This window comes from Mixophyes fleayi, chromosome 3, assembly GCF_038048845.1.
Source record: "Mixophyes fleayi isolate aMixFle1 chromosome 3, aMixFle1.hap1, whole genome shotgun sequence".
Lineage (NCBI taxonomy): Eukaryota > Metazoa > Chordata > Amphibia > Anura > Limnodynastidae > Mixophyes > Mixophyes fleayi.
The window spans coordinates 163,871,162-164,128,527 of record NC_134404.1 but is presented as its reverse complement, the minus strand read 5'-3'; the positions used below and the strand labels follow the sequence as shown (position 1 = coordinate 164,128,527).

Here is a 257,366-nt window from a genome sequence, read left to right as displayed (position 1 = left end):
TCAACATAGCAGGAAAGGTTAGATGTAAGGGAACCTATTCCGGAAATGATCGGTCTTCCGGGGGGTTGGGTAAGAGACTTATGTATTTTTGGTAAATAATAAAAAGTGGGAATAACAGGATACTTATGAAACAAAAAATCAAATTCATCTCTTGAAATTATCTTATTAATCAGTGCATTGTCCAAAAGGGATCTTAGCTGTTCTTGATAAGAACCAGTGGGATCGCCCTTTAGTACACAATAGAACATAGAGTCCTTTAGTTGGCGCATGGCCTCCTTAATATAATCAGACTTATCCAGTATAACAACTCCACCCCCCTTATCAGCCTGTTTTATTATCAACGAAGCATCATTTTGTAAAGTTCTTAGGGCCTTTCTCTCTAATTTAGATAGAAACAAAGCTATAGGGAGGAAAAATCTATCTTGAGTACCATTATTACATAACATCTTTAAAACTTTTAAGGTATTTTGATAGAAAACCTGAATAGATAAACTTTTCTGATGGGTGGGGTAGAATTCTGATTTATTTCTAAATTTCTTTTTCTTGGATTGATCTAGCTGACTATTAATGTCAAACAGGGGTATATTGTCGGTTTCTTCTACATTGTTTTCTTCCCATAAATTTTCTAGAATGGTTAGACCTTCAGAATCCCCAGTATCCAATATAATTGGATGACCTTCTTTCCCATTTTGTATAATCTTTTTGGATGCAAAGAACCGTTGTCTACAAAGAGCCCTAGTGTATTTATTGAGCTATGTAAACAGGTCAAATAAGTTGGGGTCTGTACTAGGTGCAAACTTCAAACCCCTTGACAGAAGACTTATTTGACCTCTATCTAGGGGTTTACTAGAGAGGTTAAAGATTCCTTTTATGCTTGTTTGGCTGGTTGGTGTCTCTTGGGATCTCTTTCTTCCTCTGTTTCCTCTCGATCTCTTGACCTTTTTGGGGTTCTGTATGTCAGTGTTTCGGAACGATTTCGCTGTGCATAAGCCCCCCGTGGGTCCTCCCTCTCTAAAAAATGCCTGTTCGATGTGTTTTCTTGATATTTAGGTCTAGCTCCTAACTGTTGGTAGCTATCTTTTCTTCTTGGCCTCTGTTCATCTTTAGATGGAGAGGATTTCTCAAATCCTCTTGCAGATTCTGCCTTATTCTTATCTGGATAGAAGTTCCTCTTTCTATCTCTGCTCTCACCCCTAAAGTTAGATCTGGAGGGATTATACTGATTATTAGTCTCAAAGTGATTATTTTTATTTTTATTCCTGTCTCTTCTCCGATCTTTATAATTTGATCTGGAGTAATTATCGTGATTATCAGTTTCAAATGTCCTATTTCTATGGATCTCCATGGATCCTGGTTCTTTCTGGTAAGTTCTTGTTCTTTTATTATTATAGGTCTTAATCCTATCGTTTTTATAGTCTGCAAGATCTCTCGATAGCTTTTGCTTCTTATTTTCTACTATCTCTCTCTCATAGGTTTCTACCTGTTTATTGATTTTTCCATCTCTAACAGAGAAATCTGAGTTTCCTTTAAACTGAATCAAATTATCACGAGTTTCTTCTATTTCTTCTATTATTTTTTTTTACTTTGGTCTCTCTATATCTAATCAAGATACACATCAGATCTAGAGAACATCTATCTAGAGTCTCTTCCCATTCAGCTGTCAAGTCTGAATTATCATATAGAGAAGATTTCTTAATAATTCTAAGACCTCTTGGTATTGTTTTAAGGTCAATATATTTCTGAAGGAACACGGAATCCCACCAGTGTCGTATTTCACTTTTCAATAGAGTTTCTAATCTTAAAAATTCTTTATTCATATCTGTGTCTACCTTGTGATACACAGATTCTGACTCCATAAAATTAGTCAAGTCAAGCGTAGATAAAAATTGATCTCGTCTTACATGTCTTTCTTTACAGCATGTTAGATCTGCCATATTTGATCTTGGCAAAAACTTCCCAAAGCAGCCTGGTGTATGACACAAATATAAATAACAACCAGCAAAACAGTCACCTGGTGCTAAGAAAATTTCATTTAAAAATTGAAAAACACTCAATGGAATCAGATAACGCAGCTGTATAAGGATGGTGTCACATCCCAAAACAGAGGATATCAAATAAAAAAAAAATTATTAGACAGCGCTGAAAAATGATTCCAGAGTAGTGAATCTCCCTCTATAATATATCTGAGTGATAAGTTAAATAACTATCCAGGGCAATATGGAATACAGTACAGCATTTTAATACACGATAAAAAATCGCATTCTTCAATATCAAAAAGGTATATAAAACTTCAGAAATGAACAGTAGAGAGATGTATACATTAATTGGAAACCATTATTCGTTACACCAAGTGCAACGCCAATAGAACTAATATAGGTTGTAAGGACCATCAATCATATTAACAATTGACCACTAGTGAAAACCGTGATGGTCAGTAATAGATGTAAAATAAATCTCTTTGAATTTATAGGCATAGACAGATCTTAGCTAGTTCCCATTTCCAGAGAAAAGCGTTTAGAATATCATAATTCTACTGTAGACATTTGAGATTAGTATATTAACTCCTCCACAAGACATATAACGTTCCAGATAAAATACATTTGATAGCCGTAGATAAAGCAAATGTAATGAACGGAGCTTAGGGGATATTGCTAGAGGTTCAGTCAAGTGTGTAATGTAGCAGGAGAAACCCCCCGCAGTTACTCCGATATCTCTCCTCCAGATAACTGACACTTTGTGTCTAATGAGGTATACACGTAGCCATCCAAACAAATAAAACTACTGAAGCCACGGAGATTTGCCAGTAATTGAGATGGATCGGGAGAAATTAGCAAAATATGCACTCACAGTCTCTCTGATGTCGCTCCACACAGACCACAAACTCACGCTGGCTCTCCGATTCCATGAAAAAGAAACCAGAGGTTTGTGTCCTTCAGTCTCCTCCACCTCAGCTGTAAGTTCCAAATGGTGAAAATTTTTGTCAATTTTTTTTCTCTCCCTTACCATTGGAAAAATGTATTTGGGACAGTCTTTTCCCAGGGTCGATTTCTTGTTGTCTGTCTCTCTAGAACCATTTTGCACCCAGAGCGACGCTGCTCCCTGGGAGTGAAGTGAAATTTTTCCTTAAATTCACACGTTCAACCTGTTCAAATCTATGAACTAGGTATTCACTGCTCTTCAGGCTGGGCTGGCATAATGGCCTCCATTGTTCACAGGTTTGATCCTAGAGCTGAGTTTTCTGCCGTTTGACACTTTGAGAGGCTTACACTTAAGCTTCTTTGGCTGCTGCATCTGTTCCCTCAGGTTTTCTGCACTCCTTAAAATGGCCAATTGTTCCTTGGTGTTATGTCTTTGGGCAGCGGATGCAGGTTCTAAACCGGTTTTGCACTTTTTACTTCCGTCCCATAGGTCTTTGTCAGTCTTGTGAATGTCATAACAGGTCTCTTGCACTCTTAGGACATATGTGTATGTATATATATATGTTGTGCTGTTTGGGACGATTTAATGTTTAGCTGCAGTCGCCCTTTGCTTTTTGACAGTGATTCTGGGAAGATATGGTGGGATTCTTTGTCTTCCCCAGCCTACCTTGATCCCAGTGAAACAGCTGAGGTTACTCTGACTTTTGACACTGTGTCCTATGGGTGTTCCTCTTGAAGTACTCCATCCTTTTCTGTTTGAACAGTGCCAAGTCTGTGGTGGTCAGATGGAAAGTGTCTCTTCTCTGGTGCATAACGTTCACGGCCATGCAGGAGTTGCATATTTCAGGTCCTGGGTGGTACGCCAGGTTCAGGTGACATTGGCCACATTCTTCCCAGGGCTGAAGTTCTGAGAGATGCATGGGAAGCAGTTTTGCTACCCTTGGCTTTGTGTCTGCTCTTCTGGGTCCTCAATGCTGCTTATGGTCCATGGACTCCTGGACGGTGCATAAGGATTCTGTGGTGATCCTTTGGCTTTTTGCCTGAGTTCATGTTCCTGGTGATTGTCATACTTTTCGTGTTACCAGTGGTGCAGGCGGCAGGCTTCTGGCAGCTCTGTTTTGACCGCCCCGGCATGGTTCTCTAATATCTTGTAGTTAGCCATCAGTCCGCCTTGCGGTGACTTCCTTGTCTTTGGTACCGCTTGTTTGTCATCTGCTTTGTGGACTGGACTCCTGATACCGTGATCCTACAGGCCAGGGGTTTTCTTCATTTCAATTAAAGTCTAGCAAACTTGGTTGTCTTTGTCTGAAAAGATGCGTACGGTACGCATCGACGTACAAGGGCATGCTACGGCGTGAAATGGCGTACGCATCAACTACACGTGGCAGCAACAGTAATTGGTCTTTTACCATACATTCGCACAAACATGCATACTTATAAAATAGTACACATTAATGGTAGTTGCAACACATAGTCAGTTATGTCGAAATATAGTAGTATTTATATATTATATCATAGTTACATATATATTAGTGAAATACACAGAACGGGTTAAAGGAATAACATCATGAGTGGTATCATAATGAACCTTGTTACATATCCTACTGTTTGGTTCACTCTGCGAGGGAATCGCAGAGTGCATACACAAGTTATGAATGATAGGGAATTATGAACTACTTAAGACTAAGGAATCTTGGCGGGAAGAGCAGAGCATACCCCCTGCAGAGATGACCCCCTCCTTTGGAATCCTTAGGATGAACCAGCCAATGATTGACAACCCCTTGGACATTCCTGAGACCTGGACCAATAGATGCAAGCTATACCATCTTCATTGTATTACTGTATTTGATTGTGTATATAAGCAGCAGCTTGTGATCCAGCATGCAGACATCTTGTCCCCAGACTTCAGGATTGAATGACTGCACTGGATCCAGAGCGCCTGCGATAAGTAACGGCTGTATTTACTATTACTTCGCTTGAGCATATTTATTCTACTATTTGCGAATGAATCTTTGTGCTTTGGAAACACAACTCGAGGTTCGACAATCGTTATTGGTTAGCGACAATACGCACATAACACTTGGAGCTGTTTTTTTTTTTTTGTTCTACCCTTTTCTTTCGGTATAGTGTGCACAAGCATTGGTTGCCGGCACATGCACACTCTCTTTTGATTGGATACCTTCCTGGTTGTTTGGTTTCTCTTGTGTGGCTAGACTGGTGCCAGTTGGGATCTTTTTTTTCATTTACCTAGGGCAGTTGGCGCTTCCTAGGTAACGCATGTTGTTAATTCGGCCAACTCTCTTGTTCTGGGTTGTTGTGTGGTTGTCTTTCCACTCCTTTTCCATGGTTTCTGGCAGGTTGCCAGATTTTGTATCCCGGGGTGTAGGCTTTGGCTGTGTGATCTTATTCCCAGTGGTTTCGGAGAAATTCCACCCTTAGGGGCAGCTTTGGTATGTCCCTAACTTATCACAGTGTTCCCCAATGGCTCAGTCCATTGGGGGGACACTTCGCTCTCTTCCTTTGCTGTGACTTTAGGTTCTTTATGTTGTCGGTTTGTGTAAATGGATAAAGCTAGTGCTTTAAACATTTAAATACAATTACCCCTCAGTGGCCGCCGTTCCTCACGTTATGTTTATTTGATTTTAATTCATATATGAGAGATCAGGCTCCTTTTGTATTTCTTTCCGTGAAAAGCAGTCTTAATTGGTTTGTCTAATAAATCCAACTTTTTCCAAGCCTGATTTTTAATATATCTTCTTGTAGCACCTTTTGGACTGATATGGCTTATACAGTTTTAGAACATCTTTTGAATGACGTATGAATTTGCTCTTCATTTAAAGAGGAAACAACAGGAAAGACACAATCAACACGTTTGACATTAAAATATTAATATTCAAGATGTCTCCTCTATGTTTTATACTTTTATATCATGGGGAATGGGGGTGAGGGGAGGGGGAAGGAGGGATGGGAGATAGAAAGGCACAAGTACTGTTAACAATATTGTTGATAAGTAAATAAGCAAACTTGGAACATTGCTAGGAAAAGCTAAGCCACACGGCTACATTGGCTACCAAAAAGAAAACTAGCATACAAACATTACTCACCAGGCAGCGCGCCATATCCAGCCCGGGGGATCCGGAGGATGAATTTGCTTTTTGATGATTGATTCATACCCAGCTCTGCATCAACTAATTTTTCCTATTTGAACTGAACTATAATAACTGGATTAAGCATTATTGCTGATAGTTAATAATTTGTGGAGAATCGTGATTTTTTTGTTTTTCATTTATTTCTGTTAGTATGTATTTAATAAACCATTAATCTTAATGTGCCGGTTATTACCAGTACTTACTCTTGGTATCTCAGCTCTAACTTTTATTTTTATATCAGAATATCTTGGCCCTAAAGAGTTTGTTACTTATATGGTATATTTGAATAATACTCACATGAATAAATGCCAATATATTCGCTATAGAGCTTAACAACACCAATAAGATTTTCGGTTGTGTATTTGAATTCCTATGTGCTTATGACTGCAGTGTTTGATTGGCAGGTGATTCAAGCTTCCAATTGCCACTAATATAAAGCCAGACCCCTGCCATGCAAAAATGAAAATGTTCAGCATTTATATAGTGGGTACAGCGGTTTAAACATTCATTTATGAACATAAATTGACCTATATCCATGATCATAATAAAATATGATTGTAATCTCTACTTATGTATAAGGGTTAGGTGGGGAAGAACCATGTTACCTGACCATGATCATTCAAAAGCAGAATATATCCTAACACAAAAAGTGCTACTGTACAACTGTCATGTGTAGAAACTAAGAAAGTTATATATCGAATAAGATGCAAGCTTTAACAGTCCTCTATTTAAATGCATTACATAAGCAGTATTATTAATTTATGCAATGAAATGCATACCTAGCCTAGACCATGACTTGACCATGACCATGACTATGTGTATTATATTATGGAACATGTTCACAGTGAGTCACGTGACACAAGTGGGCGGAGTGAACACCTTCTTTCTCTATCCTCCTTTGCTGGATACCGGGGATATTTCGGTATAGAGCAGTAGGGACTCTAAGCACAAGCCCTAGCTCCCCTTTATACCCCACTTCCTGTTAGCCTCACTTTAAGGTTAGTGCCCATCGAATTGGTCTAGTTTTTATTACTTTGATTTACTTTGTTTAAAAAACTTTTGTAGTGACCTCCTGTTTTGACAGCCGCATTGGCGGTTCTTGCAATCACGTCCGTCACAGTATGCAGCATCCCTAATAGCGACTGCACAAGAGCAGCTGCTGCTTTCACTGTGCTACCGGAGGATGACAGAAGGTAAGTGAACACTCTCTTGGCACAGTGTCTTTTTCTAGAGGCAGCCATTAGTATGCTTAGGGGGTTGGGTCAGGCAGGGGTTGTCTACTAGAGTAAGCCCTTTCTAGGCACTGGAGGGGGGATTTCCTGACAATCCTGGGGGCAGGTGTTTCTTCCTTCTCTGCATTTCTTCCTCCCTGGTGGTCTCTCACTTCTGTGCAGATACCAGAATAGCCGGCCATTTTGGAGCCCCAGCTCGCCCCCTTCTCCTGTCAGGTACCGGGTTGTGGGTTTGTCTCTTTGGCTGTGACGTAGGCTCACTTTCTGTGCTTAATTGTGTGCTGCTTCTTTATTTTTTTTCACTGTGTTTTGTCACTTTTTTGATCCCATCTGTGTGTGACCTGGCAGATAGGGGGGGCACTGAGAGTTTAGGCTAGGGAATCTCTTAAGTTGCCGGCTGGATGGTCAGGCGCAGCATGAGTCTTGGGATCGCATGCCGTGTGCTCCAGGCGGTTTCGCTTCAGATCTAACGGAGCCCGCATAGGCTTGCTCACTGACCAGCACCGTGGCTAAGCTCTTGCCCAATTGGTGCAGTCTCGGTCTGTTGCCAGCCCTTCTCTTAATCCACATGCCTCTGTAGCGAGTGGGGTGGATTCTGTTCAGGGTCCAGCTGGACCTGTGGTGGAGGATTCTGTAGAACCAGCCTGGGTATCGGGTCATACGACCTCTATACAAGATTTGGTTTCTGTGTCTCTCTCCTTGGAGAGGATATTGCATTCTACCCCGCCATCCTCCTTGCGTAAACGTAGGCGGGTGGCAAATCTTACTGCTTTTCCCTTGAGGAGGGCGATTTGTGAAGTGGAGACTTCTGCTGTAGTGAAAGTAGTTCATTTGGACCTTCAAGGTGTGGAGGGGTTGATTTGAGCTGTGCCTCAGGTATTAGAAACTCCAAAGGCATTAGTCCCTCTCTTTGCAATGTGGACAAAGACTTCCTTGTCTTTTCACTCTTCTTCCCAAGTGGAAGATTTGTTGGGGGCGGAGACTTTGTGTTCACCAGATCGTAAGTTCCAGGTGTTCTGTCGGGTAGTCTTGCTATCCTTTTCCCCCGGAGGCTCTTGCAAAATGGGAGGCGTCTCCACGTGTGAATGCTCCAGGGGCGAGATTAGCCAAGGTTACTATCATCCGTCTCCCCAAAGCAGCCACTCTTAAGGACAGTGCAGACCGTAAGGTTGAGGGCACCCTTAAGTTTGTTGTTGTGGCCCACCTTGGCGTCTGTCAACAAAGCTGTTAAATCGCTGGTCAGAACAGCAGCTCTCTGAGGGTTTGTTGGATGTGAGACAGTCTTTTGAACTGCTTCATTTGGTGGAACAGAGAGATGGCCCTGGACGCGGGACACATTGAAGCGTGCATATCTGCCTCTGTGGTTTCGGCTCGTTGGACTCTCTGGCTTAAGTCCTGGGAGGCTGATTTTAGAGTCCATAAAGGCTCTTGAGAGACTTACCTTTCCTAGGGGTGTTTTGTTTGGCCCTCAGCTTGACACAATTCTCAGTCAGGCCACAGAAGAAAAAAACAAAACCCTTTTCTCACTATCAATGCTCCCAAACCTAAGATGTCCAGGTTCCGTTCCTTTTGATCTTTGGCCTAGTCTAGGGGTCAGTCCTCCTCTCCAAGGGATGGTCTGCAGTGTCCGACGGTCGGCTCAGCGTCCGACGGCTAAGTCGGCAGACAATCAGTCAGCCCGACTGGTATTCTGCCTCTGGGGTCGGCCGTGGTGGGAGCTCGTCTTCTCCTATTCAGGGATCAGTGGTTTCGGTTCACCACGGATGCCTAGGTATGGCGAGTTATGGACCGAGGGTAGGTGATCATTCACCTTGTTCCTCCTTTCAGGCGGTTCTTTTGCACAAGGCTTCCCGCATGACCAAAAAGGTGACGGGCTCTGTGAGAAGCTATCCACTCCCTGATTTCTTCTGGAGTATATGGGCAGCACAGTGGCCTAGTGGTTAGCACTTCTGCCTCACAGCGCTGGAGTCATGAGTTCAATTCCCAACCATGGCCTTATCTGTGTGGAGTTTGTATGTTCTCCCTGTGTTTGCGTGGGTTTCCTCCGGGTGCTCCGGTTTCCTCCCACACTCCAAAAACATACTGGTAGGTTATTTGGCTGCGATCAAAATTGACCCTAGTCTGTCTGTGTGCATGTGTGTATGTTGGGGAATTTAGACTGTAAGCTCTGGGGCAGGGACTGATTTGAATTAGTTCTCTGTACAGCGCTGCGGAAATAGTGGCGCTATATAAATAACATGATGTTGATGTAGCAGTTATTCCGGTTCAGCTATAACAAAGGGTATTATTCCATCCTTTCTTTTGATACAAAACCTGATGGCTCCTTCAAAGACTTGAGGTTCAGAACGGGTCTGAACACCCAAGTCCGGGTGCCCAGGTTCAAGACTGAGTTCTTATGGTTGATGATTCAGGTTTGCGGGTCCCTTCCACTTTCAGGCACTTTCTTTTGGTCTGGCTACGGCAACGCGAGTCTTCACCAAGATCATGACCGATGCCCTTGCTGTTGCCGGCCAAGGGCATTATGATTATCCCTTACCTGTACATTCCTATCTTGAAGGTGGAGTTCCCAGCGGTACTCTAGTCTCGTATCCGGGTGGTGACCCAGACTCTGGAGTCCCACAGTTGGATTCCCAACTTCAAGGAGTCCGAGTTAAGTTGATCCCAACCCAATAAATTATCTTTTTGGGCCTTTTAGTCAACACACGACAACAAGATTCTAGCTTTACAAAAGATGGTAAGATCTCTGTTGGCTGTCAAAAGGACCTCCTGTGAATTTGTGCATTAGGGTTCTGGGCAAAATTATATCAACTTTCGAGGCGGTACAGTTTAAGTTTCATGCATGGGAGTTCCAGTTCGAACTCCTGTCAAAATGGAACAAGTCCCATCTGAATCTGTTTGGCCAGTTACTCAGTCTGTCTACTTGTGTGCACTAGCCACTCTTGGGAGCTGCAAAAACAAAATCTCTGTAGAGGGTGTCTGTCCTTAATCTAGGATTGGACCCGTATTACAGCCTTTGGGGTTGGAAGCAATCTGTCTAAACGCTCTTTTAGGGTCTTTGAAATCTGATAGAATCCAAACTTCCAATCAATGTATTGGAACTGTGGGCAGTGTTCCGTGCTTTGATCAGAGCGCAACATTTGCTGCAGTGAAGATTCAGTTGGACAATGTGGTGGCATACCTCAATCACCAGGATGGCACAAAGAGTCCCTGGGCTATGCGAGAGACCCACAGAATCATTTTATGGGCCGAAGCACACGTGCAGATGGTCATGACCATCTTAATATCAGGGGTAGATATTTGGGAAGCAGATTTTCTCAGCAGGCAGACTCTGCATCCCAACGACTGGCCCCTCCATCTGCAGATGTTTCACCAGTTGATGGACAGGTGCGGTCAACTTGATGGTGTCTCCTTTGATCCACAAGATCCACCTCTTCTGTTCCCGGGGAAGAGATCTACTGGCTGTCACAGTAGATGCCAAGTCCGTCTCTTGGCGGTACCGCCTGGTTTATCCGTTTCCTCTGATAGTCATGCTTCTGAGGATGGTGAAGGTAAAGAGAGGGTGCTCCAGTCCTTCTGGTGGCGCTGGATTGGCCTCTGAGGGCCTGGTACACCAGCGTTCTCTCCATGGTGGGGGTCGGTCGAGGCATCTGCCACTATGCTCAGACTTGTTAACTAAAGGACATTTCTGTCATCTCTGGAAAAATCATGGCTTCAAACAGCCACACTGTTAAAGCCAGCTAAGGGGGGTTGTTGGCACACGTGGTGCAAAACCTTGCTTCGGACTTGAAACCAGGTTCAGCAAAAATATATCATACTGCCTGGTGTTTAAAATAAGAGATATCCTACCTCTTCTTCTTTTTACTTGTCTAGGTTGCTTATTTTGCTGCAGGAAGCCGGGTTGCGCCTTTTAGTTCTCTTAAGGATCAGGTGTCGGCGCTTTCTGTCTTCTTTCAAAGAAGGCTTGCTTTTTTACCTGATGTGCAAATCTTCATTCAGGTGGTGCTTCATGTACATCCTCCATATGTTTCTCTGGTAGCGTCTTGGTATTTAAATTGGGTGTTGAATGCTTTGCAGCAATAGCCTTTTGAATGGAAGATTGTCTTTCTTTTGTTAATCTCTATAGCAAGAAGTTTCAGAGCTTTCAATCTTGCAAGTCTCCTCTTCTTCTTGATTTTCATGAGGATAGGGCAGTTCTTTGGAGAAGTCTTCATTCCTCCCTAAAGTGGTGCTTAGATTTCACTTAAATCAGGACATCGTCCTCCCGAAGACCAACATTTGGTCAGGGTAGGGATGACAAAGTTTCTATTCTCTCGATGTAGTACATGCTTTGTATAACTGTCTGTAGAGCTCAAGATGTGCACAAGACAGAGGATCTTCTGGTCCTCTATGATGCACACAAGAGGCTAACCAGCCTCTAACAATACAGCCGTAATTCACTAAGCAAGTCATCAGTCAGATGTATGGTGAGGCTGGGCAGCCTGTTCCAGAAAATCTTCAGGCTCCTTCCACAAGATAAGTAAGTGCTTCCTGGGTGGTATAGGATAGTTACTTGACTGAGCAGCTGTGTCGGGCAGCCACATAGTCTTCAGTGCCCATGTTCACTCTGTTTTACAGGTTTAATGTGTGTGCATCTGGGGATGCAAGCTCTGGAGAAATGATGCTTATGCTGTTTCTTCTGAGCGTTCTTATCCGTGACTATGTCTTTGGGATGTCCCCATAATAGGATTTTTATACTTGTGTAAAATCTGTTTCTCTTATTCTAGTGGGGGACACTGGACGCCCACCCTTGATGGTTTGGTTTCTCCTGTTGTACGACATGCCTTTGTTGTGTAAGAGAATGTTGTTTTTTTTTCTTTCTTTCTAGTGTCTCCTCTTTCTGTGGGGCTTCGTTTAACATAAACTGAGGCTATGAAGAAGTGGGGTATAGGTAGGAAGGAGCTAGGGTTAGTGATTAAAGCTTTTTTTTTTTTTTTTGCCCATCGCCTAGTCTCCATAGCCCTATATCTCCTTCCCCAGTGCACATTCCTTGAACATATTCTTGGTGCCTATAGCTTACGAACATGGCATTCTGACACACTGCTCCTTTACTGAGGTCAGAACCATGCTGTAGTGAAACCCTTCGCTCACATCAATTCACCCCTTGTTACCTCCTTCCATGCTTGCCTCCAAGACTTCTGCCATGCTTCCCCAAAACTTTGGAACTCCCTACCCCCCCCTCCTCACTCGACTCTCCCCAACCTTCAGTCCTTCACATACTCACTCAAGACTCGCCTTTTCAAGCTTGTTTATCTTACCACCTCCTGGCCATCTCGTCAATCGCCTCCTTTTCCTTCACATGCAATCTCCATTTTCTCCCAGTTGGTCCTAATGTCTTACCATCCCACCCTCTAGAATGTAAACTCACTGGCTCTCTACTGATTGTCCTACATCTGTGTACTGTCAGAGTGCAGCAAATTACATGATATATGAGCAAGTCTGTGTCCCAATAGTATTACTCACACATCTGTGCTACTTATGTGTATTACCTCATCTGTCTGTTATACCAATTTCACATTGCTGCCCCTGCAATTTCTTTGGTTTTTCAAGCTGGGTTGTTGCTGTGTCAGAGCTTCCCAGCTCAGAGACCCCATTCACACTGCAGCTTAACCCCAGGAATTTCCCATGTAGATGGTGTTCACACTGAACATGGGTCTGCCTGACATCACAAGAGGAGCTCTGCTTGGCCCCTCTTGTGGTGATTTGAAAAGTTTTAAAAAAACAAAAACAATGGTGTGCGGTGAGACCTGGGTTGAAAAAGCCGGGTCGCACCCTTCACACTACAGGCGACCCATTCCTGCCACAAGCATAACTCTGCAAAAGTGCACTGACCCCTTTTCACACTGTGCCTCGACCCAGGTCATGGGAGCTTGCCCCTGCAAAATCCTGTTTTGTTTTTTTTTAGGCAGTGTGAATGGGGTATCACTTGCTTCTGTATCCGGCACTAAGAAATCTGTGGCACTTTTTCTAAATAATAACCTTGACCGGCTCTTGCTAAGTAACTGTTTCATAATGCATTGCTTGCGAGTCAGCTAAAATGTTTGTTTTTTTTTCCTTAAGTTGCAAATGTATGGATTCAGGCATAACCAATCCAGATCACAAAGGCAAAAGAAACACACAAATAATAGCCCTGTTGGAGAAATTGGCAGCTCTAGAATCTCCTTATTACAGTGCTGCTATGATCAGGTTTGCCATGCCCTATCTCTAGTAAGATCCTTTTAGATGCCAATTCTTCCCTAGGAGAGAGACCATTTATAACAGGTTATTAAATTAGGTTATAAAATACTATATATATATATAAATAAATATTGAAAAGTTTCACCACATTCCTACGACATACAAATTACCATATTATTTACTTTTCTTTCACAAGATATCTATGGTTAATGAAAACTAGTGACATTAACACCATAGTTGTAGAGAAAGTAATACAAAAAATAAGAGATGTAAGATTAAAAGAAAAAAATATCTGAACAGGCAAGAAAGTAATGCCAATCACAAGCTGGTGCTCTGAAGGGCCAAGGTGACACCATATATACTAGTCTTTCCCCAAATCACATTAAGTCGTCCCCCCCCCCTCCCTTTCGAAAGACTAGCAAATATTCACACCCTTCTCATACCCTATTCAAGTGGTCAGAGATTTTCCATCTATAACGATTTGTAAATACACACTTAATAAAGATGTGATGAAACAGGCATTCGTTATACAATTTTACATTAGTAAATTTTACATTGCACCAAGTTATAAAATATTCCTGTTAAAACAACACCTACAGTTCAAAAGTCCACTGTCAACCAAATGAAGAACTAAGGCACTACAACTGAATGTTTTTAGGGATATAGGTATCTAATAACTTACTAAATAACCTGGTAACCAAGTAATACAAAGTTTTGAGGTAGAATCCTTCTTTTGGAGACATCTGAAGAGATCTTTATGTGTATTTAATAAATCTCTAGGCATGCATAGCCTAGAGAGCACCTGCCTTCAGTTTTCACTGAATGTAGAAATTGACCACTCCATGATAAACAAGGACAGAACAGTAGTTCAATCCAACACGGACATGTCTACATCCAATAAGGACAGCCTACTTCAAAATGAAAAATTGTCACATCTGTATTTTTTTTTTTTTTGTTCTTCCATGTTTTGTTTTTGAGCAGATAACATAAGAAAATTTTTGCAGCATGATGGTGGGAGACAGTATATATTAACATGACTAGGTCACATCCATAATTCTCATTTATTTACAAATAAAAATATTTAAATTAAGTAGTCAAAACTTAAGCATATTTGTTACAATACATACAAAGTAAAAAAAAAAAAAAAAAAAAAAGACTGTATACAACAACATATGTCAGTTAAATCAGGAGTTATTGGTAGTGTGAAACAGATCAGCTCTTCAGTACCCCTTCTAAAAAATCTCTCTCCAGCATCTCTTCTATTTTCTGCCTTGCTTTGCTGGAGAACATTTTCTGGTTCTCCAACTTAATATCCTTGTTGGGAAAAGAGTTTTGGTAAAGGACTGGACTCCCTGAGTCTCCAACACATCTGCTCGTGACTTTACTATTGAAGACTTGACTGAGTACATTGAAAAAAGGTAGGAGCTGCTCCATGCTTCGTATGGTGGAAACTGTAAGCAGTAAATGTCCTGGGTCCCAGTCTAATGTTCTCCCTGAGCAGTCGTCTTCTGGGTTTTTCTGGTTTAATATAAAAAAAACAAAAAACAACCAACTATTAAAGTAGTGTTTCCCCTGAACGTTTTAACAAACAATGCCATTATGCATGCAAACAAATTGTCATTAGTTTCTGATAATAATTAACATTACTGAACAATTGTTTCATCTAACAGATATTGGGAGGCCTGGTAGCACTTAAACAAACAGAGAAGATTCGTTCATACTGTTAAGAACATTATATATTATGCAACTTTGGAGTTATTTAAACTATTAAATAGTATATAATATAATTTTAGAAGGCTTTATTTGTTTATAAAATGTAAGGGACTGTTATAAAGGCTGTGGATCACCTACAATTATGCTATTTGTAAATTTAACCTTACAGGAAACGCTCATCCAGGAATCCATAAAAATGATCATTCAATCACTAATCATCTCTCTCCAACCAATCCATAAACACTTCTGTAGGATTTAAAGAATCTCATACAACAATCCCCCTGAAGACAACTGAAAAATATGAAACCTATAAAGTTATATCTAGAACAACTCCACACTACAGGCCTGATTCATTAAGGAAAGCAAAGCAAAAGAAGGGGAGGAGGAGGTAAATTTAAAATGTGGGAACAGAGTTATAGTTGGGGGTAGGGAATTTCCTAGATCAACTTTAAATTTCAGTGTAAAATTAAAGCTACTAAGTGTGTGCTACATGAAACAGTTGTCAGTATTTACCTTATATGCAAATTAATAAACTAGTTTGCACCCCTTGCATTGTAACATGGTTTTGTCCATTTTCTTGCTTTAGATATCACGTGGAGTAAAGCTGTAGGGCCTGATTCATTACGGAGAGCAAAGTGTTCCCTCCGATTCTCAATGTATCTTTCTATTTTTTGTCATCTTGTAACCACTTCCAGCTCTCGCTTATAAGACTTCTGTGTTACACTCCTGCTATGAAACACTTTTACTGCACAAATTAAACTCAGTCTCCGAAAGATCTCTCAGAATGCACTTTTATACTAAAGCCTACAGGAATATCTGAGTTAACCATTTCTTTTGGACTTTGACACTTCTTTTTCCAGTTATTACCCTATGCCTCCCTCCTTGCAGAGTGACTAAATCTGGTTAAAGCCCCTACTTACCTTACCACTGCTCAGCTCCCAAGTCCATACTTTTAGGTTATACTTGAGGCATTTTACAAAATTCCCTGGTAGTAAGCACTAGTTCTAACTGATGATAAACATGTTACACAATTACAGCACATAATAATATGCTATGATAGTATAGCTGATAAGAGAGTACAGGGAAGCTGGAATTTCATGAAGTAAGTAAAACCCCTTACAGCCAGGAACTAGGAGTAGTAACCATAGATCAGTGATAGTGCTGAAATGTGGATATAAGTTAAGTATGGGCCAATATCATTTAGCTGCTGTGGGAGGAGGGGAGATCTAACGAAATGTAAAAAATAAAAAGGGTAGTGTTACTATAGTTGTCATGTACAACACAGCAGATTATGTTGGCACTATATAATTAATAAAACAAACATATACTGTGTATGTGAATCCATAACCCCATGTTTAAACTGGCCATTAATTGTACAGAGGATCCATTACTAAAATTTCACACTCATGATACAAACCAATTTCTGAATGAGATAATACATTACTTTCAGCAATATACAATAATTTTACAGATAGTATATTAATTTACACTGAGTGGACTTGGCTATTTTTGATGATGAGCACATCAATTAGGACAATGTATAAAAACAAAGCAAAATGGGAAGACAAAACAAAAGGTAATTTATTCTCCACTATTCAGTCCTTTGTACTGAATCAGAACTGTGCTAGGCTTTATACAATTTGCCTGATATTTCCTTTTGTCCAAAAATATCCAACATTTAATCTAAACAAAAATACCTTGGCTCTTTTTCTTAGGAGTTTTGCTAGTCGAACAATGTATGGTTTAAATTCCCTTTGATGGGTGCCTTGCCTTCGAACTTCTAACCCCGAATCATCTGATGCTTCTGGGATAAATGCCCAGCGATACCTAAAATCATAATATATATGTATTATAAATCAAGAAAATACAATGTAAAGGTCTAGAGAGAAAAGATGTTCCTACTAACAAAAATAAAAGACATTACTCCTGTAGTTTTTATACAATTTCTGAATGTTCTGGACAACAGTATGTACTTAAAATGACTAGAAGTAGAAACTGTAATACCAGCACACTATAACAATATAGCACATTATAAAAAGTTACAACTAGGCGGCAAACAGGTGAAAAGAGCCATCACTGCTGACAATGATAAGCAGGGAACCCTCGAGTTTGTATTACTATTGATAGCCAATCTCTCCCCCGGTATTATTTGTTGTGATATACTAAGGAAAGATGAGAGGATGTAGGTTTAAATGAAGAAAGGTATGCAAGAAGTTTTTGATGATGAATAAAGGTGCCGTATTTTCTATACATGTGAAAATCACCAAATTAAACAGAGTCTTCAAGTGCAATTATTAAAGTCATGTTTAGTTTCAAATCAGAATGTTTTTGTGTATAGCGACATAAATGCTACTAACATAACACATGTGCACCCTGGTGAATTTCCCACACGTTTCCTGATGTGCAAAGCTAGAGATTTGCCCAAATAGACTGACAGCTGTAATTAGAAGTAAAGGTTTTTCTACCACTTAGTAGAGCTGAACTCAGCCACATGCAGATCTTTGTTTATAATACTACTTCGGCCAGTCGTAGTGGATTAGTACATACCGGAGAGGGCGCCGGTATGTACTAATCCCATACGACTGGCCGAAGTAGTATAATTACCAACCTGCTCTAATCAGTCATGTTTCAGGGTGCCTGCTCACTCCCCTGTACTTGGAATACCTTACACCTAGGTTAGTAGGAGCTATGTTTGGTGTTTTTATAGGAGCTTTGACTGGTGTTTTTCCCAATATGGCCATAATTTCCTTTGGTAATGGGCCTGGAGGTGGTCACAGTTTCTGTCGTCTGTTTTTGGCACCTCTTCTTTCCTCCTGGCTGTTGTCAGTCATTTGCACAAGGGAAAGAATCACAAAGGAACCATTCGATTAACATCACCTCCCTACTTGGCAGTTAATCCTTTGATAAGTGTATCTTGTCCTACTTGGCAGTGGTGTTGGACTCCGTCTTTCCAGTTGCTGCACATTAACAGTTCTACCAACTGTTCCATCACTCCTACTCCCATCTTCTGAAGAGCATACTATCTGGATTTTTAATTCCTTCTCTCTCTCTCTGCATGTTGTGGTAATTTATCACAGTAAAGAATTCCTTAAACATTTCACTGCCTTCTCCCTTATTTTACATCCAAACCATTATCATGACTGATTTCAACCTCCCTATTAATTATCCTCATTCTCCTTTTGCCTCCAAACTTTCTCTCCTGGACACTCTCAGTAGACCAACTCTCTTCTACTCATTGTGATGCCCACTGCCTTGATCTTGTTTACTCAAGATTTTGTATTCGATTTCTTTTTCCCTTTCTCACACCATCACCTGCAAGCCATCAACCACCAGTTTAACTTCTTTTTCCCTATAACTCTACCAAGCCTCCTCAATTTTTTTAAAAACTTTCAACAACTTCCCAACAACTTCTCTCCACATTTCTACATTCTCATGACCTGATCTGGCTCTACCACATCTTAATGAAACCCTAGAAACAGCGCTTGATCAGGTGGATCCAGTTACTCTTTCCTGATGTTGTTGAGCACTATCTCAGCCATGGCACACTAAAGAATGTCTCATGTGGAGTAAAAAGTTACTGGAGAACATTGCATACTTTTCAAGGCTTCCTGAAATATACTGTTATCTACTACTCTTATTGAAAAGCTTTGGACACTGCTAAACAAACATATTTCTAATCTCTCATCATTGCTCTGGCTCCTAACCCAAACACCTTTCTAACACATTTGAATCTCTTCACAAACCTTTCACATCAAACCCTCTAATGACCATCACTGACCAAGATCTTTCTTACAACTTCAAGGACACAATCTGCCATGAGCTGGCACCCTCTTCCCCTAGCAACAATCTGCTCAATTCCTTTCCAGTACCTTCTCTTCTTTTGATCTCACAAATGAAGGAGACATATCTACTCTCTTCTTTTCCCATTCTACTGCCTGCCCACTTGACCTTATACTCTCACAAATCTGTCTATCATCCCAGCCTTAACTAACATCTTTACATTATTATTCAAACATACGGTGATTCTGAAAAAAATATTTGTGACCCAAACACAGATTACTGTCCTATCTCAACTCCCATGCCCCTCCAAGTATATAATGTATTGTGACTTTGCTATGTTCTTGGGTGCCTTATGCATTCGCTTTGGTCAGGAGTGTCAAACAAATGATACCATATATGAAACCATGTCATCATTTTCCTTAATGTGAGTCAGAGATGAGGGAAACAATGCTCCCTTATTTATGTCTACAATGTTCAAATTCTCTTGCAATGTTTTGATTTTCATTTTTCCGCTCTACTTCTGGTTAGATGATTGCGAGAGGAAGAGTCAATGCTTGACAGTCCCTGTGATTTAAATGGTACCCACTTCATCCCCACTTTTTTAATTGCCAAGGTGGCTTTATTTAGCTTGTAATTCTTGGGTAATTTTACCCCTTCTGCCTAGAGCATTTTACCCAGCTTGGTGATGTCTACCTTAGTGTGTGGTCTCTATAAAACACACGGTGTGAATTGGTAGTATTAGATGATCTTCGGGCTGGTGATTTTATTTTTCTGGTCACCCATCTGTGGTTAAGTCCATCTATGCCTTTCAACAGATCTCATTTTCTTATTTTTCCCTATTCTTTGAGTAACGGTTGACTTCCCCAGAGAAGCATTTTATTTCTACAGCTTGCAAATGCTTCTATTGGCAATGTCATTGCCCGTCAAGTCCATTAGACTGTTCAGTACCTTAGATTGTACGCTCCTTTGAACAGGGCCACCTCTTCTCCTGTTTCCACCACTTCTAACTCTGCTCTCAAGCTACTCAGCCCTCCTCCTCGAAGACCTTCTGCCCTTCGACCCCTCTCGCTTTTCTCTACACCCCTCAGTGGCTCTTACTTGTCATCCGCGCCCTCCCTCTTGGGCTCAGGCTGCCAGCGTATGCGGATTATCCCTCTCCCCCACCCTCCCTGCCTCTCTCTAGCTGTGCTTTGAGCTTCCTGAGTTACTGTGCTTCTTGTACCATTCTGTCTCACCTTGTACTGTGATATTGTTTGTCCCTGTACGGCGCTACAGACACCTTGTGGCGCCCTATAAATAAAAATTAATAATAATAATACTTTGTTCTCCTGGTATTTGTCGATAGTTCAATATGCAACAATGCTGATTTAGGCTGTCTGTCCACTTTTCATTCCCATCAATTTTGAGTAGCTGTAAGATGTATATTCTGATATAACTAGGACCGACTGTACCTTAGTGATTTTCATGTTTATCTAACCTTTTTGGTTTGGTCTATTTTTCCATTGCTTGCGCCAAGTCTTGTTTTTTTTGTTTTTTTTTAGTCAGGCTGCAGTTTCCTGAGGGCTTGCCGAGCCTTATCTTGGGTAATCATTGAACAAGTATCATACTTGATGAGGTTGAAGATGTGTAAACAATGAACATGTTAAATGCATTTTAAAGTGGATCTTTGTTTCACTGATTGATGCTTTGCACCTTTTTGGAAGGTTTCCCTGTTGAATAAGAAGGTGACTGTGTCCCTACCAGAATGGTTCTGCCCAGGGTGCCCAACTTGTTATGACTTTGGTAGATTGTCTGCGCAATCTATGCTATTAGGTTTTAAAATTCACTGCTTGTCTCTTCTTCATGGCTCTATTTAAGAGTGCTGTTGTTTCTTTTGCTGGGAGTTTCTCTGCAAAGGGAATGTCTCTTTCCTTGTACACATCTGCCTCCAGTAGTTAGAACTCTTAGCACTGTCCACACCTGGGCCTTGCAGCTTATTTCTCACTATCTGACTATCTGCTCTGCGCCACTATAAGAATTATAAACAAGAGAATCCCCTGCGCTGGGCCTGTACTCTCAAGAGGATATGCAAATCACAGCTGTTAGATATAATGGGGTGATTGCTATTCCCCACACAGACAATAAAATAATTTTAAACTATGGCAGGATACATAATTAATCAAACCAGGAGCAGTTAAAAAACAAATATAAAATATTTATTTAGCCAAGTCCTAAATCTTGTCAGGTGGTAAGAATACCCACTGTCTCTGGGTGGTGAATAGGAGGTCCAAAATGATCATCCGCTATGATGGAATCAATTTAGACTTGAAGTTCAGGATACAACTGTGGTGTGCCGTCACCTGTACATGGGACAGAAGCAAAAATGGCCAATTCGCGTTGATGAGAATATTGTCCAGAGAGGGAATGATCGCCAATCCCTTAGACTGCGAAGACCTGCCATGACCTTGGTGAAGACCCACTGACCTGTGGTGACCCCAAAAGGAAGAACCTAGAACTGCTAATGCTCTGTGTGAGCTAGGACTGATGTTCTTCCTAGATGGGAACATGTAAATATGCATCCTTGATGTCCTGAGCCACCAGGAACTCGTCCTGTTCCATGCTGTTTATTACCAACTTCAAGGACTCCATCTTGAATCTGGATATCCGAAGCTGGGTTTTTCAAAATTTGAGATTCAGAATCGGTATGAATGAATAGTCGGTTTTTGAAACAAAAACAGGTTGGAGTAAAATCCCAAACCTCTTTTAAGGCCCAGAACTGGTATATCCACCCCTGTAGAAATCAGGGAATGTATGGCCTCTCGTAGACCAAGACGTTTAGTCCCACTTGTGGGAAGTTCTGTTGTAAAGAACAGTCTGGGCAAAGATCTTAAAATATCTATCATGTATCCCCGATCCCGATTCTTCTCACCCTGGCATCCATGGTAGTCTTGAACCACCAATCTCAGAAGGAGAGTAGGCAGGCTCCCACCACAGTGGATCCTGGGTGAGCAGATTGATTGTCAGCAAACCTGGCCGCTGAAGTCTAGCAACCATTTTCATTGAAAAACACTTTGCAAATACTTATAAATATATTATGTATGAAGACATTACGGACCTATACATATTTCCAAACCAACGTAATATGCTAGACTCAGGTATGGAGTTATACCTTATAATAGAAAAAAAAATAAAGAAAACAAATGTTATTTCTACGGCATACAGAGTAATAAAAAAAAGATAAACACCCAACTTACATCTGAAACTGAGGAAGATTATCAGAGGGCAACGCCAGGGCCAAGTCTAGGAATTTACAAGCTGACAGGTAGAAATTTAGCCAGCGCTGGCTGTTATACGATGTGGAGAAACCATTTCCACCAGTATATGTAGTCTCCAGACCAGCAACAGAAGGTCCGGAAATCCTAAAGGTGTGTGGAATAAAGAATTACATAGGTACAAAGTTACTGTAGTACTCCTCAAGAATACACCATCATTTACAGCTCTTGTACACCTGCTCATGTATACAAAGCATAATAATTACCAACATGTTTGTCTGCTCCCATCAATGCCAATGGAAACATTAGGGTTGTACCCGTATCTACAACTATTACTTTGACACATAATAAAAATAAGAATATACCTGGTGATATCTTCATCCGCTGTAAGTTCCTGCTCCATTAACAAAAATACTTGTACCTGATAAGATAAAGCACATAGAATTACTATTATACTAATTGCGGCTTAAAAACAAGACTTTGAACATTGGGTTTCTCACTAAACTTAAACATATGCAGTCACATGACGTGATTAAAGTTTGAACGGATATTGCAAACAGGACAGAAAACCCCCCAAAAAGGCACTCACCAGTTCAGTGATCATTGTTGGCCATAAAGAGGTGAGGTGCTGAGGAGAAATTCGGAGGAGCAATACTCGAAAAAACAGGAACACCTGGGAATGTAGAGTGGGTACTTGTGGCAACCTCAAGCTCTCCACTAGCCTTTCTAAAACTCAGAGACAAAAGTATATTGTTCAAGCAAATAGTCCCAGTTGTTATTAGTTTTACGTGAAAAATTATTGACCCCCGATATTGTAAACACTTGGGGCTAGATTTACTAAGCTGCGGGTTTGAAAAAGTGGAGATGTTGCCTATAGCAACCAATCAGATTCTAGTTGTCATTTTGTAGAAAGTACTAAATAAATGAAAGCTAGAATCTGATTGGTTACTATAGGCAACATCCCCACTTTTTCAAACCCGCAGCTTAGTAAATCTAGCCCTTGGTATTTAATGTGCCGTTATAATGTATCTTACAGCTTGAAAACTAAGAAATTGGCTTGTAACAAAGACCGTCACTATAATACTCTACATTTAGTCAACATATGAAGCTGAAGTTGAGAACATGAAAATAAGCATCTATCCTGCTTTTCATAATGCACAGTATATTAGATTGTCCTCTCACCTTGTATGTCTGGTAGAAATTTCTGATATTGGTCAATTTCGCTGCTGAAGATAGCAAAAGCCAGTCTCTTTAGCAGCATTGCTCTCTGTTCCAGTTCAGCGTCCCGGTTAGTAAATAGACTGAGGGAACTGCTCTGAGCCACAGCTACACGGGCTGAAAAATAATGCTGGAGTTTAGGAACATACTGTATATCTTTATTTCTCTATATTCCTTTGCAACTTCACATTGTCAGGTCAGAGAACAAGCCTTGTGCTCAAATACAGAAACATTAATGCAATTTCAGATTCAGAAAGAACAGCTTGAAAATGAGAAGAGAAAACAACTTACTCATTAAGTCACGAAATGTGGTTTTGTCATGTGTCATCAGATGGTCCATGATTGCTCTCCAGCTACATGAAGAGATAAGTGAATTTACATTATCATCATCATCACCATTTACTTATATTGCGCCACTGATTCCGCAGCGCTGTACAGAGAACTCATTCACATCAGTCCCTGCCCCATTGGACCTTACAGTCTAAATTCCCTAACATACACACAGACAGACAGAGAGACCAGGGTTAGTTTTGATAGCAGCCAATTAACCTACTATTATGTTTTTGGAGTGTGGGGGGAAACCGGAGCACCCGGAGGAAACCCACGCAAACACGGGGAGAACATATAAACTCCACACAGATAAGGCCATGGTCGGAAATTGAACTCATGACCCCAGCGCTGTGAGGCAGAAGTGCTAACCACTTAGCCCCCGTGCTGCCATACACAGTAAATCGAGAAGAACTTGTGTGTTCTAGACGTGGGACACAATGGAACCTACTTAAAATAGTAGGTAAAATATATTAACTAAGTATCTTGTACATATATGAAGAAATCTAAGCTCAATGGTCTACATTTGTCCATATTCAATACTGAATTTAGTAAAACATAAAAACAGAGAGATCTCCTCACAAGAGTTTATATTTTACTAAATAATGTAAGCATTCTAGATATATCCATTCCCATTATGAAGGGTTTAATATAACAATACATGTATGTTATCAGAAGTATGGAGGGGGAGTCTTACTGACTAACACAGGAGCCATCCATCTGAAAGAAGTTGTGATCCATGAAGAGATCAAAGGCTTCCTTCTTCCACGTGCGCCTGGTGTACTGATAACCACTGAGACTGCTTAACAGCTGCACGCAAGCACGGTAACTGGAAGCATTATGAGCACTGCAGATAAAGCACAGAATGAGGACATAGCATAGGCCATTACAAGATGACAGTAACAAAACAATGACAGCACAACATCATTGTATTAGAAAGGGAGTTTTATGGGATGCATATATAAGGGCCATATGTCTGCTTTACCCAGTAATACACAACCATCAGGGAGAAGTGAAGCGATACAGTTTTGGGGTAAGCCATTGTCAACATCATCTTGGAAAGATTCAGGGAACACGTGACACCTCTTTTTATACAGCTTTTTAAAAGCAATGCAAAACTTCAAAGTATTCAACTAAAAGGCTTCATAAAGTTGGCCCAAGTTAGGTGTGTGACATTATTGTAGCTGATGTTGATTATTGATTAAAAATCATTAATGTTGATTATTGTCAATATTTCTCCCCAACACTTTGAGGAATTAAATTGACATTAAAATCAACAAATTATGAGGTTTATATTGTACATGTTACTGGTCTCAAGTCACTTTATGGGTTATTTTACCAGAAAGAAACAGTCAATACCAGAAATAATAATTTAACAGACCGTATGATATTACCTGTGGTTACGTAAATATGGTACTACATAATGCATTATATTGACAAGTAAAGGGATAACTTTCTCTTTTTCATCGCTGTAAAACACCATATCCAGCAAGTGAGCAAGAACCTGGCAAAACACAAAAATAAACTTGCTTAATCTAATACATGGGTAACACTGAGCAACATAATGTTCTCTCATTCTTACCTCAGCAAGTAACGTGAGAGCATGTACACTATATACTGATGGGGTGATATGTGATATTTCCATCGCTGGAGAAAGCATATCATCTGTGAGAAAGGCAAAAAACATATTAGACAGCTTGTCCAGTTAGATTGTCCCTCCTCTTCACCCTTCCATTGTAGTGCTATGGATGTTTGTGTAATGCACTTGTTTTTCCAACGTGGTCCAACAGTTAATGGGGGGGACCCCATATTTATTGTACAAAGAGAACAGGTTTCTTCGTGAAGGGATTGTCCAGTTGTTGAGAGACAAACTTGTGTACAGGATAATCAAGCTGACATCTATGAAGGGTGTAGAAAAACTATTCTGTTCTTATAAATCCATACAACAAAATGGGCGGACAGTCAGTCAGTAAGGCTCTGCAACCTATAATACTTTCTATAATTTATCACAATTCTTTTAAAAAAACAACCAGGCCATAGGCCACTTAAATGCTGGTAAAAATACATGTTAAACCTTTTTTAATAGAATTTAGGAGCTCACTGCAGGCTTTCCCAATGCATATAGTGTGTATGGTGACAATATAAACCATGGTTCCTAGTGTTATAAAAACACTAGTACAGTACATACAGGGGAGGGCTGGCAAATTTGGGCCAGGAGCAAGACTCAACCCAGCAGCCTATTTTAAAAGGAAAAAAATGCAGGTAGCCCAATGACCCAGCCCAAGGTAGCCCACTATGGGAACAGTCCGGGGGGCAGATCCCACCTGCCCCCCAGCCCAGCCAGCCCTGCAGTACATATAATAAACACTAGCAGTCATAAGCCCTTAGAGCTACACACATTTTGAGAATAATGGTTTTCTACAGTAAGCCTGCAGAACAATTAATAGCAATGATTTGCACATAATATTATTTTGGATGTTAGATATACATGGAAAATAATTATCGGAGTTCCCCTTTAAAACCTAATATTATAAATGGGTAAAAAAATATATGTATGGGTACTAAATTCCGCCTTCAGCTGTGCAAATATGAGAGCCACCACTGCTAATCATGTCAATAGCCTGCCCCTCTCCTAGTCTATAGACTGAGAAGGCTGACAACCAGAAATGGAACAGGCTGCTTGTGAAGAGCTGGGAGGGCAGAAGCACTAAGGGGTGATGGGTGGAAAAGATATTGCAAGTCTCACTCCCCATTTCTCACTTCCACAAAGATGTAGTGTATATAGCGTTTCAGAACCATAGCACAACATGTACCCCAATTATAATAGTTCTGTCACTGGTGATATGTTTCCACCTATTATTTGCAAGGATAACAATACCTTCCACAGCAGATTCTAGAGTGGACCCATCTACAGTTATCTTAGGGGAAGGTTTCACTTCCAGATTTCTTCTTAACCATGTAGTCTGCTCCAATGACGATCCAGCCACTGCACCAATGGCGTCTACGATTTTATAAGTGACATCCTGAAACCAAACATGTTTTAGATACCAAACCAGAATAATAGAGTTATCATTACTATTATCCATATTTGATTGTGATAACACATTTTGCAGCAAAGCACAATAATAGCATACAAATATAAGATAAAATGTAAACACACTGAAGAGAAGGCTTCCTATTCTTCTGGAACACAATAAAATGTGTAGCATGTCCTTGGATGTTAACGTGAAGACAAACAAAATAACACCATAAAACTGCACTGAAGTTAAACATATGATATTTTGCACTCAACTTTTCTATTAAAACTCATCACTAATTCTAATAAGGAGCTTAAATCTAGTTTTTAGTACCATATTGGAGTAGTGAACTGCGACACAATGTTTAACTTTTAATGGAAATAAATACTATTAATTACTGAAGTACCAGATTTCTTCAGTGACCGGTTCATATTGTGTGTCAACGCCTTCTGCTGATTCTCCTTGTTCCAAGTGTGCTACACCACCAGTAGCAGCAGAGAAATGCCAGCGGATAATGGATGTTTTATTATTAGCGACTGATAATGCTGCTGCCTTACAACAGCCACACGCACTTTCCACACCAGCAGCTACAATTGTTATTCCTCCACCTTATGTATCAATGTTCCCCACACCTCACTCAGGCCTTCTTGCATTCTGGAGGGCAAGTGGTGCAGCCACAAGTTCCTAATGCTCTTAAACAATGAATTTAAATAAAGATGAATAAATCATTCTCGCAGTCCTGTCCTATAGAGTGGTAGTTGAGGATCAGTTACAAACTGCAGCTGCAGACTGTTTTCTTACCTGGAGATCTCTCTGGTCCTTCTTGTTATCTAAAGTGGGGTTTTTCATGATGAACTCATTCAAAACCCTGAAATGTCAAAGTGAGCGGGAAAACATATGTTAATGACTAATGCTTAGGGGGGATAAAAGCAACTCATGGGAAACGCCAACATACATCAGGTTGATGATCTACTGGCAATACATTTAAAAAAATCTTTTAAGCTTTTAGGCATTGGTTGGTTTAATATAGAAAACAGCTGACTGCACATTTTTGTGTCTGCTATTACAGGGACACCATCAACAAACCATTACTGGTACTGCGGGATCTAGCTGAGTTTGAGGCCTGGCCCTAGAACAGGTCACATTTTACCACACTGTGTGACAATAGCTTTCCTCTCCCTTAGGCAAGGCTATAACTACATGGAGGAATGACATTCTCAAATTGGATAAAGAGATGAGGCTTTGAAATAAAATAGATTCAGAGTGTATTAAACATCGGTAAGATTGTAAAGTAGAAATATTTTGAGTGCAGACGTTGAGACTGGTTCTTTTATTTATGCAGCATGGGAATGTCATCATATTCAAGGGTACATTCAAGGAGTTTATAAAAAAAACAGCTGCCCAGGAATTATATTCCTGAGGTGTGCTTATTGGGGGTGTTCAAAGCCTTTTATATGTAGTGGGCATTGGCTACTAGAAATAAAGAAAGATTGCACTGCATTCAAGTTAACCCGACAAAAGGAACACATAGAACCTAACAAGAGACTACTCATAGAACAAGTTTTGGTTTAGACCAGTTACATGCTCCAAGTACTTGCTTATGATTTAGGAATAACAATATAACGTTCTGTGTGAGTGTAATATAATCGTAGCCCAAGCCTGGTGTTTGTATAAATCATTGTTGCTCCATCTGTGTGCACCCCTGTATTGCATTGAGCCAATCAGCCTAATTATCACTATAGACATTTCCATGTTTGTTTATTATATATACAAAAAGTAGAAAAGAGTTACCCCAGGATAAGGAATTGCCCCGGAGCTGGGAGATTAAGCTGGTTTGAATCTTTCAGGAGAACAAGAAAAGAACCCCAGCTATCCACAAGATTAGACACAGGAATCCTGTAAGAATAGCACAAAATAAATGGGAGGGGACGAATGAACACAGGCCATATGCAAAAAGAGAAAACTTAACTTGAAGTGACTTTGCAATAAACCATATACAAAAACTTGTAGACAAGAAAAGCAAAAAATAAAAATAAAACTATAAATAAGTTATTTTATTCCTCTGTTCAACTATTTGTTTCAAGACAAATTGTTAACAAAAAATATGTTTTTCCACAGTAAAGTGCAAAAATAAAAACATTATGCTATGTACACTAAGCAACTATAGATAGGTTTAAAATACAAATATTGGATGTAGACTGTAAAGTAAAAAAAATCCAAAAGGGAGCAAACATGCAAGTAATACTTAGTTAGTCTTACCTCTGAACATAGGCATAAAAGAACTGTAACATGCAGACCTCAAGTGAAAGGTGCTTCTAAAAGATTAAAAGCAGAGGAAACGGCTTAGTGGCAAAATAACAGCAAGTTATGCAGTCATTGTGAGCCCCCCTGCGGCAAAACTATTCAAGAGCACCTTCTGCAGTTCCACCATGCAGGAACAACAGCACAGATAGCAGCTGCATACAATCAAATGCAAACAAGAAAGTAAAGATGCATTGTGATCGCTTGCAGGTTATCTTCTTACTCATCAAGACAATCAAAACGGCTTCCATAGCAATGCTTTACTATGTCACTGTATACTGCAACATTTAGTGGTAGACTTTATATCACTGACTGTAAACAGGTCTTTTAGTACAGGGTGATTCAAAAGTCGCAGTATACCCTTTTATTTCAAAAACTCTACAGGAAATTGGGAAACCTGAATACTCCAGTAAGGTATGGGTGACGTGGTCTATCTTTTATGGTATGTACCAAACATGGGCGCCATCTTGAAATCTGCCCAATTCCTGTAGAGTTTTTGAAATAAAAGGGTGTACTGCGACTTTTGAATCACCCTGTAGAGAATTTTTGCACCTACTTTCGAATCCAGCAGGGGGACACTGTTACCTTTGAGTTGAAGTAAGGACACAAGAGCTGCGCACTAAATAGCGATCTTCTGAAGCTCCTCTCCGCACCACACTCATCCTCAGTTTACAACAACAAAGATAGGGCAACACGAGAACAGCAACGAAACACACAGTCCAAACAACACACAGAACTTAACATTCAGCATAATGGTTGGGAGCATTGTGTCCCACAGATGGATTTGGAGAAATGGATTTAACGGCAAGTAAAAAAAAAAATCCTATTTTCTCCTACATCTTATCTGGGAGACACTGCTACTTTGGGGATGTTCCAAAGCCACCCCCAGTGGAGGGTACGCTCAGACATAGCTGAACGCAAAAAAATTGTCTCCCAAAGCTAGCACCTCTGAATGGAAACACATGACAATTGTAAGTGCACATGTCTGAACCTCCAGGATCAGCGCCAAATTCTTCTGAAAATACACTGACAAAGCAGAGGCCAGAAAATGGAGGGAACTAAGCTTAAGCTTCCAGTCGAGGATGGAATATGGGTGTCCTTTGATCAACTTGTCTGATCTGATCCACCCCTTGAAAGACAGGCATGTCTCCTGGTACAGCGAGATTAGCAGAGAATACAAATTAAGCCTGGATCTCGACCACATCCTTAAGATATTCAGCTCAACCATTCAAGAGTGGAACCTGGTCTCCACCTGTCGAAGATGGAATCCAACTTCCTGACCAACTTCATGCATAGCAGCACAGACGTCTGCGGGCCAGAACTCTCCTCACCAACACCTGAAGATTCCGGATCTTGCTTTCCAGAAGGAAGACCCTCTGCTACCAGGTGTAGAAGTTTAGACCCCAAAATACCATCCTCTGACTTGGAACTAGGTTGATTTTTGATAACTAAAAATTCACTCATGTGATTCCAGTACCTGAGCCATTATATGCAGGAAACTGTGCAGCAAGAAGGCTTACTTAGCTTTGAGGACCTGATAATCCAGGCACGTTGGTGATTCAGAGATCTCAAGGGTGGGGTACAGGTTAACGGCTATGGGAAAGCCGACATACTTTTAAACTAAGGGACAATAACTATTGGTAGAAGGGCGATAATAATAAAAAGACTACTTACTATGTAACCGAAAAGGACTTTTTCCGCAAGTTTAAATGAGCGCCCAGTGTAATATCCGAATGGGCTAAAGAGCTTCAAGGACTTCAGGATTAAGATGGCCATAAATTATTTGTTTGGCTTTTGGACTAGGAAGAGGGTGTTGATCACTCAATAAGAAAGAAGAGAGCCTTCCTGAGAGCCAGCTGTTGTGTCTTTTCCTTAGGAATACTGATGGAATAAAAATCTCTATAGTGGAGACCTCTGAAGGTCTAGGATGTAACTCCTCTATATTATGACTGTTACCCATGGGTCTGAAGAGGAGATTTGCTGCACGTCCTGGAACAACAAAAGATGGGCTTCCACTACAGCCTTCGTTGTGTGAGGAGAAGCCCTTCATGCAGTCTGTTTTTCAGAGTGCTTAGCCCCTGAGCGTCTGGCTGTGCAAGACTGCTTTCCCCTCTGCTGTCCCCCACGTGCTGAAAAGGGCAGACCCTTAGAAGAAGAGGATTTTGGCTGAAAGGAGACATGACAAAAATGGAACCTGTCCCATAAACTTGGATGGATTGACCGGGAGAAAGAGCACTTTCCTCCAGCAACCTTTCAAATAATTTTGTCATACCAGTCCAAATAGAACTGAACTGTCGAACAGAAGGGCTTTCAGAGACTTGGACTAAATGTCTGCGTCCTAAGACCAGAGTCAAAGTGCTGTCCTGAAAACCACATCTGAGGCAGAGATCCAAGAGCTGGTTGAGACTGCTTCCAGAACCACATCAGCCAAGTATTCAGAAGTGTCTCCGAGATGTTCCACTAAAAGAATCAATTGGCCACTGCAATCTGTTGAACACACAATTTTTCAATGGCCCTGGAAACCCATGCCAATATTAGAGATGGCCTGTAGTCCCATAGATTGACTCTAAAATGTTTTCACATTCCATCCTTCCCATTCCTGCACCAGGAATGGGAAGAATGGTAGATAAGCCGCACAAGTATCCACCTCCAGCAGCTGGTCCACTTAGTCATATCCTCCGTGGGTAAGGCAAAAGATTCTTACACGGCATAGCCCAAGCTTCTCTGAGGAGCTCAGATGAAAGAGAAAGATGAAGGAAAGTAAAACAACCAACTTTTTTAGTCATTATTTTAAATAAACGAGTCTCAGCAGCCTGAGAATCATTCACCTTTAACATTTACAAAGCCTGATGGGACTGCCATACAAGTTCATCAATGCCCTATCCTCCAAAGGATTCATCCTGTAATCCCACTGGACCTTCAAGGGTCTGAGCTACTCAGAAGCTCTCCCTGTTCCTGCATAGACAATTCCAAGTCTGAATTTTCACTAAAAAAAACCTGAGAAAACAGCTGGATTTTTGTGGTCTCTGAACCTTAGGAGGCTCAAGCAGCTTCTCTAAAGAAGAAGACTAATTCCGAAACAGACATTTCCAGCGTCTTGGCCACACATTGGTTTGACCTGGGTCTTAACCATGGAACCTGCCCTCCAGAGGGAGAATGTTTGCTCCAGACGGGGCTGCAGAAAGAGGCAAAGGAGGAGTTAGACTCAACTCTCTAGAAAGCCAGTTTAGTTTATTCAGCAATTGACTGAGCCAGGGATCTTGGCCGAAGCAGGTCCCGCCATATCAAGTGCTTCCCCCGCCCGATGGGTGAGAGTCCTAGTCCTCCGCTTTGCAAGTTGCACCCTGAGAATCTGGATCCTGTCGTCCATTTGGTAATTTTATTTCGCACCTGGAAGAATTCCCTCATCCAGCTCAGTGTGATTAAACAAACTCTGACAAATCTGACCAAAAATATGTAAATTCCTGTGTATATGAATTTCTCAGAAATGGAATAAGGTCAATAGTGAATAGACAATAGTCTCTCACACACACAGCACAGGAATTTTACAGATACAAAAAAAATCCCATTATCTGAGGAACTTATCCCTCCAGACAACAACAGGATTCCTTGAGAAGAGAAGAGGAGCTTCAATCCAGCAGCAGGAGTCACTCTTTTATAATAAACAGCACCAGACACAGTACAATCATGTGGCACATAGCTGCACAGACCTAAATCTTCCATGGATTGAGCTTCTGGTGGGCTTCCTCCTAAAAGGTGGCCTGCCAAGGAGGAGAAACCAAATATGGTATCATGGTCCTCCCTTCAAGGCCTAGAGCAATGGGAACCATGCGTTCATAGAACGGGTCCCCAATGGCTCTCAAGCACGTAGTGGCGTCAGCCCATTTGAAGGGGTTCCACCTGGCTAAATTTGCCCGATATTATGATAGGGAAAGTTCTTCTCTGCAAGGAAAGATATGATCTGTCCCGCACTCCCTTTGCCTCTGGAGAGCAATTTTCGTGTTGGGGGGACCAAGGGGAGAGGCCAGTGGCCTATTGGCACTACCTCCACCTCAATGTGACGTTAGCTTCAACCTGAGAGAGAAAAGAATGAATGCTGTCAATCCTCATGAATGCTGTCAAAAACCTAAAAACCTAAGAAAAAAAAAAAAAAATGTTAACAGGGCTGCCATCAGCAGCCCTATTAAAAACTGCCCAAACTCCTCTTAGCACTAAAATACAATAAAACAGAGGATCAGTGGGGTTGGGTTGGAAAAGGGGAAGAGCATCAGTAGTTAATTATTCAGTGCCCACCTTCACCTCAACCCCAAATATAGCAGTGTCCCCCAGAAAGAATGCAGAATAAAAATATTTTTGTAATTTACAAGAGACAGATACATTAACTTTTGTTAAAACAGAGAGTAGACCTGTAAACTACAAATTTAATACATTATTATGCATAGAAGCCATCAGGATGTGCTGATCATATGATCATGCAAATGAATTTAGATGTGATCAGTAATAGTTATTTATAAAAAATTAAATAGACATTTCTTTTCTCTAGACCAGCGATGGGCAAGTGGATACCTTTCATAGACATGCAGCCCTCCAACCTTCACAAGCACTACACATTACACTTACTTTTAATAATGAAAAAATAAAAGCAAAATGACCTCAGCACCCCAACATCACGCATCACCCTACTCACAGGCTTATCTAGCAATCTTTAGTAAATATATTTTCGTTTAGTCCAGGGCACGCAGAGGAAAGAGGGAGACCACACGGTGCCGAATACACTGCACTCCCTCCTCCGATGTGCTGTGTGACCTTCCTGTGTTGTGTAGAGGACACATGATGCAGAAGCCAGCGGCTCCTGTTCAGTCTTATCCTCTGCTTTATGATATAAGTATAGAATAAGTCAGATTGGGGGACACAGAGCTGGGGCCGCAGGTGACGGCTCACTGGAGGCCTACGGGTTGCCTGTTGTTCATCACTGTGCAAACATTAACTATGCATATATTTAACTATGTACAACAATAATATGCAATACCAACAAAACAACAAATAAAAACTACAATATTACAAGGCAGATAAATGTAATAACGAATGTACCTTGTCCTTCGCTATGGCAGGTGGTTGTTTTAATACCTCCTTTACTGTCTGAATGACTGTTTCTGTCCTCATCACACTGATGGAGCGGACCAGCTCAACAAGCAGAAGTTGTTCTTCACTTGCTGATGGGATAACCTTAGTTTAATATAAAAATGTTTGAATGTAAACTGTAGATGTACATGTGCCATGGTATTATTTGCAGTATTTTTTTATTATATTACATTTAAAACAAACAGACCTAGAATAAGATTAATATTTTACTACAGAAGGGTGCCAAAAGTGCAACTGCACATCATGCAATCTCTAATCATTCTGTCAAGTTTCACTAGTACCCAGACAGGTCTTCATATTTGCTTGATACCCAGATATGTATATGAGGCAAAAACTTATGCCAGCTTCTGCACATGTGAGCATTCAACATTTGCCAATCCCTGCAGTACAATGAATATATTACCTTTGTGCGTGCAGAGTTTTTGTTCTGTCTTCTTTCATTCCACACAAATGCAATAGCTGCCATAAAATGCACTCCGTGATTCATGGATATGGGGCCCAGCAGCTCCAGAATCTGCTGCCTCAGGTTCTGGTAATCAAAAATAGCATTACATTATGAAATGTGACCCTACTTGCTTTCCTGTCCTGTTTTACATTACTTAATTTGTACCAGCAGTATTAACTATTGTGTGCAGGAATATTTAACAAATACATCTGAGCATTAATATCCAAAATAAAAGCAATGCAAAACTACTTACTGTAAATGTCAAGTAAACCTATTTAAACCCTTCACCTCAGGTTATGGCCTGAATGTAATGACCTCTGCTCTCATCTACAACATTCTCATGGTTTTTCTACACTCACAAAACATACTGGCACTGAATAAGCTATTAAAGCAATATTCTGACATGGTTTCATCTAATTATGCTCATAAAATCAACACACAGCACTCAAATTGGATGAGCTGTCAGTTTGCAAACATGGCAAACTTATTAGCCAATGAACTTGGAGAGCTCTTAAAACATTGTTGCCAGGGATGTATCCAACTTAAACAGTTGCTATTTAAAAACAAACTATAATGAGGTGACCACAACAATCATGGCAGTCTAGGAGAAGATAATGTTTTATGATAACTAGATTGATGACTTTGAAGAATCACACTACTGTAAAATAACACAGCAACTGACATGTAAATGGGAAGATATCCACAGATGGATAAAATTGGAGCACACACCATGAGAAGTGTAGAACGATTTGCTTTTATAAGACCGAAGCTTGAAAATACAACATGGGTAACAATATCATGCCATATAGTGTTGTGTAATAATAAGGAAAAGAGGATTTTTCTACTTACATTAAATCCATTCCATCTGGGGGACATTGCTACCACGGTGTAAAAGCTGGTTTCCGGGGCTGGGCACTTATGAGTTAATCTCAAGACTACAGGTCCTCCACTCTATATCCCCTGACCACCGAATCTCCCTCCAGTATTTAACTGTCAAAGCCTCAACAGATGGGAGGAAACAGGAATATCAGGAACATAACAATCCCCACTTCAATAAACATTCAGGAACTGAGCCAGTGAGCGTAAAGGGTTTTAAACACAGTGGCCCCAAGATGGAATAAGAAAAATGGATTAAATACAAATACAAAAATCCTCTTTTCTCCATCGTTCACTCTGGGGGACACTGTTAACATGAGAACTTTCTAAAGCTGTCCCTAGAGGCAGGTATGCTCAGACAAAGCTGTGCGCAATACTTTTCATATGCTTGCTGAGGCACTCTTCTGTGCCACCCACAGGAAGCATTCCTGGATCTGGTAGACATAGTGGATATATTTATGAAACCGGTGTCCAAGAAATAGTATAAACCTGTTGAAAAGAAACACTGATTCACCTGGCAAAAGTCCTAAGTCTACCGGGGACATCTAGCAATCTCCCACATACACACAATTCTTCACAAATAAAGACAGAGGAACAAACCCCAGAGCGAAGCCTTTTTGAAAGGAATTCTGGAGAGTAACCTTAGCAGTGCACCATCTATCGCGATCAGTTCCAAACGCGGGCATTGTTTTCCCCAGCTAGACAGAAAGGTCATGTGGGAGATTATTTTTGACAACCTGATAAGTTGTTCACAGTTTGACAGAAATGTGTGTCAGTGAGGAAGAATTCTGGTGGTCTTTGCCTTTCTGAGGTAGAGCCCACCAAGGAGGATGCAGTAAAAGCAGGGTTATTCTTCTTCTCCATGGGTCCAGTCCAGTGAGAGCCATCTGTCAATTGGACATATTTCCAGCTAGCTCTCCTTTTCCTAGCAGCGTCAGCCATTACAAGAAGGGAGGTAACCTGACCTAAACCACTCTCAGAGATGCTGCTAAATCTCCCTCCATAGCTCAAAGAGTGGGGGATTTAAAATATTTATCCTCTCGCAGCTCCAGAGCGAGGCCGCCATACCGACTCTTCTGCTCCGCCCTCACTCCATATGTCTGCCCGGAGTTTCCGAAGCATTGGTACTTAGTGTTTATTGTTCTGTGATGTTTTACCCTGTATGGTCTACTGTTCGTATTATGTAAGGCGCTGCGAAAACCCTGTGGCGCCCAACAAATAAATGATAATAATAATAATAATCAGTGCCTTTAATCGCTGGTACCAATGGGAACCCTCCTTCGCTGTTTTGCAATCAGTAAGGAGGGATCCATATTATTAGAGACTTCTCCTATCAGATTGAGGATCAGGAGAGAGGTGTGCAGCCTGATGCGGCTCAGCCTCCTCCCAATACACTGGCACTCCACAGTCTAAGCTGCAGTAGCAGCTGCAACCTAACAAATAAAGAAAAAATAGAAAAAAACACTCCAAACTAGAAAAAAATAAATAAATAAAGTCAATGCAGCTGTCGTAGCACTCAACTCCTTGGACACTTATCTAAAACTGGAGGGAGATAGGTGGTCAGGGGATATAGCGGGGAGGAGATTAAGTCTTTAGATTCTTAACTTCTAAGTGCCCAGCTCTTGGAACCAGCTTTATATTCCATGGTAGCAGTATCCTCTAGATTGGATGATAGAAAAACAACATTTCCAAAACTTACATCTTGAATGGAAACACTGTCAATTTTAAATAAGTAATCTCTAGGCATTTATTTAACTACCATTGTTTATTTCTATAGTGTAACCATTTTATGCAGAGTTTTACAGAGATGGTTTAATCATTCACATCAGTCCCTGCCCTACAGTCTAAATTATCTAAACCACAAACAAACTAGGGTTCATTTTGTCAGCAACTAATTAAATAAAACTCTATGTTTTTGGACTGTTGGACCTGCTCTGAGGACAGTGGCAGGTGGGGAGTTTGACTGGGTCGGTACACCTGTCAAACCGTAACGCAGGTGTCCTAAGGCAAGTACAAAGAGGACACAAACCTCCTGTGGAGCAGAAGTGCACCTGAAGAAAACCCATGCAAACATGGGGATAACAAACAACTCCACATAAGCAATGAACATAATATTGTTTTATTATTATAGTTTGTTTATGTAGCAGCACCAATTACTCAGCTCTGTCATTCACATTGATGACAGAGCAGAAATGGAGGATACATAGAAGCCTTATATACACTTGCACGAAATAAAAAAATGATTTTTTTTTTAAAGGTGCATTTGATTAAGGTCAGAATACCTCTTTGCTATCCTTCATCATATGCTTGCCCATGTATCCAAAGTTTTGAAATAGGTGGAAAAAAACAACCTGCAGCGAATCAGATAATCAGAATGCTCACAGCAGCACATAATACTTAAGGAAATGAGTTCGTTGATGATTTGGGAGGCCAAACTTATCTGCATATGTGACTATGTGAGAGTAGTAACATGATGTAAAGTGGAGAATAGAGGAAAGCAGGAAACCACAGATTAAGAGTTAGATAGTGGACAGAACAGGCCCACAAACACCACAAAGTAGTAATATATATGGGGTTCCTATCAAACGGACACAAGATTGTTTCATATAAACAGGTGATTGATACCACAAAGTTCATACATCTAACAACTTATGTTCTTTGGGTAACGGCATTTCTGAGAGAGACAGCGAGTATGTTTACACGCATGATTGGTCCTCGGAGGTCCCTTCTTCTCCCTCCCATTCACCCTTTAATGAAAGGTTTAATAATAATGCAATACACTTCTACATACAGTTGGGAATGGGGAGTAATAGAGAGAGGATGATAATTTTAAGGACAAAGGTGTTGCTTCAAATTGGCTGTTCAACTGCTGTTTGAAGCAGTCATTGTTACACCAAGTAATGAAAACCTTCTGTAGAAATTTGTATCCAAATATTTATATTACATACATATTTATACACACATACATACATATACATATATATATATATATATATATATATATATATATATATATATATATATATATATATATATATATATATGTGAATTCTGGTGTCATTGCTTATAATCTGTGAGTTCCAATGGCCATGACTTCGGTACTGTAAGCATAAACAGACCCGTACTGCAGTTAATGCAGATATTAGAAGTCACCTCAGAGATCAGGATCTATGAAGAAAACCCATTTCTATGGTCACGGATCTCCTCGGTGAGTTATAATATGCTGAGAAAAGTTCCTGGAGATTACATAGCAGAAGTACATTCCATATATCACTTTATTATTGGAAACACACAAAAATATAGAAAATAAAATAATCAGGTACATTAATCTGTTTTGTATTACCTTTGTTGAGCCAAGATTGATTGAAGTAACTGAGGCAGCGGCGGCTGTGCAGTTTTTATCAGAAGTGTCAGCTTGATGAAGGATGCTCCACAGCAGAGTGACTGATGACATTATCAAATGAAGTATAGACAGGATTCCACTGCGTGCTTCTAGTAAATGTTTCTGATCTACATTGACCATAAGCTACCAGATAAGAAAGTGTAAAACATATAACTTGGAAACAGGAAATTGTACAGATTTAAAATCATTCACTTCATTTGTCCTGATTCAAAGTTTGTAATCATTTACTAAAAACAAAACCTTGTGGAAATTAGGACACATTAATGTAAATCACATAAATAAACAAGGTGCTGCTACAAACTGTTTGAAGAAAGAGGATAAGGCATAGGGTGAATATAGGATACAGTAATCTGCTGATGGTAAACGTTCCAAGTTAAATCCACATTTTTTAGAACAATAAAACGCGCAAATCAAATCATATAACGTTGCAATATCTTGAGCACTTTTGGGATCCTCTAGTAAGACCAGCAGTGAAGATATTTTTGAAGGGGAGTCAGCGATTCCACTTACTTTTAGACTTTAGATTTTTCACTCACAATAGCGACAGCACAAGTAATTGATGCAGCTGGGATCTAATCTAACAGAGAGCGGATCGTTATTTTAATCATTGTGGAGGACACGGTGTAATTGTGGCAGCTGTTTAAGGAAATAAGCAGTGCAAGGACCAGTGAGCTGTTACCAAAGGGGGAGCACTTTTCCGCTAGGTAGTTGTTCATCTACAGCTTCGTGACGGATCTCACTATTTAACCGGCGCCTGTACTATGGAGAGTGAGGTGAACTGGCCTCTCACCTCCTCTATTATTACTATTCTATAACGTTTCCTGCTCATCTTACTAGAGGATCTTAAAAGTGCTCAAGGTTTTAAAAATGTATGTGATTGCACATTTTATTGTTCTGAAGAAATTGGATTTTACCTGCACATATACCATCAGCAGGTTAATATATCCTTTGCTATGTTATATGGCAACTATTGTTTGTAAATTAGACACATCACATGATTGTGTGAGACTAATCTGGATATCCCATTTGCCATAGTATTTTATCCACAATTTTACTATTCTTGAGTGAGATAGTCTCAATTTTCGGATCTTTAATTGCTGTCTATTTTTTTTTAATTTCCTTTTACATTAAAGATGAAGTTATTCTTTATTTATAGTTATTGTATTAAATATATTCATGTTTTATCTAGGAGCCTTGTGTGTTTTCTGCCAAATGTATTGTACATTATATATCTTTAGTCTTTTAGCATCTAGAGTGGCGCTTCTTTATCGTTTGTTTCTCTGTTCCAGTTCTCCATGAGAGATGGCACCCTCATATTTTATAGGCTGACATTCTTTATTACTATAAAATATAAATATACATATTGGGAGTACAACTCTAGTCTATTTTATAGCCTAGGAATTTTTCTGTCCATAGGATGAATATACCTGATGGATGGTTAACAAAAAAAAAAAAATATAGTCGGATATAAAATAAGCATATAACAGCACAACGAGCTTATTTACACATATTGTCAACAAGAAATGACATATATTCAGAGAAAAAGTGCAGGAGGACTTTTTCTAGCAATTGAATATAATTGTCAAACACTTGTACATCTAAACGAAACAACCACCAAGTCAACCTGACCTTCAATCACCTTCTCCACTGTGGGGATCCACTGACCTTGCTGCCATTTTTTTTTACTCCACTGCAACAACAGTGCTTGTGCAGAAGGCAGTCAATCACAAGGACATAAGAAAATGACTGCATCAACACCATATCCCTGTTTCTAGGAATGCATATTTACAAGGCTTCTGCAGAGGAGATCTTCAGGGCTCATTTGTTGTTTTCACAGATGGGCAAATATTATTTTACTGAAAATATAGTTGTTTAATTGTAGGTTCATTTAAAACGTTTTTTGGGCTTTTTGCCATCGTGGTATCAGGGGTTGCAAAGACAATCCTCATCATACTTTGTCAATTTACCTGGTGGTACTGAGCTGAGGGATCAAGCAGACAGTAGTGAATGATTGTTGTAATGCCTTCTAGTAGAGTCAGGATCATGTCTGGTGGGATGAAGGATGCCATCCACAGAGGCCTGAAATACACAATAAGGTTAACCTCTTACAGCAACAGCACCGATAGAAAAAAACCTGCAGCTACAACCAACGTGACAAGAATAACCTACCTTTTATCACATAATCCTGTTTCATACTTGTATTGCTGAATTAAGTTATCAAGATTTTTACAAAGCTGTAATGTCACTGAAACAACTACTTTCTGCAGGACTTTCCCCATGTAAGGTAATGTGGATGTGATAAGGCCAATCCATTGAGGGTGCATTTTACAGGTGTAATGCTGGTGTAAAGCCCTGATCACAGCACAGAGAAACATTCCCTGGCATGTGATTGGCTGGGAGTGCATATACTGGAGGGAGGTCATTGGCTGCTGAGGATTGATGTGCTCTAGATCAGTGATGACAAAATCAAAACCCGATTCATTGTCTTCTGGAATGGTCAACACACAATGCTCAAGAACAATAAGACCCTGAAGAACTTTTAATAGCTGGGACTGTAATGTACTGCCATTGTCCAATTCATCTTCTGAAAAGTTAATGAGACTGTCCTCAGACAAGCCTTCTTCAATGGCCATTATATTCTTCTCAGCCATGCGTTCATTGTGCCACTTCTGAGCACTGAAGATTGAAGATAGTAAACAGTGGAGAATCACTTTCTGAACCTTGCACTTGGACAACATATCTGAAATAAAGCTGGCAAAGCCCTTAGCTGAGCTCTCTATGACTTTTGCCAATTCAGTAAACAACAAGGTTAGGATTTCAATGCTCATCATCTGCATGTTGCGGTTGCCTATGAGATCTTGCTGTGACACTTTAACATGAGTGGGGTAGTGGCTTCTCATGAAATACAAACATAGAGAAATAAGTATTTCTATATACATGGAACTCCGAAAATTGTGGTTTGAGTCCAGCGGGATATTGCTATAAAAATCTTTTCCCATCACAGAGATCCGATGCCTTGCCAAAAGATTTTGGAGCAAAGATAGCTGAGGGGTGTATGCATTATTAACACTGGTAGTGGAGATAGCACTGACAAACACTGTTGGACATGTTTTTAATATGGCTTTTATAGAAGATAAAGCATACAATGTCCGCGAGGAGTCGTAGAGCTGGAGGTATAAAAGCACATGCTGGTAAAGAGGATGGATATTAAAATGTGGAGATTTCCGTATACCAGGAGAACCCACATCACTTTCAATTTCTGAGATCTCTCCTTCTCCACAACTGTACCAGTTCTCCAAATCTAATCCGTCGCTGAAGAAAACATTGGTCTGCTTCAATTTCTCATTTTGGGCTTTTTTCTTGTCATCATCTTTCCTTCTGGGCATTTTAACTTTCGGTTTTGTTCCAGTTGGTTTTCCCCCTTCTTTGCTATTTGTGTCCCTTTCTGCTCCCTTCCCTTTGAAATTAAACTGAATGCTACTGTGACTCCTTTTCTTGTGGTGCCCCATCATATCAAAATTGAAATCTGTGGGGTTCTGCTGATGCATGATCGAGGGAGAAGATAAGTTCCTGGAGATAACATTTGCCAAACTTTCAATGCCAACCTCAGCAGACACAGACAGGAAGTTAGGTGGGTCTCTGAGTGAAAGGTTATTTCCATTCCCTTGAGTTCCTTCATTCTCATTACCAGTTGCATCTACTGCTGAACTGCATATACTTATCTTGTTAAATGTGTCTACATGATCAACATATGAGCAATTTAATTCATGATCTTCCCCAACATTTCCAAGAACAGTGCAAATCAAGTCGGAAATAACTTGTTGAACTATCTCATCAACAGTGTCCTCACTCGGATTCAGACCGTTATCTTGAATAGTTAAACTCTCTGCATCCACCTCATCTCCAACTGAAGACTGAGAACATCCAGAGTCTGAGCTCTGCAGAATCTCCATCTGCTGGTCTGGAAGCTCAAAGTCTGATACCCCCATTGGGATGGTCTCACTGCTGGTGCTCAGAAGGGAAAGTCTGTCACTCAATGGATTCACGGTAAGGCTAAAGTTCTCCATTTCATCCATAAGAACTTGTTTAGCTGTTGCTGTCCCAGGACAGATCTGTGTGCTGGAGAATGCTGCATGTATGTAAAGAAGAAGAAAATGTTTTATAAATCACTATATTTCCACAACTTTCAAATCACACCAGCCTGCATACACTAAATTATAGTCACAATAACCACTTCATGATTGATCCAAAATTCGAAAAGAAAAAAAAAACATTTCTAGGATTCGTCCTATGATTAACCAGAAAATATATTGTCTAGTTCTCCTGAGTATAGGTATACCAGATACTTGTACTTTATATAAGGTATAATGCAGGGATGCATAGTAAAAGGTCATTTTGATTTTCCACTTTCTTAAATCTTTCTTTTTCACATTTTATAAACCAATGGTAAGTTGGGGACTACATAACATATTAAAACATGAGGTGTATGTCAAACATAATACATTATAAGCTAATCAGTGAATCAACAATAAGCACCCAAAATATAGCATGTGTAAATAATAACAGAAAGACACATAATGTAACTAGCATTACACATTAGGTACTACATACATACCATCACTACCGTTACATGTCTTAGTAAACATTTTCCTATTTTCTTCCAAGTGTCGGATGGATTTACTCAAGTGTCTCTCAGCCTGTACTCGCTGCACAGATATTCGCTGAGTTTTTGGATGAAGGAGCAGGAGAAGAAGAGGTTCAAGGACTCTTGCTATGTCATGTCTTTGAAGCACTTGATGCAACCAGGCTTGACCGACAGATGAAGTGCAACCATCTAAGCTATTCAGACTGTCCAGCATAATGAACAATGACCTGCAATTGTAGAGAAGTAATTTAAAACGTGCCAGATAGATATCATCACATAGTCGAAGTGATACACCTGCCACCACCACAATTAGCAATTTGTGATTGGTGGGTGACTTATGAAGCTTTTTTGGCAAGAAAAGCTCAGCCTTTTTGCCGATGTGCTTGCAGAACATCGAAGACATCATTATAACAATACTATTCTGCATTAAAAGCTGCTATTTTACTGTTTTCCTTGTGACAATAAACTAGAACACTGGCATAAAAAAACACGCTGGCTGGTCGTTACAAGCCGATTATTAAATATGTTCATTTTTTAATTCAATGGTTAAAGAAAGGATGTGTGTGAGTGATGATCGATATAATGCATTCAAATGCAGAAGCCAGAATGATTGATAATTGCTTTCAGTAAGAAAATATCCATTCAAAAGTATCGGACTGAAGTTAAGTAAAACGTGCATTGCAATTATACGATTAAAGCACAATAATTCTAAAACTGTTCTATAATGTGCATACGCTGCATAATATGTCTGCTGTCATTTCAGAATCTACAATGGATGTAACCAAATCACTATTTTGATTGACACACTCTTTACATATAATGGAATGGTAATATGGAAGTCTTGGGTGTAAAATGATGTGACCGAGCAGCAAAGCATTTGTTTGGCAACAAAAAATTAGGTGTTTGACCCCAGTATTACAGCTAGAAAAGCAGCAAGAAAAATAAGCTTAGTTTAGTGCCTTCCGTTTCAACGTCAAATTTTCCTAATCTGATTAAAGGAGTCACAGAGTAACAAAAATAAATAAAATAAGGAATGCTCCAAAGTTTCACACTAGCTAGAGAGTATAGTGTTTTATTAACAATCCTGTTAGGCAATAAAGTTTCAAGCAAAAGTGATGTGCGAATATGCTGCAATAACTCAAAGTTTAAACTCAAGAAAACTACTATAGAAAATCCAAATAATTATCAATAAATATAACATCAAAATGTGGTTAACTATGGAACTTGCCTGAAGGTTCCCTAAAGGTTTATTTCACCATGATGTAAAAATACAATAACTTCATCTCAATTAATCATGTGGACACCAAAATCATCCCCAGAAAACGTTGGCAAATATGGCAAACCTGTCAAATGTACGACCGTAGGATGAAGATTTGTTGACATGAAGGTCTCTGGTAAGGTGCCACAAGACTGCAAATCTCCCATGGGCTTCCATCCTAATTTTCTGTGACAAATTAACACTTATTAATAATCAAACCGATTAGCAGTCAGTTAGTATGCAACACTACATTATAGGCAGCATGGTGGCTCAGTGGTTAGCACTTCTGCCTTACAGCACTGGGGTCATGAATTCAATTCCCAACCATGGCCTTATCTGTGAGGAGTTTGTATGTTCTCACCGTGTAAAAATCCTATATACACTGAACACATATGAACTTGCATCGATAGTCCCACACAACGTCGGTGTAAAACAGTACTTGTTACATTTACCCCCATGTTGGCCATCACATGGTCATACTCAGATCTTCCAATGTGTAAAAGTCAGGAAGATCTTTTGGGAATTGGTTAGTCGTGTTCAGGTTTTCATTGGGGTCCAAATACTAATTCCCTGAGTTAATTACACGGTACAATAAGTAGGGTTTATCCTGCAGGATAGAGTTTAATAATCCATGTCCCAAATGCCTTTTTTTAAATCTTGTGTTATCACTGCAGTAGATCTATCATTACCTTGTCCTTGTGTGTCAGCTGCTGGCTAATGACATCCTCGCAGATACTAGAGGATGGGACCAGATTGTGTAGCTGATAGAACAGTTCCACACTTCTTTGATGGTGCTGTGGGGTCCGGTCTCCTAGCTGTTCCCACAGTGTCATGGCTACATTCTTCAAACGGTGGGAAGAAACAAAAAACAGCCAAATATGATAAAAATGTCAACCTTCACAAATGAGGTACTTAATTATTATCAACATTTCACATGATGTGTACAGAAGTCCTGCACACGAGTTATGTCACACATATACTGCTTTAGTAGCAAGGTATCGTGCACTAAATGTTATTACCTCCAATGTAAATACATATTTTAACCACGCTGAAACAGAGATGCAACGTAAGATGAATCACTGATTTACCAAAGAGAGGAAAACATTTTACATGCTTGTGTATGGAATAAGCTTTTTTTTTAAATCCATGCATTCTGCATTTCCCTCCTTTATACGTCTTCTCTCTGTGAACTTATATGCTACCACCTCTATAATGACGACAAAACAAGTCTACCTCTCCTCCCCTGACCTCTCTCCTCCTCTATTATTCCATGTGTCCAACTGCTTCTCTGACATCTCCAGCTGGATGTCCCAACGCTACCTAAAGTGCTATATGCCCAAGATGGAGCTCATCTTCCCCCTTCTAGTGTTTCAACTTTCACAGTTGACAATATCACTATCTTCCCTGTTCCCCAAGTATGCTGCCTTGGAATCGTGGTTCATTGTGCCCTCAGCTTCACTTTATGCGCTAGGCCCTTGCACTGTCTTGTCTCTAGGCCCTTGCACTGTCTTGTCTCCTGCCAGAATACACACCTTTCACACGCAAGACGTTAAGAAAATCCTAATCCATTCTCTCACTATCTCCCACCTTGACTACAGCAACCTCCTGCTATCTGGCCTTCCCTTCACTGTCTCTTCTCTACAATCTGTACTAAATGCCGCAGCAAGACTGATCTTCCTCTCTAGACAATCCACATCTGCAGCATCACTTTGCAAATCCCTACAATGGCTTACAATTTGCGCCAGAGTTCAATTTAAGCTTCTCATCCTCACCAACTCCTGCTCTTCATACATCTTTGACCTCATCACGATATATACTCTCTCTCATCCTCTGCGATCTGCCTTTGATCTACAGCATCTACACCATTCCTCCTTTCTGGTAACCACCCTTCACTCCCACCTTCAAGACTTTTCCTGTGCTGCTCCCCACTTATGGAACTCTCTATCCTGCCTGATCATAATCTGTCCCAACCTTCAATTTCTCTCTCAAAACCCACCTTTTCACTATAGCCTATCTTACTCCCATCTGATACTACCTCCTCTACATGTTTTATCACATCCAGTTCCAGGCCCACATTTTGTCCAACTAGGTCCTATTGTCTCAGCACTGTCCTCTCCCTCTAGGCTACAAACTCTCACAAGCAGGACCCTCTCTACCCTCCTGCGGAGTAATATTGTTATGTTTGGTTGATGCGGGTAACAGCCTAAAAGACTGTCTGGCTTGCCCAATCACACTTCAAACTCAATTTTAAGGTAAAAAGGTATTTCTGTGTTTACAATAATAAAACAAAAACACAGACACCTTTATCGCAAATAATAGAATGTTTGTACTCGCCCTAAAATCCCTCTCTTATAGTCCATTGAGGGGACACTGCTAGATGTAGGTTGTCCAGGGAGTCAAGGCACTCAAACGTTTAAAACTGTGTGTAGCTCCATCCCTACTATACTCCTCCCACAGGAAGGAGTACTCAGTTTATGTCTAATAAAGCCCTAAGGAGGGCCGAAAAAAGGGTTAACCAAACAACAAACACAATCAACCCAACAAACATTACAGAGCCAGGGTGGGCACGCAGAATCCCCCAATAGACTATGAGAAAGGGATTTTACGGTGAGCTGCCCCTGAGGAAGAGACTGCTTTAACACTGCTGCACGCAAAACCCTTAAGCTGGCGTCCTCGGATGCAAAGCCCTGCAACCTGTAAAGTTTCACAAAGGTGTGGACAGAGAACCACGTAGCTACCCGGCACAGCTGTTTCTCCATGAGCTGAAGCTCTGTGACACACCGCCCACCCACAGCCCTGGTCGAATAATCTGACAAACCTCCCAGCACCAGTCTAGCTGACCTCATGTAAGCCAAATTGATGGTGAAAGTGATCCATCGAGCTAGACACACCTTGGAGTCTGGACAACCGCGTTTGTGTGCATCATACAGCACAAAGATCTGTGGTTTCGTAAAGTCCCGCAGTGTGGTATACATAGCGCCTGAGGGCCCTGACCTCATCCACAAGTAACAAGGACTGATTGAAAGACGAGAACTCAGAGAAGGCAGGAACTACAATTTTCTGATTCAAATGGAAATGACAAACAACTTTAGAAAAAAAGGCAGGCTTGTCACCAGAATATCTGTGGATTTCACATCTTCCACTGATTAAAGTTTCGAAGTTGAGTCACCCCGGCTCAGGGACCTGGGGTGGAGGAAGGCCGTAGGCTGTCCACTACCCAGGGAGGAAACCCTGAGCTCAGCAAAGTTCCCCCCTAAAATAAAAAATAAATAAAATAAAATAAATAAACCTGTAAAAAATAAAATCCAGGGCAGTTGCCCTGGAAGACATACCTGACTCCTGAGGGCACTAAAACTAAACTGAGTATCCTTTCTGTGGGAGGGTTATAGCAGGGGTGGAGATACACTAACAGATTTAACTGTTTAAGTGGCTGGTCTCCCTGGGACCACCTACTATACTATGAGAAAGGAATATTACGGTGAGTATAAAAATCCTAATATTTGCCCAAAAAGGTGTCTGTGTTTGTTTTATTATTGTTGAAATAATTTTTATTACAGTTATTACTTACAAATGGAATTATCCTTTAAAGATGTTCATCACAAATCCCTCCATTCCTGCAGACTATTACATCAGTAAAGAGATCTTTATGAGGACCTTTTCAAAATCTCTGGGGGTTACTTACTAACACCATTTAAACTGCAAATCTGCACTAAAATCATAGTAGCCAGTAAGGCTAGCTTGCACTAGACAAATAACAGCAAATTATTTATTGGTTGCTCTTTTAGTGCAGATTTGCACCTTTGAGCAATGATTGTAAATAGCATACTCTGGATCTGATGCAATTATATAAGATGTGTCACTTTGTCTAGATGGTAGCAGCATTCATTCATTCAATTGGGAGCAGACTCATTTCATCTACTGCATTGAATGAAAAGTCTTCCACTCTCAATACAAGTCAATTTCAGGAGACTGCTGCCACACATATATGGCTATCATGCCAAAGGGGTCTGCTGGATGGAATGAGAGTGTACACAGAATGATTTTGGATCAATAAAACAAAGATTGATATTATTGTAAAATATGAAGACACTGAACAATATTTAACAGCACAGAAAACACAATCATTCCCTGTAAGGTAAAATTATACTTTGAACACGATGGGCTTAGGCCATTAAGGCACGCATATTGAGCGCATTGTGAGTTTGTTATAAACCGTATGTAAATCGGCTCTCGCCACTTCTGAAGTCAACAAGAAACAGATCTGAAGACATCTGTGGTGTTGACCACGGATGTAGTTTTACTCTGTTGTACTAGAAAAGACATGCAGGATACATGTAATACCTATGTGGAATATAACATCTCAAAAGAATGCACAGATTAAAAAAAAACTATTATGCAATTAATGTTAGCTGTCAATAATATTGCAATTTATGATTATAAATGGATTTTTTTTTACATTTATTTTATATATATTTTTCCCTTGGAAAAACATTAGGCTGTCCTTAATGTCTACTGTACATAACCAGCATTGTTACAGTTGCTCCTGATTGCAGACACGTTATAGCATACACACGCGACTGACATAACTAGGAATCAGGACTTAGACTAGCCCTATAGCAGGTGCAGGAGATATGGCAGAAAAACAAGAAACTCTGAGATGCCAGGAGCTCGATTCGGATGTTGCTGCGTACGCTCGAGCTTAGCACTCCCTCACTCCATTGCAAAAACAAATCTACCTACCTTGAAGAAATCAGTCTTCTCTGCCATGTACCGCAAATTGCCTTCAGTAAGGGGTGGTCGAATCACAACAGACACGCGGCCTTGGTTTGGACTTAAGGGTTGAGAAGCTTCCAAACCATTTGCATTTTCTCCAGCTACCACAGCTACAGACTGTGTCAGGCCAACCAGGTCCATCACTAGAGATATAGCGACACTCTGAATGCAGAAGTCTACTGCTACACTGCACACGTTCATCAGAGTCTGAAGCCATATGGGTGGGTGCACCTTTTCACAGTCTAAGGAAAACAGAAAGAAAATATATACTGCAAATTAAACAAATACTACACACTATGTAACTGGCCCCAGCTTCACAACAGAGTATCCAATGGAAGTGATTATTATAATTTAATTATATTGTGCTAATCATATTACACAGCTCTGTACAAAGGATATGTAATCATTAACATTGGGCCCCATTGGAGCTTAAAATCTAAAATTCCCTATTCCCCCCCACACACAAACTAGGGTCCATTTTGGCAGAAGCCAATTAACCTACCAGTATGTTTTAGACTATGGGAGGAAATCAGTGTCCTGAGAGAAAGCCCACTCAAACACGGGAAGAACATACAAACTCCACACAGTTAGGGCGCTGGTTGGAATCAAACTCATGACCCCAGAGCTGCGAGGCTGCTAATGCTAAACACTGTGCCACCCTTGCTGCCTCTAAAAAAGTATGTACTGTAAGTGTAGTAAGTCACATTGACATCATCTTGCAACACACTCCCTATGCTGCATATCACATGGGTGCTAAGTGATAGATATTTGATTATAAGTTTTTAAATAAACAATCATACTTTAAAAGGATAAACCATATTATCAGCCAATTAAAGTTGTTTGTAGTGTTTTAACATAATTAATATGGTTGATTAGTAAGGACACTGTAATTAATACTTCGCAAAAAAGAGTAACACTTTTTACATTATGTAGTTAAAAAGAATACTTAGAGTCATCCTTAACATGTCATAAAGTAATAAATAAGGAAGCCTTGCTATAATCTGTACTTTCTTTTTTTTTTTTTTTAACAGGCATTTTAATTGGCAGTGTTTTCCTGTCAAAGCCATCTATTAATTTAAGTTCCTCATTTCCATATGAAAGTTACCACTCAACTTCCCTGGGTCAGTCAATTTTAATTGAAACTAGTGTCACTTAGGCTAGGTACACACTGAAGATTTTTCCAACCGACTTGTTATCTCAAACAATTGTCAGACTGATCGGACCTTCAGTCGTAGGTACAATTCATACATACACACTGACACGATTTACCTTCAGATCTGTGCTCTTCATCTGATCCTCTAGTCTTCAGAGAATAACAGCACAATATTCATTCATTCATTATTGTCACACTGATTAAAACTGCCTTGTTATAGCTATCCACATGTCCTAACGAATTTCGTTCGCTTCTGTGACTCTCAAACGAAACATTCTGTCTCAAAACCAACAAATGAATTATTCTTTCAATAGCACTCTCTACATTTATTCACCGGGACATTCATTGCTAGCATCGGCTGAAAAGAGCACGACTCTGTAAAGTCTATGGAGATCGTGACCATGAGTGCATACACACTACATGATCGGTTGGAAAATATTAAACAGTACAACCAACCAAATGAAACGATTATCGTCACTTTGGGACGACTTTAGATCATCGTGTCACTATACACACTCACAAGATATCTGACCAAACAGTCGGATGTCAGCTGATTGGAGGTTTTTCGTGTAAACAACAGGCCAGTGTGTACCTAGCCAAAGCACTTGCAGGTAGTGCTGCAAATGTGGGCGGTGATTGTAATCTTCCCGGAAAATACATAGGCATCATATGAAGAAGCAATTGTTGGCAGCACACAACACAAAAGTGGTGAAAATGACGCAAGCTCATTACACAGACAGCAAACAAAAAGGAAATGTGAATAATATAAAACCTATATCAAAGCTGCTAAACTGTTATGTGACTGGCGAATAAATGTTTACAAGGGGAAAATGTCGTTCATGCCAACAGGTTGCTTACCGACTTCTGCCTTCACTGCGTGAATGTCTGAAGTGTGACTGCCTTCTGCAATGTACACAGGGAAGCTGGAACATTCAAGGAATAGCTGGCAGGCAGCAATAAAGGCAGGATGGTATTCCTTTGGTGCAATTTGCTTGCTTTTTGTTTTTTCTTTAGCATTTTCAGGTGTAGGTGGCTCCCATTTAATATTGTCTGTTTCCCCTCCAGAAGGTTCGCCTGGAAGATTGACTGAAAGAGCTTTAGGTGTTGGACTCTTGGGCATAACGTATAAATTAATGAATCTTGTGAGGAACTGTTGGAAGTACTCCAGGCAGCACTGCATTGATGTTTTTTGTGCTGCCTTTATGCTCCAGGAAGCTGATCCCTGTGAACTCCGGGAGGACGGCTGCACAACTGTCTCTTCAGAACCCACAGTAGATGCGGTTTCAGTTTCTGATGAAGTGCTACCTAAGGGCAGACCAGCTGTACCTTGCCCATCACTCTGTTCCCTGTCAATATCATCAGCTTTGTCTGCCTGGTATTGCACAAACTCTGTAAAGCCACTCTCAGAAGATCGGCTGCTTGGGGGGTTCTCTCCATCTTCAAAAACATCGCCTGGATTTTCAGAGGTGAAAGAGGACAGCTAAGGAATAAATAAATGTCATTCAGTGATGACTACACTTTTGTCATACATTTAATTCATAGGGCTAAAGGATAACTTTGCCTTTATAAAACTATAAGCATCTAAAATGCTTAGATCCTAAGAATGACTTTGGATAAGGGATGCCCTACCTGGCATCTTTAGCTTGGGAGCTACACTGTCTATCAGAGAGCATCTAATAGTTTACTGTCTGATTCTTCAATCTTTTCTCCTACCATTTCAAATACTGAGGAATGCAATGTACGGGCTCCAGCTGGATTTTGCACGGGAAGACAACCCTGTGATTGGGCGCATGATGTGTGGAAAGCCTAGAAAACATTAGCTCATTTTTATCTATTCATGCCCTGCTCTCCCAGTCACAATGTACTTCTGAATACGCGGTGAGGCTTTCTCAATACAGGTTTAAGCTATGAAAGCATCATAAAGCTGAGATGAGGTGGAATCAAGCATTTAAAAATAAATAAATAAAAAAAAAATATAAAGGATTTGCTTCAAAGAAGATATGAACAGTAATAAACAGCAGAGTGTTACTGCACAGTGAAGCTATGATTTTATTTGCCTCCATAACAGTATTATGGAGGCTGTTTCCAAACTAGTACGATGAATTCTAGTTTGTGCTTATTTAGTTATGCATCAATATTATGGAAAAAGTCTGATTTACGTGACTACCACAATGTACTCTAATATAAATCATGTATATCACTTTTGTTTTTTTATGTTTTTTTAAACAGCAAATAAAGTCAGGATTAGAAAACAAATTAGAAGCACAAAACAGATGAACAAAATTATTAATATGAGACATACAGCTACATATCCACAAAATCAATAGAGCAGCAAACTACGTGGATATAAACAGACACGAAGATAAAACACAAAAAAAACAACTAATAATAAACTAAACAGTAAAACCTGTATACACAGTGTAGTTGATAAATTAGTTGAAAGGTCACAAGTCTTACCTTCCGGTCCTCCCTCTCTTTACCGGGGCCATTTTGGCTACCAGGAGGTTGAAATGCACCCCCAGTGCCGGCAGACAAGAGGGGAGGTTGGACCTTGCTGAGGATTTTTGAACAAAGTCTTAGTGAATCAGTCAACTCCTTGAGGTCCAGAGCTTGAAGATGGCTGGTTAGAGCAGAAATCATCCGGAGGAGCAGCTGAGGCAGATGTTCTGTCTGTATTTCAATATACGTCTCCTACACAAAGAAATAGAACACAATTCTGTAGAAACAGTTACAGAAATATTATAAAGTAAAGCATTCTCCTAACTGAGGCAATAGAATAGGGGATAGCAAGATGAACTCTGGCCAACGATCATAACATAGATTTCTTTTCGGTACTTGAATAAGCGTAAACCTGTCCATACACAGGCAGATGTGGATGCTCAGCCTCGAATTGTCACCAATTTGGGCATACACCTGCAGCCAAACAAGATGGAACATGAGCAAAACCTATTTTCCACCAGTCCTGATTGACATTTCATCGCTCCCAAGCAGAAGATGCTTAGGATTGGTGGATGTTCAGGGCCAACAAATGCAGCAATTTGTGTCTAAAATGACCAAACTGGATGCCAGAATTATATGTAGAGCAGATTAAGCAATGTAGCACACATACTACAAAACAGAAGGATTCATTTTTACTAAGAAATACTGGTGGAGCTTTAACAAACATAATGACCATTGCAAGATGATTGTTTGTTGTTGTTGGAGTAAAGTCATATTGCTATTTGTCAAGTCCTAATAGTCCATTAATTCTAAAATATCCAGGTATTCTTTATCACTTATATATTTTAATAAGTTAGACATCAAACGTTGCAAGATGCAGACTAACAGAAATAAAAATTATGGCAACAGGTAGCTCTGCCTTACATTACTTTAACCATGATTGCTACCTACTTACAAAACATGAAACAGATGCATCAATCTACAATGGTAACACAAAATCTAGCCAGCAAACACTACATCACAATAACAGCAGTATAAACCATTATCACTACCAAACAGCTGAGCAAAGGTTTGCTTTGCACACAAACATGACCATACCATAAACTACAATTACCATTTATGTATCTAAAATATGGACACAGCTAACTACTATTCCTTTTGATAGTGTAATGTCCCTTCTTGTCTTTTCTTGAATAAAAGCGAAAATACAATGTGTTGGTGTCAGCATGGGTTTGAAGGAAAAGAAAAATACGGTACCTGACAAATCACTCTCATACTTCTAGTAGGCTTGGGAAAGGAAAGCAAAAGATTTAAAGAATGAAAAGAACAGGTTCAGAAGTTATTTGCAATGCACAATGCACATAATAAATCACAATATTATTTCAAAACACATTATAAAAATGATTTGTAGCAGCAGTTCCTGAAAAAAAAAAAAAAAACATGCAGTAAAGCAGAATGTCATCAACAATGCCATCGGAATCACAAATTAATGTTTCTGTTGACAGCCAAGAAGTTGCTTTGTTAGAAATAAGCTAAAATCTATACTAATAAATAAGGCATACTGGTGATCTGTGTGTTTTAAAATAGGTCCATTATGTATGTTGCCGTCTCTTTTCATGGCCTGAAGACCTACAATCAATTTGCACTGTGCAAATGGCTTAGCAGAGTTTTTTGTCATTAATTTAAGATGGTCCACACAATGATTCATCTTTTTCTGTGGTTTGGATGGTCTGTTATATAAAGGCGCACACTACAGTTTTAAACAAATCCATAAGAATAAAACACAAAGTTTTTATTTTTAGAAGTAGTATCACTGGCTGTTCAGCAAAAGCATGTAGCTGGACATCAAATGAGGGTGCTATAAAATCTGGAAAATGTGTAATTGCATCAGGGCCTGATTAAGGATTCTGGCTGCCCTAGGTTAATACACCCCCAGCACCCCCCCCCCCCCCCCCCATCATTAAAGGAAGATTCAGGAGTATTCTCCAGCAACCAAATTTAGATAGATTCTCTTACCTGCTCTTGCTGTTCTTTCTTGCTTGTTCTTACAGCTTTGTTGTCCTTTAGTTGTCTGCTGGAAAGTTGGGGTTCTGTTTTGAAAACGTGCAAACATTACAAGCCCTCAATGGTTAGACTCTTTAGAGAGCATCCTCATGAACATCACACAATACAGAGATCATGCCGCCCCAGGCAGACATTTTCTCAGTCAGCAGCGACCTTCCTGTTTTCCCTGGAAATTTCATCACCCACTTCCCAAGTTATTTCATAACCTACCCTCCCCCCAGACAATTCATCATTCACCTTAGCTCTCCCCACATACCTTCCACTTGCTCTTCCCCCCAGCCATTAGATCACTGTACCCATTATCACACTGCCCCTCAATACACTGTGCCCTTTATCACACCCTGTCCCTCCTTCAGCACACCTTGTTTTCCCTATTACACTGTCCCCCCTTTAGCACACGCTACCCCCCTATAGCACACAATGTCCCCGCCCCTCCTCAGCACACACAATGCCCCCCCCCTCCTCAGCACACACAATGCCCCCCCCTCCTCAGCACACACAATGCCACCCTTATTACACCATGCCCCTCCTTCAGCACACCCTGTCCCCCTATTACACACTGACCCACTTTAGCACACATTGTCCCCGCCCCTTCAGCACACAATCTCCCTATTACACACTGATCCACTTTAGCACACATTGTCCCCGCCCCTTCAGCACACAATGTCCCTTTTATTACACACTGCCCCCGTTCAGCACACACTGTCTCACCCCCCAACCCACTCAGCGCACAGTCCCCCCCCCACTCAGCGCACACTGTCTCCCCCCCCCCACTCAGCGCACACTGTCTCCCCCCCCCCCACTCAGCGCACACTGTCTCCCCCCCCCACTCAGCGCACACTGTCTCCCCCCTCCACTCAGCGCACACTGTCTCCCCCCCACCCCACACACTGCCCCCCCAACCCACTCAGCACACACTGCCCCCCCCAACCCACACTGTCGTCGTCCCCCAACCCACTCAGCGCACACTGTCTCCCCCCACCCACTCAGCGCACACTGTCTCCCCCCCCCCACTCAGCGCACACTGTCTCCCCCCTCCACTCAGCGCACACTGTCTCCCCCCCACCCCACACACTGCCCCCCCCAACCCACTCAGCACACACTGCCCCCCCCAACCCACTCAGCACACACTGCCCCCCCCAACCCACTCAGCACACACTGCCCCCCCCCAACCCACACTGTCGTCGTCCCCCAACCCACTCAGCACACACTGTCCCCCCCCAACCCACTCAGCACACACTGTCCCCCCCCAACCCACTCAGCACACACTGCCCCCCCCCAACCCACACTGTCGTCGTCCCCCAACCCACTCAGCACACACTGTCCCCCCCCAACCCACTCAGCACACACTGTCTCCCCCCCCCCACTCAGCACACACTGTCTCCCCCCCCCCCACTCAGCACACACTGCCCCCTCCCACCCCCCTTAGCACACACTTCTCCTCATTACACTCTCCAAGTTCCAGAACACTATGTCCCTGCATAAACACAAGTCTTTACTAACCTGTCTTCTGTCTTCTTCTCTTGTCAGCAGGTCCTCTTCTGTCAGTTCCTGTCACTTCAGCCCCTCACTGACACTGTCAGGAAGTGATGATGACATCACACCCGATAGTCAGTGAGGAGGGGGGAGGGAGCAGAGGTGAGGATAGGGGAAGCGGTGGGGCAGCAGCATGGAAGAGGAGGGGGAAAGGGCTGCAACGTGGAGACAGCACAAGATTAAAAAAGCAAAAAAAAAAAAGTTAAAAAAATCTTAAATGCTGCCATCGCTGCGCCCCCCAGGTCCTAGCGCTCCAGGCTGCAGCATACTTAATATGCAATTCACAATTACATATTAAGCATGCTGTCCCTCTCCCGCCAGTACTTCCCATGAATGTACGGCACTGATACGGAACACGGTGTGACAGTAGTCGCAATTAGCTCACCCTCTTTAATAGACTGCAGCTTTTTCTCATCTAGAAGCAGCTCATGTTTTGAAAACACATATATAGTTGATATTGTGTTTTTACTATTTCTCCAATAGTTTCCTTTAAGATGATATTTGTCACTCTAGGGCTTAAATTCATCAAGCTGCGGGTTTGAAATAGTGGAGATGTTGCCTATAGCAACCAGAATCTAGCTGTCATTTTGTAGAATGTACTAAATGAATAACTAGAATTTGATTGGTTGCTATAGGCAACATCTCCACTTTTTCAAACCCGCAGCTTGATGAATTTACCTCTAGGTATCAATTTTAACAGAGGTTATATCAGTATTTCAACCTTTGATGAAAATGCTGAAATGCTTGTAAGTGGGAACTTCTACAATCCACAAAATCTTACCAAAGACACTATGTCCAGCAAGAAATCCACTAGCAAGCAGAAATTGATAAGTGGTAATTCTTTAGGATTACTGCTGTTATTAGATGAAGACTCAAGCCTTGCGTGTAGTGTCCTCCTAGAAAAAATGTGATCACAATAAAAAACAGGGTAACCAATTCCTAGGCATATCTTGACAGTGCAATAACGGTTCCAAAACAAGCAAGCGCTAATGTTTAAAGAACAAGTCAACACACCGCTGGACATTATTTATCAGAAACCGCTTTAATCAGCAACTCTCTGCAATGTAATTATATACAGTTCTGACTGGAAACAGGCTGTATTAAACATATAGCGATGAAAGCATATTGAAACCAGACTAGTGACTGGCATAGATGATAAGGAATATGAAGACATAAAACCATTGTTTGAGGGGTAAACCAGTTATTGCAGAAAGTTAGAGCAGAAGTAACAGAAACAAGAAATGTGTTGGCCAGTGCTGTAAGCTTATCATATTGAGAGCCTTAATTACAGAGAAAACAGTAGGGTCACCAGTGGGACATCCCTGTTAAGGCGATTTAATGCTTCGTTAAATTTATTGACAAATATCCGATTTCAGTACAGAAACATTTGATAATACTTTAATCTGGAGGTGAATTAAACTGATCCATAAACCATGTATATGGCGTATAAAAATAGATGACATTTAAAGTGGAAAAAAAACAAAAAACTAATTGCAAACATCAGTTGTATGCAGTCTGTACCACAGCTGAATCAAAGGACATTTGTCACTGCTGCGTTAGCAAACAATTACTTGCCCAAAGGACCAAAAGTACTTGTGCTGTAATAAATCATTTGTGCAACTTGAGAAGTATTAAATAAAAAGCCAAACAAATTGGCAGGTTTTTAGCAAACAGAAAATCTTTTTCTTACCGGCAGCATTCTTCAAACCAGCGTGCAATGTAATCCCACATGTAGTAAGGCTCAAAGGAGTTAAACAAAAGGTTGGCTGTTTTAATGAGCTCTGCGGTCCTTTTGTTTTCCCGCAATTTACTGTACAGAAACAAACAAGCAAACAAGAGGCATTGATATTATTGTGTGCTACAAATGAAATGCACATTATGGGGCTGATTTAAAGACAGGTGAAGTTTTGACCAAGTGCAGAATTTACAGTCAAGCAAACCATGTTGTGCTGCAATGGTGCAAATGCAGACTTTGTAGCATGCAGGGTAAATACAGCATGCTGCACACACATTTACTGTCCAGGTCTATTGTGATTTTTTTCTCCTGCAGCACAAAATGGTTTTCCCACATAGGAATGTTGCACTTAGTAGCTGGAATTGCTAGTAACTGTAAATAAGCCCTAATGGTTGAAACAAAAGGACACACAAAAAGGACACAAAGAATAAGACATTGCATTAGAAATGATAAAATATACGAGCAGGCAGATAACAATCGTAAGGCCCTTCTTCCCGCAGAAATGTTTCTCTGTATTTCCCTCTAGGTAGCAGGGAAAATTTTTGTGAAATCAGAAGAGGAAGACATCCGATGGAGCCATTCACGGGATAGATGTTTCGATAATTTTAGATACATTGTTGGGCCTAACAATGGAATAGGTCTAAAAGCATATTAAGTGCCCTCCATTATTTCACACTGGTTTGTGGAATGTTAGTAATGTTTTATCAGATGAATAAACTCTGCCCAGTATAACTTACCTACTCAGCTGTGCAGGGTCCTTACTGAAGTGGGTTTGTGTCTGAAGATCCAACTCTGCTTTGCACTGTGTATATAATGTCCTGAACACTTCGATTAACACATCTTCAAGAATTGCAGGACCTGGTACAAACACAATTACACACATGTAGACTAGTAATACACATCATGTACTAAGCTTCAGGAACATTACATGGGAGGACTATGAAGAAAATCAGTGTCACACAGATCTATTTTCTCCCACATTTAATTTGGGACACCGGGGACATTGTGGTACAGCGCAGGTGAGATAGGTGTGTGGCACTTTAAGAAGCTGTTAGCTGCTGCAGTGGGGGACAAACAATTTACCTATCAGTCCCTAGGTACCATGACAAAATATTGCAAGATATGGTCAAGATGGGCGAAATCGAGGTATGCGATTAGTTCTCTGGCGGCAGTCTTTGATCCAATATAAAATTTAATTAAAGCTCTGGCTGCTACGGTGTAGTGCTCCATTTAATACTAGTATAAGCATGTGAGATACTACTAACCAATTCTCCTTACAGATGTACCCTCCTGACAATGTTTAATATTAATATTAATTTGTTCTCTATATAGGAAGTTTGGTGCCACATACAACATATTATACTACATGTTACAATATATCTCTTAGCATACTCATACAAATTGATACCAAATAGAATCAATTGCCTGCCATAGAAATATATCTATGGAAGTTGTTATATTTACAGATGTTGAAATGGTTTCTCTTCTCAATGTGGATTTTAACTTCATGCGGAACTATGTAATTTATCTTTGTATTTTTATTTATTTTGGTTTTTTATATATTAAAATACCCAATAAAAAATAAGCTGTTAGCTAGTCCTAGCTCCTCCCCCTCTAAACCCCCCTTCTTGTTTAGGTTTCAGTTTAATAGGAAGTCTGGGCCTCTATACAGCCCCACTAGTTAAGTTTTTGGTTAGTCTTATTTAATTTGTATTCAATTTATAAGTCAGCTGCTGCATTTGGGGCAAGACATATGGGGCAAGACATATGGGGCAAGACATATGATCTTTTGATGGCTAGTCACTAAAGTGTCTATTGCTTAGAGGATTACGGCTGTCAACCATCAGGCTTATAATGGCGCTGGACAGCCTGATCCTCATAATCTTCGGGTTCACTCCACGAGGTCAGTGAGTCCTTCCAGGGCGGAATGGCAAGGTCCCTTGACTAAGTAGCTGTGTCAGTCGGCCAACTGGTCCTCTGTTCACTGGTTTATTCAGTTTTACAGGTTTAATGTGTTTGCAACAAGGGATGCAAGTTGTGGGAGAAAGGTGCTTCCAATTGGATGTGGGGAAAAAAATAGGATTTTTATACTAACATAAAGTCAGGTTTTCCTAGTCTATTTGGAGACACCGGGTGTCTACTCTTGACGCTCTAGTTTCTCTTTTTTGACATGATGTCTTTTTTGGTTAAGAGAATGTTATTGCTTTCGACTTTCTCTGTTGTTTTACTCTCTATTGTCTACTTTGCTGTGGGGTTTGGTTAAACATAAACTGAAGCATAACTAGGAAGGGGGGTGTAGAGGGGGGAGGAGCTAGGGCTAGCAACTTCTCAAAGTGCCACACGCCTATCTCACCTGCACTTTACCCCAATGTCCCCGGTGTCCCCCAATAGGCTAGGAGAAACATCACCAATTGGATACGAGAAGGGTGCTGTGGTGACATCACCTACACCACCACCACCACACTGTGTATGGCCACAGCCTATTAATAATATGGTAAAGGTAGCTGATCAGGCAAGGGCTGAAGCAATCGGATAGGCAAAGTTAAACAGAAAAAGGAAGAAGACGAAGTCCACCAAGTAATTTCTCCCTTGTTCCAATCAATCTATGTATTATGTAGTTGGAGCCAGGGATGTACCAAGATTAATGGAACAGAAGGGCAACTGATGATATAATAGGACAAAGATTCAGTATGCTGGGACCCTACAGTCAGCTGCAAAAGAGGTGTTTGAAGGGAAATTTTACCCCCAGTTAATGAAGCACCATCTAGGCTACAGACAGTAAAGGGTGGATCAACCTTAATGGAAGCAATTCTCAGAGAGTTGGCAAATTATTATTATTATCGTAGATTTGTAAGGCGCTACAGGGCTTCGCAGTGCCGTACAGTAGGGAAGACAAGGACATACATAAAACAGCACATATATAAAAAAAGAACAGACAAGGCAGACAAAATGAATGGAGACATGAATACAAAGGGTATGGAGGACCCTGCTCATTAGAGAGCTTACGTTCTAAATGGAAGAGGTCACAGCTGAAACGAGTTCTGAGGGTGCATTAGTGTGAATAGTGTTAACGAGAATAAGGTCACATCTAAAAAAGAGATGGGTTTTCAAAGAGCATCTAAACATTTGAAGGCTGTGGGAAAGTCTGATTGAGCGTAGTAGGGAATTCTATAAGTGGGGAGCAGCACGGGAGAAGTCTTGTAGGCGGGAGTGAGAGGTTTTTATCAGAGACAAGACAAGGCGCAGGTCAGAAGTAGATTGAAGAGGGCGCGAGGGAGAGTATTTTGATATGAGATTTGAGATGTATGCAGGGGTGTTGTTGTTGATGGCTTTGTAGGTAAGGGTGAGTAATTTGAATATGATTCTAGAGGACTCAAGGAGTCAGTGTAGGGATTTGCAAATTGGTGTAGCAGATGTGCAGAGGTGAGAGAGGAAGATCAGTCTTGAAGCAGCATTTAGAATGGATTGAAGTGTGGATATATGGGTGTCAAGAATGCCAGATAGCAGGAGGTTGAAATAGTCAAAGTGGGAGATGATGAGAGAACGGATAAGAGTTTTGGTAGCATGTTGAGTAAGAAAAGGGCATATTTTGGCTATGTTTTTAAGGTAGAGTCGACAGAAATGGGAGAGAGTCTGGATGTGAGGAATAAAGAAGAGGGTAGAGTCAAGTGTGACACCAAGGCAGCGGGCTTGGGAGACTGAGGAAATTGTGGTGTTATTGACAGTGAGGGAGATGTGAGGGCAGGTGGTGACTCTGGCAGGAAGGAAGATAATAAGTTCTGATTTGGACATGTTGAGCTTTAGGTAGCGGTGGGACATCCATGTGGAGATGGCAGAAAGACAGTTGGTTGCACGAGATAGTACAGAAGGAGAGAGGTCATAGTAGGTGGTATTTGAGGCGGAATGAGCGAATTAGTGCCCCAAGAGAAGAGGTGTACAATGAAAAAAATAAAAGAGCCAAGAACAAAGCTTTGTGGGGCCCCAACAGATAGTGGGAGTGGAAGGGAGGATGTGCCAGAGGTAGAAACACTAAAGGAGTTGTTAGATAGGTAGGAAGTGAACCAGGAAAGGACTGTGTAACGAAGGCCAATGGAGTGAAGGGTGTGTAGGAGAAGAGGGTAATCAACAGTATCAAAAGCAGCAGAGATGAGTATGGAGAAATTACCATTAGATTTTGCTGTAAGCAGATCATTGGTTAGTTTTGCGAGCAGTTTCAGTGGAATGTTGGGGGCAGAAGCCTGATTGCAGAGAGCTGAGAATGTAATGAGAGGAGAGAAAGTGAGACAGACGTTTGTACACTAATCGCTCAAGTAGTTTGGAGGCAAAGGGGAGGAGAGAAATAGGGCGGTAGTTGGAGAGGGAGGCTGGATCGAGAGATGGTTTCTTTGAATAGGTGAGATGAGCGCATGTTTAAAGGATGATGGAAATGTACCAGTGAAAAGAAACAGGTTGAAGAGGTGAGTTAAAGGGGGCATTCAGTAGAGGAGAGGGAGCGAAGAAGGGTCGAGTGGACAGGTTGTAGGGTGAGATGATAAGATGAGTGCACAGACTTTGTCTTAAGTTACTGGAGAGAATGAATTAAGGGTGGATTGGGGAGTGTAGGTAAAGGTGGCTAGAGTGAGTGGAGTGGATGGAATTTGGCATGAGGAAATATCTTGTCGAATGGTATCAATTTTGTCTTTGAAATAGGTGGCAAAAGCATGGGCAGAGAGGAAGGAAGGAGGAGGAGGTGCAGGTGGGCAGAGAAGCGAGTTGAAGGTGTCAAAGAGGCGACGTGGGTTAGAAGACTGGGTGGATATTAGAGATTTGAAGAATGTTTGCTTGGCGATTGAAAGGGCAGTACTGTAAGATGAAAGGATGAATTTATAGTGGAGAATATTGGGATAGGAACGACATTTTCTCCAGTGGCGCTCTGCAGTGCGGGAGCACTTTTGCAGGTAGTGGGTCTGTTTGTTGTGCCATGGCTGGGGTCTGGAGTGTCGAAGACTATATGCAGTAGCTGGAGCTGCATTGACTAGGACTGAAGTGAGCATTTTGTTATAGAAAGAGGAAGCCTGATTAGGACAGGACAATGCAGTCATTGGAGAAAATAGTTATTTTTAGTGAAAATGAGAACTGGATTGGTATAAGAGTACTTCGGTTTCATTGTGTACGTGTGTATTTGGGTGAAGGGGGAAGGGCATGAGGTGAGGTAAGGTGAGGCTGAAGGAAAGAAGGTTGTGGTCGGAGAGTAGGAAGAATAAATTTGAGAAATTAGAGATGGAGCAGTAGCAAGAGAAAACAAGGTCAAGGGAGTGCCCATCACAGTGGGTGGGAGATGAGGTCTATTGGGAGAGATCAAAGGAGGAAGTATGTGAAAGAAGTTTAATGGCAGAAGACAGTGGGATTATCAATGGGAATGTTGAAATCACCTAGTATGAGTGTAGGCAGGCCAGAGGATAGGAAATATGTGAGCCAGACCGCAAAGTTGTCAAGGAATTGGAAAACTGGACCTGGGGGGCGATAAACGAGAGGAAAACGAAGGTGGAGAGGATAAAATAGACAGATAGTGTGGACTTCAAAGGAAGAGAATGAGAGGGAGGGTTCAGAGGGCATGACTTGGAAGGTGCAGCTTGGAGAGAATAGAATGCCTACTCCACCATCTTGTCTGTTTCTGGGTCTGGGAGTATGGCTGAGGGAGAGCCCACCATAGGAGAGAGCTGCAGGGGATGTAGTGTCAGAGGAGGTGAGCCAGGTTTCTGTAATCGCAAGGAGGTTGAGGGATATATAAATTAATAGATCATGGATGGATGCAAGTTTGTTACAAACAGATCTGGCTTTCCATAGTGCACAGAAGAAGGGGAGAGAGGGTAGTGAATATAAGTGGATAAGGTTGGCGGGATTGGAAGTAGGGGATGGATGGAAAGGTTTGGAGTGCAGTGAGGAGCGTGTGCAGATAATGGGGATTATGCGGGGCCCAGGGTAAGATGAGATATCACCGGCAGCCAAGAGAAGGAGCAGGGTAAGATAGAAAACTTGTGAGGATGATTTGTGGGTGTGAGGCTTATTTATATTTATGTAGGCTGGTGAGTGTGGTGGGTGCAGGACACAAAACAGCTCATGTGTACAGACTAGCGAGGAGGGAAGTAGTGAAGGTGAAATCATAATAGGGGAGGGAGGAAAAGGATGCAGGAGAAAGAAAAGGAGTTTGGAGAGAAGTATGGTGACAGTAAATAGGAGAGACTGTAAATTGAGACGATGCATGATGATGACAAAATTGACATCCAGAAAGTTCCCAGCAGCACCACTGGCGAGGAAGGCAGAGATGGAACCAGTAAGTGTTCTCCTAGAAATCGAAGCTGGAACCAGGAGGGCATTTTTGGAAGATATGAACAGCAGACCTCTTGCTCGTTCTCTAGGCTTGTGAATTTCACGGGCTATTAGGACAGCAACAGAGAAGGTGGTCCTTGTTGCCACAGTATAAAGAGAGACCCAAGGTCTCCTTGTTCTTTCCTCCGGAGTGAGACGATAAGCCCCAGCTGCATAAGATGAAAGGAGGCACAAAAAAAAACAGAACCTTGGCCCATTAGACTGGATTGAGTTGACCGGGAGGAGAGAGCGCTTTACTCCAGTACCCTGAGAGATCCAAAAAGAACTGCACCTTCGCAAAGAAGAGCTTACTAAGATTTCTTGAACTCAGTGTATGCGTTCCAAAGCTACACCCAAAGTGCTTGTCTGGTGACTACAGCCAAGGAAGAGATCCTAGAGCTGGTAGAGGTTGCATCCAGAGCAGCATCAGCAAGGTATTCAGATGCTTCTCTATGCTCTGACAAGAGCAGCAATTCTGACTTTGGCTGGATTAAGAGATTACTCATCTGGGTTAGCTAATGCCTCTACCAGAAGCTCAGGTAAGTGAGAAGACAAAAAAAAGTGATAACACTTTTCTTCTTCTTTCTTTTAAATAAAGTCACCTCAGCAGCCTGAGAATCATCCAAACCCAGCATGTCTAAAGCATAACGGACTGACATAACCAGTTCGTCAATGCCCTGACGTTCAAAGGATTCGCCCTTGACTGAGAGTCTTCTGGGTCTGAATCAGCCAAAAGCTCCCCCTCTCCCTGCAAAGAGAATTCTGAATCTGAATTCTCACCAAAGAGAACCTGAGAAAACTGCTGACGTTTATGAATTGCAGTTGGCTTCTCATGTGAGGACACTGGCTACTTGGTCGGAGCGAGAACAAGAGAGTGATGTCTAACAGTCATCTGATCAAAATCAACTGTATTATTATGCAGCATGTTTATAAATACATTCAGAAGATGATCTCGCTGCTCAAAAGATTTATAGTAGGGTAACCCTGTCTTTAGCATTTATTGGTGATATCAAAATTGAAGCTTTAACAGTTAGGTCACCATATGCAATTCAGAAAAGTAGAAATACCAAGCTCAGGTTTGTCCAGTAGACTTATGAGGATACGAAATGGCTTTAGGTCTTGCATTAATGAATTTTCACTGCTTAGTTCTTTTCCCTGTAAAATTCCCACCATAGCCTGAAACGACAAAAAAAATAAATAAAAAAAAAATATATTTTTATTATTTTGCTGACGAACATGTCAAATTAGACATCGAAACAATCTAGAGGAGGTTTCTAAAACTATGAATTAGCTTGTAAATCACACAATTTTTCAACTTGCATTTGTCATGTAATAGAATTCTTTTTCCATAAGAAATTGATAGAACATAGAATGTCTTATTATATTAAAGTGCATGACGTCACCCCAAGAAGGCATGCCCATCTATTCAATTATTTGCCTGAAGGATTAAAATTGCAAACACTAATAAATCTAAGTTTAAACAAGTAAGGCAGGTTTTTAAGAAACTTGTATTTCATTATATGGGCAAGTACAACTTTGGTCATGTCATATACATATAATAGAGGTTAAGGTCACAAATATATCTTGCCCATTTTATAATTGTAATAATTACTACTGTAATTGTTATTTTATTAATTAGGGCCACAATTGGTTACAGTATTTTTTGGCAATCCAGCACAGAACAGAATTCCACACCTGATACATTATTATTATAGGTCATATGTGGACCTCTAGCGCTTCACCTACTATTTAGAGATGAGAACAGTCTGAAAATAGCATTAAATTCAGTCTAGTAAAATGTAAAGACTGACACGGAGTATGTGTCACCTGTTATGAATTGATTGCTGGCTGTGACAAATGAGAAGCAGGTGACATGGGACAATAAGTGCCGTTGGGCCAATGCTGCCAGAGGCAAAGCAAGAGGCTTGTGAGAAGCAGCAGACAGCAGCAGCACGAAGGGTTTACTGAGCAGTATATATTACTCTATGCATTACTTCCACAGCTGACATATATCTCATTGATGGGTATTATAACTATTGCTGGCATATTTTTTTTTGAGGATTTTTAAGCCACCAACATTAGTATTTCCCAATACATCAGCAGTAATAGGGACCAGTAACATGCCAGTAGGAAAAGTAATGCCCATTAATAAACCATCAGTATTATGCACAATCATTTTTCTATATTACTATTACTGGCAACTTATTAATGGGCATTTCTGTTATTACCTGCATGCTGCTCCTGATATAATGTATTGCTGGGCACTACTAATGCTGGTGGCTTAGTAATGTATAGTATTATGCCAGCAGTAACTATAATGTTACTTGTAAGATATTATTTGTCATTGCCGGTATTGCTAGCTTGTGTCTGGATATTACTAGCACTGCTGACCTATTAATGAACATTACTATTGCTGATGGCTTATTACTGCTACAGTTGGCATATTACTGGGTGTTCCTACTAAAGTTGGCATATTATTTAGAATTACAACTGTAGGTGGCATAGTATCGGTCCTTACACTGTATGTTAAGCAATAAAGGTAAGTTGCCATTGCAGCTATTGATGGTTTATTAATAGATTTTACTGCTTTATACTACTAAGCAGTACAAGCATTAATGCTGTATGTACTACTAGACATTACTTCTACTGCTGTATACTACTAAGCAGTACAAGCATTAATGCTGTATGTACTACTAGACATTACTTCTACTGCTGTATACTACTAAGCAGTACAAGCATTAATGCTGTATGTACGACTAGACATTACTTCTACTGCTTTATACTACTAAGCACTACAAGCATTAATGCTGTATGTACTACTAGACATTACTTTTACTGCTGACATATTACTGGCATCACAGCTATTTCTGGTATAGAATCAGAAGTCTGGTTTTTCACATGTGCCTATTAATCCTCAGTATTGTAACACATTATTAATAAAATGTGTTTATTAGTCAAAATAAACAATTTTTCCCCTAATTTTAACACAAATGGCCTTAAGTTAGAAATTTACATTTTGCCAAATTGCATAATGTACATTTGTTAAGTTTCTGAAAAAGGTTAAGGATATATGCAAAGGTATTCTGAAATAAGTGGAATGACTAAACAGTGGTCAGTCAAACACATCTCTTAAAGGGTTCTAAGACTATTCTAAGGAGAGGGAGATTGATAATAAACATAACATCAATGGGGTCCTAAGTCCTCCTTACTGTTAAATTAATGGGGAGGACGTGAGAAGCAACGCTATGTCACGTTCTGTTACCTCTAAGCATAGTTCAAATCAGAGAGGAGGTTTTTATGGGGTTTTTTTTTTACATAAATACATACATGCACAATGTATATTTGTAGAAAACCTTGGCTTCACATTAAAAATTATTATTTATAGCATGTTAAGTGATACGCACCTGTACTAACAGTTCCTTAGAGAAAGAATTGAAATAGTAAGAGGCATGTTCCTCTGGATTGCTTTGTCTCGCACTCCTTGGTCCTATAATGGCCCCATTGTTGTCAAATCCTTAGAAGAAACGCACACAGTATGTAAATTCACATCAACATCTATCAACTAAGATGGCAAAAACAGAAGGCACACAAACACTGGTAACTCACCAAATTTGTAGTCCCAATAATGACCGCAAAAAAAAGATCACAACACAATTTAACAACAGAACTGCTTACTAAGCTTCACATGCAAGAAAATCTATCTACTGCTTGTCACATAAATTTACAGCTCTGACATATTCAGAGCTAATTCTGATGCCAGAAAAAAAAAGGGGGAATAAATATGCATCCATCTATAGTGAAATAGATAAAACATTTTTTAATTAAACTGGTGCAGTGAAAAATAATGATATGTCCCACATGATTGAAGAATGAGCATGAGAATTGCAGCCCACTTTCCTGGTCCTGGTTGCATGAATCTAGAAATGGCCCTAAACACAACCTAATGTGATGTAATGCTGGTTACAGGAAAATGAGGCTATGTAAGGTCTGTTATTGTGCGGTTATTCCAGCGCTCCTGTTATTAGATGGTCTGTGTCAAGTGAGCAGGAATCAATTTGGCAATGTGCAGTCACCAGTGATGCTGTAGGGGACTGCAGTGGTGTCTAAAGTCTCCTCACACCAGACGAGGGTCAGAGGTGGGGGTGAGGGACTTCTGCAGTGGTAGCTGGCTGAAGAAGGGAGTTACAAAAAGAAAAAAAAGAAAAAAAACAAAACAAATCTGAGGCTCTCAATTTATGTAAAAATAAAAACAGAATTTATTTAAATAAGGGAAACAATCCCTGTGCCCACCGACTGTGCAGGGCCCTGGAAAAGAAACCGGACAGGAGCAGGGGAATGAGGAGGTTATGGGGAGGAGGTCAGTTATTTTATTTTCAGTGCCCTGCCTCCTAGGAGTGGCACATAACCAAATGTCAGTATCCTAATAAAAGTAAAACAGAGTGCACTGAAGTTATTATATCTCAAACTCTCTTCCATTCTGCCTCCCACAGTTTTTATTTTAATATCTTATTTTTTACAGTTTAGTGGCCAGATCGGTGTACTCCAGGATAGACATAGAAAATTAATATTTAGACCATGTAAACATATGGGGATTCTTGCAGAGGTGGAATTGTGTCTATAATCCTCTCTAAGCAGCTCAGCGATAGCCTTGTATATAATAAGCAGAGAGAGGGAGAGAAGGCATAGAGATATAGGAACGCTAAGAGAAGGTGTACTGTATGTATATAAAGTATGAAAAGACAAGTGTGTAAAAGTGCAACATAATTACACACTCACATCCACAATTGGATTACCGAACGAACACTAATTTCAATCCCAAAAGAAAACGTATCAAAGAAAGAATAAATTCATGGTATACTGAAATAAGTGTTAAAAAGAAAAAAATCAGAGATCAAATTTGTGATACCCAAAACTTTTCCTCAGTGTAGACTAACAGCAAAACTTAAAACTGTCACTTGTGTGTTAGATAAGCAAAGCAGATGGAGTAAGTTTGTCATTACAATACGCAAAGCCAAACGCACAAATAAAACGCACTGAATGTGAGTGAAGAAGCCAATACAGTAGCAGTAAATTTCTCCATGCCATCATGGGGTAAATGTATCAAGCTGAGAGTTTTCCGGGGCGCTTGAAAAGTGGAGATGTTGCCTATAGCAACCAATCAGATTCTAGCTATCATTTTGTAAATGTACTAAATAAATGATAGCTAGAATCTGATTGGTTTTTCAAACCCGCCGAAAAACTCTCAGCTTGATACAATTACCCCCATGAGTTGTCATCCAGTTAGTTCTCAAATAAACTTGTTACAACCCATACCAACAAATCAGATGTGAACTTCCCTAAAGCTGGGTACACACTACAGAAATTTCGACCAACTTTTTATGCCGAGCGATTTTACATGCGATCGATGTTCCGATCGCTCGGTCCATGGACTGCATACATACTAGCCTTGTTCAGGACGAGAAAGGGAAGAGCGGACGTCCCGTTAGCGACTTTTTACAGCCATGTTGTCGTGAGCAATGACTGTAATTTCATACTCACTGTTGTGGATCGTTCGGCAGCTTATGCACACTACACAACGGAAACGAGATTGGAACGAAAATATTAAATGGTACGACCAACCAAATGAGGCGACAATCGAACATTTGGGCAGACTTTCGACCATTGTGTCACTGCACACACTGACCCGACTTTTGAACAAGCGGTCGTATGTCGGCTGATTTAGCCGATTATTGGTTAAAAACTGTGTACTGTGTACCCAGCTTTAGTCTGATTATATTAGACTGCTAAAAACGGATACCTGATTAGTTGGTATGGGTTGCAGTACATCAGTACTCCTATCAACTGTATCATATAAATATTCACCTAATCACTTTGCATAAATCCACCTCTTACTGCTGAATTAAGAAGCTTAATTGTTAGAATAATCCTTTAAATCAGTGATCCTATTTAATGAACTATGACAGCTATGTTACATTTGGTGGAGTAACTAAAAAGAAAAAGACTCATTAAAAGTAAATTGTTCAATTAAAGCAATCATTATTGGGTAACGCAAAATATACGGTCACGGTAACAACATATCTTATCAATGTTAGTCCAAGTCTTGAGTAATAAATAAAGCATAGTTCAGCAGAAATACGGTAGCAGACTTACCTAGGAGCCATGCATAAAGCCTCCTGTTTAGTGACATATCTCTACGTAAGACCACACGTAGTGCAGCTGACAGAATGTGGATCATGTCAGGACGAGTCGCCTAGGTAAAGCAATGGGGGGAAAAGCAGTTACTAGTGGGATCTCTAAGATGTATATATTTATAGTAATGTCATGAATATCAACATAATCACAGCACACTAGGGTAATGTTAAACAAGAAAATAAACGTAAAGCTGCACCACCGCCACCTAAAGTGTTTCTTTCACCACTTAAAATGGCTGCACAAGGCAGGTGTGAGCAGGAGGACCAATCAGAAGCCGTAATATCCTCTGTAGCGCTGCGCAGTCCCGGCTATCAGCGAGAGTTGTGAGACAAAGATAGGTTCTGGGAAAACTGACTGTATTGAGCTGTCTCTGTGGCCCCAAACAGGACAAGGGATAATAGCTCCAGGTGGTAATGGAGCTTTATTCTGAGGGCATAATCTGGGCACAAGTGAATTGCAGCATTGGTTTACTTAATGTTACTTTCTTTCTTCCTTTTTTGAACAAAAACATTAATTATGACATTAGCTCATGACTTAACATCTACAGGAAGGCAGAACCGCCTATCTTGTATGCAGAATTATTTAACTAGAATGCTGCAGACAATAACCAGACAGCATAAAATAAATTGCTGCTGTTCGGTTATAATGTCACCATCGATCATTTCTTCCTACAATCTCTGTGAGATTAGAGGATGGAAATATAAACTACAGTGTGAGAAAAGGAGAAATTTTTTATTTTACTTTCTTTTAGGTATGATGCTCAAAGTTGCCGGAAAAAAGCTCATCCATATTTTTTTTTAGAAAATAAGTACACTTAAATTGGCATAACTGTTTTGAGCTACTGTAAAAAGGAGGATGGTCTACAGATTAGAGGATAAAATTGATCCTTAGTGGCAAGTAGCTAGAGGATCATTAAATATATCAGTGAAATATTGGATCCAGGAGATTGGTATCCTTAAAAGTGGAGGCAGTGGATTTGAGGGATGCAGAAACACATGGTAATGCAGAAATGTGTAGTATAGTTTACATTTATAACAAAAAAAAAAAAAAAAGATATTCAGATAAAATTGACCCGAGATCCAATACCTGACTCATGTGGAAGGGGAAGCAAAACAGGATAAGATCTAATGTACTCCTCTGCACCAGCACACTGGAGTCTTGCACGGATGTGCTCACGGCCTCCACCTGAAGTGCAAGGGTGATTACATACATGTTTACATAGTTCAACACATTACACAGAAAATATGCCTAAACTGGAAGGAAAAAACCCAAAACAAAGAAGCTGAGGCATTTCATTTTTTTTTTAAAATGAATGAAAAAAGTGTATGGTAGAATGCTTATATCCTCGCTAGTATGCTTATGTGCTAGTGAAAAGCTAACTTTATACAAAGGAGTTTCCACAGTAGTGTGTCAACAAGTGTTTTTCTTTTCTTCCCCAGGCTCCATCAAAAACAGCTACAAACACATCCCACAGGCCATATGCAGCAGTATAATAGTGCTGATGAAGCACAAAAAGCTGAACAAGTAAATCAGTTAGGCTTGCTGTCACTTGTCATGCCTTTGTAAATGAATCCAGGACGTCTGGACTGCTATAGAGCGATGAAAGATAGTAACAATCTCTAATCACATCGATACTGATATATTAATTCATGTTAAAGTGAAAATGATCTGTAGTGAGCAGTAGTAAATAGTACCCGCCTGACTTTCCCCAATCTCTGTACTAGGCTACAATGTTTCTTAGATATCCAAGATGTTACTGTAACATGTCATTCTTATTGTCAGTTAAAGGCCAATATATGCCTGGAGAAAATGCTTTCCAATGACTGTAGATATTTTACTACAGCATTTATAATTTCGTATGTCAAGAAATAAAAATTATAAAATGTTGTGTAAATTATAGATTTTGAACCCAGAAAACAAACGAAAAAACCCCACAAAACACTGTCAATTGCACATAATATATAATAGAGCAATACTTAAAAACTCATCTAGAAACAATGGAGATGGTCCAGTGAAAAGCAGAGGGGACTGGAAATCACCACCAGTATAATATATACATCACCAATTTTGTGATAATCATAAGTAGAATAAAAATAATAATAAATATATACATGCTTGTACACATGGATTTTGACAAATGAAAATTGTTAAAAGCAAAGAGAAAACTGTATTATGTCCTAGCCCAGTGGTTCCCAAACTTTTGCAGTTCACGGCACCCTTAGAGTCTCCAAATTTTTTCAAGGCATCCCTCCAAAATAATTACTGAGCAGTCCTGTTTTAGAAGTGGTTGGGTCAAAAAATTGTAATAAGTATTTAGGTCCTGACAAAAATACTTATTTAGTTGTATGCAAAAATGCCCCTCTGCATCCAGAGACACTGCCCTCAGGCGCTCTGCATCCAGAGACACTGCCCCCTCTGCATCCAGGCACTCTGCCCCCTCTGTCACGCTGTCCCCTCCTCTGCCCTCTGTCATGCTGTCCCCCCTCCTGTGCCCTCTCTCACGCTGCCCCCTCTGCCCTCTGCCACGCTGTCCCCCTCCTCTACCCCCAGGCACGCTGCCCGGGGTGCAGCCCCCTGTCACGCTGCCCCCCTCTGCTGCCCGCTGTCCCCCTCCGCTGTCTCACTGTCCCCCTCTGCTGCCCACTGTCCCCCTCTGCTGCCACACTGTCCCCCTCCGCTGCCACACTGTCCCCCTCTGCTGCCACCTGTCCCCCTCCGCTGTCACACTCTCCCCCTCTGCTGCCTGCTGTCCCCCCCCGCTGCCACCTGTCCCCCTCCGCTGCCACCTGTCCCCCTCCGCTGCCACCTGTCTCCCTCCGCTGCCACACTGTTCCCCTCCGGTGCCACACTGTTCCCTACCGGTGCCACACTGTCCCCCTCCGCTGCCACCATCCTTTTTTACTCTGCCCCACGCCAGACATAAAAAAAAGAGAAGACAGAAACTTACCAATCAGCGCGGCGCCGGGACCCAGCAGCCTCCTCTCTCCCGCGCTGTCACTGAATAAAGACGTCAGTGACAGCTGCTGCAGGAGAGAGGAGGCTGCTGGGTCCCGGCGCCGCGCTGATTGGTAAGTTTCTGTCTTCTCTTTTTTTTTATGTCTGGCTCGCGGCACCCCAGTGACATCGCCGCGGCACCCCTGGGAGCCGCGGCGCACACTTTGGGAACCGCCGTCCTAGCCTTTAACAGACAATTAAAATCATGCTCTCAAAGATTCTCTGCCCCATAATGCACCCTGTACTTAATAAGCACTGCTATAGAACCTCATTAGAATTATAAATTATAACGCTTGTGACAGCTGCAGGCCCCATTCACGTTAACACACAGTGAAACAAAAGCTTGTCAGAAAGTAGGTGTACAAGTCCATTGAATGCATTACATTTTGATTTATTACTGTTAAAATGCATTTACCAAGATATAAGAACATATATTTAAATATTAATGGAAAAATAGTATATTTAGCAAACTAAACTGATAATTAAATGACAACAGTTTCTAAATGAAAGTATATTTATTGTCAAATGATTATGTATTTTCAAAATATATTACCAATAAGCAGAAATGAAATGAGCACAGTAGATTGCTTTTCTAATTGTCAGAATTGTCAGTACCAGGTCAGCAGATCACATTACCATTAATTCAATGTCACTTCCAATGATGTAAAGCTGGTCTTCCATTGACAGCTTCCTGTTCAGATGTGACAGGACATACGTGATGCCAGGGAGGCGCACTGCAGGGCTGGTCAGCAGACTGCCCCATAGAGCACTATAGAAGGCAGATTGCTCCACTGCTGATGCCACCTTCTCCAGGAGGGTGTTCGTTCTGTAGAGCGGAAATCATTTTAAAATCAATTCAGTATCCACAAAAATGTGTACATGGTAAGAGAAAAGGCCACACAACTCAATTGACAGTTGCGATGTTAAAAATGTAAAGAGTCATAAGAAGAGACTTTAACTTTCACAGCTTGAAGCTCTTTTCACACAAAACACTATGCAAACACTATTATTAATAGAAGTAGTAATACAATTTAATCTAATTTATTTACAGTGCTGTTATAAAGGACTTGTAATATTTCAGTTGTATTTTTCAAAAAAGTTGTGTATTTCTTTATTGCTCTCCAATGAATTTACATATTATGTCTCACCCCCCACCATGAATCCACACCAGCTGTAAGTTTACCATCAGGCTACCAGTCACTGACACTGCTGATGAACGGTGTGCATCTTGTATCATGCAAACTCCTTTCTGAGACCCTTAACCAAAATGCTGCCCCTATTGCGAGAGGTCAGAGAGCGTTGGACGGACAGGAATAAATAAATATTTGCTAACTGCCCAGCAACTATTATTGACAAGAGCAATAGTCATCAGAGGGGCTCTAGGATAAGTAGAAGTCCCCAAAAGTGGATTTTTGAGAGGGCAAAGGAAGAAGGAGAGCTCAATAAACATTTTATTTTGCAGGTTTTTAAGACAGAGCCTCTTTAATGAGTTGTTAGTTCATCCATAATGATGATTACTATTATTAAGTCACTGACCTGTCGTAATATTCAGAGCCCTCTTCCAAGCCAGGAAGAATACCGGTGAGCAGTCCTTGAAGACCTGGTTTTAATGTCTTGCCCAAAGGTAGGTAGTACATCTCATACAGACTAAGTAATACTGGTTTCACGGACATTGCAGCATTTGTAAGAAGAGGAAAAAGGCCAGCACTATAAAACAGAAGAGAACTTACATTATAATATACTACAGTCTCACTTAGTTCAAACATTTTGATCTTTAAAATTCAGTTCTGAGTTTAGTATGTATTGCACTGAAACAGTAGAACTCGGTTACCTGTATAAAAAGAGGTCCTTGGCTAGGCGCTTTGGTCCAATTATTTTGAAAATGATTTCGTATGTTTCCAGAGCTTTCCTGTGAACACCCCCTGGCAATGCTGGGTGGAGACATTGTGCCAGACGTTTCCCTATAGTTAACTTTTTAGGGACAACTTGATATTTTGCATTATTTTGTAGCACCTGTCAACAGAACAAAACATATATCAAAACAGATTTCTTTAACTTCAAAGCACTTCACAGAACACACACCTCTTACACAGAAAATAATGTAAATACAAAATTTTGCAAAACACAATAAGAATTCATGTTATGATGATCGTGAAATATATATATATATATATATATATATATATATATATATATACACACACATTATATATATACACATATATATATACACATATATATACACATTATATATATATATACACACACATATATATATACACATTATATATATACACATGTATATATACACATTATATATATATATATGTGTGTATATATATATATATATATATATATATATATATATATATATATATATATATATATATATATATATATATATATATATAATTATCTCATATATGATGTATAAAAGGAGAGAATAAAGGGTTGGGTACCTTTCACAGACTACCACAACACTGAAAACATATATATCTCATTTGCCAATACAATCATCATCATCAACATTTATTTATATAGCGCCAGCAAATTCCGTAGCGCTTTACAATTGGGAACAAACATTAATAAAATAATACTGGGTAATACATACAGACAGAGCGGTAAGAGAACCCTGCTCGCAAGCTTACAATCTATAGGACATTGGGAGTTAGAAACACAAGGGCATGTGCTACATCATATTGCACAATGGACCAGCTAGAACGCAAAGGTAAAAGTATTGAGTGGGCTGTGTGTGTTGCAATGTTGGTCAAAGGGTTGTTGTCTTGCGTTACACAGTGTAGAGGATGTAATAGGGTAATCTAGGGAAATTAAGATGGTGGTTGAGGAATATCATAACCTTGTCTGAAGAGGTGGGTTTTCAGTGAACGCTTGAAGGTTTGAAGACTAGAGGAAAGTCTTATTGTGCGTGGGAGGGAATTCCACAAAGTGGGTGCAGCCCGGAAAAAATCCTGTAACCGAGAATGGGAGGATGTGATGAGAGTGGAAGAGAGACGCAGATCTTGTGCAGAACGGAGGTGTCGAGTAGGGAGATATTTCGAGACAAGTGAGGAAATGTATGTCAGTGCAATTTTGTTGATGGCCTTGTAGGTTAGTAGAAGAATTTTATATTGGATTCACTGAAATACAGGCAGCCAATGTAGAGACTGACAGAGTGGCTCAGCAGAGGAATAACGGTTTGTAAGGAAAATCAATCTAGCTGCTTCGTGCAAAATATATTGTAGGGGTTCAAGTCTGACTTTGGGAAGACCAGTAAGGAGGGAATTGCAATAGTCGATGCGGGAGATGATGAGTGCATGAGTTAATGTTTTTGCGGTGTCTTGTGTGAGATATGTGCGTATTCTGGAAATGTTCTTTAGGTGTATGTAGCATGATTTAGATATAGAGTTGATGTGGGGAATAAACGACAGTTGTGAATCAAGGATTACATCTAGGCAACGAGCTTGCGGGGTGGGATTTATGGTCATGTTATCAACAGAAATAGAAATGTCAGGCAGGAAGCTTCTGTTTTTGGGCGGAATTTGCTGTCGCTATATAAATAAATGTTGATGATGATGATGAAACTACAATACATTAGATGGTGGACTCAAACTTGGAAACATATTCATTCTGTGCCAATTACAATGTACAGCACATGTCCTAACTTGGTAAAAGGTGATGGACGCTGTAGGTTAATTAGGAGTGTATCATCTGCTGTTCAGTTACTGCTGACATTTTACAAGTAAAATTATTCTTGTGCCACATCTGCCATAACACCTGACTAAGCTTATTTTAATGATGTACAGAACAAGTCCACCGTGGGAGAGAAGATGATGGATAGAAATGATGACTTTGCATTGTCCCAAATAAAAGACAGGCAGTGTAAATTAAACTTGTACCTATGGGAGTCTGTATCTTTGTACAGGAAGTACATTTAAAAAGATTGCCAATAGCCAAGCCAGTGCTATTAGAAAATATATCTTACATGTGTGAATTAAATATATTGACACAACACTCATCCTCACTCAAATAACATTATTTATGGTTTCCACATTTGCAGAAGAATACAGCTAAATAAAGTTTAGGCTGTGTTGTGAACGTCTGGAATCATATTTCAGCTGTGCAGGTGGACAATTGCTCAATGGAAAACATTGAGCAGGAAGGCCAGGAAGCTTATAGGGGATGGAAATAGCTCCGTAACTGAAAATCCTCTAAACATTCAATTTCCACTGTAGTTAGCTCTCTTGATGCCACTGCCGCAGTTATTGCATATATAGAGGATTTTTTGGTCAAAGGAAAAGCAGGGAGGTATTCAGCCATGCCTCTGTGCTTCCACGTGGCTGCATATTTCAAGACACAAAGGAATGGGAATTTAGGTGACTGGAGGGGTACAGGAGATTTCTTATGGTCCAAAATATGATAACATTCTAACACAGATAGCTACAGCATATATCAGAGAATAAAATCACGGCAGAGGTCACGGCATTCACAAAATATGTTAGCTAAAATCTATGATCTTTAGTGGACACTTGAAGACAAAGGGCTTGATTCATTAGGACACATATCTGCCGCTTTTAAGCGTATTGTACTCAAAATCACTCTGTGCACGGTCAAAGCCGACAGATACAGGTGACAAAACAGCCCTTTTCCGTGCGTTAGAGCACAGGAAAGCATACTACAGCCTACGATAAAGGGGAATGATTGGGACAGGGAATGGACGTGTTGCCATATGACTGTACAGTGTGGCCATGCCAAACTGGAGCGCACGCAGCCACGGCCGTAGCAAGTGACCTTCCATTTCGCCCGCATCTCTTGCTCCAGCCCTGGGGCTAGTCTAAGTTAGCCGGCTACAGGACCTTTGAAATAGTATGGTTTGTTTTGGGTATGGTTACAAGCCTTATTGGATTGAAAGCTTTGAAGATTGGATCCTATACAGATGAAGAAATCTGATGGTATTTTAAGTGGTATGATGATGGTAAGTATTTGGGGTTTTATTATTTTCAATAAAGAGATGTGGTTATAATGAGGGAGTTGTGTTTTATTTCAGGGCTTTATTTTTGTTTTTATTAAACTAACATAGTGTGAATGAGGGTGTTGTGGTTTATGTTACATTTTAGTTTGTGGTACAACATGGCTCAGCAACACTGGGTGTCAGGGCATGGTGGCACTTGTGGTTCTCCAAGTGCCAGCGTACCTTGGCTGACATGGGTATGCTGGTGCTTGTAGTTCTACAAGCACCAGCATGCCCATACTGTTAACGGCAGGCCAGACTGTCTGGGACTTGTAGTTCCAAAAACTAAAATGGTGTTTTAACCTTTTTCACACATTTTGTTACCCTACACCCACCGCCCCAGTGGAGTAGGAACAGCCCTAGTGCTTTCAGCACAGGGCTGTTTTTTTCTAGAGCGGGGGGGGGGGGGGGGGCATGCACAATTATTTTGTGGACCCCATTAACTATGGATTCCAGGATAGTGCTGAACAGCCTGGGGTTGGTATGTCATTATGGCATGGGGACTCCTACCGCGTCTCCCCGTTATAGTGCCACCCACCCTGACTGAGAAGCCTAGTGCTGGCTGCGGTAAAATTGTAGGGTGGGGACCCCATGCATTTTTCTTCCAGATTTTGCCGCAACCAGCGCTAGCCTGGCAGCACTAGGGTTAATATTGTTTAGACGGTGAACCCCACACATTTTTTTTTTTAAATAATCTCATTTTTAACACAGTGAAGAGCCGGTCGGTCAGGCGGCTGTAAAGACACAAGATCCGCTGGCTCAGCAGGTGCTGACAGGTACATACCTGCAACACCTGTGTAGTAGGGGGGAGGGACAGAGCAGTCCTGTGCCCAAATTCAATAGGCCATAGATCTTGTGATCCATGGCTTGATGAATTCGGGCGCACGCAATGCGGAGATACGGGCAACATATTCTGAGCGCGGGTTGCACTCAGAGTATGTGCCCTAATGAATCAGGCCCAAAGAATGTAACCAATCTGTAAGTGAGAAGGAATATTTATTAAATAAAGATCAAAGATTAATGGTGGTCGGCAGAAAGCTATGACTGAGAAAGGGTAGGTTAAGCTTCATCAGCGAATATTCTCAAATGGCTGATACTATGAGATCAGCTATTATACAGAATTGACACATAGGTACTTCCATCAGTTTAAAAGACAGAGCGGACTTTTTTTTTTTTTTTAGAGATGGACAACTATTATTTATCCCTTGGTACATAATGAATTTAAACCACTCCTGAAGGTGACATAACTGTTGTCCTGCAACTTTCAAAAAAAATTTGCGTGCAGGTTTTGACCAGCCGGCGTGACCGTTTTCCGGTAACGCCGCGTAAAAAAACAACAACAAAAAAAGCACAATTCAAATTGTAATCTTATAACGCCGCCCACCGTGATAAGGATGGTCAAAGCGAGTTTTTTATGGAAGTGGAGGGGAGTGTTTAACGCAGCCATCTTGAAAATAAAAAATAACGCTGCCACCAGCAAACTGTCATTTGCTGATAGCTGTTGGCTGATTTGGTGACTGCATAGCATCTGGCTTTGTGAGTTTTCTGCATTGAATTGGCATATATTACACTACACAATACTATTTTAATAAATACATACTGCATTCTTGTTTAAAACTAATACAAAACACTAGTTAATACACATTAGTACATTCATACATACCACTTACAAACACATAACACCCCACATATATACATACTACAGTCAAGTCCATAACTACTGGGACATCGACAATTCTCATATTTTGGCTTCTATACACCACCACAATGGATTTGAAATGAAACAAACAAGATGTGCTTTAATTGCAGACTTTCAGCTTTAATTTGAGGGTATTTACATCCAAATCAGGTGAACAGTGTAGGAATTACAATGGTTTCTATATGTGCCTCCCACTTTTTAAGTGACCAAAAGTAATGGGACAAACTAAACAATCCTACATCAAACTTTCACTTTTTAATACTTTGTTGCAAATCCTTTGCAGGCAGTTACAGCCCGAAGTCTGGAACACATAGACATCACCAGACGCTGGGTTTCATCCCTGGTGATGCTCTGCCAGGCCTCTCTACTGCAAATGTCTTCAGTTCTTGCTTGTTCTTGGGGCATTTTCCCTTCAATTTTGTCTTCATGAATTGAAATGCATGCTCAAACGGATTCAGGTCAGGTGATTGACTTGGCCATTGCCTAACATTCCATTTGTTAGCCTTAAAAAACTCTTTGGTTGCTTTTGCAGTATGCTTCGGTTCATTGTCCATCTGCACTGTGAAGCGCCGTCCAATGAGTTCTGAAGCATTTGACTGAATATGAGCAGATAATATTGCCCAAAACACTTCAGAATTCATCCTGCTGCTTTTGTTAGCAGTCACATCATCAATAAATACAAGGGAACCAGTTCCATTGGCAGCCATACATGCCCACACCATGACACTACCACCACCATGCTTCACTGATGAGGTGGTATGTTTTGGATCATGAGCAGTTCCTTTCCTTCTCCATACTCTTCTCTTCCCATCACTCTGGTACAAGTTGATCTTTGTCTCATCTGTCCATAGGATCTTGTTCCAGAACTGTAATGGCTTTTTTAGATGTTGTTTGCCAAACTCTAATCTGGTCTTCCTGTTTTTGTGGCTCATAAATGGTTTACATCTTGTGGTGAACCCTCTATATTCACTCTTGTGAAGTCTTCTCTTGATTGTTGACTTTGACAGATATACACCTACCTCCTGGAGAGTGTTCTTGATTTGGTCAACTGGTGTGAAGGGGTTTTTCTTCACCAGGGAAAAAATTCTTCTGTAATCCACCACAGTTGTTTTCCATGGTCTTCCGGTGTTGCTGAGCTCTCCGGTGCGTTTTTTCTTTTTAAGAATGTTCCAAACAGTTGATTTGGCCACACCTAATGTTTTTGCTATCTCTCTGATGTGTTTGTTTTGATTTTTCAGCCTAATGATGGCTTGCTTCACTGATCGTGACAGCTCTTTGGATCTCATATTGAGAGTCGACAGCAACAGATTCCAAATGCAAATGTCACACCTAGAATCAACTCCAGACCTTTTACCTGCTTAATTGATGATGAAATTACGAGAGAATAGCCCACACATGTCCATGAAATAGCTTTTGAGTCGATTGTCCCATTACTTTTGGTGCCTTAAAAAGTGGGAGGCACATATAGAAACCATTGTAATTCCTACACCGTTCACTTGATTTGGATGTAAATGCCCTCAAATTAAAGTAGAAAGTCTGCAGTTAAAGCACATCTTGTTTGTTCATTTCAAATCCATTGTGGTGGTATATAGAGAATTGTATCGATGGCCCAATATTTATGGACTTGACTGTATATATAGATATACCTATATCTCCATTTTTAACTTATGTGTATTTTTGTGCTGGAGTCTGTGTAAATTGTTTTTTAAAACTGTCTTATTTATTAAAAAACAAAAAACATTAGTACATACAACAAATTACATACAACCACATACATATCCACAAAATCAGTGTATTTGTATTTATTGTATTTTTCTTAACCTAGTGCAAAATTATTTTAGCATTGTAGTATAGGATAGGTTTTTATATTAAAATAACACATGTATTTAGGTCAGTGGTCCCCAAACTTTTTCTGTTCGAGGCACCCTTAGGGTCACCATAATTTTTCCAAGGCACCCCTTAGCAAAAATAATTACCGGGTAGTCCCGATTTTAAGTAGTTGGGTCAAAATGACGCAAGATGTATTTAGACCCCTTCACCATCACATTGTGCCCCTTTATCATATCACTGCGCCCCTTCACCATATCATCATATGTGTCCCTCTCTTCGCCATCTCACACTCTGTCCCCCTCTTCATCAGATCTCACTCTGTTCCTCTCTTCAGCGTCTCTCTCTGTCCCCCTCTGTCCCCCTCCTTCAGCGTCTCTCTCTGTCCCCCCCTTCAGCGTCTCTCTTTGTCCCCCACCTTTAGCGTCTCACTCTGTCCCCCCCCTTCAGCGTCTCACTCTGTCTCCCCCCTTCAGCGTCTCACTCTGTCCCCCCCCTTCAGCGTCTCACTCTGTCCCCCTCCTTCAGCGTCTCACTCTGTCCCCCTCCTTTAGCGTCTCTCTCTGTCCCCCTCCTTCAGCGTCTCTCTCTGTCCCCCTCCTTCAGCGTCTCTCTCTGTCCCCCTCCTTCAGCGTCTCTCTCTGTCCCCCTCCTTCAGCGTCTCTCTCTGTCCCCCTCCTTCAGCGTCTCTCTCTGTCCCCCTCCTTCAGCGTCTCTCTCTGTCCCCCTTCACTCTCCGTTCTTTTACTTACCTTCTTTCCTCATTTTCTTCTGTCTTCTTCCTTGATGTCCTCTCTGCTGCTGCTTCTCACTGACACTGTCGGACGTGATGACGTCACGCCCAGCAGTCAGTGAGATGGAGGAACCGGCAATGGATTGGTAAGTTTTTGTTTTCTCTTCTTTTTTTGAGGGGGTGGGGGGGGGAAGCGATCGCGGCACCCCTGTGACAGCGCCGCGGCACCCCAGGGAGCCACGGCGCACACTTTGGGAACCGCTGATTTAGGTATTTGGTTTGTCTTTTAGCTAATTTTTGGTATAATATTCAAATCTTAAAGAGGGGAATAAGTAAACTTATTTATTTTTTTTAAAATGCTTTTTTGAACTATATTTCGTACTTTCCTTTTCAAATATAATTAGAAACTACTTATTTCAGTGTTATACCTTTATTATGTTTTTTTATATTTTAAAACACTTTTTAAATTTTTAGCACACCCCAAAGAGGTGCGAGATAAAACTGCAGATTGGACAGTTTACCGCACCGTGTTAAATAACAATTAAATAGATTTTAAAGTGGCTGCCTCCCGCCTACCCTATACTTTCAACAAATCTTCTACTTGTTCACGATAGGGTCGTTGGAGTAAAAAAAGCCGTGAAATCCGCGTTAAAATCAATTGACGGTCTATTGAAATTTCCTCCTATTGTTACTAAAAAATCAAAATCAAAAACATAATTATAAAATTTAAATAATAAAATTGGCATTATCTTCCGAACAGAAAAAAGGCTGCTGTAGAAATAAGGGATTGCCTACCTATCCTCTTAACAAAGAACACTAAAAAAAACAGACAACAGCGCTCTAGATTTCATTCATAATCAATCAAAAGCAAAGAGGGTCGAAAAATGCCAATATTAATTTAATAGTCAAAGAAAACAGGAGTATCCTACTGCTTTATTTTTTTAAGTTTTTATTATTGTGCAGGAGGACGCTCCTATTCCCTTTGACTACCTCATCACATTTATTATTATTATGAGATATTTGTGTATTTGATGGAGTAGTTTTTATCTGTTCTTATTTTCTTAATATACTTGTTTAGTGTGTCCTATAAAATGGTTATTTGAACCTTATTAAATTAATATTGGAATTTTCTGCTTTTTTGCTTTTGATAATGAATTGAATCTAGAGCACTGTTGTCTGTTTTTTTTAGTGCCAAATTGTATCAATGTTATCTCCACACTCACATCAGAGCAGATCACAGAATTTTGGTAACACTGCGGCTCATGTAGGGTCGGACGCACGTCCAATACGGAAGCACAAAATGCACTTTTCTTTACGGAGCATGTACAGTAAAAAAGAATTACGTTTTCAGTCTGAGCAGACATATTTCCCCATTACACATCTCTATGTGTAGAGAGGCAGAATGTTGGAGGGAAGGGGGGCTGGAATAGCCCAAGTACAATAAGGGCATGTTAACGCTCCCTACATACTATGTAGAGTAGGAAGTAGCCACAGATAAGCCTCTAGGAGACGTATCTGTTGCGGCTACTTTCAGAGACACGATCCGTGTGTATGATGATCATTATCATAACAGCCATACATGTTCTGTGTAGAAAATAAATAAGTTTTTATTTTATATAAATAAATAAGGTATTGTCAAAATGGGGGTGGGGGAGCATGGGATCCCCCTAAAATTGCCAAAACCAGCATTATGCTATGCCAGCCCAGGCTGGTGGTACTATATAAGGGAAAAACCGCAGCATGGAGTCCATAGTGACAATAAGCCCCATACTGAAACGCACTAGGGGCTCTTCCCACACCCCTGATGCAATGGTGTAAAAACAATAGATAAAAAAGTAATCATGTTAACCATGGAGCACTAGAGGCCCCAGCATATCCAAGCCACAATTAAATAGGTACATGTTTTATGTACGTTTTAACTGGTGCACTACAGGTGCCAGCAAGCCCTGCGTGCCAGGGCATGCTGGAATTTGTGGTTCCCCAAGTGTCAGCATGCTTTGACGAGCCATGGGTATGCTGTCATTTGTAGCACTATATGCGGCAGCTTGCCCAACTGGCAGCCTGTGGAAGCTGGGACCTGTAATTCACCACTGGCAGAAGTATTATGCACCATGGACAAAATAATACTTTATATCTATTTTTACTTATTACCCCACACTCACAGCACCAGGTTGTGTGGGAAGAGTCCTAGTGCTATTCAGCATAGAACCCGTTAGTTAAGGTGGGAGATGCTTTTTATAAAAAAAAAATTGGGGCTCGATACCCATAAGAAATTCAGCCCTGTGCTGACCAGCCTAGGCAGGTTGTCACTATGGCAGGGGACCCCATGCTTTGGGTATCCCTGCTATATTACCACCAGACCAAGATGGTACGGCCCAGTGTCATAAGCGTCTTTTACTAAAACCTACGCATTTTGCATACTATTCGGCGGAAACTACATATTTTATAAGAACGGATTGTACGCTTATGGTTTAAGGCTAAATTTTGTCCACATCCACATTAGGCGCATTATATCTGCCCTACACGTGGCTGTGTTGTTCCTCATCTAAACATAAGACAAAGTGGTTAGATTAGTAGGTGGAGCAGTTCAATTTTTGCTATAATGAATCTTTCTTTTGCTATGTGTCTTGTTACATCTCATGTATACTCATGAATAGACAAGTAACCGTTATACAAACGGAACAGACTCGTAAGTCACTGAACTGTGCAGATCATAACATGAGTTTGTTATACGACCAGCAAATTGTCATTTACTGTAGGTAGCTACATTGCTTCTCATGTAAAATGAACACAGACTGATTTTGTTATTGTGCAGTTCTGCTATAAATATGATGAATCTTTCTATAGTATTTCTTATATGATTCACACATACTCTCAAATGGAGTAATGACCACAGAACGTAACACATTGACTGAATAGTTACTCAACAGCACTGATTTTGGATATCCTTTGTATGCTGTGATCAAGGGGTCTATTTATGAAAACAAGATAACCTCTTTTTTTTGGCGAAAAACTAGTGGTTTCAGCTAGTTAGGGCTTCTCAAAAAATCATGAAGGGGTGACTGCTGGGGATAGCCGGCAGTAGCCCTATCCAGCTATTTAAGAAGGATCCTGGTTGTTTCTATACTGCCAGAATCCTCCAATCGCTACTGGCACCTCAGGATGGCGATTGCAGGGTCTACCAGGGGCAGATAGAAGCTGCACAAGATGTATTAAATCATAAAAATATAAGTAGAAGTATAAAAGCACACATGAATAGTCTGAGCTAATAAATGATGTGTCCTGTTTCATACACTAAAGTTTTAAAAAGAGTAAAGAACCCTCACAAACTTGAATAAGCTCCTTGTGACTTCGAACTAGCCATTATGTGCCCAAGACGTCAAAACTAGTTGGTTAGCAAGGAAACTGTGCCTGAAAACATCTAAATTCTGCACTTGTTAAAATTAAATTTACTGTATGAAAAATAGTAAATCAGAAAAAAATAGTATATGAGAAATAACCTTTTTAGGAACTTTCTTCAGCTTGTTTATTATCCGCGGGTAGCTGCCCTAATATAATAGTCACCAGTTTGCAAGTATTATAAGCAAAATTATTGCCAACAAGGTCAATTTCTTTCAACAAGACAAGAAAAACTTACAAAACATGGGAGTGGATTTGCACAGATTGATGACTACAAGGACAGTAAAAGCACGAGTAGTCACCAATAACTTAACCCAATATATCTGGATGCCACTGAATGGTCTAGACAAGGAGTTCATAGCTATAGCAAAAATAAATTCTGAGGAAAATGCTGTTTTGTGCCTATATGGATGAATAGACAGTAATTGTATACTGAATTGAAAGCAGTGAATAAGATCAACAAATATAAATAGCTTTACATCCCTGTTTTGTCTTCTGCAATGTAGACCCTGGCTTCCAGATGCATGGTTCACAGCATACTTGATAACATTTTGCTTATGGTAGGGTGGTAGGGGTCTGCTTTTTTTATTAACCTTACTTAAAATCCTTTCCCTACCCATTACATAACTTTTGAGGTTATGTTATTGCTATGACCATACCTCCCACTGAAGCATTAAAAAGCGAGCCAAATTTAACCACATGCCAATCTGCCCAGCCGTGTCTACATTTAGATGTGGCACACCCAAATCAATAAGTCCCATCACTTTAACACTTTAAGGTGCCGCAAATGGAAATTGAGCCTATTAGGAGGGACTCTTTGTCCCTGTAATCAGAACGAGGGCCCCTTTTGAGCATCTTAAGTAGTTCTCAAGAGAAATCTGATGCAGTTGCTGAAACTGAAAGCCAACTGCTGACTAGAGGGGTCATTTTAGTATATCTACATATTTAGGGGCAGATTCATTTCTTAAAATATCCACGTGAGACGCCTCCGGAATGGCCGCGAAACACCTCTTGCGGATATTTATTTTATACGGAAGTAACACTCATTTTTGCTCGCACCCCATAATAGTACAAATGCATATCGCGGACAATTGAATCTGTCCCTTAGTATATGTTTTTACGTTCATAAATAATAATAAATAATATAAATTAAAAATACTGCAATAGAAATCTGTATTTCTGATTCACAATTTATATTTTTGTGCTATTTTTCACATCACTATTCAATAAGTTACACCTACCTTGTTCAGCTTCCCAAGTGCAGATATCAGATCAGCCCACTCACTGGAATACTCAAAATTCTTTAATGCTTTATCCACAGCTGCCACATAATTTCTATATTTGGAGTCACTCAGTAACTCCACTTCTTCTGTGTTCATTCTCCCTCCACGTACCACTAGAGACCAGCTCTATGCTCAGCAACAACCATCACCTGGAAACAACAACCGATATTTAGCTGTAAGATATGCACACTTGCCAAGTATTAAACAGGTGCAAAGTAACCATAAACATCACCAAAATAAAGACATTGTTATACAAAAGAGTTCCTTTAAAACGGATGTTCACTTTGTCATCAGATACCCTGCAAAAGAAACATACCAGACTCATCTAGGTGAAGACTAGAAGAAAGTTTGTCCCAGCAAAACTACTCTACAGCCATCAAGTGGGAATGGTTTGGTAATCCGGGTGCAAACTGCCTTTGTCTCGAAAGTGTTTCTACAAAGCCTCGCAGGCAGCTAATTGAATCTGTCACTTAGTCTCTAATGAAGACCTATAGGTGAATATTTCCAGCCAGCATGCTAAAGCCGGAATACTAATCATGTGCAAGGCTGAGCCTATGCTTCATATCAGCACCCTACACCACTGAGAAGTGCTGATGAGCAGCTGGGAGAATGTTGTATGGCTGAGAGCATAGCTTAATACAGTGATGGGCAACATGTGGCCCTCCAAGTCTTCTTCAGCTCCTTCCTGATTTGTCAGATTTGTGTGATATTGTTTTTAACAATTCATTAAAATACCTGCTGACATGTTATTGTAGATCTACTTCTCATTCTTTGGATAAATGTATTGTTCTAACTTATTACTGAGATTAAGGGTAATGTGTGGCCCTTTTGAAGCTTAGAGGGCTACGAATGTGGCCCCTGAAGTGTATCAGGTTGTTTATCACTGGCATAGTATGTAATCAGCATACTAAGGCGTAAAGGGGGAAATTCCGTTAACAGCTATATGCCGGAGTCTGCACAGTGATAACCAGCCTGACATATTTGTTTATTTATGATCGTATTTGATGGAGTGAATATTAATTGAAGTGCCTCCTAAGAGCGCTTTTTGTCTGTACCTCACCAGAGTTAATCGGTAAAGGGAAGGATCATTTTTGTTCCCACAGCATGTAAATTGTATTAGTAAAATATACCTGCAGTATTCACCAATGAAGAAAAGTGTTCCAAAACAAATAATGGAACCCATAAATGGAATAGAAGCACCAGATTTGGAACTCACCATCTTGACTAGTATGCAAAAATAGTGAGCGCAAATTAAAGGAAAATAACAAGTAGCAAATTTTATGTAGCTTTCACATAATTGCATCTTTTAGTTGTTCACCATATACTTTGTATATCAATCCTGATTATGATCTATACTGTCAAAGCCAAGGTACAGCTTGATAGCAACTGTTGATCAAAAGGAAAATTGCAGGCCGAGTATGTCTGAGTATTAATGAGCTAGAGGACCTTTGTACACAATCTGGTTATTCAGGTCACTGTTACATGAATGTCACAAAATCACTGGGAAGGGCAGATCTAAAAAAAACCTTTGTGATAACATGAAAAATGATCACAGTAAATTTGAATAATAAGGGATAAGGCTGGGTACACACTACAGAAAATTTCTCCCGATGTGATATCGTTAACGATTTTATCAATGACTAAAAGTCCCGATCAGTATGCCGATTCATGTGGACACGTTTTACAAGATTTACCTTCAGATCTGTGCTCTTCATCTGTCATAACCATCGGCTGAAAAGGCTGTGACTTTGCAAACTCTATGGCGATCTGCCTACACTGCTGGTCCAGAGTGCATACACACTGCAGAATTTGCCCGACATTGTTCCATCGTGTCTAGAAATTTTTAGTCAGTTTATAAAATCAAATCAAACCAAACGATACTATGTGCTTTGGAACGATAACATATGATCGTTGGAGCGTACACACTAATGAAATATAGGACTTAACGGTCGTTTATCGTATGATTGGCACGATAATAGGGTGACAAACCTGTAGTGTACCCAGCCTAAGACACACAGGATATTTTAAATTGCTTGACTAGTCGCTTAGCCCCTTTTGGATCACCTTGTTTTTTTTATTAGGTGAAATACACAGATGATTTATGTATTTTACTATAATAAACATTTTCCCTTTCACATAAAAAACGACAGAAAACAGCTGTAGAACAGTAAAGCTTTTTTTCAAGTGTAAATTTGCAAATGATTATGTAAAACCTGCAAGTGGCCTAAGAGTTGATGAGTGCATTGCTGGATCACTACAGGCAGTTTGTGAGAAACACTAGACCCCAGGTGAAAAACAATCAGTATTCAGGACCTCATTTAGAGTCGGACGCAAAGTCCGTTTTAGGCGCATCCAACAAAAAAACCCACTATCACGCATGTGCAGAAAGCACTAAATCCACCTGCATCTTGGATGCAATTAACACTTGCAACAGCTTGCGACTCGCTACGAGAGAATGGGAGGAACGCAGAATTGTGAAGGCGTGACCATGTAAATACATCCTAGTCGCAGTGAGGCGCAGACGCAACACACGTCAAAACAGGGCTAAAGCTGTGCAGCAGGAATTAGGTGGCGCAAGCTTTAGCTGGCTGCAGGAACCGCTCGCAGCTCGATAGGGTATTAAGAGTAGGACCCAACTGGGGTTGCTTGCCACTCGTAATACCCTACCAAGCTGCGGCACACTGCCACTCCCACACTTCTTACATGGACTTTGCGTCCGACTCTAAATGAGGCCCTTAATGAGCAACTAAATGAGCAATCCTTCAAGAAACAAATGTCTAATAATATTCCTTTTGTAGGACTTTATTTAGGTTTTATGAATGAGCTACCAAATCTACTTACAGAACTTACAGTATACCAGACACTATTTTTGACTCTCTCCAATAACCCTCTTATTTCAACCCAAAGCCTTGCCTTTAATCATAATGACATGTGACATTGTGTGGGGTCATAAACTTCTGGCAGGGGCAGGGTGTGACATGAGCATATAATTATTGGGGCTTGGCAATGTCATTCATCTCATTTCTGAGGTTACAGTGCTTTAACAAAGTAAAAGTTCAGAGGGAACCTGACAGAGCACCTAAACTCACCACATGGTAGCTAATAAAGAAAATATGTTATACAGAAATAAATATTCAGAAACAACACAGCACCTAAATCTAACATATTAAATATTTCCTCTGTTCATTATGAAGATGCAAATATGTGCAAATGAACAAAGCAGAAATATATGAATAGCCTCTCTCTATCTTAACTATTCACTGCGCAAGATCCCTGACAATCTCCACTATATTGTATTGTATGTTTTTTTAGTGCCACCTTCTTTTCTAACAGGATTGTACGAAGAGTTTGCAATTATATGGCAAATAAAGAGCCCAAAAACCTAATCTGTAAATGTGTACAATGTTGCATTGTTTTGTGTTTTATCTTAAACGGTCACATCTCACTACTTGCAGCATAATGTAGTAAGTCTCTATTTCAATTTACAAAACTCACTGGTGCATAGGGAAAAGGAGTTGCAACCCATAGCAACTAGTCAGCTTATGTCTTTGTACAGGTTTGAAATGAAAGAAATGTCTGATTAGAATGGGTTGCAGAACCCTTTTTTTCTGTGTACCATTTTTATTGATGAATCCCATTAACTTTGGCCATCAAAATAACAAACATTTTCTAGTTCATATTATTTACTGTCACTTCTATATTAAACACCAAGGGGTATATTTACTAAATTGTGGGTTTGAAAAAGTGGAGATGTTGCCTATAGCAACCAATCAGATTCTAGCTGTCATTTATTTAGTACATTTTGAAAAATGACAGCTAGAATCTGATTGGTTGCTACAGGCAACATCTCCACTTTTTCAAATCCGCAGTTTAGTGAATAAACCCCCAAGTACACATACGATAATAATTTCTTCAACCAATAGGAATCAGACACCTTATTTACTACTTTTTTTGTCTACTAGACGGACAGCAGTTATAAAATTATTTTTTACCAGCAATATTGTCCATTTTTAAATAAAATTGATCAAATATATGTTGTAACACATTGAAACTATATTAACAATTGATAAGTTATAATTATATTTTTTTCATGGCTTATTAAGCCATACAAGGAAATATGTCATGAAAAGCAAGCTGACAGGGAAAAAGCTTTTGCAGGACGACAAACTTGAAAGAACCATAGTGTGGATGAAATAATGTAAAATTTATAGACAAGTTACACAACCCTGCCAATTGTGGAGAGGGGTAAAGAATTCACATTTTAAAATGTAAAAGAATATTAAAAAGTATGGTAGTATGTATAGTATATTTTAGGCTTCATTTCTGTCTGGCTTCTTAATGTGGTTAAGCAATTTCGCGATCAACAGTACATATAAATAAAGTTAATTGTATGAATAAAAGGATACAAACTCTTCCCTCCCACTATAATAGCAATACATCACAGCAGCATAAAATGATTTGTATTCTTAACTTTCTCTTTACAACCATTGTTACTCTGACCACCAATTTGAATATGTTTTTAAAACTCAAGCGAATGTGACCTTTGCTAATCACTATCTGAAAAAGCAAAATGTCAGGTAACTAATAATTACCCCTTCACATGATCAAGCTGTAATGATTCATCGTGATGCAATCTGCATAGCTGCCGAAATATACGTTACCTTGCATAGGAATGATAACATTATTTATTATAAATGTCAAAACCGCCTGTTTCTGATCTTGAACCTGTATGCGTTTTATCCATCAGTTCTACCTCCTAGGTATATTTATTTTCCACTCTGGGTATGTGTTTAAGAGCACAAATCAGTGAGATCACACTTGTGCAGTATTGTACCCTGACTGTCATGCCCTTTGGTCACACTTATCCCAGGCTGGATGTTGCCGTGTGTTGCACATATATGTAACATGACATGCTAACACCTCATCCATTTGGTATATCACCAGCAGATCTGACACATTCTGTAATCAGGGCCGACCGATTCAGGTAGATTACCAGGATGAAGGCAGTCACTCGCTGCCATTATTACAGCACACCTTGGTTCCCTGCAACCCCTAAAGCCCCAGTCCCCGTCCCAATATAATTGGGGTTCTCACCTGTGCAGAGCGGCTCCGCTCACTGCCCGGCTGACAGCTCCCGGCATGCAATTGGAAACCAGACTAGCCAGGGGTAGCAGGCGAACGAATGACATCATGAGATTGCGACAGGAAGTAGGTTACATGTTTTTTGTTCGTGATAGCCATCTTTGATATTGGAACCGTTCCCATACTTTATTATTAACCAGTTTCTCAAAATAAAAATGCGTGTGCAAGTACACGCAACTGTGCAAATAGTTGGTTACAGGCTGTAAGAAAGAACCAATAAATATTCTACCATTCATTATTCTTTTTTACTGTATGTAACTATAAATTTTAAATTTAGATAGCTTTGCAGAACATGCAACCTGCCAGTCTTTCTGATGTGACTTTATACCAGTATTTCAGTACATTATATATAACATATATGTGTATCCTTCAGTAAAATGTGAGGACACCTTTACAGCCAGTTTATATTGCTCTGAAGCCCGTCCTGAGACGTGCAGATGTGGTTACAGAGCGCTGCAGGCAGGTGGCGCTGTGAGAAGCAGTGCCGGCGCCTCTGGGCAGTGATCGCACACACGCTCCGAGGAGAGGGCTTCCTGTACACTGCTAGCAGACAGCACGGCGGCATCACTGGACATGGGCTCCACCGTGCGGCTTGAGATTAGGAAGAACATGCAGAGTGCTATTCTAATGTTGGGGTAAACGGGTATTTTCATCTTTATTATATGATATGTTAAAAAAAAATCTGGTTTGTGATTATAGACTAGCATTGAACATATGTTGTTCATTTTAAATTCATGTCAGATAATTGAATTGGAGTGGCCGCATTATTTAAAGATGATCATAGTTTTACATTTAACAATTTACCGTTTCCAACTGTCCCGTTATGTCGAGGTAATGGCTTCATTCTGCTGAAAGTTATATGAGCATAACAAGCAATGTCCTTATTTTGATTAACTGCACATTGGCATTACTTCTCTTGTCTTGTATTCTGGATATAATTTGTGCATATTCTTCTGAGTGCGTGGAGAGCACCACCTCTCGTATGTAGATGTAATTCTCTGGCTCATTTACTAACAATGCATTGAAAGTGCTAAATCAGACTTTCAATCAGACACTTTTGTGTAATTGTCTAAAAAGGTGATCCTGACCTTCAGGAACTTTAAATCATGTATTATTATTATTCAAATTTTCTTTTATTTTTATGGCTTCACAAAAGGTCTGCAGTGCTGTACATGACATATACAGAACACAGTGAGCCATAACACACACATGATACAATGATACCTGAAAAGCAAAATACAAAGACCAGGCATACTGAATAAATAATATACAGATAACATGGTAATGCAGAGCAAGTTATTTACGTGACACTGAGTGTGATGGTAATGACTAATGTAGGACTGAGCTCAAGAAAACAGGGCTAGGGAAGCCGGCCAAGAGGTACAGAGGGAATAGTAGAAACAACACAAGGCAAGGAGGCCCTGCTTGTGAGAGCTTTTATTCTAATGAAATAGGAGAGGCACAAATAGGGTGGTATCGACTGGGGGTGAAACTTGAGGCAAGGGAGTTAGGAGGAAGGCTGATATTCTTGAATAAAGAAATTTAATTTTAAGAGTAGAGGCTAACCTGATAGATTGTAGGAGATCGTTCAACAGCTGGGGAGCAGCCAGGCAAAGTCCTGGAGGCGGCAGAGGGAAGAGGTAATCAGTGAGTTAGTGAGGCTGCTGTCATTGGCAGCGTGGAGGGGGTGGAAAGGAATGTGGTTGCGGATGTGGGGAGGAGATTGGTTGAGTGTTTTGTAGGTGAGGAGTTTAACTTTAATTCTGTAGGCCACGGGGAGCCAGTGTAGTGACTGGCAGAGATAGAGTGGCAAGAGAGAAAAATAAGGTGGGCATTAGCAAGGTGGGAGGAGTCTTCGAGATGGAGCGGATGGGGTCAAGTGGGAAGGTGGAGGGGGATGGAAGGGTGCAGACTTCATCTGCAGATATCGGAGTTAAGGAAGAAAAGGTGGATGGGCTGTTCAGTTTGGGAGCAGGGGATGGAGATATTGTCCACATTGGATGAGTGGGGTAAAAAGTGACTAATGGGAGGAGATGTCATGATGTATTTTGGAGGTGAAGTGGGTATCAAAGTCGATAGCAAAGAGTGAGGAGGGATGTGGGGGAGGGCAGAGGAGGGAGATAAAGGTGGCAAAAAGGAGATGGGGGTTGGAGGATTGGGAGGAAATGAGAGCCTTGCAGTAGTATTGAGAGCGATAGTGGAGAACTGTAAGAGGCGAGTATGAACTGAAATGAAGAAACTCGGCATGAGTGCTTGACTTACTCCAGTGTCGTTCTGCTCTACGGTATCGTGGAAAATAAATCCACTTCAAAATGTGTACATTACACAGAAAATGATACAAAAATAATATATAGTGTAGCAAATCTTTATATATCATCTCTTCACTTTTGACTGATCTCTTCAAACTGTTAAACTTACATCCACAATCTGTAATCAGTCAAGTAGTGGACCACCTATTTGTGGTTGTACTCACTTAATGCTTATATTGTATATCTCATAAATCACTGATTTATATCCTTTTCCAATTTCTGTTCATCGATTTCAATGATAACCTCCAGAGTGTATATCGTTCCTCACTGGGGCTTCATCTATTCCTACACAATAGGAAAAGGACAACCAACCTGGCATAATATCCTTGCTAAAAATAATTTATAAAAAAAATACCACATAAAATTGCATATACACAATCAAATAGTGTCCCCTCCTATAGTGTAGTAAGTTTCCTACTGGATAAGTGCAGGTACAGATGGACAAAGTTTTTATACAAGCCTAGGATACTCCCATCCATCTGGCAATGGCACCCACTCATAAATTCATAATGGAAATTGTCTCGTCACAGAAGTCATTCGTCAACACGTTTCAACCTCTTTGGCCTTTTTCAATTCGTGAAGATACACTATCGATTCCATCATTTTATAGGAACAGCAATCTATCAAAATCCACCATTAGTTAACTTTACAAAGGTAAAAATAAATATATAAAAGCTCCAGGGAAACTTGCTTTAACCATCACACCATGATCATCCATCTTGTTTGTCAGTAAATCTATTTTATTGGGGGCCATGGCTTGACATATCTCATGAATGCTCCGATATCTCTTAATATAGATTGGAGTTAATCTACCTCTATTTGACTGTCAAATCTACCTACTGGCTGAGTACAAGATAGGAGACACCCTACCAGGAAGATTGAAGACGCTTCTTCATCTCAATAGTCATCCTGCTCTCCGCAGGTTTCCACTTGCCTGCTTTACAATTACAGCTCCTCCGCTCTGCACTGCCTGTCCATCGGCATACCAGCTTCTGGCGTGGAGCCTTCTCATCCCAGTTGAAAGTGACTTCCACCTCAAGTAGGCTCTTCCACTATTTGGGGACCGTTTCTATTCAGTGCAAGGCACACTAAAGGCCACCAATTGACTTGCAATAGTCTCTGTCTGCTGGGCTGCCTCTATATCCAGACACTGCAGACTTCTATTAGGATTCTCTGCCTTTACTCCCAACCTAGTGTCTTCCACAAGGTAAGTACCACAATTATTTCCTAGTTTATGCTTGGGATACCCTCTATATAAGAAGTGTCCCAAGTTCAGTTCTCACGAGCTACCAACAGTTCATATTTTCAGGATTTCTTTAATCATGCACAGGTGAGTTAATCTATTTTACTGGGTCAGTAATTATCCCACCTGTTTCTGCAGAAAGAAACTTTGAAAACATTAACTGTTGGTAGCCCTTGAGGACTGAACTATATGTTTCCCCTAGTTCACTTGTAGCCATTATATTCTAGCTGAATTCACATATCTGCTATTTGTGAAGACCTCAGCTTTCAACAATTTTTTGCTCACTTCACTAACACTTCAAGCATTGTGCATCTCCTTCATTATTTGTGGCCAACATGACTCGCCATATCGGTAATAATTAACCTCTGACGGTGCCTTATACTTTACCAATTTGTCAGCCATTCTGATAATCTTTTGGGTTGGGTACGAATGAATTGGGTATAATGATCCTGATTATTCGGACACTACTTACCCCGACGTGGAGAGATTGAAGGGTTCCTTCACCGACCAGTGTGCAGGGCGACTTCTGTATAAACCGACTGGAAGCCATGGCGATCCCTGAAGAAGCCGGCGCCAGCTGATGACGTCACCGCAGTCATCGGTGTTATGAAGGGGGTAATACTTACATTGGCCCCTACCCCCTTCATAGCACCGGTGACTGCGTCGCGTTTATCGGTGACGTCATCAGCTGTTTACACAGAAGTCGCCCTGCACGCTGGTTGGGGAAGGAGCCGTTCAGTCTCTCCAGGTCGGAGCAAGTAGTGTTGGGGTAGTTAGCATCGATATGCTGATTACCACCGAATCTTTCCATATTGTGTTAGTGAAGCGCCACCTCATGGTCATTTGGTATACTACATTCTGACATTACAACCACCTTTCCATAAGGATGTTTGATCTGTATTAATCAAGACCTCTTAGTCTTCCCATCTTACTGCTGCTGAGATCACTCTAACATTGTTTTCACTGTGACCTGTCTATACCTCCTTCATGATGGAGGAGTTTGTCAATAACCCCAACTCCTGCAACTGCCCAATGAGTCATAGGAGATAGGAAACATGGTGACCACTCCACTATTTCATCTGGAAAAACCCAAGAAAAGGGCCCTTGTGATGCTTATAATGTTACAGAAGTAAATAATCTTCTTTCTCCCCATTCTACGTCCAAAGAACCTGTTCTACATCCGCCTTCTATCTCATATCATGAGGTACTTAGAGTAATTAAAGAAACCATTGAACCGCTCGTACAACAACTAGTGACCTTGCTTACAGTAGCAAAACATTAGATGAAGAATCAAGTCTCACAAAAGGCAAAGCAAGTCCAGCTTAATAAGTTGCGCATCGGAGAGAATATACACAAGATCGAATTTCAATAACGTCTTGCTGAATCCATGCTCAAAACAAATGCTGAAATTGGATGGTCTGGAAAATAAATCCTGGAAAAATTACCTCCGTCTTGTGTGTCTTCACGAATCAATCAAGGGTCTTGCATTGCTGTTATTCTTATCCAGTGACCTTCCACAGATCCTACAAATCTCGGGCAAAATATCTTCCATTGACATTGAGAGAACCCACAGGCTCGGACTGCCACAAGAGACTTTGGACTGCTTATAAGAAAAGGTTATCTTTAACTGGGAAGACCACCATCTACTAGTCTTCAAAGGTCACTCTGCGGAACTTGCAAAGACGAGGAAATATTTCTCCACGGTGTGGTGCCGAGCTTACAATCAAGTCAAGTGACAGCTGTTTTCAGGAACATATCTTCTTCCACTTGATACTTTCCAATTTTATAATTAAATCTGTAGTGTCCTTAATATATGACTTATTCTTCACAACATCTAACTGATAATGAAAACTATAAAGTGTGAAAGATTCTCCCTGTATGGTCGCTACTATTACTCCCTGGAGGATTTTTCTAATTCTCATATACCTTTGGTGAAATTTATATTTCAGAAATATTTGGGTTTGTAGTGTTCAATTAATTATATTCTCCGTTTTATCATATTATTTTATGGTGAACCTATCAATTTTTAAAATATTTTCTTTAGGGTTCCTTTTTAATTAAATATATATTCAGTCATTTAATTGTCTGTGAATCTCTTTAATGTACTACTCCTGATTTCATAATTACTATCCCCCCCCCCCTTTTTCTTCGAGTTTTATAATTATGTTGGACTGGGCTTTTAAAGTCTTTGCAGCATATCTTTAATTTTTCTTTAAATTAATTGTTGGTTTAGTTTTGTATTTGAACTCTCTTCTAAATTGTCAACTACCAGTTTCCCAAATGTCTCAATGAATCTACCCCCTTATATGTTGGATCATTCTTCTTAGCATTTTTGTTATTAAAAATTCCCTTTGTGCCTTTTAGGAACAACATATTTTTTTTTAATGACAACTTCTGCATATCTTCTGGATATCTATAAGCATTTAGAATAAATTTGTTAGTGGGGACAAATTTTAACCCTTTGTTAGTGAGGGATTCTTCATCTGTTGATAGAACAGACAAACTTAAACATTTTTGTCATCTTTTGATGTCTCTTCATTAGTGTAACTTTTTTCTTTTTTGTGAAAATATTTTTTTTTCTACCTACCCTTTATACCTCTCTTTGTGCAAATAAACTTCACTTTTACTTTCCTCTACTTGGAAGTTCAGAATTGGTTCCTGTGTATATTGGATCATAGCAATCATATATTTTGGGCTCTCATTCATTCTTCTATCTCCATACTGTTCTCTATTTTTCCAGTTGTTATTGCTGTTTTTCTTTAACACATACTTGGCCGATTGATATATTGTTCTCATTCTTGTTTGTTCTCCATTTTTTTCTGTGAATATTGAACTATGTTCCATTTATCTTATTTCACCTATATTTTACTCCTAATGTCTCTATAGTTTTCTTATTTTTATGTCCTGGAAAGTTTGTAAGGCCCATTATTAAAAGTTTGAGTTTGTCTGGGAACTTGTGATCTTCCTATTATATCATTCTTGTCTCTATTATTCTTTCTTTGTTTTTTGTTAATTAAAGCGCTCTCTCTTTTATTTACTTAATGTCTTCCATTGTGCGATAAGCCTCTAGATCAGTGTTTCTCAACTCCAGTCCTCAGGACTCCTAACAGTGCATGTTTTCCATATATCCTTGCTCAAGCACAGGTGTATTCATTACTGACTGACACATTGTGACAGATCCACAGGTGGTATAATTATTTCTCTTGTCACCTGAAAAACCTGTACTGTTAGGGGTCCCTGAGGACTGGAGTTGAGAAACACTGTTCTAGATCCTTAAATGAGTGAATGTGTCTTCAGAGTGATGTAATTTGGATAAATCTATCTCTTCTCAACAATTATTTTCATTAAGGAAAATGAGCAAGATCCTGAAGTCTCTCCCCAATATTTTTTTTTTTTTTAAAGTAATTTTTATTAGGGTTTTTTTCAAAACAAAACAATGAGTTTGAAACATACCAAGAGAATGTATAAACATACTTATACATATGAAACTCAAATGATTACACACAATAGTAAGAAAGATAAATTATCTAAAATCCGGTATGGTATTCATGGAAAAGAAAAATGTTGTTTGTTTTTATTTTTCAGGGGGAGGGGGGAGACGAACAATGGGGGAAGGAAAGGTTTTGGGGATGGGGAGGGGAACAGGAAAATATTCTACTCATTGTTTTATGCATCAGAATATAGGAAAGAGGAGCTCTCCCCAATATTTTATATATAGTACTTTTTAAACCAAAATGAATGCATTGATGCTCTCAAGGGTGACTGATTACCACCAAATTTCCCCATTTTATGTTTCTTGAGGAGGACTATTTACATTTTATCATCACTCTCTATGAAAACATATTTATGACACTCTGGAAGTTTGTGATGCAAATTTAAACCTCTTTGAAAAACAATGCTTGCCAAACGCACAGCTCTATTTATACACATTGTGCCGCCTCACTTCAAAGTACAAAATAGAAAACATAACCGTATAGATAGTGGCTCCTTATGAACCCCTAATTCCTTGTAGTATTTTTATTCAAAGATATTTGTATGTACATCATCTCCATGTTACTGCTTCTTTTGTTGTTATATGAAGGAGGGTAGGGCAGCCATGTCCATCCAGACCAGTTACATTATGGATGAGGGTACCTGATCAGTCAGGGTCTGTCTGCTCAATATTCTTCTTTTTTTTTTTCTTTTTTTTTTTTTTACCTTCTACCTTTTTTTTTTTTTTTGCCTCTAGTAAGTAGCCTGTATGTAATGTTTGTGCTCTAGTACGACCTACCCATAACAGACAGGCAATATTGTGCGGGCATATGCAGCATATCCTCTAACTGGTTGGGAGAGTGCAGTGATTACGTTGTGCGTTGGGGGAAACAGATGAAGAATAGCCTGCTACTTGCATGTAGTAAGAAAGTAGGGTAGAACAGTAACAATTGTGTGGTTTTCTGGTTGATATGAGCAACATCTCCATTTTTCCTTTTTAGAAGGTTCAGTAAATCTACCCCCCTATGCAGGTTGTCTTTTGCAGAAATGAACCGTTTGCATTGGTTGATTCATACACTGGGGCAATGATGTCACAGAAACTAATGCTCAACTTTTTTAACTAGATCAGATCCCATCAGGTTACTGTTCAAAATATGTGGGGAGAGTTACAGCTTCCTGTTGTAGTGGGGAGGTAATACTCTACTTTTTAACAGCTGCAGGGAAATATCCGGCTAGCACCACACCATGTATTTTACTCCAATGGTTCAGTGCTTGATGGTTAGTTACGGAACTGGCTATTTAAAGCTTAAAACTATCATTAGTTGACACATGCATTGGATAAGGAGGTAGTAGGGTTTCTGTCAAAAACTTGAGTGTTTGCGAAAGCTCTTTTTTAGGGCATTACTAAATATTGACTACACTTCAACTGAGTCAGCCAGAATGGTAAATTGACTGCTTGCCCATGTGTCACAAACAATGAATATTTGTTCACCCTGATCAAAGATTCTGGAGCGGGTGTAAAATAAGGAAGGGCTTCCTTTTGCAGTGAGGATGAAATAAAAGAGACCATTGAGGTTAGAGGACATAAGGGCGGCTTTTTCGGAAAAAAAATAAATAAATAAAAGTTCTGAAAAAAGACTTTTTTCCTAAACCAATATTGGGAAAAGGTTTCAATTTTAATTCCAGTGAGAGTGGATAAAAATTCAGTATTGCAAGCTGTAATTATGTTTTACAAAATGAAAGGCTATTGTTCATCTTTCTCTACAACATATTATATTTGTAAAAATTGTTATCAGTTGCCTCTATACAGTTTTACAAACTTTAACAAAAAAAATAAACAGGTTTGAAATTAACATTTATTTGAACAAACTGCGCACTCTCCTAATCCACACTCGTTAGACATATCTGTATTCTAAAGAGCTCATTAGAAATAAAATAATAATCTTGATCTACTTTTTGATCCAACTTATCAGCAAACCTACAGGGATGATGGTTTTTTGGGGGGAAACTGACAATCCACGGTCTTAGTGTTATGTAGCATAGATGTAAAATCTAATTTATAATAAATAAAAGGGAAAAGGGGGTAGAGAGCCAGCTCTTCATTAATTTTCCCTCCACGCTGATTAAATTAAACACGAGATCTGTTGCACTTCCCACTGGTTGTATCTGCTATTTCATTTATTAATTTTTAATAGTTTTGCAGTATCAGTCAAATGTGACCTTTATAGTTAACTATGTGCTCTCAATATGAATTCTAGTGTCTGCTAGAGTCATTTTTATTCATTGCAGTTCAAAAAATAATTGAGAAGAGTATTTATCAACAACCTATGCCTGAAGTTAAATGTTGTTTGTTTTTGTGCCTTTCTATTTTTTAGGGGCCTTGAAGGCAAAAGATTTCCAATTGACATTTCAGTAACTCAGTCAGCCTTACAAATCCAGTCTCCTGATAACTGCGAAGAACTTCATTTACCACAGGAGGTCAAACTAATTCCTTCCACATGCAGATATGTGCAGCACTTCTCTGGTGAAGGATTGCATGTGCGACTTAAGGCAGAAGTTGGCTGCACTACAGGTACTGGCACAGAAGAATACATGTATGAATAAATGGGGAAAAGGGTTCAAGTAACAATTTTTAGTGAAATAAAGTTAATAAACAGGCTTGTACCAAAATTGATACCAAAGAACCACATTTTTATATTATCCAGCAAAAAAAAAAACCTTTAATATGTAGACTGTTTTTTTGTCCAGAACTCCTTTCCCCAGTGACCAGCTAACTGAGTGTAAATCATGAAATTCTAGCACAATGGACAAAATTACAACTGACAAACAAAAATGTAATGTCAATAATTTTGCTTCACTTCGACAGACATGGTTAACATCCAATCACTGTCCAGAGCAGCGCAGGGATCCCAAATCCTTGTGTAAGATTTAAAATGCTCTACATCTTGAGGGGTCTCTGTCTTTCCTAATTCCCTGAAGAATCCCCCCACTCTGCACTTATATACCCTCCCATAATAGTATGTGTGTGTGTATATATATATATATATATATCTGTAGATGGATAGATATCAGTAGGTGGCAGTAGCACTATTTCTAAGCATTATAACAGTATGTTGCTTATTTGTTCTGGTACCATTTTCGAATAGATGCAGAAAAACTAAAGCACAAAAGACAGTCTAAACCCAGCAGCTCATCACTACATTTCCAGGGGGTATTATCTAATCTGGGTGTGGTACTGCTTCACCTAAGAATTAATGTTTAATAAGAGCAAAATATATAAGAATATGTGTAGATACGTGCTTTCACTATTACGTTATGTTATAGTTATACATGCATCTATCAGGTGAAGCATGATTAAAGTTTTGTTTGACATATTTTAGCTTTATATCATCATCATTTATTTTTAAGGTGCCACAATTTTCAGAGCTGTACAGTCATTATATAAAATCTACAAGTAAACATTTTAGCAAATAACACAATAGCAAAACATGGAAGTGCCACTACAAATATAAATTGTAAAGTAGAAATAAACAAGTGAAAGATAAATGGAGGATCTCAACAGTCACACAAAAAAAGATGGGACATTGGAGGTAGACAAGAAGATGGCATAATAGGTGAATAGGGTAGAGAGGGCCCTGCTCAAGAGAGCTTTACAATGTATATCACCTTTATTACTCTTTCTGTCAATTGCTGTTAATTTAATCACTTCTGTCGCACACCCCAATAGTCTATAAATCCTGGAGAGTATCACAGTATAGTTTGTTTAGATTCCATATGTTAGCTTACACAGTAAAAACAAACCCACACCCAAAATTACACATGGAAAATGAAAGTGGTACTTGATCATTTGGTAAAGTGTACCTGTCAAGCAGATCTGAAAATGTATTTGTGAATAGTTTATCCTAAATTACGTCTAACTGCAATTACACAATTTTTCTTAAGTGTACCCTTATACTCTAAATCAACTGTGGTACTGTGGTATGATTTATTTTCCTCCCTCCCTCATCGTCTGATGCCTCTGCCCACTTTTCTCAAGCTGGAGAATGTAAGTTCTAGATAACCTGTTATCGGTGCCCCTGATTTCATGAATTCAAGACAATCTGAAAAAGTATATTGGGTCCTTGTTTATATTTTGTCTAACACGGGATTTGAAGATTGTTCATTCAGCTTGGTCAAGCAAGTTTTCCAAGTTTTGCATATGTGTGTAAGTTTAAGCCCCTCTTTTTCTGATTACACTTTCCCAATAAATATATATTTTTCTGGACAATAACATCTAAAAAATAAAATTATGCTTCCAAAAAATCGATGGTATTTTATAGTATTTTTTTTTTTTTAAACAACATGGTACAGAATTTAAAAGATTCAAAAGTTTTTAAAATTTACACAACAAATTTAAACTTTTGGCCGAAATCTATACTTTTGAATTACAAACATAACTTTAGAGAACAATGTTTACTCTTGAATAACTCGCACAAACACTAGGTGGACCAAACCAAAGCTTTATGTATCTGTGGTTTTATGCTCTAAAGTACAGTTGTGCAAAGCAAATAGTCAAAATAAGAATAGCACAGGGAAAGCATTAATCCATATTATGGAATTGTTACTTGTGGAAAGGTTAAAGGTGTTCCTTGGGGTGTCTATTACTTGTGGTGGAGCTTGGGATCACAGCTGGAAGAATAATATCAGTTGATTGAAGGGTATTATTGGCTGAAAGGATTTATTTGATTTTTTTGAGGCATTTGCAGGATTAAAAAAAAAAAGTGTGTAAAACCATAAAGATAAAAAAAAGAAAGAATAGCAATTGACTTGCGCACTGCTGTCATGAATAGAGCTTCAAACGCACATTAACATTTTTTTGGATGTGTGACTTGAATTTTATGTTGTATATACATTTTTATTTTATTATATTTTTTTATATAATGTAAAGGGAAATGGAAAGGTTTATGAAAAGTGGGGAAGGAAAATGGGGAGTCACAAGACCCTGGCAAAAACATACCCACTTTTAAAGTTTAATGGCAAACAAATACACAGCCCTTGAAAAATGTGTTCAAATTAGTCTTACTATGGCTTCTCCTCAAGTCCATGGATCCTCCTCAGTTCACTAGAAAGAAATCATTAGGTGCCTCAATCCTATCCTTTTTATATTTTAACCATGTGTTCACACTACAAAAAAATCTGGGAGGGATCTTTCAACATGTAGTTGAACAAAGATTGTTGCCAGACTGCTGTGGATCACACGGCTGGGCAATGTTGGTTTTAATCAGTGACACCAGGGCCAATTTAGCTACAGAAGAAACATGTCCACCCCTACATGACTTACATGTAGGGGAAGACAGTTCTTTAATAGGGCATTTGGCGGTATAACTAATAGGGTTATAAAAATAGAATCAAGCTCTCAGTTAATCTCCAAATTTCTTAGACATTGGGGAAATCCCATGTTGGTGGAAGCTTTGGTAAGAACAACCTCTGAAATGGTGTGGAGAAACATTGAATTTAATGTATTTCTGTGGTCATGTACAGGCGGTTCAAGACATTAGGAAGTTTTTTTTGTAAACTTAAATTGCTTGGAAAAATATTTTCTGTATGTTGAAATCTCCTTCCCTAAATCCCTCTGCCATGCCACCATATATGAATTTGGGTCCTGTGGTTCTATATTAAGTACCGTATTTCCCCATGTATATGACGCTCCACTGTATAAGACGCACCTATATAAATCAGGTGAAAAAATTGAGGATAAACATTATCCTCAATTTTTTCAGAGTAATTGTGCAGCATATACAGAGGAGAGACAACGCTATAGTAAATTCTGCCTTACCCTGTCAGATGATTCCTCTGTCCGGTAAAGTCTTCTTTCTTCTGTCCGTCTGATCCTGATGCTGGAAAGCCGCTTAAGGTCCTCTTCGCGATGACCTTTCAGGACCTTGTCAAGGTCCTGAAAGGATCCTATCAGGTACTTGTCGCGTCGCGAAGAGGACCTTAAATGGATTTCCAGCATCAGGATCAGACGGACAGAAGAAAGGAGACTTTACCGAACAGAGGAATCATCTGTCAAGGTAAGTGCTACTACCCCTGTATAAGACGCACCCAGTTTTTAGACCCAAAATTTTGGGGGAAAAGGTGCGTCTTATACATGGGGAAATACGGTATATGAGCATATAATTGAGATAAAGAAAACATATCTAATGAAATAAATGATGGTAGTATAGCATAATTGTTTACTAGGGCTCTTAAAAAAAACTTTAGCAAATATAGAATGGTGTCCTGATTATAATTTGATCAGGAATCAAGAACATAATATATTAATGTGATCCTGATCCTTTCGAAAATATGAGTTGTTTTAACATCAAGTCACTGTAAGTAAATAAGGGTTAATATATGCTTTAGAGATCTGCTTTGTGTCACTGTTTAATTGTTTATGCAGCAATGCCTGATGTCATAGATTATGGTTTTATTGCGCTACTCCCAGATGCTAAAAGATTTCAGAAAAGAAGAACCAATCGGGGTCACCATATACATCAATACTTTTCATTATCCATATATGAGAAGACCGCTGTATATATTTGTTTTCCATGAAACTGACCACTCAAAAAAAGTGTCATCCATAGATACTAGCCGCATAAAGAAGATAGAATTAATGTATCTTCCTATGCATATGTGCAGAGAATCATAACTTACTGTTTAGTGGACATGGTGTAATGTATCTGTTATATTACAAAATAAATATATCCTAGTAGTTATAGTATTCAGTACTAAAAATACGGGGGAACAAAACCAACCGAAACTACCAGATATTATCCGATTGATTTTCATTTTAAATACTCAACCTAAATACATGTGAATACATTTTAAGTTATACAGCACACATAATTGGAGCACAAGCGGAGAACTACATGCGATACAGCTGAAAGTACATATTACATATGCAGTGTAGACATCCATTTGTGGGCAGAACAATTTTATGAATATGCAGCCTACCCGTTCAGTAGAAACAAGTGACATAACTGTGACCCAAGATAGGCCATATTATATGAATTTTACTGGAAGACTCAAAATGGCTTCCCCACTTATGTGTAAGCTATAAGTGCACTATGGCTGGACAAATGGTTGCAGTGGCTCTAGAGCCATACAATGAGTATCTGCAGGCAACAGTGAAGCATGGTGGAGGTTCCTTGCAAGTTTGGGATTGCATTTCAGCAAATGGAGTTCAGGATTAATGGTGTCCTCAATGCTGAGAAATACAGGCAAGTACTTATCCATCATGCAATACCATCAGGGAGACATCTGATTGGCTCCAAATATATTCTGCAGCAGTACAAGGACCCCAAACATACAGCCAATGTCAATAAGAGCTGTCCTTAATGTAAATCAGATCAAGGAGTCCTGGAAGTGATGATATGGCCCCCACAGAGCCCTGGTCATTCCACATCGGATCACCCAAAAAAATTGAAATATCCACCACCATCTCAGATTTTTATGGTTTTTCTTTTGATAAGTGAGGATGTCCAAAAAACTATTTCTGCCCAATATCTCAACTGTCTGACCAGTAGTTTCCGATTTTTTTTTTTTTTTTTTTCAATGTTTTAAAATATTTACTAATTGCGGCTTATTTATTCCAGTTTATTTGAAATATCACTGATGTTTATTAAGGAATCACCACGAAATTTGGACTCATAAGGTATCTTTTCCTACAGAATCCAAAAATCCTAAGCAAATTACTCCACCTGCCTTACGTTTCCAGTTACAGCAAAAATGCAAGCTTTTGGAAAAGGACTAAAAATGCTAGGTTAAATCAATATTCGATATCCCCATTTTTTTAGGTGCTTAATAAAGGTATACATTACTGCCACAAAATAATCAGCATGGGACTCTGTTTGATAGTGGAGAAAAAAATATTGAAGTTGTCCATGTTTATAGATTTTCACCTTCAACCGATAGTAAAAGAAAATAGAACATATTTGAGGGATATGACCAACATATTGAAGAAATTAAAATTAATTTCTTGGGATAAAGAGTGTTATCGAGTAACGATGTATGTTGGCTATATACTAATATTAACCATAAAGTGGGGTTTGAAGTAGTAATAATTGTGTAGAAGATTACTTTCTCTTGAAAGGGATTGAATTTATTTTGATCAATAATTATTTTGAAGAGAGTTACTACTTGCAGGAAGTGTTACTGCTATGGGGATCAGGTTTACCCCCTGTTACTCCAACTTATTTAGGAATAGGTGGGAGGCGAAGTTTGTGTGGACAGGGCATGAACAGAGGGCAAGCCTGGTTGCATGGTATCATTTTATTGATAACCATGATCATTTTCGTGTGGAGGGGTAGTACGGAGAGGCTAGTTGCCTTTTGTTCTTACTTTAGCACTAATATGGAATTGAACTTTACATTTGACATCCATTCAGTAAGTGTGAACCTTCTGGATCTTGCTATCTACAGTGCATTGAGAAGGGTGGGATGCAGACTAAAATATATAAAAAAAAATATCCACTAATAGCAATGCCTAAATTAAGGCAAATAGTCATCATCATTGTAACTGGATTAAGGGGATACCATTGGGGCAGTTCCAACCAGTAAAAATAAATTGCTCCACTAAACCACTCTTTGTTATACAAGTTGAGATGATGAAGGATCGTTTTTTGAAAAAGGGTTACCCCAAAGATGACCGTACTAGAAAAAGTTAGGGTCTTGATAGGGAAATATTGTTGAAAAATGACAGTACAAATTCATCTAACATTGCATTTATTACGAAGTACAATGCTCAATACAAACAGGTGAAGTAGGCTATAAGAAAACATTGGGACCACCTCAAGTAGGATACTAAATTAATAAACATTATTCCAGAAAGACCTAAATTTATCTATAAAAGACTCCCAATTTACGGGATAATCTAGAGACTAATGTATTACCTAGAGAGATGTGGAGACACTTAATTACAACAAAAGGTTTCCATTAATGTGGAGTATGTATTGGTTGTAAATCTATAAAGAGTAAAATGACTACTATCTGTAGATGGACGGATATATCCAGTGAAAGAATTTATTATGTGTAATTCCAAAAATGTGGTTTCCATTTTGGAATGCATATTTGGGAAATAGTATGTGGGTAAAACATGTACTCTTAATACTCGTATTATCACATTTTAAAGACCATCACAATTATTCGATTGATGGACTAGTGTATTTCTGTGCTGTCAAATTGGTTAGGGAGAACTGAAGGAATAGAAATAAGACCAGTTTGGCCAACGCAGAAATTTAATATATTTACAATATGAAGACACTTGTAACACGTGGACTAAACAACGACTTTGAATTGAAGTGGTTTTTGTAATTATATAAATTATGACATAAATTACATAAATTTTGCTGATTCATTGGATAAGAGTCCGCTGATCCTGTATAGTGTCAAGAGATTGTTATGGTGGTTTAGAAAGTAATGGTAGAAATGAAGATCATATTTATTTTGATTAATTTTGATGTAATATGGATTGCCACTACTAAATGTTAATATTCCTTAAAAGGTTTGGGGCTGTAGACGTAGTATCCATATTCTAATTCATTTAAATAAAGAGATGGGTCTAATATTAAGTGGTATATTTTACTCACCGATAAGGTATGGTAAATGGGATTATCTAATTATCATATCCTATTTTGATATTGTTGAGGAGTAATTGGTAAATTTCTCAATTGAAATGGATTGGGTGTTGGAGACAATGTTATATATACTACTATTGAGAAATAGGAGACATTAGAACTGAAAGTGTTTATTGGGATCTGAAAGAAATAAAAAATGGGTTGTTATGGTATCGTTTGGGGCCATATTGAGAAATCGTAACTAACAATGGTTGCTATGGCACCAATTTATATCATAATAATGTAACATATAGTTGTATATCAGAGCGTCACTTCCGGATTTAAAAACGGGTTCTTATGGCAAATATTTAAATATATCAGCATAAGCGAATAAATCATGATGTGTACAGCGCTACATCAGGGTGTCACTTCTGGTTGCAGAGACGGAATTATATGATGCCAATTGGTTACCAAGACAATGCGGTCCGGAATGGGCTCTGTTTTAATAAAAACATGAAAAATACATCATGGAGCGTAATCCCAATAAAAAAACAAGTATGTTTAAGGTTATTATTTGTATTTGGATGAATATATAGGATTGGAGCATAAACTGTTGCTATGGCAACCATATTGTATCGGAATTATTGGAAGGTAACTGTCATTTTGTGAACTACTATGTAAGTATACATTCCTGGTTTAAGATAGGTTTGTTATTTATGAAAAGTGTGGCACTATTTCATTTATGTGATTCTGTTGAAACCAAGTTCTTTCAATTGACTATTCACTGTTATCAGTAGAATCTGAGGGTGAGAACATCCCTTACACTGATAAAGATCCAGAAGGATGGAAACGCGTTAGTGGATTGGAGGAGGTGCCTATTGGGACTTTATTCTTGTCACCTACTGTTTGGAGGAATTGTTTACAAAAGAGGACCACTGAACACCTGGCCCTAAATATTGTTATGCGATATACCCTCGGCAGGATCTAGTAGGAATAATTGCTTCACTAGCCACCCTCCTAAGGGGATTTATATGTTTTGTATTATTTTAAATTGTTTGCTGTTTAATAAATACATATGAAGTTTTAAGGGTAATTTTCCCAGGTTTGGCCTTTTTTTTCTTTATTTCCGAGCCTGCTGTACCATCTCATCCCTATATGAGGAGGATATAAAGAGGATCGTGAGGAAGAAAGTGAGAAAGATTATCTCCTGAGGCTGAACTCTGAAGAATAGCTAATGAAGCACACTACCACTGGGGGTGAAAGGAGATTGGTCACCACTGCATGGAGTCTTTTGTGTTTTACACTGGGATTTTACTTTGGTGAAAGCCATGTTCTAATAGGAAGAAATGAATTGCTTTAGCATACTTCACCATATACAATCTTTTTCTTTTTATGTGTAATCACTGCTCCTGGTTGGGAAGAGTGGAGATAAAGAAGTAAAGAAAAGAGATCATTTTCAAGTTTTACTTGGACATTATATGATAATTTTCTGATTATTCTTCAGATATTGACTTTATATGACAGAGACAAGTTCCTGGTTATCTGCCTATCTCCTGTTTTCGGATTACTGGTGATCCTAAGTGGTTTGATAGGGCTGCTGTGACTTTTTTGATGCACTCTGGAAAAATTGTATATTACTTTTTAGCGATTAGTAAGTAGTGTTATATATTGATAAAGCAACATTTCAGAAACTTATGGTCAGACACGTGAGATATTTGGCAGAAATAGGTTTTTTTTTCCATCCTCTCAACTAAAAAAATTACGTTAATCTGAGATGGGTGGTGGACACACCTGGTTAAACTGACGTGTAATGACCCTTATATATATTTTGGTTTTTTTTTATTCTTATTCTGAAGTGTCAGTGCATAGATAAAGTCTGAGACATAGCTTGGGATAAAGAGGGACATCCAGTCTTGGAAACGGATGAAAAGAACAACCGTAGGAACAAGATGCTGTACAATTAGTTCTTATGAATCAAATCTTACTGCCGGTAGATGTTTATGCAGTGATGAGGATACAAGGAACACAATAGCGTCTCTCCAGTATTGGCTTTAAAAACTCAGCACAATGGTCCGAACGCTAGCATTCTATAATACTCCTTGTGTTTAGTAGTCTGGTGTTTAATTTCCCACTCTCCAGAGATTCCAGTATAGTAAATTCAAACTCAGGTGTGCTCTTGTAAGATAAATGGAAAGCACAATAATTTCTGCTGGTAAAAAAATAAAAAACTTGACGCGTTTCTCCACTATATCATCATCACCATTTATTTATATAGCGCCACTGATTCTGCAGCGCTGTACAAAGAACTCATTCACATAAGTCCCTGCACCATTGGAGCTTACAGTCTAAATTCCGTAACATACACACAGACAGACAGAGAGAGAGAGAGAGAGAGAGATATATATAGAGAGACTAGGGTCAATTTTTGATAGCAGCCAATTAACCTACTTTTGGAGTGTGGGAGGAAACCCACACAAACACAGGGAGAACACATGCAAACTCCACATGTTTGGGAATTGAACTCATGACCCCAGTGCTGTGAGGCAGAAGTGCTAACCACTTAGCCACCGTGCTGCCCCACTATATCTAGTGGTTTCTTCAGAAGGCAACATTGCTCCGTGTTGCATGTCCACATTTTTATTCCAAGGGATCCAATCAGAATGTGTTTTTAATTGGTTTCATCTGCTCCATACTCAGTAGGAGTATTGGTGCACACCATTTAAATATAATTTATCATACACTGGTCTTCAAAATAGAAAGGAAATCAAATACAATCTGACATGCTACAATCCTGATATAAAGCATTGAATTGACACTTAAACACCAGCAGGTTATATTCTAGCGAGTATTTATCACATAGGCAGCTTAAATGAAAGTCATATATAAAAACGGAGAGAGCGAGAGATTCAATTCTGTTCAGTGTATCGTTCAGTAGGATAATGTTACCAATTAGTAAATCTCGTTTAAAAGAAGGGGAGCAAGAAACAGGACTGTATCAACCGACCAGTAGCACATAATGAAGTGTCTGAACTGTTCATCTACTATGTTGGTTCTGCTCCAAACTGGGTGCAGACAATCTTTTATATAGACCAATTTTTGGCCAAGTATTACACCTACGTCCTACAAACCCAAATCCTTACACCAACTACTCAGCCACACATAAAATGCTATGGAGTGAAGAATCCTGCCTTCTCTTCTGTATGCTGAGACACTGAGTTTGCTGCATGTCTAAGAGCAGTCCCTAGCTTCATGCATTTCTTCTTCACTTTCCTCTTATCGACCTCCGCAAACTTTTTGAACAATGTTTAGAATGTGCTTTAGCTGTAGCTTTGGGCAGGAATATTACCTCCAACTTCCTTTCACTAACCAGTTCCAAAAAATATATCCTTTACCACGGAGTCCCCCATAAGTTGTTTCCTACCTTCCTGGCTTTCTGTTACTACTGTGTGACCTATGCAATCTAACGTTGTAGGGCCACAAATGAGTTTTTTGCAAGGTTATAGCTTGTACAATATGTGTTCTTCCAACTCTTCTCCTTCCAGAGTTCACATTTGTCCAGTCAGTATGTCTATTGGGGATTCTGAGGCAGTGGTGGTCTCAGAGATGCAGATATCCTACTTATCTCAGACTGTAGTTTAGTTATCAACTTCTGTAACAAAGAGAATGACTAAAGCTGGGTACACACTACAAGGTTTTCGTCCAATAATCGGCTCAATCAGCCGACATACGACCGCTCGTTCAAAAGTCGGGTCAGTGTGTATAGTGACACGCTGGTCGAAGGTCTGCCCAAATGGACGATTGTCGTCTCATTTGGTTGGTCGTACCGTTTAATATTTTCGTTTCCGTTGTGTAGTGTGTATAAATTTCCGACCAATGTGTACGAAATTGCAATCATTGCTCACGACAACATGGCTGTAAAAAGTCGCTAAAGGGAAGTCTGCTCTGCCCTTTATCTTCTAAAACAAGGCTAATGTGTTTGCAGTCCATGGACCGAGCAATCCGACCATCGATCGCATGTAAAATCGATCAGCATAAAAAGTTGGTGGAAAATTCTGTAGTGTGTACCTAGCTTTACAGATTGTACACAAGCTGAGTTCCCAAAATATCTCGCAAAAAATAACGGCATTGCATCCACTACACTTTACTACACAATATCAAACATTGACAATGCTTGTTGCTGTGTTCTAACTCATCTGGTTGTGTTTGCAACTCGCAAAACACTTAAACAATCAACCTGCACTTTAGCTGACAAGCTATAGTGGTTTATTGAGCAGTGGCATACAGAAGTTCACCTGCTAGCAGCTGTTGAAGGGGAAAGCTTGTATATATTTTGCACTGTAATCGTTAAATTTCAATGTTTTTGTAGGAGTGCATTTCATATATATCATGGCCCAAATGCACAGAAATTTTGTTTTTTGTGTGTACATTAAACTTTCCTCTAAGCTTTATGTTTATCGCTTTTGTGCATCTTATTGTTTAAATATTTCATTTTTGTTGTGTGAAGTAATGCAATTGCGGTAGTTATATATCCACATGCTTTTGTGTCCCATATGTGCTGTTTTTCAGATGTTCAAAGGCAGCCAATGCTATAAAGGTAGACTTGTTTATATCTAGAATAAAAACGTTTCCCTACCAGAATGATGAACTCTAAAGTTAGCACCTTTTTAAAACGTGCTCTTTGACTGTAACAGACTGCATAGAGAACAACGAAGACAAAACATTGCTATTTTTAATAAAGTAATCTTAATTTAATATATACTTTTCAGTCTTGCCCTGATTTTTTTTTTACTGTCCCTTGGGTAAGAAGTAAAGTGTGTTAATAGTATTTCCCTTTCATGTTTCAATCAGAAATGGAAAACCACATAATGGAGAACTTGGACAGGGACTAAAAGGGTGCTGGGGTGCAGTATAATAAAAAGCTTAAATGAAAAGCAAAGCATGTCAGTTATACTTACTGTTACATCTCTTGCTATGTTCCCGTTTGGGGTCTTTTTAAAGCATTTATGTTTACTAGGACAATAGAGATCAGGACAAATGCAATTACAGTAACAAGTGCTAACCAAATCAGAAATAGCTGTTTTTACCAAAACACCACCAGTGTTTAAGTAAAACAAATATTGGGGCAACTGCTGTCAAATTTTTGAACAGTTACATATATTTATACTATATAATAAATTATTAGATACAATCACCTGAACTAAATTGTTCCTGATCTAAAGAAGCTAGAGTGAGAGGCATCTCATAATTAAGCTTGGCATAGAAGACACAATTGCAGTGTGGGTATGGTTTTCTAAGATTCTTAAATCGACTGTTATAACTATAGTACCAACTAAATTGAAATCAACCAGTAAGGAAATACAAAAGTTGTCCAAGAAGCAAATCAACATGGATTTGAAGAAACAAACTTTTATTAAGGGATTTGAAGAAACATACTTTTCCTCAGCACACCGAAAGTGACTATCGTATTTCAAGAAAACATTATTAACCAAGTGCATACTATGAGAAATGTCCTTCAGAAGCACAGCTGTACTACGTGAACATCAAGTAAATAATCCTTCATAAACATAAGAGGGAAAAAAAAACCCTGGATCTTGCAAAGGCCATATTTCCATCCCACTGTACTTTTGGCAGTCTGTTTAGCTTACTTATGAAAGCAAGTGTAACTTATTTTTAACGAATGTCCACATAGTAAGGAGAGTGTGAGGCATGGTGAAGGCTCTATGGTCTTGATTAACATAGCAGCAGAGATAGTAACCTAAAATGTATTCGGGAGATAATAACAAAAGCATGTATGTAATTGTATTTTGGAAATATATGTGATGCATCATTGTGAAAGCTGCACTTTGGAAGAAAATCTGTTTATCGGCAAGACAATTGTTCCAAGCACACACCATGTTTGAAAAGAAATTATTTGGAAGATCATCTTGATCTGCTATAGAAAGTTTAAAATTGCAAGATAAATAGGTATAGTCCAACAGATTTTCTGGTATATCCAATGTCACAAATCACCCTACGAGTTGAGTTATCAGAACCTGTTGTTGACGAGAGCTTCACCTATAGCAACTCCCTTTCCCATAGAACCAGATATGTTCACCGGTACTCTGTTGTCCCCAGGACTTACTTTCGAATAGTGATTACTCAACTCCGGTAGGTAGGCACCACAGAGGACTTGACTGTGGGGTGCTGAGCAGAGATACTCCTGGACCAGATAAAGCAGGAACACATAGTAACAGGTTTTAGTACCAACCTCCTCTAGTATTAGATTGGCAGTGTGGAGTAGAGGATGGTGTAGTACCAGCTGTGGCCTGTGTGAGATGGAGCTAGAGAGCAGCACAGTTTCAGGGAAAATGCCAGAGCAAGACCGAGCAGTAAATCTGTACTGTGAAACACTGCAGACACAGGTGAGTCTCATGGAGCGGATAGCTGGCACCTCGATCCTGCGGATGGGAGGAGGTCTCTCAGATGAAAAGACAGAGTCTGGATCCAAGTAGAAGTCAGGGCCAAGAGCAAACAAGCGGTCGGTATCCAGGCAGAGGTCAGAACGGGTATCAATAAGGAAATTGGCAGACTAATCGCAGAACCAGGAGCACGGAGAAGCTAGCGTGCGAACGCTATAACCAGCAAAGGCAGAGAGAAGCTGACAGGTATTTAAATCAGTAGTAGCCAATCAGGGCAGGTGTCAGAGCTGCAGGTGAGAGGAGTTCAGGTGATCACACTCAGGCTGAAAACAACACTGCAGCAGCCAAAAAGAGAACAGCAGTTACCTGTTGTTCCTAACATTCAACATAAATAATGTACTTGCTTGTTTTTGACAACATTTGATATTTCCATTGGATAATTGCATTGGTTGTATTGATGTGGTCATCAAGGACATAGTAAACAATATATAGTGTTACTATGAATCCGTATATCCCTTATCAAGTAATCTAGTTTGCACATCTCGGTTATGTAAGCAAATTTTTTATTTGGAACAAAGATATTGGCGAGTTTCCTTTTCTCACTTGTTTTATCTGTGAGAAAACTGTACAATACATAGTTAAAACAATCATTCTAAAGTAGTGATAGGTGACCTGTTAGACTTCCAGGATCACATGTGCAGTCTTCTATCCTTTCAAAGGGTTTCACATTACCCTTAATCTCCGTAATAAATTAAAGCAACATTTAGTCAAACAAGAGGCACAAATCTGTAAGAACATATCAGCAGGCACTTTAATGTGATATAAACAGGTATAACAAACAAATCTGACAATTTAATGTGACTCCTGGGGGAGCAGCTTTTCCACTAGCTTTTTAGACTTAGGTGTAAGACTGGAACAGGCACAACACAATTCTGTAGATTGGTTTCTATCCAGCATCCTGTTCCGCTAGTTGGTTTTTAATGTGCTTTATGATTGAAAATATCTGTTTTACTTGTGTATGTGGAACCAAAAATTTACAGCACTGGTGTATAATGTCCTTACCTTGCTTTAGTGAAGTGTGCAGGAATCATGTAGCTCTTTCCCATGGAGGAGGAGAGAGACCATGTGATGCCTCTGATCTTAGATATGCTGCAGGCGTTGCGTGACCACCCTGAGTTGTGTGCAGGAGGTCATGTGCCATTACTGCTCTTGGCAAAGAATAAGATCAAGTTCAGTCTTATTATCTGCTTTATGACCCTCCAAGCCTCACACTTGGCCTCAGACATTATTTAATAAGAATGGATGCAGATTGTCTGGGCATAAAGCATAGAATAGGAGCTGGGGCTAGCACGGCATAAATCGGAGGAAAGGACTGATGGGGCATATGACAGGAGGAGAAACAGCCACATCTGAGGAAAGGGTTAACATCCTGGTTGTTAGAAGGTAGTCCCACCCATTCCTTATAGGGATATAATTTGGGCCTATTTAAGGCTCAGATTTGTTTTGGGTTTGGCTGGTGTCTGGTGAGGGTGGGAGTCTCACACCTCACCACTGAAAAAGCAATTCTGTCCTGAACTTCCCTTAAACGTTCTTAATGACTCCAGTTGGCTGGGTCCAGAATTCAATGTTATTTTGTCGTCGTCGTCCCCCCCACACAAGTTAACATTACAGCTATGTTTTTCATTAATCTAGTATTGTAACAAAGGTATGTCATGAAAGAATATACTGTGAAGCAGGTATCACGTCGCGTCCGTCACAAAAATAAAAATGGATGGAAACCACTGCTTTTGCATTAATTTCCTTCTATAGACTGATTTTGCAATGTGAACCTTAATCCAGCTTGGTAAAAACTCTCTCTTTGAAACCGATTTGCACTTCCATTATGTGTTCTTTGTTTCTTATTGGGTCTTGTCCCCTGTGTTCCTCATGATCTGTAGGCTTCCCCATGTCTCCCCTACATTGTTTGCACCCATCTGTCTTTCTGTCTCATTTTTTTCTTTGCTATTCTAGTGCTGTTAAGGTCGCATTGATTCTCGTTATCATATGGTAATAAAACTGAAACATTCTTGTCTCATACTTTATGCATTAAAACTGTAACTAGCCCCTCACTCCACTCTAAATTGTATTGATATTGCACGGATAAGGTATGAATAGTACCTTTTGATATTTTTTTTTAATTTCATATCCGTCATATTTACCTAGAATATCATTTCTCCCTGATTGTTGATGTATTTAGTTGAACACCTATCAATACTATTGGGTGGAATAGTATTTATTGGAGTTCTGTTTTTTTTTGTTTTGTTTTTTTTATGACTAGTGATAGGTTTTTTTGTTTTTTTTTCATCGCCTTATATTGGTTTTGCTGGAAACTAGTGTTTTAATTCTTATGGGCGTATTCAATTGTTAGCGTTAACGCTAAAAAACGAGCGCTCAAAAAATATTACCGTTTATATAGTAATATTGCGCGCGAAAAGCGTTAATACGGTAGTTTACTCGCGGAATTTGAGCTCGCCGCTCAGGGAGCGGCGCTGAAATTCCGCGAGTAATTACCGTATTAACACTAAGATTTTTTGAGCGCTCGTTTGATAGCGTTAACGCTAACAATTGAATACGCTCCTTAGTCTGACTAAACACTTTTTGTGGGTGGAATGGGGTTCAGAAGAGAGAGGGCTATTATTAGGTAGCATTCTGGAATAAATATCTTTTATAGCTATTGGGAAAAACAGAAAAGAACAAAAAATGTGGCCCCTGCATTCTTGCAACAACAGTACAAATATGTTCCCATAAAACAAACAATAAGTCTAAATCTAAGTACGAAGAACCAAATCCTGCCACATTTCATAATAAGGAGGTTAGATCACATGAAAACAATCTCCCTTATCGTTGGTCAGTTGGCCCAAACCTAAAGGTTGATCAATAGAATGATGGGACATAGCAATAAGCTTTTCTAAGACCATAATGGAATCTAATCTGTTATTTAAGACTGGCAAAAGCAAGGCAAAAACTTGTCATTGTTTGGCTACACCCATCTAGCAGCTGACAAGATGTGGTCCACAATTTATTTTTATTTCGTTAACAGGTTTACATAGTCTTTTAAAGGAAGATTCAAAAGAACCTCACATACATAGCATATAGTAATTGATGCACAGATTAGTTTATAGAATATTGACAAATAGGTCTTCATGGCAAGGTATTGCCACCATGATGTCTTTTGAATCCAGTCCTCTGAAGTATTTAGTAGGTAGGGTTGGGTACAGACTAGCTAACAGAGTAGGAGTCAAATAAAGCATTTTACAGAGGTTTGGGTTTTTTTTTAAGTTAAATATTACATTAAGTTTTTTGCAGATGGACCCGAATATTTTTGAGCGCACGTAACTCTTTATTTAGATCCCTCTTCCACCACTCATTATTTTTTTAAAAGTCAGCTGAATGTCTCTCAACTGTCATTTGCATACAGTGTAGTGGCAAATGAGAACTACTAATCGAAGTATCTTTGGAAGAAATGGCTGGCATACGGAAAGTAATAAACTGTGGTATAATTTTATCAAATGTTAATTTTTTTTTAATGAAATTATCCGCTATAACTTGTTCAAATGGTCTTTTTTCATGCTATATCAGAATTCGTGAATTTGCAGCCATTTTACAACAGCATCAACTATATAAATGTCCTTCTCAAATTCTGCTTTATCAGGACATTTTAATAATGTAATGCTATTCCTTTACTGTCCAGGAAGCACACTAAGCACAATACAGAGACAACAGGCAACCTGCTTTGGAAACAGATCATTTTGTACACCAATAAAAAAATAGACATGACCCAAAGTAATGTGTGGTTTTATACAGCTTATAAAGCATATATTAAACATTTGAAATAGCTATAATAAAATACAACAAATCCCTATGTAACCAGTATACATATACTACATATAGGGAGGAATTCAATTGGCCGCGTTACTTGAAAAAGTAATGCGGCCTTCACATTAACGTTATTACAATAATAGTGCATGTAAACACCGTTATTACAATAATAGTGCATGTAAACACCGTTATTACAATAATAGTGCATGTAAACACCGTTATTACAATAATAGTGCATGTAAACACCGTTATTACAATAATAGTGCATGTAAACACCGTTATTACAATAATAGTGCATGTAAACACCTTTATTACAATAATAGTGCATGTAAACACCGTTATTACAATAATAGTGCGCATAAACACCGTTATTACGGTAGTTTTAACGTCGGCTTTTTGCTCGCAGCTCCCCTAGCTCCCCTAGCTGCGAGCAGAAAGCCAGGTTCAACTTACCGTAATAGCAGTAAAAGCTTTATTGCGGTGGTACTTCGGATGAATTGAATCCCCCCTCCACCCCCATACAACACTCCTTATTTAGAAATGGGGACATTTTACGGGGCAGGGGCTGATGTGAGTGAGTTCCATGTACAGTGCTGCCAAATTAGGGACGCTATATAATTAGCTGCTGATTTTATGTCAAGGCACAGATCACGCCTTCATCCGTCTAAGTCATATCCCTAAATTGCAACATCCTTTGCCTTTTTACACAGAGCAATAACAACTATTTAGCAGCATGACTCTATAATTCAGATCCCAGTCTGTTTGCTACTATACAATTCAAACATCTATCTATGCTATATATACACAGTAAGTAGCCACCAGAGGTCAAGACTATATAGTGTGTAATACAAACCATGGTATCTGGTTGTGCTTTAGGTTTGAATAGTGATTGTTATGCATGTATTTAGTTTGTCAGGAAAGGTTTTCTTTATAGTATGCTAAAGCACTATATATTTTTTTCTTCTTCTAGCACTACAGCAATGTTGTGTGATTATAACTAGAAAAAAACTAAAATTACATATGTAATATTTAGTACTGATAGCATAAAATAATACTTTTATTTATATTTTCCCATCAGACCTAAATTAAAATGATCCTCAACTCTTCCCATTTACTAAAGCTTTTCAGCCCTTTCCAAATATGAGTCCTGTTATGATCTGGTGCCATGGGAAGAACAGTGCACTGGAGTCATCAATAATAATATGTTTAATTAACTTCCCTCCTCCTTGTGTATATGTTGCTCTTGCACAGATTATTAATAACAGAACAAGGGCAATCAAAGTTATACCCGATAGAAGATCCCTATACAGCACGTTCATCATATTTTTTTAACCAACTGTTATATGTCAAGCTATTTATTGCTCAGTAAGCGTCTCCCTTGTGTAGTGATATGTTTCAGGGTTTTGTTTTGTTTTTTTTTAAAAAAAAACTACTGACTAAGGCTGAAAGAAAAGGAAAATGTGAACTATAGATGAGATAGCATATTTGATAAAGTTCCAAGTTTAAATTCTAAAGTGGCTAAATTAAACATTTAATTATCAAGATGCCTTTTAAATGTTTAATGTTATCTTAAAAAAAAAAAAAAAAAAAAAAGGAGTAGCAAGATGATTTTACTATTCGCATACTAGTTTATGCACAGTAGGTCTACATATACACATACCTCATAGGGGGGTATTCAATTGTCCCCCTCACTGACAATTGTACCTCCCTTAGGGGGGGGTATTCATTTGTCAGCGAGGTTTTTTGTTTTTTTTTCCCTGCAGCGTGAAAAAAAAAAAAAAATCTCCCGCGAGTTTTTGACGCCAATAGTGACCATTTTGAATTAGCACAGCGGGAAAACTTGTGCAATTCAATTTAAAAAGAGGGAACGCTGCCCCCGCCCGTTAAAAATTGTGTTTGCAAGATTTTAGGGGAGTGAAGGGGAGTTTTAACGCGGTCATGTATAACACAAAAAAAAGGTTTTACATATATTTCCATACATTAGATTGCATTACACATTGATAATATCTACATTACAGTACTTTCTTTAGCATAATTTTTAATTTAACTATTTTTTTTACCATACAGTCATCTATACCATGTCAAAACACATTACTACATTCATATTTGTACCAAAAACATACATAAATATAATTAGTGATTTTATTTATGTTTATTTTTTTATTTCATTATTTTTTCACAAGAAAATCAACTTGCACAAGTTAGGCATTAGTGATAAACATAAGTTTATCTTTTTTTTCTACATTACATGATTTCAAATACTTTTCAGAAGTTTCTATTTTTAACACACCCCAAGGAGGTGCGAGATAAAACAGCATATTTTCCTGTTTAACCCACCGCGTTAAAAAACAATTGAATAGCTTTTAACGCGGATGCCTATCGCACACCCTATACTTTCAATAGACCTTCTACTGGAGCGCGAGAGGACCGTTTCTTGAAAAAAAACTGCGTTACAAATGGAATTGAATCGCGGGTAAAGTTAACACGCTCGAAAATGATACAAAAACAGCGTTAAAATGACAACCTGGTCAAACAGAAAAAAATAGCTGACAATTGAATACCTTTCTTAGTGTGAATACATTGTTCATTGTGAAGATAAGATTCTTACTGGTAATGAGTGTGTGAGGTCAAGAAATTAAATTTGACATTTAAAATATGGAATTTGATGTTTTATCTAAATGTTATCCAAATTGTATTGTCAGAAGATTTCCTCCTATTTAAATATCGATACCTTATTTCATCTTGAGAGATGGCTGTTAAACATATAGCTCAGTTGAGTTATTTTGATTTTTTAAGCCATAATTTTGCAGGATCATTTAATTTTTAGGGGGGGGCTACTTCTTAAATACATGTTGCCCTCAAATTATTGGTTACCTATAACCATTGTGGAAGGGGTTATTTTATTACATTTAAACATTAATGAGATTTAATATTGCTTTGGAGAGCTTTTGCTAAGGAGGGTGCCCAATTTGCTAATCGCTATTTGTTTGTCCACTGCCAGACCCCTAGTTATATATCGGAGCTAAACTAGTGAGCGCTCTAAACAACTGGGTGGCAGTGGTGGAGAGGCAGACTGATTAGCATACTAGCTCGGTTGAATAGACTGACAACATGCTCTCCTAGTGAGATACTCTCATGGAAGATTGGAGGGCTCCATTTTTTGTGTCTAGGCTTCTACCTACTTACATAACTTCTACTTCAATAGTGATGGGTCCTTTTTAAGTATGCTGTTGATAATAGAATGAATAGGAAATTGGGTTTGGCAGTAAATAATACTAAAACAAATTTGTATATTACTTGGTAGTACGCATAATTAGACCTCCACCCATGATGTTGTAATATCATCATCATCACCATTAGTTTATATAGCGCCACTAATTCCGCAGCGCTATACAGAGAACTCACTTACATCAGTACCTGCCCCATTGGAGCTTACAGTCTAAATTCCCTCACACACACACAGACTAGGGTCAATTTGTTAGCAGCCAATTAACTTACAAGTATGTTTTTGGAGTGTGGGAGGAAACCGGAGCACCCGGAGGAAACCCACGCAAACACACAGAGAACATACAAACTCCTCACAGTTAAGGCCATGGACAGGAATTGAACTCATGACCCCAGTGCTGTAAGGCAGAAGTGCAAACCACTTAGCCACCATGCTGCCCTATAATAATAGAGCAATAATACCGCTTTTCTGCTACAGCATGGCATGAGGGTGTCAGCCAGGCAGCAGACAGGAGTAGGTAATATGGGTAAAGAATGAGAACTCTTTGACTTGATTTCTTATTCATTTTAATTTATGTATATAGTGCCAAAGTTTTAGTCAATTCCATCAGTCACTACCCCATTGGAGTTAGCATTTTTATCCAGTAACTAGGGAATTAACCAGCATATTTTTGAACTGTGGGAGAAAACCAGACCACTCAATGGAAACCTACACAAACATGGGGGGTAGCATAGACGTATGACAGATAGGACCCTGGCTGGAATCAAAGCCACGACCCCAGAGCTGTAAGTCAGCAGTGCTAACCACTGTGCCACTATTGTTATAATAAATATAAACAGTATACGAGACTATATAGTGACATTGTGCAGATATATGGTCTTATTTAAACCTCTATGGAGACACTAGTGGTAATTTTATTAACATTGCTCATAGTTGCAAATGGGCTTTAAAACCATAGAAACCAAGTGGAAATTTGTTTTTATTATATATCCTGCACTAAGCAGAAAAGTAGATTGATTGCTACGGTTTCAGTGCAGATTTGCACCTTTGAACTGTGTTAGTGATTGCGAATAACCCTCATTACGAGGCTGTACAGACCATTTTCTGATTTATGACATAGTATGTGTTTATATGGTTTGACATGGAGGTGTACTGTAGATGCTGGACATTGGGTTGTATGTGATAGACAATTGAGTCTTATCATCATCATCATTTATTTATATAGCGCCAGCAAATTCCGTAGCGCTTTACAATTGGAATCTTATGTGGCCGGTTTATTTTTTTGTTCTAGTATTCGCGTTAAATATTTGTTTTCACCATACTGTGTATTATGTAAAGTGTCCTTTTTAATAACAATCCTTTACAGTAGTATGACATTTAGATTTGTTGTTCATGTTCTACAATAAAAATACATTTACGTAAGCAATAATGGCACTTGTTATTTGTGTTGTATTCTTTGTCCAGTTGAGGGCACTGTTCGCTTGTCTATATTCCCACCAGTGTTATCTGCTCTCCTTTCTATCTATTGCTGTGCTGTTTCAGCAGCAGAGAAAATCAATCATTGTACCAACCTACAGTTCTTCTAATGAGCATCACAGAGAGAAAGGTGCTATTGAACAACTGCTTCAGACAATATCTTAGCTGAAAATAATATGTATCCCCTCAGCCCCTTTATACTTGCAAAAGAATTGTTTAATAGTTTTTAAAACTTATTGGCCTCAGCTCCACTCTGCCCCCGCTGCTACAGTATGTGATTTCACTCCAGCTCTCCTGCTTCAAAGGTGACCTCACGCATCCAGTGATAGCATGGGTAACGGACAGCCGCCTGTATTACCTTAACCACACACATTCTTGTCCTGTCCTGTTACCTGTATTGTTAGAGACACTTTTTCTGTTGTCTTTACTTTGTCTAATTGGTTTGGAGCACAAATATTTGTGTTGCACAGTCAAGAGGGTAAAAGTGTATTTCTTTGCCTTAAAGCGAATAATAAATTGGTCATTATTTTAACTCCCTAGCTCCAATTTTACTTCAATTAAGAGTTTTTGTTATAATTTGGTTAATCTCTCACTGTATGTAAGTTGTATTTTGCTATCAGAATATAAAATGTAAGCCATTAAAGACATTGGACATTCATAGCAAGATATCCAAAACACAAGCTATCCATATTGTATGTTTAGATTTAAATATAATTTTGTTTTGTTACACTGCCTTCCATCTTACTATGCTGAGCATTTGTAATGATAGCTTTCACTCTTTCCTTTATTTCTTTAGCTACTGTCTGTAAATATCGTCATCAAATTAATATGTCTAAAAACTATTATAATATTAAAAAAAATTTCTAATGACATACATTGCGCATTTTAGTTTAATATGCTTTTAATTTGTTAAAAGGGGCTGCCTTTTAAATTAACATATTGTAATTTCCATTATCATTCACTGAGTGCTTGTTTTCCCATAATCTGGACTCCTGATCCACCCAAATTAACAAAATAAGTTGGGATAGTTCCCTCTAGGTTTTATTGAGTATTTTACTTTATTTGACACGCAAATTGAAGTATAATATGTATTTCAAGTCAAGTCACATGATTGTCCTGGATTTTTCATTTTAAAATTATAGGAACCCTACATTTGGCTAGTTTATACTACCATCATCTCTTAAATCTCTGCCTTTCATGACTGCTATAGTCATCACTTGTACTGTACTAGTCATGTAAAGAGCAAAATGACTAAAATAGTTTGCTCTTATTGGTTACAATCTGTACAGAGCCACCAAAAGCAGTGCATACTTGTTTAATGCCATTCCAAAACCTATTTTTGAGATACAATGCAAGCTAAGATGGCTGCTTATTCTATGATGACCAGGATTCATCTGCCCAAGGCGACCCTCATGACCGCAGCAGAAATGTGGCCTTACATGCCAGAGAGTTCAAAAGTGCTTGTTTATGTGCTACAAATGATATGAGCGATTAAAAAAGAAAGGACATTTACAAGGACATGTTCATTCTCTGTATATATTTTTTTTCTTAAGTGTGTATATGAAATTAATAATAAATGATTAGATACACTCTCTAGCTGGTACCGGTTAGTTCAGGGTGTTTATCTCCAGGGTGCCTGGAATATACAGTTGTTATAAATGAGCCCTCCAAGAAAATCACTCTGTGCATATTATGGTTTTCTGTTGAAGTTAACACCACTTGGCTGTGCAGTGCAACAGTTTTGCCCACTCAGTCACACTACTTCTGTTGATGTCTGACTTATTGCTATTTCTATGTCTGACTATTTGTCACCTCCATAATTAAAGTAACCCTACGACTACACTTGTCAATCAAATCCCAAGCAAGCGACTTGCAATTCTTCCTTTAACCCACTTCTTTGGTGTTACATGTTTTACAGAACTGGTTCCAGCTTTGAAGGAAATCCTGAAATGTGAAGACAAATACACGTTTTACTGCCAGTCATGTGGAGCTGTCTTAATCCAACAACAGTAAGACCATTTCAGTACTCTAGTCAGGCTGGCAAAAGTGGTACACTACATGTAATTATTTCACAATGGCTAAGCTTTTCAAATATACATTCAAGTATATGTTTCTTATAGAGTAAAACATTTCAGGTCTTCTTACCCATAGTATATAATGAAAAAGGCCTAGCAGGCAGCCATAGAAAACCAAGCATTCCAGCCCACATTCATGTGCATGCTCAGAAATAAAACATTTTCTGTCTTTTTGTCCAAGAAATCGTCCCAGAAAATAATATTGCAGTCTCCCTCCCTCAACTAGCAGAATCACTAGGGTCTGATATGAGGATACTGCCATTTGTGAGATGCTCAACCCTTTATGCCTGCTCAATGGTCCGTTCTGCAGCAGAAGTGTTGTATTTCAATTACTCATGTGTCAAGAGCACTGAACCACTCAAACATCTCTGCTCCTGGCAGAAGAATTGACCACTGGGCAGTCTTTAATGATTGAGGACCATTATTGTTTTGTTTGTCAATGCTAAGCTAGCATAATTTCTGTTCTGTAAATACATATTTGTCCCAAGACACTGTGGCTCAAGCGTTTCCTCTCCGGCGCAGATGAAAGCCATGATGAAGAGGAAAAACAAATATAGTGTTACGGTAAATTAGTTTAAAATCACACTGATGGTGTTACAACATCCGTACTCACCGAATAATTAGGTAAGATTGAAACATTTTAAAAAGGTATTTTTGTCAAGATTTCTCAATTCAGACCATGTAAAAGAGAAGAGAGAAATAGCTAGTGCACAGGGGTGTATGTAATGCTGAATAGTAAAATGATTATCTCTAATATCTGTGAGATGAGACTTCTTTGTGATAGAATAATGAATTCCACTCACTCTCAAGGTGGATCATATAATTTTCATCAGTGACAAGATGCACAAAACTGGGGTAAGCAAAATAATACATAGTGCTCACTTTGCTTAGATAAATAGTGATAAGTCTGTGTTTCACTAGACTATCCTCCTCAGGAAATCATTTCTCTGGAGTGGTGTATTGCTAGACTTTAAGCAGACTTTACATTGGGCTAAAGAAGACTTTCCTAACCACCTTTTGGAGATGTAGTTTGATTAGTTACGGTCTGATAACTTTAGCGTTGTTATAACTTCCGATGTAAAATAATTTTTAATGAAGATTGTCCAGTAACACAGGGCCGGCTTTCCGACTGGGCACGATGAGCAGGTGCCCTGGGGCCCAGGGGGAAAGGGGGCCCAAGGCAGGACTGCTGTAAAAAAAGAAAAACAACAAACAAACAAAAAAAAAAATCACCTTTTGCGGTCACCGTTCAGATCAGGTGGTCAGGTGGCGATCCGGCTCCCTCCCTGGTCCCCTCTTCCGTGCTGTGCTCGCAGTGAATGTCGGGCGTGATGTCACGCCCGACATTCACCGCGAGCACAGCACGAAGAAGCGCAGAACAGAGAGACTCAGCCAGAAAAAAAAAAAAGAGAAGGTGATCGGACTTAAGGTAAGGTAAGGGGGCCCACGTATATGTGTATATATATGTGTATATATATATATATATATATATATATATATATATATATATATATATATATATATATATATATAATATGGGCCGCGGTGCACTGCTTTGCCCGGGGGCCCATAATGTTAAGATGGCCCTGCAGTAACACACAGACTTCTACATATTAATCTGAGCTGAATGAGTACAAACAGCATGTTTTCAATTTCACAACTTTTTTCACTACTGCAACGAAGTATAAAAAGAAGCCGCTTTATAGGCTCTATTTCAACTATTCAACATGTTTATAATTGCAGCTAAATATGCGCACCATGCTGAGTGAGTGAGAAAGGGCTTCAGCTTGAGATTTTGTATTAATTGTGTATATGAGCAATGTATTTTAATAAGTCTAAAACTGTAGATAAATATAGGTCATCAATGAGAAGAATATAGTTTCACAGAAACCTGACACAGGATGTAGATCACAGATCCTGATGTACTAACCATCTACAATACTTCCCCATGTATCACATCACTACAATAGATGGCTGCCAATCAGAAGCACTGCTGGCTGTGGCAGTGGCAGTCGTATTTCCAACGCTGAATCAGAACACCAAAATGTCTACGGCCCACTTGTCGACAGATTCATTTAATGTACATACTTCAAATGTGTAGACACTACAGTCACAATGTCGACATTAAATGAGCAATGCCTATGTGTCCAGCTCCAGCACAAAACAATTATAACGAATAAATAAAAACACTAATAAAGATGCAAACTATTCCCCCCTCAAAAAAAAAAGAACACTTGTAAGCTTGTGCTGGCAGCCATCGGATCAGGTGGCAAAACAAGCGGCGGACCCGCTAGTTGCCGGCACACAGAGGGTTAAACCATTTTTATTTTATTTTGGAGTTTTTTAAAAATAAGGTAAACTGCGTAACCCTCCCCAATCAGATTAACCCTAGTGCTGCCAGCCTTGTAGCGCTAAAAGGACCAGTCTGTAGTCTGCTGCCGCCATATAATGGAAGAATGGCAGCCACTGGGTCTATCTATAACCTCTATAACTTTCCAATGACCCAGCTCTGACAGTGTGGCAAAGTTCCAAGTTATAAATGGACCAAGGAACCGTCCTATCATCACTGTGCGGCGGCAGCTCCTGACTGTAGAAACTAGTACCCTCGTCTGAAAGAGGTTTTTTGTTTTTTTTGTTTTCTTTTTTAACAACCATGTTGGGAGGATTATTTTGGGTTTAAAAGCTGCAAGAACAGAAGATTTTTTATTTTTTTATTTTTTTACACGCTTGAATTAATTTTACTAGTAGTTTGCAGCTTCATTAGTGTGCCACCGGAACCACTGACATTGCTCGTTTAATGTCGAAAATAATAGGGAACGTGCCAGTAAAGCTGCTGTTCAAGCATGAAGAAACAAAAACAGTACAATGAAATCGTAATATTGCATCCAAGTGGAATATAGGATGGAGAATGACCAGTTTTTAAGTTTTTACAATCATTATTGAGAAAGTAGGGATAGAGTAGATATAGAGGGAAATATAAGGGGAGTTGGGCAAGGGGTGACCACAGAGTAGGATGATGTGTAGACACGTGGAGCGAACAGTATGTAGGTAGTTCAGAGAGGTGAGAAGGGGAGTTTGGGCGGGGGCTGGTTGCCGCACATGGGTCAGCATGGGAGAGCGAAGGGCTGGGAGAGGAACGTACATTCCACAGATAGCCAAGGGGCACAGACTTGGTTAAAAACATTTTGGTGTTGGAAATTTGCACCCAATCCGACTGGTATCCCAGCAAAGTACATGCATAGCTGGCAATGTTTCTCAAATAATTTCCTGTGACACTGCAGTGCATGTGTATCTGATTACATTACATGAGATACTGTCTCCACTGACCTAGAGAGACTGCAATGCCTATCATGTCATATCTACTGAATTCAATTATAGCATACTTGTTTGTGTTTTAAATACTCCTTCAGTAAATATTTAATTTAAAGCTCAGAAAACAATTAATGGTAAGAAATGCATATTTCATGTATAGAAAGTAACAATTTTATTGTGTAGTTGGTAAATATTGAAAAACATTGCAGTGATAGTTCTTTAATACATATAACTGATTAAAAGAACATTTCCATGGACACATTTTTAAATTCCGGAACTGTCCCTGGAAGCCATAACAAAAACTTTAGCCATTCTCCAAAGCGCATATCAATCTCTACTCCTTGGTTACGAGAGGATTTGTAGGCAGCCTATAGTAGGTCATTTTGTAGGTTATTAAAGGCAGCTTCTGTAAGTATTTTGTCTAGACTTTTAGATAATGCAGAATGTGAGTACAGTTTTAATTGCACAGCTTATATACACACTTGCCACCTTTTGGTTACTCCCCTCTGGGAGATTCCATGGGGGAGTTCAGGTGGAAAATGATGAACAAGACATGGTGACACTGTCACGTCATTGTGAGCCCCACCCCATGCCCTAAAATGCCACTATTAGTGTTGTACAGTGAGGGGGAGGCCTTGATGACGCGATTAAGACATGCCCAGCATCCAGGAGGGTGCCTACTCTTACAGGAATCTGAAGTTGTAGGCAAGTATGCTTAAGCCGTGTAGTGTGGAGGGAAATCAACTTAGTGTGCGAAGCTGGATGGCCAAGGAATTTTTATAAGCATATTTAGGGGTGAATGTTATATCTACATAGAGTAATGAGGGTAACATTAAGTAGCTGGAGGGCCACAGGAGTGGAACTGCAGACTTCAAAGTGCACACTGCACTCTCTCCTCCTCTAGGTATGCTGCATGCCATCCCTGCACTGTGCAGAGGAGGTCAAGTGATGCGGAGGTCAGCTTCCCATGTTCTAATAAGATTGGGAGCAGCCGGCTGGGGGGGCTGAAAGAAGCCCACCGATGATGATACAGTTTAGAATATATTTGCATTGATTTAATGCATTGTACAGGATCTTAATGTAGGAAGAGGTTTTATGTCTGTATCTCACTGTGAGTGTTAATACAATCTAGATAACTTCAGTTATGTAATTAGCTTTGTAGTAAGTTATATAACTCAAGATTAGGATGTATGTTAATAGAGAGGAGCAGGTAAACTAGTTTGGAAGTGTGCTATATGTAAATTGGCAAAGGCTTGATGGATGTAGTACCGCTACTATTACTTACTGAATTGTAGATTAGATTTTTTTTTTTCTAGGTAGCTTTAGCTGTTATTGGTTACAGTAAAACATCATTGGCATGACAACAAAAACAAACTTTTTTTTCCCCACATTTACACATGTTGGACCTAATTTGAATCCCAATCGTCAGTACTCTTTATATCAAGAGCAAAACACAATTCGTCACTTATACACGCATTCAGTCATGTGGAAAAGGTTAGTATAAATGGGCTGAGCCAGTGTTTCAAGGAATCAGAGCAGTCGTTTCCTTTTAGCATAGCGAGAGCCTCTAAAGAATGTCCAAATTCCACTTTATCCTTCAGCTACACAGCTCTCTATATTGTACGGATTAACATGGTCAGTCGACCCTTTGTTTAAGAGCATGCTCTGCCCCGAGTAAGAGCGAGTATTTACCTTTCTAAATACAAAATGGTCACCTTCAATCATGAACTAAATATTCTTGTTAGTGATTAAATGAAAATCACTGAATGAATTCTCTCCCTCTGGTCACAAGCTATACACTTCATTCAGCTCAGCTCCAATCTTTAGTATGTATTCAGCTCTTGTATTTAAATCGCTGACGTGTTTTGTCTTCACTTTCGACTTTTTCAAAGCATGTTTCCTTGCTAATGTGGTTCCTATATATAGGCATATTCTGGATACTAATCAGGGAGAAACTACTCTTCTGATTAATCATCCCTCCGCTGTGTTGGTGCAACAGGTGCAAGCATCATCCAAGCCACCTTGTAAAATTGTTTCAAAATAGCTCCAAAAACCAACATACTTTTTTATTTTATCTTTTTATTTGTATAATCTGTTTTTATTGAAGAAAAGATTTTAAGACATAGCACAGCATAGAAACAGCATTAATACCATTGATAAAATCAGGACAAAAATAGGTTCTCCATACAGTTCAATCTTCAGAAAGCAGTTATAAACTTGAAAAGTATGTTGAGGGAAGGTGGAGGGGGGGGATGGATTGATCCTCCGATTACTGCAGCATCAAGTTAACATAAATGATGTAGGAGTCACCATACAATGTCATAGTGAAGAGCCACCAGAGTCTGTTCACATCTCAAACCAGCAACCCAGCCAAGACGTGTCTCAGAGACTCAATAAGATTCTTCTACTATTTTAGACTCCTATCTCAAACAGTACGGAACTGGAGGGTATCTTTAAATTCCAACAGTCAGTACTGTATAAAGCGATATCATCCATCGCCATGTAGAAATCAATTCTTGCTACCCACTCCTTAAGGGAGGAAGAGGCAGAGGATCTCCAGTGAACAGGCTTTGGTTGGTTTGGTATTAAGATATCTGAGAAGCGATTTCTTGTATTGGGGTGTTGGAATACTCCTAAAGATAAGCAACCAGAAACTCGGGCCTGAAGGAACTGGCCAAGCCAAAAAATTTTCAGAAGCTTCTTTAACCTTAAGCCAGAAATGGCAAAGTCTAGGGCAGTTCCACCAAATATGTAAAAATTACCTAAACTCTGATTAACACCTCCAACACTTATGCGAGACCCCTTGATGCATTTTAGATAACTGAAAGGGACATCTGTACCACCTAGAGAGTACTTTGAATGGAATCTCTATGACCAAAATGCTAGAAGAGCCCATCTGGTAGTACTGGAAGATCTTAGACCAAATCTTGTCAGAATCGGATCTGGCTAAGACTCGCTTCAGATGAGGTTCATGAAGGTTTTCCATCAGAAGTACATAATTAATGGAAATGATATGTTTAGGTTCCTGGGAGTCCCAGCACAGCAACTCAAAATATGTTCGTTCCCTACTAGTGACCAAGAAGTTATTTTTTTATCAAGGAGAAAATGTTTAATATGCAAGTACAGCCTAAAACCGGCTGCCGGGAAATCAAATTGCTCTTGCAGAGTGGAGAAAGTGCCACCCTCCATCAGCTGGCAAGCCCTGAACCGTCCAGAGTCTAACTTTATCTGGGGCATTCCCGGGGAAAATTCAGGATTCTGTGACAGAGGCATTAAGGGGGGATGAGATATAGTCTAAGCTCTGTATCTTTGCTCAGCAGTGCAAAGTAGGATCAATCATAGGATGAGCTGAGCTAGGGAGCTTCGGAAACCATGGAACAATAGGAGACAGGAATACCTAGCTCTTGGCCCTCAATTGCTACAAATTGTTTGGAGATATTAGCCGGTGTCCATTCAACTACTCTAGTAAGCATTATTGTCCGATAATATTTAAGGAAAAGGGGAAGTTGAAGACCTCCTTGTGAACCTGTGTCTAGTTAGGACATCCTGTGAAATTATGTTTAATCAACTATTTCTTGCAATCCGAAACGGAGTGCTCACATTACATCTCTATTCGTTCCATTTTAGGATCTTCACTAATAGCAACCACCGGCTCTCCATTTATTATATACTAAGTAATTAGTTATATAGAATATTCAACATCTTTATATACATGAACAGAAGTCATTTTGGCCAAAGCCGATCTCTACAAACCTTTCCACAGGTGTCACAAAGATCGTCAATCCACAAATTCTCCATTAGGTCATATAGCGCAACATAAAACATTTTCTTATATCATTATGGATCGTCCCCCCACAGAAATAGTTTAAAGTCCAGCATAATATATCACTTCTAACCAACTTAATGATGCCTCCCAATCGTAATTCATATGGTCTCCAAAAGCCCCCAGATGTAGGAATGAAATATCCTTTGCATTAGCCACATTCAGACATGACTTGTAAACTATGCTAAGGGAAAATATAAAATACAAATCTGTCTGCAGTGGTGCAAGCAGAGCACCTGATGAGAACTCCTTTATAAAGACCAAGTGGGAGTGTCACCTGTCCACCAAATTAGGGCTGTGGGACCGATGCTGAATAAGTTGGCCAGTGTCTAGGGTGCTGGTCTCTGTTAATTTAGCATTAGGGTTACAAGAAAGTGTGTGGAACTCTTTTGTGAATTACTTTGCCATCTTGACAAGCAAAGTACAAAGCAAGAACTTGTTCATATGTGCATCACCAGAAAGGTGTCCGTGTCAGAAGTGAGATACTTAGGGAAGCAAGTTTTGGTTACCCAACCCACCTAGACACTGATATGGAGAAAGTTTTGAGAGCCCGCATGAATGTAGCTAGCTGCTGCACAGCAAGAGCAGCAAGCTCAGGTGCTACGAGTTGCATAGATACAGGAGAAAAACATCAGGCTCTTACGGTAAGTGTTAGCCAGGTGAGGCGGGACAAAAATATTCCACCTGTTCCGGGTCTGCAGAAAATGTTACCAGCTGATGACCTAGAAGTGTATCTGGTGTCCTTTTGAGTGTGTACATCGGACCTCTATTGGGTATCCATTAGCAAAAGAAATATATATATTTTATGGCTGTAATATATTTCAGCAAGATGTGATAATTGTTATAGATTGTGAGTTAATTTGCATTACACCTATACAGTTACTGTAAATATCTCTGTTGTGACTTGGCAGTGCAGTTGTGTATACTGTTAATAGACTGGTTGGTGTTATGTCAGGGCTGAGTAAATACAGAAAATAATACTTTCCAGGAGACTGTACAGCAGCTGGTGTGATCCGAAGGAGAACACTCTGCACTTGTCTTTGTCATTGTCAGTTCTGCTACTTGGGCTGATAATTTAAATGTAATCCAGTTTGTAAAACTTCTTCAGATATGTTGATTTATGACCAGTGTGAGAGTAATTGAATCATCACTTCATTGCCATTACAGAGGGAGCCTGTCTTGCTTTGTAACACTCGGTTTTGTTTTGATTAAAGACAATTCGGGGAGTATACAGTACTGACAGATGTTGTGCTTGGTTAATGTATGGATGGAAATGAATAAGGAGGTTGTGCTGTTAATACAAGCTAACTCGCAGACAAAAGCAAGCAGAGGCAACAAAATAAAGGCAGATCGTTGTACAGTTATTCTAGCTTACTGTATTTTTTATATTTTATTTAGTGTTTGCTAAAAAAAATTTGAGTATCTAGTTTTTTATATGTTTTTTTTTTCCAGAATTGTATTTGTAAATGGCTATAATGTTTTTTTTTTCAAGTGTTTTCTTTCTAGATGTACAAGACACATTTGTGTTAATGTAAATTAAGGGGAGATGAATGTCAGTGTAAGTACTACAGAAGTGTTTTCAATGCAGTTTTCCATTAATAAGGCAGTTGTTTAGGTTGCTAGAAATGCTATTTAAAGGTTAAATTTAAAAAGTACGGAAGTGTATAGACATGTAGTAGTCCCAGAGGAGTACCATTACCAATACTGTTGTATTTACGCAGCTCCACGGACTGCTTTTTGGGCAATTTCTAGTATAGTGAAGTAGGTATAAATTTCTCCACCTCAATTTCCTTGGAAAATCATGCTGCTTATGAATTGTGGGTTCTTATTTATTGTTATTAACTCTTGTTTTAAAATTACAAACATATTCCACCGTGTGATCACTGACCTTGCTGATGACCTAGTGTTTCTGGTGTCCTTTGAGTGTGTACATCGGAATCCAGTGCTTGCACACAGTATTCGCTTGTATATAGCACAGAGAGCAGTAGAACAATGAGTGTCTACAGGCAACAGTGAAGCATGGGGGAAGTTTGGGGCTACATTTCAGGAAATGGAATTGGGGATATGGTTAGGATCAATAGTGTCCTCAATGCTGAGAAATACAGGCAGGTGCTTATCCATCATGGAGGCATTTGATTGACTCCAAATTTATTCTGCAGCAGGCTAAGGACCAAAACATACAGCCAATATCATTAAAAATTATTTTCCGCCTAAAGAAGAACAAGGAGTCCTGGAAGTGATGCTATGGCCCCCACAGAGCCCTAATCTCAACATCATTGAGTCTGTCTGGGATTACATGAAGAAACAGAAGGATGTGAGCAAGCCTATATCCACAGAAGATCTGTGGTTAGTTCTCCAAGGTGTTTTGAACAACCTCCCTGCTGAGTTTCTTCAAAAACTGTGTGCAAGTGTACCTAGAAGAATTGATGCTGTTTTAAAGGCAAAGGGTAGTCGCACCGAATATTGATTTGATTTAGATTTCTCTTCTGTTCATTCACTTTGCATTTTGTTAATTGATATAAAATAAACTATTAACACTTCTATTTTGGAAAGCATTCTTACTTTGCAGCACTTTTTCCACACCTGCCTAAAACTTTTGTAGTACTGTATTTTTTTCAATAACTGTGATTAATATAATTCAGAGTAATTTACTCATGAAATCAGCACTGTATCCAAAACACAAGAGTCAAAATAAAGCTGTTGGGTTTTTTTTTTTTTTTGTTTTTTTTTAAAAAACAATTTCACCGGTAACAAATTCAATGGGGGGTATTCAATTGTTCCTCCGGAACGAGCGCGTTAAAACTATTACCGTTTATACGGTAATTACTCACTGAATTTCATCTCGCAGATGAAATTCAGCGAGTAAACTACCGTATTAACGGTTTTTACGCGCAAGTTTACCGTATAAACGGTAATAGTTTTAACGCGCTCGTTCCGGCGGCGCCCGGAGGAAGAATTGAATTCCCTCCAATATCTGTTGTAATGTTATATTTTTATTTGTGTGAGGAGCAAGTATGGGAATATTGCTGTCAATGGGCAGAGATCTGAAAGGAGCCTAGATGGGCTATATGCAGAAAATATTTGCAGAATGGTTTGGTTGGGGCTAAGTTGTTGTTGATAATTTAGTCTGTGAGCAGTAACAGCACAACACATTAATTCTGAAGAAACTGGATTAAAAACCACTCTCCTGAAAGTCCAGTTCAAATCAATGAAAAGAAATCAATAATACAGAGTACATATTTAAATGTAGGAAGCGGAAGCAAATAAAGTGATGGAGACAGTAGCATCCTTTTACTGGTGCAACTAAAAAGTTTCTGACTTCAACTTTCAAGTCAGTGCTCCTTAAAGTGACATTATCATTAAAAGGCAAGTTCGAATATAAAAGGAAAAGTAACTGAAGTTTGCAATATATAGTTCTTCATTATAACAAATTAAAATAACATGCAGGGATATATATATATATATATATTATTAAACATGCTATACAAGAGGCAATTATATTCAAATCTCTGAGTTTTAGAATTACAGGTGCCAAGATGATCATGGTGCTGACGGTAAAGCAACAGAATGCCTGTGATAAGGCTGGTTATACCGGTATGACAGAAGTTTTGGCCATGTCTAATATAAGCTACTAGTAGAAGTGCACTGTAATGTGTCCTCAATGGTAGGATTCAGTAATGTGTGTCCACATTCATCCTACCACTTTTACCACTACCTCCTTCTCATCATTTGCTTTGCTTCAAGTACTGTAGCCCCAGAATCACTATAGCATGTCATTTGCTATAACGTGAGGCCTGCACCTCTGGCTTCTAACTAGTGAATGCCATTTATGAGTCCTGAGCGTATACATCACGTTATCACAAGTCACATGAACACTTGGGGGTAAATGTATCAAGCTGAGAGTTTTCTGGTGGTTTGGAAAAACCAATCAGACTCTGGCTATAATTTATTTAGTACATTCTACAAAATGACAGCTAGAATCCGATAGGTTGCTGTAGGCAACATCTCCACTTTTCAAACCTGCTGGAAAACTCTCAGCTTGATACATTTACCCCCTGTTGTTACTAGGGCAGCAATGCGACCAACGCCAACACCTAGATACCGTCTACTACCCACAAACCAGAAAATATATATATATATATATATATATATATATATATATATAAGCCTAGCAGCGTGTGTTAGTGTGTGTGTGCAAAAAACTATTTTCTCAGAAAGGGCTCATCCAATTGACCTGAAATTTGGTATACTGACATTATTTGACAAAAAAAATTATAATAGTGAAGTCAGTTAACGTCCATCATCCCCCCTTTCCCCCGTGGGAGGGGTAGTAAAGGTTAAATTTACTAGTTGAGTGCTCAAACTCTTGACCGTGTGGGTATTTATTTACCAGAGCCTGTGTTTGGTCATGGACAATTGTATGTCGCATTTTCACGAGTACGGAGAAGCAGTGATGTGAAAGTGCAGGTTATGAATACTGCCCTTCAAGGAAGACTGATTGAGCACAGCGATAAGGTGTTTAGCAGAAACGTTGTGTATCGAGAGGTTTTAGAACAGTAAGACGATGGAGATTAAGGATGTGGCGATGAAGATGAGGTGATGGAGAAGAATGATGAGGTGGTGACATGTGGACAAAACCACGTTAAAAAAGGGCGCTTACGTCGGGAAGTAATGCTCTTCCCCTGAGGAGGCCTGGCCTAGCCCCAAATGCATGACAAGAACCTTTTTAACACCTTAAGTAGCTTGATTTGACTAGAATGCATGAGTATAATGCATGGGTTAACTTGTGTATGTGTGTGTATGTGTATATATATATATATATATATATATATATATATTAAATATATATCACACATTCACACAGAAGTTTTAGGTAGCTGTTGAAAAAATGTTGCAAATTAAGAATGCTTACAAAAGTGTTAATAGTTTATTTTTTATCAATTAACAAAATGAAAAGTGAAGAGAAATCTAAATCAAATCAATATTGGGTGAGACCACCCTTTGCTTTCAAAACAGCATCAGTGCATCAATTCTTCTCGGTATACTTGCACTCAATTCTTGAAGAAACTTAGCAGGGAGGTTGTTCCAAACACTTTGAGAACTAGCCTCAGATCTGTGGATGTAGGCTTGCTCACATCCTTCTGTCTCTTCATGTAATCCCAGACGGACTCGATGATGTTGAGATCATATTTCTGTGAGGTCCATATCATCACTTCCAGGACTCCTTGTTCTTCTTTATGCCGAAAATAGTTCTTAATGACATTGACTGTATGTTTGGGGTCGTTGACCTGGTGCAGAATAAATTTGGAGCCATTTAGACGCTTCCCTGATGGTATTGCATGATTGATAAGTACCTATCTGTATTTCTCAGCCTTGAGTATACCATTGATCCTAATCAAATCCCTAACTCCATTTGTGGATATGCAGCCCCAAACTTGCAGGGAACCTCCACTATGCTTCACTGTTGCCTGCAGACACTCATGATTGTACTGCTCTCCAGCACTTCGGTGAACATACTGCTGTTACAGCCAAATATTTCAAATTTTGACTCATCAGTCTATTGCACCTGTTGCCATTTTTATGCAACCCAGTTCCTATTTTTTCATGCATAGTTGAGTCGCTTGGCCTTGTCTCCACGTCGAAGGTATGGCGTTTTGGGCACAATTCTTCCATGAAGACCTCTTCATACTTTTCCAAACAATAGATTGGTGTACTGGGGTCCCACTTGATTTTTTTCAGTTCTGAGCTGATGGCACTGCCGGACATCTTCCAATTTCGAAGGGAAGTAAGCATGATGTGTTTTTCATCTGATGCGTCTATAGTTCTCAACATTGCCTGTCTCTTTGTATTTCTTCAAAAGAGCTTCAACAGCACATCTTGAAACCCCAGTCAACCTTGCTGATGCAGTATAACTACCTTGTGTCGTGCTGCTGTGCTCAGTCTTGCCATGGTATATAACCTGTGACATGAAATTGACTTTCACAGCCTCACCTTTGCAGCAGAGTTTGGCTGTTCTTCTCCCAGTTTTAAGCCTCCTACACAAAACTGTTTCTGTTTCAGCTAATGACTGTGCTTCAACCTACATATGAAAATGATGATCATTATCACCTGTTTGGTATGATTGGTTAGTCCATAAACCATACTAAAATTCTACAAAATCCCTGACTTTGTGCAAGTGCACCTAAAAGAATTGATGCTGTTTTGAAGGCAAAGGGTGGTCACACCAAATATTGATTTGATTTAGATTTCTCTTCTGTTTATTTGTTTGCATTTTGTTAATTGATAAACTATTAACACTGCTATTCCTGCAAGCATTATTGCTTTGCAGCATTTTTTCCACACCTGTCTAAAACTTTTGCACAGTATTGTGTGTGTATATTATTTTGGAAAGAGAGGGTTTTCTCTGAACTGGGGCTCACAATGATGTCCACTGACAGTGCCATGTTATATGATTGATTTGGATGGCGGTTGCTTTACTGTGCAATCTCTAGGATGGTTAATACTTTATATGACAAAAAGTGCCGTACAATACTTATCAAGAAGTTTATTTAGGATTGTTTATTTTAAATTTTAGTTGTTCATTCTGGAAGTTGGCAAAATGCTTGCTTTTTAATTAAAATGTGTTTCCTTTATACTACTTTGCTATAAGCTACCGGTCGAGCACTATATTATGTTTAACCAAACACTACACTTAATAAGTAAAATATTTTACAAATTAATATTAAGAAATATTATATAACTTGTTATAAGGATCATAAGGACCCTGACTCTGAACAGCACAGGGAAGTGAGCTCTTGTAATTGAAGGCTCCAGTAACTTGTTTGGATGCAGTATATATTCATAACCACTAGTCAATAGTTTCCCAACTTTCCAGCTTTCATTATTCTCTACTTTTCTTCTGTTTTGTATTATCTAAACATTTGTGTTACTATATAGTTCAATGTTGCATTAACACTACATTACTTGCAAGCTATTCTTTGTTTGCTAGTTGCCATTACATTATCCTTCAGAATACTTTTCCTGTTATACACTTAGCTCACAGTCTGCTATTACTTGAGTCTACTCACAGTAGTTATACAGAAAAGAGTTCTTGTAATATGTCTATCTAAAACTTTTAGAACAGGATGCGTAGAGATGGTTTGTACACACAGGCATTCAAAAACACTACTTAAAAGCGTAGACAAAGAGCTGTGGGGAGTGTGTATGTTCTCCTGATGTTTGCGTGGGTTTCCTCCCGCTCTCCAAAAACATACTAGTAGGTTAATTGACTGCTTTTAAATTCACCCTGGTCTCTTTGTTTGTGTATGTTAGGGAATTTAGACCAGTGGGGCAGGGAATGATGTGAGTTATCTGTACAGCGCTGCAGAATTTGTGGCGCTATATAAATAGCTGCTGATGATGACGATGAAGGGGTCAATTCAATTAGTCCTGAGTTTCTATAGTAGCCTTGTGTTTATGTACCCAAATCTACACTTTGTGTTATGTGCCCTAAACCCATTAACTAAGCATCAGGCTACTACAGGACCTCATGGTTCATTAAATCAGCAACAAAATCTTGTACTTTGAACACCACGTTAGAAGCACATTTACAAACACATTTTAAACCGTCCCTGCATCATAGTTACTGTGTACTGTATGACCGTTCCCGAGCAACTCCATTGTCTTTTGCTTAGTGTTAATGCCTTTGAAAGCAATGTCAAAATTGTAAAATAACAACTTTTCAGAAGGTGAATTTGCATATATAATTTTGGTGGCTAATAACATCAAATACGTTTAATAGGCTTTAAGAATGCATGTTAAATACTTAAATTAACTCTTCTGTGCATTAGGCCTTGGTGTACTATTTGGATTAATGTACTCTGACAATTAGCAAACTTAAACCGTCACAGAATTCTCATCGGTAATGTTGATGAATTAATACAAACATTAAAGTCATCTAAGAATAAAATGTAAGCAAAGCATCATACATCATGTAGTATATAGCAATTGTACTGTGCTCTTTAATTTAAGTACTACAGCTTCAGTAGAACAGTTTTTCTATAGCATTTATATGTCGTTATTTATCATCTGAATCTGTAAATCTGTCGCCAGACGTCTCTTTTGAATTTCATTGTAATAAGGAAGCTGAGAATGTAGGGTTGAGGATTAAGTGACTGGAATTTTTATGTATAGTTATAACTCCCAGCCCCATCTATCTCCAAATCTTTACCTGTCTTTGAATATAAACAATTGAAATGTGAAGAAACGCTCCTTGCAGACCACACTGGTTATTTGAGCAGTTCATTTTAAAGAAGAATTCCACCCAGAACTAAAATTGCAGTATAATACCTCTACCCACCCGAACTGGCAGATGTCCAGGACCCCAATTCCATTTGTGAGATTTTCACATCTTCAGTATGATCAAAGATCCGTTGTCTTGCAGGAGGAGTCGAGTGTTTCTTAAATGACAGGGACTCGGGAATGCAGTCCCCTGTGACTAGTCTTGCTGAAGGCAGAGGGGTATTATTCATTTTAGTTTTGGGTTGAGTCTTGAGACAACAGCAATATGCAGATGGCAGGTATAGTCATAATTTATGACTGTTTGCCCAAAGCATAAAAGTGTATGGTTATATTTATGTTGATTTATTTTCTATTATACTTCTTATTCCTTTGTTTTTTTGTTTTGAAAGGGGTAAGTGATATACAGTTTTGCATAGCAATGACATCTGAAAAATGAGATTAAATTGTGCCCAACTACAGCCTAGTATAATTGCATTGTAAAACTATACATCTCAAGTGTGCCTATGGATGATTCATATACATGCCTCAGCCAGGTAATCAACATGGATGTTTCTTGATGTGCAGATAAATGTCTCATTATAAAAAGTTTCAGTCCCTATGATTTACTAAACATTTATTAAAAAATAAAGTGAAAGCAGACATGTAAGTGCATTGCTATGTGAGTGTGTGTGTGTGTGTATATATATATATATATATATATATATATATATATATATATATATATATATATATATATATATGTGTGTGTGTGTAATATATAATATATTATAATATTTCATGAGAAAAACAGGTTTGCACTGATCCAAAACATTTAAAATACCCATTGTGTTTCACTAATTTCTGTGCTGAAAAGTAGTTTTAATTGTGTTTCACATTCATGCATCCTCTGGAATGTTGATTGCAGTTCCCTTATTATTTTCCAGGAAGTTCCTCAGAGTCCTTCCTCTGCCTAGTGAAAACTGGAGCTCTCTGGTTGAAGAATGGTGCTGCCACCCTGATCCCTTTGCCAATCGAAGTTGCCTTCCCAAGGTTAACGACTGCTTTCTGGGAGACACGTTCCTCTTGGTGAATAAAGCAAATATTTCAGACCCCCCAGGAGAGACTAATGAGATGTCAGATGTTCCTCATCTAGTTGATGCTAATGTCTCAGTAAGTTATTAGTGTTAATGACATCAACTAATTGGTACATTTATATTGTCCAGTATAACTTTATTATCTCAAATGAGGTTTATTCCAGGCAGAAGTGGGATCTTAATCTTTCTCAGTTAGTGTTTCCATTAGCTGTTATTAAATACCATGTGAAATAAGTTTGTAGGTGAATTGATGATAATTAATTGTTCCTGTCAATATTGCATTTCACTAGATCATATCTTACTGTAGGAGTTTGAGAGTAGAAATGGCCCCTGCTGCTTACTTTCTGTTCAGCTCTTACAAAGGATAAAGCAGTGGCTATATTCATTGGCACTTTGTTCTTCGGGAGGGCTAGATACCTAGAAACAGCTAGTGAGTGATCACAGCTTCCCAAAGAACCCGTTGACATTAAAAAATTATGGGTAACATTACATTTTGTAAAAATATCTTTGTCTGTGCCAGAGATCTAAGCACGGGGTCACGTTTTTAGCTTAACCAACTGCCAAGATCCATCGTCTTAAGCCTGTCAGAATGTTTGTCAGTGGGGAAAATGGAGGATGCTATGTTGGTAGCTGCCATGGATAATGGCAGCACAATTCTTCTACCCGCTTCTATGAATAAATTTAAAGGGATAAAATGTACATAAGCAGAAGAGGGAGCTCTATGTTTTAAAAAAACAAGGGAGATACCAACAGGGACACTGAAGTCCTCACTTTCAGGTGTTAAGAGCAATAAACACCATGTTCTTTTAGGGGAAATCAGGGGAATCTAATGAGGAACACACTGCAGATTCCAATAAAAAAAGGTGCGCTGGAGTTTCTCTCAACAAAAGGGAAACTTGTGCAAGTAAAACAACATTCCTAGGCAGATATAGCGAATTTGCCCTCAGGGTGCTTGATACAGTTGTGCTAGCTGGAAGGAAGCCAGTCCAGCCACTAGGAAGTCTTCTCTGACTGAAATGTCCTTGGTCAGTACACGTAACATTAACAGACCAGGTGATGAAAGGAACTCATCAATTTGCTGACCTTCTCCCTTGCTCCTCCAGGTCAACTACTCAGGGCCCCTTTACCCTACCATTTAAATTTATTAGAACTAAGAGCTGCTAGGTTGGCTCTGCATCCTTTAGTCCCTCCTCCAGCTTTGGGCTATCTCCTTACTATTAATATTGGACAACAAAGAGCTGTGTCTAACATAATCCAAATGGTTGGCAGAGAAATCTTAGAGATCTTGAAGTGGACATTGTCAAGATAGATCCAATTAAACAGCTGCATACTTACCATGAGAGTAGAACGAGTTAGCAGACTTCTTGGCTCATCAGAGACCATTCCTGAGTTCTGCCTCTGTGACAACCAAAACCTTCCAAAAAATTGTGCAGGCATATGGCAATCTACAGGTCGACCTTTTGCAAATCCCTTCCCTTACTTTTTAAGTAATGTTTACAGCTAAATTAACTCCATCCTCCCCCTTTCTTATAGGTGCCTGTGAACTCATAATAGTGGTTAAATGTGTTTAACCCGGACAGTGCCAGAGTATCAAACTTTACTAGTGGGGTGGGCAAACCTGTCCTCAAGGGCCATATCCAGTTCATGTTTTTAGGATTTCTGTCTGTAGAAACAGGTGGGATAATTACTGACCCAGCCAAATAGATTAACTCAGCTGTACATGATTAAAGAAATCCTAAAAACATGAACTGGATATGGCCCTTGAGGACAGGTTTGCCCACCCCTGCAGTGTAGTATGTAAACTAGATGCAGAGACTAGGTGGTGGTTGCATTTATAGTCAATCTAACACTAGCACAAGCCAGTTTTGCAGCCATTATCTTAATGCCACATTGTGAAAGTAATACTTCTTATGACTCTGTAATTTGGCAAGCTTGGGTAAGTGTGCTCTCAAGAAGATAGATGTCGCTGAATGTCAACATTAAAAGCAGACCAAAATAAAGTTGCCTGCCCTCCAGAGAGGATATATAAAATTATACATTCTTTTACTAAAGGTGTAATTTGACATTTAAGTGACATTTTTTGTGGCTTGCAGAAATCAAAGGAAAATACCAAAGTCGTTTGCAAGCGTTGCAAAGCAATACTTGGAGAGACTGTGTCATCAGGTATGTAAAACAGAAACAATCCTAATACCAGCCTGACAATAAAAGGTATTGAAGACACATTTTGCTTCGTTTTTATGGACATGTGCAGCTGTTTCTTACATAACCTGTTGTATTGTGAAGGAAAGATAAGGCAAAGTTTTCTTACTCCTGTAAGACCAAGTTACTTTCCATTGTTGCCGTAGACCTTTTTTTACTGTGCGGTTAAAAAAAGCAGAATATAGTGTACATTGCATACCTTTTCTAAATGGCTCATTATTTCTAAATTAAACCCCAGAGAGTGCTGCTGGAATGATTGATCAATGCATTGAATTTCGAATGAAGCAAGAAGATTCACACTCTCATTGTCAAGGGCATTGCTGACCCAGATTATATTTCCAGTACATTTGTAGTTTCCAGTCTTGTAGTCTTTTTGTATTCTTTCTGAGCTTACTGACTGTATATTATTTATATGATCTGTTTGTGCATTTCAGCATATGTCTCCAATGTTTTTTGATTTCACGACTAGCACAGACAGTTCAGCACTTAGCTCTCATGCACGGGGCCATTTATGTAAACTGATGCAAATGAATAAAAAGTGGTGTTTTCCCTAGTGATCAAATAGATTGTAGTGGTCAGTTTTCAAGTTAAATAAAATAAAAATTTGGATTGCTTGATATAGACACCACCTCTTTTTCTTTTCTTTGCACCAATTTAGTTAAAAGCTCTTCATTGTGGGTGGCGTTGTTTTTTTATTTTTTCCTAAATCATCTTTTATTTTGTATAAAATGACTCTGCAGAATGTATTTTCAGTTTCCTGCATTTGAATTCAGTTTGTTTTATTTTAATATTGTTCTTAAAATTTTCTGCTTTTTAGACACTATTAAGTATTACATAACTGAAGTAATGATTCTGCCATCTTGTCAAGCATACACTATGATTTCCAGGTAAGCATAAAACAAATTGTAACGTTTTGTTTTTCAAAATATGAGCTTATATATCTGTATACTTATTTGGAAACCACTATTCAGAAAACCATAAAGAAATAGGTGAATAGTTGCTGCTGCTTTGTATTTCTAATATATTATGTGTGTATATGTATGCGTGTGTACCTGTATTCTTATACTTGAGGGCACATTGACCTGTTTACACACCAACACTGTAGGGAGATTAGTCGTAGTGGGGACGAAAAATGAGGTCCCCACAAAAGTTGCCAACACAGGTCAGTGTAGGGGACCTTGCTAATACACTCGGCATAAACATCTGCCATGTCTCCACGAGTCACTTGTCTGACCAAAAGTGTGTGTCTGACGTGGAGGGAGAGTATGTGCATGCCTATGGGCAGCACAGTGGCCTAGTGGTTAGCACGTCTGCCTCACAGCACTGGGGTCATGAGTTCAATTCCCGACCATGGCCTTATCTGTGTGGAGTTTGTATGTTCTCCCTGTGTTTGCGTGGGTTTCCTCCGGGTGCTCCGGTTTCCTCCCACACTCCAAAAACATACTGGTAGGTTAATTGGTTGCTATCAAAAATTGACCCTAGTCTCTGTCTGTCTCCCTCTCTGTCTGTCTTTGTGTGAGTGTGTGTATATATTAGGGAATTTAGACTGTAAGCTCCAATGGGGCAGGGACTGATGTGAATGAGTTCTCTGTACAGCGCTGCGGAATTAGTGGCGCTATATAAATAAATGATGATGATGATGATGATGATGCCTATGTTCCAATGACCACTAGAGGTCATACGTATGTTCGACCGGAAGAGAAGGAGATTGCAGCTATCCTGCTCCTTTTACACCAAACAGGGATAAGACACGGTCACATTTGTATCCTGCTAAAAGTAAAGTGGGGACAATGAAGCATGACACAGTCCAATGGTGGCTCCAACTATAGCCCGGAGAGCATTAGAGAGGAGTATGCCCCTGACACAGAGATTTGTGCTGTGCACGATTCTCGATTTGATGATAGCAGTGTTTTAAACACAGAAAGCCGGAAGAATCTGAGCGGATTTGACAAGTGCCAAATTGTGATGTCTGAACGACTGGGTTAGGGCATCTCCAAAATGGCAGGTCTTGTGAAGTGTTCCCGAAATGCAGTGGTTCGTACCTACGAAAAGTGAACCAATAAAGAAGTGAAACGGCGACAGGGTCATGGGCGTCCACGGCTCATTGATGCCCGTGGGAAGCAAAGGGCTAACCCTTCTGGTCCAATCCAACAAAAAGCTACTCTAGCACAAATTACTGAAAATGGTAATGCTGGCTATGATAGGTGTCAGAACACACATTGAATCGCAGCTTGCAGTGTCTTGGGCTACATAGTTGCAGACCCCTGTCCGCTGCCGAAAGTACCTACATTGGGCACGTGAGCGCCAGAACTGGACCATGGAGCAATGGAAGGTGGCCTGGTCTGGTCACTCATGTTTGTGTAATGTTCTGCTGGGGAACCAAGGATCCTGGCATTCATGTGGATGTTACTTTGACACATATCACCTACCCAAACATTGTTGCAGACCAATTACGCCCCTTTATGGCAATGGTATTCTCTGATGGCAGTGGCCTCTTTCAGCAGGATAATGCCCTGCTGCACTGCAAACATTGCTCAGGAATGGTTTCAGGAGCATGACAAAGAGTTCAACTTGTCGATTGCCATCCAAATTCCCTATATCTCAATCTGATTGAGCATCTGTGGTAAGTCTTGGTAAAATTACTCCGAGCAATTGAGATCCCACTTGAAAATTAGAGGACTTTTTAGTCGCTATGAGAAGCTCTTCTACACTTTTAGTGAGAAGGGTAAATATAGGGGTAATTTTTACTGTGATTTTTGTATATTTTGGTGCTTCACATTGCAGTAAAATCATTAACAAGAAAGCCTGGATTACAACATTTTCTGGACAGATAGACTTGTTACAAGTTATGAAGCGTCATATCTGTTACATGTTCACATACACCACCTTTAATAAACCATGTTCATTGATCATTTTAAGTATGCAGATCTGTTTTTCAGCCTTAATGCTTTTTTTTTTTTTTTTATTAAATGATGATTAACAGCAACATTTTCTAAGAAACTAAAATTCCCTGACTTGTCTTTCTTACATTCACATGAAAATCAAGACCAGAAGTCCTAGGTCCAGCATATATATTAAATGCAAAGTAGTATTTGTCCAATATAATATTTGTTTGTTGCATAGACCCATAACACAGTACATTGTTCTGAGACAATGTTTTGCTGGACAGATGAATATTTGTTATTTGCAGCACCCTATAGGTTGTAAATAGCACATTAACCATTCAACATAATGTGACTACAACGCCAGTTTATGACCGTAATAGAAAATAGTGAAAGTGCCTTCATAATTCAGAATAGAAATGATGAGTATTGGATATTAAAAATAAGTTGCCCTTTGCAATAGGCCAATATCAAAAATTACTGCAATTATGCATTAATAGGTTATAGACTGCTATGTATTTATTTTAAAAGTTTGACTACCACCATAAATTAATATGTTTTAGTTGAATCATATTTTAGTAATATACCTGTGTATTGTTAGAGCCATTTTTCCAGAAATTATTTGATCTTTTAAAGTTGCATTTAACGAGATCACTTTTTTTATATTCAAGCATCATCTCCTTCTCATCTGTTATATTCCCAGATTTGAAGTGGGCTAAGAGATAGCAACTTATGATCAGTCAAATTGTTGGAGTTATGACAGCAGCACAGATTATTTCAGGAGATAATTCATTAACATCAATGTAAGGTTACCTCCTCATATTCACACCAATTCCTGCACTATAACTCAAGCATGTTATGAAACTTCAAAGCTCACATCCACTCTAGGACAAGTTTGTAATACACTGGGGGGCACTTACAAACTGTTACACTCTAATCTGCAGCTATTTCAAATTATTCAGCAGGAAGCTGACCCCAATCATGAGGGAAGAAGTGACCCGCACTCATAATACAGCACATTATTTGATGGAAACAATTCTCCATAGTCTTCTCGTAAACTCACCACATACTGAATATTCTCTAATTCTCCCCAACCTTACCCATACCTACTGATAAAACCTTGTTTGTTTATGCTGCAAATAACAGACATGCTACTGTATGTTACACATGACATAGTACTGGCACTGACCTTCCCCTGATCAACAGAAAATTTCTGGGATGACAAGGCACTCTGGCAATAAAAGGAAGGAAGTGGTGACTAATATATAAGGCTGGGTACACACTGGAGAATTTTCCGACCAGTTTGTTATCTACAATGATTGTACCTATGACTGAAGGTCCGACCGGTCGGGCGATTCATGTATACACACTTCACACGGTTTACCTTCAAATCTGTGCTCTTCATCTGTTCCTCTAGTCGTTTAGAGAGTGAAAGCACAATATGCATTCATTCCTGCCACACCGATTAACCGCCTTGTTATAGCTATTCACATGTCATAACAAATTCCAAAATATTCAGTCTCAGAACGAACAAATGAAGTATTCCATCTACAGCACTCTCTACATTTAGTCACTAGGAAATGTACATTGCCGGCATCGGCTGAAAAGACCATGACTCTGTATGCTCTATGGCAGGGGTCAGGGAACTTTTTTACCCTTTACCCCAAAATATATTTAGATACGCCAACGTTACCCCCTTGATTTGAAAGAAAGGAAATCATATTATTAATTATTGGAATTCAAAATGTTATTGAATCTATTCAAAATTTCTTTGAAAGCTTCAACTTCAAAACTTCCGGTTTTGGAGAAATGATGTTACTTCATTTTTGATACGAGAGCATCAATATTGGGGCATTTTGATGTCAGAGCAATTTGGATACAGTCTTCAGTGTCCAATCGATTTCTCTGCCTTGTTTTTATTTTCGTTAGAGTGGAAAATCCTTGTTCGCAAAAGGTAGGTTGTTGTAAAAGGCAGAAACTTTTCGACTGCCTCCTCATGTGCAATATTGAATGCCTTTGCAGCTGTTGACATCCAAAAATATGACAGATCTGCTTTGTTTTCAAATGCAATACATGCTTCATTATTGCTTTGAAGCTCAAGAAGTACCTCTGCCAACCCTTGAGGCTCTTCTAGTACAACAGCAATTTCACAATCCAACTGACGGCATGTGAATTGGCAGCATTTCCCCCAGGAATTTCGTTTTTACCCCATTTGGGGTAATTTACCCCTGTTCCCTGACCACTGCTCTATGGAGATCATAATCATGAATGCATACACACTACATGATCGGAAGGTGATTGTAACGAGTTTATTAAATGGTACGACCACCCAAATGAAACGACAATCGGCACTTTGGAACGACTGTCGTTCATCGTGTAAGTATGCACACTAATGCGATATGTGGCCGAGCGGTCATTTATCGGGTGATTGACCCGATTATTTGCTGAAAAAAAAACAACTGTCTGTACCTAGCTTAAGTGTATTGGTTCTTAGTAATTTTACTAGTCTATTTTATGTTGTACTAAAAAAAAAGCCTGTAAAAGTTAAAAACCGCTGGAAAAAATAACTTTCTCCACATAAGTGCCAATAAGCACATGAAGGTACAAGACTTGTAATAAAAATGTTACTCCCAGTTTACCCTTACATCTTTATTTATACAAATTTTATTGCTTAAAAAAATATCCCTAGGATAGTAGTTGCACAGCAAGGAAAGGAAAGATGTAAATTATTTTGGTTAAATCCTGTATTTTCATTGAAAATACTTTCAATTAAGTGTTTTATTAACTATACAGTTCACAGTATTTATGTAGAAATGTATGTTAATTCTTTTCATGTTGCACCATTTAAATATAAAGACAACAAACCCTATTAATTTAGAGCAAGTATGACGTATTCTGTTGCAGAAGTGTGTTAACTTGCTCTGGTTCTTGACAATGAATTATTTGGCTCCAAAAATGAGAATTCCCTGTGTTTTAAAAATGGAAAAAGATATAGAACACTGGTCTCTTCATTACCTGTTAACTATCCCTAGCTAGCAAGGCTTCTGTAATATCCAGTAGGGTGCTGACAGGACATAAAGGAAAATGGATAACGTAGAGGTTTTATTTTGTCCTAATGACCACTTACCATTAACTTGCTTGTCTTTTCAATGATAGTTAACATGGACACATACTGTGAAGACTGATCTTTGTTTCAACAGGAATCAGTTTGTGGAGAACATGATTGTCCAGCTTCTTATGGAATTCTCAGCCTCCAGAAGCACCTTCAGGTTCTGTGTTCAAGGACAAGATGGCAAACTCTTCCTCCTGGTAAGAAAAGACTTTTCACATCAGTGTTTTGTAAAACATGTATTTACTGTAGGAAGTTTAACATTCAAACTATTCATTTGCAGACCAGTTTTTTTTGTGTTTAATTTTTAAAATGCAGTTTAAAAAAAACAAAAGAACTCTTTCTCTGCTGTATGTCTGGAAGTGTAATCTCTGACTTTGGACATTTCCACTCTTACCTCCTTTTCCTTCTATCTGGCAGCCATATTCTGCCTGGATCTAAAACATGACCTCACATTAATTCATGACCTAATCGTAGTAAGAGCTTAGGGTGTTACATCATTAGTTCTGCAAACAAACAGTAAAATTCTCAAGAAACGAAAGTGCTTCACCGTAAGCCTGCACAGCTCATTTTAGTAGGGCATGCATCCAGGGGCAGTGAAAATATCGGACATTGATAAAATGTTCACAATAATTATCAAATAAGCACAGTTCTTACCTTGCTGCTGTCTCCGGTGGAGGAGGTTTCAAAAGACTATTAATTGTCACGCTGCTACCGCATCCACAGTCGCTGTTGAAGTGGGCATACAAAAAGTCACAAACGGACAACATGCCCCTCAGACCTCACATGTCATCAGATCTCCCAACATGCCCATCAGCTGCTGCTTCCATGCCCATCAGACCTCTCCTCATACCCCTTACAGACCTCTCCACATGCCCCTTCCAAACTTCTCACAGTACCAGTTATCATCCTCATGCTAGAACCGAAAGTAATCAAACTTTTATGTCTAAAAATGTAGCTTTATGCTGTCGGCAACATTTAAGCAGGCGTTTCAGAATAATTATTAGCTGGTGGTCATTGGCAGAAGACTAGAAAGTAAAGACTGCCTAAGGTTTTGTAGATTAATATGTAACGATATGTAATAGCCCCCATACAGTTTCACACCATGTGCATGGTACCACTTGTAAAGCAAATAATTAAACTTTCCAATGAAAATTGGTGTATTCAACAAGATAGTGATTCTGAGTGAAGGGTTATAAAATAAGATGGCAAGTTAGTTCAATAATATGTGGGTTTTGGTTTTTTTGTTCAATAGATGCAAAACGAATATATAGTGGAAATCTGCATATTGATTAATCCAAAGTAAAAACAAGTTGTATGTACGGATAGGGCAAGAGCGATAATACAGAACTGATACCTCAGGACAGGTAAAATATATAAGGTTCTCCTAACAATTGGTTTCATTAACCGGGTGATTGTAGTAATTTCTTTTGAAACATTTGATTATTTGCTTCACTTGTGGTGTTTTTAATGGTGTGTGACCTTATGTCAGCATTACTATGCTGTATGTGTCCTTGTGAATAAGATACACCATCTTTGCGGTCTCCGCAGCACTGGTTTGCTATTTCTATGATTGTAATATTTATACATTTTAGTACATAATAGGGGATTTCAGTCATATGAGTTCTTCCTAAGCCAGCCCTGTTGAAAATAACAATTTATTATAAACATTTAATTGAATGAAACCAACTTGCTCGTTCGTGAACTTCCTTGTTTTTCAAGATATTATTTTTCTCCTGCTAAGTTCACTTCAAATGCTAATTAGGAGTTGCTTCATGGATAAAATACATAATTCCTTTTCCATTCATTTTGGTGAACTTTCCTGTACTGTAAAACTCACTTCAGCTCAGAAAGTACTGTAGTACATGAGCTTCACAAACTGTAAAACATAATGGGCCCATTTTTTAAGCAAGTGCACAGAAGAAAGGACAAGCCATGGCTACTGGTCACATTTTATGGGGGATATAGTCAGTCTGTTGATGGTGAACCTGCTGTTGACACCAAAATGTTGCTACATTCGGTGTGTCCACATGGTTAAAATGACGATATTTGTAACTGTCGTGGTAGTAAAGTTGACAGTCACAATGTTGACATTCAAGCGACAATATCCGTGACAGCCGCTGGACCAGCTATCACAAAACAATAAATAATACAGTAAATAAATAAATAACTGAAAGTTCAATAAATAAAGAAAAATAAAAAGACAACGTCCCCGTCCCCCCCCAAAGAAAAACAGTTTAAACCAAGTGCTGGTGCTTGCAAAATGAGGGGACAAAAAGTGTGGGGTTCCCCCCGATTTTACTACTACCAGCACTTAACTTTGCCAGCCCAGGCTTGTGACACTATAGCAGGGGAACCTGCAGCGTGGGGTCCCCCTGCCAAAACAACAACCAACACCAGGTTGGTCAGCACGGGCTAGATTCCTGAGGGAGATGGGGTTCACAAAAAAAAAAAAAAAAATGCACCCTGTTCCCTAGGGGTATCCAGCTCCATGCTCAAAGTACTAGGGCAGTGGGTATGGGGTAATAAAAAATATTTAATGTTAAGAACACCATTTTGTCCCTGGTGCACTACAGGTCCCAGAAAACCCAGACTGCCATTAACAGTTTGGGCATGCTGGTGCTTGTAGTACTTCCAGCACCAGTATACCCATGGATGCACTTTAGATACCACAAGTGCCAGCATGCCGTGGCACCAAGAGCCTGCTGGGACCTGTAGTTCACCAAGACAAAATTTAAATAAATCACACCTCGTTTGAAAAATAACTTTATTTGAAATAAATATAAAACACCCATCCCTGTAATACTCGCCAACATCCAGATTCTTCACGTAATCTATCCTTTTCCATGAATTATATATCCTAGGATCTGGTAGCTTTATACCTAAAAAACATAAAATAAATACATGTCCATTAAAAAACAAAACAAAACACATCCTTGGTCCTGCAGCTTTGTAAGAAAAAAAAATCCCAAATAATTCAGGATCCTTGCTTGGCAAAATAAAAACTCTTTAGAACACATACCAAACTAGCTCTTAAAGCTTCCACCGCGTAATGAGAGAATTACCGTTACTGGGTATATTTGTAACCTGGGGCTTTCCCATGACCTCTGTGCTGAGGACCCCGTAGATACACTGAACCTTCAACATTTCTGACATATTGGTGTCAACAGTCTGACTATCTTCAGGTTCAGCATCAGCAGATCATACCCAACCCTTTCATAGCGCTCTTTAGATAATTAAAGCAAATGTCTCATTGTTTGCTATGTGTCCCTGTTTTCATAAATTTCCCTGCCTCATACATTTTTAGCAACAAATTTGCACCAATTGTTTAAATTGCATTTTAAGACTTTTTGCTACTTGATTGTTGCTATGCTCTGTTCATAATACCGTTCTTCTGTAACTTTGCCAAATTTAATGTGAAAATTATGTTTTTTATACTTTTAATTTTGTTTCCTGTTTGTTTTTTGCAACTGAATGCATTTCAGAAAGCTGAATGTGTTGTAATTGGTTTTCCGCTGTGTATGGAAGATAGATTCTGCATAACACCCATTAAACTATATTTGAAAAAGAACAACTGTTAAATGAAATTTAAAAATGCTGGTGTAATTAAGCACATTTTGCTACATTTGCCCTTCTTGTTTAAAGAAATAAGTTTCCTTTTAGTTCTACATAATTTAAGGTCTGTTTTCTACAGTAAAGCTTACAAACACTGCACTAGTGTGTCTTCACATCTCTGAAGCTAATTAGCATGGGAAAATTGTGTGACATTCAGATAGTCTCCTCCATGTTCACACACTGGGCAGGTTATTTTATACACCTACTGTACTTGCATGCAGCTGAATTAATCACTAGCTCAAATGTCCTTATGTATAAATAAGTCTGCTTGGAGAGTCTAGTCAAAATATTGTATGCCCTAAACACAGTTATTCCTACACTCTGATATCATTATGATCTCCATATGACCAAAATGAGATTACTTGAGACATCTAACAAAGCCAATAGAGTACACATGTGACTTCATTGATACTTATTTCCTGATCTGATTAATTAAACCCCAATAAGTATTTTCCTCGGGCATTGCTATTTTTATTGTGCAGCAAATGAATACATGAACAACCCATATTTTGTCTCAGGCCTTTCGTTTGAAACTTTTTGTAGAGTAACATCTAATCTACAATGTTATATGTTTGATATATCAAATCCTCAATAGCAGAAATATTATTCAACTCGGGTTTTTTTTATAGTGCATGCACTTTTACATAACACAGTAGAATTTTTCATATACTATTTCTTTACTCTATTAAGTTTACACTAATTTGACTGACACTCTTAACTGCAGCACTACTCCTGCTATTTGAGCATACTGTATTTGTATTCTTATAATGAATGTTTGTTACCCCATATAGCTTTGGTTGTTGAACATAGATACATTATTGGTGGAATCGACCAAATCGGGACAAGGTAATTCCTACTTCTTCTCCGGAAATACATCCAGTGATTCAGCAGAAGCCCTAGAAGTTCAGAATGTTGCAAGGGTACTTTACACTCCATGCATTAACAAAAGCAACGCAGAGTAGGTAGATTTTCTTCATCATTACCTGAAAACTTGATTTTTGTGTATTGGAATAATACAGTATGATAGTATGATTTTTTTTTTTGTAATAAAAAATATTCTGTTTTTTATTGGATTACGTATGTCTTTATTTTATTTTTTCTCCTGCTCAGACCCCATGACAGCTCTAGCAATGGGTTTTTTACTTGGTCTACTGAGTAGAGACAGGAAGCCAAAAGTAAGCAGGCGAGTGCAGAAAGGCTTTTTTTTTGTTTTCTACGAGAGCTTACCTGCAGTGTTTCCCGGATGGATCTGGATGGTTCCGTTGTTGCACCTTAGAGGAATGATAACTGGGACAGCAGTGGATCCCTGAACATCAGATGGATGAATTACAAACTGCTCTGTCAGCCAAGCAAAGCATTATGGATGTGAGCGGGGCATTACTGTGTTACCTGAATGCCTCACCTATGTTCCTTCCGGGTCAAGCAGTGCATGTATTGGTGATGAAGCATGCAAGTAGCTAGGAAAGTGAAGCCTGCCTTGGTATTGCACTGTGTGAGTTGTAGCACAGCTGGCATTTATGCCTGACCCCCAAAAAAACTGTTAGACTTTTGTCCTTTTTAGTACCCCTTCAGAGTCTGTAGGAGAAAAGAATAGAAATAAAGCTTACTAACATTTTTGTGGAGCATGTGATAAGCTGCTAGCTAAAGACTACAAAGACGCTCTATGTGTGGACTGTAGTTTATTTCTCAAGCCAGAGAGGAACCAGTACAACCCCCTGAACAGTTTAAAAGTTTGGTGACTTGGATGATGTAATCTTCTTGTGTAATTAAAAAAAAAAAAAAAGAACTCTTGAACGCTTGTTAAGGGTTAGAAAGACCCAGGCCACAGCTGTTCTTGGATCCGAACGATATGTCAAAACCCTCCACTTCTGGGTCTTTAAATTCCCAGTTGGAATAAAAATACTCATTCGGTGCCTGACGTTCTAAGAGCTCTTTCTACAAGGGCAATGGCAACCTCTTGGGCACACGGGGCTCAGGCTTCAGTGGAAGATCTCTGTAAAGCAACAGGGTAGTAATTATTTAACACTTTTACTAGACACTATGTTCTGGATTTGTCTTCAGCGGATGCCCATTTTGGAAGGAGAATTCTTCAGGCAGTAGATCAATACAATTTTAGATGCATTGCCATGTCAGTGTTGGATTATTTTGGGAGCCCAAACTAAGATAGTACTGATTGGGTACATCCCATCGTTAGGGCTGCCGATATATATATATTTCAGGGACAGCTTGAGTTACTCGAAAACGCAAAAGGAAGGAGTCGTTGCACTGTATTCCCCCTTGAGGTGTTTCCTTTTCCTGTGTCTGCTCAGCTGACCAAAGAGTTGACCCATTGTTTGGGCTGCCATGTAGTCTTCAAGGAAATACTAACAGTAAACATAATTTTGCTTTTTTTTGTGCTACACTAAACTTTCTATTTTGTAAGACATTTTTTTTCTATCCAGAATGTCACTTTATTATTTATACTATGCTATACTATAATTACATTACATTTTGTACTAGTAATTTGGAGGTTATTCCTGCAATAGAGAATATTGCCAATTTCTAATCGGATGGGTATTGATATAGAATTTAGAATAATTTTCACTTAAAGCCAAGAATAGTTCTAAAAATAATTAAATAATTTACTCCTAAACATCTGCAGTTCTGAAGGGAACTCTTAACTATTAAAAGCTTTTTTACATTACTTGTACAGCATTTCACCAATACAGATTCAGTATATAAACATAACAGTGGTTAATTTTAACATGTCATATGTTAATTTCTTTCTATAATTCCTTTCTATATTTAGACAAGATAAATTGGACTTTAGATTTAAAGTTAAGCACATAACGGCTTTGCTTCGTATTAAAGTGTTCAAATTCTACTTACCTGTCAGGTGCTTTAAGGAATGCTTTTCTTTTATTTACTTTGTTTATTTGGTTATATTATGAAATATGTGCAGATGTGGTACATCTGCATTTTGCTGCACAATAATGAATAAAATGAATATAAACTTAGTGACAGACGGAAGCCAGGTAAATACTGGCATTCCTATAATTGTGTATTTTCTGCTTGCCTTTCTCAAAATTACCATTTGAATTGGTCTGTTCTCAATTCTATTTCTGCTATCAGTTTTCAAGAGCTCTATTTCGAGTCAATGGCCGTCAGGGTGACAAAAAAAAAAAAGCCTCCTCCACCAAAAAGTTTGAGCATTCTCTAAAAATGTATGTTTTCAAAATGGGTTTATTTTCATTTCAGAAGAATCTTTAGTTTGACAAGCCTCACAATGATTTAACACAATAGGCTGCTTAAAACCGCTTGGAATAATGAGCAACGTGAATTTCAATACTTCCTTAAGGCTAAACTAGTCAGCAGGAGCTCAAATTGCAAGGTAGACACTTTTATTTGAGTTCATATACAAGTGTAAATTTGTATGAGGCTACTGTAACGAGGCCAATAGGGATTTCAGATTATTTATTTAAACCCATATGAAGTGTAAACTATTTTCTTTGTATGTTTAGCAAGGCAAAGAAAAGATTATTCCAAGATGAATTTTACAAAACGAGTATCAAATAATAAATATTTGGTAAAATGTTCTCATTTAGATAATTATTTGGAAGAGGCACATTCAACAACTCCAGGATAATAGTCTATTTTGCATTCTGGGATTTTCCATTAATAATGGGGATTATGAAACATCAGCATTAGACTTCTAGCTGGAAAAAGTGTTGATATTTCCCAGCAGCATATCAGATCAATAAGATAAAGTATTATATTTCCTGTATAAATCCCTTATGCATAACGTTTAATACCTCTTAAGGATGCTTAAAATTCATTCTGATATTAAAAAAGCAGCACATAAGTCCCAAATGCTTAAATACAGAACTTTCACAAAACTTCTTTCTGCGCAAAACTGTTTTATTTATTCATCATTTTAGTTAAGAAACAAAAAGAAACAAATTAAAAGTACAAAGATATTTTTATGGCTGTTCTCTTCTTCTTATTGATAGTTTTTGTAAAACACACATAAATTACAGACTATTTCTCTAGAAAACTTTATTCAGGTTATTTTAATGTCGTATACATAGGTATTATGGCTAATGCTTTAAGCAGAAATTATGTTGTTTCCTGTTTAATTTCCAATTATTTTCTTAATCATTCCCTGTGGGATCAATGTTTGGCGGAATGTGCAGTGTGTTGTTTTTTATTTAATTTTTTTAAAACCCTGCTTTAATGGGGGATATTTAATATTGCAGTGCCGATATATAGTAACTCATATTAACCAAGTAGCTATTAGCTTTGAGCAATCTAGTGCAATATAAGACAATTAAATCAAATGTGTGATTAGCTGCCGTGGGTTACTGCACATAAGGACTATGTTATCAAGTAACCCCCTCCTTGAGAAATTACTGTATGGCGGGAATTATATCCGCAAATTCACTTTAGAATAAATAATGTTGGGTAAAAACAATATGTTGTGTAAAAGTTAAAATGTTTTCAGAGACCTCTTTGAGTGATGTAATAATAAAGGTAAAGTAAAAAGATTAGAACACTATAAAAATTATACCCCATCACTCCTAGCCCTTAGAACTTACCCTAATATAGGGCAGACCATACATGTCGGTAAAAAACAAATGACGAAAATAGGGGAGCACATTTAAGGTTATACAGATAAAACATGTTTTTTTAAAATAAGTAAATAAGTCCGCAAGTAGTGTTCTTACCCTCCTGTCTCATGATCCGGATATTCCTAGAAAGCCAATCAACTCAGGTCCCACAGTTGGTAAAAGATTTCTTATAAGGCATCCGGTGAATCAAGTTTTCTAGACAACTTTAGTCAATGCGATCTCTGGAGTGTTGCAGATGAAAGCCTCCCTGCAGATTATCCAATAGGTTGTTTGCAGAAAGACAATGTGTGAGCAGAGAGTAAGCAATTTTATCTTGAAGCTTGGAGGGGCATGGTAACTGAGAGATTGGATGGTAATTTGAGAGGGAGTTTGAGTCAAAATCTTGTTTTTCAGAATAGGAGTAATCACTGAGCACTTGAATAATAAAGAAACTTACCAGTAGGGAGAGAGATTACAGATTTTAGTTAGAGGTGGAATGAGCACAGGAGACAGGAATCTACTGATTTGTGAAGGAATAGGATCAAGAGGACAGGAGATAGAGTAGAAAGATAAAAAAAAGTATTTTCTTAATCTTCATTTGTAGGATCGAATGAAGAGGATACCATTTCTAGTCTGATCTTGTCAATCTTGTCTTTGAAGTAGGAAGCAAGACCCTGGGTACTTATAGTAGTCAGGGTTTGGGGTGAGAGGGTTGAGAAGATATTTAAGTGTGTTAAACGGGCATTTGGGGTTAGAAGCATGAGCAGAGATGAGAGATTGGAAGTATGTTTGTTTAGCGGTATCCAGAGCATTTCAGTGGGAGTGGTAGATAGCAGTATATGTAACAAAATCATTTAAGGTACGAGATTTACGCCAATGACGTTCTGCTTTATGAGAAGATTTTTGAAGATTTTGCTGGAGCCACTTGATCAAGGGCTGCTGTTAGGGTTTGTTGAAAAAGAGGTACTAACATATCAGGGGAGGAGAATGTAGAATTAAGAGAGAATGTGTTGGAGAGAGGAGGTAAACTGTTGAAGATAATAGTTAAGATTTGTGCGAGTATGAGAAAGCTTGGTAGAATTTGACAGTAGAGAGTTTAAAGTAGTGAAGGTGAGCTTGCAGCTGATAAGGTGATGATCCGAGAGGGGGAAAGGAGTGTTAACAAAATCAGAAACTGAGCATAGTCTATAGAAAACAAGATCAAGGCAATGGCCATCTCGATGAGTAGAGTATTCATCCCACTAGGCAATGCTGAGCGGAGAATGTTAGGAAGTAGTTTGGAAGCAGCATTTGAACATCGATTAGTAATGGGGACGTTGAAATCGTCCATGATTATGGAGGGGATGTCGGCAGATAAAAAGTGAGGGAGCCATGCAGAGAAATGTTCAAGAAATTGTTCAGCATGTATAGAGAATGAATTAAAAATCTGAATAGTATGTACTTCAAAAGATGCGAATGTGAGTGAGTGATGGGACATTTGGTAGACCTGTGTCTGCCTCCAGGTCTGGAGGTGTGGGTGAAGTGGACGCCACCATGTGAACGGCTGCAGGTGAGGCAGTGACTGATTCTGTGAGCCATGTTTCTGTTATTGCCAGAAGGTTGAATTTGTTGGAGAGAAATAGGTTGTGTATGGAGGTAAGTTTGTTACAAACAGAGCGTATACAGTTATGGCCAAAAGTTTTGAGAATGACACAAATTATTATTTTTCACAAAGTCTGCTGCCTCAGTTTTTATGATAGCAATTTGCATATACCCCAGAATGTCATGAAGAGTGATCAGATAAATTGCAATTAATTTCAAAGTCCCTCTTTGCCATGACAATGAACTTTATCCCAAAAGTAACATTTCCACTGCATTTCAGCCCTGCCAAAAAAAGACCAGCTGACATCAGGTTAGTGATTCTCGATAACACAGGTGAGTGTTGGCGAGGACAAGGCTGGAGATCACTCTGTAATGCTGATTGAGTTAAAATAACAAAGTGGAAGCTTTAAAAGGAGGGTAGTGCTTGAAATCATTGTTCTTCCTCTGTTCATAATGGTTACCTGTAAGGAAACATGTGCAGTCATCATTTCTTGCACATAAAGGATTTCACAGGCAAGGATATGGCTGCTAGTAAGATTACATCTAAATCAACCATTTATCGGATAATCAAGAACTGCAAGGAGAGAGGTTCAGTAGTTGTGAAGAAAAGTTCAGTGCGCCCAATTTGGTAAAGAACAATGCCTTTTCCAGTATGATGGAGCACCTTGCCATAAGGCAAAAGTTATAACTAAGTGGCTCAGGGATCAAAACATTGAAATTTTGGATCCATAGCCAGGAAACTCCCAGACCTTAATCCCACTGAGAACCTGTGGTCAATCCTCAAGAGGTGGGTGGACAAACAGAAATCCACAAATTCTGACAAACTCCAAGCATTGATTATAGACAAGAATGGGAGGCCATCAGTCTGTATGTGGCCCAGAAGTTGATTGACAGCATGCCAGGGCGAATTGCAGAGGTCTCCAAAAAGAAAGGGACAGCACTGCAAATATTGACTTTGCATAAACTTAATGTAATTGTCAATAACAGCCTTTGACATGCTTATAATTGTACTTCAGTATACCATAGCAATATCTGACAAAATATCTAACAACACTGAAGCAGTAAACTTTGTGAAAACCAATACTTGTGACATTCTCAAAACTTTTGGCCATGACTGTATTCCAATGGACACGTTTAAAAGTCTTTGAAAGAGATGGGAGACGTGATGAGTTTGAGGTTTGCTGGATACGGTAGTGTTCAGAAATATGTGTAAGGGAGAAGTGAAGAGAACCTGTATTAAGTTATATATCGCCAATTATTAGAAGCAGAGAGAGAAAGATTGGAAATATTATAGTGAGATGTGTGACCTTTGAATTTGTGGCGACCAGAGGAGGCTGTACCAGTTAGTGATTATAAATAGGAAAAAAGTTAATGAGATTTAAATAGAAGTGAGTGGAGTAATGAAAGGGTTACAGAATATTTAAAATAATGCACATTTGTTGAATTCTCCCTGTGAATCCTCGTTATGTTTAGCTTGTTAATGGCCCAATTTAAAACTGGTTGGACCAAAAACAACTGTAATGCCAAATAATGGATGTTGATATGTTTATGAGGTCAGTATTCCAGATGATGGTTACTATTGCAAAGGAAACCTGGGATGGACAGGCCACAACCTATAAAAGGTGTTTAGTAATTCATGTCTATAGTTGCAAAATGGAATTGTAGCAGACATTACCAGTCGTCATACATCATATTATTGCAGAAGCTGGTGTCAGGCTAAATCTTTTTATCCGAGGTTGAATTGGAAATCGTTGAATTAGAGGTGAAGAGGGAAAAAAAAGAACCTGGTGTAGTTGGTGAAAAGCCTTGTCATATAACACAGTGAGTGGTACCTTTTAAATCTGAGTTTTTAAAATTCTGCAAAGACTTTTGAAAATGCAGTTTTCCCAGAATTCATGTATATCTTATGTAGCCATAGCCATGTGTTTTCGGAGTGACAAAAGGATACTGGGACCTTTCCTAAAAAAGTAAAATTATACCAGAGAGATTATTCCAGTGTATTATATTGCGATTTGGCTTACATAGTGTCTCTGCAACATTTCAGAGAATTTTGAGACCATAGTCATTTGCATTAGCCTATCTTGACAATGTAATTAATCTAAACACTGTTCTGGTTAGGATTTACAGCAGATGCAAAAACAGGTTTTTTTTAATAATATTTTGGTTACACTTATGGCTGACGCATAATTAAATTCCAAATCAATGAAATTGAATAATTGGAGATCGGATTCAAATCTGTAGGACAAATTCAAGGTTAAAGGATTTTTGGAATTGATGTCTGGCATATATACACTGTAGGGGGAATTCAATTCCCCCCCAGATTAACGCCGTGCTAAACCTATTACCGTTAATACTGTAATTTTAGCCCTGTCCGCAGCTCAGCTCCCTGAGCTGTGAGTAAAAGGCTGGCATTGAAATTATAGTATTAACTGTAGTTACGCAAACTTCCCGTAATATCGGTAATAGTGCTCAGGCCGCGTTACTTTCTGCAGTTTTCTCCTCTATATGGCCAAAAGTTTGTGGACATCTGAACATCACATCCATACTTGTTGAACATCTCATTCCAAAGTCATGGGCAGTAATATGGAGTTGGTATTGCAGCCTCCATTCTTCTGGGAAGGATTTCCAGTAGACGAGAGCATAAGTGAGGTTGGGCACTGTTGTTGGGTGATAAGGCCTAGCTCGCAGTTGGTGATTCAATTCGTCCCAAAAATGTTTGATGGGGATATGGTCAATGCTCTGTGTAGGCCAGTCAAGTTCTTCCACACCAAATTCTGGAAACCATTTTTTGATGGACTTCGTTTTGTACACAGGGGCATTGTCATGCTGAAACAGAAAAGCTTGCATTCTCTCTCATATTAGAGAGCAGTCCCTCCCACCTTTACAATAGCCCTGGGTAGATATTGAGTGAGCCCTCTATGCTGTCTGCCCTGTTCAGATTTCATTTGGCTCCCCAAAGCGTTGAGACCTCATTCTCCTGAACCTTCGACCTCTCTCGTGGATGCCCTCAACATTTGGAACAGAAGCATTGGATCTTCCACAGACTTGGTCTCCCCCTTCCCGATTATTAATGTCTTACTCCTTTTAGTATCCACGCTGCTCCCTGACTTTGACATATCTAGTTGGACCTATGCGGGATTCCTTTCCCTTGCACATCTATTTGGCTCCGTGGGTGTCTGCTCCTTTGTGCAGCTACAGGATACATATAATATTCCATTCAAAGACTTCTATACATACTCGCGGATGCGGCATTGGATCGTGGACCTCCGCCATCCAGATCGTACAATCCACCCACCTCAGCCTATTCTCCATGCCTAATTAACTAGGGGTAATAACAGAGGCTGTATCACATTTTTAGTACCAACACCTTTCCTGCCTTCCTGACATTCCCAAGCGTATTTCCCAGTGTAAGTGGGCAGCGGATCTTAACATCTCCCTATCTCCGGCCAAACAGGCAATCATATATGACAATCAGTCTATGGTTTCTAAATGTACTAACCATGTGGAAATGTTATTTATGTTGCTTTTACTCCGGCTCGCCTTTAGAATATCATCCCTAATTATTCCAAATTCTATTGGCACAACTATGAAGCCATAGGCGATCTTCTGCATGTGTTCTGATCGTGCCCCATCATTCAACCCCTTTGTAAAGAGGTTTTCAACCTTACTCAGAAGGTCACCTCCATATCACTAACTCCAACCCCACTCACTGCCCTCCTTCACTTAATCCCCAACCAACATTATCGATGTTTCCGGGGTTATATTTTAGTGGCTGTTAGAGCAGCAATAGCACAATTCTGGAAGCCGCCATCTCCCCCTACTCTTCATAAAGTTATCTCTAATTTCAGTTTTCGGGTGGAGACATTATATTCCCCATATTCTATGACGTCCCCTAGAAATCACCGACTCACCCTCTCCTGATCCGGTTGTTACACCCTTAGTTCCTAGTTGAATCCATAATGTCACACTCGCTCCTGACACACTAATTGGCTACTGATGACATGTACTTACATATTGTTGTGTGGTTAGGTATTTATTGTTCAGTCTGCTCCTCACTCTGTACCCTTCTCCCTCTCCATTTGTTTCTGTACCCTCTCCCCCATACTTATAAAACTTTTAATAAAAAGTTTGTATGCCAAAAAAATAAACTGACATTTAACAATTTTTACTGCCTGCTGTAACGCTCATATATTTTACCTTCATAAAACAAGAATTTGACCTGTACCTTAGTAACGGTGGAGGAGAGAAAATGTAATATGACCTGTAGGAGGTAATCGAGAATATAGAAAGACTGTTTGTTCCTGTGTGCAACCACTAAAGAGAGTGGTCAGCGGCCTAGCTGTCCACTGTTAGAGTGAGACCAAGCAGTAAGGTAGTGCCATGAATGGGGGAGGAGGGGGATAAATGTTTATTAGTTTCTAATTCTGTATGCCGTGGGCAGCACGGTGGCTAAGTGGTTAGCACTTCTGCCTCACAGCACTGGGGTCAAGAGTTCAATTCCCAACCATGGCCTTATCTGTGTGGAGTTTGTTCTCCGTGTTTGCGTGGGTTTCCTCCGGGTGCTCCGGTTTCCTCCCACACTTCAAAAACATACTGGTAGGTTAATTGGCTGCTAAGAAATTGAACCAAGTCTGTGTGTGTGTGTGTGAGGGAATTTAGACTGTAAGCCCCAATGGGGCAGGGACTGATGTGAATGAGTTCTCTGTACAGCACTGCGGAAATAGTGGTGCTATATAAATAAATGATGATGATTAAAGCAGTGTTCCTCTTCCATCCTCCATGGCGGCCATTACAATGGGTGCAGTTTCTCCTCTTGCCCTGTGTTTTTTCTTGTCTCAAGTTGAAGTAAGAGAGGACAGGTAACAGTTTGTTATTTTCAGTGTACTCTACCTGCATTAGATGTTCCCATAGATGCACCGCTGGTGGTGCAAGCCAAGGAGGAGGGCTGGCTACCTGGGTTAAAGGATGCCAAAATGGAAGACCAGGCAGAGAGAACCTCTGAACTGCTAGTGGAAGCATTCTCTTTGGCATAAAAGCACCGCTGGCACCACAAAGGAGTTCCAGACATTGAAAGTGAAGCAAAGCAGCATAGAATCTGTGGTGCCTGTGACAAACCATTATTTACTGATTATGAAGTGGTCTTTTCAGCAGCATTTAATTTACAGCCCAATGAAGTAATACTCAACCCTCTTAGCAATTTAAGGAGCTGATAGATGATTAAATTATTTGTGACTTCAGAGGATATACATGCTAGGGATGAAAGAGAGTGCAAGGTCCCGGACAAGTACGGATTTAGAGGACAGGGGTTCCCATTTCGAACTGGATTACTCAGGCACATATATAAATCTAGTGGGATGAATGAGACATCAAGTTCCACTGCACCTCAGAATTCCCTCTTTGAGAAATGTACCAAGCAGTATCGGATTTAAATAATGAAGAATGGGATCAAGTGGAGCAGTCTCAGACTAACTGGAAAAGGTTAGATCACATATTTCTTTAAGTGATGAAGAGCCACAGAAATAGAGTTCAGTTTCAAAAGTGGATGCAAAAATAGCCAGTTTATCAGCCAGGAACACCATTCCTTTAAAAGACGGCGATCCTCGAAGAGATCCTATGGATAGGAAAATGGAAAGTTGTTTTAAAAGTTTTCATATTTCTTCTGAAACTATCTTGAATATGGGGGGTAGATGCAGTTTAAGTGAACTCTTCATACAGCGATTAAGGATATGCTTAATAGAAAACATTTGTGCGAAATCGTTAAAGTTATACAGAGAGGAATATATTTCCTTTGAGGCATGGTTGGATAATATGGCAAAAAGAAAAAATAGAAAACCTTCAGTGCTGATCTTGTCAAATACACACCTTCATAAGCAGTCATTAAACAGAGGATCTGTGATTCCCCAATTACATGAAAATTCGAAACAAATTGTGCACTGTGGTCAGAGTACAATATACACAAAACATTAAAAATGTGAATATCACAGGAATATTATACAGTTTAATTTAAAATTTAAAAGCATAACTACGTAAAACACAGCATTAGATTCAGTGATCTCATATCTAATATATTGAGGAACAAAAAATACATCTATTTGTAATGACCTTATTATGCAATCCATCCACACTTTAAAAATATATATGATCAGGAACAAAATAGTCATATCCAAAATTTTAACAATCTAGATTTTTTTTTTTTTAAAGAGATTACTTGTCCGTTCCAAGTATACATGCAGTGCGAGAATGGCTCACGTTTTGAATATGGAATTTATCAATCCAATAATGTAGCCATTTATCTTTTCTTTTCAGTATGTCGTTACAGATTAGATTATATCACTAATTGCTGCTTGCATAGCGCTGTTGGATCAATCCTCCTAAGTTGTCTTGGTCTTGAATTGTAAATGGGGCCAAAAGTCTTTTTTCCCAAATATGGTATATAGATTGTAAAGGCCAAAGCAGATTCAATCTTTACTGTTGAGTCCTCAAAACAAAGTGCAATCACAGTAGATAAAATTCCTGGGGGCCCAAATAAACGAAACAAAGTACCTCATTGTACAAAATAAAATACCTCTACCAGACGACAGATGCATCAAAATCCAGTCTATAGCTTGTCAATTACAAGTTCAAAATCCGATTACAAAATCAAGGAGTCTTTGCCTTCTAGGAAAGCTTACCTCTGCCATAGGAATTCTCCCTTGGGCAAGGATGCATATGCAAAATCAGTTAGACTCCTCAGTTAGACTCAGTGGAAGTGCAGACCAATATCTCTGGATCATGTCATTTGATTAACAAGGACTAGATTCTAGTGCCAAGCTGGAAGGCTAATCTCCTGGCAAATGTAGCACAGAATGCATTGTCACAGAACAAAAAATAATTACCCAGATTACTCTGTAAATGCAGTTAATCTGGAATGGATATCTCCTTTCATCCTCTTACAGGGAAATTGCCTCAAGGTATTATCACACAACAGGACTGTAGTCCTCTTCATAAATTGCCAACGAGGTACCAGGTGCAGCAGGACCATGATCACAAGTAGCAAAAGTGATGTCAGGGATAGAAAGTAATCTGAATTCACTCTGCACTTCATGTGGCGGGCAGACAGAATGTCATAGCTGATTATCTCAGCATATGACAAGTTCATAAAGCTGTGGACACGTGTGGCTAGGTACACACTGAAGAATTTTATCTACTTTTAATCTACAGAGTTTGTACCTGTGACTGAAGGTCTGATCGGTCGGACGATTCATGTGTACACACTCGATAGATTTACCTTCATATCTGTGCTCTTCATCTGCTCCTCTAGTCGTTTAGGGAATGACAGCACAATAGTCACTTATTCATTCATTCCTGTCACATTGATTAAAACCAGCTTTTTAAAGCTATCCACATGTCTTTACGATTTTCGTTAGCTTCTGTGACTCAAAATATTGTGAAACAAAATGTTCAGTCTCAGAATGAACAAACAAACTATTTTACCTTCAGCACTCTCTATAATAAGTTACCAGGACATGTTCATTGCCAGCATTGGCTGACAAGATCATTACTCTGTATACTCTATGGAGATCGTGATCATGAGTGCATACACACTACATGATCGGCAGGTGAATGGAACGAGATTATTTAACAGTACGACAAACCAAATGAAATGACAATCAGCACTTTGGAACGATTGTTGTTCATCGTGTGAGTATACACACAAAGGCGATAAATTGGCCGAGCTCTCGTTTATCGGGTGATTGACTCGACAATCACCTGGAAAACCTTCAGTGTTTATCTAGCGGTACAAGAGAGTTTGCCCACCCTCAAGTAGACAGAATGGCAATAAATGCCACAAAGTTCTATGAAGAGAAAGCAATCTCATGTACCTTTCAACTAGGTTATGGTTCCCCTCTGTTTTCTCTCAATGTTTACACCCTCATAAGATCAAAAAAGAAAAAGCTGAAGTTATGGCAATCTTTCCAATCTGTTACCACGGTTTGCAGTAGCTTGGGAAATGCTTCAGGAGCAACTGTGGCTTCTTCATCCAAATCCAAAAGGACCATCTTTGTTGACATGGCGATTAAGCGGTCATTGCTCAGAAATAAAGGATTCTCAGAGACGGTAATTGTCACCCTTCTACAGTCAAGAACAAATAATTCTTCAGTGAAATATTTTCAAATTTGGAAGAAATTCATCATGTTTTGTGAGCCTAAAGTGGATGCAGCTTCGGCTACTATTGTACATATTCTTGATTTTTTTCATGGTGGCTTTAGCCAACTCTAAAGATACAGATGTCTGAAATACACCTCAGATCGTGGTTATTATGCTAAACAAAAGGTAGCTCGAGGACAAGCCAACCCGCAGTTCTTACACGGCAGACGGCCAAATCCACAGAAATATTCATCTAATACATCAAAATTCCATTTTGGAACTATATTCAGGGGCTATTTGCACTGTGAGCATTTAAATCTCAACATCTTGTGTGATGCCAGCATTATAAGATTGCCAATATATTTTAATTTAGACAGAATAGCTACCAATAAAATATGTATCTCTAAATTACATTTCAATAGACTCCATAACCATGAATTTTCATATGTATATGAAAGTTAATTTATGTATTTATTGTTTATTCTTAGACATTAAGTGATCATATTATATGACAGGGTTGATTCACATCCATTTAAACAAATTGCATCTTTATCATGTCGTTATCTTATTAATTAATAATCAGTTGATGTGTATTTGTTTATTTTTTTTCTATACTGTATAATTGATAATAAATATCTTCTATATTTTATCTGGTGGTCCATGAGGTTTTTATAAGATATACTTTCTCTCAATATCTACTGTGGCAAGAGCCCGCTACTGCAGAAGCACACGCGAACAACAACTTCCTTTTTATGGTGCTTTATTGTCAGGATGGTAAATGTTTGACACCGTATACTTGTACAGCAATCATAGAGACCCTAAACACTAGCTATACATAGTCCAGCTCTCTCTCAGGACCAGCCAGCTCACCCAGCATTGGTCTCTCTGAACAAATGAAACATACAAGCTTTTATACATTATGCTCCTCCCCCAGCCTTAGCTTGATGGACAGGTGACACACCCACCTTCTCTTTAAAAGAAAACACCCATCACTGCCTCTGTTTGCACAACCAGACACGCCCTGTCTGTTTGCTGAGAGGAAGGATTTCAGATCATGTAAGTTTAACCAAATTTAAACTATTGCTTTTCATACATAAGTCTTCACTCTAGGTGCAGTAAATGTTTTACTGCCCTGCTTTCTCTGTATATTGCCAGCTAAATGCCTCCTTTTGTTACACTACATTGTTATTAATCGGTAACCTTTACCCAGGTTTAGCTCTGTAATCTATAGAATATTTTTTGTCATTAATCAGGAGGTAGCAGCCCCCTTTACAGCTGCTTAACCTTGTTGGCAAAGTTCTCAATTATTTATATTTATTTTGGGCGCCATTATCAACGGCTTCTTTTTCTTTGTTTATGGAGTTAATTCCTGCTATCACTATATCACTTTGTTTTCCTTCATTTTTACTGAGGTAATGGTCAGATTCTTGTTATAGGGGAGTTCAAAATATAGGTTCCATAGCTGATTGTTTCAACCGTCATTCAACTAGTGTTAATTAACCCAGGTCTTATAGCCCAAGAGGGAGAGCCCTAGTGTATAGCAGCACAAGCCTGGTAGCTGGTGGTCTCCCTTTTGTAGTGAAAACCAGTCTAAGCTGTCTTGTGCTGGGGCTGATTGAGGATTTAGAGAAGACATTGCTTTTTTCTTTTTTGTATTGCACAAAGCAGCATCTGTGGTCTGAGCAGAGGCAATCACTTGCAAGTCTCCGCTTTTCAGCTGCTTGAGTTTTTTACGTGAATCAAGTTATTGACAGTTGTCTCCATTCAGACTTTAGAGGCTGCCAGTTCGTTAATTTAAACTGGAACACAAACATAGTAATTTGACATACATAGTAAGATTTTCTTAAAGCCTGGTGGCAGAAAAATATAGTGGAGGGAATTTCAAATGCTACAGGTTTCCTTAAAAAAGCACAACACAGAAGATTAACTAAACCACCTGGCATTAGAAGATGTGTGCTACATCAGTATATACAGAAACAGATTTTGTAGTTAACAGAGCCTTTGGTTACATCGTTTTACAGTTTCTAGAGAAATCATAAGATTACTTTTGAAATTCAGTTGCTAGATGCAACCAGATTATCTCTGTACTGAAAAGAAGCCAGCAATATCACCTCTGTGTCTTTTAGAGAACTTTGGAAGTATTGTTAGCTCAACACCTGCAGCGGTTTTTGATGGATTGTGTTAATAACCACAAAGTAGGAGCGACACAACCTTTTGTGCCAGAACATGCCTGTTCATAGCTAGCCGTTGCAATATTAAAACATAAACGTAAGCTTTTTTCAAACACCACCCACTCAGCTGCTATGTGAATAATTTTGTTCAACTTTTAATAGCCAGGCATATTGGTTTACTGCTGGGAGTTTTTCAAATTATACCCTGTAAGGGATTTACACCAATAATTTTAACTTGGCGCACCAGTATGTTAATGAGGAGTTACAATAGATAACAGGGCATGTTTTTGAGCTTTTTGTGTCCACATAATTCCTCGAGGGGACTAATTAAGGTAGGGAATTACACTTGATCAAATGTAGAGATAATTGTAAGACTGTAGGAATAAAAGTGTTTACGCTATATTAGCACAAACTAACAATTGTGCCTTGACATATGTAAAGGTTTGATGGGTTTAACAGTAAATTGGTTGTCATGGTTAAATCAAGGCAAATGATGTCGCTAAGCTTATTCTGAGTGGTGACTAGATGTTTAAAGATAAACCGTCGGTAAAAAAACTTTTTTTTTTTGCCCAAAAACCCTTCCACTTCCCTTTATCATCATATATCCACCTATGCAGGATTACATAAGCCCTTCTGGGGCAACACTGTTACCCCATAGCAACAGGAGAACCATCTTCAGCTAGCCAAGTCTCCAAGAGCACATCTGGCTGACCAGGTTGAAATGCCTGCCTCCTTTTCAGCTTTTATACCAAAAGATTGGCCATACTTGCCAACTCTCCCGGAATGTCCGGGAGACTCCCGAAATTCTGGAAGATCTCCCAGACTCCCCGGAGAGAAGGCAAATATCCTTCAAACGGCCTCTTGCCGTCAAAATGACGCATCTCGCGGTGAATTGCGTCATTTTGGCCGCGCCCCCGCAACAAAAACTGCATTTTGGAGCGGGGCCAAAATTACGCGATTCACCGCGCCACACCCCCCTGCCTGGGATCTCCCAGAAAGACCTCTTAAAAGGTTGGCAAGTATGGGATTGGCACATGGGAATCCTCTCATAGAATCCTGCAGGGTATAATTGCATCCACATGCTCAACACTTAGGGCTAATGCTGAGTTGGTTGCATGCTTGTTTGCGTAGTATAACGCAGTAATATAGGCATGCACTGTACATGCCTTCAAAGAGAGTGCACGCATATGCGTTTCTGACCCTTGTTCCTCATTATGACTGGAGAGGCGCTACAGGGGAGGGAAGGGGATGTCTACCATAAGCAGAGTACAGTAAATGTTACTAAGGCAGACCTGCACGGAGACACGTGTAAGCCCTTCGGGAGTAGTTGATGATTGATTTAATTCACCTTATGATATATGCTTTCTTCATTGATCATGCATATATTATAGGATTATGAGGACGCATTTTAAAAATATTTATTTTGCTACTTTCATTAGTACATTAGAATATTATATCTGCTGTATTATATCAAGCTTAATAGCTATCAAAACATAAGATAAGAAACTTTCCTTGTGCTTATAAGCTGTTTCTGTGTAAACGTATGCCTGACTTATACTTGGCGCATATGCTACAGAAACAGAGCTGGATGCAACTTGCATTGCACGTAGCACACTATATTTACAGTGAGCTTTTATAGCGTAAACTACGGCCAACGTGCGTTAAATTCAGCATCAGACCCTTAGCGGTTTGTGTATGACTTATTATACATTGCAGGACAACAATTTTGCAGTTGCTCTATGTTCTGCCTCCCTTCTGGTGTAAAATCTGGAAGAGAAACCAGCAGCTGGCACTTATACAATTACCTGTCCAGCTTAAGGTTCTGATCTTATTAGAAATGAGGGCAGAGGAACAGGAGTAGATATATGATTACAGAGTGGGAAACACTTTATTTATTGATTGTTTAGGATTTTTTTTAAATAAACACTATAAATTAAAGATGTTGTCTTTTAATTCTTCTAAAAACTGCATATTCCTTCTCTATGTATTTATGTTTATTTTGTATTTAGAAAGAAATGTGATGAAATCCTGTGTTGGAAAGTAATCTATATAGAAATATGAAGTTGCAAAATAATGCAAAAAATCTTGAATTTCGCTTAGTTGGAATAGTTAATTGTCTGGCATGGATTTTGCTAGAATCTTTTTTTATCTACCATAGTGCATGTCATTTATCTAGTGTTCAGACACCTGCTTTCCTCCTGGGTCACCGTAATGATATAATTGACCACTATCTTGGATGTACTGTACAGTACTTGAAATATGAGCTCAGCATGCTTGCTCTTGCTAAATGTTCTTTTGCTTACGACAGCTGTTAGTGAGTTGTGGTTCATTGCAATAGTAATTGAATTGACAAGAACACAAAAGCAATAGATTTTTATCAAAACATAAATATGTTAACATTTCACTTGCTGTGATCTGTAATTACCTTGCAGTTGCAATTCTCTGCATGTCCACCTACTGTTTTGTGTGCTAAATGAAGAAAAGAATAAAAAATTGCACAATTAGGACTTTCTAGGAATATAATCATCTTATACTTTTTAATGGGTTCCATTTTGTGCCCTTCATGTACTTTAGGGGATAATTGCATTTCTAGGTGTACTCTGAATAAGGTAGTAAATAGCTTCATACACACACAAAAGGTTAGATTTTTTAAAGCTTCTGAAAAGGAAAAGGGCTTTCATAGCAACCAATCAGATTCTAACTTTCATTTATCTACTACATTCTTGATAAAGGCGACAAGGTGGTCTGAACACCTTTCACAAGGCTTGATAGCAGGCAGACCATGGTCTGAAATGCAGATTCTTAGATTCCTTTCCATTATCTGGATGTGTCCTATTCAGCACTAATCTAAAAAAAAAAAAAAAAAAGGTAAAGCTTTATCAAACAAACTCCATGGGAAATAGTGCTTTTTTTCCTGTGCACACTCATAAAACAAGGAGTCAGTACTCCAGAGGGCAGTACTCTGCCACTATGGGAGATATGCAGAGGTGGAGACAGGCTTGGACTGCTAAATGTTTTGTAGCCAAGTCTTCAGACAAGCAGTCGGCAAGACTGGCATGCTGCCCACCCGGGGATTATTGTGGTGGGAGCCCATCTACTCCTCTTTCTGGAGCAGTGGCTCGATTCCACAACATATGCCTAGGTGAGAGGGATTATGAGTTAGTGATACATTCTAGATCTTTTTAAATCTCCACCCAAACGTTAATTTACCACAGGGCTTCCCGGAAACAAGACAAAGCCTTTTCTTGTGCAGGAAGTCATTCAGTCTCTGATTTCGTCAGGGGTGATTGTTCCAGTTCAGTATCACCAGAAGGATTTGCATTTTTACTCAAACCTCTTCTTCGTTCATGCCTAATTTAAGTTCTTAACACCCAACTTCAGTTGGACAGATAAAAGATAGAGTCCTTGAGTTCGAAAATAACCGCAGTCTATTTACCCAGATGTCTTTTTGTCAGACCGTGTACAGATGTGGTCGACCAGCCATCAACATAATAGCATCTCTGTTGAACCTGGTGGTGGAGCTATTTTATCCATGATTCTGCATGTCCATAAAATTATATCCCTTGATCTTCTGCTAGGTTGTGGGAAAGCCCAGTGTTATAAATAGACCTAGCGGCTGTCATTCTAACATTATGCGGTGGGAGTTCCTGCTGTCAAGAGCTAGCAACTAATTTTTTTTTTACTATTTTGCCAAGCAAGGATCCCTCTGAATTACAAGTACCTTTTTATTACCCCACACCCTACCGCTCAGTGGTGTGGGAAGAGCACAAGGCTGTGTGGAGGGCACCCCCCCCCCCCTCGATTTTGCTAGTGTACGCCTGGGCTGGCAGCACTAGGTTTAATCGGGGAGGAGGGATTGTTTTATTATTTTTATGTACTGTAATGTCTTATGTGTATTGTACTGGCTCGCAGTGTCTTTATGACTGTCGACATTAGCAACTGTCAACATAATGCCTCCATTTTCATCATATCGAAATACTGATCCTGTCGACATTCGGAGTGTCGATATTTTGAATATATCCCTTATGCAGGGTTGTTTGTAAGTGAGTTATATAGTAAGTTTGTTGGGTACATATTAATGTATTTCAAATGTTTTTATTGTTGATGGCTTAGAGCAATACTGCACAAAATACAATCCTGATGCCAGATCACTTTTGTCTGGTCTGAAAGACATTTTACAGTCTTCTCCATTACGTATCACAATGACGACTTGGGAAAAGAAAGTAAGGAAACACATGTGGTTATAAATATAGTTGTTCTTTCTTTTGCAAATAGAAAAATCCATTTTACGTGCTGAGATTGGGAGTTTTGTTTTGGTCTTTCTTCCAGTGTCTGCTGAATATTTCATTAGTACAAGCTTTGAACAAGACTTAGAAAAGGCAAGGTTTTATTTTTAGCTTGTGAAGCGGGATGTGTTTTTCCAAATCAATAGGTGGCTTGCTGAAGAAATTTCATTATAATAATTTATTTATGTAAAGGTTTTGTCCAACACATTCTAGTGTGTTACTTCTTAGCAGATCACAAAGCCAATTCCCACGTTCAGTTTGAGATTGTTCTGTCACTGTACACAAAGATTATCAAACAGCAGCATTTTCAGTGCCAACATCTTTCCAGTTTTTTGCAAACACCTCTGTTTATTATGTATATAGCTGTGACTGACAACAGAAAGTGTTGTCAAATATAAAAACATACGGACACTTATTTTATTTTTTTTACTAACACACAAGTGCATAGTAATTTAAAATTGTCAAGTACTAGAAACAGTATCGGGTGTATTTGCATTTTAAATACTTCCCTTCAATAAATATGAATTTAGAAAGACCAGAGAATAAAAATGTTTTGTAAGAATTACATTTAACATGTAGAAATGTATCTTATAGTGAAGTTGGTTAGCACTGAAAAATGGTGATATCTCTAGGGACAAATGTTTAAAACCCAGGGCTGTCCTAGGTAAGTTCACAACTGTGTTACTGTGGTTACAAGTGGGGTCTGATATTTACTGACCATTTATTTTTCTTTTCTTTTTTTTGGATGTAAATTTTTATTTTTTTTCTTTATTGGCTGTCCGGAAATTCACTGCCGGTCACTCTGTATGGAAGACTAACTACTCTCCTTGGTAGATCACTCAAAAATGATAGTGTCTGTTTAGTTCTCTTCAAAGAAGTTCAGGCAGGGCTGGGGTTGTCACTATTTTCTAGCAGTACAGCAGATATGTTTTTCTGCCATGCCAAAAAGGATTTAACACAGTCCAGTGAAAATGCAAATACTTCTGATGTTTGATATGGTAATATGGAATTATTTATTGTACTGTGAAAGTGTGCCTTAATGCTGATGGTTTATATTCACAAACATGAAAAACATTTTCTTTTAATTTACTTTTACTCATAAACAGTAAAGAAAAAAATGATTTTAGGACCAAAGATCATATAAAGTGTTAAAAGCAAACAAATCCACTTTAAACGTTGTATTGGTTTCAGAGCCTGATTTACTGGACTAAATATTATACCTGAAATATCATAGGTGCTTATGCGTAACAAAATGTGAGGAGCATGCTCTGCGTTCTGTTCTTTAGAGAAAGGAGAATGTGTTTAGGATGGCACTACTCTATTTTGTATCAATCTTTGGTAGTTCCAGAGCCCAGGCCCTTGTTTTTAATACTTGATGATCTGTATTCAAAATTATGTTTGCTTTATATTCACCATGTAGCAGAATGAATAATGTGCACAAGACATGTGCGTTATGTAAATAGCCATAAAAACCTAAATACTTATTGATGGTTAAACAAAAATATTTTCTATTCATGCTTACAAGTTAAAAACCACTTACAAATCATTAATTTGAAACAACATCCTAAAGTCTGAATTTGGAAAGAAATGTTACAGTTGGTGGTAATACCACTGTAATGATGTTTACTTGGGTGGGAATCTAACAATACAAGTAAACCATAAATTTCAGAGTAATGTAATATTTTGTCTTTTAGTTTGGTGTAATATAAGGATGAGATAGTGAAAAAAGGAGAGTTGAAATAGAGATGTGTGAACAACCAGCCCACTACTGTCTATTGCGTGCCACGAGAGGTAGAAAGGCATGAAGTCATTTTTTTGTGTGGCTTCCTAGGTATATCAGGCAGGTTTACATTTTGGTCTCCTGAATAATTTTGTAGTCCTCCTAAATCTAAAGTTTGTATTTTCCATTGAGTGCGAGTTACGTATACTAATACATAGGGCAGGTTTTCTATCGCCACTTATTTCAGCAATAGAAATGCACATATCGCCATGATTTAAAATCTCACTATACTAGCTGGGACCAGTAAGGCTTAACTTACTCCGTTGCCGTGCCTTGGGAGATATGTGCAAAATAAAAATAAATAATAAAATAAATAGTAAAAAAAAAATTATATATATATATTATTTATTTATTTTTTTAAAAATCCTCATATTTCAAAACTATTGGCAAATGGGGAAAAAATTATTTTTATTCAAATAATAATGCATTTTTTTCATACATTTTTTCTTCTGTTGTTGGCATCCTGAGATCCTTGATGAATCCCAGAAATGTAACTATTGTAGCCTGATCATGTCACCTTCGGACAACTTCTGACATTAGCCATAAGATATAAATTAATACTGTAAATATTTTTCCTTAACACCTCCCCCTATAATTCATTTTCCACTACCAGTGCCCATTCCCATCCTCTGTAATTAATTTCTTATAATTCAGTCCTCCTTCATTAATTCCCCACCAACCCTCTCCTCTGCAATACATCCCCCTTCCTCCTCTGTCACTTTTTAACTTATATACAAGCATTATGTACAAGAGGGGGATGTCCCTGGCTGGTAAGAGTGATGGCGGACAGCCGCTTGTTCTGTGATATTGGAGACATCCCCTCCTCTACCTGCTACTTGTATAAGAGGTTAGAATAGAGCAACCCAGGTGCAGGAAAGAAAAGATTTTTGCTTTGTTTAGACCATTCATTCCTGAAAGGATCTGTCCTGGAAATTAAGGTATTTGGCCTGTCATTGGGATGTAACCTGTTGTTATTTTTTATCCCGTGAGGTCTCACAAATCATGGCCAATATTCTTTATTCACTGTCGTTATATTCAAATCACCTGATGCAGATCATACCTTAATATGGACAGGCAGATGGCACAATTGTATTGACTGTCATGCAATTATTAAGATAGGTCATGGTTTTAACTAATAAAAATAAGCAATATGTAAAAATTGAAGTCTAACCATTTTTATTATGCCTTTTCTCTCACTGGGATATTAAGTAGACACTAGAGAGGAAAGTAAAGCAAAGCAATAGCACTAATAAGCATCCAAACATTCTGAAACCTTAACATTTCCAAATGCAATACATTGCAAACTTAAATTGTTTTATTTCAGAGAACATATTAAAAAGTAATTTGTGAGCAAAGTTCCACTTTAATCAAGTTATAGTGTTACTAATGAAGCTTGATAATGGTGAGCATAAAAAAAACGTTCCTTTGCTGCTAATGTAACATAATATTGCAATTAATGAAATGTGTGTCACTTCCAGGCTTGTGGATAAATGGATGAATGAAACTGGGGCTCATGTGCTGACGTTCCCATCCAGTACCTGCTTAGAACTTATCTTGCTGTTGTCCCTCAACAATGCTGCTCTGCCTCACTCCCTTCGCTTCATGAACAACTGGCAGGTAATGGAAATCATTGTCACATATTACTGTTATAGTAGCTTTCACTCTGCATAAATATTTAACATAATCTGTAGCAGAATAGTAGTGAATGCATTTTTGTCAAGGAGTCTCAGGGCATGCTGGGCTGGCGGTCTTGTATATCCATCTAATAATAAGGTAATTACATCATAGGGTTCTCTTACCTCTCTGTCTGTATGTATTACCCAGTATTGTTTTATTAATGTTTGTTCCCAATTGTAAAGCGCTATGGAATTTGCTGGCGCTATATAAATAAATGATGATACACCTGAAATACACTCAATGAGGAAATTAATTTAAGTTAAGTTCAAGTCACAGCGTCATCAGATTGGCGAAAGTGGGCAGGACTGAAAAAAGCTACATCTATGGCACCTGAATGTTATATATTGTGTAAGGATAACTTGCTTGGTGATGTCAAGATCTTCAGCCACACCTTAGCCCAGTGGATTCCAAACTTTTTCAGTTAATGGGACCCTTAGGGCATTCATAATTTTTTCAAGGCACCCCTAAGCCAAAATAATTACCAAGTAGTCCCCCACTTGCATACCACTGGCCCTGGCCGAGGCACCCCTGTGAGATCACCGAGGCACCCCAAGGAGCCTAGCCACACAGTTTGGGAACCACTGCCTTAGCCAATTACAAGAGAAACACAATACTAATTGAATACACCAAGATTCTTGGTAATTTCCATAGATGAATACTAGAGTTTTCCTGTCTTTTTATAATATTCTCAAGAAGAGGGCAGAAAAAAAAGAATATTCTAGTTGGCTTTATGCAAATTGTCCTACTATTAAAACTACATGAGATACGTGTGGGGTTTCATATTACAAACCTAACAAGAAAGAACAGGACATTATTTACTTGTTATGATAAAAACCTACTTCTGTTGTAATTTTTGTGCAATATATTAAGGCGGCGGTTCCCAAACTGTGCGCCGCGGCTCCCTGGGGTGCTGCGGCGCTGTCACAGGGGTGCCGCGATCGCCCTAGAAAAAAACAAAAACAAAAAAAAAACTTGCCCATCATCCAGCGCCGGATCCTCCTCCTCACTGACTGCCGGGCGTGACGTCATCATGTCCGGCAGCCTCAGTGAGGAGCTGCAGCAGAGAAGACGTCTGGGAAGAAGGTAAGTAAAGGAAGTGAAGGAGGGAACTGAGAGACAGGCTGAAGGGGGACAGAAAGACACTGAAGGGAAACACAGACAGGCTGAAGGGGAACAGAAAGACACTGAAGGGAGACACAGACAGGCTGAAGGGGGACACTGAGACACTAAAGGGGGACAGAGAGACTCTGAAGGGGACAGAGAGACGCTGAAGGGGGACACAGAGAGACGCTGAAGGGGGACACAGAGAGACGCTGAAGGGGGACACAGAGAGACGCTGAAGGGGGACACAGAGAGACGCTGTAGGGGGACACAGAGAGACGCTGAAGGGGGACACAGAGACGCTGAAGGGGGACACAGAGAGACGCTGAAGGGGGACACAGAGAGACGCTGAAGGGGGACACAGAGAGACGCTGAAGGGGGACACAGAGACGCTGAAGGGGGACACAGAGAGACGCTGAAGGGGGACACAGAGAGACGCTGTAGGGGGACACAGAGAGACGCTGAAGGGGGACACAGAGAGACGCTGAAGGGGGACACAGAGAGACGCTGAAGGGGGACACAGAGAGACGCTGAAGGGGGACACAGAGAGACGCTGTAGGGGGACACAGAGAGACGCTGAAGGGGGACACAGAGAGACGCTGAAGGGGGACACAGAGACGCTGAAGGGGGACACAGAGACGCTGAAGGGGGACACAGAGAGACGCTGAAGGGGGACACAGAGAGACGCTGAAGGGGGACACAGAGAGACGCTGAAGGGGGACACAGAGACGCTGAAGGGGGACACAGAGAGACGCTGAAGGGGGACACAGAGAGACGCTGTAGGGGGACACAGAGAGACGCTGAAGGGGGACACAGAGAGACGCTGAAGGGGGACACAGAGAGACGCTGAAGGGGGACACAGAGAGACGCTGAAGGGGGACACAGAGAGACGCTGTAGGGGGACACAGAGAGACGCTGAAGGGGGACACAGAGAGACGCTGAAGGGGGACACAGAGAGACGCTGAAGGGGGACACAGAGAGACGCTGAAGGGGGGCACTGAGAGAGGCTGAAGGGGGGCACTGAGAGAGGCTGAAGGGGGGCACTGAGAGAGGCTGAAGGGGGGCACTGAGAGACGCTGAAGGGGGGCACTGAGAGACGCTGAAGGGGGGCACTGAGAGAGGCTGAAGGGGGACTCAGAGAGGCTGAAGGGGGGGACAGAGAGAGACACTGAAGGGGGGATCAGAGTGTGAGATGGCGAAGAGGGGGACACAGGGTGTGAGATGGCGAAGGTGATACAGAGTGATATGATAAAGGGGCACAATGTGATAGTGAAGGGGTCTAAATACATTTTATGTCATTTTGACCCAACTACTTAAAAAACAGGACTAACCGGTAATTATTTTTGCTTAGGGGTGCCTTGGAAAAATTATGGTGACCCTAAGGGTGCCTCGAGCTGAGAAAGTTTGGGAACCACTGTATTAAGGTAATCGGGTAGAACAGGTAGTCGCCTACATGTCTTTATTAGGGTTAATAAACCAACAATCTTTGTTATTTTTATTATTGTCATTTACTTGTACAGCTCCGGATATTCTGAAGCACAGTATTAAAATAAACTCATATTAATTTTCATTAAATACAGGGTAACAATATTTTCTGTGTAGGAACTAAAATATGTGCACTGTATATACACCATTCAATATATATCATTTTAGCAAGCCCACGATTAGAACAGAAAATTCTATTGCATTCCTATATAGTCTTTTTAATGGTTTCATTTTATTACGATTGATTTGTCTTAATACCATATAATCTTGTTTTAGAAAGGTCAATGGGAAGTTAACTGTTATTTGGAAGGGTTACAACTTTTTCTTGATCAAATTGCCATGTCTAAGAAATACTGTAGAATCCTCATAATTCTACACTGCTTGCTCTACATGCTGTAATGTATTGAGAGCCCTTCTAGGGGATGAAAGGGCCTGTTTCAAAGTACCCAGGGATAAAACAAAACATCAATTTGTGTTTAATTGTACACCTATTTATCATTTAGTCATATTGCAAGAAAGGCACTATATAAAGGAATAATAATTATTATTTGATACTGTATTATATGTTTATTATAGACTGTATTATCAGTTCCTATTGAATTGAAGTTTAAATTCTCACAAGTAATGATTGAGCCAACAAAAGACTGCCTCCATTGTCTGTGTAGATGTTGGGTAAACATTAAGGGACCGCTGTCCTTCCAAACTATCATTATTATTTATTTTTTATAGAAATTATTTTCACATCTCTTCCCTATTACTTGCACTAATGATAACTGTAAATTGAGGTTATATGTATGTGGCATGGAAAAACAACGTGTGCTAATCTCCATCTGGATAATCCCATAAAATATGTACGTGGGGGAAAGTAAAAGTAAACAGATAGTACCCAGATAATGTAGTGCTTCAGATGATAAATGTTGTGTTCAGTGAAAGATTGCACACATCTTTTATAGAACAGACATGTCTGATTTACTAAAACAAAAAAGCTTGTGGTGTATATAGTTCTGCTGCTCCTCCCATCTATCCACAAATGGAACCATGGATGAACGGTAGTTGGGAAAGAAATCATGACTAGTCAGATATCAAGACTATATATATGTCAATATTCTATTTTAATACTAAAACAAACAAAAAATACATGAAGTAAATGCATTTCGGCCTGAATATTGCAACTTCCTCAGGATCAATGTACCAAAGGGGAGCTACGTCCTCATTAATAGGATATTAAAGCATCATATAAGGATTTATCTATTTGTTTGCATAGAGGGGATCCTACTGTTACTAATGTAGTATACATTTTCCTTATGACAAAGAATTGTTCGTTTTGACAGAGGTTGGGACGGAATACAAAAATAAGGGGGTTTTTTCCAACTAGTGAGAACAAGGAATTACATATCTACATGTGATTGATTTATTTGTTTTAAAGACGTTTATATAGTTCATTGCTTATAACATAATGGTCCCGCCTCTTATACACATCACGAATAAGTTAAAATAAAACCGTTATGACTTTGTTTTTCAAAAACATATATAGCATTTCAAATCTTAAAGAGAGAACGAATGAGTTTAAAATATAGAAAATTATATTTGTGGCTTTACCAAAATAATAAAGAAAAATTCCACACTAGTATTTGACTTTGGGTCTAGCCACCTTGAACGGTTGGGATATTGAAACTCCCGAGTCTGTTGGTATGTACTGCGGTCGACAGCTGATTGGACAGAGGACTTAGTGCCTCAAGCCTGCAATGTCCCTATTTCCTGCATAGTCAATAGGCTGCATTCTGCAAAGTGGCTGCTCCAAGTATGGGTTTGTGCGCATTATCAGATCAGTTCACCAATGTTTCTAATCAATTAAAATGACAAATCTATTTTAAACAGGTTATGTACATTACATTTTCAATGATTGAGGAAGGTACAATTAGAGAGGAGTTGTCAGTAAAACATAACATTAAGGATGACTTTGTTACATTTTTGTGTGACATACACTGCAACAAATTGTAGTCTTGGTACAAGGTTTCTCAGGGCCCTAGACAAAGATTCAGCCAACTGCCTCACCTCCCGCCAAAACCCACTTCCCAGCCCTTCATACACTTCACTTTTGTAAAATAAAAATAATTGCCTCTTGTAGGTAAGACTGCAGTTCATTTGCACTGATATCTGATGCAGATCGCTGTCCAGGCTCCACTGCTGCTCAGAGGAAAACTCAGGATTTCTAGAGGGGATGATATTGAAACGAATCAAACGTGCTCACTCTGATCACAATATACAGGTCACAGAGATATCACAATCCTGGTACAAATGATTATTATACACAGGTCACACTGACATCACATACCAGATACAAACTGCTCACAATACACACGTCACACACTGATATCGCACACCTGGTACACAGTGACATGACCCCCTGACCACCAGTTTTTCCTTCAAATGCCCCTCCCCCTGTCCACCAGCTTTTCCCTCACATGTGTGCCACACATTACCCCTTCTTCTTACCTGATTTTCCTTCTGTGTTTTTAGCTACACAGGAACATTTGCAGCTGCTGGCTCCGCTTTGTATCATGTGACTGCAGCAGTCACATGAGACTGAGAGATTGAGGCATGGCCCGTCTCTGCTGCTCTTTCAGTGTAGCGGTCGGGCCTGCCATTAACGCTTCAGGTGCCAGCCCTGGCCGAGAGATCTTTGTGTGCTGACTACTGTACCATGGAGGGTAGGGAATGCGCCCCTGTAGCATCCCCCCAAAGCCCAGCGCCCTAGACTAATGCTAGCGCCAGGCCTGGCTAGCTGCAATTACCACTAATTAGATAAAGCAGTGGTCATCAATATAGCCTAGTCAACAGAGCAAGAGGTATCACCATGTATGTGTATCACTTTGCTTATTATTAATAATACACTGCTGAAAAGAGCTTCCTACTGGTTGTTAACCTGACAGTACCTAGTTTGTTAGAAGTACCTGTCAGAATCTGTAACTTGATAATGAAAGAAAGTGGGGGGAAAGGGGTGCAAATAGTAGTAAATGTTTAGTTACTGATAAAGTTCGCTTTAACTTTAGTGGTTCTTAACCCTTTTTTATTATTAATTATTATATACTTTCTAATATTTTTTCTGCTGCCAACTACTTATGTATATTTTAACCCAGTAAGTTGGATATCTATATATCTATCGCAACAACCCACATGTGTTTGTATATTGCCAAGCTGCCTGCCTGTAGAAACAATATAACTTTCACTTTTAGCTGTTGATTTGCCTTTATAAAAACACTGGGCATTTTGTCAGACTCTGGTATTGATATATTGTGCCTGGAAATGACATTTTATTATATACTATAAAGTTAAGCATCAACTCCTGAGGCTTAAGAATTTTCCATGTAAATCTCACACATAGTGTTGACAGTTGAGTATTGTAGTTTGCGTGCAGTCTCTGTGCTATGTTATCACAATAAGTATATGCATGGCGACTGTTACATAGCAGCATCTAATCAATATTTAAGACGGTGTGAAATATTTATAAGGTTATAAGCAAGCTTAATATCCACAATTCATTTGAATTTCATTACCATCAGGTGGCATACAAGGACTGACTATAGTTTCAAGACTTTTGCTCCATTTGTTTGTCTCTTGTCCATTGCCTCCCTCTGTATTGTAAGCTTTACTAACAAGGATTCTCGTACCTTTTTGTCCATATCTGTGTGTGTCATTCCATGAAACCCATTAAAAATATGCAGTAAATAGTTTGAATGTTTAACATTCTTGATTAAGGTTCTTGATTTGCTTGAAGTAGTAGGTTCAGTGAGTTTAGGTAACAAAAAATTACCTTTGTTTACAATGTTATATTAAAAGGAGAGTCCTCATCGACCAGACCAAATATAGCTTTTTGGGACGCATAACGTTAGATAGGAATAAAGTTACGTTATTTCTAAGTCTACCCAAATCAGTTTTATATTGTTTAATTTTTTGGGGGGGTTGTTTCTTTTCTGGGACATATATTTATCTTTTGGTATCATATTAGAACAAATGTTTTCTCTTTATTTTATAAGCATTACCTCGGCAAAGAAGCAAATAAAGGAAATAGTTTTTCTATTATGATTTTCCTAGTTACGCTAAAGCTTTTCATGTAACCCCTTAAATATACCCACAAATTAATCATCTTGTTCTCCCACGTGCAGCAATAGTAAATATGTGTACATGTGTACATTTATTCAAGGTAAATTATTGGTCCAAAATCATCTCTGATGAGATGTTATATCTGCCTACAGGTTGAAAACAAAAATTATTAGGGTTGGTATAGCGGGGTAGGTACAGACAAAAGCTGTCGGATTGAGACATTTTTGTGGGGGTAGAGTGACAAATTATGTGCACACCTACTCCAGAATACTGTTTTGTGCATATCTTAATATTTATTAAGACAACAAACTAATATTTTGAATTATGTTGCCTGTCTGAAGTACTTATGGGATACATGTACTACAGATTTCAAAATGATAGAGAGAGAAGTCCTACCTATTAAATGAAGATTAATGTGCTTGTTATGGGTAATAAAAAAAAACCAAAAACTATATTTATTTATTTATTCGAACAATGGTATCCATATTGTTATCCATAGCTTTCTGTGCTACTGGTTTCACAAATTCCCCCATGTAAAATTTTAGGGCTCATACCCAATGTTTGTTTGTTTTTTTTGCTTTACTACATAGTACTTTGTGCACCCCGACTATCCGAGAAATAGTGCTGTTTATGGTCTCCAGCCTGCACAGGAGGAGCGACGTGACTTGTTGAGGAATTGTCCGAGAGCAAGCTCTTTACTTTGACAACCTGGCTCGCCTTCTTAGCCCAGATTTTAGACTACCTTATGGTTGCTGAAAGTTCTGCTTCCTCCACACATAATAGACCTCTTGCATAGCGCTTTGAGTGACAGGCTCTCCATGGTAACCCCGTATGATGCTTTTTTGGCTTACTATGTGGTGCACATAGCAGTGTGTAGTAAATTTAAATTAAAAAAATGTATCATAGTATCTTGTGATCCAGAAAGCATAATCCAGCAGTGATGGTTGTATTAGGTATCTGTTCAGGGATATTGACAGGGGCAAAAAATGTCCACTTTAGAAACCTTTAAAAGTTGGAAGTGTTTCTGGAACTTAGGAGCAGCTAGCATCTATAAGAATGGAAAATGATAAACATTGGGTGTTATTTAAAGGACGTTGACTGATGACCCTTACTGCCTTTGCTACAAAGTGAATACAATATATTGAAGCAATAAAATCATATGGTGGAATGATATCTTTACTGCTTGCTTCGTTTCTTCCTGTGCTTTCTCAGCTGTTGGATGCTCACTTGCATATATTTTAGAAATTGTGTACTGTATCACTGAACTGTTCAGTCATTATAGCTCAGCTCAAGATGTGACCTGACACCAGTCTTCCTTTTCTGCTAACTGCACAAAATCACTTAGTGTAAGAAATACGTTAAACTGACACATAATCTGTGTTCTATTTTGTTAACCTCATCTTTCTATGTTCGGCTTGCTGGTACACAGACTTTCTGCTAGTATTGGATTTTCATGATGATATATGGACATATTTAACTGCGGAATATTAGAACATTTCCATTTGATCACTTCTGTTATTACTGAAATGTCAGTTTTTCTGTTTTAATACTGGGTATTGACTAGCAAGGTCATAGGGCTTAGTTACAGTTATTTTGAATTTCACATGTTTAGGGAAAGAATTCTTATAATTTAAAGAGCTGTGACATGGCATACCTACAATGCATCACTGTAAATTTGGACCCACTAAAAAAAAATGAATTACTGATGGATTGGTTTCCTTCTTTAAGCAGACATGCTCAGGAAGAGGTGATTTACTTGAATGAAAATAAAAAAAAAATGAGCATTATGTGTGAATAGTGTTAAACTACTGTTGTTTTAATGAGACTTTTGTTTTAAACACCTTGTCCTGGGCAATGTCATTTTTTTCTTTTTCTTTTTCCCCCACCATTTACAGAAATAGCAATTCAGTTGCTTCTAAGGTCATGTACAGTGTCGTAAGGAGACATGGCAGCGGCGCCCCTCATCTAAGTGGGAGTGACAATTGTTGAGTGGGCAGGGCAGAACCTACTGTAGGGGTGTGGCTAATGCTTCACAAGTACTAGACCACACTGAAACCCCCTCCCTTAATTGCCTCTTTAAATCTCAAAATATCACTGTAGCTCTGATAACGGACGTAAATAGAAAGTGCTGTGTTTTCAATCAATCGATATAGAAGCATGTCTGGTGTGTAGGCTGTCATTTTCTTTCTATAGGCATTGTGGAAATCGGACTTATCTATAATATAAAAGCCTAGTGGCGTGTGTTAGTCTGTGTGTGTGTGTGTGTGTGTGTGTGGAAAAAATAAAACCAAGCTGCAGCGCCACCTGCTGGGCGGAGTTATACACTGACCTACTAAATTCTTAGTGTGTTTGGGGGAAAAAAACTCAGAAAGGGCTGAAATTTGGTATACTAAGATGTTTTTAATTTGTTAATTTAATTTGTTAATTGTTAAAAGTGTTTATAAAGATTTAAAAAAATATATATATATTTCTTGAAGGAGAAGTGACAGTGGGGAGTGGTTGGTGGTTGCCGGGGGTGACAGTGGGGAGTGGTTGGTGGTTGCCGGGGGTGACCGAGCGAGAGGAGTGTGATACTCAGGACCGCTGAGAGAGATCCCTGTGTCTGGATAGATGTGGGGATAAAGATGAAGGATGAGGTGATGGAGAAAAATGATGAGGTGGTGACATGTGGACAAAACCACGTTAAAAAAGGGCGCTTGCGTTGGGAAGTAACGCTCTTCCCCTGAGGAGGCCTGGGCTAGGCTCAAATGCATGACAAGAACCTTTTTAACACCTTAAGTAGCTTGATTTGACTAGAATGCATGAGTATCATGCACGGGTTAACTTGTTTTATAATATAATCATTGTCGGTATAATGAGAGCTGTAACATCGTACCCAGCCCTGGACAAATACCAGTCCTGCACAGGGGTACTGTTCTGTGTTCAACACTACACAATAGTGAAGATATCAACAAAAAAAAAAATGCCTTGCGTAGTAATATATAGGCAATGTAAAATGTGTTATCGAATCTGAAAATATGAATGGCAGCTCTATTTAAAAAAAAAAATAATCAGTTCCCACTGTTCATGCTATGTTGCTTATGCTAAATATATGAAATAGGAATTGTAAGATGCTGAACCTCATCTCATGTCGGTTAGATCACAGTTAAACAGTGTCGCTGGGCTTGTCTAGCAGAAGTTGATGTTAAGGTTAAAGAACATTTTGGCTGCAGGTTTAAAGGAACTATCCACTTGAAAAATAAAATTGAAAAACAGCCTGTAATGAGGTGAATCTCTTCCTAATATTAGTACTGTACGCTTGTTCTAATTGGAAGCCTTAATTCTACTGTGTCAGTTCTTTCCTACTGTGGAGAGACCCATGTGGTGCTGACGATGATCTTCAGAGATCCTACCTATATGTGAGTAATAGAACCCTGGTAAACAGAGTGAATGTTCAGGCTTCTAGGATGTAGGGGTCTCCATCAATTTTTTAGGTAGATGGATGATTGAATAGAGGGGTTATTTAATGTTGGAAACCCTTTTTACGAGCAGATGACAGAATATTAATAGAGTGTCCTTCGTCAGCAGCATTCTTTGAGAAATTATACATTAACAAAGCCAACGTCATGGATAACCATGTCAGAACAGATATTAATATAAAGGAAACATTTCTCTAGGTTTAGGGAACATGGCTGGATTTTTCATCCATAACATAATTAAGAAAACTGTGATATGTATAACTACTATTGATTTATATATGTTGAGTTGTTAGAAGTACATACTGTATATATTACAGCATTTACATTATATCCTTTAGAGGTTGTTAACATGAGTTTCATGCGTTTTGTACACATGAAAAATGCATTAAAAAGCACCTTGGTTACTGTGTTACTATTTTTCAGTCTTGTGTTGTCCAATTCAACATATAGCTTTTTTAATCATTAATGTGCATGGACACAGCTTTAAACACCAATGATGTTTGAGTACATATGTTTAGTACAATGGTAAGAATTTGTTCTTGAAGTTGGAAGGGAGGTTTCAATAGAGAACACACCATTGGCCACCGGTGCATTCACTTGTGGTGGATGCAAGTAAAAGCACAGCATGCTCAATGCAAATACTCTTAACTGCATCTCAGATGCTAGTGAGTATGGGGATCATTGGAACCAATGTTTGTCATTCCCATACCTGTTTATATAATTTTACGAACATTAAAATGTATGAAAGAATGTATTTTGACACCAGAGGGTAAGGGCCCCAAGAGACCCCAGTCAGTAATTGGAAGCAAAAGCATTTTGTTGTGTATTCACTTGAAAAATAAAGTATATAGATTTTCAATTAAAAAGGGTAGTGCACTATAAGACATTTTTTCTTTATGTATATCTTGCTGCAGTCACTTCTCCTTATGAAGAGGATTGGTTGTGGGCCAAAGAAAATGTTTGGGATGAGCACAAATTATTTGTGTATCTGGTACACACCTTTAGCGGGCACGTGTGCATTGGGTGCATATTAATTAAGCATCCCATGGGGCTACTTGTGCCATGTTTGATTCAGGTGTCTGATTGGATGCATTGATTATTTAAGGCGTCCGTTATGGGGGCCGTGTACTGCACAATTGCTGACCAGCTCTGTCCTGTGTTGTCCTGTGGATACTTCTGACCTGATTTTTGTTGTGACCATTGGCTTTGACCTTGACTACTCCAATGCTGATTGCCCCTGACCTCTGTCTGTTGTTTGGATTACCCCTGTCTGCAACCTGCCCACGACCTTTGGCCTACCTCTGGTATCTGCCCTCTGTATTCCGGTTATCCTCCACCCTACACTACGGTCATTCTGATAAGCTTTTCCTGCCTTCGTGTTAAGTCCTGGGGCATCCGAGTACCTCCGAACAAGTTCAGTTCTATGGGAAAGGAGGCTGCTATAGGTGAAGACCTCTATTAGCCTAGTTGTTAAAGCTTATCTAATAGCCGTTAGTATAACACCTGGTGTATATACTACATTTGGGGGGAAAAGTAATAATTAACTTGTTAAAGATTTTATTATTAATAGGTGGAAATTGTAAATAAGTTGTCTTTTATATGTTGTACTGAATAGTATAACTTTTGCTTTATGAACCGTTGATAAAAATGGACTACAACATTTGTACTGTTAGAATGACCGTCATATTCTTTTGCCTAATGTCAAGTATTCTAAGTATTATCTTGATGATCACATATAAAATACCGCAATATACAGAGTAGAAGACTATTACAAATAATTAATTTGATTACAAATAAAACACAAGTCACTAAGTTCTCAATTGTTTAGTAGCAATTATTCCTAATTTAAAAGAGAAATTCACCTAAAGGTGTCATATTGTCCCAGTAACCCTCATGTTCCCCTTCAACACTGTAGAATCACATGGGAGAAATCGTAATCTAAACTGTGTTCATTATTACTTGATGATGGAGCTGATTGGCTACCACCAACTTTTCACAGGTGGTTTGGATGGTTATTGAGAAAATTAGCCTATTATATGATCTATTCTTTAATACCTGCATTTATGACCATAAAAAAAACATACTTTTTAATGCTTTATATGAAAAATGTACATATATCATCATATTTTGTCATACCTCATATAGATTATCATAACCTAACCTTTTAACTCTAAATGAGAATAAAAGCATATGGAGGACCAAGAGGTGATCTCTCCACTGCTGTCACTGGAATCCCTGAAACCACAGGTAATTCCAAACATGCTTCTCAAAATACAGTAGCAATGTCAAATGTAAGCTTTTCAATCCATTTTGGTTTTCTTCATTTCTGAGGGCCTACCCTTGGTCAGATGCACCCTTTTGCTGGATAAAAATGGGCAGAGACACTCACTCTTAATCAGTACTTTTTTTTTTTTTTAGAAGCTTTGGTGTTATCTGTCAGCAAATTTTATCCATTTCATTACTTGTTGCTCTCCAATCTGATCATATCTCACCATACATTCAAACTTGTTGGCTGCCACAGATCCCGTAGTCTACAGAAATGCAGTGGTTAGATTCATCATAATTTTCCCAGGCCCATGTGTCTTTTAATATGCTATTTGCATTACATAATGCAAATGGAACCCAACATTGTTAGCTGTACAAACACATTTTGCATATATTATATGATGCTTTCTGTCCTTCACAATACTGAAAACTAATTGGTTGAAGTCAGGAAAACAGAATTGAGGCTTTTGTTGAGTTATATACATTCGGAGAACAATAAGAACAATACGGAGGGAATTGCATAAAAGTCCTCAGGTTTAAGATTTACACCAGCCAATCATATTGTGTAAACTGTGATAATATATACTTATTGATTTTGATGACCCAAATGTCATCTTGTCTCAGTTTGAGAGTAAAACACTGTTTTGTGCTTTAGGTTAAAAGTAATGAATCTGTGGCATTCAATTACTGGTAATGCCATTAAGAATGCATTTTTGTATTGACATGGCTTTGTATTAAAAGGCATACAACATTATTATAGTTTTTTAATTTCTGAAGAAAAATGTTTTTCTGTGAAGAAGTACTAATATTCTTGGCATTTTGTTCTGCTATATGATGGAACATTAGTATATTGTATCTCTTTAGAGTGATTTATTTCAAAAAACAAACTAGACACTACTTCTAGTTTGGATAGTTGCCACCAACACATATTTTCCAACTTTTGAAATATCATTTCAGGGAGATCATGCAGAGAGCACTCTCTGAATGGGTGGTGTCCTGCTCCTCCTAAGGGGTGTGTTTAGCTCCACCCATGGGCGTATCTACTGCCACCCAGCACCAACTATAGTACTAAATGCTGACTTTGAAATATGTAATCTGTAACTTTCTGTGTATGTGCTGTACTGTAACAACAACAAAAATATTAGATTAGGATATGGCTACACAGGTAATATTGAACACAGATTAAAACTGAATATATTTACTCTATTAATAGAGTAATACACAGCTATGTATGGGGCTGTGTCCACCAACTTACTGAAGTAACTTGGGTATGCACAATAGGTGAAGCGGGGCCACATAATTAATGTATTCATCTCATACCTATATGACCGCTTGGCACCGGTCAGAGTCATCCAGGTAGCCAGCCCTTAGGGTAACGTTTATTTACACTGGCACTCAACTGCCCCTTTTCTGAACATAAATCCCCTGCGCTGCTTTTATAGTCTGCAATAAATATTTGTACAGAGAAACTCATCCATTTGTTTGCTTCTTCAATTTAAAGTAAAATTCAAAATGTATGTCATGTGTTTAAGTGGACTGTGACTGTGATCGTGAGGTGTATATAATAATAACCTCTAAGCATAATTATTCGAAAGTGTGTAAACATGACTGCGAACACATGAAAAAGTACATGGTGACTAAGGTCATATAATCAAATCTGAACTACCTTTATGTTTCACTAGGATGTCCTCTAAAAGTCAGTAATAGTAACATTTAGAAAAGGGTGTTCATAGATTTTAGGCAAAGAGCTCCTGTTTTAGAGCAAACTAGTAGATAACAATATTGGGTGTTTTCTAGTAGCCCTAAAATTGTAAGATCCACCTCTTATGACCTTTCTGGGTACCCAAGCAAATCAGACCTTTGTTTGCTCTCCTGGATTATTCCAGAACTCTCCTGGATATTTTGGGAGAGTAGACAAGTATCTTCTAACAACTGTCTGCCTCTATTCTCTTCCCTCAGCAATTTACATAACTATGACTCCCGAGAGGTTGTACAGCTCTGTTCTACAAATGATATTGGGACACAGTTTCTTGAAATGTTTTTTGGTTTTAGACCAAATGTTGCAGAAAATACTCAGCTACCAAATTTCAGTACATCGCCTACATCCCAGAAAAATACTAAAGTAGCATCCCATTTTATGTTACTGGTGACTTATGACCTTTACCATTACTTCTGTGCTTGCTTTTATTAAACCAGTGTTCTCCTAAAGCATTAACCAACTAGGATGCTAACCAACTCCTAGTCACCCGTGTTACATAATGCACACGATGGAACAACGAGCGGCCGGGGAGCAGACTTAAAGATCGCCTTATATTGGAGTTTTCAGCCATTCTTTACAGCTTCTATGCAGAGAACTTGCATTCTTCCACAGTTTCCATTATTTTGTCAGTATAGTATTTATCATGCATTTATTTATTCTTTGTATAGTAGTTTCACCACCTTCAATATAAAAATGGGGGACATCCAATCTGTAAAATAAAAGCAATTGTTATTTGTGTTATAACACCTTTTTCCTGTACACCACATTTCATAAATGACTTTCAGTATTTATTTATTTTTTTCCCTCTGTCTCTCTCAAAGTAAATGCATTTACAGTGTTCCGATTAGGACATGCTTCCCTAAACAATGTGTCTCCCTTCCATCAAAAATGTATCATTCTGCCGACGAAAGCACCTCAACCTTACCTTCAAACCTCTAAAGTGAAGGAGGACAAAGATTGTGAGCAAGTAGCTGGTGAACTGCTCTCAGCCAAATGTCACTCATGCTTTGTGCTGTTAAGACACCTCACCAAAAACCTCTCTCACTCATGCCCCTTTCTAAACTCCCTCAGGCAAATATGTCACTCTTCAGTCTTCCTTCGTCACTTTTTCAGTCTTTCTGTCTTGCTAACATTTGAGAATTATTTCCAGAAAGACATTGCTCTTTCGTAAGTAAATATAATAATATTATTATTTGTGTTCTTGTAATTATAAAAAGCTGCCATATAATCCGGAGCTGTGGATTGAGGCAATTTTGACACAGACAGATTACATACAAAGACATAAAACGAGGTAAAGATGGCCCATGAGCTTGCAATCTAAAAGCTGTGGGGAACAAGGTAGTGTAATACAAAGTGTAGCTGGTGGTGGGGAAAATGTGTGTCGCTATTGTAAGATAGCATTATCCTCCAGCGATAATAAAATAGTGATTAGCGACTGTCAATTCTGTGCAGCTAGTGGTGCATCCGTGTTGGAATGAGGCGCGGAAGGGGGTGCACTGTGGAAATCACTATAGTAAAACAGCGGATGTCAACTATAACTGACCTTCACTATTTATCCCAAACGAACTTCCTTCGACTTCCGGTTCTTGAAAAAGCTTTTGCTTTCATGCTGCACAGGTACTATTGGAGTTATATGCCATTTTGGAGTAGATGTGTGCTTGGTGTTTTTCTTTACTATCATTCTCACTGCTGGAAACAGCGCCAGGATGGTGGATCTCCATGATGTTCGCCAGCAGGTGCTGTCACCAAGGAGACAGCAGAGGTCACCAAAGGAGGAACAGAGATGGCAGAAGTTGTGCTCACGGGATATAGTCGCTGTACTGAGATTTTAGATGATCTTCTAAGTAACAGTTAGCAGTTTTTTGTTTGTGAGAAGATGGTTATGTGGAAGGCACATGCCACCTATATCTTTTGGGGCTTGTATTTGGTTGCTATGTGCTACAGCACCATCATTGCTTGTTATGCCTTGTTACTAAAAAGAGCTATCTTTTGTGGAAAACACTATACAGTCACTATACCTCCTATGTGACTTCATCACTAGACATGATAATTCTTGGAATCTGTTAATTAAAATACTTGCCTTTCACATGTGTGACCTTAGTTCAGCATACTAGCAATTCTAATTTTACATAGCATGTTTAAAACATGGATGCAAAAAACAAAACATGGATGCTCATCTTAACATCATTGTAATTTTGCTAATAAAGGCTTCACATTGTAAAGCATCTCTGGATCCACTTACCTGGAAAATGGTACTGATCAAATAGCCCATAACCATTAAAATTTCTTGGGAATTATACTTTCCTACTCTCTTGGAATGTCCGGGACACTCCCGAATTTTGAGTGTGTCACTCTCCCGGATCCCGCTTCACTTCATCCTGAAGTGGGGAGGGCCTTGGCGACGTGATTCAAAGGAAATCTCATCATCATGGCCTCACCATGAAGTGAAAACTAAATCAACACACACTTTACATATTCAATTTATTATGGCCCACATCACAGAGTGAAAATGTGAAAAATGTCAGGGCCTCCTGAATTTGGCACAGACCACTGACAGTGAAATGTCTAATAGGAAAGCCTACTTGTGGACATCTCCCTGCTATTGCACCTGTCCCCTGAGAAAATAGGGGAAGTCCCCTTCACGTTGTCTCATCCATTACCCAAAACTGTGAGCTGCAGGGAGCAATAGAAGTGCTCCCTCTTACTGCGCTGTGTATTCACAGCATGAAGAACTCAAGGCAGCTTTGTTGCCTCATGTACCTGCCTGTTGCTCCTTCTTTCCTACATGGGTAGTAGCAGGGAGTTTCCCAAAATAAACTTTTCCCTTTAAGGAAATTAACACAGATTTTCTGCTTACATTTTAACATTAGCAGAAAATTGGATGTTTCAGATCTGATTTAAATATGTTTAGAGTAACAGGGAATTGTTTACATTTGTTTGTGGTAAACATACCAATATTCCATTTGCCTATGTAAATCTTGATGCTCTGTAAGCCATGTACACACATTAGCAAATAGATGAAGCAAATTATTTAATTTGTTCAGGTGAAAAAAAATGTCATGCTTTGTTTGATGCTATTGAACACAGTTAATTAATGTCAAGCATAAGTTTTCTCATTTAGTTTCATTATTCTACTTTTGGCTACTGAAATGTAATTCACCTTTTCAGAAAGTGCCCTGATTTGTCTGTTCCATGATTCGCAAGTTACATTTCATAACTCTTGTTTTTAGCGCAGTGCCCATTTGCCTGCACCTATACTGGTATGTGTTTTCACGAGGGAGTTTATTGACAGAATTGTGACAATTCTGTTTTTTGTCCAAATTCCATTTATTCTGCTTATTATTTATTTATTGTAATAAACTACTCTGCTCGGTCTTTCTACTTCATATCTACTGATGAAGGGGAGGGAGTGAAGTGTACTGCTAGAAATATCTCTTGCTTTTCAGTTATTTTTAGTTTAGTTTTTTTTATTATCATACATAATGTGCATTGATTTAAAAATTTACCCTTTATTGTTAAAATCAAATAATATATTTTACAGATATTGCATTTGCTGTTAAACAAATTTTATTTTTTGCGCTATAATTGTTCCATCAGTGATATGACGCACACATTTGCATGTGTTATACTCTGGTGGCTTTAACATTAGTAGACAATTAATTATAACCTAAAGGAAAACACCATAGGGGCCTACACATGACTCGCTATCTGATTTGATAAAGTAACTTGCTTTTTTAAGAAATGAATGGGCGATCTCATCTAATGAAACCACTGCTAACTAATATGGTTAATAGCAGGATTAATGAGCGTTAAGCTCAGATTCAGCGGGCTTTCAATCTTCAGCCTGACCAATAATCCTTCATTGGGGTAGATTGACAAAAGAGAAATAATTTCATTAACATGACTTAGAAATAATGTAAGATGACATTACTCAATACTAAATGTGGTTTGTGGTTTGTTTGTTTTTTGTTGTTTTTTTTTAAAAATTACATTATAAATATTTGAAATTGCAGTGGATTTAATACAAATGTAGCACAGATTCCTATGTCACGATTACCACCATTCCAACACTGAGGAGTCCTACAATTAAACTCCAAACGTATGAAAAAACTATTTAAATATAAGCATACTTACCTCCATACCGACGCTGTAGATCTCCGATCGCAGCAGGATGCTGACTGCAAGTGATTCCGACTTTTCAGGTGTCCATCACTAGGCTTTGACGTCATTGCGACTTCTATCAGTTTTAATTTAAAGCGGCAATGTCGGGTTAAGTGTTTAAACACTGAACCTGCGGGGTCCTGACATTGACTGTAGCTGTCTTGGCTGGGGAGCCCCTTACTTTATGGCTTGTGGCCTCACCTCCTTTTACAACATTGACTAGTGCTTCCAATTATAGATCAATACATATACATATACAAGTTAACCCGTGCATGATACTCATGCATTCTAGTCAAATCAAGCTACTTAAGGTGTTAGAAAGTTTATTCTCATGCATTTAGGCCATAGCCCAGGCCTCCTCAGGGGAAGAGCGTTACTTCCCGACGCAAGCGCCCTTTTTTAACCTGGTTTTGTCCACATGTCACCACCTCATTATTTTTCTCCATCACCTCATCCTTCATCTTCATCGCCACATCCTTCATCAAGCTACTTAAGGTGTTAAAAACTCCCCACTGTCACCCCCGGCAACCACCAACCACTCCCAACTGTCACTTCTCCTTCAAGAAATATATAGGTCAGTGTATAAATCTGCCCAGCAGGTGGTGCTGCAGCTTGGTGGTTTTTTTTTCCACACACGCCACTAGGCATTTATATAGTAGATATATATATATATATATATATATATATATATATCTATGTGTGTGTGTAGGTTGTTTAAGGGGATGTATATTTCTCACTGAGACCCACCTGGTGGGGGATGAACTACTACCACCTAAAGAGCCATGGGTTGGGTGGGTTTACCACATTGTTCATACTAACAGCTCCAGGGGGTATCCCTACTGATACACAAACAAGTTAATTTTGTGTTTGAGGTATTTGTCACCGACCCACTGGGTAGATATGTATTCCTGAGAGATACTTTTGATAATGCCCATCTGACTCGGTGGTATATACACTATATGGACAAAAGTATTTTGACCACACCTGTTAATTATTGAATTGACGTGTTTCAATCAGACCCGTTTCCAGAGGTGTTGGAATTGGGCTCAGTGTTCCGTCCATGTCTGAAGCCCTCTTAGGCCTGATTCCTCAGTTTGGGATGGATTCCTTGCTGCCTGATTCCTACAGACCCATAACTCTTTTGACCACGGACGTGAAAATTCTAGCAAAGATATTGGCGATGCGTCTCAACTCGGTAATTAACGAAATTGTTCACCCCAATCAGACTGGCTTTATGCCGGGAAACTTGACGGCCATCAATTTACGTAGACTTTTTTTTGTCATCTGCAGTTGCCCCAACCTGCCAATGAAGAGGCAGTGGTGGTGTCATTGGATGCTGCTAGAGCCTTTGATTCTGTGGAGTGAAAGTACCTGTGGGCGGTGTTGTTAAAATTCTACTTGGCCTGGTTTTTATTCAGGGGTGCAATTACTGTATTCCTTTCCCACAGCTAGAGTTTGAGTGAAAGTTTCATTTGTCCCACGGATTTGCTCTAGGCAGAGGTGAGAGGCAGTGCTGTCTCCTGACCTTTTTTCCCTGGCCATTGCATCATTGGTGTGTGTCATCAGGTGCATCCTGATATTTGTGGGCTAACGGTGGGTCCTAGAACTGACACTATTGCCCACTACTCCGATGATATGCTGCTTTTTTTTTTTTTGTCTCACCCTGGTCGGTACCTCCCCACTCTCTTGCAGATGGTGATGGTTTTTGTAGTATATTCGGGGCTCCTGATTAATTGGGATACATATTGTGTCTCCACGGTGGAGGAATCTTGCCAGACGTGTCTTGTTTTACAGACCCCTTTGAGATGGACCCCAAAATTAAATTACTTGGGCATATGGATTTGCAATGATTTGAGCAAATACATTCAGTATAGTCTCCTATCGCAGATTGACTACCTTTAAAAGCTGAATTCATGCTTGGAAGCAGTTGCTACTAATGATCCTTCAGCTGAAGTTCTTGTATATATTACAGCAGTTGCCAGTTTATATCCTCCAACATGTTTTCCGTACTATTGTTTGTTTTATCTTATCCTTGGTGTGGGCAGATAAGCAAGACAGTTTCAGCTTTGCTACTGTGTGTAGATCTGGAAGATCGGGGGGTCTGGTCTTACCGTGTCTGCAGCTTTACTACTTTGCTTCTCAGCTGGACAATATTGGGGGTGTAGCTGCGGACATTTGGGGAGCTTGGATCTCCACAATCTCCAAGTTTTTGAGACGGGCTCTAGGCATTTTCAAACTCAATTTTTCCCAGCTGACAGGCACTCTGTAGATGACCCTCCACTAGAGTCGCAGGCTCTCATGGTGGTAGGTGGGACCAGACGCCCATATGGTAGCCTTCACCATGGACAATCATGTGGAGAGGATTTTACGCTCTTTTGAACAACCCAGGGATGTATGGACTCCCTAGGAGTTGTTTTTTTAGATACCTACAACTTAGACACACCCTTGCTTCGCAGTTTCGGGAGGCAAGTTCGAGCCTCCTTGAAGATCCTCTACGGGTGCAATTGACAAGGCTGGGTACGAAACACCAAATCCCGTCTCTATGCTCCACTCTATTGGAGGGGGAGACTTGCCTGGGAAGCTGATCTGGGTGAGATTAGTGACAAGGTAGGTGTGGGGTAATATGGTAGTATATGCAGGACTACCAATGTTTTCTACTTTTTAGTGCACCTTGATATTTTATGTTCTACCACAAAACACTGCTGCTACTCCTGTGTGGGTTAGCCTAAGTTTTTCATTGTTCGGTTATAAAACAAAAAATGTAAAACCTCAATAAAAATTTCTTGATTTAAAATAAATAAATAACATAGAGCAGTTTTATGCCCTGCATGCTTCTCATGCAGTTTAATTTTTCCGCTTGTCAGTGACTGAGTGATATTTCGACCATCAAAATCTCATAAAGTTCGTAAAGTGTGCTCTGAATATATAGTTGTCTTCTGCACTGAAAAATATGCTCTTTAACATTTTTTCTCAGCATACACCAATAAAATTTGCTTGAAAATTGTTGTCGTGAACTTGACAATTTAATAAGAAGCAATAGACGTACTTTTCTTTTGCTGAGCATACATAAGCTATTTCTGACTTTAGAGTAGTGAGATAGTCATGGCTGACTGCTGTTCATTTTTGGTTCCTTTCCCAGTAAACCATCATTAAATACTTTTAACACATTTCATAAAAAGTTTGGTAAAATAAACTAAAAGAGATTTCATTTGTACATGGCATTGTGATGTTTAGTTGAGTTTTTTTTGTGTAAGTCAGTAATGAGCATACCTGTGCTCCAGCAAGAAGATATGGAAAGGATATACTGTTAGGGCTCCCTGAGGGAAACCATGAACAATGTTATCTCACTTCGGGAACATAATAAAGATATAATATTATGTCAATGAAGTAAGTTATGATTTCCGCACACATGCATAGGAAACATCATTATGTAATATGAATTCCTTAGACTGTTATGTTCTCTCCACGCTTCCTTATTGGGCTGGTATCTATTGGTAATGCACATCATATGACTAGTTCCAATGTCTACCATATGAACAGACGTCTTCCAAAACATGGATTATAAAATGCAGTGCCTTAATGTATTATGTTCCCCATATGAATATATAATGCCCTTGGAATAACCCCACTTGTGCTTTCTAGTAATAGGAAATATTTTAGCATCTGGGGATGGTGCAGTAAATTATAATCTGCTACATTTAGGCATATCTGAGAAAAACATTCCTTGTAAGGTGGCTCACAATACAGGCCTCTGAAGTAACACCAGATACATTAACCTTGATTTAATTACACAGGGATGTCGCAAGATGAAAATAATTCATATCTTTAGAAGTAATCATGACCACATTTTCATCTCTTCCAACTTCAGAGCATCTGGAATCAACACAGGAGCATGGCCAAATCCCATTTGTGTGATTAGTACTTTTAAAGCATTGGGCGGCCTCTTCCACCCCTCGCCTTAAAACACCCGTTCACTGACGTGCGCACCAGTGGCAGGTGTGTGCTGCACCCACTCAATGCTGCGTGAGCAGGACAAACCTCCCAATTTTCCGCATGGTAAAGCTGGGACGGCATGACAGAGCCCTTAAAATGGGACTGTCCCACCTAAATCAAGACATTTTGTGGGCATGCATTTACATATTATCTTCCTAGTTTCTGATTAGACTATAATTGTGACAACAGTTTCACATTAAGGACCACAAAAATAGTCTTGCTAATCCTTTGAACAAAGACCATGCATATTAAAAAGGAACTTTTTATATTAGATGGCAGCACAACATAGACTGACCTAAGGAGGCGACGAGTAAGTTTGATATTGACTGCACCTTGTTTGAAAGCTTAACAGCATACATACATTATACAGAGAAATTGTGCTTGCCCTATTTTCTATTTATTGTTCTGTCATGCTGCATTTTTTCTCAGTGATGTTTACATTAACACTTTTATGTGTTTCTCTTTGATAGCCCATTTTCTGTAGCCTGTAGCTATATAATTACTCTATATTAAAGCCAGGTCTATTTTCATGCAATGGTGCTGACTATTATTTTCACTAGCTCTCCTATATCAATCCATGTTTGTGCTAGTTTTCTGAATTTAGTGCCATTAACAGTCTGTTAATGCAGTGCATTAAGGGTACAGCAAGGTATTTCCACCTCTCCACACTGGAAAAGAATGATTTGTACTTGCAACAGTGAGGGTGCAGAATGTTTTATTCCTCAAAAAGTATGTTTGACTATTAACTTTTGGTGATCGTTAATTAAATCACCTACTGTTCATTTACAAGCAGGTGTTTCTGCTGTTGTCCTACATACAGTGTTATTCATTTCAGTTATTTAATGTTCTCTTTTCACCTACAATATATTGTGTTTTTTCGCACTAAACATACTTTGTGGTGCTGTCACTAGTAAGCAAGTTAATATATCTTTCTCATATCTGAAATATATGTATATAAAATATATATTCCCTTTGACCTCATTTTTATGCAGCAAATTATTTTGCTTTCCCTCTGTGACATTATGGGTTCAGTACACTTCAGTGGCTCCTGGAGTGTTCAATATTAGTAGTGTGAGTAATATATCTCCTTAGACTGCTGATGCATCAATTCTGCATGTGCTTTCTATTTGTGCATTGTCTAAATATAGTCATGCATTTGGGAATAGCTATTCAGTAAAGAACTTCAATATAGCAAAAGCTATTAAAAATAAAAAAAATAAAAAATGTGTTTGAGAAGAACTATAACTATGAACACATCACAAAATAAATACCATACTGAATTTTGGTGGTTACTTAAAGGGACATGTTTCAAATGTTGCAGAATTTATTTTCCAAACATAGCTTTCCAAAGGTCATAATTTCTAGCTTACAGTCAGAGACTTGTAATTGTTTAATTTTATATCTACAAATATTTGGTAGCTGTTATCAGTAATTAGCCGATTAGTAGTGTTTATAGCAGTGTTGGGAGAGCTGCCTGGGTACGTTCATCCTTAGGGATACAGATTCAAGTATTTCAGCCTATTAAATTTAATGAAGAACTGCTGCATTAGTAAACAATATAACATAACATATACACTTGGGCAGGTCCATAACAGTGCATCTCCAGACCCCATAGAAACATTTTGATAGGGGCCAGGTGATGCTACTCTTGACTCCAGGGCTGTAACAATCCTGACCAGGTTTTGTTACTTTCCCTGTCTGCTCTGTTTTTCTGTGCATCACATGACTCACCCTCAGGGCGTGGTCACTTTACCTGCGCTATTTAAACTCAGCACTGACATCTGCTCACTGTCAGTGCAACTTGTTGCTAGCCTGATTCCTTGTACTCCTGTGTCTTCCTGTGTATGAGTTTCAGTTCTCTACCTAGTGCTGGAGCACTTCTACTAGGATTTCCCTGCTGCAAGTATCATCTTGTGCATATTACCAAGACTTTGTTTTCTCTCTATTGTGCCTCTACTGATTCACAGCCTGCTGCAAGTCTGTTCATGTGCATATAACAAGACTGTTATTGTGTTTATCCTTGTCACGCTCCGCCGTGGCTATTGGACACCTGCATATTATCATCTGTGCTGTGAATAGACTGCTATTGTGTTTACCACCTTGTCACGCTCCGCCGTGGCTAATTGACATCTGCATATCATCATCTGCATATTTATATATATATATATATATATATATATATATATATATATATGTTTTTCATTGAAGTTTTGAAGAACTACATTGTGTCTTGCCTCCTTATTCTGAACCTAGTAGACTCAGCATCTGGTCGTGTACAGGCCTGCTCTGACTATCAGACCTGTAACTACCAGCACCGTAACAGTTTGCACTGACCCAAAAAAGGAAATGAACACCATGAACGATCCCACTACCAAGGACCTATTTCAACACCTAATAGGGAGAGTGGAAAAACAAGAGACCAATCAAGATCGTCTCATGCAGTTCTTACAGGATGTATCCTCTCGTCTGGATTCTTTTCAGGACACTCTGGCATCCTCCCATAAATCGAAGACATCTGCTGAGTCTTCTGCTAACACAACCACCATGTACCCACAAATTCCTAATCCTCCTATGTACGATGGGAACCCCAAGTCATGTAGAGGATTCATGAATCAGTGCGCAATTCACTTCGATTTATTGCCCAGAAACTTTTCTACGGATAGGGCAAAAATTACCTACATTTTGTCCCTTCTTTCTGGTCATGCCCTGGCCTGGGCCTCACCCCTATGGGAGAAGAATGACACCTTGCTGCAAAATTATACAGAATTTCGGACAACCTTCAAAAACATTTTTGATGAACCTGGTCGGCTTTCCAGTGCAGCTACAGGAATTCTTCGTTTACGACAAGGCTCTCATTCTGTGGGACAATATGCTATCTTATTTAGGACAATGGCCTCCGAGCTGCGCTGGAATGACGAAGCGCTGGTGGCCACGTTCTGGCAAGGCCTAACTGATCAAATAAAAGACGTGTTGGCTTCCCGTGACCTCCCATCTTCCTTGGATGATCTGATCTCATTGTGTGTCAAAATAGATCTTCGATTCAAGGAGAGGGTTCAAGAAAAGGAACAGATTCGGTGTCCTAATCATCGCCCTGTTTTCCATAACTTAGGGGCCGCTAAGCCCCCAAAAGAACCCATGCAAGTGGGTAGGTCCCGCCTCTCTCCAAGTGAGAGAGAGAAGATTTAAAAATAATCTGTGCCTCTATTGTGGAGGGAAGTCCCATCGCATCAGTAGTTGTCCTACGCGTCCAGGAAAACACTCAGGCCAAACAAAGCAAGTGGGAACCCCGTTAGGTCTGTTTGATTTTTCCCTCAACAGTTTTCATCACAAAGAGAGCCTCTTGTTGTCAGTTTTTCTGTTTTTTGGGAATCTCTCTATTCCACTGGATGCTTTTTTGGATTCTGGTGCAGCCGGTAATTTTATTGCCGCCACTGTGGTTGAAAAATATCATATTCTTACTACACCACTAGAACGTCCTGTACGCCTCACAGCCATCAATGGCAGTAATATTCCAGGAGGCTTCATTCAGTTCCGGACGGTTCCCCTCACCCTTCAAATTGGAATCCTGCACCAGGATAAAATATCCTTCCTAGTTCTTCCAAAGACCATCAATTCCCTTGTGTTAGGTCTGCCATGGTTACGTCTCCACTCCCCAACTCTGGACTGGCATACTGCTCAAATTTTGTCCTGGGGATCACGGTGTCAGTCTCACTGTCTGAAGAAAGTAGTACCTCTTCATCTAACCAATGCATTGTCATTACCATCTTTACCTCATCAATACCAACAGTATGCAGACGTCTTCTGTGAAAAGGAGGCAACCAAGCTTCCCCCTCATCGCATTTGGGATTGTGGAATCGAGCTTCTTCCTGACAAACCTATTCCTCGTGGTCGTGTATATCCCCTTTCTCTTCCTGAGACCCAGGCAATGTCTACATATATTCAAGAAAACCTGCAAAAAGGTTTTATCCGGAAGTCCAACTCTTCAGCTGGCGCTGGATTCTTTTTCGTTAAAAAGAAGGATGGCGGCCTCCGGCCATGCATTGATTTTCGAGGACTTAATGCTATTACCATTAAGAATAGGTATCCGTTACCCCTCATCTCCGAACTGTTCAACCGCATTAAAGGCGCTACTGTGTTCACCAAATTAGATTTACGAGGGGCCTACAATCTCGTTCGTATTAAAGCAGGTGACGAATGGAAAACAGCATTTAACACACATGATGGGCACTTTGAAAATCTTGTAATGCCCTTTGGGCTTTGTAATGCTCCAGCTGTATTCCAAACCCTCATGAATGATATTTTCCAAGACCTTCTCTATCAATTCGTCATCCTGGACGATATTCTCATATTTTCTCGAGACCTCCCTTCACATAGGGAGCATGTAGGTCAAGTCCTGACTCGTCTGAGAGAACACAACCTCTTCTGTAAACTTGAAAAGTGCCTTTTCGAGCAACCTCAGATTCCTTTCTTTGGCTACATCCTCTCGGGCACAGCCCTTCAAATGGACCCAGCTAAACTAAGAGCAATTGTGGATTGGCCCTTGCTCACCGTGTTGAAAGCTATCCAACGCTTCCTTGGCTTCGCCAATTATTACAGACAATTCATCAAGGGGTATTCCACCATCATTGCCCCCATTACTGCTCTTACCAAGAAATCAGCCAATCCCAAGCTTTGGTCCCCCGAGGCCATCTCTGCCTTTGAGCATCTAAAGTCAGCCTTCTCTTCTGCTCCTATTCTTCAGCAACCTGATTGCCAACGTTCCTTCTTCTTGGAGGTAGATGCATCTTCTGTGGGCACTGGTGCAGTTTTGTCTCAACGTGACGCTTCTAGGAAACTACATCCATGTGGGTTTTTCTCTCGCAAATTCCTCCCAGCAGAAAAGAATTATGGTATAGGAGATCAAGAATTATTGGCTATTAAATTAGCCCTGTCTGAATGATGACATCTGTTGGAAGGGGCCTTGTTTCCTATTACAATATATACAGACCATAAGAACCTAATTTATCTCCGTTCGGCTCGATGTCTGAATCCGCGTCAAGCCAGATGGTCCTTGTTCTTTTCAAGATTTGATATTAGACTTACCTTCCGTCCGGGATCAAAAAATAAAAAGGCAGACGCACTTTCTAGGTCCTTTCATTCCGAAGACCAGGATTCTCCTGAGGACATTCATCCCATCTTTGACCCTAGTTGTGTCTTGGCTCTTACTCCTGTGAATAAATCTACTTGCCCTCCAGGCCGGACCTTCATATTACCACATCTACGTCTCAAGTTGTTACGCTGGGCCCATTTATCTCGCTTCTCGGGTCATGCTGGAGCCAAGAAGACTGGAGAACTCCTGACCCGGTACTATTGGTGGCCATCCCTTCTGAAAGATGTAAAATCATTTGTTTCTGCCTGCTCTAAATGTGCACAACATAAGATTCCTCGGCATAGACCCTTCGGTCCTCTTATTCCTCTACCTGTTCCTGAAGTACCCTGGTCTCAAGTATCTATGGACTTTATTACTGATCTGCCTCCTTCCAAAGCTCATACAGTTATCTGGGTGGTGACAGACCGTTTTTCGAGAGCAGCTCATTTCATTCCTCTCAAAGGACTCCCTTCTTCCGCATTGTTGGCAGAACTTTTTATCAAAGAAATATTTCGCCTCCACGGCTGTCCACTCCATATCGTGTCAGACCGTGGTTCACAGTTTGTTTTAAGGTTCTGGAGATCCTTTTGTTCACAGTTAAGCATTAAATTGGACTTTTCATCGGCATACCACCCTCAGTCTAATGGCCTGACCGAACGGACTAACCAAGAGCTCGAAAAATTTCTACAAATGTATGTGTCTGCTCACCAAGCGGATTGGCTGTAACTCCTCCCATAGGCTGAATTCGCCCATAACAATCATTTCCATGAAGTTGTTGGTAATTCACCCTTTTTTGTCATGTATGGATGTCATCCCAGTCCACCTACCTTTTCTCAAACTCCTATCTCCTCAGTTCCTGCAGTAAATTCCCTGCTACGCAAGTTCTCTCTCATTTGGACTCAAACCAAAGGTAATCTGGAGAATTCTGCTGCACGGGCCAAAATTTTTTTCGATTAAAAAAAGGTGTCCTGCACCTCCACTTCTACCAGGGGATCAAGTCTGGTTATCCACAAAAAATATCCGTTTAAAAGTTCCTAGTATGAAACTAGCACCCAAGTTTATCGGTCCCTACCGAATCTCCGAGATAATTAATCCAGCAGCTTTCAGATTGGAACTTCCATCCTCACTACGGATTCCCAATGTGTTTCATGTCTCTCTGTTAAAACCTGTGGTACAAAAGCAATTTTCAAGAGTCACAGCTTCTCCGCCTCCGGCTACTTCTCAAGATCAAACTGAATATGAGATTAAACAACTATTGGACTCTCGTAGATCCAGAGGATCACTGCAATTCCTGGTCGATTGGAAAGGCTATGGGCCTGAGGAACGTTCTTGGGTTAAAGCTTCAGACATTCATGCTCCTCGTTTACTCAAACAGTTTCAGAAAAGATTCCCTAAAAAAATATCGTAGGTGTCCGGAGTCCACCCCTAGAGAGGGGGGTACTGGAACAATCCTGACCAGGTTTTGTTACTTTCCCTGTCTGCTCTGTTTTTCTGTGCATCACATGACTCACCCTCAGGGCGTGGTCACTTTACCTGCTCTATTTAAACTCAGCACTGACATCTGCTCACTGTCAGTGCAACTTGTTGCTAGCCTGATTCCTTGGACTCCTGTGTCTTCCTGTGTATGAGTTTCAGTTCTCTACCTAGTGCTGGAGCACTTCTACTGGGATTTCCCTGCTGCAAGTATAATCTTGTGCATATTAACAAGACTTTGTTTTCTCTCTATTGTGCCTCTACTGATTCACAGCCTGCTGCAAGTCTGTTCATGTGCATATAACAAGACTGTTATTGTGTTTATCCTTGTCACGCTCCGCCGTGGCTATTGGACACCTGCATATTATCATCTGTGCTGTGAATAGAATGCTATTGTGTTTACCACCTTGTCACGCTCCACCGTGGCTAATTGACATCTGCATATCATCATCTGCATATCTATATATATATGTTTTTCATTGAAGTTTTGAAGAACTACATCGTGTCTTGCCTCCTTATTCTGAACCTAGTAGACTCAGCATCTGGTCGTGTACAGGCCTGCTCTGACTATCAGACCTGTAGCTACCAGCAACGCACCAAGGGCCCGCTGAATGGTCTGAGAAAAGCATTGGGCACATGTGCCAATCTGAGCATGCTCATAAAAGACCTCAGCTCTGTTATTTTGAGAGCACAGCTTGGGGCCTTGAAGAGCGGTTGGGTGGGTGACCAGTATTGCCAGGCCCTCCTCACCTCCAGGGCCCCATAGTGGCTGCGCCCCCTCTAATCCTGCCTGTGCTCTTGGGAGAAGTGTATAAATATTTACAGGCATTATTTGCTATTTGGTATAAAATGATAAATATTAGTTTAAGTTGCAATGCCAAACTTTGACTGGAGTGGTATAAAGCTCACTGACATTGGACTCTGAAACCGTAGAAACAAGTTCTCTGAAGTGACACATCTCGCTTCACTGACTAGCAATCCACTGGCTGATTCTGGGTTTGGGAGATGCTAGGAGAATGCTTTCTACCCAAATGTGTACTGCCAACTGTAAAGTTTGGTGGAGGAGGAATAATGGTCTGGACAGGTTTTCATGGTTTGGCCTTGGCCCCTTAGTTTTAGTGTAGGGAAATTTGATGCTACAGCATACAATGACATTGTAGAGAATTGTATGGCTCCAACTGTGTGACAACAGTTTGGGGAAGACCCTTTCCTGTTTAAGCATGACAGTGCTCCTGTGCACAAACTGAGGTCCATCAATAAATGGTTTCCCAGAGTTTGGTGTGGAAGAACTTGACTGGCCTGCACAGAGCCCGAACTATAGCCCTCACCTCAACCCAATCAAACAACTTTGGGATGAATTGGAACACCAATTGTCAGTCAGGCGTTAATTATACAGTATGCCTTGTCTATCAACTTGAACAGTGATTACATTTACTGATCCTAAGCGCTTAAGTGAATATGCATAAATAGTAGTTCCAAATAACTAAAATATGAGTACAATTTTTGCGCTCTTTAAATATGTACATAGGTAGACCCCAAGGGTAATTTTTGTTCATTTCACACCTAACCTACATACTCTGTTAGATACTCTCTAGTTGAGCATTTATAATACTTGTTTGGTTGTGAAAGTCCCCAAAGCTGATTTTTCACTTTACACATTCCATATTTGCTGCTGTCTCTGGGGATCTAAAAATGAATGGAGTAAAATGACATGGGGTGATCTAATTGCTACTGCATGTGAGATTTGAAAATTAGAATCAGGGATTTGACAGTCCAGTGCCCCATATATACTGCGATGGGTATCTAACAAAAAGTAGATGGGTAAGATCTAATTATGCAAAAATAGATAAAGAAGTCCTCAAAAAGGGAACCTTCCCATTAAAAACATTCATGCCCAGAGGTTTTCTTTGCTGTAGCAGCTATACCGGCAGCATGGGTGTTTTCTAGGTTTAGTAAATATTATGTGCAAGAAATAACTAAACAAATATGCAGAACACAGTTATCATTTTACAGCATGTTTTGTTTGTTAACTTTACTGAGAATTTACATGGTAAATTGCAAAATCCAAATTTAAAATACAAGACAATTTAAGTAACATTGCTGTTTTACAAAGTTAGCACCATCCCCAAATACAAAGCCTATATTTACTGTCTCACTCTTTATAAACCATTTTCTGTTAGACACAGAGCAAATCAGTGTGTCATGAACTGTCTGCTACATGTTAAAGAAAGCTCCTGGTGGCTTCTTCCCCCTAGCAGTGAACAGGCAGCAGAGCGGTGAGCCTGAGCGCTGGAAGTTGAGCACATGATATCGCAAGTGGTGCTGCTTTACACCAGCCAACAGTAAGGTAGATATGCTGTACAGTAGACACCATTTGTGAACAACTACTCTACACGGTGCACCATCTTAGGAGATCTACTCTATGGTCTTGGGAAGTCTACTGTACATTAAGCACCAGCTTGGTATCTCTGGTGTACTCTAGCTGCCAACTTGGGAACTATGCTGTACACTGCCCACCAGATTGGGAGGTTTCTTGACACTGCTTTAATGTAGCCACTTGATATGGATGTTAGCTGTATGCTACACACCAGCTTTGGAAGTTAGCTTTACATTAGCCCTTAGACTGGACTGTCTGTGCTTTACACCAGCCAGCAGACTGGACTGTCTGTGCCTTACACCAGCTGTCAGACTGGACTGTCTGTGCCTTACACCAGCTGTCAGACTGGACTGTCTGTGCCTTACACCAGCTGTCAGACTGGACTGTCTGTGCCTTACACCAGCTGTCAGACTGGACTGTCTGTGCCTTACACCAGCTGTCAGACTGGACTGTCTGTGCTTTACACCAGCTGTCAGACTGGACTGTCTGTGCTTTACACCAGCTGTCAGACTGGACTGTCTGTGCTTTACACCAGAGACAGTTTAGATTTATATAATAGCCACCAGAGAGGATTTTGTGCTGCTCAATCTTATGGTAATACCATGTTTATGCTCAGACTTATTTGTGCTGTGTGGTGTTGTCTTTTTTTATTTCGCTTTCTTGTTTACACCCCCCCCCCCCTCCCTAATGTCCTGTGTATTATGCAATCTACCTTCATTCCCGTGTCCTACTCCCTATGTCAGTGCAGCATTGCTTCTGTCTTTCAAGTTCCTTGCACACATGCAATCCCTGAAGAATTGTAAGTTGTGCCTGGTAAAAATTGAAAGTTAAATCTATGTCACAGCAGGCTATTCTTTTGGTTCTAAATTCACTGCGGGCAGCCACCTGGTCTCTCTTGCTTCTATGAACAGTGTATCACAATATTTCATCATGGAATTGTTTGAGCGCTGACAGTTTTCTCTGCCCTTAGCAGAGGAGCACCTGTCTTTTCCCTGACTCAGCTCCTTCTCAAATATTTTTTGTGAGTACTGACAGTTGCTGGATGTTACTAAATGTCACACACACCAGCTTCTCTGCAGCCGCTTTTATGCCACATTTCTGTTAAACAATACATCTCCAAACTTTAAAAATGAGATATTACAATTTGTTATTATTCTTTCCTAAGGCACCACAGACAGGTATATACAATAGGATTTGTGTTCAGATTATTGCTGTAAACTACTAGGTGTTTGTGTATCAACTATATTCCCTAAAACATTTCCTGCTGGGCAAATGGTGGCCTCTAATTACTGTTCACCTGCCCATAGTTTCTTCTCTTAGAGATGGGACTTTTCACTCTAACCTTCCCTCCTTATATTTTATTGTACATACTAACACACATTTCTGTGTCAGGGGGATATGGATTGGAAAGGTGACTGATAACCAAGATAATAAGCAAATATCCTCTTGAGAAGCGCAACATTTAGTTTGAAGCTGTTTTAGGAAACGGTCCCATTAATGAATGGTGAGAGCCTCTGCTTCTTGTACTCTTTGCTGAAAATGTGTCCTAGAGAAATGGTTACACTTATGTCAGATATCTGAAAGGATTACACTAACAAGCCTCACAGTGGTAGTTCTGTACTCTGCTGGAATTCCTCTGTGACAGACTATGAACATGTAGGGGTCAGCAAACTAAAATAACAACTGCAAAGTCCCGAGGAAAGAGTTAGTATCTATTATCTGCGAAATCCCATGTTCTGTATGACCTTTATCGACTCTAGCGTTTCGTTACTCTGAGAAGGAGAATCATTTCTCATTGCTGTCAGTGCTCTCTGAGATTACAGAAACACCTTCAATGCAGGTGCCAGGACATGTATGTACTTTCACACTAAACATGGGTGTTTTTGTATGTTTTTTTTTATATATATTAATACTGCACAACACATTTCAAAATTACCAATCCCAGAATAAGAAACAAGCCCTGCGTGTCTAAATAATGGGCGAGCAGGGTTCTCTTACCTCTCTGTCTGTATGTATTACCCAGTATTGTTTGTTCCCAATTGTAAAGCGCTATGGAATTTGCTGGCGCTATGTAAATAAATGATGATGATGACTATGAAGGTTGACATATCAAACTGAGACAAGCTTTTTCCACTTTATTTAGATTTATTGTTCTTTTTAGGCTTGTTGAAAATTAGGAGATGTGTACACCATGCACATACATTTTTTCATTAGCAACATAAACATATCTCTCTACACCTCCCCCCACTCCCACCCATTCCTTAACTATATTTTAATTTTCTCTGTCCTGCAATGAATCAGTTATCAATACATTAAAATGACCGTGTTTGGAAATGTAATGCGGTAAACAAACTCTATTCATCTGAAGTTTGAATGTTTTGTGGCAGAGAAACATGAGCGTGTTGGTAAGCCTGTGTGAGGCATGTGGGTAGACGGTAGGCTGTTTGTATTCGCTGTTTCCATAGCTATGTATATTTAGTATAAACATTTCCATCACGTGCTTGAGGTGCTAAGGTCTTCGATGATGTTTTTGATTTAGACTTGAAGCCAAGTCACCTGATTTCAACTTTTAGTTTAGTCCTACTCCCACCTTTAAACTTTAACTCATCCCACTCTCCAAGATTCTTGGTTCCCTGGTCACATTGAAGCAGAGCTGATGTCTGTTAAAGCTCAAACTGTCAAATATATATATAAGTATGTGTTTGATCTTGTATCTTGAACTTCTTTTAATCCAGTTGTTTAAAGTTTAATTTTGTGCTTGTGTGATGCTTTTGTAACTGTTACTATAACATTATGTGTCCATGTACAAGATCCTTTTTTCCCCCTTTGTATCATATTTATGTTAAAGCACATTACCGCTCTTATTCTGACCGATTTCTTTTCAGTCTACAAAGTACATTTTTGTCCCAGATGTTCCAATTTTAAATATTGTTTTGTATTCAGATTTGTTGTATTCCACAAATGTAAATTCTTACATATTTTGCTTTTCTTACAGTTAATGCTTTTATGTCTGCTTTTAAAAATGTTTAAATTCCGAAGAAAAGTAAGCCACTCCGTGTGTTGAGCTCTTTATTTACACATACACTTTGATTAGGTGGATTTAATAAGGACCTGCCTTTAAAATGCAATCTCATCTTGCAGTTACAAAAAATTAGTTTTGTTATTCTGCATTTATTCTACTCTGCTAGGATATATGAAGCATCTCCCATTCAAATAATGTATTAGTGTATTTATAAACTGTGCAGAACATGAAATGAATTCAACACTCTACCAAATCTGTGTAAACAGCGATCAGCCAAGTTTGAAATTGCTAAACAGAAATGCAGGCTTGTGCCAGCATGGCAATTACGCACTCCGATATTTTCATGCCACTGGAAAAAAGAAAATGTAACTACATTAGGTTACATCCATAGTATATTCTGTTATTCATGGAGATGTATACAACTAGCTTGCCTATAGCACCCTGCAAAACTCCGTTCACTGTGCTTTTAAAACTTCAGATTTTTCGAACAGAAAGGAAAATTGTGCTTTGACATTGGCCTCGTTAAGAATCCAGCAATTTATTCTTTCAACTAGACATGTTTCTAGTGAGGCTATGGATATGTCTATTTTTAAGATTCAATTTATAAAAGGAAAACAAATTGCATCCCAAACTACCCTAGCACTAATTGTGATTCGCCTACTAGTGTGGTTTAGCTGTCTGCTGGTGTAGTATTTAATGAAAGTTTATTTTGAGTACAGTTTTTTTGTGGTTTGAAAAACTGTTGAGGCTTAAGTAACAATGTGCATTTAGTAAAATTATCTGAAGTTATCCCTAAAAGGAATAACAAAAACACTGTTTTATCATGTCAGCAAAAAGTTCTCTATTTTTCCAAACTAAATTTGTATTTTTACATCATATTTGCTCCAAAAAGATTAATGTGAGGTGGTTTCCATGTTGCTCAATTATTTATTTATTTTAATTTTAACAAGCAAGTCCTCATCCATAGTGAATTTTGTTAAAGTAGAAACTCAATATGTTAGAATTTTGGTGAATTTGAAAGTTATTGGGGAGGGAATCAGGCACTGATACAGCAGTCAGGGGGAGTATTGTATTCATACTCAGTGGTGGGAGGTAATTAAGTGGCATGCATTATTGGCATGAATGTCCAGGTATGGTATTAGCAATATCATTCAATGATTATAATAATATCCATGCAGCTACTCTTAAGGTAAGGTGGTAAGCAGGGCTGATGGTAGAGTATTGGGTGCACCTCCCCTTCAGGACCGCACCACCCCCCCCCCAATCACTTCTTACTTTGTGTGGAGCAAGCAATTTAAATGGTATTTTCAGGCTTCTCCATGTCAGTGACAGACTAAAAGTGTTGTGCTGCACTGTGACATCACAGCTCAGTGTTGTACTGTTTTATTTCTTAGGCTATCCCAACTCTTCCTTAAACGCAATATTTCCAAGACCAAGCTTATAGTCTTCCCACCTTCCAGGACTCTCTCACCTCTCCCCCTCTCTATTTCTGTTAAAAACACTACCCTCGTTTCTGTCCCCCAAGTCAGTTGCCTTGGGGTCATCATTGACTCCTCCCTCTCATTCAAGCCTCACATTGTGTCCCTCTCAAAATCCTGCTACTTCCACCTTCGGAATATATCTAAGATACATCCCTTTCTCACCATGGAAGCTACGAAAACCCTTGTTCACTAGCTTGTTATCTCTCTCCTTGACTACTGTAACCTCCTTCTCTCTGGCCTACCTGGTTCATGCCTTGACCCTCTTAAGTCTATCCTCAATGCTGCTGCCCGCCTCATTTTTCTCTCCCGCCGCTCTGTCTCTGCAGTCTCCCTCCAACAGTCACTACATTGGCTCCCCATACCCTACAGAATTACATTTAAACTCCTCACTCTCACCTTTAAAGCTCTTAGTCAATCTTCTCCTCCCTACATCTCCAATCTCATCTCTACCTACACTCCTACACGCCCCCTCCGCTCTGCCTGTGACCGCCACCTCACTACTTCACTGATCACCTCCTCTCACTCTCGTCTTCAGGACTTTGCCTGGGCTGCTCCCCTGCTGTGGAGCGATCTTCCACGTTCCTTCAGGTTAGCATCTACTCTCAAAGGCTTCAAGCGTGTCCTTAAGACTCATTTCTTTATTCAAGTCTATCAGTCCTCCTCCTAACTTCCTTGTCCTGGCTCTCTTCCCCAGTTAGTACCACCCTATTTGTGTCTCCACCTTCCCTTTAGGTTGTTAGCTCTCATGAGCAGGGCCCCCTTTCCTTGTGTGCTCCTTCTACTGTTCCTTCACCCTCTGTACCTCTTGGCCTGCTTCTCTAGCCCTGTTTTCTTAAGCTTCAGCCTTCTCGCTGATTTCTACCATCCCTTTCACTATCTGTCCCAGAAATAATCTGATTTGCTTTACCCTGTCACCTGTGATATATTTTTGTATCCTGTTGTGTCTTGGTTCTGTATATGTAATGTACAGCGCTGCTGACCCTTTGTGGCGCCTTATAAGTCAAAGATAATAATAATAAATAGTCTGGTTACACACTATACAAAAGTTCTCCCGATGCGATATCCTTAACAATTTTATAAATGGTTTAAAAAAAGTCCCAATCAGCATGCCGATTCATGTGTACACACTTTGCACAATTTACCTTGCTGTGCTTTTCATCTGTGATAACCATTGGCTGAAAAGATCATGTCTTTGCACTCTCCATCTATGCATACACACTGCGGTCATGAGAGTGTACACACTGCGGAATTTGCCCGACATCGTTCCATCGCTGAACAACATTTTTAGCCTTTTTTAAAATTCAGATGAAATGATACAATGTGCTTTGGACCGATAATTGTTCATCTTTGCAGCGTGCACACTAATGCGATTTTGAGCTGAACAGCATTTATCATTTGATTTGCCCGATACTCTGCTGAAAACACTAAAGGCCTTACATCCTTGTTTTGTGTTTAGTTGTGTTTTGTGCTTTTGTTATCACTAAATTAGCATTATTTATGTTCACTGGTTTAAAGATCCTCCCTTGCAAGCTGTTTATCTGCTTAAAACATGGAGCTTTACAGTGTTGTCATTTTCATTACCACAGCCCAAGACAACACTGTTTTCCACATATCATTAATTTATAAATATTAATCTGTATCAGGATAATACTTTGATAAACATGTTTGCATGCTATATGTGACACTTTAGATGGCTCAGAAAAAGAATAGGGGTTTAGACAGTATTCATGTGAAGGAAAGAGAGGAAGGTTAGTGGCTCCTGATTTTGGCATGGTCATTTTAATGAGCCTTGAGAGTCAGAGCATGAACTTGACTTGACCCACCAAGTACTGGTTCAGCCATAACTGATGGCCTATAAAAGGTGTCTCATTACGAAGGTGGCACGCAAGAAACATCTCATGATGGGTAAAAGCAAAGAGCTCTTTTAAGACCTTCGCTACCTTATTGTTGCAAAACATACTGATGGTATTGGTTACAGAAGGATCTCTAAATTGCTGAATGTTCCATTGAGCACTGTTGGGGCCATAATCCAGAAGTGGAAAGAACATCATTTCACCATAAAGCGGCCACGACCAGGTGCACCTCGCAAGATTTCTGACAGAGGAGTGAAAAAAATTATCAGAAGAGTTGTTAAAGGACCACTTTTGGAGAGCTTCAGAAAGACCGGGAATTAGCAGGTACAATTGTTTCAAAGAAAACAATAAGTAATGCACTCAACTGCCATGACCTGTATGCACGCTCACCACACAAAGACTCCTTTGCTGGAGAAAAAAACATGTTGAAGCTCGTTTAAAGTTTGTTGCCCAACATTTGGACAAGTCTGTGACATACTGGGAGAATATAGTGTGGTCAGACGAGAGCAAAATTGAACTCTTTGGATGCCGTAATACACACCATGGAGGAGAAATGGCACTGCACATCACCCCAAAAACACCATACCAACAGGGAAGTTTGAAGGTGGGAACATCATGGTGTGGGGCTGTATTTCTGCACACGGTACTGGCTTGCTGCATGTGATTGAAGGAAAGATGAATGGAAAAATGTACTGAGACATTCTTGATAAAAATCTGCTGCCATCTACTAGGATGCTGAAGATGAAACGAGCGTGGACCTTTCAGCAAGACAATGATCCAAAACACACAGCCAAGCACACTCTCAATTGGTTTCAGAGAAAGAAAATAAAGCTGCTAGAATGGCCCAGCCAATCACCTGACTTAAATTCAATTGAAAATCTATGGAAAGAACGAACGATCAGAGTTCATAGAAGAAGCCCACAGAACTTTCAAGATTTGTAGATTATTTCCGTTGATGAATGGGGCAAAATCCCACCTGAGCAATGCATGCGACTAGTTTCTCCATACAGGAGGAGTCTTGAAGCTGTCATTGCCAACAAAGGCTTTTGTACAAAGTATCATCATCACCATTTATTTATATAGCGCCACTAATTCTGCAGCGCTGTACAGAGAACTCATTCACATCAGCCCCTGCCCCCATTGGAGCTTACAGTCTAAATTCCCTAACATACACACACAGGCAGAGAGACAGACTAGGGTCAATTTTGATAGCCAATTAACCTACCAGTATGTTTTTTGGAGTGTGGGAGGAAACCAGAGCACCCAGAGAAAACCCACGTAAACACAGGGAGAACATACAAACTCCATGGTCGGGAATTGAACTCATGACCCCAGCGTTGTGAGGCAGAAGTGCTAACCACTTAACCACCGTGCTGCCCAAAGTATTTAATAAATTTCAGGAAGCTTGTTCAATACTTTTTCCTTGTGTCATTTCACATTATTACACAAAACTTGCAAGGGTTGTTGCTGACATTTGGTGTACATTTCATTACAATAGCCACATTAAATATATATTTACTGAGAAAAATGTTGATGTGTTTGATACTTATTTTACCCCCTGTACAAACTAGCATGACACAAAACTAACTGACCCAACTAGTTCTGCAGAATAAAGGTTAGTATATTTGTGCTGCAGACATTTTACTTAAAGTAGTAAGTAGTCTGTAGCTACAGAAAAGCACATATACCATGTTGTCTCCAGTGAGTGAAAGTGCACTAACCAGCTTACACACATCCATTGTGGCATCATGCTGTATTCCTGCAGAACACTTACTTGAAATACTATGCATGACTATTATTTACCAGCTCCAGCATGATTCAGAGGCTTTTATGTATCGTTTTATTGTCTAATATACTGTACACACACATTGCTTCTGGCCTTTCCTTGTTGTTGTATTAAAAAGTTCCTTGCTGTAGACTGCACCACTATTTTTATTTTGTAAAAGCAATAATTATACAAATTGTGTTTTTCCCATCAGATGACATTACCCTAAGAAAAATTTCATGCTCAAATATATAATAATGTGTCCTGATAGTTACATTTAAAAGCAATACAGGATTTAAACATAGGGCTATGGAATTCCTCCATCTAGAGTATACTGTGCTTGTAAGCATGTCTTAAAGGTGCCTCAATGCTTTTAAACAAAAATCAATTGCAGTGGTCCATGTTCATATGGATGGTTTCATAACTATAGAGATAAATCCCCAGCACACTGCTGTGAGCCAGTAAAAGAGCTGCTATTCTACAAATGTATGATAAACCACCCGCCCCGTCAAGTCACTTCTGCCAATAAGGTGGTTCTACAATAAACAATGGGTGTCCCTATATTGTGTTTTTAAAATTAAGAGCTAACTTACCAAGAGGTACCCAAAGAAGCCCTAAATGACACCAGTGGACCAGCACACCTTAGCAGCTATTGATACCCGAACATGCCTCTCAAACAGCAATACAGAAGTGGAAGGTGCTCAATCAATTTATAGGTTCATAGTTGGTGTTTGAAAGGGTGGGGTTATCCTGAAAGGAACAAATACTTCAACAAATTCACTGCTGTGAGCCAGTAAAAGAGCTGCTATTCCATTCTGGATATCCCCACCCTTTCAAGCACCTTCCGTGAACCTATAAATTGATTAAACAACTTCCATTTTTGTAATGTTTTCATAGCTGTCTACCATCCATTCTAATTTTTGAATGTGAAAGAAAAAAAAATATATATAAAATAAACAGCCATGCACACAAGACTTTAGATGTCCAGATGCCACTGCACATTTATTGTCTTCAGGCGTTGCTTGAATTTTATGTCTGTAGCATTTATTTTCCATCCTAGGTGACTGTGTGTGAGCGAGACCCAAAACAGGGAGGAATTCATACTCTTCACCTTCAATCCGCTGCTAATAAGCTGTTCTGTAAAGCGGTTTGTCATTATATAACTGGGTTCTTGTCACAGTAGATCTCTAGAGAGCTAGTTGAACTATATACAGCTGTGTTCTAATGTGTCTGGGTTGTTGGAATATAGCAACTCTTCCATGAAAGCATATTTAGCATGCTACTACTTTTACTCAGGGACTTATTCATAAAATGTGTAGCTTATTTTATGAATGAGGCTCTTTGTCCCATTTATAGTCCCATTAGTTTGCTGCTAACACTTCTTTTTATAATCTTTATTTCAATTTGGCACTTAAAGGTAATCTTATAATTTTAGAACCTTACTTGCAGGGTTGGCACTGAAATCCTTTCATGACCCCCATCTTACTTAACACTATGTATAGTGTCTGTTCTGTCACATATTTTTAACAGCATGTGACCCGTGAGCAATGTAGTGACATTATATGTTTTATCCTTCATGACACTTAGAAAACAATATAATACATACTCTAATTTGGGAAAATTTATGTTCAATAGAAACAAGTATTATAAAAAAAAAAAAATCTGGTCCCACTATAAAATTCTACAGAGTAAACAATAAAAAAACGCTTCAATAATTCAAATAGTATATAATGTAAATTGGACAAGTTCTAAATTCTGTATCGAGAAAAGTTCCAGGCATAATATAGGGACTTTCAGCTTGATCCAATTCAATACACATTAATCCTTAAATCATTAGATGTAAAGTCTCAGAAAAGTACCTGTCTTTCAAGAACCAGTACGTAACGGAGATCCTTGCTGACATCCCTGAGAGACAGAGTTCCTTACACAGCCTGACATTCCAGTTGCCAACAATTGAAATGAAGGTTTCAGAACAGTTTATGCCTCTTCCTTTCAGAATTGGAGTTTGAATGCTGCAGACTATGGAGGCTTTGCAGTCGCTCTCATTTAACCTATTGGGATATATTGAAACAGTCTCTATTTAAATTAACAATCCTTCTAAATAATATACTGCAAAGGAGTTGTCACTATCCAGTAGCTAAAAATGCTGGCTGTTAGAACAACTCTCCAATGTGACCGGCTGTCGGAGCAATGCATAGGGAAGTCGTTCTAACAGGCATATTTTGTAATCCTGGATGCTGACAACTTGGATCATATTATTTGAAAGTATCATTCATTTTAACTGAGAGTTTTTCAAAGTATCCATACAAGTAAAGCTTGGGTTTTTAAGAAGCACAACCATCCTTCTTAGACAGCCGCATATGACCTTCAGTTCTGAAAGGAATTGGGGTATAACTCAGAATCCTTTAGTCCTTTATAACTAGTGTGGGGCTTTCCTCTGTCATGGCTTTCCCAAGACAATCCCATTTATTCCAGAACAAAATCTTAAAATTGCAATACTTTTTAAGGCATAATTCAGACTCCTGATGCACCCAAGTTAACAGAACAAGGGCAATATGGTCTGATAACTGTTTTACCTTATTTGATACTTTAAAAGGAGATAAGGACTGGAGGTTATGGCCCATGCAATCTTCAAGTCACATTAGAGTCCCAGTTTTTCATTTCAAAATGATGCAAGTCCTACAGACGAAGGTCAAATTCTGAGCTGCCTATCAGAACTCTAAAGACAGCTAAGTAATAATAGCAATTTATAGCAAATTTTGGTTTGTAATATAAAGTAATGACCAAGTGCTAAAATGTATTAGTTTTCTATGATAAATCTACTATTATTTCTTTTTTCACAATAGTTCCCCTTTAACCTATAATGCCCATTCTGCGTTGTATTATGTGTTTGTTTTTTTCAGCATTACTTTTTGTTATTTGCAATATGATTTTAAAACAAATTGTAGTGCTCACTGGTTGTACTGGACAATAATTTAGAGCAGTTTGCTGTAAATTAATGAGTATTAGAAGTTCCATCCTTGGTCTAATATGTATCATTTAAAACACAATATAAAGTATTAAAAATAGAATGTGATAATATGTTCTGTTTGTGTTGAATGATGGGCACTGTTCTTAATAAAGGCTAAAGCCAGATAAAGTAATTTATTTAATTTCATACATACAGTATCCATTTTAGGACATCATCAGTCATACCATTATTTAGACTGACAAAGGAGTCTGACAGCTAACTCAATTCATCATTGTTGACATTTTCCAGTGTGATCAGATATTTCTCTGTAACCTGAAATTATGTCCTCATCACCCCAATCTTATCCTAACCTTTGGGTACAATATGTGATTGGCTCATAGTTTCTATTTTCCCTTGTTAGTGTGCATTTTGCATCAACATTTGTTTTATATATATATTCTATATATAAATAGAGAGCAATGATCTTTTAAATGTAGAAGATGTTAATTCTGAACAGCCTATAGTTGTTGATCTGATGTACAGCATATGTAAAACTGCACACTATAGACCAGAGAGGTGCAACATAAGCTATAAACTGTACACAATATATCATGCTGACTGTTACTGAAATGCTTGGTTTTAACTCCTCTTTGCAGCTTCATATTTATAAGCCTCAAGCTGTTCAATTCAAGTGATGTGCTTTATGTTTATTCAATTTCCTGCATAAAATGTCATCTGTAACGTCCATTTGCACACAGCACCAGGTTGAAGGTTCTCCTAAAACCCAGCTTTTCACATAAGCCTATACACACACACACATCATTTATGCCAACATATCTTCACTTTTTAAACGAAAACGTCAACATTCTTCTGTTCTGCAATTAATATAATAGATGCAAGTTGTGTAATTTCTTTTTTCCTGTTTACTAATACACTATTACCACCCAATGTTTGATACGAGTCTTGTAGATGAGTCATCCCTACATATTTAGAGTATATTTCCTTCCTCTAAAATTCCTTGCTGCTTTAGATAGTTCTCATTATTTCCTAACTCATGCTTCTTATAACTAACATGATTAGACTTCTTTTTATTGGGTTACTTTGTAACTTACTCCACTCCTGCAGAAGTTGATTTAGGCAGTTCGGTCTTCTGTGTCCACCATATTGTTTGGCTTTCATTGGGTAGCTCAGCTGAAGTACCTGGGTAAGGATTTTGTAGGCCTTGGGGTCAACCAGGTCTTTCCTCTTTCCCCTTATGAAGACAATCCTCCATATTGTTCTGCACGTCATTATGAACTGCTGTAGTAGATCATATTTTTTAGTGTAAAGTTGAGTTGCAATCTTTACACTGCATAGAAAAGCACTTAGACTATTTGACTGCTAAAATACTTGTCACATTTTAAATGCAATATATTTTCACATTAATCATAAATGATCCTATCAGACATTTTCATTATGCTTTCAGCAAATAAAGGTCACTTCAGATTAGATTGGTTTATCCCCTTATTGTTTTAAGGTCTTTCAGGACAATTTCAGTTGTGTGGGGATATTTTTTATTTTGCTTGCTTGGGGATTTTTTTTCCAATGTTCTTCAAGATTTAATTTAAAAACTTAGTCCTTCAGGCTACGGGAGTGAATAAACAGGACTTATTTCTTCCAGGCACAAATGATTAAAACCGCTCAAGCACTTCTATTCCAGGGTATATAGTGTCTGCCTTATTTCTGCTAGATATATAGATGAATTATGTCCATACTCACGCAAGTGTACATTCAAGCGATTTCACATGGGTTCTTTGGCATTGCTAATAACTAAGATGACGTTTGGTCTATATGTTTGACAGGATTGTTTATTTTCTTGTTTATGACTTTTGAGATTTTGAATTATTGATGGGCTCATTGTGCTTTGGAAAAACCAATAAATCAGGCAGCAATCGTATATTATTTTGTCTCTAATGCATAATCTATCCGAGATCAAAGCTTGATTGCATGGCTATATTTGTATGTCTTTGAAAGCAGAGATTATGCAGCAGATATTACCGTAAGATAAATGTACAGCGAATCCTGTCGACAATTGTAATTGTCCTTTGTTTTTGTGTATCATCCACTATGTGCCGAGAGTGCGCCCACACTGACAATGCTACATGGGCACAATCTCTGTAATACATCAATTTCTTGCCATCACATCAGCCGTGGGGTTTGTTATTATCCTGCACCTCATGATTGCTGGTTCAGTAACAAGTGTGGTACACAGAGATTGGAAATATTTATATCTGCTTTGAAATATGTTTTTAGATACATAAATAGAAAAAATGTGCTTTGTGTGTTTTCACAGGAACATGGATTGAATGCATTATGTCTAAGAGCCATAATGAGCAGGGTGATATGTTCTGTACCGATATTTAGGCTTACATGACCTTTCCACTGCTGTACTCTATACTCTATGCTATACTGAAGGAAAGTATGTCTAGTAGCTGTAAAAATATTATAGACACGTGACTGGATAGGTGCTGTTACTGTGTTAACTCTTCAGTTAGCTCCAATTGCAGTAATGGTAAATTATAATAATTTACAGCACTTATACAGCTGTAGGTGTCCTTACAATTGACCAGTAACCAGAGCATGAATCATGTCAGGGGCAGACAACATAGTTGGTGAGTTATGGAATAGACACAAATTAATAAAAATAAATTCAGATAAATGGGTTCCCTGTGTAGGTAATTCCTCAAATATTATTTCTTACTTTATATCATGTTGGGTATGTCATTTTGTTATAAACTTTATATGCTGTTTTGGTTCAACTGTAGAAAACATTTCTCCTTATGCATGTTTAGGTTTATAAATGTGGTTGGTGTTTTTATTGTTTTAATAATTTTATCTTTAACACGTAGCATGCTTTTTTTGTATCTGTAATGCATGTTCAAAAGGTAAATGTTATAAATAACAAGATTAAATGGAAATAGATGGATTATAAGCTAGACTAGATTGCGTCTTGGTTTTTATTTCATAAATAAACATTTGCTGACATTAGACATTTCTACAATGCCCTACTATGTTTCATCATCATCATTTATATAACGCCAGCAAATTCCATAGCGCTTTACAAACAGTAATAAAACAATACTGGGTAATACGGGTTGGGTATAGCATATCGATTCTGACTACCCCGACAACAATTACCCCGACATCTTCACGACAAACTACTCCTTCCGGACGCACTATCAATGACTACTATTGTCAAATGGGACTTCAACCAATAGTGATGTTGGAAGAAGCCGACGGCACTTAATGACGTCACTAAGAAACACGAAGGTATTACCGCTGCTGTTAAGGGGGTAATGTAAGTATACGGTGATGTACAATGCAGAAGCCTTTGTAAACTACATTGTATATCGCTGCATACTTACATTACACCCTTAGCAGCAGCGATAATACCGTCACGTTTCTCAATGATGTCATTAAGTGCTGCCAGTTTCTTCCTTCATTGCGATTGTTCAAGTTGCATTTAACAATAGTCGTCATTGATAGTGCGTTGGGAAGATGACGGGGTAGTCAGCATCAATATGCTGACTACCACCAGGTAATGCATACAGACATAGAGGTAAAAGGGAGTGAAGATAATTACCACCGCACTAAGTTTTCACTTTCCTGATCTTATTTATGGCTGTCCCCAATGTAACAGTACCTAATATCGGTGGTGCACCCAGTAGATGTATAATTAATATGACAATAAGGAAGACAAAAAAAAGGGAAAAACATGTTTGGATGGGGCACTCAGTGATTAACGTTAGTTAAACTTGTATTAAAACATTATCTTCATTGATTCTATTAAAATTATTATAAACAGTGTACCCAAAGTTGACCTGAGTAATACTAGTAGCAAAATATAAAAAATACTGGTGAAAGAAATAGAATCAATAACAAATTACTCCATAAAACGGCAGCTAAGACCGCCAAGCCGCGCTGTTTTTGTTTATTGATCAATATATTGTTTTATATCCACATCAATGCGTTACTTTTTAGTATCCATCTATTAAAGTCCCTAGGCTGTGATCAACATAATATCTCCAATGAAGATTTATTAACCACCTAATCTGTTGGTGTTAGTACTTTGTTACAGATATTGGTTATCTATGGAGAATGGTAACATATATATCCCATAAGTATATTAACTAAAGGAGCAAACTCCTAAAAAGTAGTATAGCATCTAACTAATATCTTTGGTGGTAATACAGAGGGTATTGACTGAAAATCACAAATAAAGTATAGGAGTCAGATATGAATAGAGCTAAAGCTGTTTAATATGAGATCGCCCGCATATATTGATATCTGGTTGTTTTGACATTATGCTGATGAACAGCAACACATGCACTTGGTGCATCACGGTAGACCTAACGGAATTGTGGAAAGTCTTCATGTTCCAATGTTAATAACTTTAGGTTGTTATGGTGCCACGGCAGCTGCTTTTGTTATTTAAAGCAAGTAGAATGTGGGAGTAGAATGCATCTGAATGAAAGGGTGATATGATTTTGAACCAATTAAAAAATAAAAAATGTTCATGCCCTAATTCACTTGACTAAAAAAATTAAAGTGGACTGTCTCATTGACCCAGGAGAGGGCTGCATTGTAGCACATTTAATACACTAAAGGGCATATGTGGGCATTGATATCTGCCATCTGCAATACCCCTTCATGCTAAACAGCATAAGTACAATGGAATAATTTGGTACTATAGAAGTAAAGGATAATATTGTGCTCAAAAATTTGTGGACTTTAGTAGTTTTACCAAACTTCTGAGAATATTTCAAGTAAAAATTGGACAATAATAGTCAATAAGTTATATTTATAGTAGAGATGAGCGCACTCGGATTTATGAAATCTCGGCTTTGCCGAGTGTGTGTGGCTTAGGGGTACGCTCTCTTGTGCTACATATAATGGAAAACCAAAATTTGGAGGATAAAGTAGGGAAAGATCAAGACCCACTTCCTCCTAATGCTGAAGCTGCTGCCACTAGTCATGACATAGACGATGAAATGCCATCAACATCGTCTGGCAAGCCCGATGCCCAATCTCCTAGTACAGGGCATGTAAAATCCAAAAAGCCCAAGTTCTCCAAAAATAGCAAAAAGAGAAACTTAAAATCATCTGAGGAGAAACGTAAAGTTGGCAATATGCCATTTACGACACGTAGTGGCAAGGAACGGCTTAGGCCCTGGCCCGTGTTCATGACTAGTGGTCCAGCTTCACCCAAGGATCTAAGCCCTCCTCCTCCCCCCCTACAAAAAATTTAAGAGAGTTATGCTGTCAGCAACAACAACAAAACAGCAAAGAACTCTGCATTCTAAACAGATGACATCACAAATCCCCAAGGCGAGTCCAAGGGTGTTGTTGGTTGTGAACCCTGACCTTCCCATCACTGTACGGGAAGAGGTGACTCCATCCAGCATTTGCAGCACGCTCTCTGCATATGCTGGAAGGATCACCCACAGTCCAGTTACAGATTTGGCTAATGAAGGTGTGAATGTTGTACATCTGGAGGAGGATATTGATGTAGCTGGCACTGAGGAGGATGTTGATGATTATGATGCAGACAGATACCAAATTGCCTTTCTCAATTTCTATTTATATTCTAGATTATATAACGGCTGAAAAGTTTTCTGTTTTACTCCTAGTGGAGAGGGGATCTGATGCAGACAGATACCAAACTGCCTTTGTCCATTTCTTTGTATATTTGAATTTCTAGTTCTACAGTCTATGCAGGCTGCTTTATTTATATTCAACTACAAGTGTGGGGAGGGGGGGGGCATAGATAGCCACCAAAGTAATGTGGTCCATTTAATTTCACTTTCTAGCTCCACAGTCTGTGCAGCCTGCTTTTTTTATCTTCAAAGTATTTATATTTACAAGCCTTGCAATCGAAATTAACTAGAGGTAGTGACGTGGTAGAACTCCAAAAGGCAGTTTCGAAGCCCCTGTACAAACTGGCTCTATGTTTTAACTGAGTTGTCCCCCCTCCAGTGTGTACTCGGAAAGAGTTTTTAGTGCAGCGGGGAACCTGGTCAGTGAGCGGCGAAGGAGGTTGCTTCCTCACAACGTTGAAAAAATGATGTTTATAAAAATGAATAATAAATTCCTCAATGAAGTACAGCACTGCCCTCCAGACAGTAAAGAGGGACCTGTGGTTGTGGAGTCCAGCGAGGACGAATTGATAATGTGTGAGGAGGAGGAAGTACACACTGTAGGGGGAGAGGAATCAGAGGTTGAGGATGAAGACGACATCTTTCCTCAGTAGAGCCTGTTTAGTTTGTACAGGGAGAGATGAATTGTTTTATTGGTGTGGGGGCCCAAACAAACCAATCATTTCAGCCACAGTTGTTTGGTAGGCCCTGTCGCTGAAATGATTGGTTTGTTATAATGTGCATGTCCTATTTCAACAACATAAGGGTGGGTGGGAGGGCCCAAGGACAATTCCATCTTGCAACTATTTTTTGGGCATTATGTGACCACTCAACAGTCGTTTGCCATGTTCAAAGAGTAAAAGAAAATGCCAACAAATTCAATAAATTAAATCAAAAGTTAAATGCCCTGTCATTATTTAAAACAAGAGGTTTTGACGTGCTAGAATTAGTGTAGTGTTAAGATGTTATAAACACTACACTTGGAACTTGGAGGAGGTATTGTGGCCCCGGTATCAAATTGGGTACCGGGGCCACCCCACTACGCAGTCCAGATACTTGTTTGGTGGAATTCAGACCAATTGAGGGTTTTATTATTATATTGTGGGGACCACTCTATACCACACTACCACTCTATACCACTCTATTTAATACTTTAATTCTATTTAATACTTTAATTCTATTACTAATTGCCATAAAGAGGAACTGCCGCTTCTATTTAATACTTTAATTCTATTAGTAGTTACCATAAACAAATTTTACCAAAAGTATAATATGACTTACAAACACTACACTTGAAAGATGGTGCCTTTAAATGAAAAAGTCAGTCTTCATTGCACGACTATGTGCAACAGGGACAGTTTTTTGGTTTACAAAGTCAACCAATAACACTTCGACCTTGTCTGTCTTTAACATACTTGATGGGGTCTCAATGATGAATGGTCTGTACCATGGTTGGAGGAGGTATTGTGGCCCCGGTACCAAATTGGGTACTGGGGCCACTCCACTATGCAGTCCAGATAGAGGTGTATCAGATATTAAACAACGTTGACTGTTGCTGCAAAATTTTTAAATAATATTGTGGGGAACACTACACTACGCAGTCCATAAACTTTTTGGGTGGAATTCAGACCCGTGTAGGGTTTTTTAATAATATTGTGGTGACCCACTCCTCTACGCAGTCCAGGTACATTATTGGTGCGAATCATACAAGTTCAGGGTTTTTAATTTATATTGTGGTGACCCACTCCTCTACGCAGTCCAGGTACATTATTCGGTGCGATTCATACCAGTTGATGGTTTTCTTATTATATATATTGTGGTGACCCACTCCTCTACGCAGTCCAGGTACATTATTGGTGCGAATCATACAAGTTCAGGGTTTTTAATTTATATTGTGGTGACCCACTCCTCTACGCAGTCCAGGTACATTATTGGTGCGAATCATACAAGTTCAGGGTTTTTAATTTATATTGTGGTGACCACTCCTCTACGCAGTCCAGGTACATTATTTGTGCGATTAAGACCAGTTGATGGTTTTCTTATTATATTGTGGGGACCACTCCACTACGCAGTCCAGAAAGATACCTCGTTGCAACATTTTGGACTAATAACTATATTGTGAGGTGTTCAGAATACACGGTAAATTAGTGGAAATGCTTGTTATTGAGGTCAATAATAGTGTAGGAGTGAAAATAAGCCCAAAAACTTGATTTTTTAACTTTTTATGCTTTTTTCAAAAAAAATCCGAATCCAAAACCTTAAATCCGAACCCAAACCTTTTGGCAGGTGTTTTGCGAAACAAATCCGAACCCAAAACATCGAGAAAATCCGAATCCAAAACACGAGACCTCAAAAGTCGCCGGTGCACATCCCTAATTTATAGCATACTAATGAACTGAGCTTGTATGAATTGGAACATTCATTTGTCAATGTCTTCAGTAAATATTGCTGTTTAAGTGAGTAAATATTGATGTTTGTTTTGTTTCTCTATTTTTTCCTTCTCTGCAGGTAGCCTACTTGAAGATACGAGGAACTAAACATTAACACTATGCTCATTCAAATTTGGATACTGTCATTCTCCCATTAAACATCGATGAATATATAATGACCTAAATGGAAAATACCAGTTGTCACATAATGTGAAACACAGATGAAGGGCTGTGATCTCGGGCACACACACAATATTTTTTGGGTTGTTTGTGGAGACAGTCAGTAAAAAAAAAAGGCAAAAAAAAAAAAAGTCCAGCAATTCCACCAGGAAGCCATTATCTAATTCTATTTCTATGTCTTACCAGGTCTTACTTAGACTTTGCTTCCACTATGTTCAGTGCTGTTGCGTCTTTATGATCGCCAGTGGAAAATATTTTATTAATATAATCATAAAGTAATGTATGTCAGCAACATGCATAACCCCCTATGTCGGTCAGATCATCCCTTAAATCAGGGATCCTCAAATCCAGGCTTCAGAAATCCCTAAGATTATATGTTTTCCACATATCCATGTTGGAGCACAAGTTTATTCATTATTGACTGACACATTTTAAAGGATCCACTGGTGCTACTAATTATTTCACCTGTCACCTAGAAAACATGTTCTGTTGGGGGTTCTCTGAAGACTGAGGAACCCTGCCTAAATCAATGATAGATCTGTATAAAACTTAACATAGCATCTGCAAGACTAGAGCTGTGATCTTACGTCTTTTAGACAACCAGCACAATTGTCCCCTTTTTTATATAAGTAAAATAAGTGCTGGAATGCTCCACTTGTCTTGAACAACCCTGCTCCATCTATATGTACATAATTTTAACAGGTGATCCTATCAACCCGTTGCATAATGATTGTAGTATCTCGTTAAATAGGTGAGGCAATACACACAGTGTTAATGTTGAAAGCCATGACCATAAGAAAATACACCAAGGAGTGGTCAGCATCCGAAGCGTAACAGTGAGCGCCAAGAAACAATAATTGAAGCAATCACTAGGAAAACATAGAGTCTTTTATTTTTCAGTAATATAAATGCATGGTAGCTGTCACTTGAGTGTCTCTTTAATAACATTTTGCCATTGATATGTTCCGTCTGTAATTACACATTTGTCTGTATATTTTGTTTCATAAAATAAAGGAAAACATTACCAAAGTACCACATCCGCGTTCTGGGATATAACTCTTTGTAATGAAGAATTTAATTACTTGTTTGTAATGTGAGCTGCTGTGTAAGCTAATTCCTGTGTGTTGATGTTAATGCACTTTAAACAAGAAATACATCACATTGCTCATATTTTTTTCACGTGCTGTTAGACGACATATTCTGTAATCATGCAGCAAACATGTATGTTCTGCCCCACAAAAATTAAGTGGACCTGCTAGAAATACAGCTATTTAAAATTACCATGCTAGTGTTTTGAAGTGATTTTGGATTCCTTCCATTGGTCATCCTCTGGCATGGGCAGCACAGTGGCTTAGTGGTTAGCACTTCTGCCTCACAGCACTGGGGTTACGAGTAATTCCCGACAATGGCCTTACCTGTGTGGAGTTTGTATGTTCTCCCTATGTTTGCGTGGGTTTCCTTCGGGTGCTCTGGTTTCCTCCCACACTCCAAAAACATACTAGTAGGTTAATTGGCTGCTATCAAAATTGACAGTGTGTCAAAAGTCTCTCTCTTTGTCTGTCTGTGTGTGTGTATGTTAGGGAATTTAGACTCTAAGCCCCAATGGGTCAGGGACTGATATGAATGAGTTCTCTGTACAGCGCTGCGGAATTAGTGTAGCAATATAAATAACTGATGATGATGTTTCAGTGTTGGTGGGCTTCCAAATGATACTAAGCCTAAATAATATTAATATTTTCTTATCTGGCCAATACAAAGTTATTGACAAATATTTGTAATTGTTACTTTAGGTATTCATGCTGAATTGTTGTGTTTTTTATTTTAAATGTTTATTTTTTAATATTAAAATTCACAATTAAGTATTGCAAAAATATACAAAATCATTACTTTAAAACATTTTCTAGATTGACAGGGATGTAAACCTAAAAGTGCTAAAGGAAATTTACACTAGGTTGGTAGAGTTACATTGTGGGGGGGTTTTTCTACACGTTTATCCAATTTTTTTTTAAAGGTGTATGGGATATTACAATCACTAGTGTAGAAGAGAAGTGTGTTAAAAGATACTGTGGCCATATATATTACAATAAACTCAACCTTATCTAATCATGTTGACTGCAAAAGGCACGGTTAGATAGGCATATATATATATATATATATATATATATATATATGTATATGTATATATAAAAGAAATAAGACTGTGCTCGATTAATCCTATATTATGGTATCCGCTGTTTGGCAATATAAATTTTATATACACACACACACACACACACACACACACATCATAAAGACACTTGTCTGCGATTGTCCTTAACACCCCCATACCTGTGTGTATCTAGGAAGTTGAAAACATGATTTATTGCTTCATATTTTGATCAAAACATTTAAGCCTGCATCCCAGTGTCAAGGGTATCTCATTGTAAGCAGGTCCTAAACTGATCTATATGCTTGAAACACCATTAAAATGCAGTTAAAAACAGATGCACTCTGCATATATCTATAGGTGACACAGTGATAACCTTTACAGTTATGTACAGGTATTGTATAATAAATATATTTTACCATATGCTTAGTCTACAGATCATTTTTAACTGGAACCTTTTGCTAACATGACCCACACCAGTCACATAAGTCTAGAATTCCTAGAAAGTGTTTGAGCTAGGTGGTTCTGTTTGATATATGCACTAATTTGTTAACTACTGTTTGTCTCCCATAAACCAAATTAAACTAACCTTCTTGGGAAAGGGATGCCTTCTTGTTCTGTAGCTGTGAAGGCACTTGTATTTATCTATATGTACTTGTATTGTATTTTATTCCTTGTGCTGTATTCTTAAACTGTAACCGTGCTGAGTAGCTATGTAAAAAAATGTATACAAACAATTACAATACATTTCTATTAAACTTGCCAAACTATTGCAATAATAAAAGTTGCTACACATACCCATTACAGTAATCACAACTTTATATTTATCTCTACATATAGGCTAAGGAAGCTTCTAACAATCCTCACAGGGTCAGAATCTGAAAGAAAAAAAAGGACAGGGAGCAAATACGACAAGTTAATGTCGCAGCAAAGACCGACCTGGGTATTATTGTGACATGTAGGCATGAAAGTGTTAATCAATACAAAACCACCAATTGTAAAACTATTTATTTTTTAAAGCCTATACCGTGTTCATTCTATCCTGCCTTGTGAAATCACAGTAAAAGGTGTGCTGGTATGCTAATCTGTTTTATTGCCCTTTGTTCCAAACGCTTCTATTCATGAGTGCTGTATATATGATATCTTTCTTCTAAAACATAGCAGATATATGACATTTTGGTCCATTAAACAGGGTATTATTTTCTGAAGCATGATTATGTTTTATGGATTGCTTTGCAAGACATTATTTCTAGACACACACTATGAGGCTGGTATCGATGATGCATTTAATGTGCCTGGTTCCACTGGTTACTAATTTGTACAGAGGTCTCCCAAAACATGTATTATGGAAAGTATTGTTTTGATGTATTTCTCCTTATAGGGATTGTATCTGCACTCGAAGGGACCGCAAATATTGTCCTTTTTAGCCAAAGAAATCACCCAAACTTATAGAATCTGTTTGCTGGATGATAAATCATAGTTGACACGGAAGTCTGTGACACCGGCATCTCTGAATGCACAGTCAAATCAAAGGGCGGGTCTCTGAAGCATACATCAACATACAATAACCCCTTGTTTACTTAGAGTGATATGTTGGAAACCATGCTATCTATAATGACTCATATCTTTGGGAGGGATCATGATCACAATAATATATTCATTTCCTATCATTCCTGATTAGGCTACAATTATTGCATGTCCCTTTGTAAAAAGGGAGCACGGGAACTGTATTGCAGAACAGGTTTTTTTTCATTCCCTGGCAAAACACTTTCAATTTATTTATGCTCGGCTCCAGCTTTGAAATTTGTAACCCATCTCGATGGTCACTACCATTCTTGTACTTTTATTGTGTAAAAGTATTGTTGAAGGAACAAACTCCATCTTGGTAATTTCCTACTGTCTTCAGCTTTAGCTGTTCAGCCTGCTGAGAGGATTGTTGTCAGTGATTACTGTGGTGTCTGCCCCATACATAGAATTAGTTTCCTGCTTAGCTATATTATAGAATGCTATTGAATAGGCCAATAACTATGCGCTCCCAGATGATTGCTGCCTATTTGTAGACTGAGGACCATCAACCCAAACAAATTGACAGTGAAATATACAAAAACTAACAAGTAAATGGCTCTATCATGCAGTGCTGAACAATATCCACATTCAATACAATATCCACAGTGGTATACCAATAACCTCAAAAAAGTGTACATAAAACAGTGCAGTCAAATCTAACCGAGACCTTAACATAATTATCTATTATCATCGATGGTCCCCTTGTTCTTTTACCTAGTTGAGCATAACTCCCAGCCCATAGGTAGAGGAATCAGTTTGTACTATTATGAACTTCTAAGCAAAGATTGTGGCCCTCCAGTACAGGAGAATGGGCAAAGGCAGATTTCCCAGTGTTGTTTTGGTGCCCAAATCACTACTTGGGGCAACTACTTTCTTGTCAGGTCAGTCAAGGGCTAAGCCAGTGGTCCCCAAACTGTGCACCGCGACGATCTCACAAGGGCGTAGTGGCCTGTGGTAAGCATGACGGGGGACTACTTGTAAATTATTTTGGCCTATGAGTGCCTTGAAAAAAAAGTATGGAGACCCTAAAGGTGCCTCGAACTGAGAAAGTTTTGAGATCCACTGGGCTAAGCAATGCTACTGTAGTGGGGTACAAGCTTTCAGTAGTTTCCAGCATTTCCTAGAAAAGTATGCCAGGCAATAATAAATTCTACCATGGTTCTGAGCACAGGGCACCGCCCACTACTCTCTGTACCCCACGTACTGCAACTCAGTGCTGATTTGGCACTTTACAGATTTTTATGGACTTGCCTGCCCCTGCTATTTTGTGTCGCACACTGCTTAGTTGAATCTGGTAATCATCCCAGGTCTGTATGAACAGAAAAAGGACACTATATCCTAAACATGATATTCCTTGGTACTGATTTCAAACAAAGAATATAGTAAAACAATAAAAATATTAATATATATAATCACATAATTACGTAGCCACCAAACTATTACCAAGGGGAATATGCTGCTATCTTTAAGAATTGTTGTGTTACCAAATCTTGATACAAAATAGATAATTTAATAATGGAAGCGCAAGAAAACTTCTCAGTAAATGTTATTAAAGTAATTCTATCGTTTTCAAATAAGCATTGCCCAAGCGATTGTGTTGTGTTTCCAAGGCACAAAGTAATTTATTTTAGCAGATGCAACAATTCAATACATGATTATAATACAGTACAGCCAATACCAAAAGATAAATACATACCGCTGCGTTCGGTTGCGCTAGCTGCGCTCCCACTGGTACCAGAGGACAGTATTTCACTCCAGAATACTGTGGTCAGAGAATGACTGAAGCCAGTGGGAGTACAGCTATATTATATACACTCAGTGATACAGAGAGAACAATGCAGATGACGTGGCTTGCTTCTATAGGTCCAGACTTCAGGTGGGTCCAGTGTAAACAGGTCATAGGCTAGTTCAAAACAACCCCCTCTAAGGCTGAGGGTCAACATTCCAGATGATTCTCCCGCCCAGAAACCAGTTTAAGCTAGTCTATTTACATATTACAGTTAGTATAACTAAGTATTTATTCCCTAACCACTAACTAGAGTATGCAATGTGCGATCTCTTCGGCGAAAGAGCCGGACAACTGCTGATGAATAGGGGATTAAAATGATACCAGACATGACACATTTCCTATAACCTGAACCTTAAATAACACTAAAGTGTACATATCATAATATATAAACTAATAATAAACTAAATACTATCTGCTCATAAATCACTGTGGATCGGAATCATTATAAATATGAAATATACAAATAACTAAATAATGTAGTGCGAGTGTGTGCGTGCGTATTTTACCGCGTGATCGCGCCATGCCACGTGTAGCGTGGCATACTGAGTGCAATCGCACGATAAAACAATATTATCCAATATACTTTCGTTCATCCAATTATACGACTTCGACAATGTATACCACCAACACAGAATTAATTTAAAACACTTTGTTAAAAATATATATAAAATATAATCATAAAACATAATCTGGAGTTCTTGTATAGTATATAAAGAATCAAGCAGTCGTAAAATTAAAAACTCAGATGATAACAAAAAAAATAACTAAAACCGTTATAATATGTAGAACTTGATGGTGCACATGAGATGAAGCTGTGTAGATACTTATTACCATGGTATTTGTTGAAAATAACTTTGTTTTTGAGATTTTTCAAAGACTAGATATGACCACCTGATCTGTACCATAAATGTTAAATGTCACATTAATCATAAACAATGAATTTGGAACTACAAAACAAGTCCCTCTTAATAATTGTTAATACACACCAGCCCCATGTTATACTGTATCAATTATCGGGTGTCTGTGGAGCCAGGATGAGGAGATTGAAATCCATGGCCACTGCATACTAAAAACATTCATTGTTCTGATGCTCTGCTGATTCTCAAGCTAGCTACCCTTAGAAATTGTGTTTTTACGTAAGGCACTTATTTCACCCAGTGCCATTTTTGGGGACTTTTATTAGTCTTATTGAATTAATTTGCATTGTATAGCTCATCAAAAATATATGGATACATGTATGTGAGAACGCGCCTGACTATAACTCCAGACCATTTATTTGTTTTCCTTAATGTGCAGGATACTATCATTATAAAAGTGGGTCCTTGAATGGACTGTTTTAATATTTGTCACTAAATAATCTATACTGTTAAGATCTGGAGGGGCTGAGTTTATTGTATATCTCTAGTCTACCAAAGCTGCTTATTTGTCAATATTTTTTTTCTACTATTATATTTTTTTGTTTTATTTCTAATTTGTCTGTTGCCATTTTTATATTGTGTGTGTTAGGGTGATTCCAAAAAATATTTGTTTGAAAATGACAACCACCAACTCGCCACCATAATGTGCCATTGTGTAAAAAAAACTTGACAGTAATTTTTATTTTGAAATCTTATTATATTTAGAACTTGCACAACTCAATCAAAGTTTATAATATGGCAATTACATTGTGATAATGCAGAACGGTAATTTGTTTCATACTCTATTAAATAATAATGTTTTTTTCATTAAATATTTTAAACAATCACCAAGTTTACGTTCGTCACTTTGATAATGATCTCTTGATGGCAACAGTTGTTGGTGTGCAGAACTTAATGTGATGCTCCTCCACAACCTGCAAAAGGAACTGCTTCTATTCCTCGTTTTGTATTATCGAAGCATTGAATTCTTGGATCAGTGCCACACCTCTCTCAGCAAGATCATTTACTACCTTCACTGAGTCTGCAATCTTCTGACTGTTTTGGTATGATTCAAGGTTTTGCCATGTCGCCGGGTCATATTCCAAGAATTCCTCAGACAGACCAAGAATTTTGAACAAACGCAGCGTTTATTTTGTGACAAAGTTATGTAAACCTGTTGTTGCTGGTTGAAGGAACTGGTGGAATACGTTTCAGAGGATTGTCAGATCCATCTGAGTGTTTGATAGCAACAGCCATAAGTTTTTTTGTTTTCTGTTGACACTTCATCAAAGAAACTGAAACCAACTAGTATTTCTGAAAGATACCATTGATGGTTGTTAAATGCGTTTTTGGCTACCATTGCAACTTCTTTGTTTGGATACACAGACAGTGCATGTAACAAGACAAGGTCATTCCTTGGAGCTGCAGTTGGTGAGCTCTGGAACCAGTATCTCACATAAATGGCAGTAATGAACAGACAAACTTCCTGCAGATGATGCCAAACTTTGTCACAGTACAATATCCCGCGAGTCTTCCGTGACTTGCTGAACCCTGACTGCTGTGGATTGTACTGGTTACGGAACAGCTACATATTGATTCTGCACCGTAAATTGGGTGCCCTGATCTGCCCTGGGAATTACTGACTGCCTCTTTGCTACTGATGCTTCCGGCAGGTCTTTAGCTATAGTATCCATGTACAGCCTCCTAATTTCCTAGTACACTTTTCTAAGTGAAATTCTGTGGGAAGCTCTCATCCTAGTTATCTCAGTTTGTCTAGAGTGGGGTTGGTCTGCTGAGCTTGCTGAAAGACTTAGCATTGCACTTGCTGATAAGAGTCTGCTGACAATGCTAACGGATCTGGAATTTTGTTCTGGAGGTGTGGGACTCTGTCACTAATAAATTCAATTCTGCTGGTAGTCTCCTTTGTTCTGCCTGGTTACTTAGCCTGTACAGATTGCCGGCATGTGAAAACTGTCACTGAAAAAAGAGTTACATTACCCAGGTAACCTGCTTCAGTTCTAGACAGTTCAGGTACAGATTAATATACACCTTTCCTCTGCCTTTCCTCCTAATCAAATTGTATCCATAATTCAGGACATGATACATCTGGAAAAAAAATAGTTTCTAACACAGCAGAGTTAACAGCAGTATTATTTGACAAATATGGGTCAAGCATTCTTCCTAACTCAGTAGCTAACATAGTATTTGTAGGAAAATTGTCCAATACCCCTATTCCCCGCAGTCCTCTCACAGCACCCAATCTAGAACCAGTCCATAAGCACTGCAGGGTGGATTCCTCCACCCATTTCACTGAAAAAGTTTTTCCAGGAATTATGTCCTCGGAGCCCACCTGTTCTGGATGCACAATGGTAACATCAGCCCCTGTGTTTCTTAGCCCCAACGTTATCTTGTCACCCACTGTGACCTATTCGAGGTTGTCCATCTCGCTCTCTTGGGGACAAGCAACATACAAGACCACTGGTGGAAAGTAGAGGATAACTAGGTCACCCAGTCCAGTGTAGATGTCGGTGGCACTGTACTTCAGGTCTCTAAACGTTTGTTTATGTGGCTCAGAGGTGATGTTAAAATGCTACAGCACAGCATTTTTAAGAGCCTCATAATCCATGTTCTGCTTAGGGGGAAGATTTGCAAATGCTTCTAAGGTTTTAACTTTCAGTTCATGGCAGCTGGTACTGCATGCAGGTTTTTGAAACCCCATTATTTTTGAAAACAGATGTGCTCTAGACATTGCCTGATAATACTGGTTTCTCGATGGCTAGAATGTTTGGCAAGCTCTAGCTGGTACCTTCTTCCAGCCTCCCAATCTGACTGCCGCTCTGCAGCCTGTGTGGCAGCTTGACACTGATGCTTGTACGGCAACTTGGAGGTCTGCTTGTGTCTCTGCCACTTCTCTCTCCTGATACTGTTGTAAAAGTCACATTTTTGTTGCACTGCTCATTAGCTTACCAAGAAGTGTCCATAGCGGTATACAGAGTTGCACTGCTAGAGTCCTCTGAAAGTTCCAGTACAGTACCTTGTGAAAGTTTCATGGTTCAAAACTGTTCTGCAAAATTGTCTACTGTTCCAGCATTTGTAAAATTTTCACCATAGAATTTGGCTTTAAGTGTTCCCAGTCCTACCAGAATCACACAGCAGATTGGACTTTCGTTGTCCCTGCCATCCTATAAATAAGATTTCTGGTTTTCTGTGTTTATTTTTAAGGGTACTCCGTGTTTGTTGTTCCTATTTTTATTTTGTTTTTTGTCACATGCAAAAAATGTGGTATTTCTCAGTGTTAATGAATAAATACACCATTAGAAAACTGAAAAAATATTATCTTTTATTTGTATGGCGACACAAAGGTTCCGAAGCACCGTACATAATGCGTAGGAGAAAAGAAAACATGGCATATAGGGAAGTACAAGAAAACAAAACAAAGCACAATATCAATAGATAATTAGAATGGACAACCCAGCTGAGGCCAGGTAAATCAGGAAGAGAGATATGAGTAAAAAAAGAACACTGGCAACAAGTAGGTGGAAGGAAGAGAAGTGGGGAGTGAACTTAAGCCGGGTGGACCTGAGCCCAGGAGTTGTGGGGGCAACTAGCAGGGCCAGATCCGGTAATGGAGGGGAGATGATGAGACCGAGTCCGGAACCGAGAGTCAAGGAGGAGGAATTAAGCTGGGGTGCCGTGAGCAACAGGAAGGTGACAGGACACATGGAATAGAGGGCCCCACTTGTGGGAGCTTGCAATCTAGGGGAAAGCACAGACTAACAGAAATCTTGAATGCGGGAGTTAGATGGCGTCATTGGCTGAAATAAGATAAGGGGCTGTGGAGCTAGAGAGGACCCTGTAGGTGAGTGAGAGGAGCTTGTAGAGTATTCTTTGTCAGAGGTGGAGCCAGTGGAGTACTTGACAGAGAGGGGAGGCAGAAGTAAAGTGGCGCGAGAGGAAGATTAATGTTGCTGCAGCATTGAGTATGGACTGAAAAGGAGCGAGACGTGAGCTTTGGGAGGCCAGGAAGAGGAGGTTGCAGTAGTCAAGGCAGGTAATGAACAGAGAATGGATGAGAATTTTGGTGTCATGAATGGAGAGAAAAGGACAGATACAAGCTATTTTGCATAGATGAAAGTGGCAGTATTGGGTTAGGGATTGGATGTGGGGGGTGAAGGAGAGAGATAAGGGAAGATATTTTGGTGTTACCAATAGTGATGGAGAAGGTGGGAGGGAGAAGACTTTTGAGTTCAGATTTGCCATGTTAAGTTTAAGGAACTGCTGGGACATCCAGAAGGAGGTGACAGACAGGCAACAGGACACTTTAGTGTGGTGGGCAGGGGAGAGGTCAGGAGATGAGAGAGAATTTTGAGGTGTCATCAACATAGAGGTGGTGCTGGAGGCTGAAGGAACTGATAAGTTCACCCAGTGAGGAAGTATACAGAGAGAAGAGCAGAGAATAAAGCCTCGGGGGATGCTTATGGGAAGTTGGAGAGGAGGTGTCTGAGGTAGAGACAGAGAAAGAGAAGTTAGAGAGGATGTGAACCAAGTGACAGTGTCAGAAAGGCCGATGGTGCGAAGGGTGTGCAGCAGGAGAGGGTGATCAACTCTATGGAAGGCTGTAGAGAGGTCTATGAGGATAAGTAGGGAGCAGTGGCCTTTGGGTTTTGCAGAAAGTAGATCATTGATTACTTTGATCAGGGTGGTTTCAGTGGAGTGGAGGGGGCAGAACCAGATTGGAGAGGATCGAGGCTAGAGTTGTCGGAGAGGTGGTTAGTGAGATGAGTGTAGGCCAGCCGTTTGAGCATTTTGGAGCCAAAAGGGAGGAGAGAGATGGGGCGGTAGTTCGACAGGGAGGTGGGGTCAAGATTTTTATTTTATTTTTTTAAATGGTCAAGGCACAAGCGTTTAGGTGTAGATACCAGTGTAGAGGGATACGTTGAAAAGGTCGGGAAGATGGAATAGGATCAAGGAGGCAGGTTGGGTTAGGGGGCAAGAGTAGAGAGCAGACTTCATCACCTGAGGTGGGGCTGAAGGAGAACATAGGATGATGGGTTGAGGGCATGGCGGTGAGGTTGGGGACTATGAGGGAGGTGGGAGGAGGAGATTTAATTTCCGATGGAGTTGATTTTGGAGGTGAAGAATTTGGCAAAGTCATTGGCAGTGATGGATGGTAGAAGGGGAGAAGGGGGTGGGGAGAGTAAGGAGTCAAAAGTGTCGAAGAGGTGATGGGGGTTGGATGACTGAGCTAATATGAGAGACTTGAATAATAATTCTTTGACTAGGGAGATTGCAGAGCTGTAGGAAGAGCGAATAAACTTGAAGTGAAGAAGATCCGCAAGGGAACGAGATTTCCTCCAGTGGCATTCAGCAGTGCGTACATTTTTTGAGGAAACACGTGAGCTTAGAGTGCCAGGGTTGTGTGTTTAGGTAAGGGGAGAGGAGATGACGATCAGAGAGAGGGAAAGAGATTACAAAGAGGTCAGAAGGAGGTGGGAGTAGACATGTTTGTGGGAGTGGCCAAGATAGTTGGTGGGGGAGGATGTCCATTGTGAAAGGGTTTTAGGGAACAGGGAATAGGTCCAAGGGAGTAGGGTTCAGGATAGTATCCCAGAGGTATGGGGGACAGTGCTGGAAAGAATGGTATAAGTCATGGGAAAAGGATCCTATGGAGAGGGGGAAAGGGAAGAGGATTCAACAGGAGGAGTGGAGAATGTGTCAGGTAGGAGGAATTTGTACTGCTGGGCAGTATGCGCCCATGGACAATGTACTTTTTAAAGCGTTGTACATTGTCCATGGCCGCATTCTTACATTACCCCCTTAACAGCACCGATAACAGCGTTGCGGTTTCCAGTGACGTCATCAAGTCTCATTGGATTCTTCATTCACTACGATTGCTGGCAGTCGGTGGGCACATCAGTCGTCCTGCAGCATCCTTAGGACGGAGCCCATCAGTGTGAAAATGTTGGGGTAAGTCTTGTGGGAATAATCATCATCATTATTTCGTACCCCACCCCCTGGCTCCTCAGCTGTGATTTCTGCATTAAAGTGTGACAGTATAATCAGCCCAAAAAACAGTTTTGGAGCCATGTGATTCATGACTATCCAATTAGATGTAATTCGTGTTTTACGATTATATTCCACTTTTGATCCATATAGAGTTCTTTAACTGTCGTTTAAGTTGAACTTAATACAGAAATCTCAATCATCATTTAGAAAAACACGTGACCAATGTTAAATCTGTAAGCAGCCCATGATGGAGATTTATAGATAAACATACCAACTGTTGGTCATATATTATTACATTAAAGAGATATACTTACCAGAACTATACTTACCTTTTACCATCCAAATTTGATAAATATATGTGGTCTCATGACTTTCATCTTCACATAAAAGAAACTTATTTTGTACTTACCTCATATTATCTTTACACAAACAATTTTTGTTATCCTTGATACATAAGTCGAGACTCTTTACCAAAGCGGTAGCTATCAACAGCAATCAAGTCATAATTGCGAATACTATATCCTGAATGTCCTTTGGACATCTATATACAGTCAATTTACAACATACTGATATTTATTCATTATTCAGAAGCTCCCTAAAATATATCAACGTAATTAGGAATTATATCACTTTATGTTTTTTTGAATATACGAGCCTGACCGAGACTCCGAAATTTTCGCTTTTAAATTATTTAGTTTTAATCTAATACTTAATAAACAGTAATTTTTATTGTGTGGTGTCCATTTATTTCCATTCACCTCTGTTTTGTATTATAGAGTGTCCCTCTCTTCAACATAGGAATTCTCTTATGAGTGTGCCTCCCTTACAAGTAGTACTTTCTCTTTTCTTTTTTCAGTAATTTATTACTACTGGAAATAACACCTCACATTATTATGCAGATATTAACTACATTGATTGTATGCTTTGCAATGGTACATTAATTGGAAGGGATTTTCTTGTGCGGGAAATTATATACATCACTTTTGTTCCTTACTTATACCTGCCTCTCTTCCTCTCCTGTACTGGTCATTGTTGTTGCGGTTCCATGTTGCTGTGCTGTTCCCTGCTGTGCTCCTGGTTCACCCGTTCCCTGGGATTTCTGAATATTGCCTGCATCAGCCGTGTTCCTGGTATTTGCTTTCTGCATCCCCCTGCAATCCTAATTCCTACACCATCCAGTTTGTACCGTCCAGCAATAAACATTCTGTGTTTTACCATATTCCGAGCTCCTTAGCTGTGATTTCTACATTGAAGTGTGACACTAGTGCCATAAGTAGGGAGGGGATTTTGTTTTGCCGACATGTATGGAATGAGTTGAATCGACAGCCCTCCTGGTATTGTCTGGTGCCTGCTGCACTGCAATAAATCCGACTTGATCCGAATGAATCAGGAGGAGGGGGTTCAATCCAGTGGCCAGAATCTTAGTGTGACTGGATCACTATTAAATAACTTTTGGTAAAAATGTATTTAAAGCAAATAGTGCAGGGCACTTATTTATGTAATTGCATTTGCACTTATTTTTGATATTGTTTATATTGTAGTATAGGTAATCTTTATTTCTGAGACCAGGGAAGAAATTTGTCTCTTGTCTAACCTTTCTATAGGATATACCAATTTCTGATGCATATATCTGATACAATGAGCCTGTGTATACAAAGCCTTTGGTGTATTGTGGTTTGGGAAACTGGCTTGTTGTGGGTTCTTTCGTTCTGTGTGAATATGAATTCCGAACGGTCTGATGAAAGGCCACGTGTTAATTAGATTTTTTGATGTGTGATGATGATGCAGGATATCACAGCAAGGTTTTTAAGAATTTCAAAGCGAGGTATAAATATTAGTGGCTTTGCAATATATGTAAATTTATGTTTGTGTAAATATAGTATATCCTGATGCTAAAAATAGCATGTGTCTGAAAGGTATAAATGCTCTCACTTGTACACTGAAATGTATCATTCTTCTGAGTTCAACATCTGACTTGATCACTGATACCTCTAATCAGTGAGAGCAAATAAACCATCTTGCTTCAAAGAACTGCTCGAAAACATCTTCAATATTGCTGTTTTCCTGTGATCTACAGATTAGACCCTAAAATCTAATCCGTTCTCCGGCTTTGTCTGCGGTTTGGACCCAAACACTTCCAGTACCATCGCCCTGCCTGCTACCTGCAGTCCTGGTTAGTGTGATAGGCCAGGGGGGATCCATCCACAGCATCCCTGATCCATAGTAAGAGGTCAGGAGTACCAGTCCGGGTACACCAGCAACGAGATACGCTAGCAGCGTCAGTGACCCAGAAGGAACGTGGTTCTGAGTGCCATAGAAGGAGCTCGGTGGTGACAGCAGGCCCCTCCCACTGCAACAGGAGGGGCATATTTGAAATAACGAAAGGGAACGGTGGCAAAGTAAGTCCAGCTGGTTCCCAGCAACAACAGACAGGGTGGCATAGGCGGTCCATCCTGTCACACTTAGCATAGAGCTTTAATTCAACGTTAAGTAAAGAGAGAGGTCTGTATCCAGAGCATTGTGTGAGGTATTTTCCGGGTTTTGGGATAACTGTAATTTTAGCCTTGGTGGTAGCTAGATCAAAGGATGCCTCCTCTAGGATTTGGTTAAAGTCAGATGGTGGGAAGTGTCCCAGCGAATTTCTTATAATTTGGGCTGTAAATCCCTCAAGATCAGTGGTTGATGAGGGTTTTTATGGCCGCTAAGACTTCTTCAGAGGTGATATTGGCATTGAGTGTAGAGAGTTGGGAGAGGGTAAGTTTAGGTAGGGGAGTATCTGCCAAATATGATTCAAAGGGAGTCCCACATGAGATCCACTCGGGTCTGCAAAGCAGGAAGATTGTATAGGGCGGTATAGAAGTTTCTAAATTCCTTGACTATATCTAAGGGGTCAATGGAGTTGGTGGATTTCTTATGTATCTTATCAATCAGAGCACAAGTGCACTTCTGTCGAAGCTTTCTGGCCAACATTGAATCCGCTTTCTCTGCTTTATCAAAAAAAATACTGTTGACGCTTTTGTAAGAGAGAGACAGCTCTTCGAAACAGTAGCGTATTCAATTGACTTTTCAATGACTCGATCTGTGATGAGGGTGGGAGCAGAGTTTATTTTGTGTTGCGTCAAAAGGTCTGTGATGCGTTTTCCAAGGGAAGATATTTCTGAGGCAGCATGTTTCTTAGCTTGCGAGGCAGCGCTAATGAGCTGGCCGCGGATAGTTGCCTTGTGGGCTTCCCATATGACTCCTGGCGCCACCTTTGTGGATTTTCTGGAAAGAAGTTAGAAATAGCTGTTTTGATGTAAGTGAAAGCGATAGAATTTAATGGGATGGAGTCATCTAGGCGCCAGCGTGGCGAGCATAGATACTGTTGTAACATATCGAGAAATACATATACTCCCGCTTGACCTGTCCAAGAGAAAGGAGTGATTCCATCTCTAGTGACCATAGTCGTGAGAGATTGAAACACATGGAGCATATCAATGCGGGAGTATAGCTGGTGAGGGGCTGAAAAATGAGTGTAGTCTTTTGCAGTAGAGGGTGTGCTGTTTCAGTAACGTGAACAAGGTCAAGGGGTCACTAGAGGGCGGGGCAGGTGGGGTTCGAGAGCAGGTAGAGATTTTATCTAACTTGATCTAATATGATATTTAAGGTAACCCTCACTATAACATGACCTTGGGCTAATTGCTCAATGTGTCTTAGTAGTTTGGTAGTTTGACTGCAGGTCATGCCGTTTTTGTATGGTAGTTGGAACGAGATCTTGAAATAGTTGAATGACCATTTTTCGAAAGGAGATCACTGGTTTGTCCCTAGCAGCCGTTAAAACCTGATCTCTGGTGCGGAAGTAGTGTAGGCGGGCAATTATATCCCGTGGAGATTGGTCAGATACAGGCTTATCTCTTAAAGCTCTATGTGCACAATCCATGAGGCAGTCCCTGTAGGAGAGGTTAGGCAAAATATGGAGAAATAATAAGAGTGTAGTTCTGATGGGAAGATATCCTCTGCAACGTTTCTAATGCAGACATTGTTACTTCGAGAGTCCTCCTGTTTCTTCTTCAATGCCTCTTTCGTCATGGAGGCGAGATAGTTCATTATCCAACACAGACTGTGAGTGACATAAGTCATCTGTTGTTGTCTCCAGGGCATCCATCCTGCTTTCCAGCGACTTTAGCTCTGATTTGAACTCATTTATGGCTTTAGAGAGTTCTTGCTTGAATGCAGTTTTGACACCCTCGAGGAGGTTAGTCATTCCAGCCTGGATTGGCGAGACCATCTCAATCTCAGCAGGGGCGGGGGGAATTTGGGATTTTGTTCCGAAAAAATTGGTAGAAGTTTCTTGATCCAGTTTCTTTGGTTTGTTGGACATTGTGGTTGTAAGTTTGAAAGGAGGTGATTACATTAGGTTAGCCTGAGCCTGTGGTATGTTTAGGAGAAGACCCAGCAGGGTATGGTGAGGTTCAGAGAACTGTCAGCCGGCAGAGTAGACCTGGATAGCATATAGAATTCCCTGGAAGGTAGGATTCCCTATGTACAGGTAGGGTGCATGGCTGTCCAGGTGGGATTCTTTGCTCATCAGTGCAGAACAGGAAGTCCAGAGGGGCCAGCAAAGAGACTTGTACCATAGCGTTCATTGATGTGCCCTGACCGCTTCCTACAGTGAAGGAAGGAGTCCGTTATAATGCCAAGGGGGTCTTAACTTCAGGTGCAGTAGGTCCCCTCGCTATTTGGGTCATTGTATGTAGCCCCAGATGCAACAATTCAGGAACAGGAGTCTGAAGGGGAGACTGGAACTTGAGCCGGGGGATTCAGGCGCAATGCAGTCCGCACTAGACAGGTAACGGACCTAGACAACGAGGAAGCTCCAGTTGTTAATTAAAGGGCAGCGCCCAGGTATCAGGGTAGTTCACAGACCCAAAGGTTATCAATGAGGGTTTAAGGAAGGTTGGAAAGTGGTGAAAGAAGTCCTTAATAGCACGGAGCTGATGAAAGGTGTGTGCTCTCAGTATGGCTGTGAGGCCACGTCCTCAATACTTTAATATATTAACTTGCTGCTTGTCATTTTTGGGAGCATTAAGTATAAGCCAGAATACACTGGCTGTGATTTTCAGAGGGCAATGTAGTCTATGCAAAAGTCAATGCAGACCAGCCGGAGCGTGTAGAGCAGCCTGACGATATTGTGGCAACCAGGTAAGTGAGGACATCAAGATAAATATTGGAGGTTATCGGCGGCGGGGTGGAGGCTCCAGGGGGCCAGGTGAGATACAATGTTCCAAAATAGAGGGGAAGTAGACCGCAGCGCTGCGGTCTGCTCCAGGAGAGTATTTATATGCCCGGGTACTCGCAGACCAAAGTGCAGGTGATGTCCTGTAACAATCAGGCCGCTCATGTCCTTCAGAAGGCCGGCAAAGAGGGTGGTATTGTCGCCTCAGAATGTTTTCGGTATATGCCACTCTGTGGCAAGAACGCGCCCGCACTCTTGGGGGAGGCACACAGTGTATAGGCTGGTAATCCTTGGGTAGGATGGGGTGCACCTCCAGGGTCCTCAAGCGGTCCAGTCAAGTAGCAGATGCCTGGCCGGGTCCGAGAACCAGGAGTCAAGCACTTGAGCCCAGGAATTTCGGCGTGTTATAGGCCGCACACAGCCGACCCGAGGTTGTAGGAAGAGCGGGGCCTCCAGGGACCGGGGGAACTGAAGCACCCGTGTACTAGGGCAGTTTGCAGGTTCAGTGGCGGAGATTAGAGCCCACCAGGAGTAAATATGCTGCTTAAAAATGTCCAGAATGCCAAAATAAAGTGCGTGCATCTAGTATGGCTGTCAGGCCACGCCCCCACTATTTTTCTCTTTGAGTAGCCTATCTGCTTATATGATTCTGTTGCCCTCTTCAAAGTGTGCTAATTTTACTTGTGGTTAGTCACTTTACAGGAAAGGACATGACAGACTTTTTAACCCGATTGTGCTGGGGATTCAGCCGATTTGTGGCTGACAAAGCAGGACAACGAATTCACCCTGCAGGTGAGCAATTCAGAAAATCTGACCAAACACATAAGGGAAGAAAACGGCAAACATTGCAATTCATGTTGCCTTGCAATAATATAACACACACATCCCCATCTTTCTGAGCAGAAATAAATAACATTTCTTTTAAAGACTGAGCAGTAGTCGTTTATTGAATAAAATAATATCACTCCTATAATGGGACATCTTTAAGAAACACACAGAACTGGAGTATACACATTGCCATGCAACCACTTACTATACAGGACTGTGGTACTGATAGGCAAAAGTTTGGTGACACCAGAGCAGACAAATGTTGGCAACCTGTGGCTCCACAATTATTGTAAGACTAAAAGTCTGCGCAGGATGACAGAATCTGGAGGGGCACTGCAGGACCTGTAGTTCCATAATAGTTGGAGTCTTCGCTAGGGAGCAAACCAGAGCTAAAGGCCTAAACAGATAGTTCTTAACTCACCGCTATCACAGTGTTTTGTAGGTTGAATTTATGCTAGGAAGTAGTGGAGAATAAGTAGTTCTGATACAAGAAGCAGGAACATGGGCCCAGTATCGACTATCAAACCTTCAACCAAGCCACATGGAAGGGCTCTGGGTGCTCAGACTCTGAGACTTCGCCATGTTTGTTGTTTCCAATGCAGCCCTGCTATGGCAGGCAGTGTGGAATGGCTAGAGAAAAGCTTGGGAACTATTTATATACAAAGCCCATCTACCCCCAATGTAAGGTAGAGGGGGTTCCTTAGTATTATTAAGCTTGGTTTTGTTAGTGTACCTTTTCAGCATTGAGGACCCTTCCACACTCTTTCCTGCTAATTTAACAATGTTACAATCCTCCTATAGTCCCACATATGCATTACTGATGTATAGAATCAGCTCTTTTGTTTAGTGTTTCATCATCACTAATAATAGAAGTAGTATCAGATCCTTGATGGAATCCCAGCCTGTTTGGGGAATCTTTCCCCCAAAGGCCCTGATACCACTGCAATTAGAATTGGTGATGAAACAGGATACTGAAGCACTGCTACTGTAATGGAGAAGTTTACCAGATTTCTATGTAAGAGAGGAACAGTTGTGGTAGAACAGGAACTTTCTAAAGTGCTGATGGCAGTATGGAATGTCCCCATATGCTGTAGAGGGACCCTGACCAGCATTCAGATTTCTTGTCATTTTCAGTTTTAATTCAAAATGCCAGGAAAGCCCTCAGTGGGAATTTTTTTTTTAAACCAAAATCCCTAATTATATTGTCTGTAAAATGCAGGTTTACAAAAACAGTGCTGAATGGCAAAACAATAGTAAAACTAGATTGATCCCACCTCTGCAAAATGGTCTTTACTTTTGCAAAACTGAATTCATACAAATTGTTGTAAAAGCTTTGCTCATTGTGGGCCTGATTCATTAAGGAACGCATTTGGCGACACTTGCCATATTTTACGTTAAGTTGTGCATGTGCAGAAACAGACAATACATCAGAGAAAGATATATATATATATATATATATATGTGGTGGTCGGGTACTGATGGGAATCCTTCCCTTACCTTGTCCTCCAGACACGAGTCAGGTTCTTTTCTCTTTTGGTTATCCGGTGGTCAGGAGATAAATACTTTAATGAAAGGGACAAAGATTGGTCAAACAACTTGATTTTATTGAGAATGCGGTAAGGATAGTTTTGGTAAGCCACCGCGCCACTGACCCCTTCAGCTCAATAGTAATGACAAAATAATGCGTCTGATCAGCATAGAGCACAATAGCATTTAACATATAACATACACCTGGTGAGTATAAGGCAGAATAACGATAACATCTTCAATACACATTGTCTAATAAGGCACACTGGTAATCACAGTTACTACTTTCACGTTAACAATATCTGACTGGTGATGATGCAATAACCATCAATAATAACCCATCAAGACTCTTACGGTCACTGCCGCGCCCACTAGAGGGCTACTTCTTATTCAGGTGTTTGGGGTACCGTGCTATTCCCTATGGGTCAGGCGCCCCACTTTTAGCATCTACTGCTGAGTTAACTTGAATTGCAGCGGTACCACTAACACTGAATGTCACACCTTCAATATTAATAAATCAATTCTTAGGTAAATCACATAACATTAACATCATCTAAAACATTTGGTGCACCAATATTATCCCCGGTAACGTTACCATATTTTCCACTCAATCCTGGGCTGACCTGTGCCCAGGAATTTGGGTAGTGTTCAAATGTCCTGCAGAGGTTTCCATCAAGGGTTAAGTATTATAGTAGAAAGCAGAGCTGTTGCTCATTTCAGCCACAAGATGGCGCTGTTCTCTCAACAGTCAATGAATCTCTATCAGCACATGTACTCTGCAGCAGGGTATAATGTCCAGATATCAGCACACACACACACACACAGGATATAGCTGAAACGACCGTCTTAATTGTTCCCTGCAGCCTGTGTATAGGTATGATCTGGGGGAAAAGCTCTCACAATCCTTCCTTGTACAAGAATGCAATGTCCGTTTTGGATAGATTCTCTCATCACTCTTCCCTCTGACACTGGGGTATGTGCAATACACTGCAGGCTAAGGTTTTACCTTGAAAAGAGTTCTGTAGTTAGTGAATACTGTCTTTGGCGCCCCGCTGGGTGTCCCCAGCTGTTCTCCGTCCGCTTTGCTGGCAATGTCACAGTTCTGGCAGCAGCTTATCTTCTCTCTGCTCGGCTGCACATCCTCCCCCTTGTTCCTTCTACCATGCTGCTCTCTCTCTCTCCTCCTTCCTGCACAACCCCTTCCTCTTACTTCCCCAGCCAATCAGGGCCTTCATCCTCCTCCTGTCAATCACTCCTGGGCACAAGTTTTCAGGAGCACAATTAACCCCTTGTAGCCCTGCATTTTAAAAGCGTTTATGCACTCCTCTGTGCTGTTCAACAGGGCTTTGGGGTACCACATATATATATTGTGACAAAACTGGTTTGATAACACTTTAGCCAGCCAGTCCCTCCATCTCACATAATGTAGATTATAACAAGTACTTTTTATAGCCTTTGCTCTTGTTCCCTAGCTCAACAGAGTAGAACTGCAGTATCTTATTACATGTGGATAAGGGGACTTTGTAGCTCATTGTAAATATGTATATTGTTGAGGATGCAGTGAGGTTGTTATTCATTGTCCTTAAAGTGAAGCCAGGGGGGGTTATGGGCAGGGATCAGATTGCAAGATACTGTTGAGAGGGAAGGCTAATTAGTATCCATTGTTCTGACTACTCCAGACGTTTGGTCTACAATCTGGCAGGGGAGGTTCTGTGGAAGTACAACTCATCTCCATTCCCCTCTCCAACCCCCCTAGTCCTGGACTCACCATAGCTTAACAAGGAGAGGCCCAGGGGTTTGCCCAAGGAGGGGAAAGCACTGTGGAAATTTGACCCTAGATATAAGGAGCCACTCCAGTGGGGGAGGTGATATTCATTCTAAGATTTGATTCATGGAAGGTGCAGTGTAGCTGGTTTTAGGTTTTCATACTCTACCAATGGACTACAGCTGCAGCTAAGAGAAGAAATCCATGAGTCTTTAAGTCAGGACGTCAAGGTGACTGTAGCTCCTTAAGCTAGTGGGCTAAGGGACAGATGATGTGGTAAACCTGACTGCCATTTATTTACTGTGTGTACATAATAATCTAGTGATTATTTATGTTAGTTTTCAGGCAGCACGGTGGCCAGGTGGTTAGCACTTCTGCCTCACAGCACTGGGGTCATGAGTTTGATTCCCGACCATGGCCTTATCTGTTTGGCGTTTTTATGTTCTCCCCGTGTTTGTGTGGGTTTCCTCCGGGTGCTCCGATTTCCTTCCACACTCCAAAAACATACTGGTAGGTTAATTGGCTGCTATTAAATTGCATTTAGTCTCTCTCGGTCTGTGTGTTTATGTTAGGGGAATTGGCTCCAATGGGGCCGGGACTGATGTGAATGAGTTCTCTGTACAGCACTGCAGAATTAGTGGAGTTATATAAATAAATAGATGATGATGTGTGTATTTGTGCATGTTTTCAGCCTTCCTAAAGCTAGCCATATATGGAGCACTCTGTCCATCTATGGTGTGCAAACTTTCACCTTATTCTCCACCTACCTCCACACACGGCATGGTAGCAAAGTTAAATTGTACTTGAAAAATGAGTGGGAACCAAACCATCTCAATGATCTTATAAAATAACTCACACACACTCTCCTCTTACAATACCTATTAGAGTGGACATCCATATTTTTGCACTCTTGGTTCCTTGTCAAGTCAGGCTTACAGCACCTGGCTTGGCTGAAGCTCAGAACTCTCATCGCTGCTCACAGCAGTTTTTCTCCTGTCAACCACATGCTGGGTTCCAGCCCCCTCTGAGAATTCAGTCTCTCTCTGGCACATCGCTTAATATTTCTAATTTTCAGAGACTTCCTCTCAGTACTCAAGCTGGCTCATGCTTGCCAATGTGGCTGTCACTATCTCTTGCTTTAATGTCTGTCAGTTGCCTTTGGGATAGAAGGAACTCTTAACTCTGAACCAAAAGTTTAATCATGAAAGTAAGGGTTTAGATTAGAAGATAGTGGGCGTTAAGTTCAAAGTTTTGATCTGGGAATGGAGAGAACATTTAAATATTTTGGCCATACTACTACCCCAGAGGTGGTTCCATTCATCTACCACTCAGGACCGTCACTGAGATACATCCATCCAAAAGGCATAATACACAATTTGATCTTGTGTTGTCTTCTAAATGATAATTCTATACTATTAAATCTCAATCTGTTAAAATGTAATGAGGATAAATGGAAAGACAGTTGCCTGTCATCACTGCACTTTTAAGATTGTTGTCCAACCTGCATGTGGTAAGTGCACAAATTTTGGCAGCTTTCCCTCACAATCAGGTCATTCAATATATCTTTGGCGTTGGACGTGAATAGAAACATACATAATATTATTGGTATGATTGCAAGGTATTTAAATTAAATACAATGGGCTGGCTTAGAATTTGACTACTAAACATAAGCATAAAAATTCAGTGGGAACATTTTGGTCATGGATCCATCTAAAATTACAGCAGTATTTCTACGCCAGGCTAACAAGTGAGCATGCAAATATAGCATAAAGATATGATATTTATAAATGCGAAAGCTGCATTACTTTATTCATACACAATATAATGTAATGAAGTGTCATATACACAAAAGAGAATTGTTTCTTGACAGTTTTATTAATATATGTGAAAGTCTCATAAAATGTATTTAAATGCAAACACACCCACATCCAACACTTTCCACTTGATAGAACCAATGGGAATTGCCCATTATTTCCTGCCATGGTCCAAGTGGAAATCACAAATAAGAAGTCAGCCACAAATTGACATAATATAGTTGTGATGCCAATGAATGTAGAACTGATAATAAGAAAACAGCCAATCGAAAGCGGCTAGATGGTGCCATCATCCTCACCACGTATCTTTACACAGGCCCCCATTACCTGTAAAAGTTATGCCTTTTAAATCATGTATTCAACTCTGTATGCCTCGCCTTATTCCACTTCTCATGGCACAAGTTGCTGCAAGTCTTAAGAAATGCTCAAATCTAAATACTGACATGATTTGGTACACATGCACTGTATAGAAAATTTCATTTTACACCTCAGAAATGAAGCCCGTTGTGTTGATAAAAGACCACCCAAATTACGTTCAAGTATATCAAAGTATTTAAAATGAAATCATCCCTATGTACTGTATGTCATTTGAAATGAAGACTGCCTGACACCTCTTTGCTTTCCGGATTCCAATAATTGCCAACTAAAGGTCAGACAAATAGCACATTTGCTTGAGCATGAGAGGTTCTATTTAATGGAAAAATTGACTATTCAATTTGATTGCTTTACTGCCATAGTTGATTTAAAGTTGTTCTGGACAACAAGGGTTAAAGTATGTAATTTAATATTTTTTATTTTTTTTATCTCTAGAGTTTGTCAGATTTACACTTTTGTTCTTTTGTGTCTACAAATTACAAAGTAAACTTTATAACGAGTTTATAAACTTTGTAAAAAATAATTTCGGTGCAGACAATTTATAAAGAAGATATATTTTTGGTCTTTGTAAGTAGAACGTCAACTTTGCAGATGGAGCAAACTTGGTTTTAGACAGCTACAAACTACAGACCTTTTGTATTACTTCAGCAGCTACAGAGTAGAGATGAATGATAGAAATTCAATCACAAGCTTATCACGTCCAGTGTCACCAGCTTGTGAAATAGCGAAACAGACAGGGATTGCTAATTCATGGCATAACATAGCTCCTGGTCTGCCTGTTCTTCTGTGTCCACTGTCAGACAAGTGCAGTTTATCTGTGGCTAATGTGCACTGTGACACACACAATGATTCCTTTATGTGGTTAGTGAAATCTGCTTTTCCTGATTAGCAAGGTTGCCCTTTAACAGACTTTGATTTGTGTGGGACTAATAAGAGCAGGATAGTTTCAGTTTTTTTGTCTACATATTGAGACAACCTCAGAAGTAATTTATAGGCTCTATTTTACCACAATAGATAAAAGGCGATTATCTTGCTCAAACAAACAGAAAAAAACAGATGGCAGCGATGAAAGCTTTCTAGTTAAAGAGCTTTTATTTTCCTTGATTTCGCTGTGGTTCTTGCAAAGTTTTAAACCATAACTGAAGTTGCAATGACAAAGTTACAAATTACATGTTCAGACAGACACATTCATAGGCTATTGAAAACCCTTATCTTAAATTAAATAGTAGCTATCGGTACAACCAGTAAACGCAGCTGTAACAAATCTAATGCCAGTGATAAGCCAGCAAGGACAACGAAAAGGACTGTTCTGTCACTTCTGAAAGTCAATTCACTAACTTACCACAGTAACTATGTCATTGCTTAATAACATAGTGTAAAGAGCAACATTATTATATAATAGAGTTGATATCTGATTGTTCATTGCTCCTTGAACCGTACTATTAAATAGGCTCCTCTCTCTGTACAAGTAAAAATCAAAGTAGATGACGTCTACCACAAACAAATTACTATGTTTACATGGGTTGCTAGAAACAAGTATTTTGTGTGTTTGTAATGATTGATGACTTACTATCTTCACCCTTTTTTGTGGGAGAGACCTTATACGCAATGAGATATTAAATGTGGAACCCTTGTGTCATAAAGTATGACATAGCTAGTAAGCTAAAAAATTATATATATAATTGACTACATTGATGGCCAAACATTTTGAGAATGACACAAGTATTGGTTTTCACAAAGTTTGCTGCTTCAGTGTTTTTTAGACCTTTTTTCAGATGTTGCTATGGTATACTGAAATAAAATTACAAGCATTTCATAAGTGTCAAAGACTTTTATTGACAACTACATTAAGTTTATGTAAAGAGTCAATATTTGCAGTATTGGCCCCTCTTTTTGAAGACTGCTGCAATTTGCTCTGCATGCTGTCAATCAACTTCTGGGCCACATACTGACTGATGGCCGCCCATTCTTACCTAATCAATGCTTGGAGTTTGTCAGAATTTGTGGGTTTATGTTGGCCCACCCATCTCTTGAGGGTTGACCACAAGTTCTCAATGGGATGCAGGTCTGGGGAGTTTACTGACTATGGACCCAAAATTTCAATGTTTTGATCCCCGACTTAGTTATCACTTTTTTGCCTTATGATGGTCCATCATGCTGGAAAAGGCATCGGTAGTCACCAAACTGTTCTTGGATGGTTGGGAGAAGTTGCTCTTGGAGGATGTTTTGGTACCATTCTTTATTCATGGATGTGTTCTTAGGCAAAATTGTGAATGAGCCCACTCCCTTGGCTGAGAAGCAACCCTACACATGGTCTCAGTATGCTTTACTGTTGGAATGACATAGGACTGATGGTAGCGCTCTCCTTCCCTTCTCCGGACAAGCGTTTTTCCAGATGCCCCAAACAATCTGAAAGGGGATTAATCAGAGACAATGACTTGGACCTCAGCAGTCCAATCCCTGTATCTTTTGCAGAATATCAGTCCGTCCCCAATGTTTTTCCTGGTGAGAAGTGGCTTCTTTGCTGGCCTTCTTGACACCAGACCATCCTCCAAAAATCTTTGCCTCACTGTGCATGCAGATGCACTCACACCTGCCTGCTGCCATTCCTGAGCAAGCTCTGCGCTAGTGGTGCCCCGATCCCCCAGCTGAATCAACTTTAGGAGACGGTCCTGGCGCTTGCTGGCCTTTCTTGTGCTCCTGAAGCCTTCTTCACAACTATTGAATCTCTCTCCTTGAAGTTCTTGATGATCCGATAAATAGGTTGATTTAGGTGCAATCTTACTGGCAGCAATATCTTTGTCTGTGAATCCCTTTTTGTGCAAAGCAATGATAACTGCATTAGTTTCCTTGCAAGTAACTATTGTTAACTGAGAAAGAACAATGATTTCAAACACCACACTCGTTTTAAAGCTTCCAGTCTGTTTTTCTAAAATATAGAAATTATTTGATCAAATAATCAGTATTTTCCCACCTATTAGCATATACACTGCCTTTCTGAATGATATCACAGTGGAGGAGAGCTTAGGATATAGGAGCATTTAAAGGCCACTATATGTTAGGAAAATTTGTTATATTGAAGTTTGCCAATCTATGTAGGGGAATAAGTCCATGTTTATGTGTCCTCCTGCAACAGATAAATTGTATATTCATTTTTTTATGCCTGTATTTTTCCTTATTGTTGCTTGCATATTTTTGTATTGATGTATCATTTTGTTATATTATTTTGTATACCTTAAGCATTGTGGCTATTTTTCCACATTAGATTCCATTTAATATTGTTCTGTCTTTGTGTTCTTAATTAATGTGCTAGATAGCTTGGATATTAAAACGTTACTGAAATACAGGAATTGTTGGTAACAATAATCAGTTAATTTAAGTTTTTATTGTAAAATGATATAGCTTTCCTGTAAAAATGTCAGCTTTTGAAACAAAC

At 39.3% G+C, this 257,366-nt stretch overlaps 2 protein-coding genes across 6 annotated transcripts; one reads left to right on the top strand and one right to left on the bottom strand.

The window, feature by feature from the left end:
* Positions 1-14,550: 14,550 nt before the first annotated feature.
* Positions 14,551-93,244, bottom strand: DOP1A (DOP1 leucine zipper like protein A). Of its 2 annotated transcripts, none has more exons than XM_075202704.1 (37): positions 93,166-93,244; positions 88,030-88,220; positions 75,954-76,135; positions 75,659-75,829; positions 74,759-74,948; positions 72,215-72,313; positions 71,087-71,186; positions 68,341-68,450; positions 66,004-66,112; positions 59,326-59,446; positions 58,544-58,663; positions 57,635-57,749; positions 53,272-53,505; positions 51,673-52,294; positions 49,629-49,903; positions 45,578-45,730; positions 44,974-45,074; positions 43,601-43,857; positions 41,155-43,114; positions 40,953-41,064; positions 38,926-39,108; positions 34,665-34,790; positions 34,211-34,345; positions 29,078-29,133; positions 28,610-28,714; positions 27,620-27,686; positions 26,680-26,824; positions 25,384-25,466; positions 25,196-25,305; positions 24,499-24,648; positions 23,766-23,827; positions 23,439-23,591; positions 22,846-22,982; positions 22,622-22,677; positions 22,239-22,403; positions 16,923-17,052; positions 14,551-15,030 (listed from the first exon to the last, which is right to left on the bottom strand). In XM_075202704.1, exons 2-37 carry the CDS (start codon positions 88,165-88,167, stop codon positions 14,725-14,727), a joined length of 7,338 nt encoding a protein of 2,445 aa, XP_075058805.1. In that variant the 5' UTR covers positions 88,168-88,220; positions 93,166-93,244; the 3' UTR covers positions 14,551-14,724. The 2 variants fall into 2 exon arrangements, with proteins under 2 accessions (XP_075058805.1, XP_075058806.1); XM_075202705.1 differs by having other exon boundaries at positions 68,341-68,423.
* A 457-nt stretch (positions 93,245-93,701) lies between these two features.
* Positions 93,702-232,173, top strand: UBE3D (ubiquitin protein ligase E3D). 4 transcript variants are annotated; one of them, XM_075202694.1, is made up of 11 exons: positions 93,702-93,848; positions 102,612-102,808; positions 126,687-126,777; positions 143,182-143,407; positions 145,425-145,494; positions 146,348-146,417; positions 151,613-151,721; positions 155,928-156,094; positions 179,146-179,284; positions 229,903-230,721; positions 230,755-232,173. In XM_075202694.1, the coding sequence occupies exons 1-10, from the start codon at positions 93,787-93,789 to the stop codon at positions 229,936-229,938; spliced, it is 1,167 nt and encodes a 388-aa protein (XP_075058795.1). In that variant the 5' UTR covers positions 93,702-93,786; the 3' UTR covers positions 229,939-230,721; positions 230,755-232,173. The 4 variants fall into 4 exon arrangements, with proteins under 4 accessions (XP_075058795.1, XP_075058798.1, XP_075058796.1 ...); XM_075202697.1 differs by lacking the exons at positions 229,903-230,721; positions 230,755-232,173 and having other exon boundaries at positions 155,928-155,982; positions 179,146-179,275; XM_075202695.1 differs by lacking the exons at positions 179,146-179,284; positions 229,903-230,721; positions 230,755-232,173 and adding an exon at positions 158,374-158,494.
* The last annotated feature ends 25,193 nt before the right edge of the window (positions 232,174-257,366 follow it).

Bases quoted from the DNA above. Each gene is read 5' to 3' on its own strand.
- DOP1A (XM_075202704.1), bottom strand. From the start codon at position 88,167: ATGAACACAGAAGAAGTGGAGTTACTGAGTGACTCCAAATATAGAAAT. The intron at 58,664-59,325 runs GTAAGTTATACT...GTTTCTGTACAG, and splicing joins GACCCTGCACAGCTGAGTAG to TAAATTGCGGGAAAACAAAA. The intron at 45,731-49,628 runs GTAGGTAGATTT...CACCGTTTGAAG, and splicing joins AGAAGACTGATTTCTTCAAG to AATGTAGCCATGACACTGTG.
- UBE3D (XM_075202694.1), top strand. From the start codon at position 93,787: ATGGGCTCCACCGTGCGGCTTGAGATTAGGAAGAACATGCAGAGTGCT. The intron at 145,495-146,347 runs GTATGTAAAACA...TCTGCTTTTTAG, and splicing joins TGGAGAGACTGTGTCATCAG to ACACTATTAAGTATTACATA. The intron at 156,095-179,145 runs GTAGGTAGATTT...TGTCACTTCCAG, and splicing joins ATTAACAAAAGCAACGCAGA to GCTTGTGGATAAATGGATGA.